The sequence below is a fragment of the Acomys russatus genome, chromosome 13 (genome assembly GCF_903995435.1).
Source record: "Acomys russatus chromosome 13, mAcoRus1.1, whole genome shotgun sequence".
Lineage (NCBI taxonomy): Eukaryota > Metazoa > Chordata > Mammalia > Rodentia > Muridae > Acomys > Acomys russatus.
Genome location: NC_067149.1, coordinates 11,790,388 through 12,066,478, shown reverse-complemented (window position 1 = coordinate 12,066,478; position 276,091 = coordinate 11,790,388). Strand labels below are relative to the sequence as shown.

Sequence of the window (276,091 nt, the reverse complement as noted above, 5' to 3'; positions counted from 1 at the left end):
AAATAGGGGCTGGAGAGATGGCTTAGTGGTTAAGAATGCCGCCTACTCTTCCAGAGGTCCTGAGTTCAATTCCCAGCAACCACATGGTGGCTCAAAACCACCTATAATGTGATCTGATGCCCTCTTCTGCAGATAAAGCACTCATATATAACAAATAAATCTTTAAAAAAATAAAAATAAAAATAATGACTGGAGAAGTGGCTCGACTGTTACGAATAGGTCCAGCTCTCCCAGAGGCCCTGGGTTTGGTTCCCAGCAGCCACATCAGGTAGTTCTGGAGAATCTGACTTCTCTGACCTCTGACACACATGTACATGTCCACACACATGAAAAATAAACCTTTAAATTTGTATATATACATATATATTTAATTTAAATAATAAATCAGTTTAAATAAACAAGAACACTTAGGACGGTATCTGTCTTGTATGTAAGTACTCAATAAAAACCAGCTCAGAACACCATCATCAGCACACTTGGCTATCACAGTAACCTGGAGGCAGGCCAGCGATGATTCAGGCAAGGAAACTGAGGCTTAGAGACCCACTCTTCCTCAAGTTGCATGGTACAGCCCAAGCCTGCTCCAGGACTCTTGGTACATCCCACCACCCTCACTGTTCCACACTGATCTCCAGGTTTCTAAGGCCAAGCTCTAAACCACACTACTTTCAAAACACCTGCAACCCCAGCATTCAGCAAGCAGCAGGAGGATTGTGAGTTCTAGGCCAGCCAGGGCAACACAGTGAGAAGGCAGGAAGATGTCAGAACAGCGTCACTGCGCTCCGGCAGCATGTGGACACAGCACTTCCTGGGAGCTGTTTATGCTACCAAATGGAAATATCTGGCACCTCTACTCAGTATTGCAGGACTCAAAAAAGAGAAAGCACATTTAGAAGTACAAAGCTAGAGAATTCCAAATTAGTCCCGACAGGATACCAGATATATATATATCAATCTTCAACTGTACAGACAGTACTACACAGGAGAAAGGTGAACTGGGCCGGGGGGTGGAGGAAGGGGGTGGGCACCTGACTGTGCCTCGAGTTACAGAGCTTTATGTTTGGTTTGGAGCTACACAGAAGCCCTGTAAGTTATGAATGCAGGATAGACAGAGATATAAAGTTGGGTTCTTCTGCTAAACTTTAAAGCCTTCTGCAGGAAAGCCCACAACTTCTTCCCTCAGTGCAGGGAGTCAGGTACTTCCTTATTAAACACACTGAGAGGCTGCAGGAAGTGAGGAGGACAGGCAGGAAGGGTAACATCAGCAGGGACAGCTGGACTGAACCCAGTGACAACAGCAGGTCAGTCTCCTTCCTGAGCTGTAGAGTGGCACAGTGAAACTGCTTTAGGGAGATTAGGCATGCAGGGAAGAGCGGACACAGGAGCAACCTGCAAGGGCAGCAGAGACGGACAGAAACAGGGACAAGGACAGGGACAGGCAGAGCGAGGACCAAAGGAATCTGGAGGGAGGCCCTGGGACAGACACGATGCTAGGATGGGCAGTGTGCTGGCATTGGCTCCACATGCAGCCATGGACACAGCTCTGCTCTCATTGTCTCCTCACCTGCATGCCTCTGGACAAGATGTCTAACTTACTGAGCCACAGTAACCCAATCCACACCAAAAAGGCATTCTCTACCCCACATGGATGCTACAAAGACTAAGGAGAACCCGCCAGGAGCTGGGGAGCAAGGCATACTAGAACCTGGAGACCACTGAGAGACTAGCTCATAACATCAGCCCCTGGCCCCTAAAAGGTGTTAGGGTTTAAGCAAAGGCTGTGTTACAGTGCCTGACACAAGCTGTGCCCAAGTCAGGAGGAGGTGCCTATGTGGGTGCTGTGCCCACACATGGATGAAGACCAACTCACAGCAGAAGCTCCACAGTTACAGTAAGGGAAGAGAGAAAAAATTAGCCAATGAGGAGCTAGACAGGCGCTCGGTGGCTAAGGGTGTCTGCTGCTATTACAAAGGACCGGAGTGGTCCTCAGCATCTACACCGGAAGGCTCACACCCACCTGTAACTCCAGCTCCAGGAGATCTGACTCTCTCTTCTGGCCTCCAAAGACACACATTTTCATACCAACACACACATATACAAATAAATAATAAGTATTTTGTTTTTGTTTTTCGAGACAGGGTTTCTCTGCGCAGCCTTGGCTGTCCAGGGCTCGCTTGGTAGACCAGGCTGGCCTCGAACTCACATCGATCTGCTTGCTTCTGCCTCCTAGAGTGCTGGAACTACAGGCATGCGACACCACTCCTGGCTAAGTATTTATAAAATAACACAAAAAAATTAAAATTAGGAAACGAATAAATAAGCTAGGAAGGTTTTAGGTGTGAGCAATGAGAAGAAGGATCCAGGCTAGGGAGGCTGTTCAGTGGAGAAAGTGTGTGCCACCTCACGTGAGGACGTGCATCTGGGCATCCCTATGGAGATTTGGGAGGCAGAGATCCTCCAGAGAGCCTGTCTCCATCAAGGTGTAATGCAAGGACCAACACCGTGAAGCTTTCCTCTGATCTCCACAAACGCACTGTGGCAGGTACGTGCCTGCACTGACACGTGCGAATACACACACGCACTGTGCATACACAAAAGCATTTTTTAAAAAACAGACAAAAGAATGAGGATCAAAACATTTACAGAATGCCAGGTGTGGTGGCGCTCTCCTCTAATCCCAGCACTTGGGAGGCAGAGGCAGGCAGACCTCTGTGAGTTCAAGACCAACCTGGTCTACAGAGTGATTCCAGGGCAGACAAGTCTACACAGAGAAACCCTGTCTCAAAAAAAAAAAAAAAAAAAAATTACAGAATGGGGAAAAGGAAACTTGGCATGTTCTTTGGGCCTTTTCTGGGACAAATTCAATTGTGCACATGAGAATGTGTTCCAGCAGGCTTCAGGCGTGAGCCTGTGAGATGGGTGCTCACCAGCAGCTAAGGACTAAGGGAGGGCAGAGTGAGGAGGAAGGAGGCAGGACTATAGAAGACAACACTGGGATCAGGGATGGAACCACGCAGCCACTGCAACAATGCCCGTGTCCTAGCTGAGACAGTGTGGCACAGCTTTACAGTCGCTAAACACAGGGTTGGGGAGTAAAGTAAGTAAGGGTATGTGTAACCTCTACTATTTTGAGCATGATGTGTGCACGCATGTGTGTGCATGTTGTGTTTTGCTGACAACTGAACTGCCAGCCTCGTGTGCCTGTTAAGCAAGCACACACATGCTTAGTCCTTTTAAAAAACTGTTTATTTCTTTATTTGTATGCATGTTTACAGTAATATGGAGGTGAGAGGTCAATATCAGGTTTCTTTCTCAGGTAACTCTGAACCTTAATTCTGAGACAGGGTCTCTCACTGAACCTGGAGGTTGCCAATTCTAGCTAGACCAATTAGCCAGCAAGCCCCAGAAACCCTCCTGTCCCCACCTCTGCAGCACTGGCCTTACACGTGTACACTCATGTGACTGGCTTTTCTACATGATACTAGGGATCAAACCGAGGTCGTCATTCTTGCATGACAAGCATTTTAACCACAGAGCCAACTTCTAGGCCCTGTACATTTCACTTTGAGACAGAGTGTCGCAAAGCAGCCCAGGCAGTCCTTGGGCTCCTAATCTTCCAGCCTCAAGCTCTCAAGGAGCTATGATTACAGACCTGAACCACCGGGCAAGTTTTCCAGTGTTACTCCTCACACCTATATGTGAATACACTAGTTATTCCAAAATAAAATGTTAAGCAGAGCTCAGGGTGCAGGGTCACTAGCATCAGCAGCCCCAGGTCCCATGCCCAATACTCTCAAGAAAAGTTTCTAGTATTGCCAACAAAAACAAGAAGAGGGGCTGGGGCGATGGCTCAGTAGTTAGTGCTTGCTGTGTAAGCTTGAGGGCCCGAGCTCAGACCCCCAGCGCCCACAGAAAAGCTGGGCACGGGCAGCACACATCTGTAACAGTGCTGGAGGGGAAGGCCATTCTGCTGTCAGCCTCTGGCTTACACGTGCGCGCGCACACACACATACCACACACATACACACACACACACACACTGATTAGTCAAATAAGACTGCTTTAGCTGCATCCATAAATGATACTGCGTCTCCGCTGCAAGCCTAGCTACAGCCCCACAGGTGCATGCTCTCACCACAGCATTGCTGGGCCCCTGAGAGTGCCCCATAAGACTCTTCACATTCCTTTAGCAGAGAGATAGTCCCTGGATTTCTAAGCCATTTTCCTCAACAATAATCAATACCGCTAAGCTATCTGGGAAAGTGGGAGGAGTCTTCAGTATCAGTCTTCAGTGTCTGGTAAGTGAGTCTTGGAGAATTTTCAGAACAGGGAAGTAAGGGGGGAGGGGCACGACACAGGTGAGGACGGAAGCCGCTTTGCTCCTTCTGTCGTTTCTACCTTGTCTTCACCTCAGTATCCCTTAAGACTAATTCTCTTCTGGTCTCATGTGGCCAAATTTTGATTCTGTGCTGACCTCACATTCTGCTCTCCCTTATCCTGCTCCAGGAGGGGCCGGTTTGAAACTCAGGCAATCTGACAATAGAGCCAAATGTCACTGAAAGCACCAGCAAAGACAGTACATGTGCCCAGGCGCCTCAGAGTTGCCTGGCAGAGCTGACACGGAGTCAAGCCTGGGGAAAGGTCTGCTTGCTCGGAGGGATGGAGGGATGCCGACTGGAAGCTGAACTGGAGGCTGCACGGAGCTTCTGGTCCTGGGTCCTACTGCAGTGCCTGCCTTGCTCATCTTATGAGGATGGGAGTGCATCATCATCTCCAGAAATGTCTGCATCCTACTCCCAGTCGGAATGGAACTCTCCCACCTCCCAAACAACTCAGCAATTCCCAGGCATTCCCAGATCCACATCTAAGAACCAGAGGCTGCAGCTCCAGAGTAGCCCTCGCTTATGTCGGTAAAGGAGCTCCTGCAGCCCCAAACTCAAGAGCAGCAAGCCCCTCGCAGAAACCAAGAGACCCACTTGTCTTGGTTTCCAAGCAGCTTTCAGTTTAGCTCTTTTCCATCAGCCCGGCAGCAAGCTCCTGGCACTAGGACCCAGCAGGCAGGGAGCACGGAGGCTGCGCTCTGCTGAGGTAGGTGCACCATGTCACAACTTCAGCAACAGCCAACAAAGGCTCCGCCACCTCTGCTGTGCCTCTGCTGTTTGGGCAGCTCACCAGCCAGTCCTCAGAAGCTGACCGTGCCATCCTTTCTTTCTGAAAACCCACATCATCACCAGATCGGAATGGAAATCAATCTCCTCAAACCACCAAGCAAAGGCGTATCCATAGCAACCTCAAGAGGAAGGACAGATGCTTCAGTAGCTGCAGCGGAGAGGTGAGTTTGTTTCTTCTTTCTCCACGCCATCTACCATTGTCCCTCCACGCGTCAGGGCCCTGCCCACAGATCTTACCCCCACACCAGGCGGGAGAACTCAAAAGTGGGCTAAGAACCACACTGTAACACAGGGGTGCAGGTCTGCACAGTCCCCAAGCCGAGTGACAGAAAACATTGCCTTCTGGAGGATGAGGATGACAACAGGGTCTCTCCTCTTATTCACTGTCTCAGATGACAGTCTCACCCTGTGATACCTGACAAGCAGCCGTCAGTCAGTCACTTGTCTTTCCGGTCACTCTAGAACTTCAGAACTCCCCTATGGCAACAGTGGGCCCCACCTCCCTGCCCACTAAATCTCGCCCATCTCTGATGCCTTGGGAGGACTCCTGTTTCTGCAGAGGTACTAATCACACATGAACACTAAGCCTAATAAACCCTGGATGCCTCAGTTTCCCTTTCTGACAGGATTGTGGTGAAAATCAAAGGAGGGCTTGGCAGTTGAGAGCTAGCGTGGACCATTAGTGAGTTCCATTCTACAGAGTGACACCCTGTCTATAAACACCCACACACCCCTGAAAAGCACTTAAGACTGAGTAAAGCACTCAGTTAATGTCAGCCACTTTCATTCCGATGAAGACGAAGAGGCCTGTAAGCACAGGACTCCAGCTCAGAGAGGCTCCTCCACACTCCCGGGGGTTACTTATCTCAAGGCTCTTTCTCTTTACTCTGGCCGGCTGCTTCGAGCTTCTCTTACCATACCCAGGCATCTATTCCTGACGGAGCTCACACCGGCCACCCTACCCGTCAGCAAACAGCCTTGCAAAGAAAGAAAGCCGAGCCTAGGTAAGAATCCCTTTGCCTCCTCCACTGCCTCTTTCCTCCTCCCGCTCTTCTCTGCCTTTTCACCTCCTCTTCCTCTTCGGGAGACCTTCATCTCAGCTGCACCCTCTACTGGCTGTCCTGGCCTCTTCACTGCCAGGAGTAACTATTTCTAGTCCTTACTGTGTCCTCTGCTGGCTGCCATCACATCTGCTCTTCCCTTCTCTGGCGCACTGAGAGCCTCTCCATAGGGCTCCACTGAGGATGCTCACATTTTCAAAGTGAAAGCACCCTGACCATGCCGTCTTGATCCCCAACCTCCAGATGCACTCTTCTTGTGGGGCCACCCTGAAGCAAATAAGATGGGGGCTCCTCTTTCCTGACTTCCTGAGCGGCCTTGCTCACACGCACACCGCTCCCTGTCTCCTCCACCTGCGGGCTCCCCGCCGTCTGTAAGGGTGGCTATAAGAGTGCATTCCCCCACTTTATCAACCACCTTCCACCCACCCTCAGCAGACACCTCTGAAACCCAGACCCACACTTCCACCTGGCTGCTAGCACCACAAACCACTCAAGTTCAACGTGCCCCAAACACATCTGCACCCGCGCCCTCAAAGGCTCGTCTTCCATATTTTCTCTTTGGTACTGGCAGCACAGTCTACCCAACTTAGATAAGTGAGTCATCTTCTACAGCCCCCTCTTGTTTACAGCAATTAGTCATTACTCAGGTTAACTCTGTCGCTGTAGCCTCTCTCAGATTCGCCCGCTCCTCCCCATCCACTCGGGCCTAATTTCAGGTCAGCCTTAAAACACTGCAAGAGTCTCCCCCGCTTATACCTACTGTAATCGCATCCCAATATCCTGAAGCCAGATCCTCCCCCTTTAGTCCCCTTCCATGGTCAGCCTCCCAAACTAGTCACACCACTCCTCGGCTAAAAGCTCCCAGCAGGGGCCAGTGAGGTGGCTCAGTGGGTAAATCTGCCACCAAATCTGACAGCCTGAGTTTGATTCCCAGAACCCACAGGGTAGAAAGAATGAATCAGCTCTAAAAGTTGACACTGACACACACACACACACACACACACACACACACACACACACACGCTAAATATATACTAAAATTCTTTTCCATTAACTTCATGTGAACAGCAATAACCTCTCCTTTGATGCCAAAGCTCTCCCAAGCTGGCCACTTGGATCTCCGTCCCGACTCTGCAAATAAAAACGCGTTATCTTCATGCACCCTACTTAGCTCAACAGTCACCTCTTTCCTGAAATTCCCATTTCACCCTGTAGAACCCCTTACTTCCTCTCTGCCCTTTTACAGACATCTTGGACAAAGTTTTGTTACTGTGCCACACTTTATTGGAAATACTGCCTACTATCTCCTGTCCAACTTTGCCCTAGGACCGAGAGCTCTACCTCAGCATCTAAGCATAAGCACAGTGCTTTGCCCAGAGAGGCACATAATAGCCAAAGTCATTATCCCGACAAGGCTCTGTGCACAGGACCAGCCACATTTCAGAGGAGTGCTCCATTCTCATAGCCCATGAGTGCGGCTGGAGACTGGGCTCAGTGGTTCAGATAGTTTGCTGTGCAGCCCCAAAGGCCCCAACTCAGACTCTAGCATTCACAGCAAGCGCCAGCACTGAGACAGGTGAAGATTGGGGTGCTGCTGGGGTTTGCTGGCTGCTTCAAAGGGAATAATCCCAACACTTGGAAGGCTGAGGCAAGCAGATCGCTATGAGTTTGGGGAGTCAGCCTGGTCTACAGTGAGATTCAGACCAGCCAATGCCCCATAGTGAGATTCTGTCTCAAACAAACAAACAACATCAAAGAGAGAAAGTCAAAGCGATAGAGCATGTCACTTTCTTTGACCTCCAGGCATGTGCACAAGGACACACACCTAGACACACATGTGTGCATACATGACACCACATTCACATACACCAAAAAATGAAACAAAAAAAAAACCACAGGGTAGGGGAAATACACACACACACACACACACACACTAAAGGAACCACAGACAAGCTCTAAGCAAAATGCAGATCTTCTGAGAAGCAATGTTCTTCGCTCTGCTGCAGTAAAGGCCTGTGAGGTAAGAAGGAGTAGGAAAAGGTGAGGATGCAAATGAACTTGACCTGTCAGCCAAACTCAACTAATAATGCTGGACGTCAGAAAGAAAATATCGATAAGCCAAAGCCAGAATCTCAAGATGGCTCGGTCCCTAAGATGCATTTGTACCAGGCAGTGCCTTGCCCTGGTCCATGGATACACTCTGTGAGGCGCAAAGATGTAAGTCACTGGATTGACAGTCAGACCACCAGCTTCCAGCACTAATGGCTGCCCTGCGTGACAGGGGATGCTGAGAACCCAGTTTTCATCTCCCCTGATATGCCACAGCCATCTGAAGTCCCCTCCATAACTACCTAGCAGGCACACCAGCTACAGTCTTGTCTGACCTCCACATCCAGGCAGCCACTACCACTGGTGGAGCTTCATGGAGCCCAGAGGGGCGTCATTGGTGTTTTTATGATTCTCTCACCCACGATGGCTCTTCCTTTCCAGTGTCTCCTCCTTTGTACCCTCACGTTCAGTCAGGCATAACTTAGCACCTCACCCTTCCTTCCTCTCCATTACCACCGTCAGCACTTTGGTCTGCCATTTGATAGCCTTGAAGATGGAAAACAAATCATTTCTCCTTCTTTGTGCTTCTTTCTTTATCTGTTGCTCTGTCAGCCTTACAGGAAATTACGTCAAATGAGATCATGCCCAGAAGAAGTTCTGTAATCTATACAGTTAAACACAAAGCCAGGCATGACTGTTATCATCAGTCTAAAGCCTCTATTACTACACCAACTCTCTGCCTCTCCTCCCTCGCTTCCAACCACTTTGTCCACCACAGTAGGATAAACAAGTTCTCCAACACTGCTTTGTTCACATAGCCATCCGCTAACACTTGTGGGCTTAGGTCTGTACCACCTCAGCCGCTCCCAGTGCTCTCTGTAGTCTGGAACACCACACCCACCCTTCAAAGTCCATCTAAAGCCCCATTATATGCAAACAAAGAAAATCTAAGACATCTTAAATGTGGTGGAAGAATTCCGGACTATTCGGTTTGAGGGGGGAAAAAAGCTGGGAACAGCTGTCATCAGATGCTGTAAGAGTCAAGAATTTCCCTCAGCTTCCTTCAGGTTTTGAGGCAGGGCCTCACTCTGTAGCTGAGGCTGGCTTGAAACTCACTGTGCAGCCTAGACTGTCCCCAGACTCAGAGCAATCCTCCTGTATTTGCCTCCCAGGGAGAGGCTGGGCTTACAAACAGGTATCACATGCATGGTTTAAAAAGCCAACTTTCTGTTGTATTTTTCTTTAAGTAGCAGGACTGTCCGGGAGCTCAATATATAAAGTAGGCTGGCCTCAAACTCAGAGATCTGGCTGCTTCTGCCTTCCAAGGCTGCTGGGGTTAAAGGCATATGCCACTACACCTGGTAAAAATTAGCTTTTTGTTTTGATTTGGTTTTGAGACAGGGTCTCTCTGTCTGTAGCCCTGGCTGTCCTGGAACTCACTCTGTAGACCAGGCTGGCGTCACAGAAATTTGCTTACCTCCACCTCCCAAATGCTGGGATTAAAGCTGACTATTACAGAGACAGGTGTAGTGGCCCGCACTTTAATCCCAGCATATGGGAGGCAGAAACAATCACATCTCTGAGTTAAGAGGCCAGCCTGGTCTACACAGTAAATTCCAGGACAGCCAAGGCTACACAGAGATACCCTGTCTCAAAAAGCAAAGACAATTGCTGGGCGGTGGTGGCGCACGCCTTTAATCCCAGCACTCAGGAGGCAGAGGGAGGCGGATCGCTGTGAGTTCAAGGCCAGCCTGGTCTACAACAAAGTTAGTCCAGGACAGCCAAGGCTACACAGAGAAACCCTGTCTCAAAAAACAAAAACAAACAAACAAACAAAAAAAAACCAACAACAACAACAAAAAACAAAGACAACAACAACAAAGTTGAGTACCACTATACCTGGTAGAGTCAGCATTTAAAAAAGAGGTTGCTTGTCTTTGGTTTAGTCCTAAGAGATAGCCCAGACAAGAAGAATGGAGACTGCAGAGGCTTATGTCACCAACCTCAAGAGCATCTTCAGTGTGCTAGCCCAGGAATAAGATGAGATGAGATGTCTTATGCCTGGAATCCTAGCAACTGGGAAGTGCAGGTAAAAGCAGGAACTAAAGGCCAACCTGTACCACATGAGACCCTATCTCAAAAAAGGAGATGGGTAGGGAGAAAGGGCCTTTATATCTAGTTTTCCCCCACTGTTAGAAATGTTCAAGCCAAATTGCAAAATCTGCCAAACTGACAGGGGAAGTGGGCTGCAACAAAGGTGGCTGAGTTACAACCCCAGCACCGAGACAAGAGGGGGCTGAAAGGTCTCCTAATCCTCACTCCTGCTTCAAGGTCTGGATAAAGTGACTAAGCCAGGGCAGCAGTGTGCTCTACATAGCAGGTAGCAAAATGCGTCTGCCATCTGAGATCTGGTCCCTGGACCAGCATCACCTGGGAACCTGTTACAAACGCAGGCTGGTGAAGAGTTGTATTTACATCAGGCCCTTGGATCATCAAGGCCCTATTAAACACATACCCCCATTAAGGTAAAAACCACTGACAAACACTGCCCCTTTTCTGGAACTGCATTTCTGAAACTCCCCCAGATGTTAAGCAGAGACACAACCAAAAACAAAACAAACAAACAAACAAACAAAATCTAGTAAATCTCCCAGTCTACGTCGGGAAATTACCCACATTTATCCTAGTTGGGGACTCTTGAATAAATACCACAAGCATGCTCAAAGTTCTGAAATAGTCTGTAGTTGAGAAAACATGAACCATAAACTTTCAAACATATATAAATACAAAGCACCATTTACAAAATAAAGTTCTGGGAGATGACGAGGTGGCCCAGCGGTTATGAGCACCTTAGTGCTCTAACAGAGGACCTGAGTTCAGTTAACAGCACCTACAACCGGCCATAACTTCCAGCCGCGGGGGACTGACATAGCCTGTGTAGGGACCTACACTCATAAACATTTTCTTCGTTTAGGTTTCCCTTATCTGTTTAAGTACAATGCAACTCAGACTTTCGCAGCACAGTAGGCTAAGAATGTGATCTCTGACATAGCTCCTCCTCGACTCTCAGTACCTTAAGTACACCAGGGTACCAAGTGGCCAACAGGCGCTTGCTGCTCTCCGCGCTGCTATCAATGAGTTTGGTTCTAAATAGCTACCTCTTTGAAAACAGCAGTTTCGCATCTGTGTGCTTTAGCCGATGTCCAGCCCACAGTAAAGAGGGTGTATGTACAAGGATCGTCTTGCTAGCCTAGTCAGACCCGTGGACTGTGTACTCACACACCAAACCCATTTCCAGACTCCCACGTTTCAATCCTCTAAGATTTTTTTTTTCCTTCGTTTAACACAAGTTCCCAAACACGTGTCCACAGAAAACCTGTGCTCAGTACAGGGGCAGGGCAAGCAGGGGCCCCTTGCAAATCTGGAGGCGAGTAGGGAAGCCTGGGAGAAGCGAACAGCTGGGCCCCAGGCCCGCCCGCCCATCGGGGGTGCCGCCCACCCTCCGGCCCCACCAGGCCCGAACCCCGGGCCCCCACCAGCTCCGCGCGAGCTCCTGGGCAGCTCAGCAGACAGTTGGCGGGGTCGCCGCCCGCGTACCTGCTGTCAGGGCTCCGCGCCCGGCTCGGCCCCGCCGCCGCCCGCCGCCCGGGACTTGCGGCCCCGCCCCGCCCCGCCCTGCGGACTGCCCGGCGCGCCGCCCGATCCTGCAGCGAACCCCGGACCCCCCAGGTCCCAGGAAACTCTAGAGTTCTGGAAACAGTCTCCTCATTCCTGTAACCCCGTCCTGGCTGGCAAGGTCCCACCAAGCACGACAGAGAGGACATCGATAAGGCACTGAGCTGGACACCTGCAGCAGAGTGCACGCAAGCGCACGCGCACTAACGCCTGGGAAGTCCGATTAGGACCACGATAGAGAAGTGCAACGGGGTGAGGCGCCCTCTGCTGGCGAGGATGCGGCAGTCGCGTTGGGTGTTTGTTTTGTTTTTGTCTCAAAAAGTGACATTTATGGAGGAGAAGAGAGAGAGAGAGATCAACTAAAATGTCCATTCCTTTTCTTTTCCCTCTTCAGCGTTCATCAGCACCCCAGAACTGAACTGGCTAGGGCCAAGAGGTCAGCAGCATGGAGGGGCATCTCTTCAATGGAATCATTGTAGAAAGTTTCAAGAGTCCTTTTGTCTTCAATGCCTCAATCCTAGTTTTTGAGTGTTAATTGGCTTATTAATGACTAGTGTTGGGCTGGAGAGATAGCTCAGAAGTTAAGAACACTGCCTGCTCTTCCAAAGGTCCTGAGTTCAATTCCCAGCAACCACATGGTGGCTCAAAATCATCTATAATGAGATCTGGTGCCCTCTTCTGGTATGTAGTGGTAAATGCAAGCAGAACACTGTATACATAATAGTAAATAAATAAATAAATAGTAAGTAAATAAATAAATGCCACAATAAAAGTAATACTTTAGCTGGGAATGGTGGCGCACGCCTTTAATCCCAGCACTGGGGAGGCAGAGGCAGGCGTATCACTGTGATTTCGAGGCTAGCCTGCTCTACGAAGCGAGTCCAGGACAGCCAAGGCTACACAGAGAAACCCTGTCTCAAAAAACAAACAAACAAACAAATAAAGTAATGCTTTAAACAATTCACTGAACCAGGCACAGTGGCACATGCCTTTAATCCCAGCACACTAAACTCTCTGTGAGTTGAAGGCCAGTTTGTTGTATGTAGCAAGTTCCAGGGCAGCCAGGATTACATAGAAAAACCCTGTCTTTAAAAAAAAAAAAAAAAAGGCCCCGCCTGCCAGGGGTACACAAAGAAGCCTGATAGAGAGTACTACGTCTCAACTCCCTAAGAAAGTATTCACAGGCTGGAGAGATGGCTCAAAAGTTAACAGCAGTCTGTTCTTCCAAAGGTCCTGAGTTCAATTCCAAGCAACCACATGGTGGCTCACAACCATCTATAATGAGATCCGGTGCCCTCTTCTGGCCTGCGGGTGTACATGCAGGCAGAGCACTGTACAAATAATCTTAAAAAAAAAAAAAAAAAAAAAAAAAAAGTATTCACTGAGAAGTCTCCCCCAACTCTTTGCTCTAGTCTAGTCTACCCCCCTTGCCTGCTACAGGTAATTAGTTATTAGTTTCTTGGTCATCTTGTAGATGTTTTATTTAAATAAAAGCACATATGAACATAGTTTCACTCCTTTCATTTCTTATGCAAAAAGTAGTATAGTATATACACCTACGTTTCTTCATTTTATGTGTATGAGTGTTTTGCCTACATGATTGCCTGTGCACCACACACATGGGAAGGACAGAAAAGGGCTTTGAGTCCCCTGGAGCTGGAGTTTGAGATGATTGTTAGCTGAGCTGCCATGTGAGTGCTGGGCATTGAACTCAGGTCCTCTGGAAGAGCAGCCAGTAAGTATTCATGACGTAACACTGAGTCATCAAGTTCAAATAAAGGAGGAAATCTTTTCTGGTTGTACAAGCCTGTTTCTATAATCTCAGCACTTGGGAGGTTGAGTGATCATGAGTTCAGAGCCCTCCATGGTCTGATAGCCAACCTGGGCTACAAGAGATCCTGTCCTGAAAGCAGAATCTAGCTTTATGGGGTTCCCCCGCCCCCCCCCCCCGCCACTTTATTTTGTGTAGGTTCTTTGCCTGTTTCCTAACAATGTCTCCTCTTGCTCGGCTCAGCTTCTCCTGGCTCAGCTGTCTCCAACTGTCTTCTCTGTCTTCTCACTCTGCTAGCCCAATTCACTTCCAACTCTCTCTTATTCTCACTCGGCTCCGTCTCTTTCCTTCTCTCCAGCCCTACTCTCTCTTCTTGCTTCCTGCACCAACTGTCTGCTCTGACCACACACACTCTCTTTGACCCCTACTCTTCTCTCTCTGCCTTTGCTGACTTTTATATCCTCTGTTCCCAGAAGTTCAAGAGCCAACTGACAATGAAGGCCATAAGGTCCTTTACAGGGCCAGGCACATGAAATAAGTCACTCTATGAGAGAGAGAGAGAGAGAGAGAGAGAGAGAGAGAGAGAGAGAGAGAGAGGCTTTACATAATTTGTTAACTGGATTCCTCTATTTCTAGTGGTGTGTGTGTGTGTGTGTGTGTGTGTGTGTGTGTGTGTGTACACGTATGTATGTGCATTTGGAGGCCAGAGGTTGACCTGGGCTCTCCACCTTGTTATTTTTTTAGACAGGGTCTCTCCTTGATGCTGGAACTCACCAATTCTGGCTAGACTGGCTGGCCAGCAAGCACAAGAGATGCTCCCATCTCAACCTCGCCAATATGGGCAGTGTAGGCTGGAGCTTGTACTCGGGTCCTCGATGCTTTGCTTTGCATAGCAAGTGTCCCACTGGCCGAGCTATCTTCCGGTCCTTGTTCCTAGTCTTTCTTCTGTTGTGCAACTATAGGGTACACTGGACATTGCACATATGAACAGATTTATGTGTATGTTTTGTTTAAGATTTATTGGGTATATATATATATGTGTTTTACCTGTAAGTCTGTTTGATATAATGTTTTTATGGCATATGCAAAGTTCTAGGCTCAGTTCCCTGAAGTCAGGAGCAAAAAAGAAAAACCAAACAGAAAAGAATGGATTTTTCAATCCAAGATGAACTGACTAAGCTCCTGGAGTAAAGGAAAGCAGATTGGACTCATGTGTGGAACCACTCTATGCGTATAATCACAGTTGTGCCCTTCCTCTCATACTGTAAGGAGAAAGTTCTGCCTGGGAGCCAGATCCTTCTTACTGTCCTTAGATTTTCTCCTTTAAGGTGTTTTTGAAGGGGCAGGGAACACTAACAAACACCCTGATCCCTAAGGCGTGCGTGACAACTTCGCCCCCTGGGGTCCACTAAGAGAATACACAGCCTTGGAAGAAATAGCACCATCTCGACAGTCAGTTCCGGCTGCAAAGTACGTTTATTTTGGGCAAGATTCAGTTCCCAGCGTGGAGGCTCAGGAGCCAGAGTGGGGCACAGGCTTAGCAGGGAGCAGCCAGGCTTTGGGGGTTTCCTTCTTTATGAGCTGTGTCATCATCACCTGGGGCTTGGACACACCTGTCTGGATGGGTAGCTGCTCAGGCGCAGGGGAGTTGCCTCCTTCAGCCTCCTCCTGGGTGGCAGCGGGACTGAGCAGCTCGTGAGTGCCCCGGTTCCACATACTCACACCAGGAACCAGCTTCATGGTTTCTGAAAAAACCATCGGCTTCCACAGCACCTGGGACGTGGCCTCGAGGACCTGGGGTGCCGCTAGGGGCCATCCGGAGTCCTCCGAAGCACTGTCATCAACAGGTTCCTGGCCCTGCGGAGGCACACGAGTCCGGCCCGCCCACAGCTCTCCCAGCTGCTCCGCCTCCCGCTCCCAGCCACTAGGCCACTTAGCTCGGGGCCATAGTTTTGGGCTGGGGCTGCGGGCAACTTCGGGAGGAATGGGGTTTCCGGCAAGGAAGCGGAACCCGGGGCTGAGGAATGGCAACTTTGACCCGAAGGCTGGTGAGGATTGAGCCAAGTTTAAAGTGGGATCTGAGCCCAGTGCACGGAATGGAGCACAAGACTGGGAAGGCAACTTTGAGGTGGAGACAGGGAGTTTGGGGTGCAGGAGGGAGTCAAGAGTTTGGGACTTGGATGCTGAGGTTCGGGCCCCAGTTTGAGTTTTTTCACCCCTTGGGCGCCCGCGATATATTTCTAAAGGGCTTGATTCGGGGTCTGACATCAGGACCTCGGCCACAGGACGCACCCAGTGGCGGGGTAGCCGCGCGGGATCCAGACGCACTGTGGGCGTCCTGCGGCTTTGCGGCGACCGGGAGAGCATTTCCGGGGTGAGCACACTGAGGAGGGACACAGACCCCTTTGAGGAGGCAGAGGCAGGGGGCCTCTCCTTGCTCCTGTGTTTCAGCGCATCCCCTGCCGCGTCTGGATTAAGCTCGCTGTGGTAAAGAACCTCCAGTGACAGCTGGGAGCCCTTCTCTGCAGAGCCCTGGGGGCTGCCTACCATGCGCACGACTTCCTGTGGAGGTTGGAAAGACTCCTTCCAAGGCAAGGCCAAGATGTGGCTAGGCCCTAAAGGCACCTTCGAGGGCTCGGCCAAGATGTGACTAGATTGTAAAGACTTTTCCTGGGACGCAGGCAAGGTATGGCTTCCCTCCTGCCCGCCAAGTTCTTCTGAAGCATCTTCAGGCTCAACTTTCTGAAATATCTCCAAGGTGGGCATGGGTCCCAAGGAGACTCCTGTCTCGGCAGAAGGCTCTGGAGATTGTGTCTGCTCCTGGGACTCTCTGTCTGACCACGATGAACCTAAAAGGAAGTGGTCCGGGTTCCCACGTTCCTGGGGAGACACACAAGGGTAAATGAGTTGTCAGAAGGAGGGGAAAGGACCTCACCACATGGTCCCCAGTGGCTCCTGAGGAACCTTCTGTTGGAAGGAGGCTGGGGCTTAGGCTTACTTCGCCTTGGAAGTGCTCCTCCACACCATCGGGCGCAGGTGCGTGCAGTACAGGCACGGAGCCCTGGGCCCAGGCACCCGTGGTGCATGTCAGGGGCTCCTCGTCCTCGCCCCACGTGGGGTCCTCGGCCACTGCAGATTCTCCCTCATCACGGGCCAGGAAACGCCACTCAGTGATCTGCACCATGGCCTCTCGGGCCTGGCTAATGGTGAATGGGACGCACTGTGGAAGTGAGGGAGGGTCTCAGCCTTGCCAGGACAGACGGGAGAGGTAGAAGATGTGTCTGGAAGACCCAGATCTAGGCCCACCTGCTGGGTCAGGTAAACTTTGAAGGCACACTCCATGACTCGAGTCAGAAGGTCGGCCAAGATGTCACCCACTACGTCCTCACCCTCCTCCAGGGACATTAATGCAATCCATTCTGCCTCATTGAGCCGCCCAGGCACGATGTCCACCTGTGGCACTGGCTGGGTGGGTGGCCGGGCCTTTTCCGCTTTGGATCGGGTCATCCCACGGTCTCGAGCCTGCCTCTGTGGGAACGAAACGGGCACTCAGGACAGGAAACCGAGAGTGTGGAACTGATGGGCTAAGGGCTAGAAAGACGCTTTCTCAAGCTGTTCTCTAAGAAAAGGGACCGGACAAGGTACCTACAAGGTTGTGACATGGCAGAGGGACACTCTGTAGGTATAGGACTCAATTTAATACTCATAACAGCCCACTAAGCCCGATTTGCTGACAAGAACGCTGACACTTGATGGAAGTTAGCCCTCACTAATCATACTCAATCCACAGCTCTTGCTATTTGCCTTATACAGTGTCCAAGTTCTTGAGACTTAGTCTCCTCTGTTTTTTGTATTGTTTGGGTTTGAACAATCTTGTTATATAGGCCTAGCTGGCCTAGAACTAGCAATGTAGACTAGGCTCGCCTCAAACTTGCAGCAATTCTCCTGCTTCTGCCTTTCAAATTCTAGGATTACAGGAGCATAGCACCATTCCACGGGCGCCTTTTTGTGCGTGTGTGCATTGTGGTCCTGGGGCTTGAACTCAGGGCACTGTGCATACTCTATCACTGAGCTAACCCCCCTTCCCCCATGACATGGTTTCTCTGTGTAGCCCTGAACTGTGTAGACCAGGCTGGCCTCGAACTCACAGAGATCCATCTGCCCTCTGCCTCCCAAGTGCTGGGATTACAGGCGCGTGCCACCACTGCCTGGCTGTCTTTTTATTTTGAGATCTCACTAAGATGCCAAGCCTGGTGTGGAACCCATTCTGTAGTCCAAGCAGGCCTTGAAATTAACGAATGATCCTCTTTTTTTTTTTTTTAATTGAAAATCTATACAATACATCCCCATTACAGTTGCCCTCCCCCATCCTCCAGGTCCTCCCACCTCCCACTCAGTCAGCTCCAAGACTTCTTTCCCTTTAGAAAACAAAACGGGCAAGTTAAAAAGGCAGACCAACCAGAAGAATAGTAATAAACAAAACAGTGAAAACATACAAGAAACACACAAAAGCAAAGCCATTATAAAGACACAAAAGCAAAAGCCATAATATACAAGCAAAAGACCAGAAAGATTTTAAAAAATGCCCAAACAAAATATGAGCCAAAAAAGAAAAAAAAAAAAAAATCAACAAAAGCACCATTATGTTTGTTTTGTGTTCGCCATCTGCTTTTGGCCCATGGGACCTACCCTTAGGTGTAGCTTGTATACCCAGTCGACTCCATTAGGGAAAACTGATTTTTTTTCCTATGCCAAGTGTTGTCACTTGGAAATAGCTTCTTGGTTAGGGATGGGAGCCTGTCTCCACTTCCTCCTCACAGCGCTGGGACCCCATGTGGCTTGAACCTGTGCAGCCCTGCCCATGCTGCCACAGTCTCCTCATTTCAATGTTTATCAGTCCTGCTGAGCTCACAAGACACTGTTTCCTGGACGTCATCCACCCCTCTGATTTGTAGTCCGTTTGCTTCAACCTCCCAAACAGAGTAGCCACGGGACTACTAGAACTTCTTTAACCACTGTTTTTATCCACATTGTATGTAGTTTGCCTAAGATCGCGCCTGTGAAGCAGCATAGTCAGAATTCATATACAGCTGTGTCTAACTACAAAACCTGACTGTTGTTTCCCGAACAAAGATATTTGCCAAAACATGGAAAAGAAAAACATGCCCAGACATATTTTAAAAAGTCATTTAAAAAGAAAAAGAAGCCTGGTGTCGTGGCGCACGCCTTTAATCTCAGCCCTCGCACTCGGGAGGCAGAGGCAAGTGGATTGCTGTGAGTTCGAGGCCAGCCTGGTCTACAAAGTGAGTCCGGGACAGTCAAGGCTACACAGAGAAACCCTGTCTTGAAAAAGAATAAGGAGGAGGAGGAGAAGGAGGAGGAGGAGGAGGAAGAGGAGGAAAAAGAAATAAAGAATATGAGGGCTGCTGAGATGACTTATTGGACAAAGGTGCTTGCTGCCAAGTCTAACGACCAAAGTTTGATTCTCAGCACCACAAGATAGGAAAGCACCAACTTCCAAAGTCATCCTCCAACTCCCACGCATGCGCTACAGCATACCCCCCCCCTCAAGCGCTACAGCACACACCCATCCCCAACATAGGTCATTAAAGACCCCTGTGACGGTTTAATAAAAACAGCGCCCATAAGTTCATATTTGAACGGTTTGGGAAGGATTGGGAGGTACGGCCTTGTTGGAAGTAAATAACTAGGGGCCAGTTTTGAGGTTTCAAAAGCCCATCATTTGCAGTTAGCTCTCTGCCTTGTGGCTGCCTCCGCTGTGCCTCCAGAACCATGCCTGTCTACCTGCTGCCCTGCTCCCCATCAAAGTGGTCACGGACTCTCAACCAAGTTAAACACTTTCTTTTTTAAGTTGCTTTGGTCATGGCGTTTTTGTGACAGCCTTAGATAAGTAACTAAGAAAAGCCCAAAAGCCAAGTAGAGACTTGATACCCTATGAGCATATACAGGGGGAGGAGGTCCCCCTCAGTCACTGTCATAGAGGAGGGGAGTAAGGGGAAAATGGGAGGGAGGGAGGAATGGGAGGATGCAAGGGATGGGATAGCAATTGAGATGTAATATGAATAAATTAATAAAATATATCAAAACAAAAATAAATAAATAAAAAGAAAAGCCCAAAGGTAAACCAGGGACATAGCATTTCACGAAAGAGATGTAGATAAGCAATAAAACAATGTGTAAAGATGACCAGAACCAGGTGAGGTGGCTCACACCAGGACACCCAGCACTTAAAAGCCTGAAGCAGCTGCCTTGAACACAAAGTGAGATCATGAAGGAAGATGATTCCTTCCAAAATTTGCCTCCAAATACAAGCCTTTATCTCCCTCCCTCCAGCCTCAGTGCTTCATATCTTAAATCCCCCACTATTCATTCTCCCAAGCAATCTGGTGTTTCCTGTGCCCCAGTCTCCCAATTCCTAGCCTTGACTTCTCAGAGACCAGCTGCCTAGTGCTGGGAATAAAGCTGTACTTCCTTAATCCCGGGCTAAAGCTTTAAACCCCAAACAAAGCCAAAGAACAGATCCCTTAGTCCTCTCCTCCCAACTGTGACAAGTACAGAATGCACCTGACAAAGGAGGATGGAGTTTTTTGTTTTTTTGTTTTTTGTTTTGTTTTTTACTCTTTCATTTCCCCAAAGTTTTAGCAATCTGTTTTATCTTTTAAATGCCTTGACTTTGCCGGGTGTAGTGGCGCATGCCTTTAATCCCAGCACTTGGGAGACAGAGGCAGGAGGATCTCTGTGAGTTTGAGAGCACCCTGGTCTACAAAGTGAGTCCAGGACAGCCAAGGCTACACAGAGAGACCCTGTCTTTAAAAACCAGAAAGAAAGAAAGAAAAATGCCTTGACTTTGCAGTTAAAAGCATTGGCTGGTCTTCCAGATGACCTGGATTTGGGCCCCAGCACCCATAGGATAACTCAAAATTGTAACTCCAGTTCCAGGGGATCTGATGCCCTCTCCTGGCCTCTGCAGGCATTAGGCATGAACATGATGCACAAACATACATGCAGACAAAACACCCATATACATAAGTTTTTCTTAAACGATTTGGCTTTGATAGTGGGATGGGAGGGTGTTCAGTATAGGAAGAGGCTATGAGTTCAAGGCCAACCTGGTCTATATAGTGAGTTCTAGGCCAGCCAGGATTACACAGTAAAACTTTGCTTCAAAATAAAAAGGCAGCCATAGGTTTAATCCCAGCACTTGGGAGGCAGAGGCAGGCAGATCGATGTGAGTTCGAGGTCAGCCTGGTCTACGAAGCGAGTCCAGGACAGCCAAGGCTACACAGTGAAACCCTCTCTGGGGGGTGGGGGGGAAGTAGCCATGGTAACACATGCTTTTGATCCTAGCACTCTAGAAGTGGAGGCTGGCAGATCTCTGAGTTGGAGGCCAGCCTGGTCTAGATAATCAGACACTGTCTCAAAAACCAACAACAATAATAACAAATAAACAATAAATTAACTTTTAAGGTCAGCCTCTGGGTTGTTTGATCCATTTCATAGTCCTGAGATTGTCAAGAAAGTGACTTACCAATCAGGCCTGCTCCCAAAACGGGTTCTCCAGCGTAAATGAATTACTTCTGGAAACTAGCAGATTTGGTTTCCGAATTTGCTTGCTCTGGGCCTGACCCAGCCATAGACGCTTTCCATACGGAACCGAAGTGCACTATGCCCAACTCGAACCTAGACACCCGCTCCGGATACCCGCTAACTCCAGCTCCCGCACACACCCCAAGTCGAGCTGAAGCTCACCGAGCCTTCGTGTGCCATTGTCGCGACAGTCGCTCCAACGAGGTGTTTCAGCTGCCTCCAGGACCCTTCAACGATGCAGCCGCCGCGGCCGCGGCCCTACGGTCGCCTCGACACCCAGGCGGCGCTGAGGGTCGCCGGCGCGGTCCATGGTTGCCTGGCAACCGCGTAGCGCGTGCGGCCGGTTCCAGCCACGGGCCCCGCCCAGAGGCCGTACGTCCGTGCGTCGTCTCTATGGTGGCGGCGGATTCGGAGGTTCCTGAGGATTGCGGCGTCCGGCAAGACGGACTTGAGGGTGGTGGTGAATTGCAGGCGTGACCTCTGACCTTGGCGTGAGCCTTCAGGTAGCCAAGCTATGGAAGAAAGGGCTGGAGGCTTCATTTCTGGTCTTTTTAGCTTAGACGATAAGTACTACCAGGTTTTTCCATCATCATTCTTCCAATGGGATTCCCGGTGGCCCCAACGCTCTACCTGGGCCTCTTTCCTATTTCATGGGATCGCTCCTCTTTGTGACTATTATCCATCACTCTCCTGGGGAACCTATCCAGGGTCTCTCATTGCATCTTATTACCCTTCTCCCCTGTCCAAGCGTCCTTCCTCTGTGGCCTTCTCCCCGTTCGCCGCCCGGTGACTACAGCCATCTCTCTCCCAGGATGTTCCGCCGCCAGCGCTCCATCCCACTTCGCAGCTCTGCCGCAGCCCTGCCTAACAACCTCAGTGTCCTGCAGCTTCCAGCCAGCGATCTCACCCAGTATGGGGTGGTTCATGGACCGAGCGCCCAGCTTCTCAGCGCTGCCCCTGAGTGTGTCCCTTTGGCCTGGCGCCAGCTCCACGTCAAAGAGGGCGCCGCAGGAGTGAGTCCCCCACTCATCACTCAGGTGAGGCAAGGAGGGAAAGAGGGGATGTTGCTTAAATCAGGTCCGCCCCGTGTTCTTTAATCCCTATGCTCTTGATGCCCTTATGCCGCGATACCCGTCCCTCCAGGTCCACTGGTGTGTCCTCCCCTTCAGAGTACTGCTGGTTCTCACCTCACATCGAGGGATACAGGTGAGAAGAGAGTGCTCCCGCTGTCTCTCTCCAGCCCCCCAACCTCCTCCCTTCCCCGTCACCTCTAAATAAACACTTGCAAACCTTTGACATACGTAGCCCATCCTTTGCTCTATTTTTCATTGTCGCCCCTCCCCTTTCTTCACTCTTCAATTCCGCCTCAGCCCTCTGCCTCCTTCACTAACTCTGTGGCCTTGGGTACATGCAGCCTCAGTGTCCGCCTCTGAAAACTAGGCATGAGAATAGAGCCTGCCTCCCAGAACGAGTCTGAGGATCACATGGGACTCAGGCTAGCCTGGCTGTGTGAAACTTGCTCCACCCAGAGCTCGGCAAGGGTCACCTGGATCATGCTCCCATCGTTGTCCCCATCTTCCAGATGTATGAGTCCGACGGCTCCGTCATGGTCTATTGGCATGCCTTGGACTCAGGAGACGCTTCTTCAGGTACCTTCTGGGCCGCGGTGGAGCATGGGGTGGAGGCTGGGAGAGTACACTGGGGCTGGAGGAAGCCCTGGTTCTGAGAGCTGCTTTTGGATTCAGTACAGGCCGTGTTTGCCCGAGGAGTCGCTACCACTCTTCACTTCATCTGCGTGGGTGAGAGGACTTAAGGGCGGGGCTAGGGTGTATGAAACGCGTCATTGTGGGGTCTCGGCAAAGGGGGGATGCTGAGGGGTTATGAGCCTATGAAGTGTTAGAGGGAAGGTGGGGAAGGTATCAGGGATGCTGAAGGACTCTGAGAGAGAGACAGAGAGTGGAAAGTCAGGCCTGTGGGAGTAATGGCTTTTTTAACTAAGACTTCCGGGGTAGAGGGAGTGCTGGCTGTGGTGACTGGAGACCCAGAAGGGTCAGGAAGCCATTAAGTGGGGGCACTGGTTCTGGCTGCAGGAACGTGGTCCGGTCGGGTACTGGTGTTTGATATCCCTGCAAAGGGTCCCAACATTGTACTCAGTGAGGAGCTGGCTGGACACCTGACACCAATCACAGATATTGCCACTGAGCATGCCCAGGCACAGGTGAGTACATTTAATCTACCTACCTGTTCTTGTGACCTGGGAGCCTTCTTTACCCTGGGAGGCCCGGGTTTGAGTCTTAGCTATGCCACTAAGCAGTGTGGCTTTGGGATCATCTACACATCTACACTTTCTTAGATGTTGCAGCCCCAGGTCTGGAGGAAAACGTTCTTTCCACTAAGTGGTATTTTATTTAAAAAAAAAAAAAATCACTAACACTCTCCAATGCTGGTATGAATCCGGACGTTCGAACTGACCCTTTCCCAGATGCTGCCAATGCTGACAGCTATAGCCTCCTTCTCTGAGCAGGCGCCCCTGTTCTGACCAGCTTCACAACCAGCCTTTCCAGAAAGCTGTCTCCCGATTCCAACCCCCTCTGAGATGCCTTAGCTGCACTCTCAGCAGTCCCTCCTCTCATAGAAAACTCTTTTTTTCCCACTTGGATTGCAAAGCTTTTGAGATCAGGGTGTGGATTTTATAGTTTGAATCCTTCACAGCCCTAGATTTGTCTGCCTGCCATCGGGTCAGGAGGTCCAGGACGGTGGCTCATTTTGAAACTTCCAGAAAGTCAGGACACGGAGGCTTTCATCTTGTCACTCATCCCGAAGGGACAATATTTATACATATTTTTCTACTCCATGACGGGGAGTGGGGAGGTGGTGCTATGCTTGAGGGACTCCTGGGCAAGTATCTGGTGACCTCAGCGGTGACAGAGCCACCTCTTGCCCGTGTCCCTGGAGAATGGAAGAGGCAGGCATGGCTTCACTGTCCCCTCCTGCCATGTGCTCTGGACCACACACCCCGATTTTCTTCTCAGGATGGTATTGCTGACATGGTGACAGCTGATGACTCAGGTGTCCTGTGTATCTGGAGGTCAGGATCTGAGTTCACATTGCTGAACCGGATATCCGGATTCGGGTAGGAGAGGCAGAGGGCTGTGGCCTTTGTGAGGTAACTTCAGGGTGGGGGATATGTTGGGGTCTGGAGGAACCAAGATTGAATATTCCCTTCCAGCGTCCCATGCCCCTCCGTGCAGCTGTGGCAGGGGATCGTGGCGGCCGGATACGGAAACGGGCAAGTGCGCCTGTATGACTCCACTACAGGAGCACTACACGTCCAGATCAGCGCCCATGCCCGGACCGTCTGTGGCCTGGACCTAGCTCCAGAAGTGGGCAAGGTCAGTCTCCTGCATCCCTGAGGACCTTCCCTGGTGCTTAGCTGCACAGCACAGGCTTGTCTCCATACTCAATGTAACTCTGTCCCCAGGTACCTAGACTGGCCCTCCTGTTCACACCCGTCCTGTCAGGGCATTCTGGCTCCCTGCGTGTACCTCATGGGGTTCTCTCTTTTAGCTACTCTCTGCAGCTGAGGATACCTTTGTGCACATCTGGAAGCTAAACAGAAGCCCAGAGAATGGCTCCATTGAGGTACGATTGTGGACGGTGGGAATGGGGACCCAAGCCTGGGGTAGGCAGCAGGACGGACCAGCCCTCTTCTCCCCACAGGTGGAACACTGCCACAGTGAGTGTATTTCCGACACCCAGGTGTGCGGTGCGCGATTCTGTGATCCGTCAGGCAGCTCCTTTGCTGTGACAGGTTATGACATGGCTGAGATCCTGAGGTTTAGCAGTGTCTGAGAGAGGCACAGCCTTTCCTTACCCCTCACTATTTATAAAGTACGCCCTCCACCAAGTCTTTGTCTGATCGCTCACTTTCAGAGCCACACTTGTAAACGTCAAGCTCCAGGGAGGGACAGTGGGGCAGATTCAGAGCACACAGAAGCTCCTGGTCCTCAGAGACAAGTGGAGGCAGCTAACTGTTAAATAACTTTAATGGTCAATGTACAGGTCGCACGGGAGATGCTCCCTCCCTCCTCACTCTCTGGTGCTGCCCCTGAGGCTGGTTAGTGCAGGGAGGTAGGGCAGGTTTGTTCCAGTTTTCTCCCAGGAAGAGCTTAAGGGATGCTAGCCAGCTCCCGGAATGGTCTCCTCAGTACCATGGTAACCACAATTTAAGAGGGGTTTCTGTTAACCCTCTCCCCAGCCTTTCTTCCTAGTCCAGCGAAGGAAGAGGAGCCCTGAGCTGGCCAGCTGGTACCCCACCGCACTGGACCTAGAGCTCAGTTGTCCTTGGGTCATTTTCTTTCTTGGCCACATCCTGTTGCTGGTGCCTTTTCTCACACCGGGGACTGGAGCCACGTACGGAGCTGACTTTTGCTGTAGAAGCCTCTGGACTGTGGGGATCGCTGCGGGGGGAGGGGTGCAACCGAGCGAGAAGACCCAAGGGAGTGGTCTGCAGGGGCAGCATCCAGGGAAAAGGTTCGGGGTCGTCCCCAGGGCAGGGGTTGCGTCCGGGTTGGGACTGGGGCCACTGAGGCAGGCGAGCAGGAGCTGGAGCTAGGCAAGGCAGGCTGGTCTGTAAACATTGCTAGCCAGGGTGGGGGCGGCTCCAGCCTTGTGCCCTCCCGCTGGGCCAGGATGTCTGTCACAGCTGCGATGTCATCTATTGGCTCAATCGCTGTGGCACCAGGGAGGGGGAAGGGGGAGGGGGCTAGTCAGAGCTCAAGCCCTGGCCTGCTCAGCCTGACTGTCACCTGTCACTGTAATAGGAAGAGAGCAAGGCCCGTATCTCAGCGGAGATGGCATTATTCTGTAGGAGCAGCCCCTCATCAGGACCCCCTGAGGCCACAGGCTCTGATAAGACTGTGACATTAGGGAGAGGGGGTGGGCAGCAGAAGTGGGTAAAGAAACCAAGAAAAAAGGAGAGAAAGCAGTGCCGAGCAAGTGCAGTCAGAAGAGGAGACAGCAGTCCACATGCACAAAGGGAAACAGAAAAGGAGGAGTTAGGAGAGACGTCCATGAAGTGAATCTGGCTCTTCAGGGTTTGTTTTGAACTTGGGTGGAGGTGGTTTTAAGCATTGGAGAGAGAAAGGGACCACAGTAGGGCTGAGTGGGACCTGGACCCCGTGGTGTGCTTTCTCTCTGGTTCTATTACCTGGGTTCCCTTGAGGTCTCCAAACCCACGTTCCATCAGCTCCCCCACTGGCCTTCCTCTCACTTACCCATCTCATGATATAAGGACCCCTGCTTGGCCAGTGCTTGGGGGGGTTTCCGGGGCGTGGGAGTTTCGATCTTCATGACTTCATGACAACAGTGCTTCCACTGGCCTGCGAGGAGAGCACGTGGTGTAGGAGCTGCCTGCCTCCTGCCACACTCCCCACTCCCGGCAGTGAGACCGCAAGCCCTCCCAGAGGGTCAGCCCAGCCCTTTCTCTTCTTACTCATGTCGAGGAAGAGCTGCCACAGTGCCTCCATCCAGTTCTGCAGGGCTTCTCTGCTCTCCACCTGGAGGCTGTTTGTCACCTCATCATCTCCATACCGGTTGCTGATGCTGAGGGTAAAAGGCCATTCTGGGGCCTGCTCCTGCTCCCCTGCCCGGACCTTTGTCTCCTGCGGGGAGAAAGCATTGGGCTGCCTTCACCTCTATCCTGATTGGCAAGCAGCCCATCACCCCTGCCTAGAAGTACCTTTGGAACGTCTTCTGAGCCTTCATTTGCCTCCTCCTAACTCTACTGGGGGAGGGGAATGGCAAAAGAGTGCTGGGGATAAAGGAACTGTATTGAGGTGGGAGAAAAGGAACACGTTGAGACAGGACAGAGGGACAGAGCATTGCAGGGAGGGTGCAGAGGTAGGCAAGAGCACCAAGGTCCAGATTCGGGTTGCCCACCCAGTACTTCCAAAAGTAGAGGGGTCTGGGGTACAGTGCAGTTTGGTAGGGCGTTCGCCTAGCACATGCAAGCCTTCTGACCCCAGCACCAGACAAAGCTAAACAAACACATAGGAAAGCAACACTCTGGCTAGAGAGCAGAGCAGCCCAATTGCACCTATGTAGAGACAGAAATAACAGGTTACCAGCACCTACAAACTAGAAGCAGAGGGAAAACTACCTGGCCTAGCAGTAAAACCCGCTGGGATTTGGAAGGGGCTGGGGATGCTGAGAGAACAGGATGATTTCCTTAGTATAGTTTGGGGTCAGGAGACAGTTCTTCTGCATCCCATGCTGTGGAGCTTGGTGCTCTTAGGAACAGAGAATCCACCCTCCCTATCTCTGAGGCCTGAGCCCAACCCTCCAGGGCCTTGAGAAAGCACCCAGTGGCCTCACTGCCATGGGACTCATCACCTTGTTGATAGTGATGGTAAACAGTGGTTCTTGCCCAGTGTCTGCATCCTCAGATCTCCAGTAACAACAAAGGTGTGTGCCTTTCAGGACTCCGTGCACGAGTGTCCCATTCTGTAGCTCCCCGGCTTGCTGCATGAACAACTTGGTGTTTTCTAGGGAGTCTTGTCTCCCGACCTGGGCACCTCCTTTCCGGGTCCCCACTGGCCCCATACCCGCAGTACTCACCCTGCTGTCTTCCCAGCCCACTTTGTCCCCCCAAATTCACATTTTTATCATCTTGTTATTAGGTTTTTCAGCTCTGTCCGTGTCCCCTTCCACTCCCTTAGGATGCCTCACCTGCACCCTGAGGGTACCACTTGCAGTGGGCTGAGTCATGCAGACAGGCTGAGCCGCCAGACGGCAACACACGCTACCATAAAGAGGCAGCCAGGCTGGATTCTCCTCTGGAGGAGGAGGAAGTACAGAGTGAGGACAGGTAACGAGAAGGGAAGTACCCCACAAGCCCTCCTAGTAGGGCCAGTGCCTCCAGGACACGCACAACATACCATGACTGGCAAGGGTGAGGTCATGTGTGCGGAATCCATCTTGCACTGCTGCTAGGGTGAGAGTGGTGTGGGCCAAGAGATGATATCGAGGACCTCTGGGGGGAGGAGGGACATCGGTGGAGTGGAGTGTGTGGCAGGAAAGTACCGCAAGGCTAAGCAGCTCTGCCCAGCTGCCAGGCTACCACAGAAAACTAGCCTGCCTTGCGTTTCCTGACCTCCTGTTAGGCACCTGGACCTGAATTTATACATCATTCCAGTGAAATCCTAGCAGCTCCGGGAGGGTGGGTATTCCTTTACTCAATAGGTGGCCAGCTTCCTTTGGATCCCAGTAACTCCAGGTGACTGCAGGCTCCACCACAGAGCGTGCCCCAACTCCGAGCACAACTGTATACACATCTGTGTTCTGTTTGGCTTTGGCACGGGTGTGTGTAGGTGGCACATGTGTACATATTGGTATGTAAAGGCCAGAGTGACACTGGGTGTCCTTTTCAGTTCTCTGTATTACTTATGAAGGCAGGGTCTCTCACCGACCCTGAGTTTGCCAATGCAACTAGCCTAGCTAGGCAGCTTGCCTTGGGGATGACTTGTCTATCCTCCCAAGTGGACCCTGGGGCCGTGGGGGTGGGGCTTCATAACTCTAGTCTCCATGCTCAGCACAGCAAGGGCTTTAGTCACTAAGCCATGTCTCTAATCCCCTTCTTTTGGTGTTTTGAGGCCCATAAACTCATTATGTAGCCTAGGATGATCTTGAACCTAGATCCTCCTGCCTCCACCTCCCGAGTGCTGGAATAACAGCTATGCCCCACCCAGAGCTTTGGGTGTGCCAGGCAAACACTTTACCAGCTGAGCTGCAGCCCCAGTCTCAAAAAGGTGTGTGTGTGTGTGTGTGTGTGTGTGTGTGTGTGTGTGTGTGTGTGTATGTGTGTGTGTCTGCTGGCTGTGTCTGCCTTCCCACTGTCAGGGTTCTAGATGACTCAGGCCTAACCCTAGGGTTATGCAGAATGCCTGCCTGTAGCCACTAGGGGGAGCTGAAGCCAGTGGGGAGTACAGGGTTCTTACCCCACAGCTGGGGTAGGCAGCAGGATGGGACTGTTCCCAGAGCCCCCAGCACTGTCCAGCGATGCCCTGACACGCTTCCCTGAGGAACGGCCCAGGGAGCTGCTGAGTTTGGTGGCAAGCCTCTTGGGGGCACCAACTAGGGCCCCCTCCTCTTCCACACAGGCCCCATACAGCTCCAGCCGCAGTTCAAAGTCTGGCCCTGCCTCAGCACTACAAAGGTGCAAGGGGGGGTGGGGTCAGTGGGAAGTTAAGGAGGGTGTGGGGTGAGGAAGGACGTAAGTTCAGGACAACTCCACAGGGAAGCCCACAGGCCGTTGGCCTCCCCCCCCCCCTCCACCTCCTCCCTCGTAGAAGGCCCACAGGAGCTGGACCCAAGTGGAGGGAGCCGGGAGCCACAGGTGACCCACTCACAAAAGCACATTGTTCTGAAAGGAGATGTCTGTCAGGGTCCTGTCCACCAGGACCATCTCTGTGTCCTCAATCTGTTCTCCCAGCTGCAACAGCAGGAACACAGCCCAGCGGTGTAGGTCTAAGAGTCCAGACGGAGATCAGAGAGAGAGAGAGAGAGAGAGAGAGAGAGAGATCTTAAAATTGCCCACCAGAGCCTCCACCTCAGGGACCACTCTTGCATTTGTCCCAGTGTGTGGCACTCACCGCCTTTGTTCTTGAAATACTCTGTGTCCTTCCACATGAGTGGGATTCGGAGGTCTAAGGGGCAGAGGGGAAGGAGGAGGGGTTAGAAGGAGGCAGGAGGTGGTGTGTGGCGGGGCGAGGGATGCCAGCAGCTGGGGCAGCTGTATGCTTCTTACCAGAGATGCAGACCCGGCCACGGCAAGGGGAGCGCTCAGGGGGCGGCACACTGTCAGAAGGTCTGTGGACAGATCACACAGTCCTAGCCTGCTCTCCAGACTCCCCTACCCTTGATCCTGACTCCCAAAGGCTCTTAAGAGCCCCCTGACTCCTAGCCTGGCTGGCATGGCAGGACCGAGGGACTGAAAGAGAGCTATTGCAAAACTCAAGAGTTTGCTAGGCTTAAGAACAGTTGAATAGGCGCACGCCTTTAATCCCAGCACTCAGGAGGCGAGAGGCAGGCAGATCGCTGTGAGTTCGAGGCCAGCCTGGTCTACAAAGGAAGTCTAGGACAGCCAAGGCTACACAGAGAAACCCTGTCTAAAAAAAAAAAAAGAACATTTGAACAGTGTTAACACGCAGGTATAGCATACAGGATACAGGCTCGGGCTCGTCCTTATCCCAGCATTGCTCCTGACCATCCAGACACCTGCCAAGGACTAGTGGGGTCTTGAGGGGACGGGTGCCACCACAGATTGCCTTTCAACACCCCACCCAGCCCTTAAACCATGGGCTTGGCAAGGATGGCAGGTTTTCTTTGCAGCCCTGGAGGAGGCAGTTACTCCCACCGTCTCATTGGTTTATTAAGAGTGAGGGTCTCACTCTATAGCTAAGGCTGACCTCAAACTTAGCAGTCCTCTTGCCTCAGCCTCCCGTGTGCTGGGATTCCAATCATGAGGCACCACGCCCGGCTTTCATCGCACCTCTGACAGGAGTACACAATATAGGATGAATATGCTTAACTGCTAAGGAATTAGATGGCCTACTGTGAGGTCCCTATGGCCGATCTGCCCAAGGCTACCTGAGAGAGCCGCCTCCTGCCTGCTTGCTAAATGAAGCCGCAATGCAAAGAGTTTTGTTTTTGTTTTTGTTTTCCTTCTGTGGGCTTCCTGGTGAGCCCCTGGCAACCTCTCCTTCAGCTCCTCCATGCCAGCGATGGAGTGGGACCCTTTTTTTATGCAGCCTCAGGCAGGCAGGCAGTTCTCCAAATGACTCATTTACCAAAAATGGTCAATCATCAGAGTGATCAATTCGCCAAGTATTTTTCTCTCTAACATTTGTACTTGACTCCAGCGTCTCGCGGTTGACCTGTCAGCTTGGCAGAGTACAAGGCAGCGTTGGCGCAGGGTGTGGGTCACATATCAATGCTGAACTCTTTTGGAATTCACAGTCTAATTTCTATGGATGGGGAGCCTTCCTTTAAGTGATTATAAATATTGTGCTTTCCCAAGTTCTACCTCTGATTGTGATCCCCAGGTACAAGCTATTATCAATCTTTGGTAAGTTGGCCATTGGACAAATCGGTCACTTGGTGACCTGGTGCTAAGAAAATTTGTGTTCGGAAACCAACCAGACAGACAGAAGATCATGGGCCGGCCTCACCAAATTAGCATTTTGCCTTCCTTGGGGGTTTAGACTGCCAGCTTCCATCGGATACTCTGGCTTCCCTGAGTGCAGTCCCAGCCACTCTGGATAACCCACCACCATAGTAGGACACCATGGTGTCTTGCATGGCCAGGACAGGTGTTTGTGAGGACAGAGCACTCCACACACAGGACTTGCTGTTGCATTGATGAAGCCTCCCACCCTCCTCCCTCCCTCAGACACCTCACCACGCCTGAGCTCACCGCCGGCCTGTCTTCCCCAGCACCTGGGCCTCCTTGCGCCGCTGCAGCTCGCCCATGTAGCTGAGAATACGACTGTTGCACACCAGCAGGCTCTTGGTGGCCTCCAGAGCCTGCTCTCGCTGGGAGCAGGCTGCCAGCAGCTTGCAGGCCCCTTCCCTCATCCGGATCTCATGATCTAGTTTCCTCTGCAACTCTGTGTCCTAACCAGAGTCATGGGAGGGAAAGGAAATGGCAGTTAGGGAGCAGGCTGAGGCATCACCCCACCCGACCCCAGGCCCAAGTGGGCTCATGTTTCAGCAGTCAAGGGCAAGCCTGGCATCTCACCCTCAGTTGCCCAAGACAAGCCAGAAAAGCTTTGCAAAAATAATATATTCTAATATATTTAATGGTGAAGAGTATATATGCTTTCTGCCTCTTTGATCACAATTTGGAGAAATCTACAAAAACTACAAAGTCACATATTTTTTGACCTAACTATTCAAGTTTTTAGTTTACAAATACAACCACACACACAGAACTACCAGGTATATGTACAAAAACATTCACTTAGCACTGTTTTATGTGTCACACATGAATGCAGTACCTACAGAGGCCAGAAGGTGACATCAGATCCCCTGGAGCTGGAATTACAAACCCTCTCACCACTCATAGGCGTGACCTTAAATCTCTGGAAAAGCAGCAACTATTTTTTACCGTTAAGCCATCTCCCTAGCCCCAGGCATTGTTTAGTCACCCAAACTAAAAGCTTTTTAATAAGGCACTAGTTAAGCGAGTTATAGTTGTACCAATAAATAGTGCAAAAGACTGAGGTAGACATGTGTATAAATATGACTCTCCAGTTAATACAGCATTCTAGAACAGAAAGCAAGACAGTATCTTACATCAAGCTAGGCATGGTCGTGCACATCTGTAATGCAGCATGTGGAAGGCAGAGGCAGGAGGACCAGTAACTTAAGGCCATCCTCAGCCACACAGTGAGTTAGAGGCAAGCCTGGGATACATGAGACTCTCTCAAAAACCAACAAAATATACACGCTTCCATTTGCCATCTACGTCTGCGTCATATCACGTATTTGCATATGTATATTTCACACTTGTGTGATTGTGGTCCCAGAGGTCGGGAATGGAAAACAGGTTTGTGGGATCAGTCAAGATTCATATCGCCTGCAGAGTTACCATGCTGCACAGAACCATACATATGCCTCAGATAACATCTACCACCTCTGCCTCCATGCTCAGGCATGCGAGAGGAGATCAGAGAAAGTAGTTGCTCCAGGTATGAGAGGCTGGACAGGCATGGAAAGGCAGAGGAGAGGCTCTGAGAGAGGGTACAGGGGTAGTCCTTTGGAAGAGGCATCCTGGAGTTGTAAAGGCCATTGGCATTGGGGGCGGGGGTGCCCTGGGCATGCACGGAGCTCTGGGTTTGATTCCCCAGCAATGCACCAACACGGTGGTAAACACTCAGGAGGTGGAGGCAGGAGAATCAGGATGGTCCAAGGTCACCCCTCAGCAACATGGTGAGTTTGAGACCAGCCTTGGCTATATGAAACCCTGTCTCAATAAATACAGTATAATAAAGTATGAAAGTATAAAAAGCACTAGGCAGTGAGGCATAGTGATGCGTGCCTATACTCCCAGCACTCAGGAAGCGGAGGCAGGAGGCTTGCCATGAGTTTCAAGCCAGCCAGCCTGTGCTGCACAGCCAGCTTGTTTGCAGTTCCTTCATCCAAGGACTATTTTCTGGGTCACTGTGTTAGGTCAGATTTTTACCCCCAACATCAGCCACTTGATTATTTTCCAAAACAGGCCGACTCAGCCCCTCCCAATCCACACCGCAGCTCCTAGCCATGTGGGGTATTTCACTCCCCCTTGGTTTTCCGACGTATGACATGGGGGTGAAGAGCTGGGGAGATGGCTCAGTGGGTGAAGCGCCTGCTACGTAAGCAAAAGGACCTGAGGTCAGATCTCAGTACCCGGATGAAAGCTAGGCACCGGCTCCGCTGAGCTCTAACCCCAGCTCTGGGGGACAGAAGCAGGCCGAGACCCCTGATGGTCAGGCAGTCTAGCCAAAACCTCACACCAAGTTCAGCGAGAGAACTTGTCTCAAGGGATAAGGACAGTGACGTGGCTCAGTGGAGAAAGACAGCTGCTGCTAAGCCTGAGGAATGGCGTTCTGTCCTGGGTTACCCACCCCCACAAGTTTTCCTCTGACCTCTGCACTACACTCTAGTATGCACTCCTCCACACAACAGAAACACGCACACACACACACACACATACACACACATTAATACATATTAAAGGTGGACAGTGTGGGCAGTGGTGGCTCATGCCTTTAATCCCAGCACTCAGAGGCAAAGACAGGTGAATCTCTCTGAGTCTGAGGCTAGCCTGGTCTACATACCCATTCTCAGACCAGGCAGAGCTATTTAGTGAGACTCCCTTCTCAAAAAAACTGCGGGGATAGAGGAAGAGACTTAAAGTGGACCTCTCGTCTACACACACTCATAGCTAGCAAACACGCATGCACACTCGTGCATACACCACAGACCCACAAAACGAGAGTGGAAACAGTTGTGGCATCCTAGTGTCGAAAGACTTTGGTGAGAGTCAAGCTGGTGCACTGTGTATTTGACACACAGCAGGGACACAGGCTTTGAAAGGAGGCGCCTTTGGCAGGCCTCTTACCATCCAGCCCTGGGTCCTCTCTCCCTGTGCTGACCAAGGCTTTATATTTGAGCTCCAGCTGGGAGGTGATCGTGCAGAGCTGAATAGCTACTCAGTAAGTGCTTTGTCATGGCATAAAAACACAGGAAACAGCCCCTGCTGGCTCCTGCTGAGGTGACAGGCAGGAGGCTTCAGAGCCGAGGCGCACAACGTGGGTGTAGGAAGCCAGGCAAGTGGAGGCATGCAGTTGGAAGAGAAGAGCCACCGTGACACACAAACCCGTCCTCTTCCCTCACACCAAGTTATGTCCTGCCCTGTTTCTGCTGTTCGGCTTTACCAACACCTTGAATTCCTTCTCTCCAAAACCTGGTCCAGCCTTCCTGCTAACTCTTCCTACCTCATCTATTTTGTTCTGTTTTGTTTTGTTTTGTTTTTTGCGGGGGGGGGGGGAGGTTGTGGGGCACTGCTGTAATAGGCCAGACTTTATCACAAATCAGTCCAGTACCATGCTCCTTTCCACCAAAGCCCTTTCCACCAGGAAGCCCTCTCAAACTACTTTCTGCTCCCAGCCATGCGTTGTGAGCATCAGGGTTCTGCCATTGCTAGGCCAGCTGTTTACCCACCCTTCCCCGACTCTGTAACCAGTTCCGGTCATCAGTCCACCCAAATGAATGAGATCAAGGATGCCCTCAAGCTCGCTCTTGGTTAGCTAGCCCCCCTCCCGGGCCAAGCACTCACCGATCCTTCCCTAGCCCTGTCCATTGCGCTTGCAGCTAGCGTGGGGTCCCGGGACACAGCAACCCGGGTGGCCAGAGGGACCCGATCGAAGACCGCGTGGGAATTGGAGGATCCCGAGCGGCGCTGCCTCACCGCTTGGGTCGGCTGCGCCTGAGGGCGCCGGTGACATCAGCTCCCAGTTGCCGCGAGAGGCGCTGAGGGCGCAGGGCGCGGCGGTCCCTGAAGGCTCCGCGACGCCTGCATCTCCATCACCGGGAAGGGACGCGACTGCGGGGAGAGCCTGGGCCGCCCCAGAGGCCTCTCCCGAGAGGGCTTCTCTCTCCAAGGTGACCCTTACCAGGAACAGGGTGTGGGTAAGAAGTGAGGTCGCTGGATTCAGCGCGGGCCAGCAGAACTGGACTTGAGGGGAGACTAGCTGCGTACCCCATGTGCGTCTCAATCCTCTTCAGCTTGGCCAGCCTTCAAGAGTGCCCTGGAGAAAGGGCTCCCACGCTTGCAGGTGTAGATCTGAGTCCTTGCGTTTCTAGCCCCTCTCCATACCCATTAGCACAGAAATAGGCCCTGGCTTCCTCTCCTCCACCACGACCTCACAACTTCCCCCCAAACAGACAGGCGGGCGCCATTCCCCCAGGATGGGAAAGATCCCCAAAATGAGTGTCCTCCGACCTGGGTCAGATCCCCAGGGATGAGAGAGGATGAGTCATAGTCCCCATGATGACACACTCCAACCCCCCACGCTGTCCCTGACTTCCTGCTCTGCTTCCCACCACCTTCTGTTCCCCTCAGAATTCCCACTAGAGCTAAGTTCAAATCCTGCTCTAGGGACTTGACAAGCTGGGAGCATTTTGTCTCTGGAGCTTCACAGACCTGGGAGGAGTTGGCTTCTTTCACAGCATTTGATGCAAGTAGCTCATGAGAAAAGGCTAACCTCTACCTGGGCCTGGCACATGTTCAGGCTTTGCTCCAGGATGTAACTCGGTTGGTAAAGGGCTAGCCTAGCACACAGGACACCCATCCTGGGCACCCCATTCACCTTAAGTAATGCTTGCCTGTAATCCTAGCACTTGGGGGCTCGAGACAGGAGGATCAGAATCAGCTGCACAGCCTGGGCTACATGAGAAGCTATCACACAAACAAAACAAAAAACAAAACAAAACCCAAAAGGCAGGCAAGATGGCTCGGTGGGTAAAGCTGTTTGCTGCCAAGCTTGAAGACCCAAGTTCAGTCCTTGGATCCTACCATGGAAGAAGAGAATCAATTCCCCCAAAACTGCCCTCTGACCTCCACACTTGCTTGGCGCCACACATCATCACCACAGAAACCACCCCAACACCTCCCCCCGCCCCCGACTGCCACCACCACTACCATATATATATATAAAAAACAAACTTTCACTCTCATTCCTCCTATATGTGCAGATTAGGATGCCTCCTCCAAAAATGTCTTTCTGGGTTTAACTAACTTTACTGCATTTTCCTGAAATATCAATGGGCCTCTCTTTTTCAGAACATGATACACCGGGGAAGAGGGGGCTGTGCAGAAGTCTCAGCCTGTGGCTGAAGTAAAGTTAATCAAAGCAAAACCTCACTCTTTTGTTCCAGATGTCGGGCAGGCCTCCCATGGAGAAAAATGACAGTGTGTGCTTGGGGAGGGGGGAGGGGTACACAGGATGCAGAATTTAAACACTGATATTCCCTAACCAACTCTGTGGATGGATGTAACCAGCATGCATCTGGCACTCGAGTGCAGCTGGAGAAACTGAGAAACTAACTGGTTTACACACACACACACCTTAAATGAACTAAAAGCAATTATAATACAAAATATTCAATGAGTGGCAGGGACAACGAAGACCAGATGGAGAGAAAGGAAGTTTTGAGTATTTTTCTTGGTTTTGTTTTTTTGTTTTGTTGTTGTTTGAGACAGGGTTTCTCTTTGTAGCCTTGGCTGTCCTGGACTCAATTGTAAACCAGGCTAGGCTCGAACTCACAGAGATCTGCCTACCTCAGCCTCCCAAGTGCTGGGAGCCACCACGCCTGGCTTGTTTTTTGTTTGTTTGTTTCATTTGGGATAGTCTCCTTCTATAACCCAGGCTGGCTTTGAACTTACAATACTCTTTCCTCAGTCTCCCAAGCGCAATTATCAGCAGCCAGTAAATAGGTTCTCTCCTGCGCACCAACACAGGAAAATTAGGCAATGTCAGAAACCCAAGGGGGTCCACTGGGCATCTTCCTACAAACTGAAGTGTATGCTCCTGGTGCGGCTGAAGCCGGACACGAATGTTTTCCTCCTCCTAGCTGACACCACGTGACAGGTACACTTGAATCGCACGCGGGGGGGGGGGGGGGGGGGGGGGGGGCTGTGCGAGGGAGGATCCTGCAGCTACACCTGGGAGAGGCTGGGAGAGGCTGTAAGTCGCTAGCAATATCCATCCATCCCGAGACAGGGCAGGGGCTGGACAGGTGGCGCCTATGCAGTGAGTTACCCTTCCCGGCATCCCTGGTCTCTGGCTGGCTTCAGCTGCAGCCTCCTGGTGGTCACTTCCTCCATCTCATCCCCAGGAGGCTTAGCCACATACCACGGGCCTGGGCCCATCTATTCTAGAGTTCTTGCTGTTTCCCTCCTTGTGTCTAATGCACCCCCCAGCCCTCTCAGATCTACTACCACCATTTGGACTCTTCCCTCCCTTCTGTGAACTCTGTAACCTACACCCGATTCATTCCCCTAGGGTAATATTTGACCATCCATCGTGGAAACTCCTTGACTCTCCTGCCAACCTTTCTTCCCCAGCAGCCCTCCCCACCCCCGAGCTGATCCTCCACAGTCACCATCTTAGAACTTAAGGTGGCAGGTGGTGTGGCAGCACACACCTTTAATTCCAGCACTCGGGAGACAGAGGCAGGTGTACCGCTGTGAGATAAGGGCTAGCCTGACCCATACAGCCAGTTCCAAGGCAACCAGGGCTATATAGGGGACCCTATCTCAAAAACGAACAAGCACACAAACAGCTGCAGCAAAGGAGCAAGGTGCTGGGGCTGTCCTTCAGTTGCCTGGGTGTTTGCCAGGCATGCAGGAGGTTCAAGGATCAGGTTGGATGCCCAGCACCAGCGTGGTGATGCACACCTGTAATTCCAGCACTCAGGAGTTAGAGGCAGGAAGATCAAAAGTTCAAGGCCATACAAAGTCTGAGGCCAGCCTAGGAAGAGAAAACCTTTCTATGCTGCGGAGTCCTAGCCAGAGTACAATCCAAGTCCTACCGCCTCCCCACCCCAGCCCCAGCCCAATCTACCCCTGCCCATCGGCTCCACTCCAAGGACAAATGCCAGCCTATTGCCCCACACACAAATATACCACCCTCACTTTTTTTTTTTTTTCAAGACAGGGTTTCTCTGTGTTACCTTGGCTATCCTGGACTCGCTTTGTAGACCAGGCTGGCCTCGAACTCACAGTGTTCTGCCTGCCTCTGCCTCCCAAGTACTGGGATTACAGGCGTGTGCCACCATGCCCCGGCCACCCTCACTCTTATCAAAGGCTCTTCACCCTGACTGTGCCATCTTTCTGGAAAGTCTTCCTGCAAACTTCAGAACCTCAGGCCCTTCTCCACTGTGTGATGTCACCATCTGCCTGCTTGGTATTCCATCCCATGTTTATAATGTTGTCACGATGTGGCATCACTCATACAATGTTACTATTTGTTCCCTTACAAGAAAAGGCATTTCTTGCCTTCCCCAGGGGTGTTTCCGTGACATAGAAAGGTGCTGGGGGATGGTCTGAGGTACTTTGATGCTAATTACTGCTTGCTGTCTGGCCCACTTTTTGCTTAATAAAAAGCCATCCCACCTGCACAGGGCAGGAGATAGGTGGGGCTAGGAGAGAGAACGAATTCTGAGAAGAAAAATGACTGTCAGGAGGAGAGAAGAGAGAGCCCTGAAGGGAAGAGAGGAAGGCCGCCATGGGTTAGCTGGAGGAGAAGCACATGGCCGGCGGCGTGGATGGAGAATCCAGCACAGATGAAGAACATGAGCAAGAATTTGGGATTATGGATGGGAGGTAGCTTGATAGAAATTATTAGAAGCAGATGGCGTGGGATTGAGACAGGGATCCCATGCCTGAGGCCCCACTATGGAAAGTAGTTTAGAGGATTGATATCTGCCCTGCCCCAGGTTAACTAAGGCTATCTTAAAATATGACAAGTGTCTGTGTCTTAATTGATTGCTAGCCGGGCCTCTGGGTAATACAGATACTACTGATAATACATGTAATTTTTAAAACAATAGAAAGGAGCTTGGCCCGTAGAACGAATTCTTTTTTGTTTGTTTGTTTGTTTGGTTGTTGGTTCTGTTTTGTTTTTTGAGACAGGGTTTCCCTGGGTAGCCTTGGCTGTCGTGGAGCTCACTCTGTAGACCAGGCTGCCCTCGAACTCACAGCTATCCACTTGCCAAGTGCTGGGATTAAAGGCCTGCGCCACCACCGCCCAGCTGAGCTTATTTGTTCTTAAACACATGACTGCAATTCCAGCTCTTGGGAGGTGATGATAGGGAGATCAGGCATTCAGGGTCATCCTCAACTGCATGGTGAATTCAGAGAGCCTGTCTTAAGAAGAGGAAGAGGAAGAGGAGGAAGAGGAGGAGGAGGAGGAGAAGCGGCGCAGCCAGGCGGTGCACGCCAGTAATCCCAGCACTCAAAGAGGCACAGGTTGGCAGATCTCTGTGACAGCAATGGCTACACAGAGAAACCCTGTCTTCAAAAACCAAAACACCAAAAAGAAGGAAGGAAGGAAAGAAAGAAAGAAAGAACCTGGGTTCAATCCCCAGAGTCTACATGGTGCAAAAAAAGAACAAAATCTTGAAAAATCCCAAAAGTTTTCCTCTGATCTATACACATGCACATACACACGCTTAAGCTATGGAATTCATATGCCTGTGCACACATATAATAAAAGCAACAAGAAAACCAAAAAATAATATAGGAACAAGCGTGGCACAGTGGCTCACATCTGGATTCCCAACGCTCAGAAAGCTAAGGCAGGAGGATTGCCAAAAGCTGTACACAGCCTAGACCACACGGTGACTTCAGTAGCTGGGCTGGGCTACAAAGATAGATCCTGTCTGAAAACACAGTTAGAAAAAAAGGGGAGAAAGGAGGGAAGCAAAATGAAAAAGAGAAGGTATAAATGCACAAATAGTTCCCACCCTCTCTTGAAAACTGACCTCTGGCCTCACGTTGACATGGCATGGCATGGCATGGCATCGGCACACCATCTGCATTTACTTCTCCCCAGGCTGCACCTTTGTACACACCTCCTTCATCCTGAAATCTCTCCACCCCATCTCTAAAAGGAGGCTCCGTTGCCAGAACAAACCTCCACACCCACTCACACAGCTTCCAGAAATAAGACGCAAAAGACCCTGCTGTCAACGTGGGATTTTTCTGGGTCATGTCGTTTAGCCCAGGCTGGCCTAAAATACACTTCTACTTCGCAAGTGCTAGAATTACACGCACGTGCCCCTGCACCCAGCTCATGCACAGCCAGGAGTTCTGATAACCAAACCCAGGACTTTGTCTACGCCAAGGGAGCCATATCCTTAGCCCTTCAACATAACGGTCATTCTGGTAACAGAAGTAAGGCCTGGGTCCTCAAACACACTCAAGACATCGCATAGGAAACCACCTGCCGGCCCCTCCTATCCGGGCTATGGGCGGGTCCTCCCCGACCCCGCCCCCACCCCGACCCCCACCTATCATCCGCTCCGTTAAGGCTGGGACAGCCCGAGAAGTGTGTGGTCCAGGGGTCGGGACTTTACCTCCAGGCTGAGTGCCATCTGCCGGATGTAGAGCATATTGAGGTCCTCCAGGATGTGCAATCTGTCCTGCATCTCTCTGTCCCCTAGAACCCCTTCCCTTGCTGCCCAAAGAGAGTCCAGGTAGGCACCGCGCTGTCCCACAGTTCCTCGTCCTCCCACTGCTCCCCCTCGGCTTGAGAGAGAGAGAGAGGTGGCCAGCTCTAGGACAGAATGTAGAGGCTGTCCCTGTCCCGCTGCAGTCTGTTATACCCCTCTGGCTTCTGTGACCAATTTTCCTCTCCTAGTGCAGTTCCAAGGCCGTGGTAGGGGCCAAGCAGAGGAGGAAAGAAAGTGAAGTGAGAATGAGCCGCGTGGGGCGGGGGCGGGGGCGGGGGTCCCTGGGAGGGAGAGGCCAGCTGCAGAGAGAACTCTGGGCACTGAGTGTCCAGCCTTGAGTTGGTGGCAGCTGTTCTCCCAGCTGTGGAAGAAAAAGGTCCTTTCATTCCCATGCTGGTCCCTCCCCCCGCTCCCGCCCACATCCCTGGCCTAGCCGACGGAGAATGTTCCGTGCTTCGAGGGCAGTGAGGGGCAGGCGCAGCTGGCCGGGGGCAGGGAGAGTCGCCTCCTGCTGATTCTACGGGATCCTGAAGTCAGAACCGACCGAAGTTACTTCTGGCTTAGTTTGAGAAAGTTAGCGACAGAAGTGAGGACTTGAGGAGACTTGAGGCCAGGGACTAGGACAAAGGGGTGAGTCTGTAATGCGGCCCAGCCACCACCACCCCCACGAGGTCTCCCCTTCCAACACCGGCCCCCATCCAGCAAGCCCCACCCTGGGCTCACAATTACCTCGCTTTTCCAGCAGGAGGGAGGAGAAAGAGGGAGAAAGGCAGGGGTGTGCCTGGCTGCTGCTGGCCCTGCTCCCCTCTGTGGGCCCCTTCCCTTCCAGACAGGAAACCAGCCCCAGGTTCCAGCCAGCTGCAGGGCTGTCCCCCCCAACCCCCCCCTCCACCCCGGGCCGGTGGAGTCACACTCTACCCAGCGGCAGGCCTGGCCCTGCGGCTCCGCCCCGGCTCCTTAGCTATCTATGGCCCCCAAGGCCTAGCGTATCCTAGCGCTGCTCGGGATTACAGGCACTTCCTCCAGGTCCCAGACCTCTTCTCGGACTCCCCAACGCTGGCCACCGTGAGGATGGTGGGTGGATGACAAAAAGCTCTCCACTAGCTTCTGACTCAGAGAAAGGCTGGGACAGCGGGACACGGGAGTGAAAGAGCCTTTGTTCTATGCAGCTAGGAGGGAAAGGGCAGAAGGCAGGCCTGGAATCCCGGGCAGGAGGGAACAGGGGTGGGGGGGGTGGCTGCTGGAAAACCCACCAAGCTTAACCCTTCCCAGGCCAGGGAGGGGAAGAGACCTCCTTGAACCAGTAAGAGTCTGACCTTGGGGACGTAAAGTGTCTTTGGGGTGGCTAAGCCTCTCTCATTGCTGGCTCAGCCGTATGCCTCCAGTGCCTCTCCAGGTTAGGGACTTAAAGCATCGGGCTCAGAAACATGGGGTACCCTGGTGGTGGTGGAGGTGACTCCAAGAGGGGAGATGGAAAGTTGGGTGTGGGAAACCACTACACACACACACACACACACACACACACACACACACACACACACACGAGAAAGAGGGGGTGCATGGGGGTAGGGAAGAGAGAGGGAGGGAGGGAGGGAAGAGAGGGACTTGTGGCTCTTCTAGAGTGACAGGGCATGGAGGAGAGGCTTCAGACAAGCCACACAGATAACTGAGGCTGGCCTAAGGAGTGTGAGATGCGACTGGTAGCCTGTAGTAACCAGCTGGAAACCAAGACAAGACTGTAGTAAGTATGAGGATGCCTGACTGCCCAACGTCCTTGGCCCAGGATGCTGGAGGGGCTTGGTGCAGACACAGTTCGGGAATCAAGTTTAGAACCTCACTTTGAAGCTGATGAGACTTTTCAAGACAGCGGCAAATTACCCCCAACCAGGCAATGCCTGGCTGGCACAGATCAGATGGACCCGCACCCTGTCCACACCTGGCTTTCCAAGTCACAACTTGAACTAGAATGGACCCAGATTGCTGCGCGCCCAGGAGGCAGGGTGGCTAGGGCTACCTGCCAGCGCTGGGAGGGGAGGGCAGGGACGCGGCCTCTCACCTCCGGTGGGTCGCTGAAGACACTAAGTCGGAAGCGGCCGCGTTTGAACTCCATCTCCAGGGCGGAGCCCCTGGCCACTGTGACCCGGCTCCGGTGGTTTCGAGAGAACATGCTGGCAGCCCCTCGCTCAGTGCAGTGCGCTCCCTGCGCTCCGGGGAGGATCAGTCTCTCTAGTGCTTGGGCTCCGGTCCCTCGACGGCCGCCCTCTCACCAGTGCAGCCGGGAATCTCCCCAGCTTGCCCGGTTCCCAAACCCCGCCCCCGGAGACGACACCTGGGCTGGGCAGGGCGCGGCACCCTCCTCTTCCACCCCCGCTAAAGGCCTGGCCCGGACCGGGCGCCAAGCCAATTTGGGTCAACAGTTTCAGAGCCAGAGGCACCCTAAACCACTCCGGCTAGAGAGCTTCCACCCTTCTGGCGGGATTAACTCACCTGCACTTGGAGCGGGTCCTCAAATCCCGTCCCCTGCTACAGCCCCCACCTGTCAAACTGGAGTCCCGGAGCTCGGAAAACACCTTAGTCACAGGGATGGCTCACCCACTAGTTCCAGCCTGACTTGGGACCGCCCAAGCGTCACCTCTTAGGCCACAACGTCCTACAGTTGTATGCATCTCTCTCCCATTTAGCGACACCCCCCCCCCCGCATGATGGCTACCTGCCCTTCCACAGTGGCCTCGATTCATAAAGAGGGCTTAGGAGGGTCTTGTCCATTTACTTTGCTATTGGACCACAGAACGTTGGTCCAACCGCCGAACTTTCTAGTCTATTCTATGAGGATATTGTGGTCTCTACTCAGTTGCTATGAAAATCATCTATGGGAATGAACATGATGCCCTCACAGGGAAAGCGCCCAAGAAGCGGAGCGAAGACGACTGAGCCCTCAGATGCGAGCAGCTTGAGCTCGTTGGACCAGGACTTAAGTGTGGAATGGAAGATGCCATCTCTCTTGCTGGGTAGCAGAGCCCCATTCCTCCTCACTCTCTGCCCCTACATGAACAGGGCTCCTTCCTCTCCCCAACAGAGCTCAGTGAGACCGAAGGGACCAAACAGATGGACGCTGAGGATTGGCTACACTCACAGAGGGTCTCCTGGAAGTTTCTGACAGGAACTGGCTGGGTAGCATTTCAGACAGGGTGGAGCTAGTAGGAGCAGATGAACAGGAGGCAGCTTGCAGGGCCAGGGCAGCCAACTCAGAAGTGCCTTTTAGAAAGTGGACTTAAAATCACTTCAGCAAAGTGACCGTTGGAAGGGAGAGCATTGGCTAACACTCTTGATAACTCCAGGGTCACGCTTTAGGTGTGACGTCATTGGCACATACACAAAATTTTGCTCTATTTCCCTTCATATCGATCTTACCCTCAACAGCATAAGCTTGCTGCCCAGAATTCTGGGACTACGTCCTTTCAGACTTAAATTCAACTTAGAAGGAGCAAAGAAGAAGAAGAAGAGGAGGAGGAGGAGGAGGAAGAAGAGGAGATGATGGTGCTGATGATCATGATTTGCTGTTTGATGTTTCTGCACATGACTGGGATTCATGCTAAGCCATTTGAATTCAAGAACCCCCCAAAAATCACTGTGGCCAGATTGACTAGACCAGAACCACTCACTTTAGCTAAGAGAGGTTTGTGTGCTCGCTGGTCACACCTGAGTCACTTGTGCACTCCTAGAGAGCAACTAGAACCCAGTCAGCTGGAAAGGAGAGAGGATGGGAGAGAGGTTCCATAAAGAAGGGTTCAGGCTCTGCTACCATGTGAGGGAACGGAAGGTGGCAGGGAGAAAGGCAGCGCATCTGCTCTCATTCTTCTATACACACGATTATGATGCTTGATATAAAATCCACTGGTGGATGAGGGGAAAGAAAGACAAGCCTGTCTGAATACCTTCACTCCACACATCCACCACCACTACTCTAATGTGTTAGCTTTCCGGAGAGGGGCAGTCTTCTCTCTCTCTCTCTCTCTCTCTCTCTCTCTCTCTCTCTCTCTCTCTCTCTCTTTCTTGTCCCCTCCACATCACAAGTGCTCAGTAAGCATCAGTTGAAATAAAAGAAGTGCACCAATCTAAGATGCCTTACTAAGCCATCTCATTTGGACTAAAACAGCTTATTACCCTGTCATGAGTAGTACTGCTCACCAGGAATCCCAGCACTCATGAGTTCGAGGCAGGAGGATTGCTTGGAGCTTGAGGCTACCAAGTGCTACATAGTGAGACCGTGCCCCGCCCCCATCTCAAAAAGGGAGGGAGATATGGAGCTGGAGAGATGGCTCAGCAGTTAAGAGTGCATCCTACTCTTACAGAGGACCTGAGTTCAGTGCCCGGCACCCAAGTCAGGAGGCTCATAACTGCATGTAGCTCCAGCACTAGAGGCATTCAAAGGCTCTGAGAACTCCTTAGGCACCTGCACTCACACAAACACAGACACAGAGAGAGAGAGAGAGACAGAGAGAGAGGGGGGGGCAGGCCGCAGGCAGGCAGGCAGGCAGAGGCAGAGACAGAGAGTAAATCCTTTACAAAAATCACTCATCGGACTAGAGAGATGGCTCAGTGGTTAAGAGCACTGTCTGCTCTTCCAGAGGGTCCTGAGTTCAGTTCCCAGCAACCACATGGTGGCTCACAAACATCTGTAATGTGATCGGATGCCCTCTTCTGGCCTGCGGGTGTACATGCAGGCAGAGTTCTGTACACATTAAAAAAAAAAATCACTCATCAAGATAAATATCAGTGGTAGGTACAAGACCCTAAACTCGATCTCCAGTACTGTAAACAACTAAAGAGGTTTATTTCCAGCAGGGGGAATGGTGATGGCACGTGCCTTTGATCCCAGGGAAACAGAGGCAGGAGGATCTCTGTGAGTTTGAGAACCCATAATGAGTTCTAGGACAGCCAGGACTAGATAGCGAAACCCTGACTCAAACAAACAAAAGCTCACTTTCAGCATTTGTTTTTAGGCACAGAATCCATTTTTCCAGATGAAATTTGACCTGGGGGGGCTAGAGAGGTGGCCCAGCGACTGAAAGTACAGGCTGCTCTTCCAGAGGATCTGGGTTCAGTTCCTACAGACAGCTCACAACTGTCTGTAACTCCAGGACCCAACACCTTCACATAGACACACAGACAACACACACACACACTCACACACACAGACCCAGGATGTGTGACTGTGTGACACGGCTCTGAATCGGAGAGCTGTGAGCTGTGATGGAAACAGGTGCTGGAATCTCTTGCCAGCACCGCTGCAGGGCAAGACACAAGAGCTTCTAGAAGGACTTGAGGACACCCTCTCCGAGACCCAGGCAAGACCTAAAGAAACAGACTCCACGAGAGAAAGTTGAGCTCAAATTCCATCTGAGATCTTGTATGCCTTACAACGAAGGCCTCTGGGAAGGTGTGACACAGGCCAACAGCAGTATCTTAGAAGTCACAACTTGGTGGCTTTTTGTGCAAAGCAGATGGAAGAGCTGTGCCTGGCAGGCGTGGAGCCAGTCCACATGACTCAATAAGGGAGAATAAATAACGGCTAAGGTACTGGTGGATTGATTTTTAAATAAAAATTTTATTTGACAAACTTTTTGAGGAAAATAAGACATCTCAGCATGTTAAGGCACTTGCTGGCAAGCCTGAAGACCTGAGTTCTACCTCAAGGGAGACCACATGATGGAAGTAAGAATCAAACCCTAAAAGTTGTCATCAGAGCCTGGCGTGGTGATGCACGCCTTTAGTCCCAGCACTCAGGAGGCAGAGGCAAGTGGATCTCTGTGAATTCAAGGCCAGCCTGGTCTACAGAGTCCAGGACAGCCAAGGATATGCAGAGAAACCCTGTCTTGAAAAACCAAAACAACAACAACAAAGTTATCCCCTGACTTCCACAAACATTCTATGGTCTGTACACACACACATACACACATATGGTGTGTGAATGTGTGTGTGTGAAAAAATGTAGAAGTCTTTTTTTTTTGGTTTTTGGAGACAGTTTTTCTGTGTAGCTCTGGCTAGCTTGGAACTTACTCTGTAGACCAGGCTGGCCTCGAACTCAGAGATCCACCTGCCTCTGCCACCAAGTGCTGATATTAAAGGTGTGAGCCACCATGTCCAGCTAAAAGAAAAAAATGTAAGGAGGGCTGGAGAAACAGTGCATCATCAGTTAAGAGCACTCGATGCTCTTCCTGAGGACCTGAGTTCATATCCCAGCACCGGCAGCTTCGCAACCACCTGCAACTCCAGCTCCATAGCATCTGAGATTCTGGCTTCTGGCCACCTACCCTCATGTGGACATAGTCACACAGTGCATATAAATAACTGAAGGTAAAAGAAACATTTGTGTTTTAAACTTATTTTCAAAACTAAAGATGAGGCAGGCGCTGGTGGTGCACACACCACTAATCCCAGCACTCAGGAGGCAGAGGCAGGTGGATCTCTGTGAGTTCAAGGCCAAACTGATTTACAAAATGAGTCCAGGATGGCCAGTGTTACACAGAGAAACTCTGTCTCAAAAAAACCAAATAAAAAAAAAATTAAGCAAAGATGATAAATGCCAAACACTCATTACTTCCTGGTGATTTTACTATTAGCTCCTCAGGTGACTACTTTTCTGGTGTCTGTAGAGAAATGTTACATTCTGCCATTCGCATATCTGCTCCCAGCTGTGTCCTTAGTGACTTTCCTGTTTGAACTGGCATCAGTCAAAGTATTTACATAACAGAATAGGTGGACATTGGAGATTAGGGCTGCTCCCCGCCCCCCCACACACACACACATACCAGGTAGTTTTTGTTAAACATTTACCAGAATACCAGTGGCTTAGTGCACCTCACTTTCCTAGTGTGTCCCATTATTTGGAGAAGGGGTTGCGAGTCACACAGGACTCAGATCACCTTCCTATGCTTGTCCCATCACCCTCAGGAACATGCTGGTAGCAAGAACTGTGGCCCCTTTAAGGCAGCTGAAGAGTATTTGTCTCCTCTATCTGCCCGAGCACTTCTTTGCAGACCAGGAGAAACTGGCGTGCTCCCAACTGGACTTTGAATCTTGGAGTACAGACAGGCCCCAGTCAGAGTTCATGATAAATTCACTGCAACTGCAGCCCCTGGAGAGTGGGTGGGGGCGGCGGTAAAGCCTTATACAGGCAGTTCCTTGGCTTGGCTGCCCTGTGGCCTTGAAGCAACCTCAGCCATGTGTTCCTGCTGCCTGGCCTGCCATGGCTCTCAATACAAATCCTGGGAGAGCTTAGAACATCTGGTAGTGTCATGCAGTGCCCAGGAGCCAGCCAGATGGCTCAGTGGGTGGATGCTCTTGTCACAAAGACTAAGGCAGGGCGCACATAGTGGAAGGAGAGAACTGATGGCTGCAAATTGTCCTCCCACCTCCACATGTGCAATTTTAGTCTCCTGTGTTGAAACACCATGACCAAAAAGCAAGTTTGTTTGTTTATTTATTTTGGGTTTTTTGAGACAGGGTTTCTCTGTGTAACAGCTCTGGCTGTCCTGGAACTCGCTCTGTAGTCCAGGCTGGCCTCGAACTCATGGAGATCTACCTGCCTCTGCCTCCCAAGTGCTGGGATTAAAGGCATGCACCACCACTGCCTGGCAAAAAAGCAAGTTTAAATAAACCCCAAGCCGGGCGTAGTGGTGCACGCCTTTAATCCCAGCACTCGGGAGGCAGAGGCAGGTGGATCGCTGTGAGTTCGAGGCCAGCCTGGTCTACAAAGTGAGTCCAGGATGGCCAAGGCTGTCTCAAAAAACCACACACACACACACACACACACACACACACACACACACCCAAAAAACCAACAAGGGTTTATTTGGCTTACACTTCCATATTGCTGTTCATTATTGAAGGAACTCAGGACAGGAACTCAAGCAAGGGTGGGAACTTGGAGGCAGGGGCTGATACAAGACCAAGGAGACTTGATGCTGATTTGGCTTGCTCCCCATGGCTTGCCCAGCCTGGTTTCTTACAGAACCTAGCACCACCAGCCCAGACATGATGCCACCCACAGTGGGCTGGGCCCTCCTGACTCCTGAATCAATCACTAATTAAGAAAATGCCCTACAGCGTCATCTTATGGAGGCATTTTTCAATTGAGGTTCCCTCCTTTCTAGCTTTTGGCAAGTTGACATAAAACCATTCAGCACACACATCATGGCACATCTTCCTCTCAAAATTAATGAATAAATGTAACTTTCTCTATGTAGTCCTGGAACTTGATATGTAGATCAGGCTAGCCTTGAACTCACAGAGATCTTAGTGCCTCTGCCTCCAGCGCTGGGATTAAAGGCCTATGCTACCACACCTGTCTTGTAATAAAAATTTATTTATTGTAACGTATTTATTTTTAGTTTTATGTGCACTGGTGCTCTGCCTGCATGTTTGTCTGCGTGAGGGTATTGGATCCCCTCGACCTGGAGTCACAGACAGGTGTGAGCTGTCATGTAGGTGCTGGGATTTGAACCCACGTCCTCTGGAAGAGCAGCCAGTGCTCTTAATCATTGAGCCATTGCTCCAGCCCCTTGTAATAAAGTTTCAAAACTCATTGCTTGAACTGAGAATCTAAACTTATATATATGGAAATAAATAGAAGCCAGGCCTGCTGGAGTACATCTTTAATTCCAGCGCTTGGGAAATGGAGGCTGGGGGATTAGGAGTTCAAATTCATCTTCCATTCTGGATTCTTCTTTACATTAGCATGCTAACTAATACATGATGTAAGTGCAGTTATAAATCTGTATCATCTTCATCTATATAAACCCCTCCTCAAGGCTCAAGGACCATCATAAAAGAGGTGCACAGAGACTGTAAGAGCCAAATGTCACCAAGGGCTAGAGTGAAATAATGCCTTCTGGACCAGGACTGCCGAATGCTAGAGTGAAATAATGCCTTCTGGACCAGGACTGCCGAATGCTAGAGTGAAATAATGCCCTCTGGACCAGGACTGCCGAATGCTAGAGTGAAATATTGCCCTCTGGACCAGGACTGCTGAATGCTAGAGTGAAATAATGCCTTCTGGACCAGGACCACCGACTGCACTCACGAACCCATGGCTGCTGTGGTTGCTGCACAGCATCAAGCCAGGCACCGTTCTAGAGTGGAGTGGAGAGAGCTCATGAGCCCCCAGCTCTAACTGAGGGGCTAGGGCAGTTGATGGCCTCAGAGGGAAAGAGCCAGTTTCTTTAAGGCTCTAGTGGGTTGACCACTCTTCTGGTGGACAGCCCTGTGCCCGGGAGTTAATAGGCTGGGCAGATTGAAGTTAGTGGGTTATATGCATTTTTAGAAAAAGATAAAGTTGAAGGGGGCTATGAGGATGTGGGGGTGGATTTGGAGACATTAAGGGGAAGAGTTAGGGTTGAGTATGATCAAAACATATTGTATAAAATTCCCCATTAATTAATATCTTAAAAAAAATAGGGCTGGAGAGATGGCTCAGAGGTTAAGAGCACTGATTACTCCTCCAAAGGTCCTGAGTTCAATTCCCAGCAACCACATGGTAGCTCACAATCATCTGTAATGTGATCTGGTACCCTCTCTGGCTTGCAGGTGTACATACAGGCAGAGCACTGCATATATAATAAATAAATTTTAAAAAATCACCATTGGAGAATCATGAAGGCTGATTACACACTATTCATCAATAGACACTGGTGGGTTGAGCCTCAGTGGAAACCAGGCTCTGAAGGTAATGAATGGAAGAGTAATCTCTTCACAGTAGCTCCCCAGAAAACATTTATATTTCCAAGGACAAACATTGTGATGTTGAGATTAACAAGCTCATGATGAGTGACAGACAGTAGGAGAAGCCAGTAGACACCATCTGGACCGGGTTGATCAAAGTCAGTGTCCTTGGTGGGATGGGAAGACACCACTTCTGATGAAATACACTCAGCGCAGCCGAGGGGCTGGGTCAGCGGCTTAGCCTCTGAGAGTGAGCATTGATTGCTCTTTTAGGACCCGAGTTCAGTTCCCAGTGCCCACATGTGCATGGAGTTCCAGGTCCAGAGAGATCCAAATTGTCTGACCTCCACACTCAAATATACAGAGACAGGAGAGAGAGAGAGTGAGAGAGAGAGAGAAGAGAGAAAGGTTTTCCCCCCTTTTTTTTGGTTTTTCGAGAAGGGTTTCTCTGTGTAGCCTTGGCTGTTTTGGACTGGCTTTGTAGACCAGGCTAGCCTCGAACTCACAGTGATTCCCCCTGCTTCTGCCTCTGCTGAGTGCTGGGATTAAGGCGTGTGCCACCACGCCTGGCTGAGAGAGTGTTTCTTATAGATCCACTATGTAGATCCAGGCAGGAGGGCATACTACGCCAAAGACTCTAATGCTGACAAATTACAAACGACAAGGGAAGTGAGGAGCAAACCAAGGGGCCTGACTTTGCCTTCAGGACCTCCACCATAATGTATATGACAGGCCTCTCCCCCACTGTCCTAGTTTGGGGTTTATTGCTGTGGGAAGACACCATGACCATGGCCTGTGGGCAGGATGGTAGTACTAGAGTCTGTGCTTTGTTCCCAAACTGGTCAGAAAAAAAGAGTAATAATAGTGGCAATAAACACAAGAAAATGTTACCTTTTGTTTCCTTGCTTTGATTTTTGAGACAGGATCTTGCTATGTAGACCATGCTGGCCTTGAACTTGTCCAATCCTCTGGCTTCTCTCTTCTGAGTTCTGGGATCACAGGGCGCATGCCTGGCCTGATCTTTTTTTTTTTTTATCCATTTGCATTATTATTATTGAGATTTATTTATTCACTATTATGTATACAGTGCTCTGCCTGCATGTATATCTGCATGCAAGAAGAGGACACAAGGGGCTGGAGAGATGGCTCAGTAGTTAAGAGCACTGGCTGCTCTTCCAGAGGTCCTGAGTTCAATTCCAAGCAAACACATGGTGGCTCCCAACCATCTATAGTGTGATCTGATCATACTGTATTCATAATAAATAAATCTTTTAAAAAATTAGAGGGCACCAGATCACATTATAGACGGTTGTCTATACTGTCTATACTGTCTCAGTATATTCCAGGCTGGCTTCTAACTGAACCAGTGATCCTCTTGTCAGGCTTCCCGAGTGCTGGAGCTGCAGTCACTGCTCCACTATTTCTGACTAGACTCTCGGTCAATGTCAACAGCTACAGGATCTGGTTCAAGTAGGCAAGAGAGCTCTTTTTGCTGTGCTTTTAGGATTTTGTTTTTTGTTTTGTTTTGATACAGGGTGTCTCTGTTGTAGCCTTGACTGTCCTGGACTCACTTTGTAGACCAGGCTGGCCTCAAACTCACAGAGATCTGCTTGTCTCTGCTTCCCTAAGTGCTGTGATTACATACCTGGCTTTTTTTTTTTTTTTTTAACTGTTCTTGCACTATTTTCTATGTATCTTAGTCACTGCTCCATTGCTGTGAAGAGACACCACGACCAAGGCAACTTTAATAAAAGTAGTTAATTTGAGGCCGGTTGCAGTGGCTCACGCCTGTAATCCCAGCACTCGGGAGGCAGAGGCAGGTGAAACGCTGTGGAGTTCAAGGCCAGCCTGGTCTACAAAGCAAGTCCAGGACAGCCAAGGCTACACACAGAAAAACAAAACAAAACAGCAAAAACAAAAAGGATTTAATTTGGGGCTTGCTTACAGTTTCAGAAGGTTAGTCCGTCCTTTAGTTCATCCCCATGGCTGGCAGTGCGTTGGCAAGCTGCAGGCAGGTGTCGGAAAAGTATCCCACCTGCAGACAGCAAGAGGAGCCTGGGCCTGGCCTGCAGTTTTGAAACTTCAAAACCCACACAACAGCCGGGCGTGGTGGCGCACACCTTTAATCCCAGCACTCAGGAGGCAGAGGCAGGCGGATCTCTATGAGTTCGAGGTCAGCCTGGTCTACAAAGTAGTCCAGGACAGTCAGGGCTTCACAGAGAAACCCTGTCTCAGAAAAAAAATTCCACTCCTAAATGAGTGAGCATTCAAGAGTCTTTCCTCTTTGAACCTAATAAATTTAATTTTTTTCTTGAAATTTTAAAACAAGACTTAAGAATTCCTTCAAAAAGTAAAATTCCTCAGCTTGTAAATTTCCACCACACTAAACAAAGCAAATGAAAACAAAACAAAAAACCAAGATCCAAAGGTAATTTTCATTTACTTCCTCCCTGTTGGACATCAGGATATAGAGGAAACAGCCCAGCCTAGAGTCAGGAAGCTTTCATTTGATGCTTACCCTGTGTGGCTCTGAGCAAAGCGTTCTGTTTCTCTGAGCCTCGGTTTCCTTATTTTTACACTCTAGAAATAACAGAACCTTCCTTGCAGAACAGCCATGTAGTTCAACACCCCAGGATGTTCCGGACAGGCCTCCCTGAGTTAGCCCCCCCCCCCCCCCCCAGTTAGCCTTTTAACATGCAGGTGTCACTCTTGCAGCAGCCCAACCCACTGCGCCTGATGTACCCAGCAAACTTAAAACAAAATAAGAACTGGGCCGGGTATGTTGGTGGAGTGGCACATGGAGGCCCCGGTCCTATCCCCAGCACTGTATGCAACGGAATGTGCTGGTGCACGTGTGTAAGTGCTGCAGCGGGGAGCACGGGCAGCAGAGTACAAGGGCATCTTCAGCCACACTGCAAGGTTGAGGCCAGCCTGAAACATACGAAATCCTGTCTAAAAACACAAATAAACAAGGCCAGGTGTGGTGGTGCAAATTTATGTATAACTATATGGTTAGAAGAGAAAGTAAATCACTCACATATTTTATACAAAATTCACGGGGGGGGGGGGCTAGGGGCGGGGCGCGGAAGGATATATGGAAAATGTCAACAAAGCTTGGCTATTAATGCCTGTAATTCCAGCACTTGGAAGGCTGACGTAGAAGGTTCAGTAATTTAACACCAGTCTGGGTTACGTAAGGAGTACCAAGCCAACCTGGGGTATATAGTGAGTCTACTTCTCAAAAATAAAACAAAACAAAAACAAACAAACAAACAAAAAACCCAAACCAACCAACCAACCAAAAACCGAAACGAAACAAAGGTTTCCCTTCTCCCTTGTATCCCAACCATCCTCAGTTTCTCTCCTCAGTTTCTTACACCTTTGGCTCTGGTTTCTTTAATGTTAATTAGCTTCCTAACTCCACAGTACAGGGATGTAGCAAATTTACTTAGATGTTCCATTAGAGAGATATCCGTGCTCTTTACAGCGTAACTGTTCTCTGGAATTTAAATTCTGTGTCAGTCTTATTATTTCACAACTTTTCCTAGTTGAGAAGCTTTGTGTCAGTCGTACAGGAGACACAGACAAGAGACAGGGACGCAGAGGCAGAGATAGAGAGGGAGAGAGAGGGAGGTCTGGAATTTAATATGGGGAGCCAAAGTTAGGGAGAAGACTTTTTGTGGCCTTTCACAGCCTCCTGGAAACTTAGAACTTTTGTTTTGAGACCAGCATGGCATTAAAGCTGGCCTCGAACTCGTGATCCTCTTTTTAAGGCTGGTATGACAGAACGGCACCTAGCAATCCCGGAACCTTTATTTGGAAGGACCTTGTTTCTTACCGGAGTATTTTTAGCGGTAAAGCGTGCCACGCACAAACATGGTTGCCAGGCACCGGAAGTAGCCAATTACTTTGCTGGATTCCGTTCTTCCGCGGGGCGGAAAAGGCATGTCGGCTTGTGTCCGGACCGTTTCCAGTCCTCCTCCTTTGCAGGACCCCATGAGCAAGCTGTGGCGGCGCGGGAGCACCTCTGGAGCTATGGAGGCCCCCGAGCCAGGTAAGCGCGGGTGGCTCTAATTTTGGTGATCTTTGAAAAAGGAGTCGATCTTCACTCGGCGGAGCCAGGTCAACTCGCCACAGGTGGGAAGTAGCGAGGCGGTGTTGTTGTTATGGTAACAGCTGATAACGTGGGAAGAGTTGGACTCGGTGGTAGAGTTGTGAGGCTGTTCAGATCTTCGCCGGCCGCTGATGGAACACCTCTGACAGGCTCTCCTTCTGCAGGGGAAGCGCTGGAGTTGAGCCTGGCGGGTGCCCACAGCCACGGAGTACACAAGAAAAAACACAAGAAACACAAAAAGAAACACAAGAAGAAGCATCACCAGGAAGAGGAGGCCGGGCCCACACAGCAGGCTCCTGCCAAGCCCCAGCTGAAACTTAAAATCAAGCTGGGAGGACAGGTTCTGGGCACCAAGAGGTGAGGTCAAGTATTTCAGGAAAATTCAACAGCAGGCGGGGCTGGGCTTTCTGGAAACTAGAGAATAGGCATTGACTTCGGGGTCCCATCTGCGGCAAGAATCCAAGCCGATTGGGAAACCCGTATGAAGCTCCAGAGCAGGACAGAGCCATTTGTTGACTTTAGAGTAGTGTTCCTTCTCTGCAGCGTTCCTACCTTCACTGTGATCCCCGAGGGGCCACGCTCGCCTTCTCCCCTGATGGTGGTGGAGAATGAAGAGGAACGGATGGAAGGAGTGCCTCTCGAGCAGTACCGAGCCTGGCTGGGTGAGAAGACCCCGGATGCGGGGGGGCGGGCGGATGTGTGTGGGGGAATCGAGTTGCTCATTTATACCCAGCAAAGGAAGGGGGGGGGGTTGTTCCGGAGAGTTTTCAATTATGTCCCAGGACCAACGTTGCTAAATTAATGTTCTACTTTTCTTCAACCTAGATGAAGACAGTAATCTGTCCCCCTCCCCGCTTCGGGACCTGCCCGGGGATCTGGAAGGCCAGGAGGAAGAGGAGGAACAGAGGTGGCTCGATGCCCTGGAGAAGGGGGAGCTGGATGACAATGGAGACCTCAAGAAGGAGATCAACGAACGGCTGCTCACTGCCCGACAGGTAGGCTAGTTCCGTCTCGAGTCATTCAACACACACGCATGGACAACTTGGTGTTTTGTAGGCAATGAGATTATCAGCGGACAAGGAAAGATAAGGCATGGTAAACGTTTTTCTTTTTTTCCTTCTTGAATTGGCATCTTACTATCTAAGCCCTGGCTGGCCTGCAACACAGGGAGCTGCTTGCCTTTGCCTCCCAAGTGCTGGAGGAATTAAAGGTGTGTGCCAACCACACACGGCTCATAATTTTTTGTTTTTGGAGACAGGGTTTCTCTGTGTAGCCTTGGCCATCCTGTACTCACTTTGTAGACCAGGCTGGCCTCGAACTCACAGCGATCCGCCTGCCTCTGCCTCCCGAGTGCTGGGATTAAAGGCGTGCGCCACCACGCCCGGCTGGCTCATAATTTTTTAAAACTACAGAAAATAGGCACGATGAAATAGACCTTGGCAAGACAGAAACATTAAGGTAGTTGTGAGCAATGGCTTGTTTGTCTTTTGCTTTTTGCTTTGTTTTTGAGACAGGGTTTCTCTGTGTAACCTTGGCTGCTCTGGACTCGCTTTGTAGATCAGGTTGGCCTGGAACTCAGAGATCAGCCTGCCTCTGCCTCCCTGAATGCTGGGATCAAAGACGTGCACCACCACGCCCAGCTTTCCTTTTGTTTTAAAGATAATCTTTATTTTTATTTTATGTGTATGAGTGTGTGCTTGCTGCCCATGGAGGCTGGAGGTCATTAGAACTCCTGGATTTACAGACAATTGTGAGCTGCCACGTAGGTGCAGGGAACTGAACGAGAGCCCTCTGCAGGAGCAGCCAGTGTTCTTTACTGCTGAGCAGTCTTTCTGACCCAGAATGCTATTAAGAGATGACACTTCCAGTACCAGAAGAGCTTCTCAGTCAAACAGGCCAGTGATACAGGGTGCAGAAGCACAGAGACCCAGAAGGAAAATGTGGCTGAGCTCCAGTGGGTCACACGCGCAGACAAATGACATAGTTTAGGTTTCCAGTAATTTGGCAATTATGTGGAGCGAATCTTAGTCGGGGAGAAGGGATTTATGTAGGAAGCTGCTCAACTGCAGGCTGTGGTAGTCCATGCTTGTATGCCAGAACTTGAAAGACAGGACAAGTTCCGAGCCAGCCGGAAGTACATATAGGTATCCTAGCTCATCAGTCAAGCAATAAATTGGGAGAGGGGCATGGAATGTGGAGAAAAAGATGGTGATGATTTGAGTCAAGAAGAAAGTAGTAACAGAATGAAGAAAAACCCATCAAGTCCCGATGTATTTTGGGGGTAGCTACTTATTGGGAGATGGCCGGAGGGGGGGAAAAAAAAAGGAGTGCGGGGTAATTTCTTTTTGATTTGAGTCAAATCCAGTTGATGCTGTCCACTGAGGTAAGATTTAAAGCAACAGAGATCTGTACGAGAGTGCTGCAGTTTGGGCACAGGAGTCAATACTTTTGTTTTCCCCCTGGAAGCTGAGTGGAGACTGGAGCCCTGGGTGGGGCTCCCAAAGACAGGCCTTGTGGCACATGCCTTTAATCCCAGCACCCGGAAGGCAGGGGCGCGGAAGGATCTGAGTTCGAGGGTGGCCTGGTTTGCATAGTGAGTTCCATGACAGTCCAAGCTACATGGCGAGACTGGCTTGAAAAAAACAAACTTGGGGTGGGGGTGGGGCGGCGGCACACTCCTCAAAGATGCTGATTCTCAAGACTCCCACCTTAACATTTGACATCTTTCCAATCCCTGGACTTGGGACCTTGCCCCTCGGTTCTCAGCCATCCTCTCTGTCTTTCCTCAGCGAGCCCTGCTCCAGAAGGCTCGGAGTCAGCCATCCCCGACGCTGCCTCTGCCCGTGACTGGGGGCTGCCCGGCCCCTGCCCTCACGGAGGAGATGCTGCTGAAGCGGGAGGAACGGGCACGCAAGCGGCGTCTGCAGGCAGCGAGGCGGGCCGAGGAGCACAAGAATCAGACAATCGAGCGTCTCACAAAGACAGCAGCTCCTAGTGGGCGAGGAGGGCGTGGGGCGGCGCGGGGCGAGCGGCGTGGAGGGCGGGCGGCTGCCCCGGCCCCTGCGCCCATGGTGCGCTACAGCAGTGGGGCACAGGGCTCCACCCTGTCCTTTCCTCCCGGCGTCCCCACGCCCGCTGCTCTGGTGCAGCGGCCTGCCCCGCCGGGCCCTGCTCCACGCTGCTCCGTCCCCGGCTGCCCTCACCCACGTCGTTACGCCTGTTCCCGCACGGGCCAGGCCCTATGCAGCCTACAGTGCTACCGCATCAACCTGCAGCTACGGCTGGGTGGACCCGAGGGCCCTGGGTCCCCGCTCCTGGCCACTTAAGGCCGCTGCCTCCCCCCGACTCTATTAAATTTCGTGCCGTGTACCAGCTTGTATCGAATTGCTGGAGTGGGAAGCCGGCCGGCTCCGAACCTGCGCGTGGGAGGCCATCCAGCCAATCGGTGGGAAGTTTGTGCTCTTGGACGGCCATTCATTGGCTGATAAGTCAAAGCTTTCTGTTGTCTGTACTGGCTATTGTTGCTGTCAATCACGAACTCGGCCGAACCTCCTCCTCCCGTCTTTGTCTGAGTGAGTTCTTGTTGTCTGGGAGAGCGGCGGAGGCGCCGCTACCGATTGGACAGTGGGAGAAACCTGTGACCTGCTCCTATTGGCCAATCTGTTAGTTAACGTTTCTGATTGGTTGCACCGAGCAACTGTGTCCTCCGGAGAGCTCTCCGCAGATGGGAGCTCCGGCGGCGGAGTGATGGTGGCAGCAGCAGACATGGGCCGGGCAGGGACCATGGCAGTGGCGGCAGAGGTGGCAGGGGCGGGGCAGCTGGCGGTGGAGGAGGCTGTGGTCGTCAGGGGTCTGTAGGAGGCATGGCTCGGGCCAGCAGCAGGAACAGCAGTGAAGAGGCCTGGGGGGCACTTCGGGCGCCGCAACAGCAGGTATCCCAGCAGCTCAGAAAGCCTATCACGACAGCCATTTATTTCTCTTTCCCCTTTCCTGTCACTTCCTGTCCGGGGTGGGGGAGGAGCTCACGGTGCCAAAGGTACTATGAAGTTCCTGAACGTGACCATCCTACTCTTTGTCTAAACTTTGTTACGTAGACGCAGTTGCCTTTACCTGCAGCCTCTTAGACTCCATCTCATGGCTGCAGTGCAAGCTTGCAGTAGCTCTCCAGTTACCAGAGGTGTAGTGAAGACCCCAGGGAGGCTCCCTCTCTCTTGCAGCAGTTATTTGTGACGTTTTTCTATGTGCCTATTGTCACAACAGAGTCCGGCAGCATCTTCTCTTGAGCGAGCAATTTGGAGACGAGCTGGAACCCAGACTCGCGCCCTGGATGCCGTCCTTTACCATCCACAGCAATCCCATCTGGTTGGGAGCACTGCTCTGGGTCTCACACTGCATCTCCTCTACCCTAGGGAGCTTGAGACCCAGGGGCGGAAAACTCCATCTTGGGGGTTTGGGAGGCAGACCTTTGGGGGTGGAGGATGTTGAAAACATTTTTAGCTTTGAAAGTGGCCTTAAATTCCTACCCATCGTCAGACTGTGTTTTGTTTCTTCCAAAACATTACCTTAGCAAAACCCACCCTTGGGGCCAGGCTTATGTGATCCAAGTCTTGGGGGTTAAGGAACTGAAATCACCTCCCTTGTGTATTCACACTTACTTTCTACACCAGTTTCTGCCTATGCTAAATATTCCATACTGACAGCCCTCCATGTATTTAGACACTCCTCTTAGCATCCCCGTGCCATCTTTCCAAGCTATGTTGGCTCATGGGTGGGATTGTGTATGCGTGCAGGAGGTGGGGGTGGACAGGATGGCGGGTAGTTTCACCTTAGTTCTTAGTGCCTCCTTGCCTCCAGCTTCGAGAGCTGTGCCCAGGAGTGAATACCCAGCCCTACCTCTGTGAGAGTGGTCACTGCTGTGGGGAGACTGGCTGCTGCACCTACTACTATGAACTCTGGTGTGAGTCTCCGAAGGGGTCCATCTCAGGTTCCCTGCCTCTCCTCCCTTGGATTTCTTGAGTTCAGCTACCAAAGAGCCCTTCTCTGCATGGGGGACAGGGTAGTAATCTGCGATGTGCCCTCCTTGCCTCCTGCAGGGTTCTGGCTACTCTGGACAGTTCTAATCCTCTTTAGCTGTTGTTGCGCCTTCCGCCACAGAAGAGCTAAACTCAGGCTGCAACAGCAGCAGCGGCAGCGTGAGATCAACTTGTTGGCTTACCATGGAGCATGCCATGGGGCTGGCCCTGTTCCCGCTGGCTCACTGCTTGACCTTCGTGAGTGACTTGAGGCTCTTGGGTGCAGAAACATTAGCTCCCCACCCCCCCAGGGCCCTGGACCACCCTTCGCGACCACTGGCACATTTCAAAGCACTCTTTCCCCTTCTAGCTGATGGCCTTCGATTCATGTTGTTCTCTCTCCTGCAGGCATCCTCAGCGCCTTCAAACCCCCAGCCTATGAGGATGTGGTTCACCACCCAGGCACACCGCCGCCTCCTTACACTATGGCTCTGGGTCACCCCTTGACTGCTTCCAATGAATGCACCTGCTGCTCTTCCGAATCCAGCTGCTCTGCCCACTTGGAGGGGACAAATGTAGAAGGTGTTTCCTCCCACCAGAGCGCTCTCCCTCTTCAGGAGGGTGAGCCCAGGGCAGGGCTGAGCCCAGTCCACATACCCCCTCCCTGCCGCTATCGCCGCCTGACTGGTGACTCAGGTATTGAGCTCTGCCCTTGTCCTGACTCCAGTGAAGGTGAGCCAGTCAAGGAGACGAGGGCTAGTGCCACCCACCCAGACCTGGAGGACCATTCCCCCTGTGTGCTGTCCCTAGAATCTATGTCCCAGACCCCTCCCTTGGGGCTAGCTTCCAGTTACGGGGACATCCCATAAGTAGTTTCAAGAGGGAAATTGGGTGTTACTTGGCCACCAGGAACAGCCCTGGTTTCAACGGCAGTCCTCTTCCATGTGGGCCCCTCCCACCCTTCTAGAATCTGCCTGGAAGGGCTGGAGCCTTAAAGAGGTGCAGTACCGAGGACTGTGCTGTCTTTACTCACTCCCAAAACATACACAGGAGCCTTTAATCTCATTAAAGAGACATGAACCAGCTGCTTGTGCTTTTGGGTAGAGTAGCCCTCAGCTCACTGCATTTCCCTGACCACACTGGGTTTACAGGGAAGAAGCAGTAGCCACTATCACCTTACCTGAGGATAGCAGGCAGCCCCGAGCAAGACTACCAAAAGCAAGAGTTCAGCTAGGTTTTTGTTTTGTTTTTTCCGGTTTATTTAGAAAAATAGACTCTTAAGTTCACATTCACCCCAGAGCTGTATGGGATGACAATAAGGAGACACCTGAGATGAGCTTACGAGATCTGTGGCAATGAGACCGAACAGAAACCTAAGACTTTGTCTCTGCATATTCCAAGAGACACAAATGGCCTAGCTTTCCTCCAGTCCCTCAGTACTCTTCAGCCATGATCAGTAAGACAAGGCTTGTCCATCCATGGAAGGGGCGGCAGCCCATGCCCCGCCCATCCTGGTCACTGTACTGTTCCCACAGAAACCCTGTAGCCTGGTATTGCCGCCATACGTTGCTCACTACATTGGCACGGAGTTCACGGTAGAGCTTGGCAGCCTGAACCCTGTGAGGCCCCTCCACACCCCCATAGTGGTGGAGTGCCCCCAAAGCTAGGTAGTTGATATTCAACCACACAGCACCCCGCCAGTAAGGTGGATCATGTTCAGAATTACGCTGCTTATAAAAGAGGCTGGAGGCTGAAAGGGAGCGTAACCCAAAGGGGCTCCAGAGATGGCGGCTGTCAGCTAGAACATCCAGCAGGGGCCCCAAGCGGGGGGAGCTAGGGTCCAGCAGCCGGAGCAGTAAGGGAAAAAGAGAGACATAGCCCAGGGCATCCACATACTGCAGACGTGGCAGGGGCCGGCCTACCACCCTAACCAGCCCCTGAGGGGGCCGAGACTTGAGCTGTACTGCTTTTGTGTGGTTCCCAAAGTCAGCAAAGACCCCCAGCTCAGGAGCCCAGTGCAGCTCATCAAGACCCCCAGGTTCTTCTAGAGAGGCGGCCAGCGGGCCCAGCTCTGCAGCAGCTTCAGCCTCCCCAAGCTGTTGTGCAAGCTGTGACAGCACCCGGGCACCCAGTGCCACCCAGCATCTCAGGTCCAGGTGCCTCTCTGCTGTAGAAGGGTGTGAGGCCCTGGGGTAGTCATCCAGGCCCGAGGGCAGTGTCTTGGGGTTAAGCAGGGTAGGCAAAGCTAGGTCCCTGCCCCGCCAGCGGTAGGATAATGGCACAGGCCCTGCCTGACTTTGATGGAGCCAAGAGAACCAAGCATGCAGGCGGGGGAAAGCCCTGCGGAGAAAGGCCAAGTCCTCAGGGTCACCACCTTCTAGCATATGTACCACTGGCAAGAGCAAGGTGGGAGGGTTGGCATGGGCTGCACGTTGCACTAGGAATTCTGGTGGCACACGAGCTCGGGCCTCATCGCCCAGTATCTGCTCCCGCCCAATCCAGCCATCAGCATTGAGCAGCCCCAGCCAGTGGCCTAAGGCCTCCCGGGTGAGGTGGGGATCCCATCGTTGGACCACTAGCTGGTGAAAGCCTTCATCCCAAAGGAAGCCTCGTGGGAAGAATGAGCGGGAAGGCACCCCAGAGAAAAGAGGGACAGGTGGAAATAGGGAAGGGTCCATTTTCTGTTCAGACCCTTCTATACCAGTATCTGGCAACACCAAACCCTGTCCATAGAAGTAGCCAATCCCACCAAGGAGGCCACTGAGGGCAACCTGACCCAAAGCCTGCTCCTCGGGGCTCAGGCCCTTCTCTTTCAGCTGGAAGGTTCTCTCAAAACGCTCTCTGAAGGCTGCAGCATGATTCTCCAGGGCCTGGGTCAGCTGACTGCCTACCAGCTGCCCAAAAGCTTGGTTTCCTCCTGTCCAGGCACTGCCAGACTCGAACACAAACTCCACAGAAAAGGGGGCTTTCAGCGTCACCTGCTGTATCAGGAACTGTCCTTGCCCACCAGGGCCTCTCTCCTCCCACTTCAGAGATCCAGGCAAGCCAAGGTAGCGTTCAGGAGAGGCCCCTGGGGGCCGGTGCTGAAACCAGCTGTCTAGGCGGCTCTTTACCATGTCTGTGAGCAGTGGCAGCCCTGGGTTGGAGGCCCAGAAGACATTGTAGCTTGAAGGCAAGAAGACAAACGGGCAATGTTACTCAGGAAAGGGGTGTCTTACCTGTCCCACTGGTGGGAAGGTCACAGAAACCAGGCTAAGTCAGCATCTATACCGCCCTGCACCCTTCCCCCAGTTACCTGCCATGCTTAGGGACAGTGTCTCCTGGACCGGTTGGTGGCAGAAGTGTAAGGCGGAAGTCACCAAGTTCACTGGTGTGCCCACTGATAAACTTCAACTGGCCTTTGGCTCCGATCTCCGGTAGTAGGACTTCCTGGCCATCTGTTACCACGTAGAAGAACAGAGACACCAAAGGAAGGGAAGAGGTACCTGATGCCTGCATGACCAAGCAATACAATAAAGCATTAGAAAAGCATTCTTTTGAGAACAGCCTTAGCAGGGATTACAAGGAAGAACTGTGGCAAACATCTGTCAATGCTGAGGGCAAGTGGGTAGGTACATGGACTGAGCTAAAGGGTTCACAGGGGAAACGACCGGCGTTTTGTAATTCTATACGAGCTGTTTCTTTTAATTTTGTGAGTTAGGTGTCCCTGTGAACCCTGCTTTACAAACAAGGGGCTGGCGGCAGAGATGGTCAGCAAGGCGGGTGTCCCTGCTGTTAACCTCCATTGCATACAGCATTTGCTGCTGAAGGGGGGTGGGATGGGGAAGTCTGGGCTGAGGAAAGAGGATTCTGATGCCCTGACCTGAGGCTCTACGGTCACTCTCCAGCTCCAATCCCCTCCGTGCTGACCCCCAGGCCTCTTGACGAACTCAGTGGTGAGCCTTAAGGCCCCATCGTGGATATGTTGCCGACCGAAGGAGAGGCCATCGTGGAACTCCCAGCCATAGGGACCCACGCCGTCTCCCTGCTCACACGTGTGCCTCAGCTTAGGAGGGGTCCCCGGGATGGCGCCCTGCTGCGCCCACATCAGTCCTGTGGAGTAGAATGGCCACGTAAGTCAACAGATACTGTCCCTCTAAATCTGTCAAGATTGTCTGTCTTTCCCACTCGCCAGCCCTAGGGTTACCCGTGAGCAGTGGTTTGGGGCTGCGAGTCTTCATGCCGAAATAGACGTGTGGGCGGTAGGTGCCCCAAAAGAGCTCCGGGGCCACGGCGGGACTGGAGGAGTCGGGGGGCAGCGCGGGCGGCGCGGGGTGCAGCGTGAGAGCGCGGCGCACCCGCAGCCACGCCAGCACCCAGCGCCCCGACAGGCCGAAGGCCAGCGCCAGCACCACCACCGCCAGGGCCGCGCCGCCCGCTGAACCGCGCGCCCCGCCGGCCCTGCCATCCCGCCGGCCCGCGCCCCGCGCCTTCTCCAGCGGCCGCGCCCCCTCTGCGGCCGCAGCGCGCCGTCGCCTCTCGCCCCGGGCCATCCCGGCAGCCGGCACGCGCCCCGTCTGCCACCGTGCGGTCAGTCCACTGTGCCTTCGCCCCGCGCCTCGAGGAGCGCCCCGCCCCGCCCCGCCGGAAACCCCGCCCTTTACGTCAGGTCCGGGCCCGGAACCCGGAAGCGCTGTGTCTGGTGGTGCTGGATGTTAATCTGAGATTGAGTATCCAGCTCAGTCTGTGAAATGCGACTGTAGGTGTGGGTTCACGGGGTAGGAGAGAGAAGCAATAACACTTGAACCCCATCTGTTTTGTTTAAATAATGATCAAGGGCTGGAGAGATGGCTCAGTCGATAAGCGCGCTTGCCGGCAAGGCTGACGACCTAAATTAGATTCCTCCATACCTGCATTGTGGAAAGAACTGACTTCCACAACTTGTCCTGACTTTCACACGCGCGCCTACACATATGCCTATACCTCTGACTTCTACACGTATTCTGTAGCACGAACGCACCTCCACACATACCCACACACCACATACACACAAGCACATACAAATAAAATGTTAATAAATAAAAGCCAGGAGTTGTGGTTTTAATTCTAGCAAGAGATAGAGGCAGGAGGATCTCTGTGACTTCAAGGCCAGCCTGGACCACACAATGAGACCATGTCTAAAACTAAGTAAGTACATACATAGATACATACATACATGGGTGAGGCAGGAGTGACTTAACGGTTAAAAGTATTTGTTGCGTGCTGGAGAGATGGCTTAGAGGTTAAGAACACAGTCTGCTCTTCCAGAGGTCCTGAGTTCAATTCCCAGCAACCACCCTCTATACCCTCTTCTGGCGTTCAGGTATACATGCAGAGGGCTCTCATATACATAAAATTAATTAGTTAATTAATTAATTAAAAATCAAAGTATTTGCTGCTTTTGCAGAGGACATGGGTTTGGTTCCCAGCACCTGCATGGCATATGGCATCTTACAAATCGTCCAGAGGATCTGACGCCCCCTTCTGGTACTGCATGCAAATGGTTCACAGATACACATGCAGGCGAAATGTCCATACACATAAAATAAAACGTACTTTTCTTAAAAATGACCATACTGAGACCAGTTTTTCCCTCCATTGGGAATGCGTTTGTCTAGGTTTTCCTCCAACTCTCTATGTAAAGCCAGGTTGGTTGACAGTCTTGCTTTGTATATAGCCCAGGCTGTCTCCAGAGTGTAAGGGGCTAGGTTCTATTATGCTACTTTTACATATTACTGTCCAGCTCTACTCTGATAGCAGCAAACCATGGCCTAGGAAATGGAATCCACGGGGCCGTGCTGGGGCGTGGCTAGCTTAAGACCCAGGTGCATATGAATTAAGCTGTATCACTACTCACGCCCTGCACTTCCCTTTTTCCTGGAGTGGACTCTGGAGGAAATCTTGGGTCTATAACTTCAGAGGTGACTGGAACTGACAGCCCAGGCAGGCTGGATTCTTCAGGGAGCTGTCTTTTTTTAAAGGATGGCACAGAGAGAAGTCTCTAATACCCATTTAGGCAGGGAAGAGGTACGGTAATGCTGAGGGTGGGGTGGGGGTTAGTGAGCTATGCAGCAGCCAGTATCTAAGGGATCTCTGATAGCCTTAGCTGGGCATTCTTAAATTCTTGGCAGTGGCTGAGGACTATTTTTTTTTCTCCCCTTGTAATTCACAAAAAGGAACAAGGGGGCTGGGAAGGTGGCCCACTGATTTGAGCACTTGATGGGGAAGCATAAAAAACTGACTTGGGACCCAGTATAAGGACATAAACTGCCAGGTGGATCCTATAAGCCTGTCAGCTCACCACTGGCGGACATGGAGACAGGAGATCCTGGCAGCTTATTGGCTAGCCTAGTTGACAAGGGTAAGCTTCAGATTCCTTAAGCCAGAACCAAACTAAGACAAGACCCCCAAACAGATCGAGCATGACAGAGGAAAACATCCAACCTTTGCTTCTACATTTGGGAACACAGGCAATTACACCTACATATACATGTGTATACATTCACAAAAACAAACAGTGTATACTGCAGTCCAGTACTTGCAAACACACACACACATACAGTGCCTTTGTTTATAAAATATACATGGTCATTTGCCTAAAAGAATACTCATGTGGTTTGCATGGCTAACTTTTGTTTTTTTGAGATAGGGTCTCTCTGTGTAGCCTTGGCTCTCCTGGACTCATTTTGTAGACCAGGCTGGCCTCGAACTCATAGTGATCCGCCTGTCTCTGCCTCCCAAGTGCTGGGATTAAAGGCATGTGCCACCACACCTGGAGCTTAATATAATTTTTTAATGATTTACTTTTATGTGCAATCGTGTTTTGCCTGAATCTGTCTGTGAGAAGGTGTCAGATCTTCTAAAAGTTACAGTTGTGAGCTGGCATGTGTGTGCTGAGAATTGCGTCCAAGTCCTCTGGAAGAGCAGCCAGTGCTCTTAACCACTGAATCACCTCTCTAGCCTCTCATGGGCTTTTATTCTATTTAATCCTCTAAGAGGGTTTCATGGTCACATCAATGACTGTTAGACCAACAACCATTTCAGGTGTTGTGAGAAGTAAGCCAGTCTGTACCTGAAAGGTAAGATTAAGTAGCGGCAAAAATAATGAGGGAAAATGAAGCCAGGCAGGGGAACACAATTGTACAGGAGAACCAATGAGAATGGAAAGGTCCCACTAAGGTGACCAGGCTGGCCTCCTGAGGAGCTGAGGTAGTGTGCGCCACCAGGTGGGGCCGGCCCCTTTCTTTCCTCTTTCAGTGCAAACAGACTGGCGGAAACGGTGACGGTGGGAGAGAGGACACTGCATTGCTAGCCTAGGAGGTTGAGCAGATGCAGTGCCTTTGAAAGGAGCTGCAAGTCAGGAGAATCAAGTATATAAATTTCCACTCAGGAAAAGATGCTGGTGGCATATGAAGTGTTTGGGGCCATGCAGGGGGAACAGCAAAGTGGCTCTAGAACTCATCGAATACGACCCACCAGTTAGCAAACTCAGGATGGGTGTGTCTCGGCGAGGCATAACCCTGGTAACTGGGGGTCCTGAGAACTTCCAAGATGTTCTGGAGCATAGCTCTGCATGTACACCTGCAGGCCAGGAGAGGACATCAGATCACATTATATAGATGGTTGGGAGCCACCATGTGGGTGCTGGGAATTGAACTCAGGACCTCTGGAAGAGCAATCAGTGCTCTTAACCACTGAGCCATCTCTCTAGCCCCTTTGTAGTTCTTATATGTGAATATGTGAATTGTGTGAGTACTGTAAGGAGGGCTTCCAGCCCCTCACTGGATAATATCACTGGCACTCACAATAACAATGCTTGATCTCTTTCAGGTATTGCAGCTGGAGCAGATTAATGATTCAACCACCACACCACCACCCTTGAAGAACCTTTAAATATAGATGGCTAACAATGACTCTTAGAAAAAATTTGGAAAAACAGACTGTTCAACAAAGTCAGGTAAAGATGCTTTTGCTAGTTGCTTAGGTGCAAATGTATGTGGGTTCTTGGAAATAACTTGTTATTTGTGTTTCTCACCCATAGAACATTTCATCATGTGAAGGTATTAGGAAGCATGATTTTCTTACGTATACACATTGTAATCACTTATTTATAGAGAAATAGAACGTAAACACATTGTGACTTTTGTATTGTTTGAAATAAAAAAGTTGTTGGAATCTTTTTCCATCCACTGTGTGTGTGTGTGTCTGTGTGTGTCTTCTTTCTTCTTTCCTTTTCTTTTTTAGACACTTGCCACCATCAGCTCTAGCCCCCCACTAGAAGCCATCAGCCCTTGCCACTATCAGTGGACGCTATTGCTGGTAACAACCAGTACCGGCCCGGAAGGTTGCCCTCAGAGAAAGTCTACAGGGTCACCAGGCAGCCAGCCACAGGATTCACGTACCCCCTCGGTTTTCCCCAGTTGATGTCCAAGCTGGTCCTTGATATGCTGGCACCTCAACAGCAGGGCTTCCATATGAAAGAAGTTGGGAGTAGGTAACCACAGAAGTTGGGATTAAAACCAAACAGAAATGGAGGGCTGAAGTCCCGAGCAGTTTAAATTATGACAGAATGAGTGGTTCCATATGAGGATGAATGAAGACAAAACTACTGAGAAAGATGAAGACTGAAGGCCGAAGGCGTGGGTGTCTACAACCCCAGCACCCAGGAACATGAGGCAGGAGAATTCTTTCACATTTCTAGGCCCCCTTGGTCTATCATACCAAGTTTCAAGTTAGCTCATGGTAAGACCCTGTTGTCTCAAAAACCAACCAAGCCAACAAGCTGAGAAAAATAACATTCATTTGACAATAAATATTTAATTAAAAGGTACTTAGGGGACAGATAAAGCCAAAATCACATATTGCTGAACAGTGAGGGAAAGTGAGAAAGAAAAATTCAAATTTGTCCAGGCCCTTCGCCACCCAATCCTATCTTGCCCTAGAAGCTCTGTAAGTGTTAGGATTCTTACACCTTTAGTTTGTTTCGGGATCTCCATATGCAGCATTCTGGTTAGGAGCAGCTCTTCTTGGATAACTGTCTTTACTTCCAGTCTACTATCGGTTGGTGGATCCCTCTGCAATGTCAGCGCCGGGCCGTAGCCGGGCCGAGTTTGTCTGCGCTGGGTGCAGATGCTGCCGCCGCGTTCCTGGTCCTGATGTGGGAGGCCAAAGCTCCTAACATCTCCTGAGCGGTAAGGTGGGCGCCGCGCATAATCAGCCGATACCCATCTCCTGGGGGAAGATGCAAACCACTAAGTCGGAGACCCGGAGGACGCAGGGCTGCGGCAGCGCTCCGCCCTCGCCCACGCGCGTCCCAGCCCGGCCTACCGAATAACACGTCCACGCAAGGCTCGGAGCCGTCGTGCCTCACGTCGGCGACCACCGAGCAGTTGAGGTTGGTGGCGCGGACCTTCTCGCTGCTCACCGCCTGGAGAAAGGTCCTGCGGTAGGAGGGTGGCGTGAGCGCGTCCCGGAACCAGGGAGCCTGGAGCGGGGGCGAAGGGGTGTGCGGGAGGCAGGGAGAGCGGCTCTGAGACGCCCTGGGACCCGGGCGGGGGGGTGGGGCCGAGGATGCGCGCGCGGGTGTCGGGAGTGCCGGCGCCTCCCGCCTCCCCAGGACCCGTACCTCGTCGACGCCACGTTCTTCTCAAACGGGCAGAACTGAACTCGAACCAGCTTGACTGGCTTCAGTCCGAGCCGAGCCAAAGCCGCCGCCATGGTTATCACCTCCGCGCCGGAAGGAGTAGCGCTGGGGATCGTTTTATTGGAACGGACCACTTCCGGCAGCCTTTGCGACACTTCTAGAGGCTGCCCGCCTGGGGGCCGCCGCCCGGACCAGAATAGGCAGGCGAGCCGCAAATACTTCAACCATTAGCAGCACTCTGTGCCACTCAACGTGGACAGTGAATGTGTAAACACCCCCCCCCCCAAAAAAAAACCTTTGCACAAAAAAAACCATGTCATCTCCTGCAGCCTTTTCCCTTGGCTATCCTGTCTGCTAGCTCTAGGTCAACACCACCCTAAATCCTGGCTCCTACCATTCAGAGGACTACGACAGCGGGGATTGCCAGCTACCAGAGGGCAAAGCTTAAATGTCAAGGTCCTACAGCTTAATGACTAAAAGTAGAAATGGGGAAGGGGCAAGACAGGCTCTCCACCTGTAGAAACGCTTGCTCCAGCTCTGTTTCCCTTGTGAATTCTTAGCTTTGCTCCTGGGATTCAAGAGAAAGCAAGTAGTTTGCTTCTGTCTCTTGAGAGGCAACCCTGTAGCAGCCCCGTCTATTTCTAGCTGTAGAGTGCCATCATGGATGCTGACTTTGAGGTTTCGGCCTGTAGTTTGCCTAGTACTCTGGGTTGCAGGCATTAGCGTGATCTCGGCTTCAATTCCAGACTGTGAGGTTTATGTACGTGTCCTACCAAGCTCCCAGCTTTAAGCCTCTCTAACATACAGTTCCTTGTCTGCGGCACGATTTGGAACTCCTGGTCTTAGGCAACTTAGGGGTCAGGACTCGTCCCCAGGCAAGAAAGAAAAGACAGGCGCCAACGAGGACGCTGGTGCAGCCTCAGGGCAAGCCAGGCCTGCTGGTTTCCAGCCAGGTAAGCCTCAGGGCTAGGCCCTCCTCCTCCCAGGGTGCTTAGCAGGTGAGTGTTCTGGGCTGGGGAGACTCCAAGCCGTAGAGGGGGTGCCAGGCTTTCTAGGCTGTTGAGGCTGCTGGTAGGTAGTTCAGTGGTCTGGACCTCATTACAAGAACCTAGAAAGGCAGAAGAGAAAGGCAGGTTGGTGGGTAATGCTGACGCCAACCCAATGGTGAGATTGGGCTGTGGGTCTCTTAAAGCCGTGATGGAGGGACTTAGAAAACCCTGGGGGGGGGGGGAAGACGGGTAATGACTCACAGCAACAGGGAACCCTTCTGTGGACTGAATTCTTCGGCAGGGGCTGCTGCAGTAGACACAGCAGGGCCCCATCTAGCCTCTGGAAGATGCTGAGGGAGAGCAGGGTCTGGCGAAGCTCCCTGGACAGGCCCCACTGCTCCTGTTCCAGAAACTCCCTCACCACTCCGAAGTCTTGTTTGAGCTGCAGCGCCCCCTGCAGGCTAGAGTGTCCAGGGATAATGTGGCCACCTGACTTCGTCGTCTGCCTCCCAAACGGTTTCCACTTTCCCTCTGCCACTACTGTCTTTCCTTCCTACCTGAACCGGATCCCATGTGTGAGGATGTGGTCAAGCCAGGCACTCAGTGTGGCTGTCAGTGCCTGGCTGAGGGCAGGTGCTTGTGCTTCGGCCGGCAATCCCCGCAGTCCTTGCAACACGGGCTCCAACACAGTGTAGACCACCATCCTTGCATAGTCACTGGGAGCGCTAGGATGTTCTGGAGTGAGAACGAGAGAAGGGACAGATTGTGAGAATGTGGGAACCCAATGGGTCCCAGAGGGAAGGGAACAAAAAGACAAGGATGGTGGCAGTGATAGAGCCACGACTGGGGAGGGCTTGGGCCGTTCACTGGCAACCCCTAGAAGAAGGCAGAGATGAAGAGTTACCAAGACTGTGGGCTTGGGGTGGAAGGGGAGGAGGTGGGGGGGCTGGGGAACGGGGGGGGGGGAGGCGGTGGCTCACTTAGTAAGGCTTACTTGCTTGTTTAACTTGTGTGAAGTCCTGGGTTTCAACCCCACCACCACCATAGCACTACCAAGAAAGGAAGAAAAATTACCAGGACACAGTCGACGCCTCCAGTAGCGACCCCTTGGCATGTGGAGCTTGAAGCCCTGGGTAGCTTGCTTATGACATTCTTGGAAAAAAAGACCCAGTGACTCTTCGGGCAGGCGCTGTATGGGGAGGGAGAAGATATGAAAGCTTAGGCGGTCAGACTGACCCATCTGAGGCTTTGGTGTGGGGTCTGCACAACCCGGAGGCACCACTGTCGGACCCTGGGCATCCTGTAAGGGGAAATGCCACAACTTTAACTGGGTTTTCCAAGCAGCCTGGATCCAAAGCATGCACAGTGTCTAGGATGACCAGTTCTTAGTAGTCAAAGGCACTGGGACAAGTCAGGCGTGCTGGGCATGTGGTGGCTGTACCTCCAGCATTTGGAAAGCAGAGCCACGAGTATTAGTGATTCATGACCAGCCTCAGCTACACAACAGATTCAAGGCTAGCCTGGGGTTTTAAAAAAAAAAAAAAAAAAAAAAAAAAGACCCTGTCTCAAAAACTACAAACAAAACCCAATTTAGCTTATGATAGATGGGTATGCTCTGGGCCTGGCAGGGACTGAGGCAAAAGGGAGAAATTAAAATGATCTGGCTGCATCCAAAAAGGAAGGCAGTGGGTACAGACCAGGATCCTTGGCTGTTTCACTGTTCCTGCATTCCGGAGCCTTTTTTTTTTTTAAACTATGTATACAGTGCTCTGTCTGCATGTACACCTGCAGGCCAGAAGAGGGCATCAGATCTCATTACAGATGGTTGTGAGCCACCATGTGGTTGGGGGGAATTGAACTCGGGACCTCTGGAAGAGCAGTCAGTGCAGTGCTCTTAACCTCTGAGCCATCTCTCCAGCCCCCATTTGGGAGCCTTTGGAATGCACTTACATTAAGTATTCTTTGCCATCTATGTCCATTCCTGGGAAGCAAATAACTCATAAATAAGGGAGGGCACTGGCACCAGGCTGTGTTTTGTGAAGTGGACAGGGAGGGGACTGGCACCAGGCTGTGTTTTGTGAAGGGGAGAGGGCAAACCACCAAGGCATATAAAAGCAAACAAAGCCCCGAAGTGTCCGTATAGTCCAGGCTGGCCTCCAACTCAGAATCTGCTTCACTTCAGCCTCCTCAGTACCTGGGTTAAAGGTGTGCACTAGTATACCTGGCCGTGCCTCTAACATTTAATGGTAACTGGCTTATTCTGCCAATTCACACGTGTGTGTGTGTGTGTGTGTGTGTGTGTGTGTGTGTGTAAGAGAGAGAAAGAGATACAGAGAGAAAGGAAGAAGAGAGGAGAGGAGAGGAGAGAGAGACAGAATAAAGTTAAAAATTAAAAAGTATTTTAAAGACCTCTAATGAGAGGAACAGCTCCACCTATCATCTGGAGTTGGCCGTTTTTCTCCCGCTCTCTCTGGATCACAGCTGGGCCTCCTGGGCTAGGGAAGCTCCATGCCACCAAGCAATGTCACCAGGCCCTCTCCTATGATTTCCTTCTATATTTACTGATAAAGCTATTACTTCCGTCTTCATCTGTCCCATGTTGCACCCGACTGCTTCCCACTGTGGAATATACAGGAGACGGGTTCTCTCTCAGTTTCTTCTCATGTGGCCATAGGGTTTAGGCTGATTCTCACGTGAGTGCTGGCATGGCCACGTATGCGTAGGACAACCGTGCAGCGAGCAGAAACTGGGTTCTCTTTCTACCCCATATGGGTCCGGGAGATCAAATTCAGGTTGTCAGATTTTGTGGTGAACAACTTTAGCTAATGGGCCACTGTGCTGCCTCCCTTCCCCCCCGTTTTCCACTCCTAATTGGAATCAAAGACAAGCCTGATGCACGATCAGCAAACGCTTTACTGCTTAGCTCCAGCCCCGGCTTCATTTCCCCTTTTAAACTGCAGACGTGGTCTACTTTAATGAAACTATAAAGTCAGTCAGGTGTGATGGCACATGCCTTTAATCTTAACACTCAAGAAGCAAAGGCAGGCAGATCAGGCCAAGTTCAAGGGCTAGCCTTCTCTACCGATTAAGTTTCAGACTGGCTGGAACTAGTGAGACCCTGTCTCAACAAAACAAAATAAACTAACAAGACATATATAGATATATGTGAATATATATATTTAGTAGGTATATATTGTATGTACACACACACACACACACACACACACACACACACACACACATTAACCCTTTAAAGAGAGGATAACCATGAATTAAACACTAGTAAGAAATGTGAAAGATGTAATTATGGAACACTACTTTTTTCCCCCTGAGACTGGTTTCTCTGTTTAGCCTGGGCTGTCCTAGACTCTCTTTGTAGACCAGGCTAGCCTTGAACTCATAGCGGTCCATCAGCCTCTGCCTCCTGAGTGCTGGGATTAAAGGCGTGCGCCACCATGCCCAGCTGGAATGCCACTTTTTGCAGTCACTAATGAAATAAGTCCTAGCAATGACATCTGTGGCTACCACGATTGGGGAGTAACAAGGGGGCATGAGTCGTAATTGACCCTGAGTTAATGACTGTATGGCCATATTTGAAAATTTTCCATAGTAAACACTAAGGCAGAACAAGAGACCAACCAAGAAAAAAAAATTAATTCAGTGGAGGCTTCAAAAGGAGACAGCAGGGTCCCCAACCCTGTGCCCGAGTTGGCACACACTTACACTGCCACTAACAGGGGATGTGTTCCCACCTGCATCTTTGCACACACTGCCACTAGCAGGGGATGTGTTCCCACCTGCATCTCTGCACACACTCACACTGCCACTAGCAGGGGATGTGTTCTCACCTGCATCTCTGCACACACTGCCACTAGCAGGGGATGTGTTCCCACCTGCATCTTTGCACACACTCGCACTGCCACTAACAGGGGACGTGTTCCCACCTGCATCTTTGCAGTCAGCTTCTGGATCTCTAGGCACAGCTGCTGCTGCACCTCCAGGGTTGAGGTTGCCTCCGAGGCCAGGCTGGACAGAGCTTCCACTGCACGCAGCAGGGGCTTTAGGCGGAAACAGAGAGCTGAAAGCTCAACCGAGGCCAAGCCACTCCCTTCCCTGCCCCCCGCCACTTACAGGCAAGTCCTTTTGGATCAGGAACAGGAAGGAACCGGGGGCCCATGCTGCCAGGTGCTGCTGAGCTCTGCCCAAGAACCAGAGCAAGGTGGTCTGCAGGGTACAGAGCCCCAGAGCGACAGGTGAGGGACCTGGGAGGGGAAGAACAGAGTAGCCTAGGGTTTGTGGGTCACCTCCAGGAGAAGGCTAGTTTCAGAACAAAGGCAAGGAAAAAGATGGCAACCTCTCTGCTTCCTCCCCCGGGACTCCGCAGCTCCCGTCTCACCTGGAGGCTGACACGGGCTAACTTCTGATCTAGGCTGTTGAAGGGCGTCCAAGAGGGGAGGAAAAAGCTGCTGCCACAGCTCAGCAGTAGATGGCGAGGACCGGCTGTTCTGACCTCCCAGGGCTGATCCCAAGGCTTGGCAGAACGCTGGAAATAACAGAATATCGTCTGAAGGGGTGGGCAGCCTGCTCCTCGGGGTGCCGCCCGCCATGTCCTTTTCTCCTTACCTTGGTCCCAGCTCCAGATAAGAGACTGATGAAGTAGGCCGTGACATACAGACGACAGCTCCTTCTCACACTCTTGAGGTAGGGGTGCTAACGGGAGACATGAGGGAAGCCTGAAAACAAAAACTCCCCGTTGACAGCCCCTGCCCACTCTATCATATGGTCCTCTACCACCCAAGTTAGGGGTGGAAAGTCAGGCACCGTGGATCTCGGGGGTGGGAGCCTGAGGCAGGAGTTCGAGGCCCATGAGGTCTACGTAGTAACAAACCTACCTCAGCCGGGCATGGTGGTGCACGCCTTTAATTCCAGCACTCAGGAGGCAAAAGCAGGCGATCACTGTGAGTTCGAGGCCAGCCTGGTCTACAAAAGTGAGTCCAGGGCAGCCAAGACTACACAGAGAAACCCTGTTTCGAAAAACCAAACCAAAAAACAAACCTACCTCAAAACAAAAGAAAGACTGGTGTGGAAAGCAAGGTGGCCTCAAAACAGCCTAAACGCTATGCATTAAACTCAGGGAAGTTCATTTTAAAGGACTTGCTCTTGCTGACAGGCTAGAGTTGGTGAGCCAACTAAGGTAAAGGGAAAACATTCTCACAACCTCCAAATGCCAGCTAGGGTCCTTCATTTACCTTGACCCAGTGCCTGACTCAGCTGTTGTGCAACTGCTCTAGGGTCGCCCCAGGGTCCCACGCTTAAGTCCAGACTCTGAGCACAGGCTGTCCACAGCAAGGTCCAATACTGGCTCCACAGGGCTCCAGGTCCTCCAAGCCTCAGTCCACGACTGTTGGTGCCAGCCACGCCCCCTATAAGGCCCAGCAGCCCCGGCATCAGCTCGCGCTCCTCGTCGCACAGCCGACAGAGTTGATCCTGCAAGCCTGATCCGCCAAAGGCCTCAGCCAGCCTATCTGCCACCTGACAACCCCGTTCTGCAGCTAGGAGCTGGAGCACACGGGCTGTATGAAATGGGTGCGCGGCCCCGGGGACGCAGCTCAGGGCTTGTCCCTGTAGAGTATGGTAGAACGGAAGGGCCAGCAGCAGTTCGGCTAGCTGGGACGTCAGGCCCAGGCTAGCGGGTGCCCGGCCTAGGGCGCGAAGCTGCATCTCGATGACAGCATCCAAGCGCTGGGCTGCTAGCCCGACGGGGCGAGCCAGGAGAAGCGTGTCCGCGGAGCCCGGGAGGCCGAGGCGCGGAGCCGCCCCTCGCGAAGGGCACAGCTGCAGGTCACCATGAAGCTGCTGCAGGGAGAGGGAATCCTCCGGGGAGTCGGAGCGGAGCAGCCGCACGACCGCCCGCAGGTGGCGGGCATAGTCCCGGGCTAGCACGAGCTGTTCCCGCTCGCGGTGCAGACGCAGCAACACGGCCCGGAGCCGCTGCAGAGCGAAGGGCATCGGGCCGCTTGCCGACGTGGGAGCCCACGGCTGCCTGCCGAAGTCCGGGCGCGGGACGCTCCCCGCAGCCAGTAGCCCGGGCCCTCCGCGCCTTCCCTCGCCCCGGTCCTCCCCAGCGCCCACGGGCTGCGCCCACGACGCAGGTACGTTAGCGAGTGGAGGCAGAAGGCCACTGGAGCGGGGCGCCCGGGCCATCGCACGGCGAGTCCCAAACGAACCTAACGCTCACCGCCTCCCCGCATCCCGCGGCACTCCACGCCCGCGGGTGCCGGGAATCACCAGCTAGCGGCCGGAAGTTTCGTGGCCTCACTCGCGCTCCGTAGCCGCGGGCACTGCCCCTAACAAAGATGGCTGCCCATTCACTCTTTTCCAGCTCTCGGCGGGCATCAAGTTCTAGTAAGACTTCCACATTGCCGTCAATGTTGACAGGAGGTGGCGCTGATGCCAAACACTATAGAGCGAGTCAAGCTAGGTGACCAGCTGGCCTCCTTGACGTCATACCACCTTCTAGCGATCTGGCTGCCCCATTTAGCAAGGAATTCGGTCTAGCTACAGAAAAGAGGAGACCTCAGCTTCCCTTTGCCCTGATCATTGGTCATTGTCTCCATGTTTGTTTGTGAGTTTGATGTTGTTTTGTTTTGTTCTTTTGAGTCTCACTGTGTCCTGGCTAGCCTGGAACTCGCCATGTAGAACAGGCTGCTCTCGAACTCACATTGTGTCTCCCTGTCTCTACCTCTCCTCTGCTGAAGTTAAGAGTGTGTCTATGTGTCACCGTGGCCAGCCTCCTTCATGCTTTCTTTCAGTCATCTTTGGGAGCTTTGGAAACTACCAGGTTCGAGTCCTGCTCCTAAAGATCTTAAGCAAATGAACAGCTGCTGCAATGCTCTAAGTAGGTGACATTGAGACCCACAGTGATTACAAGTACCTCTGGAAAGATATAGTGAACAGAGGACATGGGAAGACCCTAAAGCAAGGAAAAGAAAATATCACTACAGGCCACCACTCAGAAGGCTAAGACAGAAGGCAGTCAAGACTTAGCCTTTGTAGTTTCAGGCTAGCCTGGCCTACAGTGTGAGACTCAGTCTCTGAGAGTGGCTTGAAAGGCCCCTGGGGATTTGGATTTCCTGAAGTAGATGGTACAGTTACTGAGGGAGAAGCAAAGGGGTCAGGTATGGGAGTGCTGAAGGGCTAAACTTCCAGCTACTTCCCTGGCCAACAAGTCCTCAGGCTAAGGATACAGATCATGAAGGGACTCTGGCTAGGCTGTGGCGGGGATGGCTCTGGTAGACTTTTCCCTTCTTCCATTCCCTCTGTGTTGCAAAAACAAACAAGCAAACAAACACCAAGGTCTAGTCCCTTATTTGGCTGACTACCAAGGTCCAGCTATGAAAGTATTGAAGCCCCGCAACCAGAAGCCCCTTTTAGCTCACCTAATTAAGGGAAAATGGGGAGGGGAGGGAAGAATGGAAGGATACTACAAGGGATGGGATAAACATTGAGATGTAACAAGAATAAATTGATAAAAAAAATTTTTTTAAAAAGGTGTCCAATTAAAATTAAATACCTCAGCTGGGCTGTGGTGGTGCACGCCTGTAAGCCCAGCACTCGGGAGGCAGAGGCAGGCGGATCTCTGTGAGTTCGAGGCCAGCCTGGCTTACAAAGTGACTCCAGGACAGCCAAGGCTACACAGAGAGACCCTGCCTCAAAAAAAAAAAAAAAAAAAAAAAAAAGTTAAATACCTCAGCTGGTCACAGTGGTGCACAACGAAACTCTGTCTAGATAAACAAAACAAAACAAAACAAAACAAACAAACAAAACCCCACCTCATCCTAACACAGGGGTTTCCTTTATAAACCTCCATTTGTCTATAGGTCATGTGTGTCTCCTCCCTATCCAGAGACAGCAGTTTGTCCTCCAGGACAAATACCCCTCACTCCCTCACTTGCTCATTTTACTTCCTCTCCTTTGTTCCCTTCTTCTTCATCCTCTGTATCCTGTCTTTGTCTCTTATTACCTGTGCTTTATCCCTCTGTGGCAGCAAATAAAACTCCTTTGTGCTAAGAACTTCGACTTAGGGATCCTGAGTCAATTCCGATCTCATACGGGTCACATGAAGAATTGTCCCTACTCAGATTCATGGCCCCTGAGCCACAAAGTCAACAAGTCTCAAAATTAACAGAAGCTGAAGAGATGCTTCAGCTTAACTGCTCGTGAAGAGGACCTCTGTTCAGCTGGCTTTAAACTGCCTGTAACTCCCGTTCCTGGGCGATCTGATGCCTTTGCTCTGTGAAGGCACCTGCACATGCTTGCACATGCCTGTACATGCCCACATGTTAAAGTATCTTTTATTTGCCTGATTCAATTGTCATCTTAGAGGCTTGCTGCCTCTCTCTGCTAACCTAGCCCTAGTTTTGAAAACTTCAAGCCTCCATATAATCTAATCTAGGCCTAGAATGTTTTCAACCTCTAAGACTTGCAGTTGAATAAACTCACTCTTTCTAGCTCTTTCTGAATTCTGGCTGGCTGGTTCAACTCAGCTGTTCTGGTTCAAACTCCCCTCCAAGCTGAATAATTCAAACTGGTTTCTTTCTGTTTCTGACTGAATTGCTCCGCTCTGCCTCATAGTAACTTCGGCAATCTGTTCTAATCTTCTGGCTCCCTCTTATTCTCTGGCTAGTTCTGTCTTCACCTGTGTCTAGCTTGTTCTCTCTCTCTCTCTCTCTCTCTCTCTCTCTCTCTCTCTCTCTCTCTCTCTCTCTGATTCTGCACTGCTCTCCCAAGTAGCTTCTCTCTCTCTCCTCATAAGAACTGAGCATATCCTATTCTGTCAAATCTTTCTCTGATTCATCACTTTGTCTGCCTCTCAATTAGACATCACTTTCAAACATAGGTGTTTCCTTCTACAAACTAACTTTACCTTCAGCTTGTAAAGGTTTGTACTAGCTGGGTATGGTGTCACATGCACTCAGGAGACAGAGGCAGATGGGGATGTGAGTTCAAGGCCAGCCTGGTCTACAAAGTGAGTCTAGGAGAGCCAAGGCTACACAGAGAAACCCTGCCTCAAAAAAAAAAAGTGTGTATTACGAGTGTGTCTGTATTCCAGCCAGAGGGATTAAAGGTGTGTGACAAATCTGCATTCCAGCCACATCATATAGACTTTGGTCTTTGGATGTGATCTCTTGCCACAGTAGCCATGTTTCTTGATTAATATTCTTCCACACCCACACAGAGATACATATAATTTAAAAATAGAAGAAAATATTTAAGTTATCTTTTATTTGTTTTGGTTTGGTTTTTGAAAACAGGGTTTCTCTATGTAGCCCTGGTTGTCCTGGACTCACTTTGCAGACCAGGCTGGTTTTGAACTCACAGAGATTTGACTGCTTCTGCCTCCAAAGAGCTGGGATTACAGGCAGGTGCCACCCTGCCCAGTGGCTTAATAAAATCTTGGGAATCCTTTTATCTCAAACATGGTTTGTAGTCATCCACTAGAATGTTTCTTTTGCCTTGACGGGGCTGGTGAGATGACTCAGCCAATAAGAGCACTTGCTTCTATGACTGACGACTCTCTCTCTCTCCTCTCTCTCTCTCTCCCTCTCTCTCTCTCTCTCTCTCTCTCTCTCTCTCTCTCTCTCTCTCTCTCTCTCTCTCACACACACACACACACACACACACACACAACACACACACACACCAATAGTAATGAATAAAACAAAACCCTCTGTTCAATGAATTCTCAGTATCTAGTGGAAGCACCAGCCACACAACACAGTGTGTTATATATAAAATGTATAAACAGGAAGCACAGTGGAGTTAACAGGTTTCTCTCTTTTTCTAAAGGAGTAATTGGAGATGGCCTCCCTGAGAGTGTGACGTTTAAACCAAGATATAAAAGAGACAAACAGCCAACCTATTTGCCTGGGAAAGAACATTCCAGGTAGAGGACATAAGAAGTGCAAAGTCACAGATGGTGTTGAACTGTCTCGAGGAAAGCTTTGGACAATGTGTGAGCGAGACTGGATTTCATTCAGAGTGGGCTGCGACCACCGAGAAGTCATTCGGTAAAAGAAGCCTTAAAGTACAACAGGAAAAGATGGGCCCACCGTCTTCCTAGAAAGGCTTAAGAGCTGGATTGGGGGGAAATTTTTGAGATTAAACATAAAAGAGCCTTTGGGACAAGGAATGCTAAAATTACACTTGGTAACCAACCACTGAGTAGACAGGCTGGGAAAAATGAGAAAAGATGGAGGGCTAGAGAGGCAGGAATGTAGTTTTTTAGGGGCACACAAAAGGTCTGTGTAAGAAGGGTCAAGGAAAAACACAAGCAGAAAGCTTAGATACTGTTGACAACCAGAAATCAGATTAATGAGGGTAGGCAAGGCTCCAGGAAGTCAAGGTCCAAATCACCAAACAGGGAAACCTGGAAAGGAGTAAGAAGGAAGAGAGAGTCCGGGGAGAGAGAAGAAACCATGGTTAGAAGGGGACATTCCAGGAGGCAACGTCCTGTCTAAGAAAGAAAATGAGAAATAATACCTCTCCCTTCAATGAGGATTAAGAGACATTAATAAATATCTCCTCTAAAATTGCAAGCACAGAGTTAACACACAGATATTTTTGGCTCTGTCTGTGCTTTCTTTCCTGCCATTTCTTGTTTGCAAGGTCGCATCCCTAACATCAAGGTTATTTTGCTAATATGTCTATGCTCTTGCTAAAATATAAACTGTTTTTTTTTTCCTAACCAGGGGGAGAAAGGAAACTAGTAAAAATCTGAGCAAAGAAAAGGCTTGCTTGCCAAGCATGGTGGTACACACCTTTAATCCCAGCACTTGGGAGGCAGAGGCAGGAGGATCGCTGTGAATTTGAGGCCTGCCTGGTCTACAAAGTGAGTCCAGGACAGCCAAGGCTAACACAGAGAGATCCTGTCTCGCAAAACAAAACAAAACAAAACAAAACAACCCAAAACAGGTTCCGGTGTCTCATGCCTGTAATCCCAGCACTCAGGGAGGCAGAGGCAGGTGGATCTCTGAGTTCAAGGCCAGCCTTGCTTATACAGTAAGTCCAGGACAGCCAAGGCTACACAGAGAAACCTTGTCTCTAAAAACAAAACAAAACAAAAAATACACTTGCAATGGAAAAGGTTGGTGGCTAAAAGTATGCGTACAAGTAATCTTAATTTGTTACAAATGTGTTTCAAGGTGCCATGTATGTTATTTGGATTCACCTGTTATTTAGAGGAATGAAATAAAAAGGAAACAGTAAATAGATATAAGAGAATTGTTGGAAATAATTAAGTACAAGGTTATATTTTTGTAAGGAGGGTTTAAAAAAAAAGAAAAGGAAATATTGTGGATAAGGGTGAATTTTGAACTGGGCAAGGTAGCATACACCTGTCATCCCAGCACTCGGGGAGGCAGAGGCAGGTGGATTGCTGTGAGGTTTTTTAATGTTATCTTGGCTGTGCTGGACTCGCTTTGTAGACCAGGTTGGCCTCGAACTTACAGCGATCTGCCTGCCTCTGCCTCCCATGTGCTAGCATTAAAGGCGTGCGCCACCACACCCTGCAGGATTGCTGTGAGTTTGAGGGCAGCCTGGTCTACAAGGAAAGTTCAGGACAGCTAAGGCTACACAGAGAAACCCTGTCTCAAAAAATAAAAAGTAAAAAGGGTGAATTTTGTTTGAAAAATGGTTTTGGTCTAAGAATGAAAAATAAGTGATGGAGCAAAAAAATGAAAGACTAAAGCCAACTCACAGGGAGTTTGACTAAATTGTACAAAGACAGAATTTAAGGGTAGAAAGAAGAATGACTCTGTAGAAAGAATTGTTCTAAGTTAATTAATACAGGAAACAACTGCAGTTTCCTTTAGCCAGCTACTTACCAAATCATTGACACAGAGAGGCTATGATTTGTTATTAAGCTGTAGGCACTATGCTGGGCAGATTCTGAGCTAATCTAATCCTAGAACCTTTAAAACCCACATAAAAGCCAATCACTTGCCAGTCGGATGACTCTGGGTGGCTTCTGCTCCACCAGTCTTTCCCTACAGCTACATGACCGTTGTCCATCTTGCCTTGTGACGACTCCTAACTCTCTGGCTTCCACTCTTCCAGCTTCTGCTCCTCCTCCTCCTCTCTCTCAAACCCAAGCTTGGGTACCTAAAACTCTGCCTCCCTCTCTTCTACCCAGTCACAGGCCTCAGCATCTTTATTAGCCAATCAGGGATAGTTGGGGAACATTTCTTATCAGCACATGGTTATAGGAGATAGTCCAACATTCATAATAATGTCCATGGCAGGGCAGTAACCAGATCTCAAGGCACTGAAACCAGCATTTGAAAGCACAGTTGGACTTTCCTCCAACATTTAAAGATGATATGCATATGTTTGGTGATTAAAGTTTATTAAACTTTATAAGACTGTGTAGACATAAGGTTAGTGTGTAATTCAAATGCTGATTTCTGTACCCACTCCCACCCCCATATCTGACAGCAATCCTTGTTCTGAGAATCCCCTGTCTCAATGTTGTGTAGACACTCTTCCCCTGATATGCTGATAAAGCAGTTTACAGCCAATCCCCAAGCAAGGGAGAAAATAGGGCTGGACTTCCTGCCAGCCAGGGGAGGAGGAGCTAGAAAAGGAAGTAGGGGATTCAGCCATGGGAGAGGTCCAGGAAACATCAAGAGAGTGAGAGAGCTAGAACAGGCAAAACTACAAGGTGCAAGTCTCTGTGGGATGTAAGCTGGGAGGGAGCCAAATAAGCTTAGATGGTTAAGAATGAAGTAATAACTTCTCAGTTCTTGTGCTGTGAAGCTTGTTTAAACTCAACTATTTGTGTGATAGCAGTGTTAAGACAGAAATTAAGAAACAAACACAGTTATATAAAAACAACTTTAACAAGACTGGACTGGAGAGATGGCTCAGCTGTTAAGAATGCTTGCTACCTGTATAGGGGACCTGGGTGTGATGTGCAGCACCCACATGGGGCTCACAACCATCCACAACTCTGCTTCCAGATGGTCAGAAGCTCTCATCTGACCACCACAGCCATGAAACATGCACATGCTGCACCCACATACTGCAAGTAAAACATTTAAATACATAAAATACAATAAACAAATCTTTTAAAATCTCCAAGGTTATACTGATCACCTTGTAATAATATCTGCAGAAACTGGCTTAAAAGAACAAAAACGTATGTCTAATCCAGATAATTATATTTTTACTGTGTTAGACTTTACCCAATTGGGGAAACTGAGTCACAGCAAGAGCAAGATTTATGTAAAACTGTTTGGGTTGTTTAAAACTATCTAAAGAGCCAGGTGTGGTGGTGCACGCCTTTAATCCCAGCACTCGGGAGGCAGAAGCAGGTGGATCTCCGTGAGTTCGAGGCCAGCCTGGTCTACAAAGGGACTCCAGGACAGCCAAGGCTACACAGAGAAACCCTGTCTCAAAAAAAAAAAAAAAAAAAAAAAACCTATCTAGAGCCAGGCGTGGTGGCACATGCCTTTAATTGCAGGACTTGGGAGGCAGAGGCAGAAGCAGGCGGATTGCTGTGAGTTTGAGGCCTCTACAAAGTGAGTCCAGGACATCCAAGGCTATACAGAGAAATTCTGTCTTGAAAAACCAAAAATAAATAAATAAATAAATAAATCTATCTAAGCATAGCTTGGGGTGGGGTGTGTGGCACACAACTTTAAACACAGGTGGATTTCTGTGAGTACGAGGCTAGCCTGGTCTACAGAGCCTGTTCCAGGACAGCTAAGGCTATATACACGTACAACCTGTTGTCTCAAAAACAAAAACCAACCAAACATAAAAGAGTTCATCAAAACTCTCTAGGTTTTACCTAAATGTGAGATAGAGCTAAAATAACAAGACAGGTAAAGCTGTCCTTCTGGTTTTTTTTTTTAAGGTTTATTTATTTATTATTATGTATACAGTACTCTGCCTGTATGTACACCTGCTGGCCAGAATGGGACATCAGATCACATTACAGATGGCTGTGAGCCACCATGTGGTTGCTGGGAATTGAACTCAGGACCTCCAGAAGAGCAGTCAGTGTTCTTAACCTCTCAGCCATCTCTGCCCCCTTCTGGGTTTTCAATGGAACTTGGGAGCCTACAGTAGAGAGGGTAAGCGAGTCAAAGAAGACATTTTTGTGATATCTTGATTCTTGGCCACCAATGTCAGGTAGGACTCAGGTGACAGTGAGACACCTCTGTTAAGTCACTTGTTCTCTTGATTAGCGAGGCCGTGGGGTCTTCAGAGATCAGGCTGTAACCAGAGTACATACTAAAAGAAGAAGAGTCACAGGGGACCTCAGGCTACATCTGATCTAATGCAAAGGTTATAATTGTATGAGGGTCCACACCATGGCGGAACAGGTGTGTATGGGATGTGTAACTTACCAAGGAAGTCCCTGAAGCTGACCAGATTCATTAGGCTCCTCCCTTCCCTGGCAAATCTAAGCTGCAGGCATTGTGACCATTTCGCCAGATCCCAGAAAGAGTTCCAGGAGCCAAAACCAATGCAAGCACAAGAAGATCTTTATTCTTGGCTCGAGCCGGGCTTCAACCACCACCAACGCGGTGGTATCCGGAGAAGAGCCGCAAGCTCTGAGCTGAGGGTCGTTAATAGGTTTCTTTCCCTCCCAGCGCACCCAAAGCAGGGGAGGTTCAGCCTGGCAAGCTCGGCCTGTTGTAGGGCTGCGTACTAAGCCCTCATGACCATTAGCTAGATGGCGTTCAATATTTGCTTGATATGGCGGGCACAAAGTATGAGTGGTTTAAACAGAACCAAGAGCCTGTTTTCTTGTAGCCATTTGTCCCTCGTGCCAGAGAGTTGCCCTTGACCCAAGACTTCAGCCTACAAAGTGGGACAGTGGGCAAAGTCATTCCCTTCTGTAACTTCTCCCTGCTGACATTAGGGGCGCTGTTACCAGGGCCTAGAAAGGCTGAAAAGCTAGTCAAAGGCTAGGTAATGGGGCACTTATCAAAAGCATCAATTTATCTGATCGAGTTGGAGAGTCAGGGAGTAGTCACATCTGCGGGACTGGTTTACATCAGCTTCTAGCAGGTGCAGATCTCAGCAGCTCTGGATGGAGTCTGTTAGATAGGTAAAAATCTGCTGAGACAAACACAGACTAAGGACAGAAGTTAAAATTGTGTCTATAAGACAGCTGGAGTAGGGTTATGCCTTTGAAACCCAGTAAAAACATAAACATTCTTTTATAGATTGTACAGACTCTTTTTTTTTAGTATGATGAGATGCACTCTTAAGTCTATATTCAGAATTCAATCAAAAGGAAATTAAAATCTTGAGCCTGTGACTGATTAATAAGCAGTAAGCATTCCATCAGTTTATCAGAATTCTATTGATCTCATTTTTCATATATTTTAAATCTGCAACTTGCATTTATATACCTTAAAACTTCTCTTAAGATCCTTTCACTTAAAAAATAAAAAAAGATCCTTTAACTTTTATGACTTGCACTTACCAAGATTTAAACACTTAGACCCTCAAATATTTCTTTTATAACTTGTATTTATCAACCCTTAAACCTCTCTTATATAGGCCATAGACTTTTTTTTTCCAGACAGGGTTTCTTTGTGTAGCTCTAGGTGTCTTGGACTCACTTTGTAGACCAGACTCAAACTCACAGAGATTTTCCTGTCTCTGACTCCTCAGTGCTGGGATTACAGACATGTGCCACCCTTCCAGGCTGACAATTTTTTAATTGTTTGTGACTTAGGACCTTAAAAGTGCTGAAGCAAGGTAAAGTCAGCTGTGATTGGCTGGTACCCTGTGGCAGGCCTCTCAGTGTCTGAGCTCAGTCCCTTTATTTGCACAGTTGAGGCAATCTCTGCCTCATAGAGTGGTTAGAAAACTACAGGAAAAGATGAGGAAATACCTATCCAGGTTGCTAAATTGATTTTTTGCCTGCACCTGTCCTGTGTATTTGCAACCTCTAGATGGAAAGAGAGTGTGAGCGCATTGCTTTTTAAATTAATAAAGTCCAGAACTCCTGGGACTGTGGATCTCCATATGTGGGGACCGGTATCATCAACATCACCCAGGAAACTGATGGATGCAAGCACTTGAGCACCAGGCCAGGAAGCTTAATCAGGCTGCAGAACATTGAGCTAACAGCAATTTATGTTCAGTAAGCCTTCTAGGTAATCACTGTTCACATTCTTCAAGTGTGTGTGTGTGTGTGTGTGTGTATGTGTGTGTGTGTGTGTGTGTGTGTGTGTGTGTTGGGAATATGTTTTTGCATCCATCCATGCACACACTTGTGGAAACCAAAAGAGTACATTAGATGTCTTTCTCTATTGCTTGATACTTTATTTTATATGTCTCACTACACGGCCCGGCTGACCTGGAACTTGATATCTAAACCAGTTTAGCCTAAAACTCTGAGATCAGCTTATCTCTGAGCCCTAAAAGCTGGGATCGGAAGCCTGTAACACCGTGCCCAGATCACCATTTTCTTTTCTTGGTTTCTAAAGACAGGGTTTCTCTGTGTGACCTTGGCTGTCCTGGACTCACTTTGTAGGCCAGGCTGACCTCCAACTCACAGAGATCAGCCTGCCTCTGCCTCCCAGAGTTCTGGGATTACAGGCATGTACCACCATGCCCAGCCCCCCCCTTTCAAATATGATCTCATTATGTAGCACTAGCTGATCTGGAACTCTCTATGTAGATCATGTTTCTGCCTCCCAAGAGCTGGGATTAGAGTCATGTGCCACCTTGCCTAGTCTCCCACTATTTTTTGAGACCGGGTCACACATTGTACCTAAAGCTTGCTATTCTGGGCTAGGCTGGCTCAGCAGTGAGCTCCTGGCATCTGCTCGTCTCTGCCCACACAGACAGGGTTACAGACACATGCAGCCTTGCCCGACTTTACATGAATGCTGGGGATTTGCACTCAGATCTTATTGCGTTCACACCAACCGCTCTTAGCCAGGGAACTGTCCTCCTAGCCTACGCTGCCCACTTCTCTAGGGCCATCAGAGGGAACATGTATCCAGAGTCCACCTTAGTGTGGCAGACTTCAGAGTTGTTTGTTTGCCTTCGCCTGGGGAGGTTCAAACTTACTATGTAGCCAAAGAAGACGTCAGGACCCCTCATTCTCCTGCACCTGCCTCACAAGGCCTGAGCTTCTAAGCCTCTGCCACCACATCTGATTTGCACAAGCTCTCTACCAACTGAGCTGCAATGCTGAGGACAATTGGTTTGGCTGCTTTGGTTTGGTTGCTATGTAGTTTAGCCTTGAACTCTCAATTCTCCTGTTTTGGCTTCCCAATTAATCAGATCACAGGCACGCACCATCATGTCTTGCTTCTAGTTGCAGTTTTGTTATCCAAAGCTGGAGCTAAAGATAGGTAGGGCTGGCCGGGCAAGAATTTATGGAACACCGGAAAAAAGGAAGTGATGGCTCAGTACCAGCTAACTGGACCCTGTTGTTTCAGCTAAAATGATTTATCCTGGAACTGTCTGGGGGAAGGGCTGGGGAGAGGTGGTGGGTTTAGTTTAAAGGGTGATTTTTTTTTCCCGAGAAAGGGTTTTTCTGTGTAGCCTTGGCTGGCCTGGACTCGCTTTGTAGACCACACTGACTTCAAACTCACAGCAATCTGCCTGCCTCTGCCTCCCGAGTGCTGCGATTAAAGGCGTGTGCCACCATGCCCAGCTCAGTAATTCTTTTTTTTTTTTTTTTTTTTTTTTAAGATTTATTCAATGGGTGTAGTGGTACACACCTTTAATCCCAGCACTTGGGAGGCAGAGGCAGGCGGATATCTGTGAGTTCGAGGCCAGCCTGGTCTACAAAGGGAGTCCAGGACAACCAAGGCTATGCAGAGAAACCGTGTCTTGAAAAACTGGGGGGGAAAAAAAAAGATTTATTCATTTATTTTGTATACAATGTTCTGCCTGCACATACACCCACAGGCCAGAAGAGGGCACCCAATCTCATTATAGATGGTCATGAGCCCCCATGTGGTTGCTGGAAATTGAACTCGGTACCCTTTGGAACAGCAATCTGTGCTCTTTAACCTCTGAGCCATCTCTCCAGCACAGTAATTCTTACATAATGGCTACTTAAGAACTATTTTTCTGCCGGATGGTGGTGGTGGCAGAGGCAGGTGGATCTCTGTGAGTTCGAGGCCAGCCTAATCTACAAAACCAAGTCCAGGACAGCCAGGGCTGTTACACAGAAAAACCCTGTTACAAAAAACAACAAACTAACCAACCAACCGATCAACAAACCAAAAACCCCCTTCATCTGGCATTCTTGGTTTGGCAGGTTGGCAGGTCAGGTGTGGGTGCTTCAGGGACCCCATGAGAACTCTTCCTGGTCTCTCAAGGAATGCCTCCCTTTTCTTTGGGGTATTTGAACCTTCAGGGACATCAAGTTTGTTTCCTTGCCCCCTGCTGCCGACTACATCAGGTCCACTGAGCTAAATCTCCAGTTCCGTATACAACCTTTTTAACATTGTGAAATGACACTTGTTTATGAAGTGCATAAAATGAAAATTAAAAAAACCTAAACATATCAGCTAAGGGGACAGGTCAGTGGGCAGTGTAAGGACTTGAGTGCAGACCCCCAACTCTTGCATAAGAAGCCTGCCACAGTGCACTGTTATCTTAAAAAGACTCTGTTTCAAAACATGAGGTAAGGCCAGGAGAGCTGGCTCGGCACATTCTGCTTTTGAGGAGGATCATGTTCAGTCCCAGCACTCATGTCAGACAACCCACAACTGCCTGGACTGCCAGCTTCAGGGGTAACCAACATTCCTGACCTCCTCTGGGACCTGTACTCACCAGCACATACTTCTACACACACACACACACACACACACACACACACACACACACACACACACATAATAAAATAAAATAAACCTTTAGAAAATAGGGGATGCCAGGCACGGTATCACGTACAGAGACAGGCAGATCTCAGAGTTCAAGGCCAGTCTGGTCTACAGAATGAGTTTCAGGCCAGCCATGGCTACAAAGTGGGACTTCATCTCAATAAAATAAGGCATCTCAATAAAATAAACCAGTTGAGGAAGTCACCTGCTTTCGTGGACCCACACACACATGCATTCACAGTGGCACACACTTGCACACATATACCAGAATATACTTGCAGCCATATGTACATGAAAGACAGTCCCTCCCCTCAAAAGCCTTTACAATGTTCTAATTAAATTTACCATTTTGTGTTGGGACACATTCATGGCTATTCTCACACTGGCTTCTGGATACACCTTTAAATAATGTTCCCCCTCCAGGATTTTGTAGCTTCTTCTGAACTTTAATCACAAGACCCTTAAGTACCCTGCCCACTGCTTGCTGGACACCAACCACTTCTGACAAACAGGGTTCCATTTCAGGAACCTCAAGTTCAGAGGCATCACAAAAGGAGGTATCCAGCTCTTTTGGGTTTCCTGGGGGTGCTGGTGTATCAGTATTAAAACCCAGCAGTACTGGACAACAACAGAGAGGACTGCCTGCTGGCAAGGTCCACAGAGAAAGTCTAGGGAGTTGCTGATGGAACAGGGTGGGGCAGGAGCCAGGTGTTCCGTGCTACCTGGGCTTTATGGAAGACTGGCCCAGTTAAAGGTTATGGTTTGAATATGACTGACAGATTCTTAGCCCTGTATCAGTGGTCATGGTCTCTGGTGCATACCATTTGCTTTTCCAGTTGCTAGGTTTATAAGGTCTAGCTCTGAATTCTCTGCTGTTACCCTCTGCAGAAGCCCAAGATCTCTCTGCCAGTCTCTCTCATACTATCGTGTCAACCGAACCTAAGTAGTGTTCTTCTGCTTGGCCTCCCTAAAGCCTTGGTTACAGTACAGTGCCTGCCCCGATTTCCTTCTTGGTCCTCTTGCCTAGCTTCCTATAAATCTTTCGCTTCTTAGCCATCTCTATGGGGCCAGGATCCGAAGGAGCGGAAGGCATGTGCTTTTGTTTGTGCCACAAAACAAGACCAAACCATTTTAGCTTAAAAGCACTGTGTGTGTGTGTGTGTGTGTGTGTGTGTGTGTGTGTGTGTTTTCCCCCAAGGGTTCCTTTGTGTAGTCTTGGCTATCATAGACTCGCTTTGTAGACCAGGCTGGCCTCGAACTCACATCAATCCATCTGCCTCTGCCTCCTGAGTGCTGGGATTAAAGGCATGCACCACCACGCCTAGTTTAAGAGCACTTTCTATTCTTGCCGAAGACCTGGGTTCTGCTCCCAGCTGATATGGGCATATGGAGCAGCTCACAACTGATTGTAACTCCAGTTCCAAGGGATCCAACACCCCCTCTTCTGGAAGTGTGGGCACCAAGCATACACATAGTACACGTAAATACATGCAGACAAAACACTCATATGCATCAAGTGAAAATGAATCCATCTTTGAATAAAAAAAAAAGTATGCTGAACGTAGTGGCACACATCTTGGATCCCAGCACTGGGGAGGTAGAGGTAGGAAGGTCTCTAGATCAAGGCCAGCCTGGTCTACAAAGTGAGTTCCATGATAGCCAGGGCTACACAGAGAAACTCTGTCTCAAAAAACAAACACACACACACACACACACACACACACACACACACACACACACAAAACCAAAACAAAACAAAATAAGGCTTGTGTGGGAAAAGACTAAAGGGGAACCACTGTCTTGCCACCTGCAAGGGCAGTGTCCTTGGCCTTCCTAACACCAGACTAAAAGTGTGTTCACTTGGCCTATCCTGATGGATTCTCACAGAGGGCTTGGATCTTGTGTGAAGACACCAGGATCACTCCTGTCTTCCATCCAGCCTTGTTCACCCTCCCTGGAACTTCCTCTTCTTGGCCCTCTAACCTGCAGCTGAAGCCCTAGCTGCAAAGTGGTCCCCTAAAGACTATCGGCAAAGGTCCTAGGGGTAGAAGTAGGTATGTCCTCTTTCCAGACACTGGTGTGTCACTGTGTCCCATCATAGAGTTCTCTGTGTGTGTGTGTGTGTGTGTGTGTGAGAGAGAGAGAGAGACAGAGAGAGAGAGACCGAGAGAGACAGAGACAGAGAGACACAGAGAGAGGGAGACAGAGAGAGACAGAGAGAGAGAGAAACAGAGAGAGACAGACAGACAGACAGAGACAGAGAAACAGAGAGACAGACAGACAGACAGACAGACAGACACACACACACACACAGACACACACACACACACACACACACACACACACACACGCCTGGAGCCCAGGTTGATCTAGAACTCTTGATCTTCCTGCCTCCACCTCCCAAGTACTGGGATCACAGGTGTGCACCCACACTCGGCTTAATGTGGAGCCCTTAATGCGCGGAATCTAGTAATTCTTGATTTAGAGAAAGGGGAGAATCACATTACCAAATAGGGGCCACCCCAAAAGTTAGTACTGAGGTCTCCAAGGGGGCAGGCAGAGTCCTGGGAACAAAGGTGGCCAGGAGCTGGCAATGGCCGGAAGCCCTGCTGGAACCCTGCCCACTTCCTCTCCATCCAGTGTCTCCCGGAGGGCAAAGATAAGCTGGGTCTCTGTAGAGCAGCTGATGCCTGCGTCCAAATCCTTACCTCAAGCCTCTTTCAAAAAATGTGCACAGCCGGACACCTACCTTTTACCTTTTAGGGTTGCTACCCGGGCTAAAAGAAGCACCACGTTTTAAAGGAGCCGCAAAACAACAGAACAGAATTTCCCAGTGAGTAGCTGATTGCCTCGGTTTGAGCGCAGAGCGTTCTGGATTGACGCGTCTGGCAGCATTAGCGGCGCCTTTATTCTTAAAGAGTAAGAAAAATAGGAGTGTGGTCTGAGGGACAGAAAGGGGCTAAACGGGTCTCTCCCCTCCACCCGGTAACCCAGACAAGGCCCCTAGCAGAGGCAAGGCGTGCAGGGCCCTAGAATCCAGGCCCGGCAGCGGCTTTGCTTTCAATCGTCCACCTGTATCTCTTCATCTGATAAGAGGGGCTCAGAATCGGGCCCTAAAGGGCCATGGTCCGGGCTTGAAGCGTTATCTGGCAATGCTAGGTGGCACAGGACTCCGGGGGACAACGTGCATAGAGAGGCCACGTCTGCTCGCATCTCCTCCACATCTCGCTTGAGCTTGGCACGGCGGTTCTGGAACCAAGTGACCACTTGCGCATTGGCCAGGCCCAGTCGCGCAGCCAGTCCGTCGCGCTCTGACGGTGCCAAGTACTTCTGGAAGACAAATCGCCGTTCCAGCTCCAGCACCTGCTGTGCAGTGAAAGCTGTACGCGACTTGCGGCGTCTCCGGACACCAGAGCCAGGACCTGGTGGCGCCTCCGGGGCGGCTCTGCCTGCCGGGATAGGAGGGAAATGTTGTCAGTCTCCAGTTTTAGAAGAGCTGTGGTCTGGGTGGGAAAACTGGGGTCGCAGGGCTCAGGGGGGTGGGTGGGGGCGACCAGCACCATGATCTCTATACACCAGGTCAGGACCGGAATTCGATGTGCAGCAGGGCTCTGGGAGTGCTGGTGACAGAGAGAAGAGGTTGCTTATGCAGGGAAGTGGGTGGGGGGTAGGGATGGGGGTGGGGTGGGACTGAGCAGAAGCGGTCTGGTGCTGGAGTCAAGGCCGTTTTGGAGAGGATCCTCTGGCTCCCTTTTGGAGATCCAGGAAGTAAGTGATAATAGGTTAGAGGCCAGATACAGGTCGAGTGACCTGGTGGCCGTATAAGCCCTCTCCTTAAAAACACCAGATCTTTTTCCCCCGGAGCCCGAAGGGGAAGAGAGGCAGAGAGGCGCTTCCTGCCAACAGTGCTGCAAGGACATTCTTGCATGTGGCTCGAGAAGTGACCTGTTAGGGCTGGGGTTAGGCAGTTGGGAGGTCTCATCTTTCGGCCTTGTCCTAGCCCTGCCTCACTCGTTTCTAGCCTACAGCTCAAGTCTTTTGTCTATTCCGCGGCCTTTCTTGTCGCGATTGTCCCGCATACAGCGAACGCACCAGCGGGTCCCCGGATTCTCTCCCAGGCCAGCGGTATCCACAGTCCCTGCGATCCGCCCCCCGTGGAACAGCTGCAGAGTCTCAGAACTAACACTGGAGACCTGTGGGGTCCGAGATGCATGCAACTCCTGACATTTGAGCGGAGGGCAGGGGTGGGCAAAAATGACCGGCCAGGGTTGGACAAAACTTTGTGGTAAAGGGAGAGAGAGAGAGAGAGGGAGAGAGAGAGAGAGAGAGAGAGAGAGAGAGAGAGAGAGAGAGAGAGAGAGAGAGAGAGAGAGACTGACTCAATTCAAGTCTGCCACCTTGCAGGCGTGTACCTTCAGATGCCTGTAGAGCACCCAGGTCATGGCCCAGGAAAGTTTTACTAGCCAGCTCCTCCAGTGCGCACAGTGGCGACTCAGGATCAGGGCCGGCTTCTGGAAGCTGTGGCGCCGAAGGTGCTCTGGGGACCATGCTCCGGCCTAGGATGTCTGCGATGCTAAAGGGTGTCCTGCGCTGGCGTCCAGAGTTCATGGCAAGCAGGGTTATAACGATTCCGCTTCTAGCTGTGCTTGGCTCCGCAACCTCCTAGGCCCCCCAGCGCTTCCGATCTGGGCCCCCTGCCTCGGATCCGCCCCCTAGAGCTGGGTTGGAGCCCCAAGTCCCCTCCTTCTGCACCCCCACCTCCCTCCAAGGGCCGCAGTGAGTCTGGAGCCCGTAGCTATCCTGGCAACCTTATTTCTTCTACAGGGTGGAGAGAGAAGCCGGTGCCTTTTGACTTTGAGGTATATAGCTCTGAGCACATTCAAACTGGGCGTGCTTCCCTGGATTGCATGCTGCCTGGCTCCCTACGTGAACGCTCTAGCTCATAAACTCCTGGGCAGTAAAATTGCTTTCCCTGGCCCCAAGGGCTGGGAATTTGCAGAGTTCTGAGAAACAGCAACAGGGCTGATTGCTGCGTTTGGATCCTGGCCTTAGCTAGGAACTCACTCGGCATCCTAACTTGGCCTTATCTTCTCTATTCAACCCTGGAAAGGGGTCTTAAAGAGAACACGGTGGCTGGAAATGGTTGGTGTAGTGTGGGGGTGCAGGATCAAGCCTTGGGGGAACCCTACCTAGAGGAACGGGACAAGTAAGTCTACCATGCTGCAGCCTAGAGGATCCAAGAAGTTAAAACACACTCAAAACACACTACTGCTCAGGGAGGTCCCTTGCTAATGACAACTGGTCTCCACAGAGGACCTGCGCATCTTGCCGGCTTACCAATGGGGTTTCTCTTTGTCATCTCAGTCATCTCTCATAGTTCAGATGTGATTTCCCTGTAGGGTCACTCTCCAGGGAAGACTACTTGAAGGGTGGACCACATAGACCCCCAGCCAGGTCACAGGTCAGGCATCACTGGCAACTGCTGTTTGTATTCTCTGTCCCCACATCTCCCCCCACATCTATCTGCACCTGGGCTAGCATCTCATGACCATCTTCAGTTGAAATGAAGTTGCTCTGGGTCAGCAAAGCCTGGGTTGGCGATGCTGCGAGGGCCTGGGTTCCTTTTCTACTTTATCCACTGCAAATAGCTGAAGGCTGCACAGCTCATAGGTATAGGGACCGGCTGCTCCCACAGGACAAGCCCCTTTGTTGCTAGGGCACTTGCAAGTTGCAAACCAATATTCTTTTTAAGTTGTTGTTTTATATTATTCTGAGACAGGATCTCATTGTCCTGGAGCTTATTATGTAGACTAGGCTAGTCTCAATATTATCTGGAATTAAAGGTATGTGTGATTGCACCTGGATTTTTAATTTTAATAGATTTATTTATGGTCGAGCCAGGGTCTCACTCTATAGCCCAGGCTCTGCTCAAACTCAAACTAATCGTCCTGGCTCATTCTTCTGTGGGATGAGCCACTGCGCAGAGCCAAATTTAGCATTCTATTTGTGTTTGTTTTGTTGATCGTGAAATGAAAAGCCAGAACAGTCTCTCCTGGACTGTTGCCCTGCCATCTTTCCTGGAGACCTCTGCATCTTCCAGTATTATTTGGTGTTCACTTGTCTACTCCTTAGGGAAAGTATAACTTAAGAGTTTGGGTGTCCCAAACAGGTCTTAGGAGGACCTGGGCTACAGGTTCCTTAACAATGGGACTCTTGATCATAATAAAGGGTTCCCCCTGGTGACACTCCCAGCCTGCAGGCATCCAGATCTTCCTGGAAGCCTGGGGGGATGCTCCTGATACTCAGGGAGCCACTGCAGGGTCAGAGAGCAGAGCCAGGCCACAGCGGAAAGCTGATCTGCCTCAGAGCCTCTTCAATTGGTTATTGGGGTGGGGGTGGGGGTGGGGAGGGGGTAGTAGAGAGCCTCTCCTTCAAGCCTCAGCCTTCAGCACGGCCCTTGTGGTTTTACTTAATATGCAATTAAAGCAGATCCCGGGAGGCAGAGGGAACTGCCCTACCGCCTGCATCCCTGTTCTGTCACACAGCAGACACTGCAGCCTCTCCTCAAGTATCCATTATGTGGCTTTTATGTCCTTTTTACCTCTGCTCTCAATTACCTCTGTGTGTGTGTGTGAGGCATGTGGGGCTCCCTCCCCTGAGGGGCTTTGCCTTCTTCTCCTTCCATGTCTCCTGCCTACCTCCTCCCTTGAGCAGATGGACTCAGGTAATGGATGGGTGGGTCCTCAGACACATGTTTGGGGAAGACAGAGAAGTGGGGAGGGTAGAGGGAAGATGTCTCAACGCCAGAGACTGACCAAAGACATACCAAGGCCGAGAGACTAGTCCAGACAGTCTTGGAGCCATTGAGGGGGCTTCTCCTGGGGCTAAGCATCTGGAAGGTAAGCTGGGGGGTGGGGGGAAACCAGATCCGCAGAGGGGGACCGGAGTAGGGTGAGTGATTAATGAGGGATATTAAGAGATTAAACCTGGATTCTGGGCTTGAGGGGAGCACTCAGCTGTCTCATACTTTTCCCTGCAGCAACTGGGGAGCATAGAAGCTTCCTGGTTCCCAGTTGTTTTGTGCCCACAGGTCCAGCACACAGGGGTCCTGGAGGATCCAGGCTGCCTTGACTGTCATTGTCAGGCAATTTTTTCTGGTCTCCAACCTCCTCTCTCTCGCTCTCTCTCTCTCTCTCCATTGTCCCTTCAGACACGCTAAAGGCCTTTTCATGTAAAATGGGGTGCTGACACAGACCTCCATTTCCTTCTGACACTCCAAGCCACTCTAACTTGCTGGTCCCTATGACACTTAGGTCTGTTCAATAAATGCCTGTCATTCTCAGAGTGGCTCACTCCACACACCCCTTTGAATTCTGAGTATAAAAGCAAGCTGGGTTGGAGGCTGCTCAGAATAACCTCTTTGGGGTGGTGGGCAAAGGAACATGTCAGAAACTAGTGGCATATACCTTTAATTTGAGCACTCGGGAGGCAGAGGCAAGTGGGTCTCTGAGTTCAAGGCCAGCCTGACTTACTTAGTAAGTTCCAGGATAGCCAGGGCTACATAGTGAGACCCTGTCACAAAAAATAAAATAAAATAAAATAAAAATAAATAAATAAATAATAAGAAATAAAAGTAATAATAAATAAGGCTAATGGAATAATTATCTCACAAAGCACTTAGGGATTGGGACTATAGCTCAGTTGGTAGAGGGACTGCCTAACACACACAAAGAAAGAAAGAAAGAAAGAAAGAAAGAAAATCCAAGCAAGGTATGTGGGAGAGGTCCCCTATCTCTGAGTGATTTTGGGGTGGTTTCCTTAGGCATTAGAGTTGAAACAGGATCTTCTTATATAGCCCAGGGTGTCCTAGAACTCACAGCAATCCTCTTGCCTCAACCTCAGAGCCACTTGCACTCAGCTTGGGGCAGTTTTCTTTTCTTTCTTTCTTTCTTTCTTTCTTTTTTTTTGTGGTGGGGCGGGGGAGGGGGGAGGCAGTTTTCTTTTTCAGATTGTGTAACTAAGAGGTGACCAGATCCTGCCCCTCATGTTTTAGTTGTTACGTTAGGAATGGCGAGTCTGAAACGGTTTTGTTTTTGAGTCAGGGTTTCGCTCTGCAGCCCTGCTCTCTGTTCTAAAGTCCTTTCCCTCAGGTGGCTTGAGAGAGACAGCGTGAAGGACATGGTGATGTAGAGGAAAGCTGGTGAAACCTCAGGGGCCAGGAAGGATAGAATAGAACAAGCAAGGGCTAGGCTGGCCTTCCAGGGCAGGTCCACGCCCCCACCCCCCACCCCCTACCCCCCACCCCACCCCCGGCGCAGCGCCAGAGGGTCCTGCCACCAGGCCCGCTGCACACTGCGCAGCCCTGAGTGGCAAATCTTAGGAATCCCAAGAGCATCAAGTTCCACTGGGTTCTGCACTCCCTCCCACAGAGGCATTGGGGTGATTTCCCAATCTGAGATGAGAATGACCTCGGGGGTCAGGGTGGATGGAAAGAGGAAAAGAGGATTTGCAGCAGCGCAGCATCAGCAACCACCGGAGACGCACCACAGCTGCTGCCGCTACTGCGCTGACAGGACAGAGGCTGCGGCTGCTGTGACCGCTGCTGTCCTGTCGACGTTCCAGCCAGATCCAAGCAAACCGTAGCACCATCAGCTGCCTCCAGGGCTCAAAATAAAGGCCACATCTCCAAGGGTGGGTGCCCAGAGCTCCTGAGCTAGGACCCCCTAGTCTTCAGGCACAACTTAATTAAAACCACCACCACCACCACCACCACCACCACCACCACCACCACCACCACCACCACCACCATTTATTTAGCTCAGGATGGGAGGGGGCACAGGTTTTCATGGATGCAAGCTGCTCCATGATGTTTTTAATTTTATATAAAAAATATTCTTTGAAAATTTCTTACTTTGTATGTTGATCATATTCAACCCCGATTCCTCTGATCTCTCCCTCCCCTCTCGACTACCCCTTCTCTCTTTGCTTTTTCGAGACAGGGTTTCTCTGTGTATCCTTGGCTTTCCTGGAACTGGCTCTGTAGATGGTCTGGAACTCACAGAGATCCACCTGTTTCTCTGCCACCTGAGTGCTGGGATTCAAGGCGTGCGCCACCACGTCCAACCTGGTTTCTCTTTTTGTTGCCGAGCTGCCGCCATGTCCAAACGCAAGCTCCTTTGCAGAATGCTAGGGGTAGGCAGAGGTCTAAGTTGCAGTGCTGCGCTTAACAATGCTCCTCCTGGCTTCCGCCCACCACCTCATAGGGCGGGTGCACAAACAAACCCTTGAGAACTGAGCTTGTGCATGCTGACTGCATTCGGAAGGCAGCACGGGAACGCTATTGGGATGTTGAACCAAAGCGAACTGCCGTTGAGTCAGCTCCTGTGAACAGCTCTGCTGTGCATGGAGGAAGGAGGGTCCCTGGAGGTGAGAGCGATGTCCTCCCCTCCCCACACATACCCAGCTTTATAGGACCGAGGCAGAGAGACCGGAAGCTTTAGGAATGCACGCCGGTCCAGATCCAGATCCGGGTCATCTACCTCAGACAGTTTTTATTGCTGGAGACAGTCTTACTTCCTATTCCATGCAGGCTGGCCCCGGAACTCCTGGTAATACTTCTGCTTTGGCTTCCCTAAGGTTGGGATTTGGCGGTCCTCATCTGCAGCACTTTCGCCTTGGGCCTATAGTCTCCATGTGTCCCAAGTGACTTGGTGAGGTTTCCAAACAACATAATGAACAATGGAAAAGTACCAGATGCAAGCTTACGCTTTTTTCTTTCTTTCTTTCTTTCTTTCTTTCTTTTCTTTCTTTCTTTCTTTCTTTCTTTCTTTTTCTTCTTTCTTTTCTTCTTTTCTTTTCTTTCTTTCTTTCTTTCTTTCTTCTTTCTTCTTTCTTTTCTTTCTTCTTTCTTTTCTTTCTTTTCTTTTTCTTTCTTTCTTTCTTTCTTTCTTTCTTTCTTTTTCTTTTAGGCAGGGTTTCTCTGTATAACAGAGCCTTGGCTGCTTGTGACTCACTTTGTAGACCAGGCTAGCCTCAAACTCAGAGATCCACCTGCTTCTGCCTCCTGAGTGCTGGGAATAAAGGTGTGTGCCATCACACCCAGCCCAACTTAGGCATTCTTAGCTTATGAGGCTGAGCATCCATCCACAGCTTTCTAAACTCAGCTATGTGCCAGGACCCTCCCCTTGAACTCCGGGTATCAGCCTTCAGTCACTGAGATGGAGGCTTTACACTCCGGTTTCCTCCACATTTAATACTGGCTGCTCCTGTGGCTCATCTCAGGTCGGGCAGCGGCCTAAAGGTTCCTTCAGAACGTCCTAGGTGTGACTTCATTATTTCTTTTTGACTTTTTGAGTCAGGGTTTGTTGGTTTGTGTGTATGTGTGTAGCCCTGGCTGTCTTGGGACTAAAAGTGTGCCCTACCTCTGCCTAGCTTTTTCTTTTCTTTTTTTTGGATACTTTCTGACTCTTCTACATAGCTATCCATAGGACCAGGACACTGGCTGGGACTACTGCCAGAGCCCAGCATGTACTGTGGGCTTTTATAGACGAGGTGTGCCCTGGCCTGGCCACACCCCTCTTCTATGAAGTTCATCCTGGTGTCTTCCACATGGGCTCCTTCTCAACTGCCCTTTCCCCAGCTTGGCTTCACTGGCTCCCCACCCTTAAGGCCAGCAGGACTGTCCTGGGGTCAGACCCGCTCCATTAGATGCCTTTGTGGGGTTTTCTTTCTTGTCTGTTTTCCAGGCTACAGAACCAGAATGCAGTTATTTGCATTTTTCCTTAAATGTTATCCTTCTTGCTCTTTAGCCCTATGGTGGCCGTGTGCCCTTTCTTGACATGAATTGTGACACTTCCATATACTGCCGCAGCGTACGAGGACAGCAAGAGATGCCATCTGGTCGGCCTTCCTTCACCAAAGGCTGGGTTTGAGGTCACCATAGGCCGCTGTCCTTCCTCTGTGGCAAGCCATGAGGACAGCTGGTAGATGAAGGAGACCCTTCCCAGTGAGAGCAGGGCAACTTCTGAGGCCCAGGCCTCAGGTCAAAGCTTCCGTGTGTAGAGCTTAAGAAGGGAGATGAGACGTGCTTTTTAAAAGCGTTTATTTCAAAAAATAAAGCCACAGTTAATTTCACATAAATATCTGGGGGGAGGGTAGGGGGTGGGGAAGGGGGTGGAAGCAAGCCTGGCCCCTACCTCCTCTTCTCTTTCACACTGTATTGTAAAAGCAAAGGAGATGGCTAAGGAGAAAAAGGCAAAGAAGAAGTGAGTGGGCTTGTCAGCATCTGCAGGACCCCTCAGTTCACTGTGCACCTGCCTTACCTTGCCGAACCAGCGGGACAGCCATAGCTGCTTCATTGTCATGTGATCAGGGAGAACCTCATTGTCAAAAAGGAGCTGTACCTAAAGGGAGGTGGGGCAGGGGACAGTTCTTAATAGTGCTGGGCAGAGACTTGTCCCTTCCTTGTGTGTGTGTGTGTGTGTGTGTGTTTGTATGTTGTATGTTCATTTGCACAGAGGCCAGAAAGCAGCTCTGGGTGTTGTTTCTCAGAATCCATCCATCTGTTATCTTCTCTGAGACGGATTTTCTCACTGGCCTGGAACTCAATGGAGTAGGGTAGGGTAGGCTAGTCGCAGAAGCCCCAGTACTGGGATTACAAGTTTGCACTACCACACTAGGTTGGGTTTTTTTTTTTTTTTTCATTTTTTTTTTTAGGTCTGGGGACTGATCTCTGGTCCTGGTGCTTGCAAGACAAGTGCTTTGCTGACTGAGCTGGCTCACCAGACCTCTCTCCCACCTTTTTTTCTGTTTCTGAAGACAAGAAGCCAGACTGGCCTGGAATTCAGGATATAGCCTAGGCTAGCTAGCCTTGAACGTGAAGCCATCTTCCTGTCTTCAGCTTTCTTCCGCCAAGCCAGACATGCCCCTCCCTTCCGGTCCCTTGTTCTTCAAGGGACCTGGTGGGTTTACTTACATGCTGTGGATTTAGCATGAGGCGGTGACACAGAACCCTTCGGAGGTGGCGTACCTCAGCTCTAACAGAACATCGGACATACTTGTTCTAGGAACAGGGAAGAGAGGAAGAAGTTCGCGTATGTGAGGGAAGTGTTGCTGGGAGAAGTGGCTCCTTCAAAGAGCCCCTCCCTCCAGCCCCTCTCACCTGAAGGACATTTTTATTCTTGTCTTTGCCAGAACTGGACAGAAACAGACACAAGTTAGAGTATTGCATTTTCCCTCTCTCCCCGACCTAGATCCCCTTTCTTCAAGGGAACAGGCACCCTCTCACCCCTTGGCTTTTCCCTAAGCCCCTTAGCTGATTCTGGGTCACCACTAGTTATCATATCACGCAACCTGCCCCTCACCTCAGCCGCTCCAGGCATAGGCTCAGCTGCTCATCATAGCGATAATAGTGGGCTTTAGAGTGGTCAAAACTGCTGAAGGGGAGGCCAAGGTTGCTCAGGGCTGGTTCTGAGAAAAAGTAGAAACTGAGGAGGCTGGTACAAGCTCCATGCATCTTTTCCCCAGAGAGCAAAAAACGGGGCAGAAGAAATGCTCCGAGGGTTTTACTCGATCCCCCTCCCCCACCACCAAGAGCATACCTTCCCCACTGGGCTGAGTGACTCTGTCCAAGCCTCGGGACTGATAGAATTCCCGAATCCGTTTCTCTTCACCTAGGAAGGGGTGAAGGGCGGCCATATTAATTCTCTTTGTCCCGGATGTTGTGACCTCTTTCTCTCTTAATTTTTATTTATTTATTTATTTATTTATTTATTTATTTATTTTTGATTCCCAACAAAACTGCCGTTCGCGTCAAGCTGCCACCCAGCATTAGAGTCAGGAGGCCCCACAAACACAAGGTGGCCACTCACTATCTTGCAAGCCTGGTACTAGCTTATACACTATGTCCTGCATGACCCGATCCAGTTTGAGATTGAGCAGCGGCTGCGTCTCGTGGATCTTGATGTTGCACATGGGGCAGTACTTGCTGGTCTGGAGGTACTTCACGATACAACTTTTGCAGACTGTAAGAGGAGGAAACGCAGATGCTCAGGCCCTTTGGGAACCCGACACATGGGACAGACAGCACAGAGACTGGCAGCCAGCTTGGTATGGACAGGGCAGGATCCAGGACACTCACAGGTGTGGAGACACTCTGTGATGGTGGTGGCATCCACGAAGTAGCCCGCGCAGAGACAGCAAACGATATGTTCGTTCAGATCTTTGATCTTCACTCGAACCTCCTCCTGCGGACACACCCTCCGTCACTCTTTACTGGTCTCACAAGCCCTCTCCACCCCATCCTTTGCACTTCCCAGCTCCAAAGCAGTTTGTTACTGGATTCGGCAGTCAGCCCGCGACAAGGGGAGGCGGGGTTGAAGTGAGCTTCCCCTCCGCCCAGCAGAGGGCTCCGCGCACAGCGGGTGCTCTCGTCTCCCGTACTCTTCCCAACACTCCTTTCCCTAGAGAGAGACTAGACGCCGTCGGAGACACAACGCGCAGGCGTCCTGGTTCAGCATTTGGCAACCCTGCCAGAACCGCGCGTGCGTACCGCGCACCCCGTTGCTGCGCAGGCGCACTACGTGCCGGTCCCGCCACCGCCCGTCCTCTCGCCCGCTTGGGCTCGCACAGCTAACAGATCCCAGCAGTAACCCCGCCGCCCCTGCACCTCGTTCCGTAGCGGGTCCATCTTGTACACTGACTGGAGCTGGTTCCGAAGCCTCATCGCGATCGCAATCTGGCCCCCCTGAGGAGACGCCATCTTAAAGGCTGATCCCAGCCCGCCACTTCCGGTACCGCCTGTGGGGGCGGGACTTGTCTCCTAGCAACGAGGGCCTCACATTCTCCGGATTGGCTAGGCTTCTGGCACACCCCGCCCTCGCCCCCCCTCTCGCTCCCCCGTATGCTCACCTGAGCCTGCTAGCCCCCCCTTCTCAGTGGTCTTTAGGGAGTAGTTGGGGGGCGGGGGATAGTGGGAGATCGTGGAGCTGGGTCCCTGCTGTGCACGTTCCCAAGGGCGTCCTTCCGACGGCACACACCGACCTCTGGACCAACTTCAGGAGCTTGTGATAGATAGCTGGTGCCTTAGGATACGGAGGCCGAGCGATCACCGGCCGCTCCAGCTCCGGAGCGTGGGAATCCTGCCTGAGACGCGACCTCGCCCCAGACCCCGGGTCCTCACCCTGCACTGCAGCCCTGCTTGACTGAGGCGTCCGCGTTGCGGAGCTACGTCCGAGTGGCGAGCTTTTCTCCGCGCTCCGCGGTTGGAGTTTCTCCGGGCTTCGCAAAGTCTTGGAGAGGGTGCCTTGGGCGGGTTGGGGAGGGAGAGACCCCGGGGAACGTGGCGATCTTACCCCCCCACTCTCTCCATGCTGCCGGGGGTGGGAGGAATAGGCCCTGGTTAATGATGATGATTTAATCATCGGCGCCTGCGGAGGCCTGGGACAGACTAATGCAGAGCAGATGCCGAAGGAGGAGGGGAGGACTGACCTTAGGATACTTGGGTAGCAAGTGCCTGCGGTAGCATAGGCCCAGGCCAGCACTGGGGGAGGACGCAGGAGTCCCCCCGGGGCGGATACACTGACATTAGTGGGTCCTTAACACCAGAATTTAAAAAGAATAAAATTTCTCTGAAGCGTTATTAGCATCGAGTACAGTTGGAGATTGGAGCCAAAGGGGAAATACAAACAGAAACTTAAAAGGCTTTCTGTAGAAGCTGGAACTCTTGTGGGCATGATCGACACATGGACGAGGGGTATAAATGTGATGGAAATAGGAAAGGAAGTCAGTCTGGAGGGGAATCACCAAAGAAACAGGTGTGGATTGAGAGTGGTAGTACAGAGAATGGGGCCGGAAAGAGTTGGAATGAATCGATTCCAACAGGGACCTGGCAGAAAGGAACGTGTGTGTGTGTGTGTGTCCGTGTGTCCCCATAGATGGAATAAAATGCCCTCCTCAGAGAAGCATCAAGCATGTATTAATGACTTCTTGAGCAATTAATTCCAGCTATGGTTCACCTCTTTTTAGTGTCAGCCATGTCTAGTCACCACTGAGCCATGGCAGGTCTTGACTGCTTCCGCTGACTACCGTGGCTCCCTCTTCAGTCCTTCCCACAGAGTGACTCTGATCATGGCTTAGAAAGACCACACTTTTTTGATGGGTGTGTTTCTCATTTTGACCCTGGTGCTAGTTTAGTGGATATGTACATTTGTTGAGACCAATTAGAGTATACCCTTTAAATACTTGGAGTTCAGGCAGTGGTGGCACATACCTTTAATCTCAGGCCTGGGGAAGTAGAAACAGGTTGATCTCTGTGAGTTTGAAGCCAGCCTGGTCTATAAAGGGAGTTTTAAGACAGCCAAGGCTAAAACAGAGAAACCCTGTCTCACACACACACACACACACACACACACACACACAAACAACAAAGACAAAAACAAGGTGGCAGACGCCTATAATCACAGCACCCAGGAGGCAGAGGCAGGCAGATTTCTGTGACTTTAAAGCCAGCTTGAGTTACAAAGCAAGTTCAGGCCAACCAAGGCTACAGAGAGAAATCCTGTCTTGAAAAAGAAAATAAGTGGGTAGCAACCAACCAAACAAACAAAACCCTGCAGTTTATTGTCAATTAGACCTCAAGGAAACTATTAAATAAAGCTATAGGCCTGTAATCCCAGCACTCATGGGGTAGAGGTGGGGCAACTAGGAGTTCAGGATCATCCTAGGGTACAAAGCAAATCTGAGGTCAACTTGGGCTACATAAGACTGTCTCATGTGGGGGGTGGTGGTGGTGGTGGTGCACGCCTTTAATCCCAGCTCTCAAGAGGCAGAGGCAGATGGATCTCTGTGAGTTAGAGGCCAGCCTGCTGGTCTACAGAGGGAGTTCCAGGACAGCCAGTGCTCTACAGAAACCCTATCTCCCCTCCTCCTCCTCCTTCTTAAAAAAAAAAAAAAAGAAAGAAAGAAAGAAAGAAAGAAAGAAAGAAAAGCAAACAATAAGTAAATCATAAAATTGAAAAATCAGATTGTTGAGCCAAGTGTGGTGACACAGGCCTTTAATTCTACCACCCAGGAGGCAGAGACATGCAGGTCTCTGAGTTTGAGCCAGCCTGGTCTAGACAGCAAGTTCCAGGACAGGAAGGGCTACACAGAGAAGCTCCCCCCCCCCCCCTTCTAAGACAATGTTTCTCTGTGTAGTCCTGACTGCCCCGACTCAGTTTGTAGACCAGGCTGCCCTCAAATTCACGGAGATCTGCCTGCCTCTGTCTCCTAAGTGCTGGGATTAAAGGTGTGCACCACCACCACCACCCTCCTGAGAAGCCCTGTCTCAGAGAACCAAAATAAATAAATAGACTCCCCTCCCCCCTTTTTTTGTTTAAGGTATTTTAATAGCACCAGGGTTACAGCTCTGTAAGAGAATACTTCTCCCAGGCCTTGTGTTGATCCCTAGGAACACACACACACACACACACACACACACACACACCTGAACAAATCCAGACGCTGCAGAGATGGCTCAGATGCTAAGAGCACTGATTCCCTTGGGTTTGCTTCCAACACCCACAAGAAAGGTTTCCAACAATCTGTCACTCTGGCTGCAGAGTTAGAGGCCAGCCTGGTCTACAGAAGGTCCTAGGCTGGCCCCCACAAGCACTCCAGCATGGATGTGCTACACATATATACTTGGAGGCAAAACACATATGCACATAAACCAAAGAACTCAAAAACAAAAGCTAGCAACCAAACAACAACAAAACCTCGAACTTGATCGCCTCCTTTTCAGTCAGAGCCAAAGCCTAGTGCCTTACATGATGTCTGCAGCCACACTGGGCTCCTCTTGGTTTGCTCCATAGACATGCTAAGATGGGCTTGGCTCTGACACCTTAGGCACCCACATGCCCTCCCTCTTTCAGGTCTCCAAGAGGCTTTTGTGTTCCTGCTGCGTAAATAACCCAGGCACCCACCCTTTAGTGTCACGTGCCCTTCAGTGTCACTGCTCAGTTTCTTCTGGTCATGCTTTAGCACTCTTAACACTTGTTCTGGTTTGGCTTTGTTGGGTTTTTTGTTTTGTTTTGTTTGTTTTTTCAAGACAGGGTTTCTGTGTAGTCTTGACTGTCCTGAACTCGTTTTGTAGACCAGGCTGGCCTTGAACTCATAGTGATCCGCCTGTCTCTGCCTCCCAAGTGCTGGGATTAAAGGCGTGCACCACCACTCCCCAGCCAAATGTAACTTATTTTTGTGTGTGCATGTGCACACTAAAGTGAGCACATGTGTATGCATACATGTCAAACTCTGGTGTCCTTAGAATCTTGAGAGACCCAAGGAAAGGCTCCTTGATAATAAAGATAGCTGGCTGGCTATTGGCCCTCCTGTCACTGCCTCCCCACGGCTCCACCACACCCAGCTTTTCACTCAAAAGCTGGAGATCCAACTCAGAACCTCACATTTGGATAGCAAGCACTTTATTGGATGGGTTTTCCTGTTTTGTTTTGTTTTCTTTTGTTTTTTTGAAACACAGTGCTCTTCCATCTGGCCTCAAACTTTTGATTCTTTGCCTCAGCCTCCTAAGGTAGCTAGAATTACAAGCACACACCACCATATATCTCTCTGTTGTGTATTCTATTGTATCTCTTTATATAGTATGTAGAAATTATATTATTTGTTTCTAACCTTCTTCTAGGTTTTCATCAGCCTTTCATACTAGAATGTAGCTTTTTCAGAGTTAGGTACCTCCTTCTCTCTGCTGTTCACATCTCCATCTCTGGGTCTGAGCGTATACCAGGTGCTAAAATATTCTGAATGGGGGCTGGAGAGCAATTAAAAACACCCAGTGGCCTTGTAGAGGACATGAGTTTGGTTCTCAGCACCCATGATGGGCAAGTGGCTCACAACTGCCTATAGCTCTGGCTTCAGGAGATCCAGCCTGCCTGGCCTCAAAGGGCTCTTACACATACGTAGTGCGCAAAAACTTAAGCAGGAAAACACAGATGGACATACTATTCAAAGAAATCTTTTCAGAATGTTCTGAATGAACAAATGAAAGAATGCAGGTGATCGTGACAGCTTAGGTTAAGGGTTTAGCAATGGAAACGCAGGAGTGTAGCTAGAAATGCCACACACCTGTAATTTAGCACCCACAAGGTAGGGACAGGAAGATCAGAGTTCAAAACCAGCCATGGCTCCATAGCGAATTCAAGGCCTGAGCGACAGAAGACCCTGTCCAAAGAAGAAGGCGGCAGTGGCAGCATTTTAAACTTTAAAAGAAAGCATGGCAGAGGGGAGGAGCCAGGGACCTGACGGGGTGGGCCCAAGGTAAGAGGATGATGAGGAGTGAGCCTCCAGCCTGTTGGACTTAAGGTAGCTTCAGAGAGGTGGGTGGAGCTGGTCAGAAGGCCGTCCATCCACGTGGGTGTGAGAATCAGGGCTATTGCAATAGATGAAACTTAACTAGATGCAGAAAGCTAAAGCCAGAACTCTGAAGCACACTCACATTCTTCAGCAGAAGAAGCAAAGCCAGGGGAGGAAGGCTGTAAGCAGTAACAATGGAAGCTCACATTACAGAAAGCAAGGGAGACATAATGAGACAGGACTGGGGATGTAGCACAGTGGGAGGACACTTGTCTGGCGTGCAGGAGGCCTTAGGTTCAATCCCCAGTGCTGGAAAAAAAAAAAAAAAAAAAAAAAAAGAAAGGCAAAACAAACCAAAAGCCTAATGAAAGGACATCTCACAAGCTGGTGAGACAGTCCAGCAGGTAACGGTGCTTGCTGTCAAGCCCAATGACCAGAGTTCGAACCTTGGACCCACATGGTGGAAGGAGACAACAGACTCAAAAGTTGTCTTCTGACCTCCACCTTCATACTGTGGTACATGCACACGCTCACATGTGTGTGTGCACACACAGTACACTAAAAATAAATGTAGTTTTAAATACTCAGAAGGCAGAGGCAGAGGCAGGTGGATTCCTGTGAGTTCAAGGGCAGTTTGATCTACAGAATGAATTCCAGCAGCTAGGGTTATACAGTAAAACACCCACCTATCTAGCCCACCCCTCCCCCCACTGGGAATAAAAGCTGAGATGTAGAAAAAAACAGTCTCCAGCGAGTTAACACAAGGACAGCCAAGGAGGAAGAGATGGAGGCTGTACACATGGACAGAAGAAGGGAAAGAAGAAAGGAAGATGTCACTAAAAAAGTCAGGCAAAGGCTTCCGTCCAGATGAGGAGATTTTGAGATGGCCTGAAGTGGGAAGGACTGAGCTGATGACAGACATAGTGACATAAGAGTTGGGGGGCCATCTTGAAGAAGAGCATTGAGGAGAAAGGAAAAGAAGGAGCTGAGGTGATACACTCAGCTTCCCCCCCCCCCGAAGCTGCAGCCTCAAGGGTTCAAGGACTCAAGGGGCGTGAGTGGGCATCTCGGTACAAAAGAGGTAGAAGGATGGAGAATTTAAGACCAGCTTGGGCTGGTTTTTAAAAGGGGGGAGAGGCAGTTAGGGGGAGAAAGAAAGGGGGAAAAGAACCACTTGAGGGTGTGGGTGTGTCACAAACACATCTGGTAGGCCACGAGCTCCACTTACCTACGACCTCCATCGTCATCTTGAACTGGCAGGAACCAACAGAGATGGAGGCAAGAAGAGAAACTCCTAGGTGGGCCTGCGGCTGACAAAATTTGGATGTCCTGCATCCTTACAGAGAGAGTGCCACCTGCGCTGGCCTCAAAGGTGACAGCCAGCCAGGACGTCACCGTCACCGGTTTCTCATTCAATGACTCATCCTTTGACAAAGCTCAAGAAGGTTTATTCAGTTTGGCTGCGGCGGCGTGAGAGACATAGTTACTTTCCCTCATGAAGCTTGCCCTCCTAGCACATCTGCAAGCTAATCCCCTGCCGGGGACTGCCTTTCTTGGCCAGGTCCCTAGGCTGGTCCCATCCAGGGAAGTGTATGTTCTGTGCTTCAAGTTCGATGTAGCCTCACCCTCCTGCTCGGCACAGGGAGGGCTTTGCGCAGAGGAGAAGTGATTGTTTTCTCTAGGGACATAAAAAGCACCGTTGCCAAATTGTCCCCTCCCCCGACCCGTGACCAGAGAGGTGGAAGGAATAGCTGAAAAGAATCTAGGTGGCCAAGATGGCATAGGGCTCCCACAAAGTATTAATGCCCCCCAGCCCCTAAACACTATCCTCCATCCCACCCCACCCCCCCCCCCCCCCCCCCCCGGGCAGGCTTCGGAGAACACTGGGGTGAAGGGCTTACTTTTATCTACTTTTATGTTCCTGTCCAGATGCCCAAATATCCTGGTTCCCAGGAGAGAAAAGACCCCTTCACCCTGCCTCAGGCGCCAGGCTGCCAGCCCATCTGCTGGGAGAAAGGAGGGGCGCCTTTCCCATGGGGGATCCTGGAGAAATAACAGTAGTTTCAGGGAGGTCTGTACTTGCTAGTCACTTTGCTTCACGCGGGAAAGCCATAGGGTGGAGCTGAGCCCTGCGGTGAGTAAGGGAGAGGGTCCAGGCTTGGCATAGCGGGGCGGGGTCTTCTGGCCACGATGTGCCCAAGGCAGGCTGAGCAGCTCCTTCGTGCCCACCCGCTGCCCCCCTCCCCGGGCCCAGTCTCACCGGCTCCGAGGCGCCAGGGCCCCCCCCCAGGGCCAGGGCGGGCTAGGGAAGGTAATGTAATTCCGGCCCAGCTAACCCGATTATGGCGGCCTGCACCGGGCAGGGTGGCGACGGGGGCGTGTCTTCGGCCTAGGGGCCCGCTCGGCTGGGGTCCCATCCCAAGGAAGGGCGAGGAGGTCACACACTCCCAGCTCCTGGGTCCGCGCCCAGAGGTCACAAGGTCACCGAGCAGTTTCAGCCTGCCCCCACTTTCCTTGCCTGGAGCGTTTTTCTGGGGCTTGGGTGGGGCTGAAGTGTCGGTAGGATGCAGAGCCGGGAGCCACCCAGGGCCTCAGCGAGCCCCAGTGTGTAGCCCTTTCGCCTTAGAGTAGGGAGGACAGTGTGTGAGGGTAGCTTTCCGAGATGCAAATTAGAGGTGTGGAATCCCGCGGTGGAGGCCGGGGTTGGTCCGTTTGACACACGGTCCGATTTACAGCAATTTCAGAAAATCGAAATTCTAAGAAAAAGGACAGTAATTCCTGGCCGGTCAAGACAAGCAGGGTGGGGAGTGCTACAGGAAAAGCCAGGAGGTGTGCCACGACCCAAGCTCAGATATCCGTTTCCTGCCCGAGCCCACCGAACACGCCTTGCCACTTGGACTCTTCCTGGGACTCCAGGTCGCGGATCGCCGTTCCCCAGCCGCTTCTTACACAGCCAGGAAGCCTCAACGAGATTTGGTCTCAGGGGGCATTTGGGTAGGGACCACAACGAATCCAGAAGCTGGCCAGCGGCACCCATCGGGAGGCGAAGAGTGGGGGTTAGGGAAAGAAGCACCTGCTGAGGAGCCCGCGAGGTCGAGGCAGCCCGAAGGCGGAGGCCGGAGAGGATGTGAGTGCTAGAGCATCCCGGCTGAGTCAGCGGCCCCTCCCGCGCACCGCGCCTTCCTGACACCCGCGCCCTCCTCTGCCTGCGCCTGGCACATCCAGCCATCCCTTTCTCTTTAACAGCGGAGCCCCGCCCCTGCCCTCCTTCAGCCCCCTCTGCCCACCCGAGGCCGATCTGTCAGTCACTGCCCCAGCCTGAAGCTGGCCACCTCTCTCCACACTGGACGCCGGCAGCGGCCTGGGCAACCTAGCGTCCACCTGCGCTCCCGGGATCCCCGCCGGCCACGCTCCTCCGGGATGCGAGTCCCTGCGCGGACGCCCGGGAGGGGCGGGCACGGGTGCGGCAGCACCCAGTACACAGGGATGTTGTGGTCCCTGGGGCCCCAGCGCCCAGCCGTGGCCTGCCCCGCGGACCCCTGAAGCTGCTGTCCCCAGCGCGCGGCCACCCGGCTTCCGCAGCTGTCAGAAATACCCTTCCCAGCCATCCAACCTCCTGGTCCTCTCCGGCTTGGCCCCATGGAGCCCGCGGTGTTGGCTCCTCACCACCTTCCGCACCACGAACCCATCAGCTTCGGCATTGATCAGATCCTGAGCGGCCCCGAACCCCCGGGGAGCGGTCTGGGCCCGGGGCAGGCGGGCCAGAGCCACGGGGAGAATGCAGCGTTCTCCGGTGGATTCCACGGAGCCTCGGGCTATGCTGCAGCCGGCTCTCTGGCCCCGTTGCCTAGAGGCTCGGGAGTGGGCCCCGGCGGCGTGATCCGTGTCCCGGCGCACCGCCCGCTGCCGGTTCCGCCGCCGCCCTCGGGTGCGGCTCCCGCGGTGCCGGGACCCTCCGGTTTGGGTGGTGCTGGGGGCCTAGCGGGACTCACCTTCCCCTGGATGGACAGCGGCCGCCGCTTTGCAAAGGACAGGCTCACGGGTGAGATTGCTCAACCCCTCGGTGTCCTTCCCTCTTGACCCGTTTCTTCGCTTCTTAGCTTTCTGCTCCAAATCCACTACTCCTTTAATCCCTTCCCTCTGCTCATCCCCCTGGACCTTCCCGGACCCCAAATCTCTCGGTTCCATAGAGGAGAGGCAGTAAGGAGAGAGCTGCTGCCCTCGGGTGCATGCTCCCTTCCTCTGCAGTCCCACCAAACCTACTGCGAGGAGGGGCAGGGTGACGTTTGGGAGGAACCGGATTCTTCCTTGGCCCCTTCTTGAACGAGGCCTCTGTGGATGAGGGCCCTGTGAGGACTAGGGGATCTCTTGTCAGTGTCAACCTCCGACCACCCCCAAACTTTGCCCTGCTCTTCCGCCCGGTAGCTGCGCTCTCGCCCTTCTCTGGGACACGTCGAATAGGCCACCCCTACCAAAATCGGACCCCCCCGAAGCGCAAGAAGCCGCGCACCTCCTTTTCCCGCTCGCAGGTGCTGGAGTTGGAGCGACGCTTCCTGCGCCAGAAGTACCTGGCCTCGGCAGAGAGGGCGGCGCTGGCCAAGGCCCTGCGCATGACGGACGCGCAGGTCAAGACCTGGTTCCAGAACCGACGCACCAAGTGGCGGTGAGGCGAGGGGCGCGGGCGGGCCGAGTGGCGGGGAAGGACCGGGCCGTCCGCTGACCCCGGCTCTCCGCTCGCCCAGGCGCCAGACGGCGGAGGAGCGGGAGGCCGAGCGGCACCGCGCGGGCCGCCTGCTGCTCCACCTGCAGCAGGAAGCGCTGCCCAGGCCGCTGCGGCCACCGCTGCCACCGGACCCGCTCTGCCTGCACAACTCATCGCTCTTCGCGCTGCAGAATCTGCAGCCGTGGGCCGAGGACAACAAGGTGGCTTCAGTGTCCGGGCTCGCCTCGGTGGTGTGAGCGACCCTTGCTCGAGGAGCGCCACCGTGGACAGGTGCCAGCGGAGCATGAGGAGCTAGCTGAAGGCCTGAAACTGTTCTTTGAGGCTCCTTGGCCACCAGTGGCCCCTGGCCTGCACTTTGACTCCGTCCTTCATGGCTTTTTTTTTTTTTTTTTCCCCTCAACCGGACCCGCTGGAATGTGGGGTCGATAGGGCAACCTGCAGGGACCCGGCAAGGCACTTGGGATTCTGCCCTGAGTGGGCTCAGAGCTCGGGTCCGGCTGGGACGGGGCCACTGAGTTGGTGTTAGACATCAAAAACAGTCTGGTAGTGGAAGAGGTGCTGGCACTCAAGAATGTGGCTGACTGTGACAGGGACTGAATGTCCACCTCATCCCTCATCTGTAAAACAATCGCTAAGGATTCCTTCTTGATTCACTCTCCCATTGTCATGTGGTTTGTCCAACCTGCGGGCCCCCCCCCCCCAGAGTCTCAATACACACATGCTGTAGGTAAGAGAGATACTATATATTCAGAGGATAAAAGCTAGGAAGACAGCGTGGCTCCGGGGCCATGTAGGGTTAGAGACCAGAGAGCAGGAGCCAGTGGCCAGTTCATGGGCCCAGTGTTAGAGTGAGCACAAGACATGCAAACCTAGGAAGACTCAAAGGTGAGTCAGGACTGGAGGTGTGGAGGCCAAGGCAGTCAGTGGCGCTGTGGATCACGAAAGGGAAAGTGGGGGGCCTGTGGCAGGATTAACAGTAGGCAAAGCTCGTGTTAGATCCAGAGAGAAAAACTTCCGGATGCCTGCCTTTGGGGGAGCTTGCTGACTTCACAGGGGTGGAGACAGATGGAATGGGAGGCCAAGAGCTCCGGGGGGTGGGGGGAGGAGGGAACTCTGGGGAGTTACATGGATTAAGCCTTTCTTTCCACCATATTCCACAAACACATTTACAATGTGCAGGAAAAGTGATGGGCTCAAAAATTAATAGAATAAGGGCGGGAGAAGGGAAGGAGTACCCAGCCAGGAAGAAGAAATACAGGACGTTTTTAAGAAAGGCACCGGCAGTTCTCCTGAGTTTTATCTCTAGGACCAACTTGGTGGAAGAGAACTGATTTCTTCGAATTGTCCTGACCACCACATGTGTGTTATGGCATGCTCATGCATGCACACGTGTGTGCATACACACACACACACACACACACACACACACACAAAATAAATACAATGAAAAATTAGACGACAGACCGCAGGTGAGTCAGAGTCTGCAGGAGGCTTTCTGAGAGTTGAGTTGGATGAACACAAAGCTTTTTCTGGTTTAAAGGGAATGTTTTGTGTCATCCTATTGTCCCCATCTTGTTTCTGCCAGAGGCTGGAACACTGTGACAGGGAGCGCTCACGGTCTCTGTTAGGGGCTGCTTCATCAGGCAGCACAAAGGCTTGGTCTGAGACTGGCAAGAGGCTGCACCTCAGAAGCCAGCCTCTTTTCTCAAGTCTCATTTCTGACTCCTGGGCATTGTATATGGCACCACGGAACCACAATTAAACTTGGCATCATAGAAAAATCTTTTATAGTCCTAAGGAGAGTGCAAGGTTGCGTGAGGCCCAGCATTTGCTCCCTTGCCCACAGACAGGCCCTATGGGTTCAGGGAGTTCATCTGACCCTACGCTTTGGATCTCTAAGTCTGCCTGACTGCCTTGGTGCTGCACGGTGAGGCTGGCTCCATTCCTTAAGCAGCTCACTGCAGAGCACAGCCATCACCATACTCCCGGGGAGAGGAAGATTCAGGCTCAGCAGATGGCTCTGCAGCTTCTTCTCTCAGCTGGTTCAGGAGGTCTCTGCTCTCACTGGGGGGCAGGTTACTCAGGAAGTACGAAGGGGCTAGCTCCACCAGCCTATTGAAGAAAGTCCCAATGAGGTCATGGCATTTCCCATCAACCCCTTCACAAACCCTCTTGTTAAGTCTCACACCCCGACTTTGGGTTTGGTCCCCACCCCCCACCCCCGGGGAGGGGAAGGGGCAGTGTTAAGAGTGGAAGGTGAGGATACTCACATCTCGGGTTGAATCTCAGAGACAACGCAGAGGCAGTTGTCTTTGGATATGGAGAAGCTGTGGTACAGCACCCACTCGGGGGGATGGGCTGGAGCCCTGCGATTTCGGTAGCTGCAGGATGAGGACAGCTGGGCTACGTGTTTATGGGTGAGAAGCAGGTAATTTCCAGTCCCATCTGTGTCTCGGGCCACCTCATTGAAACACAAATACACGGATGGGATAAGGAACAGAGCACAGAAAATAAAGAGGAGGAGGCCAGTGCTGGTAATCCCACTGTCAGGGAAGCAGAGGCCGGAGGAGCAGGCGTTTGAGGCCAGGCTGAGCTACGTAGAAAGCCTGCAGAGATGGCTCAGAGGTTAAGAGCACTGCCTGCTCTTCCAAAGGTTCTGAGTTCAATTCCCAGCAACCACACATGGTGGCTCACAACCACCTACAATGAGATCTGGTGCTCTCTTCTGGAGTGCAGTTGTATATGCAGGCAAAACACTGTACGCATAATAAATAAATAATTTTAAAAAAGAAAGAAAAGAAAGTCTGAAGCCAGCTTGGGCAACATGAGACCCTGTCTGTCTCACCATTGTCTTTAAAAAGAGAGAAGAAAAGAAGGGGCACAAGAGGACTAAGTGATGCAGAGCCTAAAAGCAAATCACCATATGGCATTTTCCATAGCCTCCTGTGCGTTAAACCCTCAGACTCCTGGTTCTAAGAAATTGTGAGTGTGTGTGTGTGTGTGTGTGAGAGAGAGAGAGAGAGAGAGAGGAGAGAGAGTGTGTGAGTGTGTGTGTGAGAGAGAGAGAGGAGAGAGAGAGAGAGGAGAGAGAGTGAGTGAGAGAGAGAGAGAGAGAGGAGAGAGGGTGTGTGAGTGTGTGTGTGAGAGAGAGAGAGACAAAGAGAGTGAGTGTGTGAGTGTGTGTGTGTGAGAGAGAGAGAGGGAGGGAGGGGGGAAGGAGGGAGAGAGAGTGTGAGTGTGTGAGTATGTGTGTGTGTGTGAGAGAGAGAGTGAGTGTGTGTGTGTGAGAGAGAAAGGAGAGAGAGAGAGAGAGAGAGAGAGAGAGAGAGAGAGAGAGAGAGACGGAGGGAGGGAGAGAGTTAATCTTGGGGAGTCAATCGTGGGTGCCATTCCTTGGATGCCATTTATCCTTTTTTGGAGACAGAACCTAGAACCTGCCATGAGGCCAGGCTGGCTCACTAGCCAGCTCCATGGACCCAAGTGTCTCTGCCTCCCCAGTGTTAGAACTACAAGTGACCCCACAGCTCTGGGGATCAAAGTCTGCCCTTGAGAGTGAAGCAAGGTGCTTTGCTTACTCGGCTCTTTCCCCCTGCCCTCCCCCTGCGTTTTGATTCTATTTTCTTTCTAAAATTAAAAAAAGATTTATTTATTTTAGCTTATGTGCATGAGTGTTTTGCCTGCATGTATGTACGCACTCCATGTGCTTGCCCTTGACATTGAGAAAAGTGTTGAGCTCCCTGGAATTGGAGTTAAGGATGGTGAGCCTGGATCCCCTGGGCCCTCTGAGAGAGCAATGAGTGCTCTTAACTGCTAAGTCAACCCCCCAGCCATCCCTCACGCCCACCCCTTTGGACATAAGACTCATCTTGTGTAGTCCTAGCTGTCCTAGAACGTACTATGTAGACCAGGCTGGCCTCAAATTAAGAGAGCTCTGCCTGCCTCTGGAGTGCTGGGATTAAAAGATGCGCCCCACCACACCAGGCCAAATGCCTTTCATTAAGCCCTCTCCCTAACCTTGAGGAAGTATCCTGACAGCAGTGCTCTCTGAAAGTCTTTGCGATTCTGCTCCGAGCCAAAGGCTGGCTGGGACACTGGCAGCTCTATCCGGTGCATGAGTTCCAGGAGCTCTGCTCTGAGTTTCCGGGCTCGACACAATGCTGCCCAGTTTAGACCCCGAGCCTGACACCAAGCCTCCTCTGCTCCACCTTGGAGAAGGAAGGAAACAGCTGGAATAAGTCCTTAAGATGCACAAAGAGGACCCTTGGCCCGAGGACCTCCTCCTCTTCCTGAGCACAGAGGTCTGCTGGCTGATTGGATGTTTCCTGGGAGTCTCTGTGGGGCGCAGGCCGAGCCACTTACTTTGTGCAAAGGCTTCGTAAACCTGGATCAGAGAGCTGTGGTCGCCATCGGCGTGCTCCAGGGCCCGACGCAAAGCAGCTTCCTCTGCACACAGGGGAGGACGGGTGAACCCAGGAGCAGCTGGACGCGGAGATAGGAAGACGGTTTGGGAGAATCAGGGAGGACCGTAGCTTGGGGAGGAGAATACAGAAAAAGCGGAGCAATCCTGCGGGGAGCTTAATTCAAAAGACAATAGATTCCAGGTGTTCTGCACTTGGCCGTGCTTTGGAGACAAATGCAGCGAACCCTCCACATCCACAGCCCTGCATCTGTGGATTCAATCAATTAAAAGTACTCAGAGAAACCTACATCTATAGAGATCACACAGATTATCCTTGGCTACTGTTTCTTAAGTAATGTAGGGTAGCATTTACGTAACTTGCACACGGTATGGGGTGCTGTAAGTAATCTGGGGGTTATTTATTTATTTATTTATTTATTTTGGTTTTTTTTTCGAGACAGGGTCTCTCTGTGTAGCCTTGGCTGTCCTGGACTCACTTTGTAGACCAGGCTGGCCTCGAACTCACAGTGATCCGACTGCCTCTGCCTCCCAAGTGCTGGGATTAAAGGCGTGCGCCACCACGCCAGGCCTATTTAAAGTATGTAGGAGAATATGCACAGGCTACATTCAACACGGAAGCATTTTCTCCTGAGAGGCTGAAGCACCAGTGGACTGTGGGATCCACAGAGGGTCCTGGAACCCATCTTCCCCTAGATACTAATGGCTGGAAATCAAGGACAGTTTTGTTCTTGTTTTTTGTTTTTTTGTTTTCCTTTAAGGAGATTAGAGTCTGGTTGGAGAAAGGCTGGACAGATCACTTAGTGGGCACTCACTGTATAAGAATAAAGACTTGAGTTCGAATCCCCAGTACCCATATAAAAAAAAAAAAGCTTAGAAAGGCTACCTGTGCCTGTAACTCCAGAACCTGGTGGGTAGAGACAGGCAGATCCTGGGAGCTTACTCAGCCCAGCAGAAAAGTTGAGTTGCTTCCTTTGGCCTTTGCATTGCAAGCACACTGATGTATGGACCCACACCTCCACACACAACACACACAAATTTGGTGGGAGAGTCCAAGCAGGAAGGGAATGCTAAGAAAAACTGGTATGTTTGGCTTTCTGAAAGCAAAGAGAAGGTAAGTTTGTGCAGGCTTTGGTGGAGGAGGCAGGGTGGAAGTTGGAGAAAGGAAAAAAAAAAGCAAGCAATCCTTGGGCCAGTGTCAAGAGTGTGAGTGTGGAAGGGACGGGGGACCCTTTGCGGCTGTGGGAACAGCACCGCACAGAGGCTAATGGCTTATCCGGAGCACTAGAAGCCATGTCGTTTGGTGATGTGGCAAGAATGGCAAAGGACGGTGGTGTGGCCAGGGTCAGAGGCAGACTATGTGATACAAAAAAGTCTGCACGCTATAGGAGGCAAGGCCAGCCACTGAGGACGAATGTTAAAGTAAGAAAGTCTAGGTGCTGGTCCACATGCCTGGTTAGGAGACCGTGGAAGGGAGGAGGGCCCAACACTGGCTGGCCTTGGCTGTGACTGTGCAGAGAGCAGATGACTCTGAACAACACACGTAGGAGCTACAAAGGGGAACTCTAGGGACAGCTTAGTACAGGGTGAGGACAGGAGAGGTGACAGGCTGTCTGAGGTAGAACAGAGAGGAAAATGGTGGCGTGGTAAGAGGGGCCTGTGGAGAGAGTGTGTGGGTTCAGCACCGAGCAGAGACACTATGAACTAGTCTGGTAGAAAGTTTTCCTAGGAAAGCTAGGGGTTGTGGCACATGCCTGTTATCCTACTACCTGGGAGGGAAGGCTACGACAGGAGGATTGCTGCAAATTTAAGACTAGCATGGGGTGTACAGTGGATTCCAGGCTAGCCTGCACTACAGAGTAAAACCGTATGCCCACCTAAAAGTAAGCCTTCAAAATGTCTCAGCATATAGTGCACAAGCCTAAGCTGCCTCGTTCAATCCCCAGAACCCCACATATAGGGGGGAAGAAAGAAACAATTCTCCCCTGACCACACATGAGCTGTAGCACACCCCTGGCGCCCCACATCACACATCATGCACATACAGGATAATACTTTTAAAAAAGAGAGAGGAGCACGGGGCTGGAGAGATGGCACTGGCTGTTCTTGCAGAGGACCTGGGTTTGGTTCCCAGCACCTATATGGTGTCCAACAAGCACCTTTAATTCCAGTTCCAGGGGGATCAGCCGCCCTCTTATGGCCTCCACTGGTACTGCATGCCATGATGTACAGACGTGCAGGCTTACACAGAAAAATGAAATCTTGGGGGTGGGGAGTTGGATCTCTCTCCTCCCTCTCCTTTCCTTCTGTGTCCCTCTCTGTCCCCTCTCCTTCCTCACCTTCTCCCCTTTGCCTCTTTATCTCCTCCTTCTTAAGATTTAAAAGAATGTTATTGGTGGTGGTGGTAGGGAGGGTCCCAAGGAACAGGTGAAGACAGCACGGCCACAGAAGTAGAACGGAAACTACAGGATGCTGGACATGGTGGTGCACGCCTGTAATCCCAGCACTCGGGGAGGCAGAGGCAGGTGGATCTCTCTGAGTTCAAGGCCAGCCTGGTCTACAGAGAAAGTCTAGGACAGCCAAAGCTACACAAAGAGAAGCCCTATCTAAAACTGAACAAAATAAAAAACAAAGAAAAAAACCCAAGGGTGATTGCTGGGGAGGAGGCTCAGGGGTTAAGAGTACTTGTTACACAAGCAGGAAGGCCTAAGTTCAAATTCCAGGTATGTATGAAAATGCCACCTGTTACGGTCACACACACCTAGCATTTTCAAACCACAGGGGCTGAGCCAGGTGATGGGAGCGCACGCCTTTAATCCCAGCCCTTGGGAGGCAGACGCCAGCCTGGACTACAGAGTGAGTTCCAAGACAGCCCAGGCTATACAGTGAAACAAAATGAAACAAAACAAACAAATAAAAAGACCGTGTGTGTGCGTGCGTGCGTGCGTGCGTGTAAATAGGAGAATCACTTGCACTTGAGATACCAGCCGAGCTCCAGATTTAGCAAGAGAGGCAGCCTCATGGGGATAAAGGAGAGAGTGAAAGAGCAGGACAGCTGACATCGTCCTCTGGCCTCAGAGTGCATGCTCACTCATGTACATGTAGAAACCACATTGTATGTATGTATATTTGCATGTGCACTACGTCAAATAAAAAACAGCACCCCCCCCCTTGCCGGGCGTGGTGGCACACACCTTTAATTCCAGCACTCGGGAGGCAGAGGCAGGTGGATCACTGTGAGTTTGAGGCCAGCCTGGTCTACAAAGCGAGTTCAGGACACCCAAGGATACACAGAGAAACCCTGTCTTGAAAAACCAAGAAAAGATAAGTTGTAAAAAACAAAGCAAAACATAACCCAGCACCCCCCAATAAATAAAAGTGATACCACAGAGGCATAGGGAGGAGACAGTTTTGAAGTAGAAGTAGTTAGCATTCTCGATTCAAAGATGATGAAGAAATGCTTAACCTCACTAGTGAGCTGTCATTTCAGGGGATATGGTCTTGAAGCTGGACAGGACCAGGCAAGCCATACCCAGAACAGACTGGGTGGGGTGGGGAGTATGTTGCACGGCTAAAGGGGAGGACTGCAGCAGACAGGGGAGTGGATGTGGTCAACCTGGGTGAGATTGGACACCAAAGAGAAAGAAGTATTGGAGAAAAAGCTCAGGAGATAATTGGAAGAGATGGGTAGACACCCGATTCTCTAGGTGCTGTGAGGGGTGGGAAGGCTGATGGACCTGTGATTCTAACTGCACCCCAGGACGGCTGCCTAACACACAGGAGGGCCTGGGTAAGATTCCCAGTGCAGGAAAAACAAAACAAAAACCAAGCCAAAACAACAACAAAAATAACCAAGATCCTAATTAACAAGTGGCAGAATTCTTTTAACCCAGGGCAGACTAAAGCTGGAAAGGTACCAGTGAGCATGGCAGCCAGAGTGAGCATTTCATCCACACAGTTAAACTCGCAGGAGGCCAGCAGGGCTTTGGCCAGCTCAGGGGGCAGGGGAAATTCCGACAGGATGATTCCCAGGTCCGACAGGTCCCCATCGTCATCCAGGGCAGCCAGATAGTCCAAGTCTTCCAGGGCCTGCATCAGTGCTTCTGGGGCTGGCAAGGACATTGGGCTTAGCCATCACATGGGCAGTCAGAGGCAGCCCTGGGGCAGGATGGGGAGGGGGCTCACCAGGCCGATCCAGGAAGTGGCACTCCCCTGGTTCTGCAATCTGTTTCCTCATTAGGAGCAACACCAGGGAGCTCAGATTCTCTTCACACAATTTAGGGTAGGGCAGTGGGGGAGCCTCTAGTTCTAGAATGGTCTTAGAGTACAGGCGGAGACAGGATCCTGAGAGGAGAAAGGTCTGGGGAGTAGATTCTGCTTGTACAAGGTGTTTAGGTGTTTTTTTGTTTGTTTGTTTGTTTTTTGGTCTGAGGAGAAAGGTTCTTACCTGGTGGGAAACCCCTTGCCCGAAGCAGTCTTGCCTCTGCCTGACATTTGCTAATTGGTCTCAACACCTGGGATTCTGCCCGGATCCGAGGATTGTAAACCTGTCATTTAGCCCCCAAACAAGGCCAAGACAGATCAGAGTGGTCCATTTCTACCAGAGGCTCCACTCCCCCTCATTCCTCTCACTCACACTCCGAAGTTCCAGTCCCGAGTCAATGACATGCTGGATGGAAGGGAGGGAGAAGGAGAAATCCGCCAGCCAGTGAGTGACCACGATCGTCCGGACACTCATGTCTGTGCCCTCATATACTGCCTGGATGGCTTGACCACAGCCTGGGTGGAGGGGCAGCACCCGCGGTGGGGAGCCTTGGACAGCCAGCATCCCCAGCTCCCTGGACAAGGCTTCACAGCACAGGGAAATTTCCTGAGGAGAGGGGTGGGGCATTAGGGCAGTTCTTACTTTTTTGGGGTGGGGGTGGGGGGGAGTGGGGAGCAGCACAGAGCTCTTTTGGACAAACTGATGAAAGCTAAGGCCCTTCTCTCTGAGAAAATACATACACTTCTCAAGTCGGGGACATTATCAGTTAGCTCGCTATGCACAAAACTCTGCATTATAAGAAATTATTTTTAAAAATGGGTGGCAGAATTCTTTATTCTGAAGTCCTTGATCCCTGCCAGGGCTCCAGTGGAGAGTAAATACAACCACTATTCCTAACATGTTGGCCCTGGACAGGAAGGCAGCGTAGGAATGCTTCCCACAATCCATTTTTTGCTTTTGTTTACCTCCTCACTGGGCAGGTACACCAGCACATCTCCAGGGGCCTCTTCCTGCCGACACAGCTCAAGCACAGCTTGGCAGGCAGCTTTCACTAGGTCAGTGGGGACAGTGTCCTTGTAGATAAGGGTGGGATTTCCACCAGGCACTCTGGGTACATTCACAATAGGAGAATTGCCCCAGAAAGCTTGGAGTTTGGGTTCAAGGGCTGGGTCGGTAACCACAACCACTCGGGGGTCCCCTGGAAGGTTTCTCAGTCTGGTGTCTCGCAGGAGCCCCTGCAGTGAATCTGAGGCCACTGAGCGCTCCTGAGTCTCATCCAGAATCAGCACACTCCAGGCTCCGGGGCCCCGGGTTGAGGCTACTTCCTGTAGAAGCAGCCTGTCCCAGCAGAACCTGTTGACATTGGTAGTGGGCAGGGAGTCAGTGTGGACATGGACCAGACCCAAGTCCAGGCATTTTTCCCCAAGGTGCCTAGATTTTGATATTGAAGGTCAGAAAAACTGTCATCATGGACTTCCTAAGCCTTGGACCACTAAGCGTGGCCCCACATCTCTGCTGAGGACACTTGGTTCACACACTATATCCTGTGTCTTGTGGTGAGGGTGAGGTTTGCACCACGTGACTTAAGGGCAGGTTAAGCTGAGGGTAGGGGGAGGAGCTAGACAACTGGGTTTGTTTCCACTCAGTCATGGGAATTAGCCTCGAATCAGACTGCAAATGGCCCACCTGAGCATGGTGTTGGGCCCAGTGCAGTCTTCCTGAGGGATGCTGTACCCAATCTCATGACCCAGAGTCAGGTCCATCTCATCAGCCACCCTTGAAGCCAGGCTCATGGCTGCCAGAGGGTGGGGCTGGGTGACTGTAACCGGGCCAGCCTGGAATCCTCTGGCCAGTGCAAACTCTGCACACCACTGAGGAATCTGGGTAGGGAAAGGTTAGGAGCAGTGGTCAGGATATTGGAGGGCATCAGACAGAAGTGTGGCAGGAAGTCTGGCCAGCTGAACTGACATCCCTGAACCTTCACCACCCACGGGGGCAGCCTAACCCACCTTTCTTCGCTCAGCTCTCCCACATCCCCGCTCTTTACCCAGGAAAAGGCCCATTTAACCCTGCCTTCTGTCCACTCCCACAATCTTCCTCCACCTGGGTGCTCTTGCCACAGCCGGGCTCCCCAGACACCAGCACCACCCCAGTGGGGCTACTCTCCAAGTGCTCCAAGAACAGGAAGCGAGCAGCCCAGATGGGCAAGGCTCTCCGCTGCTCAAGCAGCTCATAGTAGCGGGAAGAGAAGGGGAGCCCATCAAAGGGGTTCACAGCCAGTTCAGACTCCCCAGGACTTGGTTCAGACTCTTCTGCCAGCCCAGAGGCCATGGTGGCTGTCCATGGAACCTACGGAAAGCAGGGCAGCCAGTAAGGCCTCAGATCTGGTGACTGAGACCAAATTCCCATCTCAGCTTGATCCCCAACCTCAACCCGCAGGGGATAATGCCTTGGGGTCCATCCTTCCCAGCAGTACTTGCTTGCCAGGAAACAGTGCTGGGTGTTTCTAAGAGACCATCGCAAGTGGACTTTTACCCTGCTTGTAGTTGGGTAGTAAAGATCTTGTGACTAGCACAGGGGCCCTTGTGGGGAAGCAGGAGTCACAAGCAGCATAGTAATCTGTGGGAAGGACCCAAAGGGGAAAATAAGTAAGAAATTTGGAAAAGAGAGTGGGACAGCAGGGCCATAATGATCCTGGATTCAAACCTGGCAGCAGCTCTGAGACGTGTCAGGATGGCAGGCAGTTCTGGACACACCCAGCCAGGCACCACCAACCCAGACCAGCCTGGAGTACAAAGGTAAATTCCGGCCCCACCCTTACTGAACTCAAACTCCAATCCCATAGCTTGATTTTTGGGGGTGGGGCCTTTTGCTCCACCTTGGTTAACTTAGTTAGGAAGCTATGGAAAGCAAGGCTTGTGCTCATGAAATGCATTCTGGGACTTGTAGTTTTGCAGCGACAGCCTCCTAATACAACCAAGCTGGGATCCAGTTGTTTTGACTTCAGTTTAGCATGAGATAATCTCACAGTTTCATTCTGACCATCCTCACCCATATGCTCTTCAACCAAAGAAAAGGAACCTACTCAAGGGACTTTTTAAAACCCAGAGAGGCAACAGAGACCTTGAGTGGAAACCCTGAATTTAATATGAGATTGGGGGAGCCCCATCCCTCCCTTTTTACCACCCACTCATCCGGCTTGTTGTTAGCTGGGTGAGGGCTGCCCCCAGTCTCCGTCCTGCGGCTCTGGGTACCATTCTTTTCCTTTGGGCTCAGTCAGCCTCCTGGGCCTGTTTCTCTCTGAATCTCCTGTGGGACATGGGGAGAGACAGCGTGTAGGCTTTGTGTCATGTCAGCTTCATCAGGCCATTCTCCAACTTGTTCCTTCGGACACACTGTCCTCTCTCATCCTCTCACCTTCTTGCATATTCATACAGTGCCTGCTTGCGTTCCTGAAGGCTCTCCTGGCGGGCCCAGGAAGACTTGGCAAATGTTAGGGCTGTGGGCTGAGGGGTCACCAGGCCAGAGCTGGGGAACTGAGGTGATCACAATGTCAGAGGGCTTGCGAAGTCATCATCATTAAACACCCATCGAATGCCTACTTTGCAAGAGAGGCACTGTGCTAGGGTCTCAACATCAAAAAGAGAAGTCAGGGAGAGGGAGCAAAGAGATTGCCTCGACCTACTCTTAAGTCTTGGCTTTGACTACTCCTGTGGCTCACCTTTGGGGCAGAAGCTGTGGGCGGGGACTGAGTTCCCTCAGTGACATCTTCAGGCATGAAAGCCACAGCCCCCTCAAGCAGATTTGTGATGGTCAAGTCTACACACCCAGTCCTGGCTAGGAAGAGAGGAGCAGAGTGTCCACTCCCTGTCCGCCTTCTCTGTCACAACCCATTTCCCGGCTCTGTCATTTTGTGAAGCTACCCTTTCCCATACCCAGGTCTCCCTGGATGACATTCAGTGGCACATGGGGCAAAACCTCCTTGACTCTTTGAGCCAGCGTTGTCAGCTGCACATCAGAAGGAGGGCTGGGAGGAGAAGGGAAAGAAGATTGCACTGTTTAAAAAAAAAAAAAAAAGTCTTAGGTGAGCGGAGGACTAAGAAAGAGGTGGGCAGGCGCAAGGAAGGAAACACAACCACCCGACCCGAAGCAAACATCTGTGTGCAGAGACCACACACCTGACTGGGGGCGTAATCTGGGATGTCTTTGTCGCTTCATGTGCTCTGCTTTGTCTGCTGGAGTGAGCCGTGTCCCTATCTGGCCCAATTCTTTGGCCACCAGCTAGGGAGAATTGGAAGGTTGTAACTAGTCCCTTCAAGCTTTCTTCCCCCTCGCTGGAAGCGAGGCGGGGGGGGGGGGGGGGGCACCTCCACCATGCCCGTGTTCACTACCACCTGTTGTACGCGGAGTGCAAACTCCTCACTCCTCTCCCCAAGCTGGCGATGAACAGGATGAAGCCACCTGCAAAAAAACAAAGCCTTGCCTTGCTAAGATGCCCAGGGCTACGGGTGTCATCCACTCCCCCATTTTTCTTGGAACAGTGGCAGTGCGAGTGGGGAGGTGGTAGGTATGCATGGCCCTATGATGGAGCTTTGACATAAACAAATCCACAGACAGACACAACAGAAGTCACTACTTCCTTGACACTGAAGTGAGCATCTTCCCAGCCACCAAAGACTGAGACCAGTTAGTACCTTACTTGATACACCGTGAAAGGGACGAAAAGTGACCACAGCAGTTCTGAGACCCAGGAGGCGTCTGACACCGTCTGAGGAGAGGACATAAAGTGAGGTTTATTAAGCCAGGGCCAGAAGTGGAGAACTCTTCTTCCAAAACTGGGAGGACTCCCTGTCCAGCATGCACTCACCACAGAGACCAGGGGTCTCTGAACTTGCAGGGTAAGAGGCTGTACCACATCCTGGATAGAAAATGGCCACGAACTAAGAGAGAAAGAACAGGAAGAGAGTTCAGGGTAGCCTAGCCAACAAGCACCTGACTGAAACCAGGAAACTGTCCAACTACATAAGCAGAAAACCAAGGAGTTAATAACTTGGGGGGGGGGCAAGACTAAAAGTGGGCAGACAGGAACCGGAACTGGGACAGGGACAGGGACAGGCTCCCCCAGGAGCTTGGCAACTCACTCAACTGGGTCCAGATACCTGTGTTTACCCACCTGAAACGCAGGAGCCCCTCTCGGCCATTTGTGGCCTCCTCCTCCGGGAAAAGCAGCAAAGGCGTGGGCGGAAGCCTCGTGGAAGCACAGAATTTCTTGAGCGACTCCACCAACTCCACCCGCCTATCCATCTCCATAAAGCCCCGAGACCAACACACAAAGCTGGGGGGACTATTGAGTAGAGGCTGAGTACAGGGAAAAGAATTGGGGTGGGGGGTGGGGGTGGAAATGTCAAAAGGAAAGACGAAACAGAATGAGAAAGGTAAGATGTTGGGTGACGTTTATAGGGACAGGGAATGGCTCAGTTTCCCCAAAGAGAACGCCAATGGATAAAGGGGAGCCTTGAGCTCAGGCCTAGGGAGCCGCCCGGTGGCGCTCTCGGCAACCCCCCCCCCCCCCGCCCCAAACTCACGGTGCTACAGGTGGTGAGCAGGTTGACTATATTGTGGTCAAAAGGTGTGACGTGGTTGGAAATCAGGACCCTGACGCGGTGATCCCGGAGTCCAGAGTCCTCCTGCCGGGCCACGAGCCCCAGTACCGCACACATGGTCCGTACCACGAACCTGGGGGCGGGGGTAGCGGAGAGACACAGGCGGCGGTGACTGTGCGGTCTTGAGACAGGCGCCGGCCAGATGCTCCCCAGGCACCCCAGTCCGCACCTGCGGAGGACGCTGTCAGGCAGGGCACAGCTGACCAGGAAGACGTGGAGGCCGAGGAAGAGGCGCAGAACCAGGAGGCAGAGGCCGACCGGCGCGTAGAGCAGCAGCGCGAGCAGCAGGAAGCCGTCACTCGGGAGCCTGCGGCGAGAGGGCGACGCGATCAGGCGCCGAAGGCGAAAGGACGCGCTGACCGGTCTCTTCCCTCCTCCGCAGCGCTTACCGGTGCGAGTCAAAGAGCCGCTCCGGCCCGGGAGCTGGGGGAGGTTCCATCGTAGCCAACTCAGGAAAGCGGGGCCGCTGTCGTCGCCATCTTCGCAGGGCCGCGGGGGCTCCTGGGAAGGCGGAGTCTTTGGGCATCCGAAGGGGTTGCCAGAAGTCGAGGTCCGGAAAGCGCCCCGGAAGGGCTAGCGTTCCCAGCAGGCCTTGCGGCCCGGAGGAACGTGTAAGTGTTTGTGTGTGTAACGCCTGAGAGAGCGCGTCCTGAATGGACTATAATTCCCGACATGCATTGAACAGATACCGGCGTTCCTCGCTTCTCCCGGTCGGCTTGCTGCTGGGCTCCGGAGCACCGCCTCTGAGTAGGACGGGCGAAGACAGAGCCGAGGCGGAGCGATGGCTGCGCTGAAGGCGGGGCGGGGTGCCGGCTGGAGCCTTCGGGCTTGGAGGGCTTTGGGGGGCACCTTTTGGGGGAAGGGCCCCCTGTTGACCCCAGACCTCCGGGCTCTACTGACGTCAGGAACTCGAACTCCTGACCCCCAGGCCCGGATGACTTATGGGACCCCCAATCTCTCCGCCCGGGTGCCTGTACGGGTCCCTGCATCACGGGCTTGTCTGAAGTCTGGGACCCCGGATCTCTGGGAACGGCTGACTGTGGAGACTCCAGGCTACGGCGCCCAGCAGGCCTGCAGGAGCCTTGGAACCCGTTGGCGCGAATGGCTGGCGACGGCGGTGGGAGCAGGGGGTGCGGTGCTGCTGCTGTTGTGGGGCTGGGGGCGCGGTCCTCCGGCGGAGATGGCCGCTGTCCCTGCTCCGCCACCCACCTCTCCCCGGAGCCAGTACAATTTCATCGCAGATGTGGTGGAGAAGACAGCCCCAGCTGTGGTCTATATAGAGATCTTGGGCCGGTAATGGTGAAGTTGACCGGGAGGTGTTTGAAACTTCCTGCCGTAAGCCAAGAGATCAGGATGGGGTGGAGGCTGCAGTGTAATCGGTGTTTTCCTCCATCCCAGGCATCCTTTCTCCGGCCGCGAAGTCCCCATCTCAAACGGTTCTGGATTCGTCGTGGCTTCAGATGGGCTCATCGTGACCAACGCCCACGTGGTGGCTGATAGGCGCCGAGTGCGAGTGAGGCTGCCTAGCGGAGACACTTATGAGGCCGTGGTCACAGCTGTGGATCCCGTGGCTGACATTGCCACGTTGAGGATTCAAACCAAGGTGGGGATGGAGCGGGCCAGATCTGATGGCAGCTGTTGGCTTGTTTCCTTCTTAAAAATGACCGGTTTTGGTGTATTCGTTTCCTTTAAAAGGAGCCTCTTCCCACACTGCCCCTCGGCCGCTCTGCTGATGTCCGCCAAGGGGAGTTTGTTGTTGCCATGGGAAGTCCCTTTGCGCTGCAGAACACCATCACATCTGGCATCGTCAGCTCTGCTCAGCGTCCAGCCCGGGACCTGGGACTCCCACAGACTAACGTGGAATACATTCAGACCGATGCAGCTATAGATGTGCGTGCTGATAGAGGCGAAATGAGGAGCTAGGTTGGAACTGGGGAGAACAGCTGTCAGGCGTGGGCACCAGCTGACACGTGGGGTGACTGGGCCTGTGTCAGAGGCTGGACTGCAAAATGCAGCCACTCTAGTTCACGGGCTGGGAATGGAATTTGAAGAATCACCCTACACCCTGTTAAGGCCCACAGTCATAAAATTCCCAGAGGCCATAGAATTCCAGATCTCTTTCATGTTTTCTTTCATCTTATCCCACAGTTTGGGAATTCTGGCGGCCCCCTGGTTAACCTGGTGAGTGCCATGTTCTTCTAAGAATCCATACCCCAGGTCAGTGTGGGGAGGGTGGGCTTTTTTTTGTTTTGTTTTGTTTTTCTCTGATTCAAGGAGTTTTAGTTAAGTTTCTGTAGTCTCTTGTTCATCTCCTGGTACCCGGCCAGACCCCTGCCCCCAAGTCCTTGGCTACTCTTGTTCCGGTGCCCCCAACCCCTGCCATCTGTGTGGGCTAGGGGACAGGGGGCTGTGTCCCTGCAGGATGGGGAGGTGATTGGAGTGAACACCATGAAGGTGACAGCTGGAATCTCCTTTGCCATCCCTTCTGATCGCCTTAGGGAGTTTCTACATCGCGGGGAGAAGAAAAGTGAGCCTGTCTTACAGGGAGAGGGGTGCCTTTAAAATGGAGGATGGGACACAGGGGAGGGGCATTCACTGGGACTCAGTTGTGGAGGGGTGTGCTGGTAGGAGGTGAGGAAAAGAAGGATGTGGCTGGGTGGTCTCATTTGTCCTCTTTTTTTTTTTTTTTTTTTTTTTTTTAAACAGATTCCTGGTTTGGAATCAGTGGGTCCCAGCGCCGTTACATTGGGGTGATGATGCTGACCCTGACTCCCAGGTATGTTAGGGGGTCATGGATATACAGGACCGCCAGTGTGCTCGGTGCTATACAGCTGCTCTCTCTTCTTGGGTTTTGCTCTCGTGTGTGTCTTTGTCCAAGATGAGCTGTTGGCTATTGTCACAAGAGCTGTTCCCTCTCATCATAACTTTCTCACCCTACTGCGTCTTGAACCCTCTCACTGGATTGATTGTATCCTGTTACTGCTGAGCTTTAAAGCCTTCACTGGCCTAGCATTAAAGGACCATCATCATCCATCCCTAACTAGCCTCCTAGACTCCACTCCTGTGTCTTAACACCTTATTTCATGAGGTTGATAGGCCCCACCCTTCTAGGCTTAGTTTATGTCCTTCCCCTTCCTTATAGTAGATTCCAGAAGGACAGAAGTGCAGTTGATTGAACACTGTGTATCATCTGGAATTAGCTATCTTCTATGTGTAACTAAGTTCTAGAAGGCAAACAGACAGTGAACTGTCAAGATGGGAGAGGGCCTGTGTGGAGCTAACGGAGTGTGGTCTGTGCCCTTCCAGCATCCTTGCTGAACTACAGCTCCGAGAGCCAAGCTTTCCTGACGTTCAGCACGGTGTCCTCATCCATAAAGTTATCCTGGGCTCCCCTGCACACAGGTGATGGAGAGCCTGCCCTGTGAGGCGGTGTGGTGTGGTGTGGTGTGGTGTGCATGTATCCCTGACCTCAGCTGTCTGCCCTTTCCCTGTCCATTCTCCACAGGGCTGGTCTGCGGCCTGGTGACGTGATCTTGGCCATTGGAGAGCAGATGGTACAAAATGCTGAAGACGTGTATGAGGCCGTTCGAACCCAATCACAGCTGGCAGTGCGGATCCGGCGGGGGTCGGAGACACTGACCTTATATGTGACGCCCGAGGTCACAGAATGACTGGACTAGCAAGAGTACAAAGCTTTTGCCCTGATTTCTTCCTTGCCTTCCCAGCCTAGGTTCTGCGTGTCCCTGGGCAGAGGAGTCAGTGGACCTGTGGAGGGCAGGTCCCTCTAACAACTGGCACCAGGCCTAGGCTCTGAAGAGCACATTTTATATAAAATAAAATTATACCTAGCAACATGGTACAGCCAAAAATGGGGGGCTGGGCCTTTTCCCCCACCAAAAGGCTAGAGGTAACTCGGTCCTTAGGAGAACTTAAGACAGTGAGAGCTGACCCTCCTGACTTCCCTATTGAAGAGAACGAGCTGCTGCTGTCCTGTGTGGGGCACTTCTTTGTGCTGTGTTCTATCTGTTGGCTGATTCTCCATGCTGGGCCAAAGGTTATGACAGCTGACCCAGTAAGGGAGGCACCAAGGTTTGTTCAACAGTTCTTCATCCATAGTGTGCAGATGTATGAGTGTAGCGGGCCCGCTGACATCAGGGTTCTTGTGGTAAGCTCCTGAGGTAATGGCAGCCTCAGACCCCTGCCATTGGGGGCCAGTGGTGGTTTGCAGAGGGTGGTGGCATTTCAGACGATCTGGTTGCTGGTCTGGCCAGGGTAGCGCTCAAACCTCCTGTTGGCTTCCTCACTGAAGGCATCACCTGCAGAGGAGACAGACATCTGTGAGGGGCTCTCCCTGCACATAGGCAAGCGTGCACGCCCACCACAGGGAGCGGTGGGGAGATGCAGAAAGTGCTTAGGGGGTGAGAGCCTCTTCCTCCTGTCCTCCACTTACCCTTCCCATCACTTACCGATGTGGCAGTTGTGCACCCAGATGCGATGTCCGTCATATTTGCAGTTGCACTTCATTGCGTTGTTGGTGAAATCACTCTCTGCTACCTCAAAATTTGGGTTGATGACCACCTGTGAGTTAGGAAGAGTGCTGGTGTGATCCAGCTGCTCTCCTGCAGGTCAAAAGTGTCTTCATCACTCCCCCCCCCACCCCCCCGAGCCCCAGGATCTGAAAACCTAGGCAGCTGCCAGGCACCTGGAGAATGTAGTTTCCTGGTTTCACATCCGTGATGTCAATCCACTGGCAGTCAATGTCATGCCTGTAGAGATCCCAGCATCCCACGGTGATGCCCTGCTCTCCAAAGTTGGCGCACTCATACCTCTTCGAGACATCTGAAGGGGGTGTTACACATCAGCGGAGGGCAAGGCTGTGCTTGGGCTTAAGTCCACTCTGGCCTCAACTCACCTTCCTGACACTCAGTGTCTTCCAGACAGAAACTAGCTTTGTGGCCCTCAGCCACCTTGGTGCCATTGGGGGTCAGGATGTCATAATGAGTGAAGATGTCCATACTGTGGTAATGCCTGTGGGACAAGGGGACTGTGATTCTTTCCCAGACCCCAGCAGGCTGGTCACATCCCCTGCAGCCTGCCTTTTCCTCTGGCCCCCTCCATCTCTCTCACCCATGGCACTCGTGCCACACCCAGGAATGGCGCCCAGCCTTGGGCCTAAAGTCAGCTCTTCCTAGGTTATGGATCTGGGAAGAGAATCGGAGCAGACGCCGATGGCCATAAGGCCAGTTGGCCGAGCGGGCGGAGAGCTAGCCAGGCAGTTCTCTTCAGCAGCACAGTACAGCATGTGCAGTGGCCGGTCTTCAATATACGCAGTCTCCTGTACTAAGGCCGAATGCAGCAGCAGATCCGAAGCAGCTGCATGAGAAGAGAGAGTGATGTAAGTTACCACTGAGGGTACGTCCACCTCCTGAAGGGAGCCTGGGTTCTCTAGTGGCCACAGAGTGCCCCTGCAGACCATAGCACACCCCTCTGCAAATGAGGGGGTGGCGAGAGCCTTGCTTCTCTAGCGTGTACCGTCCACTCACTTTCGGAACAGATGACTCCGGCAGTGAAGCGGGTTCCTGTCTTCTTGCAGGTGACGTGGGTGCTGTGATGGGCACATTGGCTCAGGGACAGCTCAGACCCTGTGCAACGTAGTCCGCTCATCACCACCTCGGTTACATTCCCTGAGTCCCAGTACCAGGTCTCCTGGGGATGTGGATAGGTGTTTGGGTGTGGTCATAGGTTCCAGTTTCCAGGGCCAAGGGACTTGTTTCCATAGTACTTTGCCCAAAAGCATGGAACTTTGGTGACAACAGCTTTGATTTCCCTCTTCTCCCCCACTTACCTGCAAGCCATGGTTGGCGTATCCCAGACCAAGTTGCCTACAGGCCACCATGGCCTCCAGTGTTCCCCAGTCATCCCCACAGATGAGGCCCCAGCGAAGGCGCCCAGGTACCCCTACTTGCACCTCGACTCGCCCTTCATAACGGCTGCGGCCCCCACTGAGTCGGATCTGTAGAAGTCAGAGTTAAGGTGTAGGGGGCACTTTGGGGATTGGGGGAGGGGAGCAGAGACAGAAGGGGGCAGCAGACGGCAGAGGGTTGTGTGGGAGCTGTGAGATGGCCAGGCCTGGACAAAGGGCTGGATGCAGCCATGCTGTGTTTGGAGGCCAGGAGGCCTGGGTAGGAAGACCCAAAGTAGAATGTAGGACTGACCTTAGTCTCCACCCCAGTATGGGGGAGGTTGCATCGGACACCCGCATCCTGGCTATGGGAACAGTCCTCAGCTGTGATGTTCTTGGAGGGGCACTTCCAAAGGGAGGGTTCCTGGCCAGAGCACCGAACTTCACTCAAATGGATAGCACCCATGCCTAGAGTCAGAAGTTGAGGCTGAGGAGGTAACTGGACCTTCATTGCCCGGAGGACTCCATACCTTCCCAAGGAATGTACCCCTAGCAGTGTGACCGCCCTTCCCTCTCACCCTGCCCCATGCGGGCACCGCTCAGGGCCTCTCTAGCAGTGCCAAAGCCCAGCTCTCGACACACCACACTGGCTGCCTGTAGGTCCCATTTTCGGTCACAGACTGTTCCCCACGTGCCAGCCTTCAGGACTTCCACTCGGCCCTCTCCAGGGTGGGCACCGCCCTTTAGACGCACACGGGCCTGTAGAAGAAAGACGTGCCCAAAGCGAATGGGAACATTGGTTCTGGGGAGGGCTAAGTAGCCCGGGGAACTTCACGAAGTTTTTTTTACGGCAATGGGTGGTATCAGGTCTGTGGCATAGCCACTGGAAGGTTCCCTGTTTTCAAAGGTCAGGGCTGTCCTTAGTGAGTAGACGCCAGGCAAGGGAGTTCCCATCTCGGGTGAGAAAAGTTTACATTCACTGGCTTGGGCTAGGGTGTGTAGCTAGATGGTAGGTTCGGCTAGTGTGCATGTGTGTGTGTGTGTGTGTGTAGCCTGGGGTTCAATCCCCTCTTACTGCAGAATGAAAACATTGTCTTACGTACCTCCCCCTGAGGCTTAGCCTGTTGGTGCTTCTTCTGACCAGGAGAGGTGGAGTATAGAGGGCCCAGCACACAGCTCACCACTGCAGGGCTTCCCCCAGAGCACCTGGTGGTGTCGTTGGCATGATAAAACTCCAGAGAACAGAGGGAGAGGTGGGCTTCTGTGCCCACACACGCTACGCTGTGCAGACCGAAGGAGTGTTGCTTCTTCTGGGCCAGCATCCTATGGGGACAGGAGTTCGGTGCAGTAGGGTGAGGCTGAATTCCGGCCTCCCTGCCCCACAGCCACCTGCCACGTCACCTCCCCACTGTCCCCCAACCTCTCATGGCTTCTTAGCTTTCTCCTTCCCCATCTGTGTTTTCCTTGGGGCAGGAGTGGGGTGGGAGGGGGGCAGGAGGCAGGATTGCCTAGTGTACACTATGAAAGAGCTTTGGCTGCCCAGTCATGGTCTGGGGGGGACTTTCTGTGGCAAAACCCCAGGGGAAGGGTGGCCAGGTTTGAAAGCAAGCTTGTCCTTTTTGTTTGTTTGTTTTTTGTTTTTCTGAGCAGGGTTTTGAGACAGCCTCGGCTGTCCTAGAACTAGCTCTGTAGACCAGCCAGGCCTTGAATTCACAGAGATTTGCTTGCTTCTGCCTCCTCCTGGAGTGCTGGGATTAAAGGCGTGCGCCACCACCTCCCAGCTGCAACCTTGTTCTTAATGATCTAAAGGGAGGCTGAGGCCGAGGCAGCCGCGCAGAGCTAATGGGAAGCTCGAACCCACGGGGAGCCAGAAGAGATGGCTCTAAAGGAGTGGCTGACACAAAAGTGGCCTGAATGGCCAGTGAGCAGACCCTTCTAGGATGCTCTGACTGAACACGCCGCATGACAATGAGCCAGGATGCAGAGTACTGAACATGCCTGCATCTAAAATGGCTTCTCAGAGGCCAGAGGGGCTCCCAGGTTAGAAGCCGTGTCATCAGATGGCAGACAGCTATGGCGAGAGTAGACTGAAGGATGACAGTAGGAAGAACTGTAAAGTGATTTTCTTTGGAATGAAGACAAATGCAAGACAGACAAAAGTTGGAGGGAGGATACGTGGCTGAAGAGGGAAGGTAGCTATGGTTGTCATCCCAATAACAAACATAGATGTCTTTAAGGAGGTAGTCCATGCTTGTGCAGTTTCAACTGAGCATTGTCCTATAAGCCATCTGAGCAGAAAATAGGACAAAACTGGAGATGTTAACACTCGGAAACACTGGAGAGTTGCTTGAGAGAAGAGGAGGAACTTGTAGATACCAACAGAACAAGAACTTGCAGCCAGGTGCCTGGAAAGGAGGACTCTCTTCCCAGAAAGGCTGGGTAGGGCTCAGGGAGGAAGAGAAAGCAGAGGCCTGGTGTGGGCCGAGTGGGCCCATGAGGCTGATTTATTGTGAATAATTGCAGTCTGGTGTCCTGTCCCTGATATGAGAGACTAGAGGGAATGTGACAGTTGGCTAGGAAGGCAGGAGGAGAAGATATTTATAAACAAACAAGCAAAGGGCTGGGCTGTGGTGGTCCATGCCTTTAAACACTCAGGAGGCAGAGGCAGGTGGATCTCTGAGTTCAAGGCCAGCTTGGTCTACAGAGTGAGTTCAGGACAGCCAGGGCTACACAGAGAAACCCTGTCTCAGAAAGCAAGCAAACAAAACAAAACACACACAAAACAAAGGAGGCTGGAGACTTAACAGAATGAATACATTTGGAAGCCCAGGGTAACCGGATCCTGAAAAATCAAAGAGATCAGGTAGTTTCAGTGTCTTGTTTGGCTAAAAATCAAAGTCAAGGCCATGCCAGGAAAAAACATCTAATGTCTAAACTCTCTTACCCACTCCGTGTAACCAATACAAATGGCAGTGCATGCTTTCCTGCGGGGCTGGTTCAGGGAAGGAACCAAAGGATGGTTATGTTGGGCAAAGATGACCCAAGCCACCTCCACAAGTTCTGAGCTACCAGGGACAGAAGCCCATGGGCGAAGCTTACCATGAGGCCATGCCAGGGAACACTGGACTGTGGTGGGGAGAGGACGAGACAATGGAAGGGATTTTCTCCCCAACCCCCACCCCAGGCACAAGTTATCAGGGAGATTGTACTGCTGCTGCCTGCCTTTTAAAGACAGGTCCTGATGGAAGGGTTAGAAGTCTACTACTCCCTTGAATTCTGAGGGAGCCCACGAAGAAAATAGGGAAATGAATGCCTGCCTATGAACAGGCAGCCAGGGTGGGGGCTATTATTCTTGTTTGTTTTTCGAGACAGGGTCTCTCTGTGTAGCCCTGGCTGTCCTAGACTCCCTTTGTAAATCAGGCTGGCCTCGAACTCACAGAGATCCACTTGCCTCTGCCTCCTGAGTGCCGGGATTAAAGTCGTGAGGCCTGTGATTCTTAAGCTATCCCAAGAAAGGTTCCATAGGCCACCCTCCACACCAGGTAAAGTGGTAATGCTTACTTAAACAACAACACACCCCTTTAGTTATGTGTATAAGTAAGTGTCCGAGTGTCAGTTTAGGCATATGACTGGAGGTGCCCGGGGAAGCCAGGAGAGGACATCAGCATCGAATGCTTCGGAGCTGAAGTTACAGGCAGTTGTGAGTTGCCTCATTTGGGTACTAGGAATTGAACTCAGCTTCCCTGGAAGAGCAGTTCGTACTGTTAACCTATGAGCCACCTCTCCAGCCCCTGGTAATATTTACTTTTTGAAAAATGGAAATTAGAAGCCGGGCGGTGGTGGCACACGCCTTTAATCCCAGCACTTGGGAGGCAGAGGCAGGCGACTCGCTGTGAGTTCGAGGCCAGCCTGGTCTACAAAGTGAGTCCAGGATGGCCAAGGCTACACAGAGAAACCCTGTCTCGAAAAACCAAAAAAAAAAAAAAAAAGAAAAAAAAAGAAAAATGGAAATTAGAAGCACTCATCAAATGAAGCAGGATGAGAACACTGATCTCTTGAGCACACTGTGATCGTGTGGGGAAAGGCAGGTGCCCGACAGAACTGCTGGATTGCCTGCCGGAAGATAAGCACGCAGGGTAAAGGACAAAAGTCCCCAGAGACTCACATCACAGGGTCTCACTTCCCGTTCCTGGCAGGAGCCAGAGAGGTGTTCATCACAGCGCCCCGCTCCACCTCTCATCATCAGCTCCATCAGTCCAAGCGGCCTGCCTGTCTTGAACCCTTTCCTGGTTGCGGCCCCGCCCCCTGCCCATCCTCTCTCCTCCAAATTCCAACCTCCAAATTTACCTCTTGCTTGGCCCCCTGCCCACTTGGGGCTTGTGTTTGACTTTAAGCTTGCTGATTGGTCTGCAAAAAGGAGAAAGATGTTGGTAGAGGCGGTGGTCGAGGATGTGGCCCGGGGGAAAAGTGAAGCATTCTGCTTCTAGAAGGACCCTTTGGTCACAGTATATGAGGAGGGCAACTGATTTCCCTGCGCACAAAGACTGCGGAATGCCACAGGAGGGCACACACTTAGCAACTCCCGATGCTCACTAGAATCACTGCCACTAAAGGCAAATCTAGTTATGGCAATCTAGGTGAGGGAGAGGGGAAGAGGTCAGTTGAAGGTCAAGGGAGGAGAGAGTGGAAATGTTCCTGGACCAAGAGAGTTGAGCTAGGAGTGGGGATAAGTGGGGGAGGGAAGAGGAGGAGGAATGCAGTGGGCAGCGCCAGTGGCCAGCGTGGAAGGCCTTTAGGGAGCAGTATAAAGACACAGTGTCCCCTCAGCTGTTGCTACATACTTTTCTCCTCCCATTCCTTAAGATCAAAGCTCACCCACTCCCATGCTTGCCTCCCACTCTTCCCCTGGGAGCAGCCATTATCCAACTACATTCCTGATCCATAGGCTTGGGTTCTGGGATGGACATGGACAGGTTTCCATCCATCCATCCACCTCCTGAGGCCTCGGGGGCTGACAGGAGGTCCCTGGGGCTCTTGCCCTTTTACCTTCCATGGGACTTGGGGTGTTGGGCTGAGGCTTTGGCCACTCGCTTCCTCAACTTTCTGTGAGGATAAGACAAGATCAGGTCAGGATTGGTGTAGAACTAAGTGGAAAAGGCCAGTGCAGCCAGAACCAGGGACAAGATTTCTTCCCTCATAGTCAGAGAGCTTCCAAGAGTAGGGTAGGGTATGATTGCCCTCAGCTACTCCCAAGGCTTCCTAGGCCTTCCTAGCACAGGCACAAGTGGGCAAGCCTCAGTGACAGCCATGGACTCAGAACAGGGCCTCAGTACCATGACCTTCAGAAATTAGATTGAGACAGACGTTGGGGTCTGGAGGTCAGAGGATAAGTGCGCGCGTGCGCGCGCATACACACACACACACAATCTTTAAAGAAAAAAAGGGGGTGGGGCAAAGGACAAAGCAATCAAAGGCGTAGTCAGTGACTGGTAAGGCGCTCAGTGGTTAAGAGACTTTGCCATTGACACCAGACAATTTTGAGTTTGATCCCAGGAATCCAGTGTGGAAGGAGACAACTGACTCTTGAAAGTTGTCCTTGGCCTCCCACATGCACTGGAGTGTGTACACACACACACCACGTGAACACCCCCCCCCCACACACACACGAACACACATACATAAGAAGATAAGATAAAACAATTCAAAGTCAAAGTAATGATTACTGATGTGATTAAATGCCACTGCTCAGCTGGACATGGTGATACAGGCCCATAACCCCCAACTTGGGAGGCGGAGGCAGAAGGATAAGGAGTTCAAGGCCAACCAGGGACACTTGCGATGTGGCCTCAAACAGAAACCATAACAACAACAACAACAACAACACAACACCTCTGGGCAGGTGAAATGGCTCAGGAGCTTGGCGTCAGGCCTGATGACCTGAGTTCAATCCCTGGCACCCACATGGGAGGGAACCTACTCTGGTAAGGTGTCCATCTGTTCACAGTGGCACTCAAAATCAATACAAGTGTAACCCGGGTTAAAACAACAACAAAACCAAAGCTCTGCTCACAAGCCCCCAGTGGTCCCTTATGTCACAGACTAAAGCCACCGTCTCCCGCGTGACCCTCCTTGAGCTAGGTCACTTCTTCCCTACCACCTCACGTGTCACGTTACCTACCCTGTTCTCTGTTCACTCAGCTCCAGCCACACTGATGGAAGACAAGACAGACCTCCCTCCACTCCATCTTCCCCATAATTCCTCCTCCTCCTCCTCCTCCTCCTCGCCTACGTGTCAGCACGGCTGGGCCCTCGCCTCCTTTAAGTCTTTCCTCGCTTGGCGTCTACTCAACAAGGGTTTCCCTCACCACTTCCACTTTCTTCCCCCGGACTCACTGCACACTACTGAGGCTGGCAACCATGAGGACAGCTTAGCGAACTGGGATCCTTGTACACATCCCTTTCTCGACAAAGCACTTAGCACCCTGGGAGCCCCACCTGCATCTTGCTGTGTGCATGCCTGTCCCTAATCAAAGCAGTCCCGCCACTGTGGCATACAACAACCATTAATAGCTCACGTCTTGGAACAAATACATCCCGAAACATGTTAAGGAACTAGAGCAGTGAACCTGCCAGCCTAGGCAGTTTGGGAGTCAATGCAGTAAACTGTACTCTCTGAGTATACTTGTAGGGAAAAGCCCCAGGCTACCATCTTATGCCTATGCATGGTTGGGTGTACATATGATTAAAATCAGATGCATTTTGTGAAGAGACAGGAGCACTAAACAAAGGAGCATATAACCCAAGCCTGCCAATCAAAATGAGAAACCGCCCACCGTTCATGCCCTAACAATGGTCTCCTTTTCCTGGACCCACAAAAGCAAGCCCTGGGCAGGTGTCCCGGAGCAAGCACTCTAGCTCAGGTAGCCGGCTGCTCTCTTGCAGCCTGTGCCATACTTGCACATTACCTGTGAGTAAAATCCTTTTCTACATTGCTTCTTGGGTGTGCTCTTTTGACTCTTTGAATAAGATGCCATGAATCTAGTTCTGAGAGAGGCCTGGGTAACACTATACCATCCTTTCGTTTTATTAGTTGACTTATTTTCTGGTTGTCCCTGGTCCCCAGAGGAAGAATAAGTATGTTTACTTCGGAACCACCAAAGCCTGCAGTGGGAGGCAGCACACAGTGGGGGCATTAAGGGAATGCTGGAGGAGTGACTCTCAGTTGGTTCATCCCATACTCTTCTCTTGATAAACCTTTGGACTTAAAAGCTGCAACTGTTTTAGGACCTGGTGTTTGGGTTCTGAAAGACAAAGCCTGAGCTCAGCGGAAGAAACACAACACAAAAGGCACTCCCACACACACCTCTTGTAAAATGGTGTCAGTCTGCAGACCGCTCAACTGGATTCCTTTCAGATGTGTTTGGGCACTACAGCAAAAAGTTTCCAGCACGTATGGAAATGAGTGTATCTTAGAGAACGTACAGATTTGAGAAAGAAAAAGTTTTCTTACTCTACAAATAAATGCGATTCGACAGTGAGTTGCTAAATGAAAAGTTTGCGAGCATTTAAGGAAAACATACGGCGATTCTTAGAGATCTAAAATTACTGAAGGAAGAGAATGACACTCAAACCACTGTGATAGCCACCTTCCGTGAAGGATTACTAAATTTGGACGCTGGAGACAGCTGTGAACACAGCTCATCTGGATTTTAGCAAGACTGGAAAAAAAAAAAAATTCCCCCCATAATTTCATTATAGGTGAAAGATTGAAAGATTGGCTGCATTATAGCTGTGTACTGCCCAGCGTACACTCAGGTTCAAACGGCAGCTTCCTCTGTGTTGGAGATAAGACCTGAACCGGTTTTCTGTCTCAATGCAAGGAAATGCTGACTTTCTTCAAAGACTGGCACCTTCTACACTACCCTGCCCCGACTGACCACTTACTATGTAGTGTGCTCGATGGAAGCCACCCAGCAGGCAAGAGAACAAAGTAAGAACTGAGGAACGCAAGCATTTTGGTTCTGCAAAACAGGCTGCAGATTGACACTGGACAGATCTCCCACGTATCTGCTCGGACTGGGTAGGCTGTTTATCCAAACTACCAAATGACATGCTCCAGGAAGGAAGCTGTCCTTCGCGCAGAACCAGTCCCTAGGGTAACTCGGGTGACTCGGCGGCCAGTCACAATTTCCAAGGCCCCTGGCGCAGCCTCGCAAAGACGCCTGGCCGCAGGCACCGCCTCCCGCAGGCAGCCGCACCCTCCATGAACTCTGAACTCCTGAGGCCCCAGTGCCCGGGCTGGAGAAATCTGCCCGCGACCGACGACGTCACTCAGGCGCAGGCGCACTCCCCAGTTTGCCTAGCAGTCCTTTTCAATCCTGCCTAAGGAAAGCCTTTGAGGTCTCTCTCTCTCTCTCTCTCTCTCTCTCTCTCTCTCTCTCTCTCTCTCTCTCTCTCTCTCCCTCACTCCTCCTCTCCTCCGTCTTCTCCCTCATCTCATCTCTCTCTCTCTCTCTCTCTCTCTCTCTCTCTCTCTCTCTCTCTCTCTCTCTCTCTCTCACACACACACACACACACACACACTGTTTGCCGGTTTCCTGTGTCACAACAGTCTCCTTGCGTTCCCTCCCCCAGACCTGGGCTTCCAACACTGCTGCTCCAAGGTCTGCAAGCAACCCCTGAGCCCCGCACCTGTAGAAGGCCATGTTGACTCTCTTTTCTCCAGGGAAGCCCAGCATACCGCAGACTACGTGGCTGTTGTGGGCACTCCAGCCTTTGTCACACACTTGCGACCAGCCTTCAGGAAGCCTGACTTCAACCAGGCCCTCAGTCACAGGCAGGGGTCGCCTGCCCCACTCCACACCTGGTCGCAGTCGCACCTCCTCCACTTGCAGCTGCTGCTCCACCTGAGACATTACCAGAAGCAGGGTAAAGAATCATAGTAGCAGTGCTGCGGCACCCTGAAGGAACCCCGCTTGTGTCTGTAAAACCTACTGGCTGGACCAGTGAGACAGGGCTATGGAAGATGCTGGTCCAGCTGCTCATCTGAGGGATGTGCCCCAGACTGCAGTGTGTAACAGTGGCAGAACATGCCATGCTCAAGAAACAATCACAGGGTCCGAAGGCCTTAGGAAGACAGGAAAGGAGGAGAGCAGAAACATCGGAGAAAGAGAAGAACAGGACTGGATGAGTCTGAAACGGCAGAGACTTGTGCCGGGTTTAGTAACTCTATGTGAATACTTAAAGTAATCGGATTTGGGAGCTAGGGCTCTTCTGGAGGCTCTGGGGGTTCAATTCCCAGGACCCATATGGCCGGTCACAACCATCTGTAACTATAGTTCCATAGGATCCAGTGCCCTCTTCTGGCCACTGCTTTCACTAGACATTCATGACTGTAAAACACCCCATACGCGTTTTTAAAAATTGGATTTTATAGTGCAGCACTTCATTTGTCGCTGTCTTCTAAGTTTCCCAGAAGCCCATGTTATCCTGTAGAGGCTTATGGGATGCCTTTATAATATATCTTCTAACCACATATGGCCACTTCACAAATTTTCCTTTGTGTGTGTGTGTGTGTGTGTGTGTGTGTGTGTGTGTGTCTCGCAAACCTCAATGACGTTGGAGTCTGAGAAGCCAGGAAGGCGCTGGTCCTTGCAGATGACCCCCGCATCCTCATCGTGGGTACAGTCACTGTTTCCCCAGCCTCGGGAGGCACATTCTGTCACACTTCCCTCAGTCCCACTGCAGCTCAGATTGTCCAACCAGATTCGGCCTGTGGGAAGGAAGGTGAGCAGACAGAGAAGTGCTCGAGGGAGAAGGGGGGGGGGTGGAGGGGGGGCGTGATGGGGATGGAGAGGAAGCACAGTGTGGCCTCATGTGGCCTTGAGGATAATCCTGCTGTTTTGATGAGGAACAAGATGGAGAAGGGACAGGGGCCTCTGGAGGGGGAGAGGAAAGAGGGTGTAAGGTTGACACAGAGTTAATGGTGATCTGGGACACTAAAGGATTGATTAGAGGGAATTAACAACAACAACAACCAAGAATCAACATTTAAGTTTACCAATATCAACAGGAATTAATTCACTAACAGCAATAGCTATAATTGAGTACCTACTATGTGCCAGATGGGTTTCCATAGTATGTGCACATTTAATCACTCTTAGGCCGGAGCTGCCAGAAGACCACTTCACGTAAACAGACCGAGGCTCCAAAAAAAATCACGTAAATTGCCCAAGAGTTTGACCTCTCACTGAGACATGGGAATCCTAGGCCCTCTCACTCCACCCTGATGCTCTCTCCTGTGGCATGTTTCTGTATGCCTACGCTGCCTGCCGTGCCCCCAGAAACCCTATTTTTACTTTTTGGATCATACTGCCTATCACTGACCACTCAAAACTGGCAGGAGCCTCCTGAGATGTCTGTGTCCCAGCCAGTGTTCAGGGTGCCACACCTACCCTAACAGGACTTACCCTTCTGCCCCATAAGGCCACACAACCATCAGAAAATCATTGTGGGACTCTACAACTTTCCCTGCCAGGTCCCATTCAGTCCTTTGATGCTACTCAGAAAACTCTTCAGCCACAGCCTGGCCACCCTTCCCACACCCATGGCGTAATTGCTAAGCGAGGCTTTGTTTGTTTGTTTCTGTGCCAAACGTTTGGTCTCTTTAGCTATTCCCCCTGAAACGTGGCTTCGGAAAGTGCCTTCACCCCACCTCCTTGGTCTGTCTGTCTGTCTGTGTTCCCCTTCTTCCTTCCCTCCTTTTCTCAGGAAGGCTGAGTGCAGGGCGAATACCCTCCCTCTGAGCATTTCTGCTTCCTTCTGTCCCTCTCAAAGTGTGGTACCTCCAAGTGACACTTTATCTCAGAAGTGGTAGAGCTAGTGGGAACAGGGGGGAACAGCAGCAGGTTGCACCCCTTATCTCTCCACCAGTCCCACTGTGGGTCCACACGGTTGGAGCACCTTTAGACCCAGAGCACTGTACCCTAACCCTCACTCTCCTTCTATTTGCCTCATGAGTCCCCCCTTGTCAGCCGGGATCCTGATTTTTGTCACCTTAGCATATGACCCTTCCAGCTATGGGGCATGCATACAGCATTCGCATGCTCACACATTCTCATCAGCTCTACTGCGCTTGAACCACTCAGGGCTCTCCAGCACTAGGCTGGCTGTCCTTGTGGATGGCTCTGTAGAATCTTACTTTGCAGAAGAGAACTTTTCAACTTCCTCCTCGTTGTGCATTTGGGACCCTGGAGGCTCATGGGAAACACTGGCTAGCTCCACATCATGTGGCCCTGAGATTGCTGTTAGGTGGTTTATCACTTGTGGATTTACTTAACTCTATCTATTCTTGGTGTCCCATGTCCCTTTGGCTGTGCCACCGTGGTGTTCCTCTCTGTGCATTTGAACTGCATGTAGATAATCTATCTGGGCTAGCCCAGAGCATTACTCACCTGTTCCTGGGCCGTACTTGGCACTATGGGTCCAACCGGTGGCTTCTGTAAAGCCTAGCTCCCGGCAGAGGACATGGGCAGCCTGCAGTGTGAAGTCATCGTCACAGATGGTGCCCCATTCACCGGCCCGCTGTATCTCCACGCGCCCCTCATAAGGCTTTCTAGGAAAGCCAGCCAGCCGGAACCTCAGCCCCTGGCTGCCCGTCTTCTTCTCTGGGTTGGTAGGAGGGGATGGAGACCCCACACTAGAGTTGTGCAGGAAGTTCAGCAGCAGCAGCCACAGTCCCCACGGGCAGAAACACCGCACATTGACAGCTGTCATGGCAGGCAGAGCCCTGAGGGGTGGGGGTGGGGTGTGTGTGCGCGCACTAAGGGACAGAGAGGGAGAAATACACATTAAATGAGGGTAGGGAGGCAAAGGGAGGGAGGCTCTCTTTTCCCTTTGCAAATAATAAGACTTATAACTAGCTGGTATGGTGTCCCACTTGGGACAATAACAATGTGCTTCTCTAGTTTTGCCATCATTATCACTATTACTGGTCATCTCTATTTACTCCCATTCACGGGGTGGGTGCAGGGTTAGAGACCAAGAGTCGGAGGATGGTTTAGATAAACAGGGATATTGAGAAGAGACAGAGAGAGGCTGACCCAGACAGACAGGATGTGAGAGGAAGGAGGGCTGTGGGAATGGGGGGGGGGGGGGTGGGTAGGAGGAGAGTGGACAGAAGGACACAGAGTGAGAGACATATTGAATACGGATAGACTTAGTATTGGGGAGTGACACAAAGAGGCAAAAACCACGAGGAGAGGGGATAAAAGCCGCGGTGCAGGCACAGGAGAAATGACAGGATGACCTCTCCAGTCAGACAGACTTAGACAGCAGTACAGGCAAGGGAAGCCTGTGAGACCAGACCCCCGAGATCGCTCAACTATGACCGAAAGCACTATTAGCAGTTTCCTCTGGAGGGAGATGTCCAGACAGGAAGGGCTGGGGCTAAACGGAGTTCTGCCACTCTCCCTAGCACATGGGCTCACAAAAAGCCTGCAGGGTCAGGGGGCTCCAGGAGAGCGAGGCTTCAAGCCGGGCAGGCTTTGGTGGGGGAGTTGTCCAAGCTTCCTGTAACACCACTGTTTCTGTCACCGGGCAACCAGAAGCTAGGGCTGGCTCCTCAGCTCAGGCCTCTCTATCCAAGGCTGAAAACAGTCCTCCACAGCAAGGGGGGCCCATGAATTGCTTCCCCCAACTCAGACAAGACAGCTTTGTTCTGGAAACCTTTGGCTTGGAAGCCCTTGGTGTTCGGCAGAGCCTCCAAGCTGCACCCTGGAGTCTCCATCCCCAAGATCTATCTGCTCAGCTCTCCACTCTCGTGTTTTTGTTCCTTTAGCAATAATAAAAGTGTCAGTTGGTTGGCTTCCCCGACTCCATCCCAAATAAATTTTCCCCCTGGTCCACTATCCTCTCCATCCAACTTCTCTTACCGCTGGCCGGCAGTGACTCTCCTACCTTGGACTAGGCAGAGCTCCCGAGTCTGGAAGCAGAGTTCTGGTCCCGGAGTTTAGTTTTAGGATAAAAAAAAAAAAAAAAAAAAAGTGTTCGGCCAGGGGAGACTGGACCCCCCTCCCTCCCCCCTCTTCGTTGGTCCCTCCCACGTCCCCTAGAGCCCTCCCACATTCCGCTTTCTCCCTCCATTCTGTCCAGGCCGGTTCCCTCCTCTAAATCTTCCCCGCCCCCGTGGAGCAGGCTACAGCCGCGCCACCCCCTCCCATCCCTCCCACCCCTCCCAGGTCAATGAAGCCTTCTTTTCCCGCAGGTTGGAGCCCCGGCAGCCGTGGTCAGGATGCTGGCCTTGCAAACGGTTTCGGACCGCAGGACGGGCCCCTGTGGCGGCGGGGAGCTTTTCAGCTTCCAGCCATTCCTCCACACCCCCAGTTAGGCAGTGTCAACAATCCAACCCAATTCCAGGGCTGGGCGTTGGGAGCAGGTCCTTCAAGGGGAACTAATGTCCCGAGGGCCGCCTTGGTCATTATTGGTGCCCCCGGGGTGCCGGAGGATGATGTCACGACCTTCTCACTCTGATGTCATGTTAAGCATCTGACGTCACTTTCAGCCTCCACTCCCAGGCACCAGGGCCCCTGGTTGGCAATCACGGCTTCCCTGAGTGGCGCCACGGTGCGTGCGGCAAGATAAAGGGCCCAGTCTGCCCTTCTGGGGACCCTGAGTTCTTCCTGCTGGCGCCTCTTCCTCCACCCGCCCCCCCATTCCCCCGCCCCGCATCACCGCCGCAGGGGCCCGAGAGGGGCGGGCACGCCTCCGGCACCCTGCAGCTCCGCCCCGCCCCGCCCCCTGCCCCTGGGGCCAGGAAGCGCGGAAGGAACAGCCGGGGCCATGGACGGGGCTGTGATGGAGGGTCCTCTCTTTCTGCAGAGTCAGCGCTTCGGGACTAAGGTAGTGTTGTGTGTGTGTGTGCGTTGTGTGTGTTTGTGTGTCACAGGGGGGTGGATAGCGAAATCCCTCTGGACTTAGAAATGAGTGAAAGAATCCAGAAAGAGGGAAGGGGCCGGAAGCAGGTCGAAACGCCGCGCGGGCAATTGTAGAGCCCAGTGAGGTTCCCGTGAAGTACCAAGCTGTGCCCTCCTTCGTGCGGAGTTAGGATGGCATTGTCTTTGGGAAAGTGTCCCTGCCTAGGAAACCCCAGACTCAGATCGGCCTGCGTAGGGTCTCTCCTTCTCCGTGGGGCGCGTGCTGCCGCCTACTCCCGCGTCTTTCGTCCTTTCCCAGAGGTGGAGGAAAACCTGGGCTGTGCTTTACCCAGCCAGTCCTCACGGCGTAGCGCGGCTGGAGTTCTTTGATCACAAGGGGTCGAGCTCTGGAGGGGGTCGAGGCGGCTCTCGTCGGCTAGACTGCAAGGTGATCCGCCTGGCTGAGTGTGTGAGCGTGGCCCCTGTGTCTGTGGAGAGTCCCCCTGAGCCCGGCGCCGCAGCCTTCCGCCTGGACACCGCTCAGCGCTCCCACCTGCTGGCGGCGGACGCCCCGTCCAGCGCCGTCTGGGTGCAGACTTTATGCAGAAACGCCTTTCCGGTGAGGGACTAGGGGTGAGCGGCCCTGGGCCTAAGGGGCACTGCCAGGATGGACCCAAAGGAATTAGATATAAGATCCCCGATGTTCCTTTTTATCTGCAGAAAGGAGGCTGGGCTTTGGCGCAGACGGAGAGCCCACCTAAGTTTTCTGCCCTGGAGATGCTGGAGAATTCCCTGTACAGCCCCACCTGGGAAGGTAGATGTCTGGCAGGAATGCAGTCGGGTGAAGGGGTGCTCTTGGGGAGTCAGCTACTGAACTCTACCGAGTCCCCTAACCTGCCCCAACGCTCCTTCCCTTTTCTGTGTGTCCCTGCTAGGATCCCAGTTCTGGGTAACCACGCAGAAGACTGAGGCTTCTGAACGCTGCGGCTTGCAAGGCTCCTACATTCTGAGGGTGGAGGCTGAGAAGCTGACCCTCCTGACTTTGGGGGCCCAGAGTCAAATCCTGGAGCCGCTTTTTTTCTGGCCTTACACTCTGTTACGACGCTATGGCCGGGACAAGGTGCAGTGGCTGTCTGGGAGGGTGACCATTGGAGGAAGGCCCCTGGGTGGGGTGATCAATTGTGGTGGCCAATTCCGTTCCCAAGTGGTCTCTTCCCCGCAGATACACTAATTTGGTCAGACCTGTGACTCATTTCTTATGACTCCTAAACGTGTTTCCCTTCACACCCTCAGGTAATGTTCTCTTTTGAAGCGGGTCGCCGCTGCCCCTCTGGCCCCGGGACCTTCACCTTCCAGACTGCCCAGGGAAACGACATCTTTCAGGCAGTGGAGGCTGCTATCCAGCAGCAAAAGGCCCAAGGAAAGGTTGGACAGGGACAAGATATTTCCAGAACTGACTCCCATGAAGGGGAGACAGAAGGGAAGACAGTTTCCCCTCCTGTTCCCCAGGAGCCTCTGGGCAGCCCCCCGGCCCTATATGCTGAGCCTTTAGACTCTGTGCGAATTCCTTCTGGCTCACCTCAGGACTCTGTGTATTCAGACCCCCTGGGCAGCACCCCAGCTCCGGCAGGGGAGGGGGTGCATTCCAAGAAACCTCTCTATTGGGATTTGTATGGGCACGTGCAGCAGCAGTTGCTGGAAGCCAAGCTGACGGACTCCAAAGAGGATCCCATCTATGATGAGCCCGAGGGCTTGACCCCAGCCCCTCCCCGGGACCTTTATGATCTGCCTCAGGAGCCTAAGGATGCATGGTGGTGCCAGGCTCGCCTGAAAGAAGAGGGCTACGAGCTCCCTTACAACCCTGTCACCGATGACTATGCTGTGCCACCTCCCCGCAGCAGCTCGAAGCCTGTCCCTGCTCCCAAACCACAGGGCTTGGTTCTTCCCGAATCTGGTACCACAGGTGGCAGTGGCAGCAAAGGCCACAGCTCAGATACTGCTCTGTACAGCCAGGTCCAGAAAAGTGGCGCCTCAGGGGGTTGGGACTGTGGCCTCTCTAGAGTAGGCAGTGACAGGGCTGGGGTCAAGTCAGAGGGTTCTGCCTGAGACAGTTGCTGATAGGAGATCCATGGGGAGGTGGCACTGGAAAAATCAAAGAAAAACCTGTTACAACCCAGCAGGAGCCAGAGGGTGGGAGGGGCCTACATTAAGAACAGGCAGACCAGAGGAGTCAAGCCATGACCAACCCCAGGAAGTCATAGGAAGTAGAGCAAATGATAGGAGCTGAGGGGGCAGGCTCTCTGGGGGAGGCTCAGCAGAGCTAAGGAATTGACAGCCTATTGAGTGGGTCCACCGGTCAGGAGTGAGTGCACTTTGAGGAGGCCAGTATGGATCCTCCTTACTTTTGTACTGTTCTTTACCAGATACATTTTTAATTTATGAAACAAATCTCATTAAAGCCAGCTTGGGTTCAAAAGGTCTCTGTGCGTGAATGGCTGCAGTGGCAGGCGGCATGTGCTGGGAGGGTGTGGAAGGATCAGGAGAAGAACCAGTAATTATGTTGGGGACGATGAAAGGGGGAAAGGGCTCCAGGGTGGTGACACTCAGAACTTGGGTGGCCATAGGCTCACCTGGGCTGGGCTCTAACCATGGTGACTCTGGGTCAGTTGTCTGTTAATTCAGTCTTTAGTTGTTCCTCCCACCGTGAGAATTTGTCTCTGCTTCAGAAAGCCGCTTGCATTGACATGGGTAGTCTCCCCAGGCACCTACTGAAATCTAAAGCTTAGGGAAGGCCCTGTACAAATGGTAGCTATTTTTTTCTTTCTTTTTTCTTTTTGGTAGTCCAAGGGAGCTGACAGGAAGATGGGCAGGTGTGGGGAGGGGAGATGAGGGAGTAGGGCTTCTTTCATAGCATCTGCCCCGTCCCCCCCCCCCCAACCTCTGCTGGGCTACACAACAGCACCCTCAGTGCTCAAGTGTCTGCAGCTGAAGGGAGCTGCTGCGGGGAGTCTGGGCAGGGTACTCTTCCTGTCTTGATTTTTCTTGAGCTGTGAAACCTCATCCTTATTCTTGAGTTGCAGTTTCCCAAGGGTGACCAGACCTCAGGGCTGCAGGAAGAAATTCTGGCCTAGAAATGCTCTTAACAATGGTGCAGGCTTACTGGGCATTTAATCATTTGTGTCAACACTGTCAAATGATCCAAAAGACTGTCCCTGCTGGACAAAAGACAGGCCTGGGTGTGTCACTTTCAGCTCAGTTGGGCAGTGGCCGTAGTGGGGACCTAGGAGGGAGAGGCTGTTTCTTGGGCTGAGCTCACTCACAGGTGCGAGTTGACAGCCCACAGATCTGGCCTCAGGCAGCCATCCTGTGAGTGCTATGGCTGTGTTCTGGCGCTGGGAACTTAGGTCTGAGAAGGGAGCTCCTCATCTGAATCAGAAGGCAGGAAGGTCCCTGAGGAAGCTCTGCTGGCTGCTGATGCCTTGGGAGCTCTAACTGGGGCTGGCACCACTGGCAGGGGGACCACTGCAGCTCGGACTCTGTTGCTCTGCAGCTGCCCAGCCTGCAAAGAACAACCAGAGTGTGAAGACCAGGCAGTTCCTGAGTTCCGGTCCCTGTTCCCTGACAGACTCTGGTCCTAATTCCTTCCCCGATCCCATTCCTACAGAGACATCCTGAATGCCCAGGGCAGTGACAAGTCCCCTAGGCTCCTCTATAGTATCATCGTGCCCGTTGTCACTTCTCTGCCTGCCTAACATGTCCTCATGGTGGGCTCTGCTCCTATGCATCTAATCACTGCCCTTTTTTTTTTTTTTTTTTTGTTTTTCGAGACAGGGTCTCTCTGTGTAGCCTTGGCTCTCCTGGACTCGCTTTGTAGACCAGGCTGGCCTCGAACTCATGGAGATCCTCCTGCCTCTGCCTCCCAAGTGCTGGGATTAAAGGCATGAGCCACCATGCCAGACCCTTCTGCAGTTTTAGCTGAGATAAAAATGTGCTCAGTAGCATTGCGGTGGTGGCACACGCCTTTAATCCCAGCACTTGTGAGGCAGAGGCAGGCAGGTCTCTGTGAGTTCGAGGCCATCCTTGTATACAAAGCGAGTCCAGGACAGTCAAGGCTCGAAAAAACAAACCAAACCAAACAAACAACAACAAAAAAAGTGCTCAGTTACAGAAAAACAGAAAAAACACTGAGCAAAAACAATACAATAGACCATGGATCACATTAGAGACACTTCATCTTCAGTTTCCTTCTGACCTGTCTTGCTCTACCTTTTTTTTTTTTTTTGCAGATCTCACTGTACCCTGGGTTGGCCTCAAGTTTACAGCAATCCTGCCTTAGCTGTCTGAGTGCTGGAATTACAGGTGTGAGCCACCCTGCTTGGCATCTGGCTTCAAGCCTTTTCTCCAGAGCTCCATTCCGAGGTTACTGCCTCCTCATCTTAGACTCAGGGTGATGTTTCCCTCGCTGAAGAGTAACTCAACAGTATCTGACGCTCTTACTAGAAAGCCTGGCAAGCAGCAACCCTTTCCCTTCCCTTAGCTGCTTCTAGCCCCGCCTCCCTCCCCATCAGCCCTTTCTTTCAAGGGGAGGCCTGTGGTTGTAGTTCCAGGTGGCCTGTTTGTTTAACAAGACGGGGTGGTGGATGACTAAGAGTTAATAACTGCCACGGTTAGAATACCTAAGCCGCAGGATGTGATGGCAGGAGCCATGTCCCCCACCCCCACCCCTCCCCTCTCCCCAATACACACATACAGGAGGCTGAGGCAGGCAGATGGCACAAGCTCAGGTTCAGTCTGGGGCTACACTGCTGCGTTGTGAGACCTGTCTCAGTAACACAAAACCAGAAACAAAAGCCAAACCAACTAACCAATCTGCTTCACCTCACCGCTTTCTTGGGCCCTGTGCTGTTTCTGGGTGGGCACAAGGGATGGGAGGATAAAGAGAAGGTGGGGGGCAAGAGAGAGGTACCTTTCTAAGGCCTCGGCTCTCCTGGCTGCTGTTGTAGAGCCGTCCCTGAGGCTTGGGATAGGTGTTGGTCAGAAGTGAATACAGCTGGCTCCCAACTTGTAGGGGGTTGTAGGTGGGCCCCAGCTCCAGGCTGTCCAGTGTACTCTGGGGAGCAGAGGAGGCAGTTCATTTAGGGAATTCAAGGTCACAGAACATGAGATGCCACATAGAGGCCCAAGTATGTGAGAGGCCGGAGGAGGACGGAAGATACCTCAGGAGGGACAGAGGAGATGGAACTCTTGGTGACTAGAGACTCTGAAGCCCCAGGAAACCTCACTGGGTTCTGAGAGAAACCAGAAACTCCCCAGAGAGGTACAAGGGGTCCAATGTGGAGGGAGGGTGCGTCCTTAGGTGACATGGTAGGGTAGCGGTGCCCCAGTCTTTAAGACTAGTACTAAGAGCACCCAGCCTGAGGCGAATGGGACCTAGAAGGAGGACACTGGAGCGCAGCATTCCTGAGTAGTTAGGTTTTCCGGCCACAACATCCTGTGCCAGGAACCACGGGTGGGGGGGGGGGCCTGGAGTGAGACCTGCCGAGGAAGCCATGGTATTCCTGCCCACCTCTTTGCCTTTCCATGGCTGCCAGGCATCAAGCACAATCCCAGGCTCTGTCCTTTGTGCTCCTCAGCCAGCCAGCAGTGAATGTAGCTCCCATTCTCCCAGTCCAGAGCTTCCTCTCCCATCCCAACCTGGGGGGGGGGGCAGGGGAGGAAAGATTCTAGACAGCGAGAGGGAGGGAGGGAGGGATGGGAAAGCAAGGAGGGACGGGTAGAGAAAGGGGAAGAGGGAGCTGAAGAAGGCTGTCCCAGGGGCCTGCTGGCCTCTCAGCATCTGAATTTCAGACTTCTTTTTACTGCTTTTCCCCAGCAGAGGCCCAGAGCACAGGCATGCATGTACATTACAGGAATGTAGTGTCACACGGAGGTGCTAAGTGGAGCCACAGACATGTTGCCGTATGTCTAGAGGCTTGGCACACACATACTAGAACACTGTCCTGAACACTCAAAGACACGAAAGCTCACCAACGTCTTCCCACTGGATGTGTTCCTTACTGCCCATTATTTCTTTGCTCCTCTGCCTCCCGCTGCCTCCTGTGACCCATCCCTTCCTCTCTACTGCACTCCTCTCTTCTCCGCAACCTCCATGGGTTGCTCTCCTCTCCAAGGTAGAAGTGCAGATGAGAGGCGGTCATGATGGCTGGCTTTTGCAAAGGGCACGCCAGACCAAACTAAACAAATCAAATTTACCACCTGGACAGCCCTGTCTGGACTTCTCCCGCCTGCTCACAGCTTTCTCTTCTAGGATGCTTTCCCTTTTTTCTTCACAGCTACCTACGTGTTGGCATTCATTTAAATCAAATTTCAGGGATATATATATAATGTGTGTGTGTGTGTGTGTGTGTGTGTGTGTGTGTGTGTATGTTTTTTCATGTGCACAAATTTGTGGGATCTTCTCTAAGACACCCTATTATTTGCCTATGTCAACGCCCATTTCTCTCCCAACTGTCTCCTCACAAAGCTCATTTCCCTCCAGCCAGTCTTGCTTCTCAATTCATCTCCACCTTGCTGCCTCCTACCTCATTTTCTATCCTTGCTTCTATCTCCAATGGCCATAACACACTCCATCTGCTCGCCATATGTTCCCCCATGGCCTGGTTTTTCTCCCTCACTCCTTTCTCAACCTCCACTCTACTTGTCCCAAGGTGTAGTGGTTTAAATGACATTGACCACGATAGGCTCAGATATGTGCATATTTAGCCCCCAGCTGGTGAATACTTTGGAAAGACCAGGAGGCGTGGCCTTGTTGGAGGAGGTGTGTCACTGGGAGTGGGTTTTGAGATTTCAAAAGGCCACATCAGGTCCAGTGTCTCTCTGCCTGCTGCCTGAAAGTCAGGATGTAGCTCTCAGCTACTGCCTCACTTCCATGCGTGCTGCCATGTTCCCCACCACACTGATAATGGGCTAAGCTTCTGAAATTGTAAGCAAGCCCCCAGTTATATGCTTTCTTTGATAAGAAAAGCCGTGGTCATGGTGTCATTTTCACAGCAATAGAGCACTAGACACATGGGCTGCACTTGCCTCTATGATCTTTAGGCTATCTTCGGGTGGGTCCTCAGAGAGCTGGGGGAAGAAGGCAGGCAGCATCAATTCCCTTGTGGCCACCAACTTCACCAGCAGTGTGAGAGAAGGAGATGGTGTGATCACATAAAAGCTGCAGGCTGGGGCACTCTGGCTGTGTCTGGGGACCATGGGTTCCCCTCTGGCCAACAGCAGCCAATCTCTTTTCTGCAACAAGGACACAAATCTTCAGTCTTTGGCCTGTTTTGAGGTCAACTCCAACTGGAGATTTCAGGTTCTCTCTGGGGGAGTCAGAGCCTTTTTACTTTGGCCCTAAGAAGGAAGAGCTTCTAATAGCACAGTTCCTGCTCTTCCTCGCTGCTCTAGGATCTGACAGAGAGAATACACAAAAAGGTTTTAGTGAAAACACTAAGAAATGCTCTTTAAGCTGGGCGTGGTGGTGCACACCTTTAATCCCAGCACTCAGGAGGCAGAAGCAGGTGGATCGATGTGAGTTCGAGGCCAGTCTGGTCTACAAAGTGACTCCAGGACAGCCAAGGCTACACAGAGAAACCATGCCTTGAAAAACGAACAAACAAACAAACAACCTCAAACCAAAAAAAAAAAAATGGCATTTTGTATGTTATGTGTATGTAATTCATGTATATGTGTGTGTGTGTGTGTGTGTGTGCATGCACTAGCATGTATGAGTGCAAGCGTGCATGTGCCATGGTATGTGCCTGTCAGAGGACAACTTTTGGAAGTTAATTCTTGCCTTCCACCTTGTTGGGCAGGTTATGTTTTGTTTCTGACGTATATTCTAGGCAAGTTGACCCACAAGCTTCTGGGAAATTCCCCAATCTCCAGCCCTTTCTTGCCCTAAGAGTGTTGGGATTAAAGATGCATCCCACCAGAGTCTGGAGAGAGGGTTCACAGTTAAGGACACTGCCTGCTCTTCCAGAGGACCCGGGTTCAATTCCCAGCACCCACATGGTGTCTCACAACCATCTGTAATTACAGTTTAGGGGATCCAGTGCCTCCCACTTCTGGCCTCCATGGGCACTAGGCACACAAGTGTGATGTGCAGACATGTACAGTTTGTGCAGGCAAAACATCCATACACATAAAATGAAATAATTTGTGTGCTTGGAATGAACTTGAGGGATCAGGGTGTGTGGCTAGTGTTTTTACTCAATGAACCATCTCATTTACCCTAGATTTTTACCAGCTGGGTATGGGGACTATTTACCTTTAACGCCAGTACTCAGGAGACAGAGGCAGGAGGATCGTAGCTTCAAGTGCAGCTTGGCCTATATGCAGACCTTGTCTCAGGAAAACAACAACAAACAAAAGAATTAATTCTTTCCAGAGTTATAATTTTTCCTAAATATATTTTTTGTATTACAAGTTGAATGAAATGCCATTAAGCCCCCTCTCCCTTTCTGCTAAGACAAGCTTTTGCTACCTAGCCCGGGTTGTCTAAGAACTCACTACTGTAGCCTAGGCTTATTAGATTGATTCAGCTTCCTGTGCTAGGATGAGTCAACATATCTGGGTCAAGAATTATAATTGTGGGACTGGAGAGATGGCTCAGCGGTTAAGAGCACTGTCTGTTCTTCCAGAGGTCCTGAGTTCAATTCCCAGCAACCACATGGTGGCTCACGACCATCTATAATGTGATCTAATGTGCACTGTATACGTAATAAATAAATAAATCTTTAAAAAAAAAAAAGAATTATAATTGTGTGTGTGTGTGTGTGTGTGTGTGTGTGTGTTTAGAGGACAACCTCAAGTGTCATTTTTCAGGTGCCTTGTTTTCTTAAACAGGGTCTCCCTTTGGCCTGGAACTCACCAAGTACTAGGCTGGCTGCCTGGTGAGCCACAGGGATCCATGTGCCTCTGCCTCCTCAGCACTGGGATTATGAGCTTGTGCCACTATGGTAGTTGGGGTTTTTTGTTTTGTTTTGTTTTGTTTTGTTTTAATATGGGTTGTTCTGGGGACCGAACTGAGGTCTGGCTGAGTCATTTTCTAAACCTCCCCTTGTTTTTGAACTTAGGGCCTCACACATGTTAGGCAAACACTACCACTGAGCTACTTTCCCACGCCTAATTCTTAAAATTAGCCTTAAGAGACGGAGGCGTGTAGAAGATGGGACGGAGCAGCAGGTCTCGTTTTGAGAACAGTCAGCAACGTCTGGGTGATGTTGGCACTGCCTGCAGTCAGAACGGGATGGATGACTGTGGGAGATGCCCCTGGGATACCCAGTGAAGGTTTAAGAAGATGCAGCGTGCAGAGCAAGAAGAGAAAGAGGAAGTGTGTAGGGGAGCACATTAGTACAAGAAAACAGTGGGTGGGGACAGGGCCCTTGAGATCATCTCAGCCAGTCCACAGGACTGGGGCAGTGGCCCTGTGAGAGAAGAGAGCACAGGGAGGGTGCAGGAGGGAGAAGAGACAAGCACTTACAAATGAATTTGTAGGCACACCCTTTTTGACGAGATGAGAATGAGGCAACTTTCTGTGCTGCTTTTCCAAGGAAAACCCCACCTCTCGGGATCGTTGTAGTCATTGGTAAGTTATGTCCCCTTGCTGGCTAAGACAGTCAACCACACCTGGCACAAGGGCAACAGTTCTCCAGCCCCACAAGATAGGGAACAAGAGCCTCACATTGTACCGTTCTAACACAAGAGCAATTTGCGAGATGATGAGAAAGGAGACTATTTGTACTTTCTGGAAGACAGACAAGGGGAAGGGGGACAGTTAGTACTGCGTGGAAGACAGTGGGAGCGACGCAGCTGCCACGCAGCTGCCAACAGCCGCTGGTGGCTTTGGATTTACACCCAGAGAAATCAAACCATGGCACTGAGCACAAGGAGTTGGGTGGTTGCTGGCAAGGTGAAGGGAACCTGTACGTGCCTCCAAGAGGAAAAGCTGTGACCACTCCCGTGGTTGACGGTCACGGGCTGGTAGTTTTGGGAGCGTGGTGCTCCCTCACTAAAAGCCTGCGTGGAAGTAGATGATGGGGCATGGGAAAGTTAGCTATACCCATCATCGTAGTCACAACAGTGGGATGCTTACCCAGCCACAGACACTGTGAAGAGCGCACGGAGGCCTTCAGAAGTTCAGATGCTGTTTTATTTTACTTGTATCTAGTGGTTTTTCTGAAGAACAGAATCAAAACGTGACACAAAGTGTACCTGAGGTTTACTGAATCCATCAAGCTGGGGGTGATTAATATTAAAATTATGATGTACGCGTGTGTCAAGGATTTGCCTACCCTGGGGACACAGCTTTGCTAAATCTGAGGGAAGACTAGGCAATTGCTTGACTTCCACTGGCCAGAGGAACTTCTGATTAGGGTCAGGATTTGAATCATCATTGTTTTTCAGTCTTCTGTTTTGTAGCAGTTCAGGCATTTGTTGAAATTGTATTGAGTCGAGTGGGGAGTTGGGGAGATGGGGAGACGGCTCAGCAGTTAGGATCACTTGCAGAATTGAACACCTGGCCTCAACTCCTGGCACCCACAAGGTGGCTCACAATCTCTGTGACTCCAGTTCAGGGGATCAGACACCCTTTTCTGACCTCCATGGGCGGCAGGCATGCCTGAGGTGCACAGACATACATGCAGGCAAAACATATATGTATATAACATTGTTTTCATTGAGTGCCTATTACGCTCCAAGCACTGGGTGTGCAGAAGTTCCCTGGATAATACTCTGTGTCCTCCTGGCATGTGTGATAGAGTGCGGGGGAGCTTGTAAAGGATGTTTGTCTAGGCTTCACGTAGCCCCACTCTTCTGAGTGGTCTATTTTTAGGGACGATTGTCTCAGGTCTCTTATCTCTGTCTGATACAAGCTGACAATATCAACCACCTGCCCAAGACTTGACTAAGCATGAGATAGCTTGCCACTAAGGCAATGAGATAGGGACTATGGCGGTGTGATCCTTCTCGGCTCTTATCACTAAGGAAGAGTCATACACGTTACGCAATGGACTTGCTGAGAATCTCTGAGTGGCGCACAGAATGCTTTTGGACACTAGCCTCCAAGTCCACCAATTTTGAACTAAATTGCTGTTAGTCAGCTGCCGGAAAGAAAGAACCGCAATCTCAAAAGTCTCTGCTAATGTGTGTGGGGGGGTTTATCAGAGGACTGGGGAGATTTTTTTTGTGCCTTCCCTCTCCTTGGACTCTTTTGGTTGCTAAAATAATTTTAGAGAAAAATTTCTTTCTTTCTTTTTTTTTTTTTTTTTTGAGACAGAGTTTCTCTGTGTAGCCCTGGCTGTCCTGGGCTCTCTGTGTAGACCAGGTCGTCCTCAAATTCACAGAGATCCACCTGCCTCTGCCTCCCTGAGTGTTGGGATGAAAGGCGTGAGCCACCACGCCCTGCTTGATATAAATAAAGAAATTGCCACAAAGCTCTGGAAGAGATACATATGTTCTTATTACATGGCAATCCACTGATCTTTAGTTCCTAGGAAGGTCTGGAGAAAGTGAGGAGGAAGGAAGTTGAACTTTAAGGCTCCTGTTTAGGACTGTTGATTTCTAGCATCTGCCCCTGGGTAGTGGTTTATGGCACTAGATGATTAAGGTCTAGGGCCCAAGACTAAATATGCTACCTAAGTTATGGGTTGGCCTCTTAGGACAAGCAATTGCCCTATGGTGGGTGTGGTTAACTGCCACAGCAGGTATCCAAGGCTGAGAAAAAGCACTACCTGGGAGCCTTTCAAAAGCAGGAGCTGGCTGCAGGAACAGAAGTTCCTGGGTAAGCCTTCTGGAATATCCTGGTAGATCCTTGCTGTTGCACTCTGCTCTTTCTTTCTCTTTATAAGATTTAGTCTTAAGGTTTGGCAACCATCTTGGGGCCACTTGGCAACAGACATAAAACTGTTATCTATCTGCTATGGATGATGGAGCACAAAAGTGGAGGTTTGACCATGCTTGGTTAATGGCATGAGCCATGAGTTATTTTCTTCCCAAATATCATGTTTCATGAGAAAACTAAGATCATAATTAAAGGCTGAGCTTGGTGGTACACACCCGTAACCCTAACACTTGGAGCAGAGGCAAGCGGATTCCTGTGAGTCTGAGGCCAGCCTGATCTACAAAGCAAATTCCAGGCCAGCTAGGACTATGCAGTGAGGTCCTTTCTCAAACAAAACAAAACAAACAAAACCCCCAAAGCCACAACAACAACAACAACCACCCCTCTTAATTATTTAATTTATACTTGTACTGGTTTCCTATTTATGGCCTAATGATTCATTATGAACTCAAAAAAAAAAAAAAGGAAGTGGATATGATTACTGACCTCTGGCTGGCTGATAGGAGTAAAAGTGGCACTAATACAAGCCCTGCAAGGCCAGGTGAGTATTCACTGTAGCAGGCGTGGTGGTGCACGCCTTTAATCCCAGCACTCGGGAGGGAGGCAGAGGCAGGCGGATCGCTGTGAGTTCGAGGCCAGCCTGGTCTACAAAGTGAGTCCAGGACAGAGAGACCCTGTCTAGAAAAACCAAACCAACCAAAAAAAAAAAAAAAAAAACCAAAATCCTATAATCATCTAGTAGATTTATTTTTTTTTTAAACAAAACTCAGTATCCCTTTACAATAAAAACAAAGAACAAACTAGAACTCAGGATAGAACTTCCTTATCTTGACAAAGTGCTAAAACCAAAATCAAACAACACAAATGAAAGATAACCTCATAGCTGTCCACTGTAGTGGCTCCTGCCTATAATTAGAACATTTGGGAGGCTGACGCAGGAGCATCACCAAAAGTTCAAAACCAGCCTGAGCTAAGTGGTGAGTTCCAGGCCAACGTGGACTACAGTGTAAGATTCCTTCAAAACAAATAAACAAGCAAGCAAACAGCTCCTTTCCCCAACAAGACTCCCTCAAAATTCTCACAGTGGTAAAAAGGCAGCACACTGTGGTGGTTTGAACAAGAATAGCTCCCATAGGCCCATATATTTGAATGCTTAGTCATCAGGGAGGGGCACTACTAGGCGTGGCCTTGTAGGAAGAAGTGTGTCCCTGGAGGTGAGCCCTGAGGTTTCAAAAGCTCAAACCAGACCCTGTGGCATTCTCTTCCTGCTGATCCAGATGTGCATCTCTCAGCTCCCTCCCCAGCACCATGCCTGCCTCCCTGCTGATCCAGATGTGCAGGTCTCAGCTCCCTCCCCAGCACCATGCCTGCCTCCCTGCTGATCCAGATGTGCATGTCTCAGCTCCCTCCCCAGCACCATGCCTGCCTCCCTGCTGATCCAGATGTGCCTCTCTGAGCTCTCTCCCCAGCACCATGCCTGCCTCCCTGCTGATCCAGATGTGAATCTCTGAGCTCCCTCCCCAGCACCATGCCTGCCTTCCTGCTGATCCAGATGTGCATCTCTGAGCTCCCTCCCCAGCACCATGCATGCCTTCCCGCTGATCCAGATGTACAGCTCTCAGCTCCCTCCCCAGCACCATGCCTGCCTCCCTGCTGATCCAGATGTGCCTCTCTCAGCTCCCTTTCCAGCACCATGCCTGCCTGCATGCCATCATGCTCTCTGACATGATGATAATGAGCTAAACTTCTGAAACTGTAAGCAAGCCTCAAAATTTTTTTGAGACAGGGTTTCTCTGTGTAGCCCTGGCTATCCTAGAACTTGCTCTGTAGACCAGGCTGGCCTCTAATTCACAGAGATTTGGATGTCTCTCCCTCCTGAATGCTGAGAATAAAGGCGTGTGCCACCACTATGTGGCTTAAATGCTTTCTTTTTTAAGACTTGCTACTTAGGAGGCAGAGGCAGGTGGATCTCTGTGAGTTCAAGGCCAGCCTGGTCTACAAATAGAGTCCAGGTTAGCCAGAGCTCTGCGTAACAGAGAAACCCTGTCTTAAAAAACCAAAACCAAACCAACCAACCAAACAAAAAAGACTTGCTATGTTCATGGTGTCTCTTTGCAGCAACAGAACACTAAAGAGAAGAAACACATATATCTGGTGTCATCTTTATCTACAATACTGTATTGGAGATGTACTGAAGACCAGAGGCCTTAGGAGGTGAGGATTCTGGGTATGACCCAGGTGAGAGGTTTTCATGAAGATTCCAGGCGTATGGCACACGGGAACCAGTATTTTCTGAATTTGATGTAAGAAGATGGCAACATGACAGTTATCACACCAGATGGCTATGGCACAAACTCATGCTTCTATGGGTGCTATGAAGGCCAAGTAAGATGCAGCAATAGACAAAAGGGTGGAAAATGACAAAAAAAATGTGAGTGGGGACAAGGTATGATGGGCAGAAGAAGCTTCACGTGAAGGCCTTTAAGCAGAACCTAGAAAAAGTGGATAAAACTTTGTCAAATGGACAAGGGCAAGGGCACAATGTGTAGAGGTGGGAAAGAGGTCAGCACGTTTGGGGAACAGTTAGTGATTTATTCGTGTCTCTGGAATGGAGACTAGAAGAGACTAGAAGAGGCTGGGGGAAAGATGAAGTAAGGAAAGTAGACCAGGCTGGATCACAGAAGGTTCAGTGACCCCATGCTAGCCTTCTGCCTTCATATTTATTCTCCCGACCTTCAGATTCTAGCCTCAACACTCCTCCCCCTCCTCCCCCTCCTCCTTCCCTTCCTCTTCCTCCTCCTCCCCATCCTCCTCTCCCTCCTCTTCCTCCTCCCCCTCTTCCCCCTCCTCCTCCCTTCCCTTCCCCCTCCTCCTCCCCTCCTTCTCCTCTCCCTCCTCCCTCCTCACCCCTCCTCCTCTCTCCTCCTTCTCCTCCTCCATCTCCTCCCCCTCCTTTTCCTCCTCCTCCTCTTTTTAAAGTCTCTTGACCTGCCATCACCCCACTCTCAGCCTGCAATCTTGGTCTTGACTCTTTGCCTGTATAGCCAAGGACTTTCTGTCTCCCCACCCATTCTCAGCCCAACCAGCTCACAGCCTGTGTGCTCAGACTGGACACATCCTGGCTGGAATTCTGTCACTTCTGTGGCCAATTGGGGCAGACATGGACTGGAAACTCAGGAATGTGTCTCTAGGGATGCTGACATTTTAAGTAGGAAACTGAAAGACCTAGGTGGTATTTTCATTTCTTTTTCTATTCATACAGACCCGACTTTCAGAAATGAGGATGTGGAAAATGAGTCACTAGCTACATAACTGGCTCTACACAGCAGGCCTCAGTAATTGAAACAACATTTTTCTGGCAAGGGATGGGTTCATCTCATAAAAACTTGGAAAAATTAATTTTATTTTTTAAATATTTGTTCCCTACCACGTTTTATGAAATTGTTACTCAAACTTAGGGGGAAATGCAAAACCACGTAAAGACTGAATAACGAGTTCAGGAGATTGGGTAAAGGAGAAAGGACAGTGATGGAGCCGGGATTAAGAAGCCAGAAATGCTAAAGATTCCTGCGGTTCTCCTTGCCATACTGTCTGGGAGCATCTCCGCATGGGTATTACTGGTAACTAACATGTTCCAGAGACTACCTGCCACCAATATGACAACAAATTCCAACTGACTGTAGAGTGGTTTAAAATGTGAGACTTGGAATAAGCTTTCTGGATTCAGCCCTGGTTCTACCGTTTCTCTCAGCTTCCTCATCTGCAGGACAGAGATGGTTCTCATTTTATAGGAGGATTATGGCACTAAAATAAGCTAATAGTTGTAAAGTACTTGGAACTGTGTTAGGTGCAATGTCAGCATCACAAAATATTAAATCTCTAAGTTATAAAACCGTAACAGTGCACATGTTTAATCCCAGAGGAAGAAGCAGGTGACTCTCTGTGAATCCAAGGCCACCTTGTTCTACATAGTGAATTCCGGGACAGCCAGGTTATGTAGTGAGACCTCACTCACTTTTTTCCCCCTAAAATTAAGATGTATTTAATTATTATTTGCTTCTTATTTTGCTAAATTAAAAATACTTGGGTAATTTAAAAATATAGGTCTGTATATACAGCATCAAGGGACTGTAAGGACACAAACTCTTATGATCTAGATTAATTGGAGTGAAATTTATGAGGAGATTGGTGGGTGTTGAGTGGTGATCTTCTCTGAGAGTAAAGCCTTCCATCTTAGAGGGACGCTCCTGAAGGCACAGGACGACAGGAAGGAGGTGAGACAACAGGATGCTCTAGGGGAGGTGAAATCCTCCTCTTTCAGGGATGCTCATCAATCTCAGTAAGTACACAACTCAAGGCCTTCAGGAAGTCCCTGAAACTGACCAGGCGCACTAAGCCCCTCCCTCTCAAGCATATGTAAGCTGTGTGGACTGCTGAGATGCCCTTGGAGAAGGGTGCTTACTAGAGCTGCTTATAAGAGGCCCAGAATAAGCAAACCGCCCGAAAGAGGCACAGGCAGACTCAGTTAACCGGGAAAGAAGACGCTCCAACCCCTGAGATTGTGTGCAGGCTGACCACTGTGTTGCAGGCTTCCACTTTTCATCACCCACCACCCACGCTGGGATGGGCTTTTGGTGATGCCGTTGTCTCTGAGTGATTTCTGTTTCTGCAAATGACCATTTGCCCATAGTCTTGTAAGTAATTCAATAAAACTCACTGGTTTACCAAGTTGGACTTTGGTGGTATCTGTACTTTCATCTGTCATCACCGTCTTATTTAGGAGGGGGTAGGTGTTGGTTCTAGTCTCCCAAGAGATAGTATAGCATAGCACTGGAGAATATCTGTCTTCAGAAAGACTGGGTAAAGCTTTTCTGATGAAAGTAAGATACCCACATAAAACGACAAATTTTGAGGAAGACAGAAATGGAGCAATTTCCAGAAAACCAAACCAAACCAAACCAAACCACAAACCAAGGCATGAAAAGCGCACTTCTGACTGCAGGTGACTGAAGCTTAGAGCATGCGCACAACGCAGCTGGACGGGTCACACAACATGTACAGCTGAGGAGCCCAAGAAGTTGGCACTAATGCTAAGGACTTGCTTAGGTGTTTTGTCCAGAAGGGCTACTCCAAGGGAAGAGGTGGGAGAGAGGGAGCAGCGAACAAATTGACCTATACGTTGACTTGTGGAGAAGCCTGTGGACCTGGAAGTGAAAACGTGGACCAAGTAACTGGCTGAGGGCGGATTAGAAACTGTGCTCTGCATGTCTCCGGATGGGATGTCGAAGGGGGAATACAAGAGCATGTGATGAGAGCTGTTCCGGCATCTGGTCAGTTGAGGGAGCTTCTCCTTCCCAGGACAGTCAGAAAAAGCCTGACAGTGTTTGGAGACCATTTGTAGTGAGGCGCTGTCGAGGATTTGAACACATGGAGGAGAGAGAAGGGACAGTGTGAGCAGAAGAGGATAAAAGGTGGGGAAGTTGCAGCCGGGCGTGGTGGCGCATGCCTTTAATCCCACCACTCGGGAGGCAGAGGCAGGCGGATCGCTGTGAGTTCGAGGCCAGCTTGGTCTACAAAGCGAGTCTAGGACAGCCAAGGCTACACAGAGAGACCCTGTCTCGAAAAACAACAACAACAACAAAAAAGTGGGGAAGCTTAACACTCCTTCATTTGTTTGGTTGGAATATATGTTGTGTGAAGGGAATAATGGTAGATAAAGCTGGGCCTTGAGTACCAGACCGAGGACTATAGATTTAATGGTGTAATAATAGTCCCCAGAGAGGGAAGAATTGGATAGAGGTGGGAATTATCACAGCTTCATTCGCCCCGAGGGCTTATTTGAATTTGTGTTGGAAGGAAGGGATGGTGGTGGTAGCAGAGCTCAGAATCTAGGATTTACATCCACTAAGAGACCTTTGCAAGGAAACAGCAACCAGCAGGCCTTTTGGCAGAGATCTGGTGGTAGGGTAGGGCGTGACTCAAGTCAGTTTTCCACTCAGGACATTTGTGACTTACTAGAGTTATATGGGACAGGGGGAAGAAACACTTAAGAAAAGCTGTGTTTCAGTAGACTTGGGTGGAAACGATTAGAACTGAGACCTTCTAGGGTGAGGGGAACACACAGTGCACCAGGCTTGCAGCTAAAAGCTCTGGAAAGGCTTTGGCAGGATGGATGCCCAGCCGTGACTCAGCACAGTACCCGAGCACTCTATCTGCCTGGTGCAGGGAAGGGTGAGGCCTTCATTAGATATTTCTAGGTACAAAAAAGTCAAGGCAGGACTACGTGTTTGAAAACCAAAAGACAAAAGAAATGAAACAAGTCCACCTGATTTAGGATTAGCTGAAAAGAATCTTAACTGCTTAAAATTACATTTATTTGTTTGTGTGCGTGTGCGTGTGTTTGTGTGTATGTGTGAATGACTATCTGTATATGTGTGAGTATATTTCTTTGTGTATATGTGTGAGTGTGTGTCGGTGTGTATGTACGAATATGTGTGCGATTATCTGTATATGTGTATGTGTACTTGTACATATGTGTGACTATGTTTGTGAGTGTATGTATGTGTGTGAGTGTATGTGTTTGTGTGTATGTGTGATTATGTGTATATGAATGAGTGAGTGTGTTTGTGTATAGTGTGGTTATGTATGTGTGTGTGTGTTTGTGTGACTGTGTATATAGGTGTGACTGTGTCTGTGTAGATGTGTGAGTGTGTGTTTGTGTGTATGTGTGACTATGTGTGTGTGTCTGTGTAGATGTGTGAGTGTGTGTTTGTGTGTATGTGTGACTATGTGTGTGTGTCTGTGTAAGTCAGAGGAGAGATTGTAAGTGTAGATTTCCTCTACCATAGTGGTCCCAAGGATCAAACTCGGGTCATTAGACTTGAACTGATGCCTACAAGTTGTCTGCTAATCTCATGTGTGAGTGCTCTCTTGCACACACACACACACATATGCAAACAAACAAACAAGCAAGTAAATGTAATGACAGTAAAAGGGAATTAAAAAAAAGAGTCAGGCATAGTGGCACACGCCTTTATCCAGCTCTCAGGAAGCAGAAGGAGGCTTATCATTGTGAGTTTGAGGCCAGTCTGGTCTATGTAGTGAGTTCCAGGAAAGCCAGGGCTATATAAAGAGACAGTGTCTCAAAAAAACCAAAAAACTTCTCAAGAAGAAGAAAAAAAAAGAAGAAAAAAAAAACCAAAAAACAAGAAGAAGAAAAAGAAAAAACGAAGAAGAAGAAGAAGAAGAAGAAGAAGAAGAAGAAGAAGAAGAAGAAGAAGAAGAAGAAGGAGAAGAAACAACAACTGGAAACTGTAAAAGTACTAACCAATAACTCTGTGCAAACCATGTGCCAGATATGCGTCAGGCTGTACACATACAATTCTAGTCACTCAGAAATCTGCCATGTACATTTTATAGTCACTGCTGGATGTAACAGAGACGAGTTCCAGCGTGTTTCAAATGTGCCTCTTTCCGTCCTTTCTTCCCTGCTTTACTGAGCAGAGGAGCCTTGCCAGCACCAGCCGCGACTACTTTACCCAAGATCTGTCGATGACGTGAATCATGCAAGAGGTTTAGTCAGTTCAGAGAATGTGGCTGAGTGGGAGGAAGAAGACACAGAACAGGGCCCAGAGGATGTGGTGAGAGTGTGAGTGTGTGTGCACGCATGTGTGTAAGAGGGCCTGGGGGCAGCAGCTCCAGGCTACAGATAGCTGAACAAAGGAGAAGGATCTGAGAAATGCCATTGAGTTTACAAGATGGACCTCCTTTGTGTTCTTTGGAAACACAAAATGATTAATTAAAAATTACTTTTGGGTCACTTTTTTTTTTTTTTTTTTGGTTTTTCTAGACAGGCTTTCTCTGTGTTAGCCTTGGCTGTCCTGGAGTCACTGTGTAGACCAGGCTGGCCTCAAAATCACAGCGATCTGCCTGCCTCTGCCTCCCAAGTGGTGGGATTAAAGGCGTGCACCACCACGCCCAGTGATAATGTTTTTTTTTTTTAAATATGCCACCTGTGCAGAGCCTAAACCACAGAGGACCCCTGTGTTTGTTAAGGTTATGAACAGGTGAACATACCGTAGTTAGAGATGTGAGGATGCGTACAGGAGGAGGAGGAGGCTGAGGGCTATCGGGTTCCAAGGTACAAACTTTTCTTGAGCAATAGAGATATTTTCACCAGAATATTTTAGAAAACTGCCCTGAGCCACCCAAATGTAGAAGTATAAGTGCAGGGGGATGGTTCAGCAATTAAAACATGCCTGCTCGGCCACTGGAGGACTGGAGTTTGGATCCAGGCACCCACATAACAAGCCCAGTGAGTCTACAAGGCTCTGTGACCCTAGCTCTGAGCAAGGCAGAGGCGGGGGATGACTGGGCTTGCTGCCTTCCAGCCGAGTCTAGAACTCACAAATTCCAGGTTCAGCGAGAGATCCTGCCTCAAAGGAAAAGGCAGAGAGGGATAGAGGACACCTGAAATGCTTTTTTGTGTCCCCTCATCCTACACACACACACACACACACACACACACACACACACACACACACACACCACACACATCTTTTTTAAAGATAGAGTTAACATTGGGAGGCAGAGGCTGGCGGATCGCTGTAAGTTTGAGGCCAGCCTGGTCTACAAAGAGAGTCCAGGAGAGCCAGGGCTACACAGAGAAAACCCTGTTTTGAAGAAGAAAAAAAAAAAAAAAAAGTGGTAACAAAAGGAGGAATTTCTTTTCTGAGGCAAAATTTGACTAAACCCGAGGACTTGCTTGGTGAAGTGGGGGAAGTGGTAGAGATACCAGAAAAGGCAAGTGTGTCATGTTGGATTTTTAGGGTAAACCAAATTTACATCTCAGTCTTTAAGTCAAACCACAGGACGTATACTTAAAAAAAAGAAAAAAAAACCAATTGAAACATGGTTTTCTCTGAGAAGGAATAGAATACATAAGATCTAATTTAAAAAAAAAAGGCAGCTGGAAAGGACTCACTAAGGAAGCTCCATTCGAGCTAAGTCTTTCAGGTTAGGGCAGGATTTGAACTCGTGGAGATAAGGGAAAGAATGGCATGAACAGAGGAGGATCAAGGTGGGGAAATGCAATGTCCTTCATTCATTTGGTTGTAATATATGATGTGTGAAGAGAATAATTGGAGATAAAGCTGTACCTTGAACACTAGACTAAGAAGTACGGATTTTATGGGATAAGTAATAGTAAGATTGTGTGTGTGTGTGTGTGTGTGTGTGTGTGTGTGTGTGTGGTGTAGGGTATTAAATCTAGGGCTTCATGCACGCTAGGCAAGCCCTCTATCACTGAACTACACCAGCAGCTTAAGACAACGTATTTCGAAGCTGAAGCCGGCAGCCCGGCTGCCATGCTGCAAAGAAGGTCAGTTTATGGGTATTGCTATAAACCAGTCTGAGGTGGAGAAACACGGAGCGTGTCCAGACTAGGGAGACATGTGTACAGGACTAAAGCCAAGGAAGACATGGCTCGGATAGTGCAGATACAGAGGACAAGTAGGAAAAGCACAGTTCATTAAGTGTGTAGGTGTAGGCACGTGAGAAAATGAGATCGTCAGAGGACTGCTTCAAGAGGTAGCATGGTGGCGCGTGCCTTTAATCCTAGCATTTTGCAGGCAATGGTAGGCAGATCTCTGTAAGTTCAAGGCCAGCCTGGTCGACATAGTAAGTTCTTAAGCCAGCTAGAGCTATACAGTGAGACTTTATCTCAAAATAAAAAAATAAAAGAAAGGAACAAAGAAAGAAAGAAAGAATGAAAGATACAAAGAAAGAAAGAAAAGAAAAAGTAATTTAGTCCTAATGTGTAGGTAAAATGCTGCCGGAAAGGTTGAGAAAGGGAAATTAGGAGTTTATGAAAATTGTGTGTATGTGTGTGTGTCTGAGAAAAGCTTTGGGAACAGGAAGCAAAGACAACTCCAGATTAGGAGAGGAAAGCTGATGTGGCACAGGGTGACTCAAGCGTAAAGGACACCATGGCTGAAAGTGGTTGCGTTGCAACCCTGGGCAACTTTGACAGTGGTGGGGCTGCTGGGAACAGAAAGACAGAAGTTGGCTGCAGGAGAACATCAGAGTGAAACAGAAAGGGCACGGAGAGTTGCACTGGGAACTGAGCAGTCACCGGATTTGAAAAGAACAAAGAAACCAGTGTAAAAAAAATACAGAACCAAAGATGGAGGAAACAGCTAGCAGACACAGGGCTGGGGAGGTGGAGCAGCAACTAAGAGCTCTTCCTGCTCTTCCACAGGACCTAAGCTTGGTTCCAGCACCCATGTCAGACAGGGTGCTGTCACAACTGCTCCGAACTCCAGTCTGGCCTCTGTGGCGTGCACTCACATAGACACACATACACGCTAACATAAATAAATAAATACAAAAGGTTTGGGCAACTTGTAAAAACGGGGTTAAGGGAGTTCAAACTAAATAAGTCTTGTCACATAGTAAGTATAAAAATATTTCTTGTTGAATGAATGACTTGAAGCTTGTGACAAGTTCTTTTATCACACTGCCATCGGGGATTTATGCCACTCAGAGAAGATGGCATTCAAAAAGCACGGCCCAAGAGCCTTTGGAAACTAATTCATTCCCTCTGCCCACTAGGAGTATTGCACTTAATGCAGCGGTAGAACAGACAGGGCTGAGAAAACTGTAGCCCAAGATCCCTGGGCCCTGCATAACGAGGGGAGAGAACTGACTGCAGTATGTTGTCCTTAGACTCCCATGCACGCCGTGGCAGGTAAACCTCCCATTTCCTAAACAAACAAACAAACGAATGAACGAACAAACAAATGGACAAACAAACGCAAAAGAGGAACAAGGATCAATTATGAATGCCTAGATACTAAGTGAATTCTAGCCCAGTGAAATACAGAAGCCTGCGGTGAGTGAAGCGAGGATAAAACACCATTCCGAAGGTAACTTAGGGAAAGCCAAGGCAGGAACTCAGGGCAGCAGGACTGGGAGGCAGGAACGGAAGCAGAGAGCACAGAAGAGGCTCTCTATGGCTTGCTCAGCCTACTTTTCCCTTATTTTAAAATAAAAGGCAGGACCACCTTCCCAGGGGAGGCACCACCCATAGTGGGCTAGGCCCTCCCATATCAACCATTAGTCAAGAAGATGCCCTACAACCAATCTTATGGAAACATTTTCTCAGCTGAGGTTCACTCTTCCCAGATAACTTTAACTTGCATCAACTTGACAAAAAGCTAACTAGGACATCTATTCATCTATTTAGGACATTAAGTTGTTTCTAATTTTCTACCACTGTAAATAACACTGGGATGAACATTTTGTGTGTGTGTATCTTTACCTCATTTTCTCGGCTATAGTCCTGGCTAAAGTGTTGAAGGGCGTAAATTTTAATGAAAATGTATTAAAATGCCAATGTCTAAAATATGACATACTAGCCAGGCGTAGTGGTGCACAGCTTTAATACCAGTACTCAGTGGGCAGAGGCAGGTGAACTTCTGAGTTCATGGCCAGTTTGATCTATATAGTGAGTTCCAGAGCATCCAGAACTTGTCTCAAACAAAAGTAAAAGCAAAACCAAAACAAACAACAAAAAATCCTGTACTATAATCATCGAACCAGGTATGGTGGCACCTGCCTATAATGTAATGCTTGGAAAGCATAAAGCATAAAGGTTATCTTCATCCATATAGCAAGTTTAAGGTCAAACTGGCCTACATGAGACCCTGTCTTAAAAAAAAAAAAAAAAAAAGTATTGTGTTGAAAACAGGATCTGCTGGCTCAGACCTGTAATTCTAGCTAATTCAGGGAGGCTGAGACAGGAAAGCCTTGAATTCAAGGCTTGCTTGAGCTGTAGATTAAGTTCAAGTCCCTGGGTAAATTAAATGAGGCTTGTATCAGAAACAAAAATAAATAAATAAATAAATAAATAAAGGGAAGTCTGGGGAGATAGAACTGGGGTAGGTGTTTACCTAGCATGTGTGAGACCCTGGGTTCAATCTCCAATACGTCAAATAGAAAAGAAAAAGCGATAAAGGATGCTCACAGGATGGATGCTCTCAGAGATTCTGAGGAGGTGGGTGGAGAACACTGTAAACTGAGCTTCTGGGCACTGGCAGGACTGATTGATCTGTTGTCTGGGCCTTGCAAAGATGGAGGAGGTGGACGGCCTTCAGACCAGAAACAGGAACTCAGTGGGTGGACCCCAAAAGAAACAGGAAAAGAACTTTGCTTCTGATAGTGAAAGACACAATGCCGTGCTGCCCTTTCATCCCTGTCCATCACGTGCAACTGTCACTTATGTCCACTTGGCTCAAGCCTTTGTTTTTTTAAAAGATGAGTTTTATTTTTAATTATAATGTGTGTGGGAGTGTAGGTACCTGTGCAGAACAGAGGTGCTGGATCTTCCTGAAGCCCGGGTTAGAGGCAGTTGTGAGCAGACCAAGGTGGGTGCTAGGAACTGAACTCAGGTCCTCTGAAAGAACAGCATGTGCTTTTACATTCCGTGCCATCTCTTTAGCACAAGGTCAAGTATTTATTCAATATTTTGCCTTTTGATTCTCTTTTCAATTATTTTACTTTGACTTAAGTGAGGCATTCATTTTCTTTTTTCTGTTTCTTAGGGTTTTGAGACAGAGTCTCACTCTATAGCTTTGGCTTGCCTAACGCCTGCAGTGTAGACCAGGCTAGTCGTGAACTCACAGAGATCATCCACCTGCCTCTGTCTTCCAAGTTCTAGAATCAAAGGCAAGTACTATCACATCTCGCTTCTTTCCTTCCCTTTAAAATGCATGAGTGTGTGTGTGTGTGTGTGTGTGTGTGTGTGTGTGCATGTGTACCATGTGTAGCGACCAGGGGAAGGCTTCAGATCCCCTGGAACTGGAATCACAGGAGCTTATAAACTTTCAGATGTGGGCTCTGAGAACTGAACCTGGGTCCTCTGGCAGAGCAGTAAGCTCTCTTAATTGCAGTTCTCTCTCTAGGCCCTAGTTAGTTAGCTTTTCTCTGTCTGTGAGTGTGAGCGTGAGTGTGTGTATGTGTGTGTGCCACAGCACATGTGTAGGGTCAGGGGGGAACTAACTAACTAACTAACCCTAACCCTAACCTTTGTCTGCTGAGCCATCTGGCCAAGCCACATTAGTTTTCTGTGTACGTGGATTTTAATTTGCTTATTTGTTTTGTTTTTGCTTCTGTTCCAAGAGCTGACATCTTGATGTTCAAGTCAGATGCCAAGCAGTTATTGGATATTTCATTTACCTCACTCCCCACATCATGTCCTTCACTGAGTTCTAATTGATTATATATGCCTACAGATATTTCTCTGTGCATTTTCTAACTGTGGCTTCCGATACTCTTAGTCTAAGTTTAATATATATGTATATATATTAATATATATATTTCTGTCTCTTCCATTACAGGCTAAGTTTATTTCTGTCTCTTCCATTACAGGCTAAGTTTCTTGAGGAAATAGACATATCCATTATGTCATCACTGAACATGCATCTAGGGTTTAACACAATGTCTGGCATGGATCAGGACCAGAGGCTGCTCTTTGAATGACCTGTATTAACCTTTAAAACATTTATGGTTATTAGTGTGTGTGTGTGTGTGTGTGTGTGTGTGTGTGTGTGTGTGTGTATTTACACAGTACAAGACTGGAGGCCAGAAGACAATTTTCTGGGTGCATTTTCATTCTCCACTGTGGCTCCCAGGGATTGAACTCAGGTCATCAGGGTTATATGGAGTTTTTTTTTTGTTTTTATTTTTGTTTCTTTTACCACATAAGCACTTTTACCACATAAATTCAGAAAGGAAATAGGTTTTAAAGCATCATTACTTATGCTTAAAGCTTATAAAATAAGGGATTATGATTGGTTTCAGGAAGCATTCCGAATTCAAGCTGAGTAGCCTCACATTGCTTTTCTGTCTATGCTTGTAACTGCTACTCTCAAACTGACTTTTACCTGACACTAGAGATATGATCTGAATTTCTGGATTTCCTAGACATGGAATCAATAAAGAACAGCACCAGGTTGAGAGGTGCGATGGCACACGCCTGTAATCCCAGCACTTGGGGAGACAGAGGTAGGCGGATCTCTGTCAATTCTAGGCTAGCCTGGTCTACACAGCAAGCCCAGGACAGCCAGTGCTACACAGAGAAACCCTGTCTGGAAAAAACAAAACAAAACAAAGCAAAGCAAAACAAAACAACTACAACAACAAAAAGAACAGCACCTGGGCCCAGTGAAATGGCTTGCTTGATTAAGCCATTTGCTGTCAAACCTGACAAAGTGACTTCAGTCTTCAGGACCCACATGACTGAGGGATAGCACTGACTCCCAAAAGTTGTCCTCTGATCACTACACATGTGCTATGACATTTGTGCAGCATGCCATACACATAAACACGTACACACACACACATGCACACGCACACACACACACACACGCACATGCACACGAGCACGCGCACACACACACGTACAGAGCGGCGAGGGTCTTCTGTACCACACTGGATTGGCTGATCAGCTTGCTGCAGGCTGACGCCTGGAAAGCCACCTGGAAGTGTGTACTAATGTGTCCTTTGGGCTCATCTAACAAACACAATACTATATTTACTGCAAATTTCAGAGTATTTCCAGTGCTTCCATCCTGCCCAGGGTTGATGCTGGCCTGGGATTAGGGAAGAGCTAGTGGCTGTAATTTCAGTAATTGTTACTTGCTGGGGGATGGGGCACTCACCAGCAAGCAGTGACACAGGGCATGAAAATGCTCCTGATTTGTTTCCAGCTCATCCCAGTCCAGCTGCCAACAGCTTGTGGGTCTGAGGATGAAGGGCAGGCCATAGGTCAGGGACTCACAGATCCCGTTGGAACGTAGAGCCCTGGAAAAGAAAGACCTCTCAGTGGTATCCGGGACCTTTAACCACAACTATCTGAATTCAGCTCAGCTCTAGGCCTTATTGTGCAAGCTTGTGGGTCCAGGGTGTGTAAGTTACGTAGTGTGTGGTCAGTGTCGAACATGGAACCTGGCACACTGAGAGTTCTCAAAGTTCAACAGGCTTTGCGTGGGAGCCTATACAAAGAATAGAAAGCAACAAAGCTGGGCTTCCCCATTATCGCTTCGCCTGAGAGCTGGATTCCCCCGAAGCAGGAATCCCAGTTACCTAGAATAGTGGGAGGGCTGGAGTTGGATCTTCCTACCCTTTCCCCCTTTTCAGGTTCGGTCCTGTGCTAATCCTAAGGCTTTTGATGAACCATCCATTGGATGGTTGACCACCAGTTGCATCAACCTTGCTTTTCTCTGCAGAGCGAGGCCATGTTTCCAATTCTTGCCCATATCTCCAAGTCTTCTGCCATAGCAAGACTACATCGGCTCCTCTGGCTTCCCCCTGCTGAGGAGCCCAACCTTACTTTTACCGCTACCTGGCCACTCACTGCTGCCTGACTGAAGAGATACAATTTACATCTCCGTCCCTAAGAGCCGCTTAGAATGGTGAGGCTTCCTCAGAGCATACTTGACCACTTGCAGCTTATATGGAGAGTCTGACGACAGGGAAGCCATCTGGTGGAGTGTGCTGATGTCTCCTTTGGGGTCATCCATTCTTGACGAGCCATCAGCTGTACCAGGAAGCAGGGATGGGCTGAGAAATCGCTCTTGGAGATCACATTTCAGACATACTACAGTAAGAGGAGAGTTGGAGAAGACACTGGGTTACAAGTTACCTCGGGCTGTCATTAAGAGACAACAGCTGGGACTATTTTACATTCACTAAGCAGCCAAGGGTTAGGAGGAGGCAGGAGGATGGGATTAAAGGCGCACTCGGGAGGCAGAGGCAGGTGGATCGCTGTGGGTTCCAGGCCAGCCTGGTCTACTAAGAGAGTCCAGGACAGCCAGGGCTACACAGAGAAACCATGTCTGGGGGGTGGGGGGTGGGGGCGGAAGTGTGCTTGGTTTGAGGAGGTGAAACAGGTCTGCCACCTGAGGTCTAGCTACTGCTTTACACACTTTATCTGTTCTCTAAGCCTGACATGGTTTTCACTTGCTTCACTGCTGGGCTGGCTGAGCTGCTGTCTCATAGCGAGATGTGTGGCTTGTCATTCAGTTCAGTGCAGCAGCTAATGGTAAACTATGCAGAAGCCCTTGGGGGTGGGGGGAGGCGTCACAGGAGGAAACCTCTTGCTTTTTTGCCGCTTCCCTGTGGCTTTGGCAAGTGTACAGGTCAGAGCAGGGAAAGCGGAAGTAAGTCAGCTGACTGCTGCTGTTTTCCTCTGGGCTCTTCTAGGGGTGCTCAGGGCTGTGGGAGGAACAAGTTCCTGAAATAGCTCATTTTTTAACGCCCGGAGGGAACCTGACTTTCAAAAGCTTCGGAGCACAACGGTGCCATAACATCAGGGGCGCATAGACGGTGTGTGCATAAACACCCTGCTCTATTAAGCTTTTGGTTGGTTGTTTTATTTTGTTTTGTTTTATTTTTTGGTCAGGAGTTCTTTTTTTTTTTTTTTTTTTTTTTGGTTTTTTCGAGAGAGGGTTTCTCTGTGTAGCCTTGGCCATCCTGGGCTCACTTTGTAGACCAGGCTGGCCTCGAACTCACAGCGATCCGCCTGCCTCTGCCTCCTGAGTGCTGGGATTAAAGGCGTGCGCCACCACGCCCGGCTGGTCAGGAGTTCTTGAATCACAGATTGACTCCTGTAGCTAAGGATGACCTCGAACCCCTTCTCTTTCAGCCTCTGTATCTCATGAGTGCTGTGGACTGGAAGTTTGTATTACTACTCATGGCTTCATATTTCTACTGCAGCAATTGCCTTCAGGTACCAAAGGCCCTGAGCTCAAAGCCTTGTTGCTACAACGTGTTAAAATACATATCTGGTTTGAATATTGACAACAAACTTGCACGTAAGCTAACGCTGGATCCTTGGGGGAAGGCGAGGATGCTTTGTGGCATGACCACACTGCCACAGAGAGCTTGCTTCTGAGTTGTTGCAGCTTTCCTCAAGTTGATGGCCTAGCCAGGGAGGGTTTTAAGAATCTTATTTTTATTTTAGGTGTGTTTTCCTGTCTCTGTGTCTCCGCGTGTGTGCACTACACAAGCGCGGTGCCTGAAGATGGTGTCAGATTCCCTGGAACTGGAGTCATAGGAGACTGTGCGCTCCATGTAGGTGCTGGGAACTGGCTCTAGGCCCTCCAACAGAAGCAAGTACTCTTAGGTGCTGAGCCATCTCTCAAGCCTCCATGAGGAGACTTTTATTTACTGCTTTTCTTGCCACAGGCAGTGTTGATATTACAGTACCAATGGTGTACCGTATTAAGAGTGAGAATATTGAGGAAAAATGCATCATTCGCTGCATCCTAATATGGTGTAGCTGATTTTTTTTTTTTTTTTTATCCGAGACAGGGCTTCTCTGTGTAGCCTTGGCTGCCCTGGACTCACTTTATAGACCAGGCTGGCCTCGAACTCACAGTGATCTGCCTGCCTCTGCCTCCCGAGTGCTGGGATTATTGTTGAGGTGTCAAGGACTTTGCCTCCGTGACTGCTTGGCCCTCGGTGGCTGGGATGGTCACTCTTTAGAACTTTTCTTTTTATACCTATGATGTCACCAGACAGTGTCACCCACTCCTCACCCAACCCCTGGGCCTCTGTATTTTGGCGACTCACTAGAGCCATGTTGAGCGCTAATCCTCGGCAAGGACATTTTTAAGTCTAGAGAGTCTGTCTTTTCAGGGTTGTGTACCTGGATTATCCTTGGCTCTGGAAGAAGGAGGACAGCTCTGTGGAGTAAGAAAAAGATGGATGTGTTCTCGGTCCGTCTCACTGTTATGCAGCCAGGCTTTGAAGAAGACCTCCATGCTGACAATGTCATTTTCTAGAGACTGAAGGACAATGTCCGCTTCCAGGATAGAACTCTCTGCAGAGGAAAGGAAAATGGTGGCTAAAGTGGTTCCCCCCCCCCAATCTTATTTATTTATTTAAAGTCTTTTTTGGAGGGTGGGGGTGGGGGAAGGCTGGGAAGATGACTGAATGGCTAGGAGTATGTACTGGTTTTGCAGAGGAGCTGAATTCAATTCCTAGCCCCTGTATCAGGAGGCACACAATTGTCTATAACTCCAGCCCCTGGGATCTGATGCTCTCTATTCTGAACTCTGAGGGCACCAATACTCACACATGCACACATATGTAGTCAAAAATGAAAAAAAAAAAAAAACAAGTCTTTACAATTAGTTAAAACTAGATTTGTCTTAATTAAAAGTTATTTATGTGTTGGACCTGGAGAGATGGTTCAGTAGTTGAGAGCAATTGTTCTTGAAGAGGATCTGGGGTTGATACCCAGCACCCACATGAAGGCTCAGAACTGTCTGTGACTCAAGACCCAAGGAATCCAACACCTCTTTAGACCTCAGCAGATGGTAGGCATGCACACGCACACGTATATGTGTAGGCAAAATACTCATTGTTTGAGTGTGTTGTCTGCATGTATGTTTGTGCACCACAAGATGCCTGGCACTCACAGAGGACAGAAGAGGGCATCAGAAACCTTGGAACTGGAGTTATAGACAGCGGTTGTGAGCTACCTTGTGGCTGCTGGAAATTGAATTTGGAAGAGCAACCAGTACTCTTAACTGCGGAGTAATTTCTTGAGCCATGTATTTAAAATTTTAAATTGTGTATCTGGGTGTCTGTGTGTGGGTATGTGCATGTGAATTCAGGCATCTGTGAAGGCCAGAAGAGGGTGTCAGAGCTCCCTGAGCTGCTGTTACAGATGGTTATGAACTACCTGACTTCCGTGCTGGGAAATGAACTCAGGGCTTCTAGGAGAGCAGCAAGTGCTGAGCTATCTCTCTAGTCCAAGTGTTTATCCTCATCCTCCTCATCATCATTATTATTTCTAACTGTGTATCTCTGGCTACCTTGGATCTCACTATATAAATCAGGCTGGCTTTGAACTCACAGAGCTTTTACCTCTCAAGTGCTGGAATTAAAGGTGTGCACCACCACACACTGCTAAGTGTTTAATTTGTTCTGTTTTTGTTTTTGTTTAGTTTTTTGAGACAGGGTCTCTCTGTGTTAGCCTTGGCTATCCTGGACTTGCTTTGTAGACCAGGCTGGCCTCTGACTCACAGTGATCCGTGTGCCTGTGCCTCCCAAGTGCTGGGGTTAAAGGCATGTGCCACCAAGTCTAGCTTAGTGTTTAATTTTTAAAAATTAAATTCAAGGCACCATGCAGGGCTGCAGGGTTTGAAAGATGAGGTCCTCAATGCATTCTGAGGAGGATGATTGTGTTCCACAGCTACACAGAAATGTTCACCCCAGAGAGCAGCCTGATTGGGAGGAAAAACTTAGCGCAATGTATTAGAAATACCCAAGCTGAGATCATCCAAGATGGCGTAGATATCACACTGTGTCTGATCTGCAGAACAGCAGTGACTGCACAGCCACCAGAGGACCATACTGAGAGCTCTAAAACACAGTGCTGGTGTTTCCCAGAGAGAAGGAAATCCTGTCATGTGGATTGTCCACACCCTCCCACCGCAGGACCATGGGACCATGCTCTGGTGAGCTCCCAGGGACCCCAGGCCACCGCCCTTTTTTGGGTTGCAGGTCAAGGAGATGGCGTTCGAGGAGGAGGAAGAGAAGGAGTCAGAGTGAGGACTGCACCACCCACACCACAGGCCTCATGGACCTCCTCTCACGGGCTGAGGCCATGCTCAGTGCTGGATCATGCAGAGGTGGATACTAGGGGCAGCACCGAGGTGAGGCCCATGGCAGATGGAGCATGTGATGGAACCAGAGACTGGTGAGGCACGAATCAACAGAGCCACAAGAGCCCCAGGACAATAAGCTACGCTGGGCCAACACCAGTGGTTTCTGCGAGCAACTCAATTAAGACTTTGAGGGGCCTCCACTGCCACCTGCTTGATGGCCTACAAGATCCATTAAGTACCCACAGGAGTAGGAGGCCATCCAGGCCTTGAAGGCCAGCAACAATCTGTTGAATTGAACGGGAGTACGAGAACTGGCCCTGAGGACACAAGAACATGAGAGCTGGCCCTGAGGATGCGGGAGCAGGTGAGCCAGCCCTGGGGACATGGGAGCCAAAGAGCTGTCCCTGCCCTGAGGACACATGAGCTGGAGATTGGGCCCTGCCCTGAAGATACAGGAGCTGGTGAGCTGACCCTGCCCTGATGACATGGTAGCAGGAGAGTCAGCCTTGCCCTGATGACACAGGAGCAGGAGAGCTGTCCCTGCCATGATGACATGGGAGCGGGAGAGCGGGCCCTGCCCTGAGGACAAGAGAGTGGGCCCTGATCCAGGGCTCTCAGTCGACCTCACCCCAACATCTACCCCATGTATGACCTGCTGGAACACATGAAGTGGCCAGACCTGCAGATTCAAAGATTAAGAATCTCCTTGACACACGGCAACAATGGGATATCCTACAGCAGTCCCAGTGAGGATCCAGTAACGACAGTGTAGGCCTCAAATCAGACCCATGACTCATAGTAATGAAGATTTGAAATGTTCATTGTAAATGTAGGTGGATAAAAGGCTATACTGTGTGATACACTATAGCTTCTGTGACAAGATATTTTGTTTGTCTGTCTGTTTATTTAGGGGGAGGAGAGGGATTTTGGTGCACGATGTGTAAATTATAGGCATTCAATAAAAGTAAAAAAAAATTACATTCAAAATTAATTTAAAATTATTAAAAAAATTTTGAGACAGAGTTATGCAATGTAGCCCTGGCCTTGAACTTCCCACAAGACCCCTGCCCTTCTTCCTAATAGCTGGGACTGTAAACATGAACCATCATATGCAGCTACATTTTTAATTATAGGAGATATAAACTCTAAGCATACCTATCTCCTGACACATCAACTGTATGTCTCACTATCTGTCCTAGGACATTCTTGGCACACACACACACAAGAGATGGTATACAAAGATGTTCAGCACAGAATTGTCATCCCAACAATCAAACTCCAAACAGGAAGCCAGTCTAATGTCCATCAGTAGAGGAATGTTTAAATAAATTACGACACACTCAAACTGGTGTGTGCTTTGTAAATGTTAGCAATCCAAAGCTAAGTGAACTGACATGGGAATCTAGAAGGGAGTAAGGAAGGAAGTTGCAGGGCAGATGTGATCCCATTTGTATGAATAAGAAATTGCCTGTATGAGTGCACATGCGTGAGTATGTACGTGTACTTACTGCAACAGTCTGAAAGGATGCTGTCCAATCCTTAGATGTTGAGGAGCAGAAACAGGCAGGGCTCAGACGTTCTTTTTTTTATTCACATTCCTACTTTCATTAAATTTTTATCCTACTTCCTTTAAATTTTTATCTTAATTGTCTATTTCTGTTTTAAAATATTCTAGGTGGCTGGAAAGGTGACTCAAAAGTTAAGAGTGCTTGTTGTTCTAGCAAATGACCAGAGTTCGATTGTGGCACTCAACACTGGACAACTCACAAACACCTGGAACTCCAGCTCCTAGGGGTCCAATGTCCTCCTCTGGCATCCAGGGGCACCTGCACAAACATGGCGCGCGAGTGCGCGCACGCGCACACACACACACACCCCAAATAAATCTTTTAAAAAACACCAAAAAATATTCTAGACTATAAAAGCTACAAAAATTACACAGCAATGCAGGCTAGTTATTAACAAGGAACACATCACGTTTATATTATCATCTCTAGTAAAAACGTGTTCAGTTACTACCTTTGTTAAAATGAATCTGAACATTTAAAAGAAAAAAGATGAGCTATCGTATTGGGCTCTGCCTTATGATACAGATTACAGAGTTTGGCACTGGTACAGAATCTCACAAGTGTGCTTGGCGTCGAAGAGGAGGGGCTAGGCCACCGGTTCTGGGCAGGCGGGTTAACGGGCTTCCCCTGGGGGTGTGTGGCGCGGGAGTGGTGGGGTCCGGGGGTGGAGTGGGGTGGGTGGTGCTTCTGAATTCAGCCGGTTCTACCTCTGGTGCTGGGGTCTGGCTCTACAAGTCAGGTAGAAAGTACGGGAGGAAGCATGGGCAGAGGAGGGAAGCCAGCCGAGGAGCAACCCTGAGGGGCTCGCCGCCGACATACAAAGGGCCTCAGAAAAGCCCGGTGGCTCAGATGAATTAACTCCTGTGTATGACTCATGAACGCCGGGCGGGTTATTTCTAGAACGACATTCCTGAGGACAAGTTGGTAGAGGTGGCAGACTTCTCCACCACAAGGACAAAGAAGGTTCAGTTCAACGAGCTGGCTCCGACACAGGAGGTGTGAGGAGGTAAATGACTTCACTCCTCGTTCAAGGTCTTATCCCGAAGCCAAGCGTGGTGGTTTTTTTTTTTTTTTTTTTTTTTTTTTTTGGTCAGCATGACCAGAAAAATGCTGTTTCACTCACTCCATCAGGAGTGCACAACTCTCTGTCCCTATGGAATTCTAAAAGCAGCATTGGAGCACTCCTCGAGTGCCCGTCTGCTCCCTTGTGTTTTACGGCACTGTGGTAGTAAGCACAAGATACCATCGAAGAAGCATTAAAAAAAATAACATGCGCCTGGAGATGACACGACATAGATGAGATAGTTTGTTGTTGTTGCTGGTTTTTGTTTGTTTGTTTGTTTTTCTGAGCCTTTGTGTTGACTTGAGTAACATGTTTGGAATGAGTGAGCAGTTTTTTCCTTAGTGAGGGGAAAGAGCTATTAAACAACGAGGGCAAGTACAGAACTAAAGAAACAGAACTGAGCCGGGTGTGGTGGCGCACGCCTTTAATCCCAGCACTTCGGAGACAGAGGCAGGCGGATCGCTGAGTTCGAGGCCGGCCTGGTCTACAAAGTGAGTCCAGGGACAGTCAAGGCTACACAGAGAAACCCTGTCTCGAAAAACCAAAAATAAATAAATAAATAAATAAAATAAAATAATAAATAAATAAATAAATAAAATAAAATAAAATAAAAAGAAAGAAAGAAATAGAACTGAGGTGCTATAAAGGTAGGTAGCTCAGTGGTTAAGAGCATTAGCAGCTTTTTCAGGAGACCTGGGTTCAAATCCCCGCACCTACATTCTGGCTAATAACTACCGGTAACTCCTGCTCCAGGGGCTTCAGTTGGCCACCCTCTGGCTTCCACAGGCATCGGGCATACATGTGGTGTACACACATATAAAACATTCATTAGCATAAAGTAAAAATAAAGAAAATTTAAAAGGAGAGGTTCAGAGAAGTGAGTATAAAGGGTAGAAGATTAGAAACTCCCACCAGGAGGAGACAAGACATCATTATAAATAGTAAGAACCTTTAATCCCGGCACTCGGGAGGCAGAGGCAGGTGGATCTCTGTGAGTTCAAGGCCAGCCTGGTCTACAAAGCGAGTCCAGGACAGCCAGAGCTCTGTTGCACACAGAAACCCTGTCTCAAAAACAAACAAACAAACAAACAAACAAATCAGACACAAACAATGCCCCCCCAATCTAGAAACAACAACAACAACAACAACAAAAAGCATTTCCTAAAGCAATTAAAACTATAAAATTAACGTGAAATGGTAAGACCAAGGAAAAACAGTTCTTTTAAGAAGAGAGGAATAAAGCAGAAGGCAGAGGTAAATGGATCTCTGCAAGTTCAAAGCCAGCCTGTTTAACACAGAGACTTCTAAGTCAGCCAGAGAAAACACAGTGAATCCATTTCCTTAAAGAAAATGGATAAAAAAAAAAAAAAAAAAACCACACACACACAAGGGAGAAATGTTTGCTTTAACAGCAAATACGCTAAAACTGGAACAAACAATCAAGCATGTCATAAAGATGACATGCAAATTCCAAGATCTTACAGTAGCTTTATTGATGGTCTTGTCATAGCTGAGAGGATGGATAGGGAGAGAACTTACCAGAAATGGAAGACAAAGACAGGAACCAGCAAGGCTGCAGGGACCTTCTGTAAGTATGGCTCCTAGATGTATCCCAGTGGCAGAGATGTTCATGTCACCTCTGTTCTTGTTGGTTATGTCAGTGACAATCCCTTCTCTAGAATGCTCGGCTTTTCCGTTAGCTCTGAGGTTGGTAAATTACATGTCTGAGAGGGTGCCGGCAAATCGACTCTGAAGAACAGACCTTGAACATGGCCGCTCTACAGTGGAAAACACCGTGCACGGATGAGCCAGGCGGTCAGGCTACCTCACACAGCTCATTGTTAGTGTCTCTAACTTTAAATTTTTAATTAATTAATTTTTTACGCGTACAAGTGTTTTTGCATGAGTGCCTATCTGGGGACCATGTGTGTACTGTGTCCACAGAGGCCAGAAAAGGGCATTGGATGGCCTGGAACTAGAGCAACAGGTGGTTGTAAGCCACCTGGTGGGTCATGGGAAATGTTGGCGATCAAATCCGGGTCCTCCAGAAGAGCAGCCATCTCTCCAGGGCCCGTTTCTAACCTCTTAGCCTATCTATACACGGTGGGGGGCATGACAGCAGAGTTTTCTCTTTGGAGAAACTCTCTTGTGGTCTCCGCAGAGGTGCCGTGCTTCAGGCTTGAACCTTTGCTGTCTCAGAGGGCGAGGCATCCTTTCAGGGACAAGGACAAAGGTGTGACTCCACTGCCACCTACTCAACTTGGAGCCCTTAGTGTGACCCATCCTCCTCTGTCTTCTTCTGTGATGGCCCAGGCTATTCCACCCCATTGCCACCTACTGACATGCTATTTTTCAAGGTCAGGTCCAAACCCCGCCTGCTACATGTCCTGACCCACCCTCTATTTGGAGGGGATGTCACAGGGCAGATGGTTCATTTTACATCTTGTGCTGTCACTGTTGTTATTTGGGAACATATTGTTCCTCCCTCCCCCCCCCCCCTTTTAAATGTAGGCTTCTTTTCACGTACATGCTCCCCATCCCCCAGCTCAGGGCCTTGGCCAGAGCTGAAGCCCAGGCCCGTTGCTCCCATTGCTTTTCCTGTGCCTCTTCTGCTTAGGCTAAGTCGGCTAAGTCGGTCTCCTTGTCACGTGACTTCCTTCCTTCCTTAGGACTTTTATTACTCTGCTGATCCGTGGCTGGCACCTCCTCCAGCGCTTGACTCAGAACTTTGTCCGGGAGCTGTGTATAAATTATCTTCCCTTGCCCGTCTTTAATTAGTACCTACTGGGTGTTTCTCAGCTTCATTTATGCAGCATTAACCATGCTTGCTAATTTATTTCTTCTGAAGGGTCTCTTTTCCCGAGTTTATGAAAGGCAGTGAGTGAGCTTTAGTGGCAAGACCAGGACTTGAACTGTGGCTTGGATCCTGTTAGCTGTGTGCTTGTGGATGGGGTGAGGATATGACAACTACTTCCTAGCTCTCACAAAGCGCTAAGATGCGAGATGCTGAAGGGAGCACACAGTGGGTCCAGCCAACCACGACCCTCCTCCTCCTCTTCCTTCACTTCTATTTTTTTATCTTATCCCCCCTCCCCCCACTCTCACTGTCGCTCTGAGACGAAACCATTCAGGTCGGTCTCAAACTCACTATGTAGCCAAGGATGACCTTGAACATTTCATCTTCCTGTCCCCCGAGTGTGGGGATGGTATCGACTGTCACTCGCCAGCATGCCCAGCTTATATGGTACCGCACGCATGTGCGTCAAAGCCAGGCCTTCTTGTATGGAAGGCAAGCATGCTAGGAGCGTGCTACATGCCCAGCCCTGTACTCTTCTCTAGGTACAGAGTGGCTCACTCTCAGGCAAAAACAACAAACAAACAAACAAACAAACAAACACAAAACAAACAAAAAACCCCAAACAAACGAAACTGCCCTTTCTCTTCAAACTTTTTTTTTTTTGGCTTGGTCATCTTCCTTGGCCCTCTGTCTTTACTAGATGTAAGAACACTAGCAGTGTTACTCACAAACGTAACTAAATGTGCTAAACCTGGGCGCTGGAAAGATGCTGTTCTTCTTAGACTTTGAAGAACAGCTCCTCCCAGAAGGATGAATCAGGCCCTTTGAAGCTACAGCTAGTGTTGGGATAGCCTTCCCTGAGTCATTGTAACCACAGGAATCTGCGTTAACAGTCTATGTGTGAGCTTATTCTGCCCCCTAGTGGCCACACATAGTGACAGTCTTCAGTGAGCTACTTCTCCTTCTCCCTCTCCTTCTCCCTCTCCTTCTCCTTCCCCCTTCCTTTCCCCCTCCTCCTCCTCCTCCTCCTCCTCCTCCTCCTCCTCCTCCGTCCTCGTCCTCTTCCTCCTCCTTCTTTTTGTTTTTTTGAGACAGGGTTTCTCTGTGTGGTCCTGGTTGTCCTGGACTCGCTTTGTAGAGCAGGCTGGCCTCGAACTCACAGAGATCCACCTGCCTCTGCCTCCCGAGTGCTGGGATTAAAGGTGTGCACCACCACGCCTGGCCTTCAGTGTATTTTTTAAACCTACTTTATTGTATGTGCGTGTACCTGAAAGTATGTATTTGTGCTCCATGTGCCTGCAGGTGACTGTGGACTTGGAGTTACAGGTTGTTGTGTGCTGTCCCGAGGGTGCTGGGAAGCAAACCCTGACCTCTGGAAGAGCAGCAAGTGCTCTTAGCTGCTGGTCCATCTCTCTAGACCTCTAGAGTGTGTTTTTAATGGGATTCTCTATGTATGTATTAGAGTTCTGTAGTTTTAAATGTCTAAGTTGGTGGGTCTTGGGTGGCTCCAGGGAAATGGAACTTTGAACAGTCTTGCAGCCTAGAGATCAGCCCTATTCTCCCAATGACCATGGCTGCGAACCCGCTGAACTTGCCTATGGTTTCATCTGTATGTGCGAAGGTGCATTTGAGTTGAGTAGGGGAAGAGGACAGGCACTTAACTTTTGCCAGACCCTCAGATGGTCTCTCTGTGAACTTTAAGATGTCATTCAAGATTTATTATTATTATTACTACCTGTCTATGTGTAGATATGCACCCTTAAGTGCAGGTGCCTGGGGAAGCCAGAGGCATCAGATCCCCTGAATCTGGAGTTTTGTGCAGTTATGAGCAGCTCAGTGGGAGTCCTGCAAATTGAACTCCCATCCTCTGCAAGGGCTTGATGCACTCTTAACCAGTAAGGTATCTTTCTAGTCCTTATCTCTCTCTTAAAAATATTTATTTATTTGGTGTATGTGTGTGTGTGTGTGTGTGTGTATGTGTGTGTGTGTGTGTGTGTGTGTGTGTGTGTGAGAGAGAGAGAGAGAGAGAGAGAGAGAGAGAGAGAGAGAGAGAGAGAGAGAGAGAGAGAGAGAGAGAGAGAGAGGACACAATTTGCAGGGGGTCCGTCTTTTTTCTGCTTCCACCACGTGGATCTTGGAGGACAAACTCAGACTGTTGGGCTTGGTGACAGCCCTCTGAGCCATCTCCCCGGATTCAGTGCCTGAATCTCTTTGGCTTGTGTGTTCTAAGGGGACAGACAACTAGGCTTGCACTGAGTTTTATGAGTGTCCCTTCCCTGGAAGCTGCCGGTGCAGTACAGAGGGGCCCTGGCTAGACCACAGCCTGTATACGCTGCTGTGCATCACACCTGGTACCTATGGCCAGGACTAGCCTGGTGCCTGGACTACAGCAGAGCCCAGTAAATGCTTTAATAAATAGAAATAATGAGTTATAGCCAGGCTGTTGAGTCGCTTCTCTGTGACGGCAGGCCAGTCATTTCGTCTCTATAATTTCACCTCTTATATCTGCGCAGTGGTTTGATTGAGAAGCGCCCCCATAGTCTCAGGCATTGGAAATACTTGGTCCTCAGTCAATGGCATTACTTGGGAAGGTATAGGAGATGTGTCATTGCTGGGGGAAGTGTGTCCCTGGGAATGAGTGGGCTTGAGGAGCTCGAGGCCGGGTCCTATAGCCAGTTCGCTCTTTTTGCTTTGAGTTGTGGTTGCAGATGTGAGTTCTCAGCTTTTTGATCCTGCCGCCATGCCTGCCGCCTGCCACCTGCCACCTGCCATGCCTGCCATGCTTGCCTCCTGCTGCCATGCCTGCTGCCTGGTGCCTGCTGCTTGCTGCCATGCCTGCCGCCTGCCGCCTGCCACCTGCTGCCATGCCTACTGCCTGCTGCCATGCCTGCCACCTGCTGCTATGCTCTCTCTCACCATTATGAGCTCTGCATCCTCTGCAACCATAAGCCAAAACCCAAAAACCAAAACGACCCTCTTCCTTCTGTAAGTTGCTTTGGTCATAGTGTTTTAGCACAGCAACAGAAACGTAACTAGTACTGAAAGCTGGAAATGGCAGTGATACCGAAGCTGAGAGCTCACTGAATATAAAACAAGGACACTGGACGCACGGAAGCATTGTGGATGATAAAGCACCATGCAACTTTTGGAAATAGAGATGAAAAAGTTGCCTCTTAGAAGTCTGCGAAGATGTGAACATTTTAGACACTAAAAGCCTTGCCATTTCTCTCTCTCTCTCTCTCTCTCTCTCTCTCTCTCTCTCTCTCTCTGTGCTAAAAATTTATTTTCAATGATGTATGTGATCCAAATTGGAAGAAGATATATTTTAACTATGGTTCTCAATGGTTCTATTTTTATTTTATTAAACAAACAAACAAAAAATATTGAAGCCCTGGAGCTGGAGAGATGGCTCAGCAGTTAAGAGTACTGACTGTTCTTCCAGAGGACCGGGGTTCAATTCCCAGCACCCACATGGTGGCTCTCAATGGTCTGTAACTCCAAGATCTGACATCTTCACATGGACACGCATGCAGGCAAAACACCAATGCACATAAAATAGAAATAGATAAATGAAAAATATAAAGCCCCTTTGTAAATTAGGTTGCTTATTAGTAACGGGGCTATGCAAAGTCTAGAGTAGTTTTTTGGAGATGGAGAGATAGCTCAGTTAGTAAGGGTTTGGCCTCACAAGCATGAGGATGTGAGTTCAAACCCAGATTCTACTTGAAAATGCTGGAGCATGGTGGTACGCACATGCAATCCATGCCCTGGAGAGGAAGAGGCAGAGGCAGAGGCAGAGGCAGAGGCAGAGGCAGAGGCAGAGGCAGAGGCAGAGGCAGAGGCAGAGGCAGAGGCAGGAGGACACCCAGGTTCACTGGACAGCCAGTTTAGTCTAATTAGTGGACTCTAGACCCATCAGAGAGCCTGTCTCAAAGGAGGTGGGTGCCATTCCTGAGGATGACACTTGAGGCTGTGCTCTGGCTTCCACATGCATACCCCCCCATATCAGTTTTAAAAAAGCAAAGCAAAGCAAAACAAAACAAAACAAACAAACAAACAAAAAACACCAACCAATCGACCAACTAACCAAAACAAAAACAAAACCAACCAAATAAGAAACAGGTAGTGATAAAGTATTATTTGGCTTGGTAAATAACAGTCTTAGGAGATATTTAAATATTCTTCAATAGTGGCACATGCCTGTAATTGCAGCACTAGGGAGACTGTGAATTTGGCTATGGGGTAGGCACCAAGTACCAGGGCAGTCAGAGCCCCATACAGACCCTATTTCAAAAACAAAAGTCTTTTATTTCCCCCTGCAGACATTAATTTCATATTATAAAACTTAAAAGTATTTAGTGTTTTTGTTTGTTTTTCTTTTTGTTGTGAGACAAGGTTTCTCTGTGTGAAGTTTGGCTATCCTGGAACTCACTCTATAGACCAGGCTGGCTTTGAGCTCACAGAGATCTGCCTACCTCTGCCTCCTGAATGCTGAGATGAAAGCCATGCACTAGCATTGCCTGGCTTAATGTAAAATCTTAAAGCTGACCAAGAGGCAGGGTCTTCATAGGCACTGTGGTAAAAAAAAGCAGGGCAGGGAAGAGTGGACGAAGAAGGTGTAGGAAAACAGTCAATCTGACGGCATGGTCCCAACAACCACAGGACGGCAATTTGCCTCCTTTAAATTTTTATTTACTACTTATTATCATTACTGTGTGTATGTGTGTGAGCATGCATACACTGCTGCACGTGTAGCAGGGAGCAAATGTGTGGAGGACAGGGGGCAACTTTTGGGAGTCAGATCTCTAATTTCACTGTGAGGTCCGAGGATTGAGCTTGGGTCGTCAGGCTTGCATGGTGAGCTAGCTTGAGCCAAAACATGTTGAATACGTCTTTAAACCAAAGAAAATTCCAAACCACATGCCCGTACACACATATACATACACGCACGCACACACACCTAGGCTACATGGCTCTGACGTGCCTGTGCACTTTTGTATCACGTGAAGCACGTTTTCAGGACACCGGGTTCATAAAAGAGGAACTGGTGACTCAAAAGTGAACCCATATAAAAACGTCAAAGATGTTTGCAAATTCCCCTCTAAAAGCGTGGCTGCCCTGTGTTTAAATATCAGTTCCCCTGTGTTGTAAATACCAGTCCTTCCCTCTAATTCTTCAGTTGTCCCTCGACATCATAGAGCTTTTTATCTTGCCAATGATATTAATTAAAATTTACATTTATTTGTTTGCATGTGTCTGGGGTGGTAGGTGTGTGATGATGTGCTGGCGGTAGTCACTGGCCCAGTGTGGGTCCTAGAGATTGAACTAGGGTATGGAGATCAGGTCTTTGGCCTTGGTAGTTGTTGAGACAACTCACTGGCTTAGGTTTTAATTAAATAATTGTTCCTTTACTTTTGTGTGTGGTGGTGTATGTGATCTCTCTCTCTCTCTCTCTCTCTCTCTCTCTCTCTTTCTCTCTGTGTTCTCTCTCTCTTTCTCTCTCTCTCTCTCTGTGTTCTCATTCTCTCTCTCTCTCTCTCTCTCTCTCTCTCTCTCTCTGTGTATGCAGATGTGTGATCCCATGCTTGCATGTGTCGAGGTCAGAGGTCAACGTCAGTGTCTTATTCTTTTGCTCTCTACCTTATTTTTGAGACAGGGTTTCTCACTGAACGTGTGGCTCACTGTTTTGGCTAGACTGCCTGGCCAGTAAGCCGCTGGCATCCTCCTGCCTCCACCTCACCAGTGCTGGAGTTAGAGGAGGTGTTGCGGTGTCTGGCCTTTTGATGTGAGTTCTGGAGACCAAGCTCGGGTCCTCTTGCTGGCACAGCAAGCACTTTATCAGCTGGAAAGTCTCTCTGTCTTCCGCTGACTTTGTCAGAGGAAGGAGGTAGGTGAACCCAGGTCTCCAGAAAGCGAGGAAGAAGTCCACCAAAACAGAGAGCCAGAGAGCACTGACTGATGTGCTTAACCTCAGCCCAAGGCCCTGCCTGTCTCCTGCACTACACAGACGGGGCAAACTGAAAACAGCATAGGCTTAAAGAGTGGCATTGAGTCCGGGCAGAGTGGCACATGGAAGCAGAGGCAGGCTGATAGATCTCTGTGGGTTCAAGGCCAGTCTAGTCTACATAGTGTATTCCACACCAGCCAGGGATACCTAATGAGACCCTGTCTCAAATAACAACAGCAGCAACAACAAGCAGAACCAAACTCGGAAAGAGAGGGACTGAGAAGTTGAGTATTTCCTCACTGAAGGGCCAAAGGGTGGCAGCCTGAGCCTAACGAAGTTAATTGTCTAACAAAACAAACAAAAAACACTTCAAAGCAACATAATAAAATCTAAAATCTCTATCATATAATTCACAAAATAAGATCAAAGTGATTTTGGCTTATAGAGAAAGAAAACTATGACTCAGTCTCAAAAGAAAAACACAAATCACAGTCACAAACCCTAACATGATAAAGATGCTGTCATCTGCCAGATAAGGACTTTATACCGGCATAATTGAAATCATTCTCAATGAGGAATTGAAAGCATGCTCACAATAAACAGAAATATAAGAAGTGGGGGTGGGGTAGAGAGATGGCTCAGTGGTTAAGAGCACTGGTTGCTCTTCCAGAGGTCCTGAGTTCAATTCCCAGCAACCACATGGTGGCTCACAACTGCCTGTAACTCGAGTTTCAGGGGACCTGACACCTCCACACAGACATACACATACAGGCAAAACAAAATGCACATGAAATAAAAATAAATAAATTATTCAAAATATAAGAAGTATCAACAGAGAAACAGAAGACGTAAGAGACAATAAAACGGAAAATTTAGAACTTAAAAAAATAACAATACCTAAACAAAAATATTCACATGGGGTTAAAAGCAGAATGGACGAAAATGAAAGAGGAAAAAGTAAGTGACTTAAAGATGGATGTATGAGCCTCCACATGAAGAGAGAAAAATGGACAAAGTAAACAAATATGGGCTAGGGCATGTATCTCATTTGGTAGAGAGCTTGCTCACAAAGCCGTGGGTTCTGCTTCCAGCACTATAAAACAGATACAGTGGCATATGGGTAAACTCTCAGCCCGTGGGAGGTATAAAGAGAGGCATAAAATGCTCAGGCTATCTTCTGCTATGTAGAAAATTTAAGTTCTGCCCGGGCTGCCTGAGACCATGTCTCAGGATAATAATACCAGCCAACCAAGCAAAAACGAAAAGTACAGAGTCTGAGGCTTTGTAGAATGTGTTTTCTTTTATATTTTTCTTTTGTATTTTGTTATTGCTGTTACTATTTGAGATAGAGTCTGGTTTGTTTTTGTTTTTGAGAAAGGGTCTCTCCATGTAGCCTTGGCTGTCCTGGAACTCCCTAAGCAGAGCAAGTTGACCTCAAACTCATAGAGGTCTGCCTGCCTCTGTCTCCCAAGCTCTGGGATTAAAGGCTTGAACAACCACACCCAGCTTGGTCTTGCTATGTTGTACAGGGTGGCCTTAAACTTAGAAATCTTTCTACTCTAGTCTTTTAAGTACTGGGACCAAAGTTTGCATCACTATGCAGGGATCTCTGTTGAACCCTAGAAGAGAAAGGATATAGCACAAAAATATTTGAGGAAACAGTGGTAGAAAACTTTTCAATTTCTGTTAAAGATTTAAGTATATCGGTTTGGTAGGATCTGATGGTGCACACCCTTAACCACATTACTTGGGAGGCAGAGGCAGTTGGATCTCTGTTTGGGGCCAGTCTGGTCAACAAATTGAGTTCTAGGCTAGCCAGGGCTACACAGTGAGACCATTTCTTTAAAAAAAAAAAAAAAGTATATACTCCAGTTCTTTTTCCTGAAGCCTCCCTAGGTGGTCATCTGAATCAAGAAGAAGCTGTATATTTCCTACCCAGTTACCAGCTGTCATAAATAGGATGAAAAACACATCAAAGTGGATGGTGAGTGGCACCTGGTACTTTCTGTGAGAAGCACCACGTAAGTAGTGCCAGATGCTCTGGGTGAAGAGTGGAAGGGTCATGTTGTGTGAACCAGCACTGGGAGTGACCAACAAGATTTTCCCATGAAGCAAGGTGCTTTGTCAGAGGGCACCTGCCATTGAGTGAGGGGCATTCTGGTTTGGTTACAGAGTAAAGAGAGCTGGAGAAAGGAAGCCCAAGTCTGCTCACAGATGCGTCGCGGATGCCAATCTGAGTTTAATTTGGCCACTGTAGAAAGCAACAGAAGGGTATCCCTAGACTGACACACTACAGGGTACAAAAGGGCTAACAGAATCCTAAAGCCTTTCAGCCTCGCTGAAGATAATATCTGCCAAGACATTGTCAGAGAGCCAATAAACAGAGAGTAAGCCAAGGACCGAAGCACCCAGGATGCAGAGTCGTTACTCCACTTGCCCCTCAACAGAGATGCTCTGAAGACAAAACACATTATGAAAAGCAATAAGACTGCAGAATATCCTGAACTTTTGGCCAAAAGACTTATTTAGAATTTCTATTTCTGAGTCCATCTTAAAAAAAAATCTTTAAGATTAACAGATAAACGATCAGATCTTTGAGGGGGAAAAAAAAAAAAAGATACATAGATTTAAGAGGCTTTGTGAACCCCAGACAGGATAAATGAGAACAAATCTACGCTTAGTTATGTCTTTAGCAAGCTGCTGAAAACAAACAAAAGGCGAACCTCATGAATGCAGCCAGGAACATGAGCCTTTCCAGATAGCTGAAAGTGATTTAAGGGCTGTCACTTTAAGATAGAAACCAGGGATGGCCAGAAGGCAGTGGCTTATCTTTAAATTACCGAAACATCCCAGGCAACCTATACTAATATGTAGGAGGCAAATGTGTTTTAAGAGTGAAAGTGGAATAGACATTTTCAGACAAATAGCGATGAGAACAGTCGCTGCTCAAACCCACACTATTAAAAATAGCAAGGTCCTTTGAGGGGGAAACTTGGCTATCTGGGAACGAAGGAGGAGCTTTGGAAGTGGCAAAAGTGTGTGAGTAAAGATGGAAGATCCAGGATTTAAGACCAGGGGCTGGAGAGACAGCTCAGCAAAAGAGCACTTTCCACAGGGCAGCTCACTGCCATCTGTCACTCCAGTCCCAGGGGATCTGATGCCCTTCTCTGGCCTCTCTGGGCACCGAGCACATAAGATCACTACAGCATGAACAATGGGGTATATGTAACTCTAAGACTTAGAACTTGAGAGGCAGGAAGCTGGAGTCAGGAGTTCAAGGTCATCCTCCTCTGGGATCTAGGAGACCCTGTTTCAAAAACAAAAACAAACAAGTAAAAGATAACACACATATTTGAGATGAAATAAATGGGCCTACATAATTGTGAAGTTTCTGTATTTTACATGAAATGGTGTTATATTAATTTTAAGTAGGCTGTAAGAAGTTTAAAGATAGATTTTAAGTCCTACCTATGGCACTTAATGTGAACTCCAATTAGACTGTGGAAAAGACAAAAGATATATAGTGTAATCCTCTAGAGAAACCACTAAGAACCATATGAAGATGAATAGATAAATTACAATTGATAAAATAGAATTAAAATGCCTTTTCTATTTTCTGTTTGTTTCTAGGGGTCTAATTATGTAGCCCTAGCTGGCCTGGAAGCCACTATGTAGATCAGGCTGGCCTTAAACTCACAGAGATCTGCTTCCTTCCGCCTCCTGAGTGCTGGGATTAATGGCGTGGCCACCACATCCAGCCAAATTAAAGAAATTACTTGTGTTTGTGTGTGTCTCTGGGAGTATACTACATGTATTCAGGTGACTTGGGAGGCCAGAGGAGGGTGTTGCAGGCCGTGGAGCTGCAGTGACAGGAGGTTCTAAGTTGCCTGATGAGGCTGAAGGAACTGAACCTGCGTCCTTAGGAAGAGCAGCGAGAGCTCTTAACTCTGAGCCATCTCTCTAGCCCCACATCTTAAAAATATATGAGCACCCCTCAAAGGCAGGAAAGCAGGAGAAAAGAAAAACAACCAAACAACCAAACCAGAATTGACAAACAGTAGACCTAAAACCAACCATATCAATAGTTACTGTATTTATTAGTGGAGTGTACATTACAAGTAAAACTTAGAAGTTATCAGAATAAAAAAAAAAAATGTTGTCTACAACAAATATACACACATATTTTTGCTTTGTTTTGTTCTGTCTTGTTTTTTGTTTGTTTTTGTTTTGTTTGTTTGTTTTTCAAGACAGAGTCTCTCTGTGTTGTCCTGGCTGACCTGGAGCTCACTCTGTAGACCAGGCTGTCCTTGAACTCAGAGATCCACATGCTCTGCCTCGAGAGGGCTAGAATTAAAGGTATTTGACACCATGACTGGCTCAAATATATTTTAACTATAAATACACAAGTGGGTTGAAAGTACAAGTGTGAGAGCTGGGCCTAGTGGTACGCACCTGTAATCCCAGCACTTGGGAGGCAGAGGCAGGTGGATCTTTGTGAGTTCGAGGCCACCTGCCTCTACAAAGCGAGTCCAGGAAAGCCAAGGCTACACAGAGAAATCCTGTCTCAAAAATAAATAAATAAATAAAAATTTTAAAAAAGGAAAAAAAAAAAAAAAAAAAAAAAAAAAAAAAAGAAAGAAAGAAAGAAAGAAAAAACCAATCACCCCACAAAACCAAACCAAACCAAACTAAACCAAAACAAAACAAAAAACAAAACAAAACAAAAAAAAAAAAACCCAGACCCAAACAAAAGTACACGTGTGAGAAGAGATGACAAAGACCCAGGAGAAATGAAAACATACATGCATGGCAAGATCTGTGTGTAGATATTTATACCAGCTTTATTCATAGTTAAAAGTTGGAAACCAAAGTCTCCATCGATGAAGGAACAGTTAAAATATAACATTTATGCAAAACATTAATACTCAGCAGTAATATACTCAAAGTATATACTGTATGATTCTACTTATGCTAACTGCAGCCTAATCTAGGATTGAGTGTAGCAGCAAGTCAGGAGGGGCCTTGGAGCAGCATGACAGTGTGCTGTATCTTGACTGGGGTAGGTATATACTACTATGAAAACTCATTGAGTCGCACGTGTCGCCCAGATGGAACTTCTGGTGTGTAGATTATTCCTCACTCCTGCAAGGACAGACATTAAAAAAAAAAAAAAAATCTCAATTTTCAGGCAGCTTCAGATAGTCTGCTCAACTCCTACTACCTCACTTAGCTATAAAAGGGAGGTTGCTATTTCTCTGAGACCACGGCTTCTTTTAATGAAACGAATGTCCGTCTGCGTTAAAAATCTTTAGGTTGCAAACACAAGAGAGCTTCTAATTTAGTCTTAATGCTGCAGGAAAATGACTTTAATGCAGTTAGCGGAGACAAACTCGATGAGCAGCTGCCCACTGGTCTGTTCTCTAAGACAAGCAGAGTCCAACTGCCTCACATAGAGAGGACGCTCCGATCCCCTGCCAGCAGTTCTTTCTGGAATCTTCTAAGAAACACTGGATCTCTATCTTCTTTGTTTGGATTGTTCACATTTGGGGTTTCCTGAGAACACATATGGATAAGATATCTTCCAAGGGAGCTTGACATGAGTCCTGGTAAACCCCAGGAGGAAATTTTAAACAGATGGCTTGAGAGCACTTAGCAAGGGAACCCGATACCCTTGTGTACACTGCTGAGAAATGTAGGGTCGCTGACAGCCTCATTAAGTTGATTTGTAACTGCTTGTATTCACGATCAGTGCGGACGCTTGTCAACCGGACAGATGCTGTCTAGATGCCAAAGCATATTGATTATCGTGGCCTTTTTAGTTTTGGCATATTTATTACTTGCCCGTTCTTTAGAAGGCTATTACAAGAATTTTATTATATGCAAATGAAGGCACACTACGAGTGTTCATGGAAGGTCCAAAACCTCAACAGTAAGCGGACAGTCATGCATTCTTTTGTTGAGCTTGAGATGTAGGCTACATCATTAATAGCACCGGCATGTCTGCGCGCCGTCCTCTGTTCCCCAGAGGATGCTGTGCTGCGCTGCATTCCTTATCATCCTTTCCATTTTAAAAAGCAGGCTTTTTTTTTTTAAAGTAGTTTTACAATTTTAAGTAGTATTTTATTGTTTGAATTTCCTCGAGCTTTGTAAAGAAGCACAGGCTTCTATACGTCTTTAGTGACTTGCTCCCCCCCTCCTCAATATCACTGTTCTACAGAGCTGTGGCCCATTTGCTTTATGATGCTCCACTTTATGATGGGGCCTCAAATTTTGTACTCCAGACAGCAACTCTTTACTGGTTATACGAGTCAGAGCCGCAGTTGTGATTTTTCTGACTCCCTTTTCGTGGAGTCTTCTGACAAACAGAGATTCTGATTTTTTTAATATAGTGATGCTTATTCAATATTTTGTAGGTAGCAGACTTTGTGTCTCACTTAGGAAATCCTTCCTTCTTCTCACCTGTAGTCATAAAATGTTTCCTTATATGTTTTCTTCTGAAAGTTTTATCTTTCGTATTTAGGTTTTTAATCCATTTAAATCATTATACGTTTTATAAAGTAGAGATGCAATTTTCCTTTTCCCTGTAAGGAACATTGATAGTTCCAGCATGACTTAGTTATTACATTAATCTTCCTTCATTGTTTTTTTTTTTTTTTTCCGTGGTAGCCACACCACATGTCAAGTTTTCATATGACTTTCTGGGCTTAATAATCTGCTCTAGACAGGGCAAACTGTCGGTTCCTGCGTCAGTACGATACTATCTATTATTTTCTGCAGTGCTGGGTGTTAAATCCAGAGCATCACACATCTGAGGCAAAGGATCTGTGATTGAGCTCTATGACAAGCCCCACTACTGCCTTATTTAACGACTCCATGCATCATCTTTACGCCCTTAGCTTTAGCAAGTGCCTTAATTTGAACGTATGCATGCATATGAGCACGCACATTAGCCATAGGATTATGGAATTATCGTCAGATTAATTTTTAAAAAGTCAGCTGGGTATGGAGGTGCACAGCGGCAATCTCAGCATTTATAAGGTTGAAATAAGAGTATCTGATTTTCCAGGGCTGCCTAGGTTATATGTATCCTGGGTTTTGCAAAGCAAGACTCTTGCCTCAGAATCGTAGCATTCAAGAGGCCGAACCAGGATTGCCACAAGCTCATACTAGTCAGAACTACATAGCCAGACCGTTTCAGAACCCAAACCAAAAGCCGGGTGTGGTGGCACACAGCACACCTTTAATTCCAGCACTCAGGGAGGCAGAGGCAGGTGGATGTCTGTGAGTTTGAGGTGAGCCTAGTCTACAAAGCGAGTCCAGGACAGGCAAAGCTACACAGAGAAACCTTGTCTTTAAACACACACACACACACACACACACACACACACACACACACACACACACACACACAGACAAAACAAAACCAAGCCAACAGTATCCTTGTTGAGATTTCTCACTTTAAAAAAATTTTTTATTTATGTGTATGTGACTGTGTGAATGTATGCCATATGTCTATGGGTGCCTGAGGGAGCAAGAAGAGAGCCTTGGGTCATCTGGAGCTCTATTTACAGGTGATTGTGAGCTGCCCTAAGTGGGTGATAGGAACCAAACCTTGTTCTTCCAGAAGAGCACTTAGTTACTGTTTTATTGTTGTGAAGAGACCCCATAACCAAGATAACTCTTATAAAAGAAAGCATTTAATTGGGGGTTTGCTTACAGTTTTGGGGGATTAATCCATGGCCATTATGGAGGGAAACAGGCAGGCATGGCACTGGAGCATAGCTGAGAGCTTTATATCCTGACCCAGAGAGAGAGAGAGACAGACAGAGAGACAGAGAGAGACAGAGACAGAGAGAGACAGAGAGAGACAGAGAGAGACAGAGAGAGACAGAGAGAGAGAGTGAAAGAGACACTAGGCCTGGCATTGGCTTTTGGAACCTTAAAGCACATACATGCCCAGTGACACACCTCCTCCAACAAGGCCACACCTAATTCTTTCCAACCAGTTTATCAGCTGGGGACTAAGCTTGCAGGTACACCAGCCTGTAGGGGCCACTTTCATTCACACTGCTACAAGCAAAGGTGCTCTCAACGGAGTCATCTCTCCAGCCCACCAAGATCTACTCTAAGGAGCTAGAGATTTAGCTGATTTTGATCCCCCAGCACTGCAGCAAATAGGAAAACAAGAAGAAGACAGAAAGAAAAACAAACAAACAAACCAACAACGTGATTTCTGTGTTGAAATAGCACAATGGGTAAAAGCACTTGCCACACAAGTCCAACAATCTGAGTTTGAAACCCGGAACACACAGAAAGATGTGGCATGCATCTGTAATCCCAGCGTTCTTAGGAGGCACGCAGGGGCTGGGGGCGGGGCAGGGACAGGAGAACCCTCTATAAACTTGCACACCACTTATCCTGAAGTACACAGACCAGCAGAAGCCAGAGGCATCCTGCTTTGAAACAAGGCGGGAAGCTAAAATGAACTCCCAAAAGTTGTCTTCGAACTTCCACATGCATGTGCACACATGCACAAATATATGTGCAAGTACATATAATAATAAAACATAAATTAGCAATGCGCGATAAAACCCAAAAGAGATAGCAGTATTATTCCCATGGTCTTTGGTTCTTCTTTGGGACTAATCTTGAGTGCTAGAATTAGCAGAATCTACTAGACCCTAAATTGATTAAGATCATTAGGAATTTGCTGTAGATACAGGGTTGGCTCAGACAGAGAGAAAGTAGGATAAAGAAAGCATACTGGGTTCCCTGTGAGAGCTTCTATTTCTTAGGCCAATGCTTCTTCATGTTCTCTTAATGGTGAAAAAGGAACAAAAATAGACAAAAAGCAAAAAAGAAGGGCCATGAGAACTATGTAAAAGTTTTATATTGTTAGATGGAAAAAAAAGATCACACAAACAAAATACAGCTATGTAACATAATGTGACAGGGGACAACTGAGGGGCAGTGTACAAAAATAAAAGTAGTGTAATGGCTACCCAATGGGATGGTGAGAGGCTTCTAAGTTGAAAGTATTTTGATGGTCATTTAAAAAAAATATTTAATTAATTTATTCAGATTACATCTCAATTGTTATCTCATCTCTTGTATCCTCCCGTTCCTCTCTCCCTCCCACTTTTACCCTATTCCCCTCCCCTATGTCTGTGACCGAGGGGGACCTCCTCCCCCACTATATGGTCATAGGCTATCAAGTCTCATCTTGGTAGCCTGCTTATCCTTTCTCTGAGTGCCACCAGGCCTCCCCACCAAGGGGACGTGGTCAAATATGGAGCACCAGAGTTCGTGTCAGAGTCAGTCTCCACTCTCCACTCAACTGTGGAGAATGTCCTGTCCATTGGCTAGATCTGGGGAGGGGTTTAACGTTTACTGCAAGTATTGTTCTTGGTTGGTGCAGTAGTTTGAGCAGAACCCCTGGGGCCAGATCCGCCCGTCATGATGTTCTTCTTGTAGGTTTCTAGCACCCTCTGGATCCTTCTATTTCCCCATTCTCCCATACTTCTCTCACCTAGAGTCTCAATAGGATCCCAATCTCCTGGTAAGGGAAGACTTTCATGGGACATGCCTTTTGGGCTAGTGTCCAATTATGAGTGAGTATATGCCATGTGAGCCTTTCTGCTTTTGGGTTAACTCACTCAGTATGATAACTTCTGAGCAGGCAGTGCTCTTAACCTCTGAGCCATCTTTCTAGCCTCCTGATGATCATTAAAAAAACAAAACAAAACAGTACATTACTAGATTTTGAATTTTTTTTCAATAACAGGTATATTGAAAAGCACTACAAATACTTCTATTATTCTACCATTAATATCAACACATGGCATTTATCTGTGGCAGGCACTGTTCTGGGTGCTTTCTGTCACAAAATTCTGAAAAATTGGGTTACTTTCTCCTTCCTTCTCTCTCTCTCTCTCTCTCTCTCTCTCTCTCTCTCTCTCTCTCTCTCCTTCCCTCCCCATGGGCTTCTGATCCTACCTGCCTCCATTTCCCTAGTGTGTGGGTGTTTTGCCGACATGTACATCCATGTGCCACGTGTATACCCAGTGCCTACCAAGGCCAAAAGAGGGCATGGGATCCTGTAGAACTGGAGTTACAGACGGTTGCCAGGCACCAAGCCTGAACCCTCTGTGAAGGCAGGAAGTGATTTTAAGCACTGAACTCTCTTTCTCTATCCCCAACACAAAACATTTTTGAGTCAATGAGATTGTTAGGCCGAGGCCCGCATGGGACACAGCACAAAGCAGACTTCTTACCATCACTGCTGAGCTCTTCCACAGGAGACGGTGGGTCGGTATGCTCGTGGGTGCCTTTCGTAATCTCCACCACCTGCAGCCTTCTGATGCTGCGCAGGCTGATCTCCTTCAACCCTTCCTCCAGCTGTCTGATCACTTCTTTTCCAGGCTGAGAAGTCAGGACAGTAATCTAAATGAAACCCATGAAGATAATCAATACGCCTGCTTTCCTAGCCATGCAGAGTGAGGAATACACAATCTATTCTGAAAGACAAATTTGTAAGTCTCCGGTAGAATCTGGTGTGTTTAGCACAAAGAGAACGATTTAGATATAACTTACAAATAAAATTAAGACGGGATTACAGGCAGTCACCACACGTCCAGCCACTAGTCTCTGGCAGTGGCTGACCAGCAAGGAGCCATCCGTGTGTTCGATTCTTCTTCTTGTTCGTTCTTTAAGAAAACTTGAAACACTGACAGCATCTCTTCAGCTCAAAATATTTTGCTTTCCCAGGAAAACAGAGGAACAAGGTATGCAAGTTCCACACATATACACTTTAGGGGGCCCATGGCTCTTCTCCTAGAGGTGCTCCCACATGTAGCATTCTCAGCACGGATCCAGATAAGTTATTTCTTTTGACTCTAAAATGTACTTAGCCCTTGGCCAGTATGTTGGACCTGAGGAAACACTAAGGCATTGTGTATAACCAAATCTTTTATTCCATCGGAATGAACTTTTTGTTTCTTTGTTTTTTTGTTTTTTGTTTTTGTTTTGTTTTGTTTTGTTTTTTTGAGACAAGGTTTCTTGGTGTAACAGAGTCCTGGAGTCACTTTGTTGACCAGGCTGGCCTTGAACTCACAGAGATCCGTTTGCCTCTGCCTCCTAAGTGTTGGGATTAAAGGTGTGAGCCATCACGTATGGTGAAATGAATGGTTTTTTGTTTTTTGTATTTTGTTTTTTCGAGACAGGGTTTCTCTGTGTAGCCTTGGCTGTCCTGGACTCGCTTTGTAGACCAGGCTGGCCTCGAACTCACAGAGATCCACCTGCCTCTGCCTCCCAAGTGCTGGGATTAAAGGCATGTGCCACCACTGCCCCACTTGAATGTTCTTAATTTGCCTTGGATTTTGAGACTCTGGAAGGCAATTGTATATGCAATTCTTTTGTATGTAGATGTTTTTGATTAACAAAGAGAAATGTAGATGCAAGTACATTTACTATTACTATTTCTGAATACTTTAATGTTGTAGGGTAGTTTTAGGTTCACAATAACATTGAGCAGAAAGGCAAAATGGTGCTTATCCTTTGTCCTCACACATACAAAGCTTCTCCCTTATTAATTTCCTCTATTAGGTTAGCACATACATTGCCAGTGACTCATGTCAATTGGTGAATCACAATAACTCCAGATCCATAGTTTATGTTTGGACAAGCTCTTAATGTGGTACACTCTATGGGTTTGTACAAATATACAATAACATTTGCCTGTTAACATATTTTCATACATATTTTACTTCCTTAAAAATCCTCTGTGCTTAGGGACAGGTGTCGTGGCATATGCCTTTAATCCCAGCACTTGGGAGGCAGAGGTAGGTGGATCTCCATGAGTCTGAGGCCAGCCTGGTCTACAAAAAGAGTCCAGACCAACCAAAGCTACACAGAGAAACCCTGTCTTGAAAAAAAAAAAATCCTTTGTGCTTATTTGTCCATCCCTCTCACTACACTTTTTTTTTTTTTTTTTTTTTTAAATTTCAGTACTGGGGATTGAACCCAGGGCCTGTCTTTGCTAGGACATACTTTATTATTGAACTATATTCCTAGCTCATCAGTCACCTTTTGTACTGTCTCCATAATTTTGCCCTTTCCAGGGTGCTGTGTATTTAGAATCACAAACGTAGTTTTTTCATACTGGCTTAAAAAAAAGATTTATTTATTATTTATACAGTATTCTGCCAACATGTGCACTTGCCCACCACAAGAAGGCATGAGCTCTCATTGCAGATGGTCGTGAGCCACCATGTGGTTGCCGGGGATTGAACTCTGGACCTTTTGAAGAGCAGATGGTGCTCTTAACCTCTGAGCCATCTCTCCAGCCCCATACAGGTGTCCTTTATTTAGTGGTGTACATTTATGGTTTTCCCATGCTCTTTTGTACTCAATAGCTCACTTAGTGTAGGTGATGAATAGTATTCCATTCTCTGGATGGACCACAATGTATTATCCGTTCATCTATGGAGAGACATTGTGTTTCAGTGGCTGTGACTGTGTGCACAAAACTTGCACAAGATCAAGCCGCCAGAATCCCTGCACGGGTAGGAGAGGGGCTCAGGAAGTCTCACCTGTAGCTGTTTGCAACTGATGGCTGCTGGGAGTCCAGCAGATGGTCCCACATCCTTGCACTAAATGCATTAAATGAACTCTAGGTATTTTTGTTTTTGTTTTTTAAGAGTACGTGAAGTTGGGAGGGAAAAGTGGCAGTGGGGGTCGGGGAGGAACTGGAGGGGAGGAAATGTGGGTCAATTTGATCAAAATATACTGTATGCATATATGAAAGTTTCAAAGTGAAAAATAAAAGCCCTTTAAAAAGTGTTGCTTCTAGCCAGGCGTGGTGGCACACACCTTTAATCCCAGCACTGTGGAGGCAGAGACAGGTGGATTGCTGTGAGTTCCAGGCCAGCCTGGTCTAGAAAGTGAGTCCAGGACAGCCGAAGCTACACAGAGAAACCCTGTCTTGAAAAACAAATAAACAAACAAAACCCAACCTGGGCTGGAGAGATGGCTCAGAGGTTAAGAGCACTGTCTGCTCTTCCAAAGGTCCTGAGTTCAATTCCCAGCAACCACATGGTGGCTCACAACCATCTGTAATGACATATGGTGCCCCCTTCTGGTGTACATGCAGGCAGAACACTGTATACATAATAAATAAACAAATCTTAAAACAAAACAAAAACAAACAAACAAAAACCCAACCAACCAACCAAACAAAAAGTGTTGCTCTTAAGATTGGAAAGTATGCCGGAGTTTAAAAAAAAAAAAAAAAGTCAACATCTTTAATCCCAGCACTTGGGAGGCAGAGGCAAGTGGATCGCTGTGAGTTCGAGGCCAGCCTGGTCTACAAAGTGAGTCCAGGACAGCCAAGGCTACACAGAGAAACCCTGTCTCAAAAAACAAAACAAGATTGGAAAGTAGGAATGAAGCTTAGTTATAAACATTTGAGTGTGTGGGCACAGTCTTTAACTCCTTTAGGTAAATACAAGAACCCTGAGTGCGGGATTGTATGGTAAAATGTTTGTTACATTTTGCAAGAAACTGTGTTAGTTACTTTTCTCATTGCTGGGATCAAATACTGGACAACAAAACAACTTTAGGAAGGGCTTATTTTGGCTTACAATCCAAAGGGATTTGGCCCATGATGGAGAAGGCAAGTTGGCAGGAGCATGGGGTGACCAGCCTCACTGCAGCCAGTCAGGAAGCAAAGATACGAATGCTGTGCTCAGCTTGCTTTACAGAAACTTGTTTCAAGGAATGGTGCCACCCACATTTAAGGGTGAGTCTCCCCCTCAGTTAATCCAGTCTGGAAACTCTCACACAGACACGACTAGAGGTTTGTCTCTATGAGCGTCTAGATTCTGTCAGGCTGACAGCGTTAGCCATTGCAGAAACATCGATGTCTTCCTGATAGTGACAGGTCAGAGTCTCAGTAATACAGGACCTCATTTACATGCAGTAGCATGGAGTCCCATCATAAGAAGGAAATACAGTACTTAATTATCCTATGGGTGAGAGAATAACTTCTAGGTACAATTAAAGGTCATTTGCTGGAGGCTAAGATCTCCTTAGCATAGGATGAGGTTTGTTAAACTGGTCTTATCAGGAAAGGGTGGTGTGTGTGTGTGTGTGAGAGAGAGAGACATGAGAGAGAGAGAGAGAGAGAGAGAGAGAGAGAGAGAGAGAGAGGGAGAGAGAGAGAGAGAGAGAGAGAGAGAGAGAGAGATGTGATCTTCCCTGAGGGCTATGCGACGCTCCTTAAAAGATCTAGGGTTATCAGGTCAGGTGGAATGAAAACCTCACTGAGAAAAGAGAGTCCTCCATCATAGACCGAGCGCAAAGGGCTATCCACAGGTGTCAGACTTCGACCTTACCCAGCGGAGTCCCACAGCACACCGTGTGCATCGTCTCTTCACAGGCTTGCTTGCCGCTGGTATGGTTTCTTGGGTGAGGTGTCTTTTAAGGTCTTTAGCTCTGCTCCTTCACTTGAAGTGTTTTTTCCATCTCATTTGCTTATTGCTTGGATTATTTGCATTTAAAATTAGTTCTTTATATATTTAATGTTTAAAAAGATTCATTTAAAATTTTCTAGGTATGATTTAAAATTTTTTTTGTTTTTGTTTTTGTTTTTTTTTTTTCGAGCCAGGGTTTCTCTGTGTAGCCTTGGCCATCTTGGACTCACTTTGTAGACCAGGCTGGCCTCGAACTCACAGCGATCCGCCTGCCTCTGCCTCCTGAGTGCTGGGATTAAAGGCATGCACCACCACGCCCGGCTTTAAAATTTTTTTTTAAATTAATATTATTTTATTTTATGAGATGGGTGTTTTGCTTGCACCGTATGCACCACTTTTCTTCCCGGTACCCTAAGGGGCCAGAACAAGCTGTTTTGTTATTGTGGCTTTCCGTTAGTTTGAAGTTAGGTATTGTAATGCCCACAGTATCATTTATTCTCCTGTGGATTGCTTTGGTTGTTTAGGCGTGTTTGCATTTCCATATGTATTTTAGTTGTTTTTTTCTACATACATGTCGTTATCACTGAGACCAATCTGCAGGACTCTAAATCATTTTTAGAATCAGTTTCTTCACACACACAAAACAATTCTTAATATGCTGATTGGGTTAACTGAATCTATAGCTCATGTTGGGAAAGAATGACCTTTTGATATTAAATCTTTTATCCACAAATATAGAAATTCCCCTCGTATCTTTGATTTTATTCACCAGAGTTCTAGTGTTTTCATCATGGATTTTTAAAAAATAATAAATAGTACGGTGCTTTTATTTTCTTATTACTGCTCTTTTGGTGGCAGGGTCTGCCTCTGTAACCCAGGCCGGGAACAAACTCACTATGCAGCCCAGGCAGCAATCCTCCTGCATCAGCCTTCAGACTGCTGTGACTATAAGTCTGTATAACCACGCCAAATCATATTGATTTTTATTTATGGTTTATTTTTATTTCAAACATCACCTGTTTATTATGGTATGTCAGAGAATGACCAGAGTTTGTACAGTATTACTAACTTTGTAGCTTGCACCCTTCCTATAATTGCTTATTGGTCTCACGTGGGTTTTGTTGTTGTTGAATTTTTTTTTTTGCCTGTCTTCTGAAGAATACAATGTTTTATTTTCCTTTTCCAGTCTGTAAGTATGATGTGAGGTGTTATTCAGAGGATCTGTAGCAATGTCTTCTTTTCACTTTTTTTTTTTTTTTTTTTGGTTTTTTGAGACAGGGTTTCTCTGTGTAGCCTTGGCCATCCTGGACTCACTTTGTAGACCAGGCTGGCCTCGAACTCACAGCGATCCGCCTGCCTCTGCCTCCCGAGTGCTAGGATTAAAGGTGTGTGCCACCATGCCTGGCTCTTCTTTTCACTTTTTGATGTTAGTATTTTATATCTTCTCTCTCTTTTCATAATCTGGCTAGAGCTTTATCAATTTTATTGATTGCTTCAAAGAGGCACTTTTTATTTTTTCAATTTCAACTTGATTTCTGCTTTAGCCTTATTTTTTTCTTCTGCTTATTTGAACTTTATGTTCTCATCTATTTTTAGTTTCCTAAAGTGGAAGCTTAGAGTATTGAATATATGTTTTTTTCCTTATATGGATGCAGTGCTACTTCTCCCTGAGCACTGTTTTTTACTGTATTCCACAAATCTCAAGAAGTTGTGCTTTTATTTTTTTAGTTCAAAATATTTATTTTGGTTTCTCAAGACAGGATTTCTCTGTGTAGCCTTGGCTGTCCTGGACTCACTTTGTAGACCAGGCTGGCCTCGAACTCACAATGATCCGCCTGCCTCTGCCTCTTGAGTGCTAGGACTATAGCCATGAGCCACCATACCCAGCTAGTTGAAAATATTTTTAAACTTTTTGAGGTTTTTCTCTTCCTTGCTTCATGGGTGTGTGTGTGTGGGTGTGTGTGTGTGTGTGTGTGTGTGTATGTGCTTGTGTGAGTGTGTTTGTGTGAATGTGTGTGTGTGTGTGTGTGTGTGTGTGTGTCTGTGTTTAGACCTTTTCCTCTATCTTTGTTTTTGTTTGTTTGGTTGGTTTTTAAGACAGGGTCTCTCTACATAGCTGTTGAATTCAGAGATCTACCTGCCTCTGCTTCCTGAGTGAGGGCATAAAAGAGTGCACCACCAAATTTTTTTGGCCTTTTCAGACATCTTTAGACCTGGCTTCTACTTTAATTTAACTGTAGTCTAAGAGCAGACAATATGATTTTTGTTCTTTGAAATTGTTAGGGAGTCCTTTATGGCCCACAGTGCAGTCAACTTTTGTGCATGCTCCGTTTGAGTGTCAGAATATTATGCATTTGTCTGTTCTTGGATGGTTTATTCTATAGACGCTGATTATACCCTTTTGGTTTGACTAGTGTGTTCAGCTATGCCTTAAAGATTCTTCTGCCTGTTGGATCTGTCATTTCTGATAGAGGGTGCTGAGGTTTCCAGTAAGCACCGTGGAGCCATGTCTGTGTCTCTGCTGTTCTTTCAAGGACCTGGGCTTGGTTTGCATTGTGACTCCAATTTCAAGGCATTCGGTACCTTCTCTGGCCTTTCTGGGAACCAAGCATGCATGCAGTGCACTTGCTTACATGCAGGAAAACACCCACACACATAAAATCAATTTTGCGGGGGGGGGGGGGGGGAGGTTGAGAAAGGGTTTCTCTGTGTAGCCTTGGCTGTCCTGAAATTCACTGTATAGATCTGACTGGCCTCAAACTCACAGAGCTCTGCCTGTCTCTGCCTACCAAGTGCTGAGATTAAAAGTATGCACTATTATACTCCACAATAAATGAATATTTTAAATATCAAATTGTTAAAAAAAACAAAAAATAAAAGAATTGTTATGTCACTTAGAATAACTGATTTCTTTATCACTATGTAATATAATTATTTGTCTCTGCTAACTTTGAACACCTTGATATTTCTTTGCCTGAGATTAATACAACTCCTTCTGTAGGCTTTGAACTTTTTAAACTTATTTTATTTGGGGTTCTTTAATGCTTACACCTCCCTTCCAACCCATCTACCCTAGATAGGACAGAAAAGAGGGAAATGGAGACTCAGTTCCTTGGAGCCATTCCACTGGTGTAGTCGGCAGGATTCCAACAGACCCGTTAAACAGTAAACCAGCAGTTCAACAAGAGTGACTGCAACCGTGGCCAGGAACCCAGAGAACCACTGGAAAGGCTCTCTTTAGGAGCCTCTCAAAGTGGAGTGGTGAACAGACAAGACCAAAAAACCAAAAAGCCTCACTTCTTGTTTGGGGCACATATATATGTATATGTGTGTGTGTGTGTGTGTGTGTGTGTATACACACACACACACACACACACACTCTCTCTCTCTCTCTCTCTCTCTCTCTCTCTCTCTCTTAGGGTCCGTACTAGGATGTTTATTAGTTGGCAAAGACTATGTCCCCTCAGGAGGTGGTTCCTTTCCCAGGGGACAAACATCACCTGTTCTTTCGCAAATCTGTTTTCAGCAGAAGAATACCACACACCCTCACACAAGTCTGTTTCACATCCCACACTTGGGATCAAAACAAAAACATGTTTAGATCCACTATATCCTTCTGCTTTGACTGTTGTGTTTTTCTCTACACACTTTTTAAAAAAATGTATCTGTTCACTTTACATCCCTGATAGTAGCCCTCTCCCTCCTCTCCTCTTGGTCCCTTCCTCCCACCCTCTTCCTCCAGGCCCCTCTCCCCTTATCATCAGAAAAGGGGAGACCCCCCCACTCCCGTCAACCACCCCAGCACATCAAGTCGTGTCCTCCTTATCCATTGAGGCCAGGCAAGGTATCCTGGTTAGGGCGAAGTGATAGAAAACAAGCAATAGAGCCCATGTCAGAGACAGCACCTGCTCAACTTACTAGGAGACTCACATGAAGATCAAACTGCCCATCAGTTACACATGTGTAGGGGGCCTAGGTCCAGTCTTTGAATGCTCCTTGGTCAGGTCTTCTATAAGCTCCTCTGGGTCTAGATTAGTTGACTCTGCTGGTCTTCTTGCAGCGTTCTTGTCCCCTCCGGTCCTTCTAGCCTTCACTCTCACTCTTCCACAGGACTCCTTGAACTCTGCCTAATGCTTTGCTGCATGCACTGTCTTTTAATCTATATTTTGTAGACTCAATTTTCTTAACCAAAATATTTTATTAACAACTTAGTGACTGAGCCTACGTCAATTACAACCCGATTAACCAAAATAGTAGGAAATGAGGATTAATGGACACCATAACAAAACCTTAAGGATATCAGTTCCGAGAACGATTCTCCGGGTGTGAGCAGCAGGATTTCTCCCACTGGAACTTGAGGTAACCAGATCCCAGAGCCTCAGCAGGAGCCAGAGCTCTGAAGCCTTCCCTTGAGTGGTTTTCTCTAGGAGCGTCTTGAAGGGCAGCAATGAACAGCCAAACCTATCCCAAGTCTCCAATCCGCCTCGCCTCCAGTTCTGGGCTCATTTATATATCTCCTCCCAGAGTCTGTTCACGGGATCTTTTCAGCTGGCAGCAATTAAGCTCCTGCACGAGGTGGCTGCTCTTCGAGAGAATTAACCTCACCTGTTCTCTCACGAGACCGTTCTGATCCCACACTTCGGATCCTAAAGAACAGGTTTCTCTCCTTCAATATTTTTATATTTAGTGTGGGATTCTTTTAAAAATTAAATTATTTATTTATTTATTTGATATCTTATTGGTGTGTGTGTGTGTGTGTGTCTGTGCATATATGCCATAGTGCAAGTACAGAGGTCAGAGGACAACTTCCAGAAGTTGTTGTCTCTTTCCACTGTGGGTCTCAAGGATCCAACTCAGGTTTTATCCAACAAACGCTTTTATTGGCTGAGCCAGTAATTCTCTCTCTCTCTCCCTCTCTCTCTCTCTCTCTCTCTCTCTCTCTCTCTCTCTCTCTCTCTCTCTCTCTCTCTGCCCTCTGAGATAGTTTCTCTGTGTAGCCCCGGCTATCCTGGATTTGTTTTGTAGACCAGGCTGGCCTTGAACTCACAGAGATCCACCTGCCTCTGCCTCCCGAGTGCTAGGATCAAAGGTGTGCGACACCATGCCTGGCTTCTCTACTTTTTTTTAAACTAGTGTTTTTAGGCCACCGACATTCAAAGTAATTCTGACACTGTTGGGTTGATCTACACTATCACTATTTTATATTTGTCACGCACGGCCTTTTCTGTTTCACTTTCCCCCCTCTCCTCTCCCCTTCTATTTTTGCTCTGCAGGAGATTGGACCCAGGGCTTTTTGCATGCTTGGAAAACACTCTGCCCTGAGCTACATTGCTGTGCTTCTTATGATTTTAATTAAGCAGTTCCTATAGTTTTATTTTCTTTCCTTTTTTTTTTTGCACATTGGCTATACTTTTTTTTTTAACTTTTCAAAGTTATATTCATGACTAATCCAAATCAACTTTTGAGCCAGGCATTGTGTCACATGCCTAAAATCCCAGCACTTTGGAGGTGGAGTCAGAAGACTCAGAAGTTCAAGACCATCCTCAGCTACATAGCGAGTTTGAGACCAGCATGGGCGAGGACTCTCAAACACGCACTAACAATCTTAATTTTTCTTCCTTCCTTTATATCACTGATGCCACTCATTTCACTTATTTATAAACATATGTGCCTATGCACACCCAACATGTTGCTGCTATTATTTTGAGCAAAATGTCACCTGCTTTGTGAATTAAGACCAAGAAAAATGTCTTCATTTATATTCACCTTTTTTTTATGCTCTTTGCTTTTCAGGTATAGATACACCTATCTTTCTTTTTTTCCCCTTCCTTTCCTCCCTCCCTCCTTTCTTTCAAAAAAAGATGTATATATTTATTTACTTATTATTTATACAGTATTATGCTTCATGTGTGCCTGCATACCACAAGAGGGCACCAGATCACATTATAGATGATTATAAGCCACCATGTGGTTGCTGGGAATTGAACCCAGGACCTCTGGAAGAGCAGACAGTGCTCTTAACCTCTGAGCATCTCTCCAGCCCTTTCTTTTCTTTCTTTCTTTCTTTCTTTTTTTTTTTTGAGACAGGGTTTCTCTGTGTAGCTCTGGCTGTCCTGGAACTCACTTTGTAGAACAAGCTGCTTGGAACTCAGAGATCTGCCTGCTTCTGCCTCCTGAGTCCTGGAATTAAAGATATGCATCACCACCACTGGCTATAGGAACACATTTCTAAACTATATTTTTTTCCTTCTTTTTTCTCCAATTACAATTTCACATAAATTGTAGCTTGATGAATCTATTCTATCTCCTTTTTAGATTTATTTACTTATTTATTTATGTATTCGGTGTTTTTGCCTGCATGTACTCTGGCCCTCCAGAGGAAGGCACCAGAACTCATTATAGATGGTTGTGAGCCACCATGTGGATGCTGGGAATTGAACTCAGGACCTTTGGAAGAGCAGTCAGTGCTCTTAACCTCTGAGCCATCTCTCCAGCCCCCAAATTCTATTCTTTGATATTAAGTATTTCATTCTATCCTCTGTTTTCCTTGAATGGCTTTGGATATAACCCTCAATCCTCCACCTTTTCCATTCCTGTTTTCCCTCTTTATGTCACCACTTTAGCACTTTACGTCATGTACAAATACAGTTTTATCTATCTGTATGAAATCTAACATCCACAAATGAGAGAATGTGGCTTTTGTCCTTCTGAATCTGACTTAATTTGCTTAATTAGATAATCTCTTGTTACACCCATCTTCCTGAAAGTGATGTAATTTCATTCTCCTTTATGGTTGAACAGAATTCCATTGTCCACATGGATCACATTTTCATCCATTCTTTTATGGAGAGACATGCAGACTGACTCTATAGCTTAGCTACAGTGAGCAATGCTACAGTGAGCATTGGTGTGGACCCTCTCTGTGGTATATTGCTTATTCACGTGCTCCTTGATTTTATTTGAGTATATTTATATCTTCTTTGATTTATTACACGTTCTTATAATTCTCCTTTTAAATGCTTTGTGTGAGATTTCATCTGATCCACTTTCATTGGCGCCATCACCGGGGAACTGGCAGTTTTCAGAGGAGTCACATTGCCCTCATTTCTTCTTATCTCTTGTATTTCTTCACTGTTATTGAGCATTTAGGGTTATTTCATTGGTTGGATTTAAAAAAAAAACAACTCAGCAGTATTTTTCCAATTGAAGTATTTGAAATGTTCCAGTAGGACTAGTAGGGTGGACATGTCATCCTTTCCCAGTGAGTTGTGATTGCTGTAATTCAGTAGCTGACTCCCCAGTCTGTGTGCCAGGGTGTTGGGCACTACCCCAAACCCAACTCCAGAAGTAGACTGTATTAAATGTAGCAGCCGTCACACTATGTAAATGTTGGTATTTAAAAACAGCCATCCGTTTAACTTCAATGGCTATGGGGATTGAGAGAAACAAGGATAGTACAATGTGTACTAAGCTACTAGTCACTAAGGCTAGGAAACAGGCTGAGTGAAGACAGAGGCCAGTGTCGGAGCAACTGAGGAAAACAGATGGAAGGATGCAGTTTAGGATATTATTAGCATCAACGGACTTTAAGAAAGCCGCAGAAGGGCCGGGCATGGTGGCACACGCCTTTAATCCCAGCACTCAGGGGGCAGAGGCAGGTGGACCGCTGTGAGTTCCAGGCTAGCCTGGTCTACAAAGCGAGTCCAGGACAGCCAAGGCTAACACAGAGAAACCCCTGTCTCGAAAAACCAAAATAAATAAACAAGCAGACAAAACAAAACAAAAACCTCAGAAAATTATAATCAAGAGGTAAAGGGACGGATCGCTGTGGGTTCGAGGCCAGCCTAGACTACAAAGTGAGTCCAGGACAGTCAAGACTACACAGAGAGACCCTGTCTCGAAAACCAAAAAAAAAAAAAAAAAAAAAAAAAAAAAAAAAGAGGTAAAGGGAGACGGAATGGGAAGAGAGAGAGCAGAAGCCAGGTGGGATAAGAGAAAACATATATGGGTCAAGTATAGGAAGAGTGACAGGGAGTACATGATCAGATGAGTGCAGAAATATAGAATAACCATGTAGTCCAATCAGGCAAAGGCTCTTGGGAGATATTTATACAACCTGAAGACACACACACACACACAAAGTGGGGCTGGTGATAGAGTGCATGCCCAACACATGCACAGCTCTGAGTTCAATGACCCCCACATTTATTATGTAATATTAGCACAGCTCTTACATTATATAACACTAGGCAGGATTTCTTCCTCGAGAGGATGGGCTTGAATTCCTCTCTTCCCTGTGATGTCTCTTGTAGTAAACTAAAGCTCCAGTTCCAACCTGTAAAACCACCCTCGTGGGTATGCAAGTGTCCCAGTGGACACTGGGGTCAAACCAGTTACTTTTTGGGTTGAATTTTTGCGCAGTGGCCAGTAGGTGTCAGCACTTCCTCATTTTTAGCCCCAGCCCTCTTCATGGGATAGAATTTTGGGTAGTTTCCACCCTTTTAGTGGAATGTGTACGGAATGATTGGATTTCCCAGGCTTGGTTTATTACCACAGTCTTATCACACAAGGTTGGCTTCTGATTGTTTTATTGTTTTTTTTTTTTTACTTATTTATTTATTTATTTATTGGCTTCTGATTGTTTTAAATTATTATTATTATTAATTTTTTTTGAGTTTTACTCTTTAGCTCTGGATGGCCTGTAACTCATTTTGTAGACGAGGCTGTCCTTGAACTCATGGAGATGCTTTGTCCCCAATGCTGGGAGACCCCGCTTGGGTTAAAACTCCTCTGAGGCTCTGATGTGACCAATGCCTGTGCTAGTGATTACCATTTTAGCTCAAAATGTTTGTCCTAACAGGACTCACGCTGCCTCAGTGGGCATCAGCCATGGCAGTTCCGATCAGGCCAGTTCACGTGTGGTGGCTCTGTGGACCTGGCATGACTGCAGTGAATTCAGCATCAGGAAGGTTGGGCGGGGCAGAGCTCAGTGGCCATCTTTCAGGGTGTGTGGTGCAGATAGGCAGCAGTGTGTAGCTGCTCCTGCCTGCTGCTCTACAGAGAAATCTTGTAGGAATAGAAACTATTATTGTCTTGACTTTTTTTTCCCATTGGGGTACACTGAGCATGATTATAACCTACCATTCTAGCTATCTGTCTATCTGTCATCTTTTTTCTCTCTTCTTCTTCTTCTTCTTCTTCTTCTTCTTCTTCTTCTTCTTCTTCTTCTTCTTCTTCTTCTTCTTCTTCTTCTCCTTCTCCTTCTTCTTCTTCTTCTCAATCTCCCTGCAGTCCTAGCTGACCTGACAGTACTAGCTATGTAGCCCAGGCTGGCCTTGAACTTGGTGCAGTCTTCCTGTCTAAGTCCCTGAGTACTGGGATTACAGGGATGTGTCTCTAAGTCCTGCTCTCTGCTAGCATATTAACCCTTGTTCTCTTAAATTCTTCAGTCGGGTGTCGGGTGTGGTGGTGCACGATTATAACCCCAACTCTTGAAAGGCAGAGGTAGGAGGATCTCTGCAAGTTAGAGCACAGTCTTGTCTACATTGTGAGTGCCAGGCCAGCCAGGGCTACATAGTGTAACTTTGTCTCAAAATTACACACACACACACACACACACACACACACACACACACACACGTATGTATAAATAAGCAGATTCTACAATTCTAACATACCTGCCATGCCTGGTTTTAATACCTATTCTAACTTGAAATGGTGCCTTTTACCCTTTATTCTGCCTTGTCATTGTGTGTGTGTGTGTGTGTGTGTGTGTGTGAGAGAGAGAGAGAGAGAGAGAGAGAGAGAGAGAGAGAGAGAGAGAGAGAGAGAGAGAGGCGGAGAGGAGAGAGAGAGAGGAGAGAGGAGGAGAGAGAGAGAGAGAGAGAGAGAAGAGAGGAGAGGAGAGAGAGGAGAGAGAGAGAGAGAGAGAGAGAGAGAGAGAGAGAGAGACTCCACTCAGCCAAAGATGCTATTGTAATTGGCCTTTGGAAATGTGATAATGAGGTGTGCATGGGGGCATTTGTGTAAGGGGACATATTCTATACTATTATTATTTTCTATTAAAACAATATACTAAGTTTTTAAGTTTTCATGCAAAAATTATTTTTAAAATTTAGATTTGTTTGTATTATTATTTTTTAAAAATATTTATTTATTTATTATGTGTACAGTACTCTGCCTCATGTACCCCTGCAGGCCAACAGAGGGCGCCAGATCTCATTATAGATGGTTGTGAGCCACCACGTGGTTGCTGGGAATTGAACTCAGGACCTTTGGAAGAACAGTCAGTCCTCTTAACCTCTGAGCCATCTCTCCAGCCCTGTTTGTATTATTTTATGTGTATAGGTGTTTTGCCCGTGTGCATATCTGTGCATCACATGTGTGCCTGGTGGTCTGAGAAGGTGGAGAACCTCCATGTGGGTGCTAGGAATCGAACCTGGGTCCTTTGCAAGAACAGCAAGTGCTCTTATCCATGCAGTCAACTCTCCAGCCTCCAAAACAAGTGTATAAAATAGAACTGTTATGTGTTCAGTAACAATCAACCAATTGCATTCAAGAGAAGCTGCTAATGAAATAGCAACTCCGGTGCTTCTCAGTGGCTTATTTCCCTTTGAGCTGGAGCACGGTGGCTGGATCAGGCTGGAGCTGGTAATTCCCTTCTGTGAGGAAGGCTGTAGTTGGCTTGGGTTTGGCATCTCTTGTCCTTCGGCTAGGTCAGATCAGACCCCTAGGTTCTGTTTAAGTAGTTCCTCCTGGCCACAGAGTTTATGAAAGAAAATCATTGGATGTATTTCAGAACGCCTGCTCGCTCCTGCCCTACCCGGCCCCTTTCTGTGCAGGCTTGAGCCATGAGGGAATTTCCTCTCAAGGGTCTGGTTGAACTCTTAGAATTGAAATCTCATAGAAGTGTGTGAGGTGTTAGGACTGGGGCCCCTCAGCGGCTCCCATGGAGGTTTCTGCTTCAGTGTGTTGTGAGTCTGTGGCTCAGCATAGCTGTCTGCCTGTTTTGGAGGCCTGGTGACCTTGCTTCTCCTAAGCATCTAAACGGAATTGTTGACTTTACTTAGCTAAGCATTTTAATGCTTGTTAGGAAGAAGCAGCAACTCCCAACTTCCTTAGATGAGAAACTGGAAGCGGGAAGTTCCACACAATTATGTTTCAGCTCATCTGTTTGCAGCCAGAGGTCTCCCAAACGGGGACAATTTCACTCACAAGTGTACCTGTGCATTATCCACTCATAACTTATTTATAGTTTTAGATAGCCTCAGCCTAGCACCAGAATAGCATCAACTTTGACATTTGCTAATCCTAAGAGAATTTAGTTAATTTGAGTCAAAACTTGATTAAAGACAATTAAATTTTTTTTCATTATTTTGAGTTATTTTTTTGAGCTAAGATTTGACTCTGTAACCTAGCTGGAACGAACCTGTAGCCCTGACTGGTTTAGTCTTGCCCTAGCCTCCTATGTGATGAGATTACAGATGTGAGCCTCTCTGTCTGGCTTTAAGGGTACCCAGATGGACATAAAACAGTGAATTTGCTAATGTTTACCTTGCAAATTCCAAATATCTGGAGTCGGGTGTGTTCAGGTTGGTTTTTATTTCCGTTTTTCCTTATAGTTCACTTTGGTCCCTGTTTTACACTTTCTCTTGATGCCCTTCTGCGTAGGCCATACGATCTGAGTAGGTGAGCAAGTCATAGTCACAGCTAAGAGCACTTGCTAGAGCAGGAGAGATGTCTCAGTGGTTAAGAGGATGCACTGCTCTTCCTGAGGACCTGTGTTTGGTTCCCAGCACACACAGCAGGCAGCTCATCACTGCCTATAGCTATGTAGCCCAGCTTTTATAGCCTATGGCCTATAGCCCAGCTCCAGGGGCTTCAATGCCTCTGGTCTCTCTGGGCACCTGCACACACGTGCATATACCCACACAAGCCACATACACATAATTAAAAAATAAAATACAAATTAAAAAAAAGTACAAAACCACTTGGTGTTCTTTCAGAGGATCGAAATTCAGTTCCCAGAACCTGATTGGGAAAGTTACACCTGCACGGAATGCCAGGTCCTGGGTATCCAACACACACACACACACACACACACACACACTCACACACACACTCAGACACACACTCACATACACACACACACACACTCACACATTCCAAGAAAAGAAAACAACACCACCACCCCCCCCCCCGCCAAAAAAAAACCCAAACAAACAAAACCCCCAGAGTATTGAGAAAAGAAAAGGTTATTGGAAAGGAATAATGTCTTCTATTTATAGGTAGCTGAACATCTCCCTTTGAAAATTACATCCAGAGTATATAAAACAGAACAACATAAGAACAATAAATAATCAAACGCATACGTAGATAGGAAAATGGCTCCAAGTCCTAAGAGGCAGCCTCTTACCTCCAGGGAAGTGCTGGGCTGAGCGGTACTGGTGGCCATGTGTCTGCTGTACTGCTTGAACTGCTGGAGACCGTCCTCTACTGCCAGCGGCAGCAAGGGGCGCTGTGGCCCGTAACAACCTTCCACCTGTATCATGCGAAGCTCTGAGATGCAGGCCTGCAGCCTAACGAAGTTCCCCCTCACTTGCTGCAGAGCAAACAACGAAATCAAAGACACGAATTGTCAGTGACCCAGTGTTCTGGTTAGCTTCGGTCAAATTGACACAGACAGAGAGCCACCAGGGAAGAAGAAACTTCAAGGAACTGCCCGCATCAGATTGGGTCTACTGAATCCATGCCTCAAGGGCATTTCAGTGAAGAGGAGAATCTTGGAGCTTAATTTAAGGAGCCAACAAGTAAACCCAGGCAAGTGAAGGGACTCCACGGCCCTCCTCATCTTCCTTTATAAAGACTGGCTCTGAGGAAGCAATATATCTTATTCTGATTCTAGTTCAAGGATACTTCTAAGGATGTACGAATTAAAAAAGAACAAGTACTGAAGATTTGAGACATTATTTGAAGGAATTACATGCATCAATAGTAGGAAAGGAAAGGAAAAGAGCCCTGCTTTAAAATTAAAAAAAAAAAAAAAGCCTTCCTACTGGTGGTGCTTTGAGTAAGAATGGTCCCCAGGGGCTCATATGTTTGAATGCGTAGGCACCAGGGAGTGGACCTGTTTGGTAGGATTAGAAGGATTAGGAGGTGTGGCCTCTTTCGGGGGAAAGTACGTGGGCTTTGAGGTTTCAAAAGCCCATGCCAGACCCAGTCTTGCTCCCTCCGCTTTTGAATCAGAACGTAGCTTTAAACTCCAGCTCCAGCACAAGTTCTGCCATTCCTACCCCCATGCCCTCTGCCATGTTTTTAGTGGACTAAGCCTCTGACACTGTAAGCAAGCCCCCAATGAAACGCTTTCTCTTGTACCAGCTGCCATGGTCGTGGGGTCACTTCGACACACCCCCAAAGCAGAAGTGAATGATATCCACAATGTTTATGAAATCCATGAACCTGAGCTATAGTGTTGCCGGGGTTAGGAGATTGTTTAAGTCAGGTGGTTTCACATTCCTTACTTTGTTTTTGTGTTCCTCTTTCTAAGTCTTGTGGGGAGAGGGAGGCACAAGAAATTGGACATAATTCTGACACAAAGACAAAAGCAATCTAGGTAAGACTATAAAAAGTTTATTAAAGAAAGAAATAAAATCAGACCATAAATATAGCCTAGTAAGATTTTCTTATTTGCATGTATGAGTGTGTGTATGTGTGTGTGTGTGTGTGTGTGTGTGTGTGTGTGTGTGTGTATGTATTTGTGGTAGTGTGTATACACACGTGCACAAGTGGCACTGTTAGGGTTCAGGAATAGCCACACACTGACCATCAAACACCAGACTTGGATGGAAGTTTATTTGAACGCTGAACAAGAACTGACTAGTCAGGGCCGTGGTCTGAATTTGGGAATCAGACTGTGACTCAGGTCTGTTTCTAAGGTAAACTTTTTATAAGAAAACTTGTAACCAGGTAACAACCAGGTAACCAGGTAGGAAGCAAAGGGGAGGGCAGCATTACATCATTTTGATTAGCTAAACATAGGAAGAATTGGTTTTGTTCTGAGCATAATGTACCCAGGTGGCTAGACAAAGCATTTTAATCTGATTGGCTGGGACTTAGGGTAGGGGAGCTCTTTGGGGGCATTCTAGCTCTCTGGGAGTAAGGAATATGCAGGGTGTTGCAGTCTTAACTCTAACAGCGTCATTTATCTTTAACCCAAGCAGAGCATGCATTTATCATCTATAGTTTTATTCTAAACAGCAAGCATTGAACCTTCTTGGTTTCAAGCGTGTAGGGCCTGTGAACTTGAACTTAATTTCACCTTATGATCAAAAATGGAGATGGAAGTAAAATGGCTTCTGATATGCTAAAAGCGATAGCTGGCTGTAATGGGCACACTTCACGGTGGGTTTGTGGAAGTCATGGGAAACCCAGGGACTCTCCCTTGCCTTTCTCCTTGTTTTCACGCAGGGTCTCTTTGTTGTTTAGTGCTGTGCTATCTGAGGCCTGGGAACTGCCAGGAATTCTCCTGTCTCTGCATCCCATCTTGGGACATAAGAGCCCCGGGATTACCGACAGGTGCTATTATACTTGGCTTTATGTGGGTTCTGGGAATTCAAACTCAGGTTGTCAAGCTTGTGCAGCAAACCTTTTACCTGGCCACTGAGCCACTGCCCCAGCCCAGCAAGGTTTGCTTGTTACAGCTTTTCTTCCACACACCTTTCTAATACTTCTTTATATATTTTAAGTCAATATCTAGATATTGGGGGCATTTTTATGATCCCAGCATTTGGGATTCCGAACAGAAGGAAATCTGTGCTATCTTTTGTAGGCCTTTTGAGCATGCTTGTTTGTACTCCACTGTTTTAAGCCTGTCATTAGATAGCATTCTTGATGTCACCTAATGTTTCTTCTCTCAGATTAACCCTTGTTTATGATTGATCATGGTCTTCTTTTGTGGGGTGATGGGATTGCATTTGCCTACTCCACCTATCCTTTTTATTTATTTTTAGTTTTTATTTCTTTTTGTATTTATAGGTCATGAGCATCACAGCATGCCTGTGGAGGTCAGAAAACAACTTGCTGGAGTCAGTTCTCTCCTTCTGCCATATGAGTCCCAAGGATTGAGCTCAGTTTGTTAATCTTAGAGCAAGTCCACTGAGCTTTCTAGTGGGGCCCTATCCTACCCGAATCACTGTTGTAGTTGACTCTCCTGTATTTAATAGGATGTGCTTGTGATAAAAACACATTAGTTTTAAAAAGAATTTTAGTAGATGAGCTTAGATTTATTGGTGTCAGGTGTTTGTACTTAGTTGTATTATGGTATGCCTTCTGATTTAAAAAAAAATTTATCTTATTTAAAGTTCTGTGTATGTATATGTGTAGGTGTGTGTGGTTATATACAGGTAAATGTAAGTGTCCAAAGAGGCCAAGGGCATTAGAGTCCCGGAAGTCACAGGCAATTTTGAGTTGCTTACTGCTGGCAATTGACTTCAGGTCCCCTGAAAGAGCAGTGCATGTTCTCCAGCCCCAATACTTTCTGCTTTGCAGCTTTTAGAAAAATCACTGTAGTGTATATCTTATTTTCCTTTTTTCCCATATGATTTTCTTGTCACAACTGGGAAGATTTGAGCCTGGCTTTGTTTTTAATCCTCATAACTTCATGCTTATGTGATGATTCCTTTAAATTATTTCTCTAGCAGTACGTAATCCATCGCATGACAGAATTATTATATTCCCTTGTCTTATTCTTATTCTCCCTGTCCCATTGCGCTCGGTTATAGTCTACCACATCATGTTTCTCAGAACTTACCTTTGTCTGTATTACTTGTTGCTTTGATATGATTATTTTTGAATGCCCACCACTAAGGAAATAAGCATTACGGCTAAACTAGAACGCCCTCATCTCCAGTACCTCATTGTAGATAATATATAATTTCAATAAATTCCTTATAATGACAAATTTAAAGGATCAGGAAGAGTTTCACAGTAAGGACATTCTTCTGGGATCTTCCTTTGAGAGAGAAATTAATCATTTGGGTTAGAATTATTTATAGTCACGCCACAGTGGATATAAAAGGGATTCTAATATTTTAATTATGAATTCTCCGTCATGATTCCTTATAAAAGGTTCAGAATTATTTGATGATACTAAAAAATTAAGTGCGAGGGCAATCTTGGGTCCATCTTAGAAATGGTTCCCTATAAGCTGTCTTTCTACATTTATATTTCGAGGTGTCTCTGTGGGCAGAAAATGTCAGATGTCTATGTGGTTCAGTGAAGATGGAGCTAAGTGCTTGTTCTCCTTCCAGACTGGACTGTCTGTGTTCACCAAGTGATAGCATCATTCCTGCTGGTTTCTTGAGTTTCTAACTAGCATTGACTTTACTGTTCTACGGGAAGGAAGTTGTGGCTTGTATTTTTTTCCTGAGTTATCAGTGAGGAGTCCTATGTGTGATCTTCTTTCATGACTGACTATAGGCAATTAAAAGGCTTTACCCAGCAGGCTTTATGGTGTGGTGGTAGAAGAGAAACGGCTTTGGTGCATAGCCGAAGAAGACTGCAGTCTCTGAAGACCATGACCAAGGACTCAGGCTGCCCCGACACCTTTATTCCTAGTCTCTGAGGGCTACAGCAAGCTCTCCGCAAGAGCTTCTGCCAAGACTGCTTTATGGGAGGAGCGGGGAAACTTGAGCACACTTTTCTCTATTCTGATTCAGGTTTTCTAATCCTAGTCTTCCCTCTGCTTTCTCTCTAATGCAGGTTGATAACACCGCCAAAGCTCTTTGTCTGGGGTGCACTCAACAGTGAGACTGTCCCTTCATCTGTGCCAGTACATTTAGCTCTCAACCATTCTGAGAAAAAATGGCAAAGCTGGATGTGATGACTCACACCTGTAATTCCAACACACAGTAGAATGAATCAGGAGACTTGCCACAAGCTTGAGGCCAGCCTGAGCCATATAGTGAGCTCCAGGCCAGACTGGTTGGCAGAGTGAGGCAGACTTAAATAAGCAAAAGAAATGAAAAACAAAAGTCTACCATCACCAGCACCACTAACAACAAAATGTGATGGGGGAGTAAACATTTTTCCCAGTTTAGAGTCTTTGATTATTCAGTTTCAGTAGGTGACTAGAGGCTTAACCCTTTCCTTTCCTTTGGTTTACTTTGACATCTGGCAGATCAGCTCTATTTCCCAGCTTGGGTTAAGCTCCCGACAAGCTCATGGTTTAGTACAGCCAAAACAGCCTCATGTCCCAGTGAGACTTGCCTATAAAATAAAATAAAATAAGATAAGATAAAATGTGGATAACTTGTGATGGCTAATCTTGGCTGTCAGCCTGACACACATAGGAAGGAGGAGCCTCAGTTGAGGAACTGCCTCCGTCAGACAGGCCTACGGGCATGTCTGTGGGAACATTTTCTTGATTGCTAACTGATACAGGAGGGCCTAGGCTCCTGTGGGCCTCGCCATGCCTGGGTAGGCAGGCTATACAAGCCAGTAAGGCAGCTGAGCAAGCCAATAAGCAGCATCCCTCCAAGGTCTCTGTTTCAGTGCCTGACTCCAAGTTCCTGTCCTGAGTTCCTGCCCTGATGTCCCTCCATGATGGACCATAAGCTATAAAGGGAAACAAACCTTTCCTCCCCCAAGTTGCTTTTGGCCATGATGTTTATCAGAGCAACAGAGAGCAAACTAGGACAGCATCTGACCTAAACACACACACACACACACACACACACACACACACACACACACTTCTTAAGACACCGTGCACATCAGGTAGTACAATAAGAAATAAATGAGGGGAACCTAGGGCCGACACTGTCTATGCCTTAAGTTTCCAAGCCTCAGCACAGAAGAGGAAAGCCTAGGCAGGTGCCAGCCATCCTATGTGTTTAGAAGATGGATCTGGGAACTCAGAGAGACCAAGGTAGCTAGAGGAGAAAGAACTATCTATGGGAAAGGAGAGCCTTGGTTTTTGCATTAACATCCCCAAATTGTTTTTTGTTTGTTTGTTTGTTTTTTCAAGACAAGTTTTCCCTGGGTGGCCCTTGCTGTTCTGGAACTCACTCTGTAGACCAGGTTGGCCTTGAACTGAGACGTCAGCCTGCCTCTGCCTCCTGCGTGCTGAGACTGAAGGCATGTGCCACCATCACCTAATTGTTCCTGGACATGGTGTTTCATGGGAGCAATAGAAAGCAACCTTGAACAAATGTGTATTATTTTCATACTTTAAAGTCCTCAAAAAGATAGTATATTTTCACTTTCATTGAGAATGAGACATTCATTTAAAAAATGAGTGGATTCTACTTACTTTCCTTACTCTGCTTTACACACATAATCAGCAGCAAGTCTATGAAAGCCCTTCCTTTGGTTATCTTAAAGACACAGTGTACGTCCATTGAGTTAGCAGCAAGGTTGACTCAAAGAAGGAGATGTGTGGATCACTGGAAGTCTTTCCCATCTCTGTGACTCTGAACTATAGCTAAGAGAAAGGGAAGACTTGAATTTTCTTTGAGGAGGAGAGGAGATAATTGTGAATGAGCTTTATAAAGAAAACGGTCCCTGCCTCAGTCACTCCTTTAAAACCTTAAGCGGTTGAAGCTTCACTGGAGCGGAACACAGGGAAAATAGTCTCACGTCTTTTGCAGTTAGGATTTTCTGAGCAAAAATAATTAAGGCCTTGAATTTTTATCCCAGGACAAATTTGGGAGGAAAAAAGTGACTGAATAAACAGACCTCTGAAGAGACTTAGAAACTTCTTTAAGTGTTTACATTTCAAAAAGGGCAAAAGAATCTAGCTCTTTACTGCAAGTGCTAAGGTTTCTCCTTTCTCACGGAGAGGGACGGTGTGCAGCCTATTAATTCCCAAGTTAACCACGCAGAGGCTTCCTCTTGCAGCACAAGCCCCCACGTACACAGGATGACTTGTGGTTCGTGTGGGCTAATTAGATACGCAGGACCAGTGTGGTTTTTACTGTAAGTAATAACAACCAGGAACTCTGCTGTGTTCATCCCGCTTGCTTTCAGGATACCAAGAGTAGAGATTGACTTACCACAAATGGGAGGATACACTCATGTTGGCTTTGTACTGTGTATAAGCTGAACAGAGACATGCGGTTGGGGCCCATCAAACTGCAGGCTATGGAGAAAAAATTTTGCAAGGCCTCACAGAGGTTGGGGCAGATGTCAGTCCAGGAGGGCACAGCAGCATGCACAATGAGAAGCCTCGGAGGTTGGGGGCTAATCTTCGTGGCAGAAGAGGCCCTTTTACTAGTAGTTCTTTTCCGATGCATGGCAGCCGAACTAGTGTGGAACTGTAGCCGCCACTTGAATAATGGATATTTTCTAAACCTAAGGAAAGGAACAAGAAATGCCTGGCTTTCATAAAACTGCATTAGGTAGTTGAAGCAAAGAATATAAACCGAGAGGATAAAGTCCAAAGAGGAACCGGGCGTGGTGGTGCACGCCTTTAATCCCAGCACTCGGGAGGCAGAGGCAGACGGATCGCTGTGTGTTCGAGGCCAGCCTGGTCTACAAAGTGAGTCCAGGATGGCCAAGGCTACACAGAGAAACCCTGCCTCGAAAAAGAAACAAACAAACAAAAAGTCCAAAGAGGACTCAGTCTGGGTATGAAATCAAACTTGTCAAGGTCATCCCACATTAAGTAGCACCCAAAGGATCTATATGTTTGGCTTTAGTGTAAGTATGAGAGTGCTGGGGCTGGAGAGATGGCTCAGAGGTTAAGAGCGTTGACTGCTCTTCCAGAGGTCCTGAGTTCAATTCCCAGCAACCACATGGTGGCTCACAACCATCTATACTGAGATCTAGTGCCCTCTTCTGGCCAGCAGGTGTACATGCAGGCAGAGCACTGTATACATAATAAATAAATAAATCTTAAAAAAAAAGAAAAAAAAAAAAGGAAAAAAGAGAGAGAGTGCTTACGGATGCTAAGTGGAACTAATAAAGAATAAAGGAGTTCCCCAAAAGTCAAACGTTAGGTTTGTTTGTTTGTTTGTTTTTGTTTTTTGTTTTGAACAGGCCCTCATGTTACCTAGGCTGGCCTAGAGTTTATTATGCAGTTGAGTGTGATCTTGAAGTCCTCCTGATCTTTCTGCTTCTGCCTCCCAAGGGCAGAGAGTACACATAAGCATCACTCAAGTCAAGCTTTGTGTAAGCTACTTGCCCTCACATTCTCTATTGTAACTTGTTTCTACATATGTCTTTCCCACCGTATTCTGTGGCTTCCCAAGGGGCCAGGTGTGGAGACCTCACAGGAGTGTTGGTCAGGGAGGCTCCCAAACCAATAAAAACTCCTGTTATTTTTCTTGGTTTCCCACTTATAACTAGTTGATAAGATCTTATTGAAGGCACCACATATGTAGAATAAAATCTATAGATAAATCGAATTGGAACTGAACTAGAAGTTTGTCCCCTGATGGCTACCTCTCACAGTGCTGGAAAGTGCTATGAAGACTGCTGTGGCAGGGGTGGGGGGGATGGGGGTGGGGTAGAAGGCATCAGCAGTTTTACTCAGCTGTGAACCCTAGGAACTATGATACTAACCTGCCTGGCAAGATGTACCCATTTGGTGCAATAGTGGCACGACTGGTACGGGGCAGAAGTAACCAAATACTTCTTAATTGGATTTCAGGCTGGGAACCTATACCTATTATTGTAAACCTGGTTCAAAACACATGACTATAGAGTTCATGGGCCCTTAGTGGGGGAACCTACCACTGCTGCTTAGCTAAATCGACATATTTATGTTTATATTTACAGACAAAGGCTACTCTCAGCCTTAAAGAAAGAAGCCACTCCTGGCAGTGAACAGAGGTGAATGTGAAGACCTTGCACAAGATACTGAGAATAAAGGATGGATAGTTAAGGATCAGCCGCAAACAAGACATCCCCACCATCCCTTTAAGTCTCAGGGTCCCTTTGGAAGAGGATGGAGGAAAATGTAAGAGATGGAAGATATTGAGAAGGGCTGCAAAAGGCTATTCTCCAACTACAACATGGCTGTAACAGTCATGAAGTCATGATACACACACACACACACACACACACATGTATATATACATATATATTATATGTTTTTGTATATATGTATATGTGAACTGCTAAGCTCAGGACCACACAGATGACCCTAGTTGAACTCAGTGGGATATTAAGCAAAAGTAGTGCCTACTGGTCCTCCCAATAGTCAGCTGTGGGAGTGGGAGGGGCTCACAGAGTCCTACCAGTTCTTATTAATCAGCTAACAGATTCTGGGAGATGGGTAGGCATAGATAGTATCCAGTTATATGTGAACTGCTAAGCTCGGGATCACACAGATGACCCTAGTTGAATTCAGTGGGATATTAAACAAAACAGCTAGAAAACATGGGAAATAGATTAGTAAGGAAGAGAGGCCGGCAGGGGTGGGAGGGAAAGGGGAAGGGGGTAGGGTGGAGAATAACCAGAGTGCACTGTGTACATGTATGAAATTGTCAGAGAGCAGACTTTATTAATGAAAAAATGAGAAAAGTAAGATTATTTTTACTCAAGAACTTAGATGTAAAAGCCCCAAACAAACAAGAATATTAAAACCAGAAACATGTAAAATGAATACACATCATGGGCTGGAGAGATGCCTCAGCTTGCTGCTTATCCAGAGGACTCAAGTTTAATTCCCAGCACCCATATGGTAGCTCACGACTGGGTGTACCACAGGTCCCAGGGTCTCTAACCTCCTCTTTTGGTTTCTGCAAGCTCCAGACATTCAAGTGCTGCATAGACATGCATTCAAACGTGACAGTCTTACACATAAAATAAAAATAACATATCATGGCCAAGTCGAGTTTATCTCAGAAGCATAATGTTAGCTAGGCATGGTGACTTACACATGTCTCTAACCTCAGCATGCAGAAAGCTGGGGCCATAACAGTGGCTTCAAGTTTGAGACCAGCCTGAGTTACAGTGTAAGAAAAGCTAGTTTTAAAAAAAGAGGATGAAAGAAAGAAGAAAGAAACCAGAGAGCCCACATTTAATATAACACCAGAATCATAATAATTTATCACATTGAAGGATTACATGAGAAAACCATATGATACTTTATAGATTTTTTTTTTTTGAGACAGGGTCTCTCTGTGTAGCCTTGGCTGTCCTGGACTCGCTTTGTAGACCAGGTTAGCCTTGAACGCACAGTGATCCTCCTGCCTCTGCCTCCTGAGTGCTGGGATTAAAGGCGTGTGCCACCACGCAAGGCCTTATAGATTTTTTTAAATCCACTGTCCATAAATGACAAGGTCCCTTTGTAACTTGGAAGAGAATAGTCTGGTTAATGGTGGCTCACGCCTCTGACCCTAGCAGCTTAGGGTTATAGAGCGGCTGAGGCAGAAAGAGGGAAGCCAGTCTGGGCTGTGTGGTGAGTGCCAAGCCAGACTGATCTAACACTGACTCGATCTCAAAAGCACTCTAGAGTGATCTAGGCCTAATGACACACTCCCGTAACCACGAGGCAGGAGGATGACATGTTTGGACCTGGCTTAGGTTTTGCAGTGTTAGCCCTCGGATGCAGAGTGAAGCCCTGAATAATAAAAGCAACCACCACCAAAACAAAAACCCTGGAGCAAACACCACTCTATATTTGTAGATGGAGGCTTGAACCTACAACATGACACACACACCATATTGTAACTATGATGTTTTCTACCACTAAGCCATGTCCCCAGCCACACACTTAATCTTTTGTATTTGTGGTGTGTGTGTGTGTGTGTGTGTGTGTATGAAGGCCAGAAGATGATCTCTTGTGTCATTCCTCAGGAACCACTCAATTTGTTCTTTGAAATGGGGCCTCTGGTTGGGACCTGAGACGTGTTGATTAAGTGAGGCTAGCTGGCCACCGAACTCCAGGAATTGACCTCTTCTGTCTTCTCAGTGCTGGGATGGCAAGTGCATGCTATCCCGCACATGCTATCCCATATGCCTTTTTATGTGGGTACTGAGGATCCAAAATTAGGTATAGCAAACAGTTCTAGTGGTTTAGTTATTTCTTTGGTCCCACAATCATTCTTAATAATAATGTGCTGACAGTATTCTCCAGAAGATGAAGGGCTTGCTATAGTCACCTCCATTCAATGCTATAAAGAAGGTGGCATCAGGCAAGACAAATAACTTAGAAGCAGCTAGGTATGTGGACACGTGCATGTATTCAGGAAGCTGAGGTAGAAGGAGCCTGAGTTCATGGCCAACTGGGGATACATAGTGACATCCCGTCACAAATAAATAATAATAATTTTTGATGTCTGTTCCTACTGTATAGACTTTATCCCTTAATTAGACTGGGGCTTGCTAAAGGACCCCAAGCTGGCTTGGACTCAGTCTGTGGCCCAAGTTGTCCTTGAGCGTGCTGCCCTCCTGCCTCAGCCTCCGAGGTAGTTGTGATAACATGTCTGGACCTCAAGCCTGATTTGAAAATACTCTTCTAAAAATTTTATTTTATTATTACTGTGTTAGCGTATGGACAACATATGTATATAGGGTATGTGTGGGGTGCAGATGTCAGAGGAGACAGCTTGTGCAGTTGGTGATCTTTCCACTTTTCTATGGGTTCTGGGGAGTGAACTCAAGGCAAGTGTCTTTACCCACTGAACCATTTCACTAGCTCTTGCTTAAATGCACTGTTGGAACTGGAAATCCAAATCAATGTCTAATGTATTTACCAGGAAGGCAATAGTAGCATTTAATCATTTAACTGTACTTTTCAATTAATGCATGTCTTAGTAGCCTGAAGTAGAAGAATTACCACAAGATCAAGGCCAGTCAAAGTTACAAAGTGAGACTCTGTCTCAAAAACAAACAAAATAAATAAAATTAAACTACTGTACAAGGCCATTTTCTAAATACAGTGTTCTGTTTGAGGTTAACAACATATATTGACACAGTAAAAACGGACACACAGAAGGCTCATTCTGCTCATTCTTATTTACCACCACTGTATGCCTATTTTCCTTCATATATATATATGTATATGTGTGTGTGTGTGTGTGTGTGTGTGTGTGTGTGTGTGTGTGTGTATGAAAATATCATTTTAGGGGTTGGAGAGATGGTTCAGTGGTTAAGAGCACTGGCTGCTCATCCAAAGGTCCTGAGTTCAATACCCAGAAACCATGCGGTGGCTCACAACCATCTGTAATGGAGTCTGATACCCTCTTCTATCTGACCCTCTCTTCTGCCATGCAGGGATACATGCATTATAGTGCTTATATACATAAATAAATAGAATTAAAAAAATAAAACATCATTTTATTCTTTCTATCTATCTATCTATCTATCTATCTATCTTTGTAGTCCCAGCTAGCCTGGAACTCATTATGTAGTCCAGGTTGTCCCTCAGTTCACGTTGTTTCTCTTATTTTAGTTTCCAAAATATTGAGATTACAGGGATGAGCACCATGTCCACCATGTCATTTTAGATATAGGCAGTTTGCATTTTGCACAGTTCCACTCTATACCAATTTCAGCTACCACAAGGTTGGTAATTATCACCAGTCCATCGAAACAATTTAAATTTCAATCTGCTGTGGAAAACTAATCAAGTAATTGCATAAAGTAGAAATAGCATCTAGCTCCTCAGTCCACAAATCATCATGGAAATCACAGATGCACATCACGATGAGCAGTGGGCAGTTATATAACTCCTTTTAAAGCCTCTCATTGAATGCAGAGACCAGACAGCAAAGTAAGTAAATGGTTTACTTCCTTTTGTCTTTGTGACTAGTCCATGTGACATGCCACAGGAAATTGGTTATGATAAAAAGGACACAGATATTTCAGAAAAAGTGCTCTGAGGAAAATGTTCCAACAGACCCAGACTTAGAGACGAGTTTAACCATTTTCTGTGGCATAGAAAAAAAAGTGTAGCCTATCGTAAGTTATACTGTGGGAAGAAAGCAAACACAAGGCATTGTTCAAACCACTGAGAAGGTTTTGTTTTAAAGCTATTTTGTTTGTTATTTTTGAGACAGGTCCTACCATATAGCCCAGGTTGGCCTTGAATCCTCATCCTGTTGATCCCTTTGAAGTGCTCGGGTCACAGGACTATGTCACCACACCAAATGCCCAGATGCTATTCCTCCTTATGAATACAAAAACAACAACACATTTTTCAGTGTTACTGGTATTTTAAATTGTAGTATGTGGGCCGGGTGTGGTGGCACACGCCTTTAATTCCAGCACTCAGGAGGCAGAGGCAAGTGGATTGCTGTGAGTTTGAGGCCAGCCTGGTCTACAAAGTGTGTCTACGACAGCCAAGGCTACACAGAGAAACCCTGTCTCGAAAAATCTAGAAAAAAAAATTGTAGTATGTGAAATTTGTCTTTACATTCTTCTAAATACTTACACAGGAAGAGAGCTTTCAGTGTTTTCCCTCCAATAAGAATAACTTTGTGTTTCAGGTTGTACAATTATTTTTTTTAGGTCAGTGGGAAATAATTCTAATAAAAGTTTTTTGTATCTTCTCACACATCTACCTTGCTCTGTATTAGTAAATGGATTGTGATTCATTTCACTGCAAGTAAAATATTACAAAACATTTACAGGAAAGTATTAAAATAAATACAAAAGTCAAGATGTAGTAAGGCTGGGGAGATGACTCAGCAGATGAAGTGCTTGCTGAATAAGCCTGACAACTCAAATCCCTGAAACCCACCTAAAGCCAGACATAGCACATCTGCTAGCCCTGTTCTACCTTAACATAGCAAATAGAGACAGAAGAAGTCCCAGAAAGCTTTGCGCTAGCTTGTTTGGCATATGCACTATGAGCAATAAAAAGAAACCCTCCAGCACTTGTGAGGCAGAGGCGGGCGAATCTCTGTGAGTTCAAGGGCAGCCTGGTCTACAAAGTAAGTCTAGGATAGCCAGAGCTGAAACTCTGTCTCAAAAAAAAGAAAGAAAGAAAGAAAGAAAGAAAGAAAGAAAGAAAGAAAGAAAGAGACCCTATTTATACATGATGGAATGCAAGAACCAACATCTGAGGTTGTTCTCTGACCTTCACACTCAAGCTGTGTCTTTGCACACACACACACACATATATCACACACAGAAACACACATCATACAGACACACAATGAACAATAAAAAAAGACAAAGATAAAACTAACATTTCCCCTCAGAAATCTTTAGTGCCCATAACATATAAGAGTCGAAATAAATAAGCAATTAAGTTTCTTCTAATTACAAATTCCCAAAGAAATGGAGAAAAAAATCGGATGGAAATGAGGATGTGAAAGAGAATGAGTGTTAGCAGTCATGTTAACCAGTTTACACCAGTTTACACCAGTTTATTCTGGATGAAATACCCTAAGAGTAAACCTTAAGATATTTCTTGAATTGAAATTAGAAGATGCCCTGACAGTAGAAACTATCTCTTTTCCCTAAGTTTAATTAAAAAAAAAAAAAAAATCCTCGTGCACCACGAGCCATTGTGGTTGCGCAGTCATTTTCAGATCGCACAGTAGCCTGCAGTTGGAGGGCTGTGTTTCGAGCCAAGTAAGAGGGTGACCCTCCTCAAACACCATCAAACAATGCCTCGAAAGTATTTGGACACACTACCAAACAGGACCAACTTTATTTTTTGACCCCATAAGCTCTCCTTTTATTAAGATCACCCACTGGATTTTTTTTCCCCTCTGTTACGTGGTTAAACCTGGAACTGGGCCTTGAACCATCGCACACCAAGTCACTTTAGTACTAAAATCTCTCTAGTGGGTCTCCACTATGCTCGCAACAACATTCAAAACCCTTCAGGCGTCTTTCGTCATGAACACATTCAGATTCCAGCTGGGATCTTTGAGTACTTTCTTTTCCAGCATTGTCTCACAATAGATTCAGGTCCCTTTACAAGAGCTCCTTAGAGCACCTGGGCTGTGCCCTTATACCTCTTAGGACCCTTTTCTGTGCAGTGAATGATCTAATTGTTCTCTTTTGAGCAGAGCTCCATTAAAACTTCCATGGGGTGTGTGTGTGTGTGTGTGTGTGTGTGTGTGTGTGTGTGTGTGTGTGTCCCTCCCTTTCCTCTCTTCCTCCTTCCCCTCTCCTCATCTGTCTGTCTCTCTGTCTCTGGTCTAGAACTATTGGTGATGCTCTGTCTCTGCCTTTCCAGAGCTGGGGTTACAGGTGTGAGTCACTGAGCCTGGTTTAACTTCTTCGGTAAGAAGGCAACAGTGAGCTATGAAGGTCAGAGAAACTTTGTTGCCCCTCACCCCCCCATCCCACTCCCACCCCTACCCCTGCTGCCCCAAGGGAAACTTTGATGTTTAAGACTCTTGAAAATCTATTAATTTAACTTTTTTTTTTTTTTTTTTTTTTTGTAAATGGAGACTAGGGCCCAGGAAGGCAAAAGTTCTTAGAACCCGAAAGAAGTTTGGTTTGGTTTGTGGTAATAGGGTGGAATCTAGGGCCTTGCACTTGCCAAGTCAGTGTTCCTCCACTGGGCGACACCCTCCCCACAACACACACACACACACACACACACACACACACAGCATGAAAATAAATTAAGGATTCTTCCTGTCAGTCAGTCAGGGGGCTCCCGCCTTTTTAGGCCTTGGCCCGCCCTGGTGCCTCTCAGGCAAATAAGCCATGGTGGACCTCACCAACCCAGCGACAGCGACAGCGATGCAGTTCTCGGGGCTTCGCTCTCGCACCTGTGTGTCCCCCAAACCAGCCTCTAAGGCACCGTCTCTACTCCCAGGCCCTTCAGTCTTTTCCCTTGCCAGAGGCCTGGAGGCCGAGCCTCATTACCTGTCAGTCAGGCTCTAGAATGCTCGTGCCTGCTCTGGCAAAGCTCACCTGTTAAGTGAACACCTCAGAATTCCCCTGGGCACTGCCTCTCAGACACTGACGCGCTCTCAGGAACCACAGGCAGAATTCTTCAGGTTACGGTACCCCAGGCTAGGCTTCCTCAAGAGTCCAACTCAGAGGCCTCCCTAGGGCAACTCCCTCAGGCTTTTCCTCCTGGTTAGCCCCCCGCCTCTCCATCAAACAAAAGCGTAGGGCTAGTGCTGTATAGCTCTAGCCCAGAACCTCAGTCGCTCACTTAGCTAACTTTTTTTTTTTTTTTCCAATTAGCAGGTATGTTTTTAGACACCGGGTGACGTCTCCCTCAGAAGCTCCTCTCATCTTCCTTCAGGCTGGGACAACTTGTCAGACCCCAGTTTGGCAACTCCTTCAGGCGAATCTTTTCTTCTCAGGTGCCCGCTGAAGGGAGTCCCGCTTCGGACAGCTTTCCTCTGGAGTCCCCTTTCAGGATGCTCCCTCAGCCCACTCACTCCTCCAATCTCATTCGTTCCCTTCACTCACCTCGAACTCTGCACTTGCAGGCTTTCCTCAGTGTCCTACAAGACACTTTCCTCTGAGGCTCCTCCCCTTACCGTCTCCTCCGTCTCTTCTCCTGGGGCTTTGAGCGCTGAGAGACTGTCCGATAGGGACCACCTCCTTGTAGAACCGCCCCCTCCCTGAGGCCCCTCCCACCGATGCGCCTCCCACCGAGGCTCCTCCCACTGAGGCTCTTCCCACGGAGGCTCTTTTAGCGGCTTCGGGTCCTCTCACTCATCCAGTTCAGACACCTCTTGCTCTACCAAACAGCCCCTGGATGTGAGGCACCAAGCCATCGCATTGAGATGGTCCCTCACCCGCAACCCCAATCTCTGGGGTCACTCAGCTTCATTCCTGGTACTGTTGCTCAAGTTCTAAGGTGTCCTGAGAACAATAGTCCTTTGTGGTCCACGAGCAGTTGTAGATTTAAGAAACAAAACAAAACAAAAAACAAAAAACAGGGTGAAGTCATATAACTTTCTCTCTGTTGTCCCCTCCCTATGAAACACAGGAACGGACACTCTACTGTGTTTTTGCCTTTAACCTTCCTCGTCCACAACTTTGCTCACTTGGCCAACTCCTATTCTGTAAACCGTGATAGTTAGCACGCTGTACCATGCAGTATGCTGCTATTTGGGGATGGAAGTGTACAAACAAAGGGTCCCCTCGTGAAAGCAAAGTGCATTTTAAATTTTTATTTATTTATTTATTTACAGTGGCTCTGCTGTTCTTTGGTCTTAGCTGGGATTACAGGTACACGCCACCATGCTTGACCCAAGGGCACTTGTTAATGTACTTTTCAACCTGCCTCAACTTGGATCGTAGAAATACTAGAATTATCTTTGCTTCTCTTTGTCTTTTATGTATGTATTTATATTTATGAAATAGCTAAGGACAATGCTATTCAACAGACAGTCTAGAAGGGAGGCTCACGTTGAAAGATTTTAAAGAGTTAAAGGGGACAGATTAGAGTCTTTCTATAAAAAGTCTCTCTTTTGAGGTTAAAAAAGGATGACCTCACTGATTTGTTTCTTTCCTTTCTGCCTTTTAAAAGACATTTGTTTAGTTTTATTTTATGTGTATGAGTGTTTTATGTGTCTGTGCAGTGTGTGTGTGCAGTGCCTGAGAAGGCCAGAAGAGGGCGATGGATCTTCTGTAACTGAAGTTATATTATAGATGGTCCTTGGCCGTGATTTGGGCGCTGGGAAGGAACCCAGGGCCTCTCTAAGAAGTGCTCTTAACGCCGGACGTGGTGGCACACTCCTTTAATCCGAGTACTCGGGAGGCAGAGGCAGACAGGTCACTGTGAATTCAAGGCTAGCCTGGTCTACAAAGCAAGTCCAGGACAGCCAAGGCTACACAGAGAAACCCTGTCTCGAAAACAAACAAACAAACAAACAAACAAACAAACAAGAAGTGCTCTTAACTGCTGAGCCACCTTTCTAGTTCCTGCTTTTGCTTTTTTGAGATTAGATCTCCCTTTGTACTCCAGACTGGCCTTGAACTCATATTACTCAGGCAATCCTCCTGCCTCAACCTTCCTGAATATTGTGATTACAAGACTACACGGCCTGGCTTAAAACAACCATTCTTTTTTCCTCCTTTCCTCTTCTCTTTCCCCTTCCCTTTCTCCTTCCCTCCCTTCCTCCTTCCCTCTCTCCCTCCTTCCTTCCCTCTCTCTTTCTCTCTCCTGATTCTCTTCCCTCTCCCACTCTCTCTCCCTCTCTCCCACACACTCTCTCTCCTTCTTTCTCTTCCCCTCAGAGACTGATAGAAAGCAAGTCCTCTTCCACTGCCTATATCCCTAGCCCCTAACTTGAGCCTTTAATCTTATAGAAATTAATTCTAAGGGAATTCTCAAAGGAGACAAAAATGTACATGAAAGTGTTATTACAAAGCAAACTAACATAACAATAATCAAAATAGAGCAATGGCTTTTGAAAAACCCAACATATTCACTTGTAGAATACTATATGAATCTTTTTTTTTTTTTTCTTTTTTTGAGACGGGGTTTCTCTGTCTATATAAATCTTAAAATCTGGATTTTTAGGAAGTTTCAGTGGGATACGTTAAATCAAGATTGATTAAATCAATGTAGAAATAAAAGGAAGTGAAAAGCAAGCTTTACACGAGAAGAGCTGCTCTTTGATCAGAACAACTGATTTCCCATTGTGTAATCCCAGTCTGACACGACGGGAAATGCTTTGGGGTCTGAGGTTTGATTTTAATCCCATCTACAAACTAATAGCCTGTAACTGTACCTTGATGATGTAAGACTCCCAGTCAGAAACAAAAAACTTTTTATCCAGGGCCCAGCAAAGGACCATCAGGTTATTTTTAGAGATTCCTTTGGCTCTCAAGTCCCATGGGGGTCATGAACTATGGAACAGATGACCGCTATGCATGCAGTGGGTTTGAATGACTCTCCCATATTGTATGTATGTGCACACGTATATAATATATTATATAACTAGTGTACCCATGTATGTGTATGTATATGTGAGCCTCTGTAACTGTAAAGGTCTAAAGATTGCACTAGGGACCATGAACTTGATTCTATGTGGTATTATGGATTGTTTACAGTTTTGGTAAGAATGAAACTGCAGAGGTATGGATTCAAGGTAGATGGAAGGGAAATATGAAAGTCTAATAGAGCAGTCCAATAGAGCCATCTTTGATAATAGAAATGTTTTTTATATCTTCATCATCTAACACAATAACTCCAAATGACAGCGATTCTGATAACTGTTAATAAATGACAGCAGAACAAATGGCAGGGGTTGATAAATTGTCCATTTATTCATCCATTCAAAAAATAGGAATGCTTACTCCACGCAGGTACTGTGCTAGGTATAGAATATATGGCAACAACAACCATAACCCTTACTGCTAAGTTAATATGGTAGTGGGAGGAGTCACCCAATGTTGGCAAGAAAGTTAGCGATCGCAGCAAGTACTATCTATACTTTACATCTACGGAACCTGGGCGTCTTCTCTCCGGAAGAGCGAGGTAATGACACTTCCCAGTGTGGGCATCTCATTTACCTGCATACTGTGACCCAGCAGGTCTGCAGTTCTGGAAGTTCCGTAATGATACCCAGTGCTGCTGGTCCTCAGTTTGTACTTTAAGTAGCTAAGATTTATAATTTTTCTAGGTTTGCAGAGTGACAAAAACTGGTACGTTAACCAGTGTGCTGAAGGAGAGAAACCTGTTCTTTAGGATCCCAAGTGTGGGATCGGAATGGTCTAGTAAGAGAACAGGTGATGTTAATTCACTAGAAGCGCAACCACCTCGTGCAGGAGCTTAAATGCTACCAGATGAAAAAGATCCTGTGAATAGGCTCTGGGAGGAGATATATAAATGAGCCCAGAACTGGAGGCGGGGTGGATAGGAGACTTGGGATAGAATTGACTGTTCGTTGCTGCCCTTCAAGACGCTCCTAGAGAAAACCACTTGAGGGAAGGCTTCAGAGCTCTGGCTCCTGTTGAGGCTCTGGGGTCTGGTTACCCCCGGTTCCAGTGGAAGAAATCCTGCTGCTCCGGGCTGGAGAATCGTTCTTCGGGACTGATATCCTTAAGGTTTTGTTTTTGTGTCAATTAATCCTCATTTCCTACTGTTTTGGTTAATCTGGTTATAACTGACGTAGGCTCGGTCACTGAGTCGTTAATAAAATATTTTGGTTAAGAAAATTGAGTCTACAGTGTGCTCTAACCCTGAACTCTTTCACTGCAACTGACTGCCATTCTCCAAAGTCACTATTGAGCTTCAGGATGACGTCTGAGGGCTGGGGAGGTAGCTCAGTGGTTAAGAGCACTGGCTGCTCTCTCAGAGGATCCAGGGTTTGACTTTCAGCACCCACATGGCATCTCACAACTGCCTGTTATTCCAGATCCAGGGCATCTTCTGGCCTCACTGAGCACCAGGCAAGCACAGGGTGTACAGACATACACACAGGCAAAAACAGCCATACGTATAAAATGATAAAATAAAATGAGAAATTTTAAAAGAGGGACAGAAATGAATGTTGGTTTGAAATGGGCTGAGGAATGAGTGATAAGCCAAAGGAGTGATGTACAGTATTACCTCTTCAAGAAAACTAGAAGCAAAGGAAAGTGTGTAACCTGCACTGTAATCTGAGAAGGCACATGAGGTACGAATATTTCTGTGACTCAAGAAATTAGCAATCCAGGACGGATCAACAAAACTTTGGCGGTTTGAGTAAGAATGGCCCCCCAGAAGCTCATATCACCTGGGTGTAGCACTATTTGAAAGGATTAGGAGGTGTGGCCTTGTTGGAGGAAGTGTGCCACTGTGGGTGGGCTTTGAGGTTTTAAAAGCCCATGCTAAATCCAGGCTCGCTTTCTCTTCTACAGATCAGGGATGTAGCTCTCAGCTACTGCTCCATTGTCTGCCTGCATGCTGCCATGCTTCCTACCATGATAATAAAGGACCAAATTCATAAGCAAGCCCCCAGGTATATGCTTTCTCCTATAAGCATTTCCCTGACCATGGTGTCTTTTACAGCAATAGGACAGTGACAAAGACAAAAGCAAAAGCTTGTTTTCCCAAATTTTTAGAGTTCTTACTTACTTTTAACCCATTACAAATGTTAGTAACAGCAAGAAAGAAGCAAATGAGATGAGTGGCCAATGGGTGAAGACACATCCCAGATCTCAAAAGATATAGAGGTTTCCATGCGACCAGGGGAGGAAGGAGTAGGAGTCACGGTACAAAAGAAGTGCTTCCTCCCTGTGCACACTTCCGGGCATACACTTCAGAACGTCAGAAGCATCTTAGGGTCATTAGTCAAGCAATTATATTGGGAAGTGTTTGTACAGGCAAAGAATTCATGACGACGGACGGTGTAATTGTAGGGTGCCTTTTACTCTCTTGACCCCGAGAGAGGAAAAGAAACAAACTAAGTACCACTGCTTAACTCTTGAGTTCACAAAGATCACTTTCTCTTTCCATTTTCAAATATTATTTTTAAAATTTTTATGTGTTTATTTTTAGACTTATTTTATTTTGCGTGGGTGTGAATGTTTTGCCTGCACATGTGTCTGTGCGCCACATGCATGCTTGGTGCCTGAGACGTGGTGAGCCTTCCCGTGGGTGCTGGAAATTGAACCCGAGTCCTTTGCAAGAACAGCAAGGGCTCCCAACCACTGGGCTACCTCTCCAACCTCACAAAGGCCGTTTTTAAAAATAACTGGTTGATTACAAGAAAGGAAACGAGCTTGTGAGAAGAAAGCCAAGACAGACCATAATTGCCTTCATGAAATGTGCACCTAACAGAAATATGATCAAGACTAGAGAGTTGGTCAAGCTTTGCTCAAGAACTCTTCCCGGGAAGTAAGCGCTCATTAACATAGATTCCTCCTTAGGAGATAGCCGGCGTATGATGAATTGAAATAGTCTTCAGCCTGAGTTAATAAAGTAAGTCCTCATTGCTCACAGACAACATGAGGTGCCATCCCAGACTTCCGTTCTGTGGGTGACTAAGGGCTGCTTTCTTATTTTCATCCCAATTCAGCTGTAATGAGCATTAACACTAACACACAGAAGCAGATCAGTGCATTTCTGGATGGCCAGGTTTGCTATATAGGCACTGCTGAGAAGTACCGTAGGTCTGTAAAGTACCTACTGTGTGCACATCACAAGTAGAGTAAACTCCTGCAGTTTTAGAAAGGACACGAGTGATGCTTCCAGCTGGTCTTTTGTCTTCAAGTTGTTCTTTTTGATTTATAGTTGTATCAGTTACTCTTTGTTGCTACGATGAAGGACCACAACCAAAAGCGGCTTATGGAAGAGCTTATTTTGCTTGTATTTCCATAGGGAGACGTGGCAGTAGGAGCAGGAAGCTGAGAAATCACATCTTCAACTATACCCGGAAAGCAGAGATGGCATAGTGAAGTGAGGCTATAAACTCTTAAAGCCCAGCCCCTGTCACTCTTCCTCCATCGAGGCAGCACCCCCTCCCCCTCCCCCACAGTTTCAATTACCTCCCTGAGCGGTGCCACAAACTGGGGGCCAAGTGTTCAAATACTTAAGTCTATGGAGAGCATTTCTCACTCAAACCACCACAATAATTATGTAACTTCTACAAATTCTTCATAGTTATTGCTTACTAGGTAACTGTCACAACTGTGTTGTGAATTATTTGGTTAATACTTAGTAAATTGATAGATGTTTACATCCATATTATATTTGGGACCCAAGTTCTCTCTCTCTCTCTCAAAAATTATTTATGTGTATATGTGAGTGAATGTCATGTGTATGTGGCTACAGAGGCCAGTAGAGAGTGTTGAATCTCTTGGAGCTGGGGTTATAGGCAGTTCTGAGTTGCTTTGACATGGGTGCTGGGAACTGAACTCAGGCCCTTTGGAAGAGCAGCAATTTTTTTTTTTTAATCACTGAGCCATCTCTCAAACCCATTAAATTCTCTCTTAGCTAGACCATTATATGTGCTTACTATGGTTCAAGAATTAAAAAAAAAAAAAAAAAGATTTATTTATTTATTATTAAGTATACAGTGTTCTGCCTGCCTGTATGCCTGCAGGCCAGAAGAGGGCATCAGATCGTATTATAGATGGTTGTGAGCCACCATGTGGTTGCTGGGAATTGAACTCAGGACCTCTGGAAGAGCAGTCAGTGCTCCTAACCTCTGAGGCATCTCTCTAGCCCTCAAGTAGGAATTTTTATAGTAGGAATAGCTTTATTAACAAAATATGTCATAGTTAAATCCATTTATAGTTGTGTGCTACTTTATTTATTTATTTATTTATTTATTTATTATTCATATTACATCTCAATGGTTATCCCATCCCTTGTATCCTCCCATTCCTCCCTCCCTCCCATTTTCCCCTTACTCCCCTCCCCTATGACTGTGACTGAGGGAGACTTCCTCTCCCTGTATATGCTCATAGGGAATCATTGTGTGCTATTTAAATAACTCACAACATCCCATCAAGTTAAGTGTAATAAAATTGCTGAATTTAAATTTCTATTTGGTGATATACAAATTGTGTATACAAGCTCATGCTACCATCTATACTTTTAATTTTTCCCTTTTTTGGTCTTTACCACTAAGTTTCCTTTTTCAGTGTGAAAGTGAGGGTTGGTAAGGGTTTGTTGACATACCTAAGTGGGCAGGAAGTTTAAAATAGCTAAAAAAAAAAAACTGCCAGTGTGGGGGAAGCCCGTCAACTCTGCATCTGAGACATCAGATCCCAGTACAGTCTCCTGATAGTGTAACTAGGAGATGTTAATTTCTGTTTCAGGTCTCCCTCCCAGGGTGCCAAGGAGATGAAATGAAATCATGTGTATAAGACACCTGCTAGGTAGAAGCTTCCTCTGAGATAGGAGGAAGTTCCTTCATACCTCAGAGTCCTGCGCCAAGCCACAGCTGCTGTAGGAAATGGGGCACTTGGCTCCTTAAAGGCTGCCTAGAAATGAAGTATTATTGTGTGCAGAGCAGAGCTGTGGCACATTCCAAGCCTCCTCCATTGAGTGCCCCTCTGTGGAGTCTCCTTTCAAATGCACAGTAGTCACTTTTGACTCTGGCCAACACACTTTCTGATTGCCTTGGTTCTTTTATTTTTATTTCTTAAAGATTTATTTATTATGTATATTCTGCCTGCACAGTAGAAGAAGGCAGCAGATCTCATTACAGGTGGTCGGGAGCCACCATGTGGTTGCTGGGAATTGAACTCAGGACCTCTGGAGGAGCAGTCAGGGCTCTTAACCTCTGAGCCATCTCTCCAGGTGGTTTGCTTGTTTGTATGTCTATGTGCCCTGTGCCTGTGGAGGGTGGAGAAGGGAGCAGGAGATCTCCTGTACTGGAGCTACAGGCAGTTGTGAATCACTGTGTGGGTGCTGGGAACCGAACCTAGAACCTCTGCAAGAGCAGCAAGCACCCTTACCTACTGAGCCATCTCTCCAGCCCAGCTCTTCATAGTGCGATGGTTAATGATGTCTACTTGACAGAGTCTACAGTCACTCAGAGGCAAGCTTGTGAGGCAGGGCAGCGACCATACTAATTATGGATGGCAGCATTTCTTGAGAATGCATAGAGGAAAGAGAGAGAGAGATAGAGAGAGAGAGACAGAGAGAGAGAGAGACAGAGAGAGAGAGAGACAGAGAGAGGGAGAGAGAGGAGGGACTGAGGGACAACATGCATGTCTTCGCTTTCACTTCCCATTGCAGATGCAATGTGACCAGATTCCTCACTTCTTTGCCACCTTGCCTTTTCCATCATGGTGGACTATGTCCTCCAACTGTGAGCCAGAACAAACCCTTCCTTAAGCTGGATACTAGCAATGAGAAAAGTAACTAATATATGTATATTTGCATTTTAATTTTTTAAATTGTGTGTGTGTGTGTGTGTGTGTGTGTGTGTGTGTGTGTGTTTGGGGGAGCATTAGTACCATGGCATGCATGTGGAAGTCAGAAGACCGCCTGAGCCAGTTGATTCTCTGCTTTCCATGTTGTGGGGTCCCAGGGTGGGGTGATTTCCCGGGTGAAATCAAACACAGACTTCAAGTTTAGTAGCAGGCGCCTTTGCCCACTGAGCCATCATGCAAGCATATTTGTGTGTGCAGGGAACAAAGAAATAATTCTGAGAAATTTGGTGCCTGCACCCATATACCCGCATATTTTCCCTAGTATTGCATAATTGTTCCTTGTAGTAGAGATAAAGATATTTGGAGATTTGGAGAGACTACACCAATTCATTGGTGACTCCAGGACTAAAGCACATCTCCATCCTTCTGAGGAAGAAACTCACACCTGCACCTGGCCTAGCTCCGCCTCCACTTGGGTTGGGCCTCTCGCCCTCGTCCCTCCTCCACTCAATCTTGATTGGTTATAGGAAGAAACTGATTCTCCATTGGCTTCTTCGTGAGGGGGTGGAATCGGGTTGTGTTTCATCTCTCTGCTGCAGGCCGAGCTCGTCCGAGGGGACCCGAGTGGGACCGAGGCCCGCGCTGTAGCGGTACTGAGCCGAGGCTGCCGGACGCGCCCCACCCGGCACCAGGCGGAGCCAGAGATGCTGGCTACGGCCGAGCGGCCCCGCCCGGGCCCCCGGCCGCCTCCGGGCTCGCCCTTCCCGCCGCCGCCGGTGCTGCTGCTGCTGGCGATGCTGGGCGCCCCGGTGTGCGGCCGCGTCCCCCGCTCTGTGCCCAGAACCTCACTGCCCATCTCCGGTAAGACTCAGGAACCCTTGTCCTCAGCCCTTTGCACAGTGCCCAGCCCTTGCCAGCAGGTGCCCACACCCACCTGCCCTGCTAACCCCAGCAACAGCATCTAGGGCCCCTCTGCACCGTGCACACCTCTCTGGGACCAAGACTGAGACCTCTACCCGGTCCCTCTCCGTCTCATCCCATTCCGCCCCACGCCATCCCACCTATCCCACCCCCAACCTGTCCTCGCATCTCAGCTCCCAAGACACAACCGGGGTGCTCCTGAAGCTCCTCCCTTTTTCAATAGGGTGCAGCTCCTAACCTTGCATATCTGGATACTGAGGCCCAGGGTTTGCCCAAGGTTGTCCATTTTGGTCCTTTATTCCTATTTCTCACACATAGACCCACACCCATCTCTTCATTTCCAAGCCCATGCTATTCTCTTTTCTCTTTCTTTCTTTCTTTCTTTCTTTCTTTCTTTCTTTCTTTCTTTCTTTCTTTCTTTCTTTCTTTCTTTCTTTCTTTCTTCTTTCTTTCGGGTCATCAAGTCCCACCCTGATCCCGAACCCAGAATTTCAGTCTTTTCAGCTTCATTTCCCCACCGTCCTTTCAAAGGCCCTCCTGCCTCCATCCAGACCCAGATCTTTCCAGCCCACTTCCCATACGGCCTCTGGAGCTGTCCTTCCCATCTCTCTGTTATCAACTCGCTTTAACTTTCATTTCCTGAGTGCTCGCTGCTCCCTCTGCCTTTTCCCTACTTTGAGTGCTAGAAAACACTTCAATGAGCCGACTCAGGGTTCTTCACAAAAAGCAGAGGAGGGGGCCGGAGGGGGCCGGAGGGGAGGCTCAGTTGTTAAGAGCCCTGGGCTGCTTTTTCAGGAGATCTGAGTTCTGTTCCCAGCACCCGTGTTGGTGGCCTACAACCACCTGCCACTCCAGCTCCAAGGGAACAGAATTCTGTTGTTATTTGTACTCACATGTGCACATATAAAGACACACATACATAAAATAATAATTAAAAAAGAAACATTATATATATATGTGTGTATATATATATATATATATATATTTTTTTTTTTTTTTTTTGAAAAAGCAGGATAGGGCTGAGGAGGTGCTTTATGAAGACATGGAAGAAGTCAAGGAATGTAATAAAGTGTAAAATGGCATTCACAGTTTAAATACTCTTTGCTGAAGTGGACATGAGTGTGGCATGGGACTTGTTTTCTTCTCAATGGGTACAAGTGAAGCCAGAACTCACAACTGGGTCACAGTAACTTAGAGCTTATGCTTAGGCCAAACAACATCTAAGGAGGCTATGAGCTCAGAAGGCAGAGTTGGGATCAGAGCCTGCGGAGTCTCCGTTTGTGCTCAACCTATACCCCACAAGGAGAGTTACAGATGCCCGTCTTTATTGACCTCTAGGGAATCCAGAGAGGCCTGGATGGCAAGACAGAGCAGAGGATGCAACATAAATGGAGTTTCCACACTTCAGAGCTTATACCACGCATGAGAATAGGAAGAGTATAGCGGAGATGAGTGGGGACGTGGAAGGGTGGTGTGGATGGGGCTCACACCCACCAGGCACACCTAGGAATGAATGGGCTTGGAGCTGGAATCTGGATGTACTGGTGTAAGGCTTCAGTCTCCAGAACCAGAGACTGAGCAAAGGTGAATTCATACAGGGTTGTTATGAACTTCAAATAGTTAAGTGATTTGGATGCTGGTAATGTGTCCAGTTTGCATCTAAGTAGAACTCATGCTAAGGAAGGAGGGAAGGATGTGGCCACTTGTGAGATGGGTGGCACGCTCACTTGTTCCAATGCTTAAGTCTCCCAACACCCCTGGATGGTGGTGTTTATACACAGGAGGGAGAGGAGACTCTAGGAGGGCGAGTTACTTATGTGTGCATGCACACAGCTGGTAAGCAGAGGAGCCATGTATAAAGGCAGGATGGCCTATTTCAGAAGCGCATATCCATCCCACTGTAGCTTTGGGTAGAATGGGATAAGGGTGACGGAGGATGTGGACTCCAAGTGTGTTAGTAAAAGGGTATCTGGTATGGTGGCCCACACCTTTAATGCCGGCTGTCAGGATGCTGAGGCGGGAGTATTTTGAGTTCAAGGCCAGCTTGGGCTATATAATAAGAGTCTATCTCAAAAGGGGGCAATGGTACAACAGGAAAGTTATGTATCACATTGCTATGAGTAGAAGTGACGGATTTTAATATTTGTGCAATTATTGTAATTATTGTTTAAAGTGTTCTTTTTATAGAAAAAGCATGCCATCTTCCACTAGGGACAGGAAGATGGTTAGCTTTTTGGGGAGGTTCTGGGTTTTCCCCTTGTTGGCTGCCAAATGAACAGTCCTTGGAAGACAACAAAACCAGTCCCTTTGGGGACCTGGCGTCTCTGGAGGGATGGCTGATGTCACTCTCCCCTGCCCTCTTCTCTTCCTGCCAGAGACTGACTCCTATCTCACCCGGTTTGCTGCCCCACACACGTACAACTACTCTACTCTGCTTGTGGATCCTGCTTCTCACACACTTTACGTCGGTGCTCGGGACAGCATCTTCGCTCTGACCCTGCCCTTCACGGGAGAAAGACCCCGCAGGGTGAGAGATGCCAGTGGGGGTGACCCAGAGCCCATAGCATACGTTTAAATCCATCAGTCCGTGGGCTGTAAGTGGGAGAGTTTCAGAATAACTAACGATGAGATGGAGCAGAAGGACCGAGTGAGCTCGCGGCAGCATGAGTTATGGGGGGCTGGGGGTGGCGCGGAGTGTTTTGTTTTTTCAGTGAGCTACAGTGGTGGGTGTGGCTAAGACCCTCACTGAATGCACTGGAAGATGGAGGCAGAGTGTAAAACCTTTGTCAGTCAGGGAGGAGCTGATGGGAAGGGGGGTCCCCTCACCTGTGTTGGCTGTGATGGGGAAGACATGATGATGGGGGAGGGTATGGAGGGGGACATAATGGTGGGGAAAGGATACAGTGACACGTTTCAGGTGGCGGTGGGCAGTGGTATCACAAGGTTGGTAATTTCCCCTGGGAGAGAATTCCGTAAACTGTTTTCACCATGTTACCGGTACGGACCCTAGGACACTGTGACACAGTGCACAAGAGTGTAAATGCGGGGCTGGAGAGATGGCTCAGTGGTTAAGAGGACCGTCTGCTCTTCCAGAGGTCCTGAGTTCAATTCCCAGCAACCACATGGTGGCTCACAACCATCTATAATGTGATCTGATGATAAAGTACTCATATACAATTAAAAAAAAAAAAAAAAGAGTGTAAATGTGTCCGGACGGAGACTTTCCTTGGGACAGCATTGACATATAGTGACAAATCCTGATATATTCTATTTCTCTAAAGGTGGTTTGGGGTTGGGGATCTGCAGAGCAGGTAAAGTGTTTGCCCAGAATGGACAAAGCCCTGTGTTGGGTCTCCAGTACCACATAAAAGTCTGGTGTGGTGGTGTATGCCTCTGATCCCAGAACTGGGGAGGTGGACACAGGAGGAACAAGGCCATCCTCTGCCCTATGAAGAATATGAGGCCAGCCTGGTTGGCCTGAGACCCTGTCTCAAAAATTAAAATGTGGTTTTGACTTCCCAGTTGATTTTGTTCCTCATTAATGGCAGGGCTGGGGATGGTGGGGGGAGGGAGGGGGACAGCTTCCATTTCAGAAGAAGTGAGGACTCTTAGAACTTTCCAGATTGTTAAAGTTTGTACAACTGTTTCTTTTCCCCTGGCCTCAGTGTACATGGGGGAAGGGCACTTGGGGAAAAGAGCTTTTCTTCTTTCTCAGATCGATTGGACGGTGCCCGAGACTCACAGACAGAACTGTAGGAAGAAAGGCAAGAAAGAGGTAGGTGTAAGCCTGCACCCTGTTCCGAGCTTCTGTGGAGACACTAGCCCAGCCCTGAGGTTGGGTCAGATCCCACTAGTGCTCCTCAGGCGAGGACTTTAACACTACCCATCCCCCATCCTCCCCCATGCCTCCATCTGCCTCTGATTATCTCTTACCCATCTCTGACCCCCCCCCCCCCCCCCCCCCCCGCAGGACGAATGTCACAATTTTATCCAGATTCTCGCCATTGCCAATGCTTCTCACCTCCTCACTTGTGGCACCTTCGCTTTTGATCCGAAGTGCGGGGTTATTGTGAGTGACAGGGGCAGAAGGAGAGGGAGAGGGAGCCTGCAGCAGTGTGAGTTACTTGGGGTGGTGGGTGGGAGGGTGGGAAGGGTACTTTGTGAGTGATCATATTGGGCACGGTTAAGACAACCATGACGTAGGACAAGTACTGGAGGGGGGGGTTAGGAGGGGGAAGGGCAGGTAGAGGATGCCCTCATAGGGTGGAGTCTTTGCCTGCTACCAAGGGAGGGCAAGTGGAGTGGGAAAGGGAGCTTGTCTATAGAGGGTAAAGTTTGCTAAGAGTGATAAGATGTACTGAGAGAGTGGGTGGGGTTAGAGTTGTTGGTTGGCCTGGGAATTGGACAAATCCAAGAGATGTCCCAGAAGTCAGACATTCATGTTTCTTTGCCCAGAAAGTGCTTTGGCCCAGCAGCTGGAGCCTGTTCCTTTATCAGAACAGCCCGAGCTCTCTTCTCCCACAGCACGGCTCATCATCGTCTGGCACCCTCTGCCAACCCCATTCTCTACGGGGTGTGACTCTCTTGACATCTGATGTCACCACCCTGTAATGTGGTACCAGCTGGCTCTGGGCTCTGGGTCTCGCCTTTGGGGTGAGCCATCCTGTCAACCACATTTTCTTCTCGATCTTGTTTATTAGTGAAGGCCTGTGGGCCTTTCCCACCCAGGCAGTCTTGGTATGAATATGTTCTTGATGATGTCTAGGCTAGCTAGTCACAACTAGAAGTTTGGAACTCTGACCTTCCCCTGTTAATTGTACAGTGGTCATCATCACTGGTCTTCTGGCAGCAGATTCATGACTGAGCACTGCTATGTGGCCTGTCGCACACAACGGTGTGCAACGTGTTTCTTTCTTGCTTTGACCCTGAATTGCAGGCATCGACTAGACTGTTCTACAGTCCGCACTGATACAGCGATCCCACTTGGGCCTAGATATAGTATACGTGCCCTAAAACCTCTGTTTGAGAGCACCCTCCCGTCTCTGGTTTATGGATCAGTCAATCACCAGGGTTTTTCTCAGGCTTAGTTAGTTGGCCTTTGTGGATTCTTTCCACATGCTCATAATAAAAGTCTGGATGATTCTCTCAGCTTAGGAAGCTTTATCAGTTCTGGAAGGTATTTGAAAACCTCTGTATTCCATCAGCCAGTATTGAGGGTTTAATTCTTTATAGTTCCCACCACACCCCCACATGTAGCAGGGCTATCCCTCCCCCCACCATCCCCCCCCCACCCCCGGCTGCTCAGGCATAGCGATCTCAGAGGATAGATATCACAGTCATAGCCTGTGCACAGTGTGATGATCCCAGCTCATCTTCTTGGACTTTCCCGTCTTCCTTGGATCTCTGAGTTGGGACCCTAGTGAGTCCTAACCAGAGGACCTAGATCAAAAATGTTCTGGCCATGCCTGTGTGACCTGGACCCCCATCTATTCTTGAGAGATGTCGGCAGTAAAGAGCGAAGCCAGGGTTCGGCGCCCCACTGCTTCTTCTCACCATTTCAGCGTTTTCTCGGAAGCCCTCTCTCTAACAGGCTCACGAACCAAGGGGTCGTTCTGTGGAGGGAGAGGTTGGCTCTGTTAGCCCTCCAGGCTCCGCCCCAAGCCCGCTCTGTAGACATTTTGAACAGCCTCTGCCACTTTTACCTGTCATATTCTATGTGGTTATATCCTTGCTTTACCCTTAGTGCAGGACCTCCTTGAGTAATGATGTCGACAGTGCAGATAACTGTTCCCTGAAAATCTTTGATCTGGATACAACTCACTCATTGATGACTGTGAAATGAAGAGAAATGAAACGAAGTGAAGGGCCTTAGGAAGTTTTAGCAAGTCTTTCAGTTCCAGCTTCCATCACACATTAGAAGAAAAAAATACTTTTTTTTTTTTTTTTTCTTTAGAAGATTTACTTATTTTATGTATGAGTGCCCTATCTGCATGTACACTGCAGGCCAGAAGAGGGCATCAGATTCCAGTAAGATGCTTGTGAGTCACCATGTATGTGGTTGTTGGGAATTGAACTCAGGTCCTTTGCAAGAGCAGACAGTGCTCTTAATTGTTGTGCTATCTCTCCAGCCCCCTAGAAGAGAATTATTTTAATGTGACTTGTTAATGGAACTCCAACCATTAAAAGAGAAAAATACTAGGCCACCAGAACAGCCATGGCCAACCACTCTGTTGCAGGCTATGTTCACAATTAAGTTTAATTTTATTATCACATTATGCTGCTCGGGTATAATATTTATTTCTATTTTATAAGCAAGGAAACTGATATTCAGGGAAATTTGATGCCGTGGCTAAGGTTATATAGCTAGCAGAGGCAGAGCCAATATTGGAACTTGGGTTGGTCTAGATTGTTCTACAACGCTGTCTGTGTGGCCACCTTGTAACCCAGGGGACCTCATCTGGCTTCAGTCTCTTGTGGCATATGACATGGTTCATGCATCTCGGAGAATCTTTTTTTTTTTTTTTCCTCCTCTACCTGGGAGAGGTCCTTTATAAGCCTTCTGTTTATTTTTCTCGGGCAAAGCCAAAGGGCCAGCACCAACATCAGTGCTCAGGGAGAGCTGTCCTTTCCATCCCCAGATTTCAGCTTTAGGGATTCGCCTTGACCACAGCTGATAGGAGGCTGTCTGTTGACATGGTGACGGTGTGACAAAGAACCCCCACAGACAGACAGAGAGAATCATCCTGATCACCTTCCATTTTCACACCCCAGCGCAGGGCCATTTTGAACAGAGGATAATCAGACCCTAATCTGTTCATGAGTGGCTCAGTTTCTCAAAGGTTAGATGATAAGATTATGCCTCTGGGGAAAACTGGGAGGGAGCTGGTCTTGGCATGTTGAGTTTTAAGAAGTGTCCAGGTCTGGGCTGGAGAGATAGCTCAGCGGATAAGGGCACTGACTGCTGCTCCAGAGGTCCTGAGTTCAATTCCCAGCAACCACATGGTGGCTCACAACCATCTATAATGAGATCTGATGCCCTCTTCTGGCCTGCAGGTGTATATATAATAAACACTGTATATATAATAAAGCACTGTATATATTATATATATTATATATATATTATATATATTATATATATATAATATAATATTATATAATATATAATAAACAAGTAAATCAAGCGGACAGGTAAACACTGAGAAAGTCCAGTAGTCAATGGAAATATGGACTCAGGTTTGGAGGACGTGGGGCTCATTAGGGAGTCTCAGAGAGTTTGGCCAATGGTTTACATAGAGAGGCTGGAAATGGAAGAATGAGAGGGCTATTTGAATGATATGCTAGAAAGGCTACAGCTAGATCCTAAGGATATACATGGTGGGGCTGGAAAAAGAAGGAGCTAAAGAAACAATTATCAAATAGGAGAAAGGGCTCCAGGAAGTTAGAGTTTCAAGGGCCAAGGAATGGAATAGTTCAAGGAAATGAATTGAACATGCCAGTTGATACATAGAGATTGTCACGCATGGGGACCAGGAAAAGGCCCATCTATTTTTTTCTTTGGTGAGTTGGAAGAAATGAAAGGGGGCAGTTTTAGGTGTGGAGATGGGAAAACAGCTTATTTTCCAGGAACAATAAGTGATTTGTTTGGGTAGATCAAACATAATTTTGAGAAGTAATAGAAAGTAGGTGGGTAGGTAGGATTAGACTTTGTACTCCAGGCAATGGTGGTGGTGCTGGTGCTGGTGGTGCTGGTGGTGGTGATGATGGTGGTGATGGTGCTGGTGGTGATGGTGGTGATGATGATGGTGGTGCTGGTGCTGGTGGTGATGATGGTGGTGATGATGGTGGTGATGGTGCTGGTGGTGATGGTGGTGATGATGGTGGTGATGATGGTGATGATGATGATGGTGGTGATGGTGCTGGTGGTGATGATGGTGGTGATGATGGTGGTGATGGTGGTGGTGATGATGGTGGTGATGGTGCTGGTGGTGATGGTGGTGATGATGGTGATGATGGTGCTGGTGGTGATGGTGGTGGTGATGATGGTAGTGCTGGTGCTGGTGGTGTGTGTGTGTGTGTGTGTGTGTGTGTGTGTGTGTGTGTGTGCATGCGTGTGATTCTGGAAGATTGGTGTAAGGTAAGTATGGAGGTAAATTAGGGCTGGAGCTATTCAGCCTGGGGCAAGGAGTAGCTCAGGTGAGACAAGAGAAGTGCAGTCACAGTAAGTGCTAACTGCCTGAGCACCTCGGTAGTTACACAACCAGCGTCGTTCTCCTCAGGCAAGGATGATCTCTCGACCACACTGTGCTTCTGTGAGGTCTTCCATCCCAAATGGCTCATTTGATCCGGTACCTCCCTTAGCGGAGCCCATCAGATTACACCTCATCTCCACAGCCTTGTTGAAGAATTGTCTCAGAGACTCAAACCTTGTCCGTCACCTGAAGCAAAGAGGCAGGTGACGCGGGTAGTCCAGTAGCAGCATTAAGCTCAAGGGCACACGTCATTGTCCCACAGCCCTGACTACCATAGGAGCAATTTAAGCCACAGCCACAGTGTGTGTCTGCTTGAGCTCGGGAGCTAGAGCCAGCATGCCTGGCGTGCCCGTGCTGTAACTTTGACTTGAAACCAACTACAGGAATGTTTCTCTGGGTGCTAGTGTGAAGCCATCCTTCACTTCCACTCTCAGATGTCATCCTGAAACTCTCTTAGTGCTGTGCGCTAGGCTGAGGCCACGTGTGACTGGCCCTGGTGGGACGCTTATGTCTGTCACCTCCCACCCCTCTGGAGGACCCTGGAAGGAGAAGATGCTTATCTGACACGCCCTCAGATCGTGCGCTGAGCTTTGGCTCATACTGCCACCGACTTCACAGTTTCCTTCCCTGCTTGGATGTGGAACCTGGCCCGCTCCCCATCCTTAGGTGGGAGTTGGTTGAGAAAGATGCTCTGTTTTCCCCCAAGACTTCAGCTGGTTCTCACAGAGTTACACTTTTCTTTGCCCTTCCTCAGAGCTCCTCCAGCCCTCCAAAGGCTACCTGCTTCCTTCCATCTCTTTGGCCGTAGCACATCTTGTAGGGCAGTTACAAACCCCAGAATTTCAGAGGACAGGTCTGTGTCCAGCCTCGTGGTATTTCCTAGGTTTGTGCTGGGTATGTTTCCATGGGCAAGTGTGGAGGACAGGCCCGAGGGCAAAGAGGAACAGAACGGAGAAAAGATATGAGTGGGTAGAGGAATCAGGAGTAAGGTAACCGAATATGGGAGTGGGGGTGGGGTGACTGGGATATGGATGGAGATGGCTTTTCCTTTATTTGATCTGATGTTTAATTCTCACCATGCACTTTGTCTCATAACCCCTAAACCACCTGCCCTCCCCCCCGCCCCACCTTTCTGGTCTGTAGGATGTGTCCAGTTTCCAGCAGGTTGAAAAACTTGAGAGTGGCCGGGGGAAATGTCCTTTTGAGCCAGCTCAACGGTCAGCAGCTGTAATGGCTGGTGAGTGGGGAGAGACAGGAATGGTGATTCTTGCTCTAACGACCTCCTTCCCCACCCTCGCTGCTCGAGCATCTGCGTCTTTTCTTTCCTTGGGATGTGTACTGCATTCGTTCCTTCCATTCAGCCTTTCCTCATAGTCCCTGAATGCCTGGACTGCCTACGTGTCCCCACAGGGTGTTACATTCCCCAGGCTCCTCTCTAGGGAACGTGGCCTCTGCACCCTCTAGTGTGATTGCTTTTTCTGCAGACTCCATTTTGTTCTCCTATAGCACTCCCCCCACACCCCCATTTATAACAGGACTTGAATGCAGTGAATATTGTAATATATTTTGAAAGAGCACTTTTAAAAGAGTGTACGTTACACTAGCTGTGAGTTCGAGGCCAGCCAGTCTAGGACAGCCAAGGCTATACAGAGAAACTCTGTCTTGAAAAACCAAAAAACAAAAAACACCCACAAAACAAAACAAACAAACAAAAAACCCCAACCAAACAAAAAAACCACCAAAAAAAGAAAAGAAAACTGCTGCCAGTATTTTAGGATATTCCTTTCCAGCCTGGAAACTGTGTTCACACACCCATATACAGTCACACACACTTTGTTGGCTCTGCCTTTGTTCTCCGGGGAAATGGCTGGTTTCCATTCCTTTTGTTACCTCCTTTGAGGGAGCCACCTGCAGTTGCTCAAGAGTGAACCCCACCCAGACTTCTTCTGGAGAATGACGAATCTGTTGGCACAGAGAACAGATTGCTTTTGTACTGCATAACCCATGTTTTAGGGGAGGTCACCCCACGTAGACTCTCCAAATTCAGAGAAAAGCCAGGTGTGCCCTCATGACCACGCAGAGCAGGCGGGGACAGAATGGAAACGTAATGTGCGCACCGTCACATGGAAAGCTTTACAATCTGACATGAACATAATTTTGAACTTTGTCATGTGACTTTACTTTACAGAACATTCCATATGACTTTCAAGTACTTTTCGTTGTTGTTTCACATGTAGCCCAGGCCAGCCTCAAACTCTCTATGTAGCCAAAGGTGAGGCTGAACTCCTCATCCTCCTGCCTCCACCGGCAAAGGCTTTTGCAGTGCTGATGGTGAAACCCAGGGTGTGTGTGTGTGTGTGTGTGTGTGTGTGTGTGCGCGTGCGTGTGTGTGCGTGTGTGTGTGCGTGTGCGCTAGGTGAGTCCACTCTGCCAAGTGAGCTACATCTCCAGCTCTAAGAATATTTTGTGAAGACATTTAAAAAATTAGATTTGGCTGGAGAGATGGCTCAGTGGTTAAGAGCCTGATGCCCTCTTCTGGCCTGCAGGTGTACACACAGACAACACTGTGTACATGATAATAAATAAATCTTTAAGAAAATTAGATTTATTCGTTTATTTATTTATGGTTCTTTGAGACAGGGTCTTACTATGTAGCCTCTGCTTTAAGTGCTGGGATTAAAGGCATGTGCCACCATGCCCAGCTATGAAGATAGTTTTTAATGGCATTATGCTGTTTGTCTTCCGAGCATTACCATGAGGTAGTTAAATAATTCCAAAGTGTTGTTATTTTAGATTTCCTTCAAAGTTTTTAGTATTATCCATATTACCATACTGAGCATCTTTTCCCACCTCAGTTTCCGTCATCTTCTCAGGGTTCCTAGAAATGGATTGCCACATCAAAGAGTGTGATCTTTTATGGCTCATTAGCAGATGCTAATTGCATTTTTAGATGGGGTGTACCAATTCTCACCTTAAGCCATGATGTACGAGGCTGTTTTGCTTTCTCACATTAATTTTGCCATAATATATTGTCATTTAAGAAGATCTGTGCCGAGCCGGGCGTGGTGGCGCACGCCTTTAATCCCAGCACTTGGGAGGCAGAGGCAGGCGGATCGCTGTGAGTTCGAGGCCAGCCTGGTCTACAAAATGAGTCCAGGATGGCCAAGGCTACACAGAGAAACCCTGTCTCAAAAAACCAAAACCAAAAAAAAAAAAAAAAAAAAAAAAAGATCTGTGCTGATCTGAGGCTGAAAGTGGAATTGTTTGTTTGTTTGTTTATTTGTTTTCCAGGCAGGGTTTTTCTTTGTAGCCTTGGCTGTCCTGGGGACTCACTTTGTAGAGCAGACTGGCTTTGAACTCACAGAGATCTGCCTGTCTCTGCCTCCTGTAGGAATGGTTGTGAGTTACCATATGTGTGCTTAGAATTGAACCTGGATCCTCTTGAAGAGCACTTGCTCTTAACCACTGAGCCATCTTTCCAGCCCCTAAATCTTTTAGGTTTTATTATTATTTTTAAAGATTTATTTATTGTTATGTATACAGTGTTCTCCCTGCATGTACACCTGCAGGCCAGAAGAGGGCATCAGATCATATTATAGATGGTTGTGAGCCACCATATGGTTGCTGAGAATTGAACTTTGGACCTTTGGAAGAGCAGGCGGTGCTCTTAACCACTGAGCCATCTCTCCAGCCCTTATTTTGTTTTTTGAGACAGGGTCTTTCTGCATAGCCCTGAATGTCTTGAAATTTACCATGTGGACCAGGCTGGCCTCAAACTCACAGAGCTCCTCCTGCCACTGTCTCCCTAGACTGGGATTAAAGGTTTGTGCCTCCACCCCCGGCTTCTGATTTGTATTATTTTTTTAAAACTCAGTCTTTCTTTTAAAGAACAGATAACCACATTTCCCTTTTTAAAAAAAAATTCTCTCAGATTTAATTCTTTGAATATTTGGAATTTATTTTACTGACTGCTATGGATAGCTCCCTAATCTGAGGCTGTTCTCATGGGTCAAGCTGTTTCTTTCTTCCCTGACACCTAGGTTGTCATAAAAAATATTTTTATTCATTTTTGACACTTTTTATAAGTTTTTATTACTTATTCATTAATTAATTAGCTTAATTTTATGGTTTTTGGATACAGGGTTTCTCCGTGTAGCCCTGGGTGTCCTGGAACTCACTTTGTAGGCCAGATTGGCCTCAATCTCAGAGATCCCTGCCTCTGCCTTCTTGGTGCTTAGGTTAAAGGTATACACTACCACACCCAGTTTACTATTTTTTTTTAAAAACAGGGTCTCACTGCATAGACCTTGAAGTCACAGAAACCCACCTGAATGCTGAGATTGAAGGCGTGCACCACCACGCCCAGATTGGACAATATTTTATATAAATAAAAGATTGAGACTTGGGCTACAAAAGTGCATTTTTCCCTCTTATGTATGGCTTTATTTTTTAGGAAAAGCCTTAAAAGATAAACAGATTAAGCCACTCTCCAGCCACACAGTTGATGACTTTCTGTCTGAGAGTGAGCAGAACCCTGAATAACTGCAGCGTCCAGTCAGTTCTATCAGCCTGACAAGATCCTATTGGTTCTAGTTCAGGTTGGAACAAAACAGTTCGGGCAATATTTTTCCTGGCTTTTTACCCACATCTTTGGCAAAACTCTGAGTTGGTCACTGGGGTCATTAAGAAGGATTTCTGGGTTGCAGCTATTGTAAACACTGCGACAGACATCTTGCAGAGTTGTGTATCAGCACACACACGGCTTCCCAGTTGTAGGAATGCGAGTCGTCAGTGGCATGCTTTTTGCTAAGCAGTAGTCACGAAGCCTGTGCAAGTCACTGGATAGCTTCTCCACTTTGTCAGGAAGAGCACGCATATCGGGCGTGGTTTAAGGAGACAGATGTCATTCTAAGTTTATTTTGTTGGTTACATTTATTATTATTATTTAATTAAGAATTCTCCTCCAAAGTCGAGCTTGATTTGTAATTTCTCTCCCCTCTCCCCTTTGGAAACATGGTCTCTCCATGTATCATTAACTGGCGTGGAACTGGCTAAGTAGATAGACTGACCTTGAATTTGTAGACACCTTCCTGCCTCTGCCTCCTGTGTGCTGAGGGTAGAGATGTCCACCACCCTGGCCCTGGTTTGTATTTTGAATGGTGTTTCTCCTGGTGAGACCAACCAGCTCTCCTGTGTTTATTGGTACTTTTGTGGAGGGTGGGGAGATGGGGGGGCGGGGTAAACCTAATAACCTAGGGTTTATTTTTATTGTTCTTGATTTTGTTTCTTAGGCAGGTCTCTCTGTTGCCCAGGCTGGATTTGACCTTCTGCTCATAGCTTTGTCTCAGCCTCCCCAGTGCTGGGATGGCAGACATGAGCGACCATGTCTAGCATATGACACATTTATCTGTCCTGTCGTCAGATAAAATTAGCAAAATCATCTCAGTATCTTTATTTGTGATATTTATACTAGGGGAAAGTGTGACTGTTTTGGCAGTCGATTCACATGGGCCTGAAATCATTGGCGAGCCCTTGGCAGTCTCCTTGTCTTCTGCTTGCTCTTTGGAGGTTGGCTTCCACCCAAAGGCCTCGTCTCAGCCACGCAGTTGTGATCTTAACCAGCCCTGGGCCTTCTTTCTCCACCACCCTTGGCTGGCTCCTGGTTCTGTCCCCGCCTGCCAGACCTAACCTGAGTGGAAAACACACCTCCAGCTGCCTTTCAGACAGCTGTGCTTGAATAACCATCATGCTCCAATGAAAGCTCATCACCTTCTTCCAAGTCCTCCAAACCTGCTTCGCACCCGCGCTGCCCCCCCGCCCCCGCAGCCTCTCTCTGGGCTCCGGGTACCACACAGGAGCCAGCGGCTCGCTGCCTTTGGTCTTCCTTCCACATCTTGTAATAAAGCAGGTTTTCGTGATGATGAGCCGAAGTTTTTGCTGTTTCTTTTCTCTCTCTCTCTTTCTTTCTTTCTTTCTTTCTTTCTTTCTTTCTTTCTTTCTTTTTTGTAACCCTTCCAGTACCTTTTCCTCTATGGATTCCAGATCCATGCCATCTGGTGGTAATGCCTCTGCCAAGGTGCCCTGCATGTGTTCGGGTGCGCGGCTCCTGCCTCCATCTTAGGTCACACGTGACCTCTCACATCCCCATCTGCCCCAGGACAACCAAACATACACTTGCCATGACAGGCATAGCATCCTGTATGGCCAAGAGAGAGCAGTAAGAGGTAAACACTTTTTGGGGAGTTTTTTTTTTTTTTCTTCTTCTTCAAGACAGGGTTTCTCTGTGTAGCCTTGGCTGTCCTGGACTCACTTTTTAGACCCGACTGGCCTCGAACTCACAGAGACCTGCCTGCCTCTTCCTCACCGATTGCTAGCATCAAACATCAAAGGCACCACGCCTGACTGCAAGGGGTAAACACTTTACCTAATTATGACTTACTCATAGGTTGATGAAAAAAGGTAACCTGCTGATCTAATTTTTAGATAAGGAATTGGAAGACATTGGATAGAATCAAAGAAGTCTAGCTTGAAAGACTGTGTGACCAGCTGGGTGTGGTAGCAGAAGCCTGTAATCCTGGCACTGGGGAGGAGGAGCTGGGAGATTGGGAATTCAAGGCCAGTCTCAGCTACATGCTGAGTTCTAGGCCAGGCTGGGCTTCATGAAACCTTGACAGAAAAGCAACAGGAAGGAAGGAAGAGAGGGAGGAAGGAAGGAAGAGAGGGAGAGAGGGAGGGAGGGAGGAGGGAGGGAGAAAGGAGCGTGGTCATAAGAAGGAAAACTAGAGCATGTTAATAATCTTTTTAAAAACCAGACAATCGGGCTGGAGAGATGGCTCAGAGGTTAAGGACACTGACTGTTCCTCTTAACCACTGAGCCCTCTCCCCAGCCCCTCCAGTGGAAATGTGAAAGTCCAGCAGCGTAATGCGTATTTGCTGCTGAATGCACAATTAGCCTGTTAATTTTAGGGTGTCTAACCCTTCCAGGACCTGTGTCCAACAGGCCGTCTGGGCAAATAGGTGTGTTTCACATGCGGTTGTGGTTTTTATTTGGCTGTGAATCTTCATCTTTTGTGGCTTTCAGTCTTTTTTTTTTTTTTTCTATTTCTGAAATGAAAATTTGTTTTTGAGTTACAAAAGTAAAAAAGATGCTAACTACAAAAAATAATTAATGATTATAAAGGAATAAAGAAACAAATAGGTGAGGCAGGAAAAATCAAGGTCCTCCCTCCCTGCATGGAAAGTTTGAGGTTAGCTTGGGCTACATGGGATGCTGTCCCTCTGTCCCTTATCCCCAGAGAAAAATGATCATACTAGAAAGGTGCTTTCAGCTGGAAATCCCAGCACTTGGGAAGTTGCATCAGGGAATCAAGAGTTCAAAGCCATCCCAGGAAGATCTTGTTTCAAAAAACCCAACGCAGAAGTTTTTAAAAAAAAATAACATTAGTCAGAAAGAAATGTTGTTAACACCATAGTTACACTATCTTCAACAATCTTTCTGAAGACCACACACACACACACACACACACACACACACACACACACACACGCATACACATACACACACGAACATACACACGCACACACATATATATACGCATGTGCGCACACATGCACAGATATATGTACAGATGACATATTTGTGTGTGTCTGTCAGTTATTCGTGGTGTGGTGTGTGCACACATGTGTCTGAGTGACCCTGCATGTGAGTGTGGAGGCTGTCAGAGGATGTCAGGTGTCCTGCTCGGTCACTCTCTGCTTTGTTCCCTTGAAGCAGGGTCACTCACTGAAGCTGGCACTAAGGCGGTAGTCCACAAGTCCCAGAGATCTTACTGTTTCTGCCCCAGGGCAGGGACTACAGGCTTGCGTACGATCGTGCTTGGCTTTCTCTGTGCATGCTGGGGATCTGAACTCAGGGCCCCGGGCTTGCACACATGTGTTCTTAGTCACTGAGTGATTGCCCCAGCTCCTGTATATGTATATATTTAAATATTTTATTAAAATAGGGCTGAATTACCCCCAGTACTTTTTTCTAACCACCTTATTCACCGAGCTCTGTGTTATTTTGTGGCCGTTACACTGGTCATCTCATCACTCACTTCTGCATGTTTTTAGTTTTTGTTATTACTTGTTTTTGTGCACCTAGGCTGGACCCCAGGGCTTATGCAAGCGCCTTACTGCTCCACCCCTAGCCCCGAGGCTCTTTGGTTTTGTTTGTTTGGTTTTTGAGAACAGATCTCACTATATAGCCCCGGCTCTTCTGGAATTCACTATATAGACCAGGCTGGACCCCCAAACTCATAGAAATCCACCTGCTTCTGCCTCCCAAGTGCTGGAAGTAAAGGCCTGTGCCATACACCCTGCCCTCAGTGTCCAGAGACAGGGTCTCACCGTGTAGCCCAGGCTGACCTGTGGTACCTAACAATCCTACTTCAGTTCCCTAAATGTTAGCGTTTCCTGGTGTGCACCACTGGACCAGCTATGTATTTGAAGTTTACTGACTTGAACCATTCAGTAATAATTGGCCAAATAATTACACATTTATGGATAGTTTACTATGTGAGGGTTGTAGTTCTGTCATGTTGGACTTGAAAATGTCTCGGAGAATCTAGAACGTGCCATGGCCTTATGTCCTCCTGTGGACATAGTCTTCATGACTGTGTGGTTGACATCCCTTCCATGTGAGCTTGAGACCATGGTGAGCCCCGCTCTTCCCAGAACACCGAGATACATGCTACATCCATCCCAAGGTGTCTGTCTCTCCTTCTGTCCCCTAGTGTCAGTGACCCTTTTTTATTCTACCATGAGTGGCAATTCTCTTCTGCAGTTGAGGGTTCTGTGTTGCTAGCTCTTCAAGGCATTGCTCCCCCACAGCATTTGGGACCCTTTGCCTCCAGCGAGGCTTTTGCAGGCTTATCTGTGATTCCTCTCCATTAGTGATTTATCGCCTTTATCCCCAAAGACACAGTCCCTAAATATACACAAGTGTCTCCTCCTGTCTCATGCATTCTCACGACAGCCAGGGCATAGCTTCTGCCACAGTTTTGGTTTTAGAGCCTCCTGTGTATGGTGTTCTTTTTGTTTGTTTGTTTCTGTTTTTGTTTTTCAAGACAGGGTCTCTCTGTGTAGCCTTGGATGTCCTGGACTTGCTTTGTAGACCAAGCTGGCCTTGAACTCACATCAGTCTGCCTGCCTCTGCCTCCCAAGTGCTGGGATTAAAGGCATGCCCCACCACGCCCACCTGTGTATAGTGTTCTTAAGTGACCATTTTTCTTTTCCTTTTCTTTTTGAGACAGGGTTTCTCTGTGTAGCCCTGGCTGTCCTAGAACTTGATCTGTAAACCAGGTTGGCCTCGAACTCAGAGATCTACCTGCCTCTGCCTCCCAAGTGCTGGGATTGAAGGCGTGTGCCACCACCTCCTGGCTAGGGGCCATTTTTCAATCAGCTTTTGTGTGTAAATTTTCTTTCCACCCGTCACCTCGCAAGTCCAGAGAGTTGGCTTCTGTGGGGCTCCATCTGTTGCTGGGCCCTATGACTAATATTTAGGCTTCTCTCCTAAACTCTGCTGGAAGGGATTGGCATGTCCTTTGACAGCTGCCCCTCCTCTGCTAGCAGCAAACAGCAAGTCAAGCATATGTCTCCAAAGCCTCACAGGGAGCTATAACTGACTCTATCACGTATCAGCCCCTTGCCAGGGCTCTGTAATTGTTACCAAGCATCTGCATTTATTAAGAGTGGAAAGAGGCTTTCTCCCTAGTCTGTAGTTTTGAGGAACCTGGTATTTAGGAAAAGTCAATTTGCTCAAGACTGTACTGTCTAGTAAGTAGTCAGGAGTTCGAACCCAAGTCTTCTGATGCCAAAAACCCTTTCCACGGTCTCAAGTGCTGGAAGCGTCTCTGCTTCCCACCCACACCCCGCAGGGCCCAGGCCTCCCTGCTGGTTTGCACTCTGCATTGATTGTTGGGTCAAGGCTGGTTAGCTGGCCACTGCTAACAGCACACAGCCTTGTGGGACCACCGGTAGCCCTAGCATGTCTATGCTTCTTCCTTCTGCATGGCCCTGCTCTCTCCTGCCTCTCCTAGCTAGCACAAGCCCCTTCAAGTTCTTGCTAAAGCATCTGCCTTGCCTCTCCTGCCTCTCTGGTCTGACCTCCCAGCTGCCCTCAGAACACTGTCCCTTAAATGGTGGTGTTCCCCGGGGCATTCTGATCTACTTACCTTTCTCCTCAGTACCTTTGCCTCATGCCTCTTAGGACCCAAAGCAGGATGTGCAGTGACTCACTGCCAGGTGCTGTCTCTGGCTGTGCTTCCTGGACCCTTCTAGAATCTCCGATCTGTTCTGAGAGCCCTTCTGCCTTAGCGTGTCCAGCAGCGAATGACCTTCCTCTCCAGCTGCCTTCCTCATGGGTCTTCCTCTGTGTTTCCTGTCCTGGTTACTTATGGGCGATAAACCATCAGAGAGATTATCTTAGTTTATTCTCTCATCTCTCTTATCTCAGTTTGTGCTCAGGTCTTACTCACACACTCTACTTTAGAAATACTTTCTTGGCCTTTCCCCTTTATCTCCTCAGCCTTGTCCAGATCTTCCACGCTTCTAGAATTGTGTGAATGGTCCTTTGAGGCTGTTATTTCTCTTCTGCCATCTCTTTTTCTCTTTTTGTCTTCTCCTCTTCATCCTTTTTCCATTTCTCCTTCCTCTCCTTTTGAAGATACAAAAATAAAATATAAGCATAACACATAAAAAAAAAAAAATCACATGGTGAGCTGGGCATGGTGGCGCATGCCTTTAATCCCAGCCCTTGGGAGGCAGAGGCAAGTGGATCTCTGTGAGTTCCAGGCCAGCCTGGCCTACAAAATGAATCTAGGACAGCCAGGGCTACACAGAAAACCCCTGTTTTAAAAAACAACACAAAAACCCACAAAAAACAAAACAAAAAAGAAAGAAAGAAAAGAAGAAGAAGGGAATCACCCAGTGAATTAATATAGGAATGGCTCTTCTTCTTTTTTTCATTTCATTTTATGTGTGAATGTGTGTTTTGCATCCACGTATACCTGGGTACCACATGCCTGCAGTACCCAAAGAGGCCAGATGAGGGAGTTGGATCTTCTAGGACTAGAGTCAAAGACGGTTGTGTGCCTCCATGTGGATGCTGGAAACCAAACCCAAGTCCTATGCAAGAGCAGCTAAGGTGCTTAATGCCTAAGCCATCTTTGTTGTTGTTGTTTTATTTTTATTTTGGAGACAAGGTCTCTCTGTATAGCCCTGGCTGCCCTGGAACTTGTTATGTATACCAGGCTGGCTTTGAACTCTCAGAGATCTATCTGTCTCTGCTTCTAGAGCACTGCAATGAAAAGGCATGTGTTACCATGCCTAGCCTTTCTCTCTCTCTCTCTCTCTCTCTCTCTCTCTCTCTCTCTCTTTTTTTTTTTTTTTGATAGTATCATATTTTGTAGTTTAGGCTGGCTTTCAACTTCTGATCTTCCTGTCTCTGCCTCCCTACTGCTGGAATTACAGATCCACAGCACCATGCCTAGCTATTGTCATTGTCATTGACAGTGTCGTCATCACCACCACCACCACCACCACTACCACCATCACCACCACCACCACCACCACCACCACCATCACCACCATCACCATCACCACCACTACCATCACCACCACCACCATCACCATCACCACCACCACCACCACCACCATCAACACCACCACCACCACCACCATCACCACCACCACTACCATCACCACCACCACCACCACCATCACCACCTCCACCGTGGCCTTCTAACCCAGGACTTTGGGCTTACTAGGCTAACATTCTACCATTGAGCTACATTTCCAGCCCTCATTACTTTCCTTAAAAACCAAAATTGATTATGTTGCACTCCCCATTGGAAAAAAAAAAACTCAGACATTCCTCCCCATGGGATAAAAACTACAGTAGCTCAATGGCAGAGTACACCTTACAAATGAGGGCACATCTCCAGGTCTCTGGTCTTGTCTCTGCTCACTTTTTCGGCCTAGAAGCCTCTGCCCCTTGGGGCGTCTGCCACCATGGTCCTTATGCCTGAATATGGCTCCTCTATCCCCCGCTTCCCCATCTTTCTCCCTGATGTCCTCTAACTGGCAAACTTTGTATTCCTCGGAGATGCTCCGGGGCTGAGGAATAGCTCAGTTGGTAAACCACTTTCCTGGCATATGCAGGGTCTTGGTTTCAATCCTTGGTACTCCCCGTCACCCCTCAAAAGATGTTGCAACCCCAAGTAGCTATGGCTGGACCATCCTCTGTGCTCACCTCCATCTCTTAGTTCAAGTCTCCTGGTCCCTGATCATGTGCTTGCCTTCCTCACCCCAGCGGGAGTCTGTGACAACAGGATGTGCTGAACACAGTGTTTGTGCACAGGGTGGATGCAATCCTGCCACCTTGCTTTTCCCACAATGCCTGGGCTGCTTGAGACCCTCCAGGGGCTCATGGCTTTCTATTGCCTGCAGCTGCTTTCTTACTCCTTGTGTCTGAACTCTTGCCCACGTTACTCACGGAGGCAGAGCTGTCCCTCTCTTCTGTCCCAAAGTGCCTGTGATTTATCCTCTTATGACCACTTTTCTGACAGCGCTCGCACCGTCTCAGCACAGGAGGGAGGCTTCCACTCTTCTGTTGTCCTCCCTTTCTGTGAAGTTTCCTCTCATCAAACTGAGTGAGACTTAAACCGCTTGTATCAGAGTAACTCCTGCTGGTTTGAAGGGTGAGGTGTGATTTGACTTCTTCCTTTCCCATTTGGATCCCCTTGATCTCCTTTTGATGTCTTATTGCTCTGGCTAGAACTTCAAGAACTATATTGAAGAGATATGGGGAAAGTGGGCAGCCTTGTCTGGTCCCCGATTTTAGAGGGATTTCCTTGAGTATCTCTCCGTTTAATTTGATGCTGGCTATTGGCTTGCTGTATATAGCCTTTATTATGTTTAGGTATGTGCCTTGTATTCCCGATCTCTCTAGAACTTTAAACATGAATGGGTGTTGGATTTTGTCAAATGCTTTTTCTGCATCTAAGGAGATGATCATGTGGTTTTTCTCTGTTAGTTTGTTTATATGGTGGATTACATTGATGGATTTCCGTATGTTAAACCATCCCTGCATGCCTGGAATGAAGCCTACCTACCATGGTGAATGATGTCTTTGATATGTTCTTGTATTTGTTTTGCGAGTATTTTATTGAGTATTTTTGCATCAAAGTTCATACGAGAAATTGGTCTGAAGTTCTCTTTTTTTGTTGGGTCTTTGTGGGGTTTAGGTATCAACGTGACTATGGCCTCATAGAAAGAATTTGGTAATGTTCCATCCATTTCTATCTTTTGGAGTAGATTGAAGAGAATCGGTATTAGCTCCTCTTTGAAGGTCTGGTAGAATTCTGCGCTGAAGCCATCTGGCCCTGGGCTTTTTTTGGTTGGGAGACTATCAATGATTGATTCTATTTCTGTAGGTGAAATAGGACTTTTAATTTGTTTATCTGATCTTGATTCAGTTTTGGCAAATGGAATCAGCCTAGAAAATTGTCCATTTCCCTTAGATTTTCAAATTTTGTGGCATAAATTCCTTTAAAGTAGGTTCTTATGATTCTTGTTATGTCCCCCTTTTCATATCTGATTTGTTGATTTGGATAGTGTTTCTCTGTCTTTTAGTTAGTTTGGCTAATGGTTTGTCTATCTTGGCACCAAACCAAATAACCCAATTGAAATGGGGCTCAGAACTAAACAGAAAATTCTCAACAGAGGAATATCAAATGGCTGAGAAGGGCTGGAGAGATGGCTCAGCGGTTAAGCACTGACTGCTCTTCCAGAGGTCATGAGTTCAATTCCCAGCAACCACATGGTGGCTCACAACCATCTATAATGTGATCTGATGTGCATTGTATACATAATAAATACATAAATCTTAAAAAAAAAAGAAATGCTCAGCCTCGTTAGTCATCAGAGAAATGCAAATCAAAACGACACTGAGATTCCATCTTACACCCATCAGAATGGCTAAAATCAAAAATTCAAGTGACAGCACATGCTGGCGAGGATGTAGAGAGAGAGGAACACTCCTTCATTGCTGGTGGGAACGCAAACTAGTACAACCACTTTGGAAATCTATCTGGCGCTTTCTCAGAAAAATGGGAATAGGGCTTCCTCAAGACCCAGCTATTCCACTCCTTGGAATATACCCAGAAAATGCTCTACCACACAGCAGGGACATGTGCTCACCCATGTTCATAGCTGCCTTATTCATAATAGCCAGAACATGGAAACAGTCTAAGTGTCCCTCAGTCGAAGAATGGATAAAGAAACTGTGGTACATTTACACTATGGAATACTACTCAGCTATTAAAAACAAGTAATTCTCAAAATTTGTGCACAAATGGATTGAACTATAAATTATCATAATGAGTGCCTTCACCCATAAGCAAAAAGACTCAAATGGTATATACTCACTTATATCGAGACACTAGCCCAAGGGGCATGTCCCATGAAAGTCTTCACTTACCAGGAAAGTAGGTCAGAGGGGAGGGCATCCTATTGGGACTTTAGGTGAGAGAAGCATGGAGAATGGGGAAATAGAAGGATCCAGAGGGTCCTGGAAACCTACAAGAAGAACATTATGATGGGCAGATCTGGGTCCTGGGGTCCTGCTCAAACTATGGCACCAGCCAAGGACAATATAGGCCATAAACTTTGAACCCTTACCAGACCTAGCCGATGGACAGGACATTCTCCACAGCTGAGTGGAGAGTGGGGTCTGACTTTCACACGAACTCTGGTGCCCCATTTTTGACCATGTCCCCTTGATGGGGAGGCCTGGTGGCACTCAGAGGAAGGATAACAGGTCACCAAGAAGAGACTTGATCCCCTATGAGCATATACAGGGGAGGAGGTCCCCCTCAGTCACAGACATAGGGGAGGGGAGTAGGGGGAATGCGGGAGGGAGGGAGGATACAAGGGATGGGTTAACAATTGAGATGTAATATGAATAAATTAATAAAATATTTTTTTTTAAATGAAAGGCAAGGTGTCAGGGCATGCTGCGATTCTACCCCATTAGATCACTGAGTCTCCAAGCAATTCCAGTCTGCTCTTTAGTTGTGAGTTGTCCCAGAGTAGTGTACCCAGCAATGCTCAGCAGAGCACAGGTTCTAGGCCCCACAGTGGAAAACTTGAGGAAGCCTGGGGTTTGCCACCTCCTGGAGAGTCTCAGGACAGATAGCTATCACCAGGTTACTGCAGTGACACCTGCTGTCATGCCCCTGTCATACTGTGGTCCTCCTGGCAATTTTTCCTCAGTGCAGGCTTCCTACTCCAGCACTTCCTTTCCCATTCGTAAGTCAGGTGTCCCCTGTGATTACCTTTGGTGGGTGCTCAGTCCTGCGTGTTGCTTCTCTGCTTTGTTCCATGCTTCTGCCCGTGCCTGCTTCTGCTTCTGGGTATGTGACTCTGACTGCTCACCTCCTCCCTGTCGCCCTGCAGGGGGCGTCCTTTACACTGCCACTGTGAAAAACTTCCTGGGGACGGAGCCGATTATCTCCCGAGCTGTGGGTCGTGCTGAGGACTGGATTCGAACAGAGACCTTGTCATCCTGGCTTAATGGTGGGGAGAGGGACAGGGTCCCCTGGGATGCAGGTCAGGTGGAGGATGGGTAGCCTCAGGCTCTGAGGTAATTGGATTTTTTTTTTCAGCCCCGGCCTTTGTCGCTGCCATGGTCCTGAGCCCCGGCTGAGTTGGGGGATGAGGAAGGAGACGATGAAGTCTTCTTCTTCTTCACGGAGACCTCCCGGGTGTTGGACTCCTATGAGCGCATCAAGGTCCCTCGAGTGGCCCGCGTGTGCGCGGTGAGCTCTCTGTCCTGGCTGGCTCACATGACCTGGTGTATGACCTTCTGTCTTTCCCTCTCTGTGCTTGCTTTGTCTCTCTCCTCAGTCTGCTTTGTTCTCTACCCAGGCTTCTCTCGGGGGAGCTTGAGGAACGTGAGGGAAAAGGCTCTGCCTCCCCTCCCACCACACACACACACACACTTACCCTTCTGACACACTGTCGGTAGGAAGTTGGTTTGTATTAGAAGGTCAAGGAAGGATCTAATGATGGACCCCAAGTTCAAGTCCTGCCCCACCACTTCCTGCCTCTGTGACCTCTGGGCGGTTCTCTAGGGCCTTTGAAACACATGTGTAGACTTTACATAATAACCAACGCTGACCTCTGCTTTAAGGGCTGTGTGAGGTCATGGCTCTTTGTAAGTACACAATTGATGTCGTCACTAGCCTTGTTATCATGACCCTACCCACCTCTGCATCTTATTGTCTGCAGTTTCTCAGACTATGTGTCTGTTCTTCCTCTTCAGTGTGTCTGTCTCCCCATCTGTGTGTGCTGTGAAGTCAGGAAGGAGACTAGAGGGTTGGTCTACACACATTTTGCATAGTATTGATCTTCTAAAGAGTGTTTCCTGCTGGGTGTAGTGGTGTGCGCTTGTGATCAGCACTCGGGAGGCAGGGGCAGGGGGATCTCTGTGAGTTTGAGGCCAGCCTGGTCTACAAAGTGAGTCTAGGACAGCTGAGGTGACACAGAGGAACTCTTGTCTCAAAAGCAAACCAAAGCAAACCAAACAAAAAATGTTTTCCATGTTCTTGTCACCCCAGGGGGACCTTGGGGGCCGGAAGACCCTTCAGCAGAGATGGACAACGTTTCTGAAGGCTGACCTGCTGTGTCCAGGGCCTGAGCATGGCCGGGCCTCCGGGGTCCTGCAGGATATGACGGAGCTTCGACCTCAACCTGAAGCGGGGACCCCCATCTTTTATGGCATCTTTTCCTCCCAGTGGTGAGGGGGTCCTGGTGTAGATGAGCGTGACATGGTGGGAGGTGCGCGGAATTGGTGTTGTCAATGCAGGTGGACTCTCTTTCCCTCAGCTGCATGGCTCCGTGTGTTTCTCGGGGATCACCTCACTTGATGAGGGATGAGGTGCTGTCATCTAGTTCTCTCCAGACACTTGGCTCCCATCTGTGACTCCTCCAGGGAAGGAGCTGCCATCTCTGCTGTGTGTGCCTTCCGACCCCAAGACATCCGAGCAGTGATGAACGGTCCCTTTAGAGAGCTAAAACACGACTGCAACAGGGGGCTACCTGTCATGGACAACGAGGTGCCCCAGCCCAGACCTGGAGAGGTGAGGGGGTGGAGCAGGTCGTCACCTCAGGCTTGCATTTTCTTTTCCTGTCCCAAAGGGCGAGAGCTGTGCTAAAACATCCCTGGCACTTCCTGTTCCCTGAGAAACGTCGCCCGACCTGTCTCCTTTAGTGTATCACCAACAACATGAAGCTCCAGCAGGTTGGGTCCTCCCTCTCCCTGCCGGACCGTGTGCTCACCTTCATCAGAGACCACCCTCTCATGGACAGGCCAGTGTTTCCCGTGGATGGCCGCCCCCTGCTGGTCACTACGGATACAGCCTATCTCAGAGTTGTGGCTCACAGGGTGACCAGCCTCTCAGGGAAAGAATATGACGTGCTGTACCTTGGGACAGGTATATTTAAGCATCAAGCAAGTTGCCCACATAGCGCATAATGTCACCACAGAGATGGTCCCCTGTGGCATTCAGGCACCAGGGTTCCAGGCACAGTAACAGTTATGCCGTCTCCTTGTCCTTTGCCTGCTAGAGGATGGCCACCTCCACCGGGCTGTGCGCATTGGAGCTCAGCTCAGCGTCTTGGAGGATCTGGCCTTGTTCCCAGAACCACAGCCAGTTGAGAGCATGAAGATGTACCGTGTGAGTTGTGTGTCTGGGAAGCCTGCGGCGGGAGAACCAAGTCCACAGCCGGTATGCGATCTGGTCTGGAAGAGGTAGCACATTTCCCCTCCTGCTCCATTTCCACAGGGTTGGCTCCTAGTGGGCTCCCACACTGAGGTGACCCAAGTGAGTACCATCGACTGTGGCCGTCTCCAGAGCTGCTCGGAGTGTATCCTGGCCCAGGATCCTGTGTGTGCCTGGAGCTTCCGGCTTGATGCTTGTGTGGCCCATACAGGGGAGCACCGTGGGTGAGTCGGGCTGCTTCGCCTTGGTCTCTTGCCTGCCCTCCTGGGCTCTGCCGCTCCCCTATGCCTGTCTCGTCTGCTAACGCCACCCTGTCTGTGTGCGTCTTCTTGTTTAGCATCCGCGTCACATGCCAGTCCATCTGTCAGCTCATCTGTCTGTCTGTCTGGTGCTGCCTAATTAATGTTAGACCTGCCCTGACAGCAGTGACAGACAGACAGTGGGGACTGACATCACCTCTAGGAGACGTTTCTCAGTTTTTATCTTAGCAGAGTTCTCTCACAGTTGCTCTTCCGCTCCTTGCTGGGAAATCCCCTCTTTATACCTCCTGTTATCTCTCCTCTCACCCTACCAGCTCTGTTTCCTCCTCCAGCCACGGAACATCGCTGGTCCTCAGGGTTTAGTCCTAGGTCCCTTCTCTCACACTCTGCTTAGGGGGTCTCACTCCTATGATTACCACAAGTGTGCCCCGAGCTGCAGAGCTGCAGAATACACCCGTCTGATGCTCTACTGCACACTCTCTCCCCTGCAGTGCTCTACAAGCCACCCCCAGGCACAGCCAGCCTGAGCAGTGCACTATGGTTTCCTCCTTTCCTCACGTGTACATCCCAGGAGAAGGACCACTGTCCCTTCGGGTGCTCACAATTGACACTGCACACATTGTACTGTGATTGGCGTTTACCAGCTCTAGAGTGTATCTGTCATTGCTCCACTGGCTTGCTCTATTTCCACAGCCACCAAGCTAGTATCACTTCTTTGTGTGTGTGTGTGTGTGTGTGTGTGAGAGAGAGAGAGAGAGAGAGAGAGAGAGAGAGAGAGAGAGAGAGAGAGAGAGTGTGTACCGGCAAGTATATATGGCCTTGCCACAGCACGTGGGTCAGAGGACAACCCGGGTTCTAGTCTCCTTCCACTTTGAGACAAGGTCTGTCTTGTGGTTCACTATTGTATTAAGCTAGCTGCCTAAAAGCTTACAGTTTCTTCTGTCTCTTCCTCCTCCTCAGTCTGTAGGGCTGTGCTGAGATTTCTGGGGTTATAGACAACTGTCCTACTGTAGTTCTGGGGAACTGAACTTATTCCATTCGATCTGTACAGCAGGCACTTTGTCCACTTAACCATCCCCCGGCCGAGTCTCTTCTCACTGGGCTACTCTTGCCTGTTTTGGGCTCCTGCCATCCATTCACCCCTCAGCAGTGACTTTAAAAATATGCCACATGGAAGCAAGTCCCTGACTTCTCACTCACCTGAGTATCTCAGTATGGCTCTCTGTCCCATAAAAACTTTCCTAAAAAAAAAAAAAAAAGATTTTATTCTTGGAAATTTTAAACATATTCAAAAGTAGAGAGAATAATATGACAAATTTGCATATACCCTCCCCTTCCACTACCGATGCCTGGTCAATACTATGTTTCTAACAATTTTACTCCCAGTTATCCTAAAACCTTAGCTATCGTTTTACTTTATCCATAAGTCTTTGAGTATCTCTAGCACTGAAAAAAAAAGGTGCCGCAAAGGTACGTTGGTCAGCAGTTAAGAGCACTGGATGCTCTTCTAGAAGATTCAGGTTCAAGTCTCAGCACCTACAGGATGGCTCGGTTTGAGGGTCTCCAGTACCCTTTTCTGGCCTCTGAGGGCACTGCACACTTGTAGTGCACTGAAAGGGGAAAAAGGTGGATGCTGCCTGAACAATGACACTGGAGATTGTCCTCTACTCTCCACATGTACACACACATGTGCATGTCCACTTGCACACATACCACACACACACACACACACACACACACACACACACAAGATACATACCCATGTTACATAGTGGGTAATATTACCATAGCCATACCAATTCTTAATTTCTTTCTTTTTTTTTTTTTTTTTTTTTTTTTGGTTTTTTGAGACAGGGTCTCTCTGTGTAGCCTTGGCCATCCTGGACTCACTTTGTAGACCAGGCTGGCCTCGAACTCACAGCGATCCGCCTGCCTCTGTCTCCCGAGTGCTGGGATTAAAGGCGTGCGCCATCACGTCTGGCCCAATTCTTAATTTCTTAGTGTTTTGAAATATCCAGTCACTGTTTCAGTTTCCTCACTGGCATATACTTACAACAGTCTATGTAAGTCAAGATTCAAATAACACCATCAACACTGATAGGCTTATATGTTTTATAAGCGTCTTTCAATTTTAGAAAATATTGAGACAAGACCTTAATCTGTAGGCCCAGGCTGGCCTAGAACTTGCTCTATCTAGCCTGGGCTGGCCTCAGATCCACAGTGATCTCTTATGCCCTCTTCCTCCCACACACTGAGATTACTGGCATCGAGATTCATGCCTGATTAAAACCTAAGGTCTGTGCATCATGCTAGGCGGCATCCCTGAGCTACGTTCTCAGCTATTAATCTTTAATTTCAATTGCCTCAACAGAATATTTTTGGCCAGCTGTTTGCGAAATACTTTTTCAAAGCAACGTTGAGACTTCCTGTTTTAAAGCCCCCAGGGCACGCCCACCTGGCCTCCCTCCCAGCCTTTCATCTGAGTGCTGAAGGTTTAAGCTCAAATCCTCATGTACACCGTGTACTCTTCTACCCACTGAGTCACCTCCCCAGACCTCAGGTTTAAATAAGGGGCATCCTGTAGTTATGGACAGCCAGCTTCCCTTCTTAGGTCTCTCTTCCTCTTAGGGGATACCCACCACGCATCCTTCCTTCCAACAGAGTGTCTGTTAGGAATACATGTAAATTTGGCAGGGCAGGTGCCTTGAAGAACACAAGGGGTATTAAGGGAAGATTTGGTGGGGTGGGGTGGGGTGGGGGGAGAATGCTGACTAACCCCAGGAGTGATTTATGACGTGATAGGTTAAGGAGTGAGTGAGTACCAGGATAACTGAGTGCTGTGGTATTGGGAGTACCGTGGGACTGAGCACCGTGGGTGGGCCTTCCAGGTTCTGAGGAGGGCACAAGCACGTGGGAACACTAGGTTTGCCAACTGTTCTCTTCTTTGTAGGATGGTCCAAGACATAGAGTCAGCGGATGTCTCTTCTTTGTGTCCGAAAGAACCTGGAGGTCTGTATGGCTCAAGAGAAATGTTGATGGAGTATATAGAAAGGGGCTAGAACCTTGTTCACTTGACCCTTGAAGACACAGCAGCCAGGGACCCATAGCCTTCCCCTCTTTCGGACCCCTTTTTGCCAATGTCCCTACAACTCTATCTCATATCTGACATCTCTCCATATGCCCCCCTCATCCTCCTTCCTGCCTGTAGCCTCATGTCTTCTTTTGGTTTTTCGAGACAGGGTTTCTCTGTGTAGCCCTGGCTGTCCTGGACTCACTTTGTAGACCAGGCTGGCCTCGAACTCACGGAGATGCGCTTGCCTCTGCCTCCCCAAGTGCTGGGATTACAGGGGCCTCATGTCTTTTGTGCCTTTGCCTTCTCTCCACAGAACAGCCGGTAGTGTTTGAAGTTCCGGTGGCTGCTGCGGGCCATGTGGTCCTGCCGTGTGCCCCCAGTTCCGCCTGGGCATCCTGTGTGTGGCACCAGCCCAGCGGAGTGACTGCACTCGCCCCCCGGAGGGATGGGCTAGAGGTGGTGGTGACCCCAGGGGCCATGGGTGCTTATGCTTGTGAGTGTCAGGAGGGCGGAGCAGCTCGTGTGGTGGCTGCTTACAGCTTGGTGTGGGGCAGCCAGCGGGGCCCCTCCAACCGGGCGCACACAGTGGTGGGGGCTGGACTAGTTGGCTTTTTCCTTGGGGTTCTTGCAGCATCCCTCACTCTCCTCCTGATTGGTCGCCGTCAGCAGCGTCGGCGACAGAGGGAACTTCTGGCTAGAGACAAGGTGGGCTTGGACCTGGGAGCTCCACCTTCTGGGACCACAAGCTATAGCCAAGACCCTCCCTCTCCTTCTCCTGAAGATGAGCGGCTGCCCCTGGCCCTGGGCAAGAGGGGCAGTGGTTTTGGTGGCTTCCCTCCACCCTTCCTGCTTGACTCTTGCCCGAGCCCCGCCCACATCCGGCTCACTGGAGCTCCTCTAGCCACGTGTGATGAGACATCCATTTAGAGCCAGGAAAATGAGCGGATCACTGGAGCTAGCAGCTACTGAGACCAGGGTCACTGGACCTGGGAGATGATCATGACTGCTCAGTTCTCGTGGTTTCTGTGTGGTCACCTGGACCGCAGTGTCTGTTTTCTGAGTGTGGATGGGCTGAGGGCCAGGCCTTTGTGGGATTCTCATGAGAGATCAAGCCTCTGCCATGGTCTCCTATCTTGGGCCCAGCAGCCTGTGGGATAGAGCAAGGACACAGCTCTGACTTGCTTTATGGTGGGTCCCGACAGAAGGAAGCACCGCAGAGGTAGTGTGTGTGTGTGTGTGTGTGTGTGTGTGTGTGTGTGTGTGTGTGTGTGTGTGTGTGTGTGTGTGTGTGTGTGTGTGTCTGTGTGTGTGTGTGTGTGTGCGCGTGCGTGTGTGTGTGTGTGTGCGCGTGCATGTGCGCGTGCGCGCGTACTGCATCCTTGTGGTGGCTGTATTATTTTCCAGTTTGCTGACTCTGGGGGAGCGCATGATCCCCTGACTGCCTTGAGATCTCTCCTATCTCAGTTTCCCTTTGTTCCTGGAAGAGCGTGTGTCTATACACTGGTGTGCCTAGAAGACCTGTCCACGTGTGCATGAATGACAGGGCTGGTGCCTAGGTGCTTTTGGGGGGACTTGGGGAGGGAGGGAGGTTGGCATGGAGAACATTGCCCATACAACTTTACCCTCTGTAGCCAGTGAGGGAAACCACCCGCCCCCCCCCCCCATCACCCCACAGAGCTTCTTTAGCTTTGAGCAAAGTTCCCAAAGTGACCTTCTGGGTAGGAAGGGCCACAGGATATGTGGCCTCTATCCTCCTCCTTGTCTTTACCCTCTGGCCATCGCCACTGCCACGCCACCTCTGTGCTTTCCCTGGCTGGAGTGGAGGCTGACCCCGCTTTCCTCGGCTCCCATTTAAAATGACCTTCACAACATTCTAAACTTGGGGCACGCCAAAAGGAGCCCAGAAAGGTGTGTAGGAAATCCAAGCAAGTTAAAGGTAGATTTGTCTCAGTGACTTTCACCCTTGCCCTAAAGCAGGAGTGCCCCCAGCTGGGGCCCACGGACTCCCTGAAATTGTATGCAAAATGTCTGCCCATGTGTGTCTATTTTGGGGGGGCGGTTGTGTGTGTGATGGCTTTCGTCAAATGCTTAAGGCCTTAATGAAGTTAAAGGACCACGGCCCATAGTCTCCACACTTGGGCCATGCAGAGGAGGTACCGCTCTGTGGCGGTTCCTCCTTGGCCGGCTGCCTGTGGTCAGTCCCTGGACACATTGCTGCTGGAGACCCCACGTCTTTCCAGTGTTTGGAAGCTAGGCTCTGCACGTGCTTGACGACGTTGTCACCTTTCTTGCTTTGTAATCCCACGTGCACAGCTTCTGCTTGGTCTTGGCCTGTGAATGAGCCTTGTCCATTCCTGGTGAGGGGGACTCAACTCCAGTGATGATGCAGCCCTTTCTGGTTGACGTTTCTGTTCTATGTTTCTTGACAGCAGCCTGTGAACTACTCAAGAGTCCCCTTGGGTTTGGAGTTACCAGTGGCTTTGAGTGGGACCTTTGGCATGTAATCTAACCTAGGGTTATTGGTTTATTCTTCTGTAAAGTGGGGATATACCTACCTCAGGGTTGCTGTAAGGATCAAATGCGGAAATGTGTCAACAATAAAGCATTGCCTATAGCAGTAGATGTTGTTCTTGTGACTGTTGCTTTATTTCACCACCATAGCTTAACCACATGGTAGCCATGACAGGCACAGTCACCGTGAAACCCATGCAGTGGGAAGTGGGCCATCCTTTCACAGACATCTGGTCTTGGATCATCTTGGATGCGTCTTAGCCATCTATATCTAGGCTCTAGTCAGATCGGTGGTTTACTTTTTAAAACACCACGTGTCTATGTGCCCATGTGTGTCTGTGTGTGTGTCTGTGTGTGTGTGTGTGTGTGTGTGTGTGTGTGTGTGTGTGTGTTGTTGTGAGTGCAGTTCCTCCAGAGGCCAGAAGAGGGCGTATTGGATCCTTGGAGCTAAAATTATAGGCAGTTGTGAATTCTGTGCTATGGGTACTGGGAACTGAACTCAGGCCTTCTGAAAGAGTAGCGGGTACTTTAATTGTTGAGCCATCTCTCCAGCCCTCTAGTCTTAAACCTTTTGAGCAATGTTGATAGCTAAAGTTTCCTTCTGCTAGACTGGGAGCCACAAACATCGTCCTTGCTTCTCTATGGAAAGGACACATGTGCCAAGTCTTTGTGCTATTCCACTTTCAAGATGAAGTGGATTTTACTTCAGAGTAAAGTAGACTGAGCACACACACGCACGCGCACACACACACACACACACAAAAGCTAAGAAAGAGATGTTGAAATAAGAATTTTTATTTTCTACTTCTTGATGCTGGGTCTAAACTACATCACTCAGGCTGGTCTTGAACTCACTATGTAGCCCAGACTTGCCCAGAACTTGCAATTCTCCTGCCTCAATTCCCCCAAAGTCTTGGGATTCCAGGTATGCACTGGCATGCTTGGCTTTAAGAAGGCCTAGGGTTGAGGAAAAGGAGAAAATTGTGGCTTGATTCGTAGAGAAGACAGGAATAGGACACCCTGGGGGCTGCAGGAAGGACTTTAGAAGTCAAGGTCCCAGCCCCTGGAGTCATGGAATAGGAAGTCTTCCTGTCCTACTGTCTGTCACCTCTGTTTGTTCTGCTTGATTTTCTTTATGCCACCGGTAAATGCTCCCACTCAGACATAGAAAAGATGGCCGCCGCAGAGAGGGCTCAGTGAGTAAAGGCCCTTGCTGTGTGTGATCTCCAGAACCCACATGGGAGGAGAGAACTGACTCACTCAGGTGGCCCTCTGACCTCTACATGTGTGCTTTGGCACACGGGTGCATGCATGGCACATGCAAACATACATAAAATAATAACTGGTTAAAAGAAAGAAAGGTGGCCGCATTCACATTCTTTCAGCCACAGATCCCAGAAGCCAAAGCTGCTTCTTCAACTCCAAACCAAGGGTCACAAGGAAGGCTCTGCTTATATCACATGACTATACTGAACCAATGAGTCTGCCCAAGGAAATGGAACACTGGGATTGGGCACGCCTAAGTCACGTGCATGTCCAGGGAGGGGAAAATTAAATGCTCAGAAGAATGGGCAGAAGGAAGTTGGGTAGGAAAAAAAGCAATTGTTGTAGCTTACTAGAAGCCATTTTAGATGTAGACAGTGGTCTTTCTAAAACTAAATCTGAATATGTTGCTTCCAGATTCAAACTTTCTAATGTTTTTTTAGGATATACAGACTTCCAGCCCTTCCTCCTATGTTAGAGCCCTTCAGGTTAGGAGATTCATTTGCTTGCTCAAGCTCCCCCCGACCCCACCCCCGCACACCTCTCTTCTCTCTCACTCAAGGTAACACCACACCAGCCTGCTCTCACATTTGTAGACTTGTTAGGCTTTCCTACCTTCTGTCAACTACACTTATTCTTCTTTCAGCAAGCCTGGCTTCTAGCTATTTAGCCTTCATCTTAAATATCACTTCCAGAGTGAGGCCCGCCCCATCACTCAGTATGGGTGTGGTTGCTTTTCTTTTGCTGGGATAAAACAACTCTGAACAAGAGCAACTTAGAGGGGTGAGGGCTTATGGGGGTACAGTCTGTTGTGGTGGGGGAGGGGATAAGAGCAAGAGGATGAGGATGGCCTGGTGGTCAGGAAGAGGGAGGCCACATTTCATCCCCATGTAGGAAGCAGAGAGAGACAGACAGACACAGACACAGACACAGACACACACACACACACACACACACACAGAGACAGACAGACAGACAGAGACAGACAGATAGAGACAGAGAGACAGAGAGAGAGAGACAGACCACAGAGAGACAAAGAGACAGAAAGACAGCAGTGGGCCTAGGTGATAAAACCTCAAAGCTGGTGAACTTCCTCTAACAGGCCTCCACCTCCTAAAGGTTCCACCCCCCTTGCAAACAGCACAACCAACTGGGGACCAAATACT

General features: G+C 48.8%; 18 protein-coding genes across 29 annotated transcripts; 7 read left to right on the top strand and 11 right to left on the bottom strand.

The window, feature by feature from the left end:
* Nucleotides 1-15,147: 15,147 nt before the first annotated feature.
* Nucleotides 15,148-21,610, bottom strand: C13H2orf81 (chromosome 13 C2orf81 homolog). 3 transcript variants are annotated; one of them, XM_051154786.1, is made up of 4 exons: nt 21,498-21,610; nt 17,034-17,255; nt 16,726-16,947; nt 15,150-16,607 (listed from the first exon to the last, which is right to left on the bottom strand). In XM_051154786.1, the coding sequence occupies exons 1-4, from the start codon at nt 21,513-21,515 to the stop codon at nt 15,240-15,242; spliced, it is 1,830 nt and encodes a 609-aa protein (XP_051010743.1). In that variant the 5' UTR covers nt 21,516-21,610; the 3' UTR covers nt 15,150-15,239. The 3 variants fall into 3 exon arrangements, with proteins under 3 accessions (XP_051010744.1, XP_051010745.1, XP_051010743.1); XM_051154787.1 differs by lacking the exon at nt 16,726-16,947 and having other exon boundaries at nt 15,148-16,607; XM_051154788.1 differs by lacking the exon at nt 21,498-21,610 and having other exon boundaries at nt 15,149-16,607; nt 17,117-17,256.
* An 81-nt stretch (nt 21,611-21,691) lies between these two features.
* Nucleotides 21,692-25,199, top strand: Wdr54 (WD repeat domain 54). Its single transcript, XM_051154789.1, has 10 exons — nt 21,692-21,838; nt 22,147-22,372; nt 22,479-22,541; nt 22,918-22,984; nt 23,081-23,134; nt 23,426-23,553; nt 24,368-24,468; nt 24,565-24,727; nt 24,903-24,977; nt 25,056-25,199. The coding sequence occupies exons 2-10, from the start codon at nt 22,148-22,150 to the stop codon at nt 25,185-25,187; spliced, it is 1,008 nt and encodes a 335-aa protein (XP_051010746.1). The 5' UTR covers nt 21,692-21,838; nt 22,147; the 3' UTR covers nt 25,188-25,199.
* Nucleotides 25,200-25,339: 140 nt separating this feature from the next.
* Rtkn (rhotekin) lies at nt 25,340-43,324 on the bottom strand. 4 transcript variants are annotated; one of them, XM_051154782.1, is made up of 12 exons: nt 43,171-43,324; nt 31,810-32,009; nt 30,142-30,203; nt 29,987-30,040; nt 29,744-29,861; nt 29,333-29,542; nt 28,274-28,368; nt 28,065-28,171; nt 27,729-27,857; nt 26,830-26,998; nt 26,612-26,716; nt 25,340-26,067 (listed from the first exon to the last, which is right to left on the bottom strand). In XM_051154782.1, the coding sequence occupies exons 1-12, from the start codon at nt 43,279-43,281 to the stop codon at nt 25,727-25,729; spliced, it is 1,701 nt and encodes a 566-aa protein (XP_051010739.1). In that variant the 5' UTR covers nt 43,282-43,324; the 3' UTR covers nt 25,340-25,726. The 4 variants fall into 4 exon arrangements, with proteins under 4 accessions (XP_051010739.1, XP_051010740.1, XP_051010741.1 ...); XM_051154783.1 differs by lacking the exon at nt 43,171-43,324 and adding an exon at nt 35,215-35,546 and having other exon boundaries at nt 25,341-26,067; XM_051154784.1 differs by lacking the exon at nt 25,340-26,067 and adding an exon at nt 26,085-26,252.
* An 11,379-nt stretch (nt 43,325-54,703) lies between these two features.
* On the top strand, nt 54,704-58,283 carry Ino80b (INO80 complex subunit B). The gene is made up of 5 exons (XM_051154781.1): nt 54,704-54,891; nt 55,116-55,308; nt 55,495-55,613; nt 55,777-55,946; nt 57,741-58,283. Exons 1-5 carry the CDS (start codon nt 54,783-54,785, stop codon nt 58,275-58,277), a joined length of 1,128 nt encoding a protein of 375 aa, XP_051010738.1. The 5' UTR covers nt 54,704-54,782; the 3' UTR covers nt 58,278-58,283.
* A 25-nt stretch (nt 58,284-58,308) lies between these two features.
* Wbp1 (WW domain binding protein 1) lies at nt 58,309-61,261 on the top strand. 4 transcript variants are annotated; one of them, XM_051154777.1, is made up of 5 exons: nt 58,312-58,883; nt 59,212-59,313; nt 59,806-59,935; nt 60,045-60,221; nt 60,372-61,239. In XM_051154777.1, the coding sequence occupies exons 1-5, from the start codon at nt 58,815-58,817 to the stop codon at nt 60,830-60,832; spliced, it is 939 nt and encodes a 312-aa protein (XP_051010734.1). In that variant the 5' UTR covers nt 58,312-58,814; the 3' UTR covers nt 60,833-61,239. The 4 variants fall into 4 exon arrangements, with proteins under 4 accessions (XP_051010736.1, XP_051010734.1, XP_051010737.1 ...); XM_051154778.1 differs by having other exon boundaries at nt 58,315-58,883; nt 59,806-59,908; nt 60,372-61,210; XM_051154779.1 differs by lacking the exon at nt 59,212-59,313 and having other exon boundaries at nt 58,309-58,883; nt 60,372-61,261.
* Nucleotides 61,262-61,331: 70 nt separating this feature from the next.
* Nucleotides 61,332-64,510, bottom strand: Mogs (mannosyl-oligosaccharide glucosidase). Its single transcript, XM_051154776.1, has 4 exons — nt 64,150-64,510; nt 63,826-64,055; nt 63,259-63,455; nt 61,332-63,128 (listed from the first exon to the last, which is right to left on the bottom strand). The coding sequence occupies exons 1-4, from the start codon at nt 64,493-64,495 to the stop codon at nt 61,397-61,399; spliced, it is 2,505 nt and encodes an 834-aa protein (XP_051010733.1). The 5' UTR covers nt 64,496-64,510; the 3' UTR covers nt 61,332-61,396.
* Nucleotides 64,511-69,063: 4,553 nt separating this feature from the next.
* Mrpl53 (mitochondrial ribosomal protein L53) lies at nt 69,064-69,774 on the bottom strand. The gene is made up of 3 exons (XM_051154574.1): nt 69,607-69,774; nt 69,309-69,421; nt 69,064-69,212 (listed from the first exon to the last, which is right to left on the bottom strand). The coding sequence occupies exons 1-3, from the start codon at nt 69,696-69,698 to the stop codon at nt 69,064-69,066; spliced, it is 354 nt and encodes a 117-aa protein (XP_051010531.1). The 5' UTR covers nt 69,699-69,774.
* Nucleotides 69,775-70,077: 303 nt separating this feature from the next.
* Ccdc142 (coiled-coil domain containing 142) lies at nt 70,078-76,995 on the bottom strand. Its single transcript, XM_051154775.1, has 9 exons — nt 75,863-76,995; nt 75,237-75,323; nt 75,010-75,156; nt 74,745-74,875; nt 74,558-74,671; nt 71,688-71,802; nt 71,171-71,348; nt 70,875-71,074; nt 70,078-70,732 (listed from the first exon to the last, which is right to left on the bottom strand). The coding sequence occupies exons 1-9, from the start codon at nt 76,815-76,817 to the stop codon at nt 70,476-70,478; spliced, it is 2,184 nt and encodes a 727-aa protein (XP_051010732.1). The 5' UTR covers nt 76,818-76,995; the 3' UTR covers nt 70,078-70,475.
* A 15,489-nt stretch (nt 76,996-92,484) lies between these two features.
* Lbx2 (ladybird homeobox 2) lies at nt 92,485-94,096 on the bottom strand. Its single transcript, XM_051154573.1, has 2 exons — nt 93,901-94,096; nt 92,485-92,937 (listed from the first exon to the last, which is right to left on the bottom strand). Exons 1-2 carry the CDS (start codon nt 94,094-94,096, stop codon nt 92,549-92,551), a joined length of 585 nt encoding a protein of 194 aa, XP_051010530.1. The 3' UTR covers nt 92,485-92,548.
* A 6,474-nt stretch (nt 94,097-100,570) lies between these two features.
* Nucleotides 100,571-103,287, bottom strand: Pcgf1 (polycomb group ring finger 1). Its single transcript, XM_051154774.1, has 9 exons — nt 103,155-103,287; nt 102,627-102,732; nt 102,358-102,510; nt 102,088-102,159; nt 101,851-101,956; nt 101,649-101,682; nt 101,463-101,549; nt 100,810-100,890; nt 100,571-100,727 (listed from the first exon to the last, which is right to left on the bottom strand). The coding sequence occupies exons 1-9, from the start codon at nt 103,245-103,247 to the stop codon at nt 100,680-100,682; spliced, it is 780 nt and encodes a 259-aa protein (XP_051010731.1). The 5' UTR covers nt 103,248-103,287; the 3' UTR covers nt 100,571-100,679.
* Nucleotides 103,288-111,355: 8,068 nt separating this feature from the next.
* Nucleotides 111,356-112,843, top strand: Tlx2 (T cell leukemia homeobox 2). The gene is made up of 3 exons (XM_051154773.1): nt 111,356-111,875; nt 112,259-112,496; nt 112,576-112,843. The coding sequence occupies exons 1-3, from the start codon at nt 111,473-111,475 to the stop codon at nt 112,790-112,792; spliced, it is 858 nt and encodes a 285-aa protein (XP_051010730.1). The 5' UTR covers nt 111,356-111,472; the 3' UTR covers nt 112,793-112,843.
* A 1,483-nt stretch (nt 112,844-114,326) lies between these two features.
* Nucleotides 114,327-124,217, bottom strand: Dqx1 (DEAQ-box RNA dependent ATPase 1). 3 transcript variants are annotated; one of them, XM_051154767.1, is made up of 13 exons: nt 123,944-124,217; nt 123,773-123,856; nt 123,341-123,586; nt 122,924-123,117; nt 122,203-122,590; nt 121,610-121,843; nt 121,421-121,520; nt 121,159-121,317; nt 120,891-121,082; nt 116,916-117,035; nt 116,571-116,761; nt 114,827-115,017; nt 114,327-114,668 (listed from the first exon to the last, which is right to left on the bottom strand). In XM_051154767.1, the coding sequence occupies exons 3-13, from the start codon at nt 123,566-123,568 to the stop codon at nt 114,512-114,514; spliced, it is 2,154 nt and encodes a 717-aa protein (XP_051010724.1). In that variant the 5' UTR covers nt 123,569-123,586; nt 123,773-123,856; nt 123,944-124,217; the 3' UTR covers nt 114,327-114,511. The 3 variants fall into 3 exon arrangements, with proteins under 3 accessions (XP_051010724.1, XP_051010725.1, XP_051010726.1); XM_051154768.1 differs by lacking the exon at nt 123,773-123,856; XM_051154769.1 differs by lacking the exons at nt 123,773-123,856; nt 123,944-124,217 and having other exon boundaries at nt 123,341-123,672.
* Nucleotides 124,218-124,361: 144 nt separating this feature from the next.
* On the bottom strand, nt 124,362-127,429 carry Aup1 (AUP1 lipid droplet regulating VLDL assembly factor). Of its 2 annotated transcripts, XM_051154771.1 has the most exons (12): nt 127,290-127,429; nt 127,070-127,207; nt 126,823-126,973; nt 126,411-126,595; nt 126,105-126,177; nt 125,932-126,005; nt 125,632-125,698; nt 125,416-125,518; nt 125,173-125,292; nt 124,959-125,074; nt 124,655-124,773; nt 124,362-124,546 (listed from the first exon to the last, which is right to left on the bottom strand). In XM_051154771.1, the coding sequence occupies exons 1-12, from the start codon at nt 127,424-127,426 to the stop codon at nt 124,510-124,512; spliced, it is 1,320 nt and encodes a 439-aa protein (XP_051010728.1). In that variant the 5' UTR covers nt 127,427-127,429; the 3' UTR covers nt 124,362-124,509. The 2 variants fall into 2 exon arrangements, with proteins under 2 accessions (XP_051010728.1, XP_051010729.1); XM_051154772.1 differs by lacking the exon at nt 124,362-124,546 and having other exon boundaries at nt 124,689-124,835.
* Nucleotides 127,430-127,681: 252 nt separating this feature from the next.
* Htra2 (HtrA serine peptidase 2) lies at nt 127,682-130,893 on the top strand. The gene is made up of 8 exons (XM_051154770.1): nt 127,682-128,193; nt 128,299-128,503; nt 128,596-128,790; nt 129,049-129,081; nt 129,322-129,427; nt 129,607-129,676; nt 130,207-130,302; nt 130,406-130,893. The coding sequence occupies exons 1-8, from the start codon at nt 127,682-127,684 to the stop codon at nt 130,569-130,571; spliced, it is 1,383 nt and encodes a 460-aa protein (XP_051010727.1). The 3' UTR covers nt 130,572-130,893.
* Nucleotides 130,894-130,941: 48 nt separating this feature from the next.
* Loxl3 (lysyl oxidase like 3) lies at nt 130,942-144,577 on the bottom strand. The gene is given in 14 exon segments (XM_051154766.1): nt 130,942-131,216; nt 131,367-131,478; nt 131,603-131,739; nt 131,813-131,928; nt 132,028-132,161; nt 132,164-132,273; nt 132,444-132,606; nt 132,746-132,913; nt 133,116-133,270; nt 133,381-133,561; nt 133,906-134,125; nt 141,494-141,708; nt 142,411-142,574; nt 144,256-144,577. Coding segments are annotated over 14 exon segments (2,271 nt in total). The 3' UTR covers nt 130,942-131,142.
* Nucleotides 144,578-146,556: 1,979 nt separating this feature from the next.
* Nucleotides 146,557-149,019, top strand: Dok1 (docking protein 1). The gene is made up of 5 exons (XM_051154765.1): nt 146,557-146,701; nt 147,035-147,334; nt 147,436-147,529; nt 147,651-147,835; nt 148,009-149,019. The coding sequence occupies exons 1-5, from the start codon at nt 146,642-146,644 to the stop codon at nt 148,819-148,821; spliced, it is 1,452 nt and encodes a 483-aa protein (XP_051010722.1). The 5' UTR covers nt 146,557-146,641; the 3' UTR covers nt 148,822-149,019.
* A 671-nt stretch (nt 149,020-149,690) lies between these two features.
* M1ap (meiosis 1 associated protein) lies at nt 149,691-223,416 on the bottom strand. The gene is made up of 9 exons (XM_051154764.1): nt 223,177-223,416; nt 216,540-216,725; nt 199,928-200,096; nt 176,310-176,483; nt 174,095-174,257; nt 173,320-173,461; nt 153,799-154,005; nt 151,682-151,825; nt 149,691-150,274 (listed from the first exon to the last, which is right to left on the bottom strand). The coding sequence occupies exons 1-9, from the start codon at nt 223,414-223,416 to the stop codon at nt 150,116-150,118; spliced, it is 1,584 nt and encodes a 527-aa protein (XP_051010721.1). The 3' UTR covers nt 149,691-150,115.
* Nucleotides 223,417-241,478: 18,062 nt separating this feature from the next.
* On the top strand, nt 241,479-272,259 carry Sema4f (ssemaphorin 4F). The gene is given in 15 exon segments (XM_051154763.1): nt 241,479-241,684; nt 244,120-244,271; nt 245,460-245,519; nt 245,715-245,813; nt 251,137-251,230; nt 265,492-265,611; nt 265,701-265,732; nt 265,734-265,853; nt 266,655-266,833; nt 267,029-267,176; nt 267,308-267,530; nt 267,664-267,773; nt 267,882-268,042; nt 271,029-271,087; nt 271,465-272,259. Coding segments are annotated over 15 exon segments (2,328 nt in total). The 5' UTR covers nt 241,479-241,527; the 3' UTR covers nt 272,079-272,259.
* The last annotated feature ends 3,832 nt before the right edge of the window (nt 272,260-276,091 follow it).

What these genes read in the sequence shown, in the direction of transcription:
- Lbx2 (XM_051154573.1), bottom strand. Translation starts at nt 94,096, where the DNA reads ATGAACTCTGGACGCCAGCGCAGGACACCCTTTAGCATCGCAGACATC. An exon ending in TGCTCTACAGGCATCTGAAG is followed by an intron (nt 92,938 to 93,900) that starts GTACACGCCTGC and finishes CTATCCCGGCAG; the next exon opens with GCAGAGCCGCCCCGGAGGCG.
- Htra2 (XM_051154770.1), top strand. Translation starts at nt 127,682, where the DNA reads ATGGCTGCGCTGAAGGCGGGGCGGGGTGCCGGCTGGAGCCTTCGGGCT. An exon ending in AGACCGATGCAGCTATAGAT is followed by an intron (nt 128,791 to 129,048) that starts GTGCGTGCTGAT and finishes CTTATCCCACAG; the next exon opens with TTTGGGAATTCTGGCGGCCC. An exon ending in CTGGGCTCCCCTGCACACAG is followed by an intron (nt 130,303 to 130,405) that starts GTGATGGAGAGC and finishes CATTCTCCACAG; the next exon opens with GGCTGGTCTGCGGCCTGGTG.
- Ccdc142 (XM_051154775.1), bottom strand. Translation starts at nt 76,817, where the DNA reads ATGGCCCGGGCGCCCCGCTCCAGTGGCCTTCTGCCTCCACTCGCTAAC. An exon ending in TATCTGGAGCTGGGACCAAG is followed by an intron (nt 75,157 to 75,236) that starts GTAAGGAGAAAA and finishes TGTTATTTCCAG; the next exon opens with CGTTCTGCCAAGCCTTGGGA. An exon ending in AGCTGACTGCAAAGATGCAG is followed by an intron (nt 71,803 to 74,557) that starts GTGGGAACACGT and finishes CTCCCCATACAG; the next exon opens with CGCCTGCCCGAAGAGTCACT.
- Ino80b (XM_051154781.1), top strand. Translation starts at nt 54,783, where the DNA reads ATGTCGGCTTGTGTCCGGACCGTTTCCAGTCCTCCTCCTTTGCAGGAC. An exon ending in TATGGAGGCCCCCGAGCCAG is followed by an intron (nt 54,892 to 55,115) that starts GTAAGCGCGGGT and finishes CTCCTTCTGCAG; the next exon opens with GGGAAGCGCTGGAGTTGAGC. An exon ending in GCAGTACCGAGCCTGGCTGG is followed by an intron (nt 55,614 to 55,776) that starts GTGAGAAGACCC and finishes TCTTCAACCTAG; the next exon opens with ATGAAGACAGTAATCTGTCC.
- Rtkn (XM_051154782.1), bottom strand. Translation starts at nt 43,281, where the DNA reads ATGTTCTCTCGAAACCACCGGAGCCGGGTCACAGTGGCCAGGGGCTCC. An exon ending in CCTCACCCTTGCCAGTCATG is followed by an intron (nt 28,172 to 28,273) that starts GTATGTTGTGCG and finishes CTCCTCCTCCAG; the next exon opens with AGGAGAATCCAGCCTGGCTG. An exon ending in GTGGTACCCTCAGGGTGCAG is followed by an intron (nt 27,858 to 28,064) that starts GTGAGGCATCCT and finishes TTGTTCATGCAG; the next exon opens with CAAGCCGGGGAGCTACAGAA.
- Pcgf1 (XM_051154774.1), bottom strand. Translation starts at nt 103,247, where the DNA reads ATGGCGTCTCCTCAGGGGGGCCAGATTGCGATCGCGATGAGGCTTCGG. An exon ending in CTATGCCTGGAGCGGCTGAG is followed by an intron (nt 101,683 to 101,850) that starts GTGAGGGGCAGG and finishes GTTTCTGTCCAG; the next exon opens with TTCTGGCAAAGACAAGAATA. An exon ending in AGAATAAAAATGTCCTTCAG is followed by an intron (nt 101,550 to 101,648) that starts GTGAGAGGGGCT and finishes CCCTGTTCCTAG; the next exon opens with AACAAGTATGTCCGATGTTC.
- Dok1 (XM_051154765.1), top strand. Translation starts at nt 146,642, where the DNA reads ATGGACGGGGCTGTGATGGAGGGTCCTCTCTTTCTGCAGAGTCAGCGC. An exon ending in GTCAGCGCTTCGGGACTAAG is followed by an intron (nt 146,702 to 147,034) that starts GTAGTGTTGTGT and finishes GTCCTTTCCCAG; the next exon opens with AGGTGGAGGAAAACCTGGGC. An exon ending in GACGCTATGGCCGGGACAAG is followed by an intron (nt 147,836 to 148,008) that starts GTGCAGTGGCTG and finishes TCACACCCTCAG; the next exon opens with GTAATGTTCTCTTTTGAAGC.
- Wbp1 (XM_051154777.1), top strand. Translation starts at nt 58,815, where the DNA reads ATGGCTCGGGCCAGCAGCAGGAACAGCAGTGAAGAGGCCTGGGGGGCA. An exon ending in TTCGGGCGCCGCAACAGCAG is followed by an intron (nt 58,884 to 59,211) that starts GTATCCCAGCAG and finishes TTGTCACAACAG; the next exon opens with AGTCCGGCAGCATCTTCTCT. An exon ending in ATCCACAGCAATCCCATCTG is followed by an intron (nt 59,314 to 59,805) that starts GTTGGGAGCACT and finishes CCTTGCCTCCAG; the next exon opens with CTTCGAGAGCTGTGCCCAGG.
- Dqx1 (XM_051154767.1), bottom strand. Translation starts at nt 123,568, where the DNA reads ATGGCCTCTGGGCTGGCAGAAGAGTCTGAACCAAGTCCTGGGGAGTCT. An exon ending in GGGCCCAACACCATGCTCAG is followed by an intron (nt 122,591 to 122,923) that starts GTGGGCCATTTG and finishes CAATGTCAACAG; the next exon opens with GTTCTGCTGGGACAGGCTGC. An exon ending in GGCAAGGGGTTTCCCACCAG is followed by an intron (nt 121,318 to 121,420) that starts GTAAGAACCTTT and finishes TTCTCCTCTCAG; the next exon opens with GATCCTGTCTCCGCCTGTAC.
- Mrpl53 (XM_051154574.1), bottom strand. Translation starts at nt 69,698, where the DNA reads ATGGCGGCGGCTTTGGCTCGGCTCGGACTGAAGCCAGTCAAGCTGGTT. An exon ending in AAGAACGTGGCGTCGACGAG is followed by an intron (nt 69,422 to 69,606) that starts GTACGGGTCCTG and finishes CTCCTACCGCAG; the next exon opens with GACCTTTCTCCAGGCGGTGA. An exon ending in TTGCGTGGACGTGTTATTCG is followed by an intron (nt 69,213 to 69,308) that starts GTAGGCCGGGCT and finishes ATCTTCCCCCAG; the next exon opens with GAGATGGGTATCGGCTGATT.
- Wdr54 (XM_051154789.1), top strand. Translation starts at nt 22,148, where the DNA reads ATGTTCCGCCGCCAGCGCTCCATCCCACTTCGCAGCTCTGCCGCAGCC. An exon ending in TCTTCACTTCATCTGCGTGG is followed by an intron (nt 23,135 to 23,425) that starts GTGAGAGGACTT and finishes TTCTGGCTGCAG; the next exon opens with GAACGTGGTCCGGTCGGGTA. An exon ending in CTGAGCATGCCCAGGCACAG is followed by an intron (nt 23,554 to 24,367) that starts GTGAGTACATTT and finishes TTTTCTTCTCAG; the next exon opens with GATGGTATTGCTGACATGGT.
- C13H2orf81 (XM_051154786.1), bottom strand. An exon ending in AAGTTTACCTGACCCAGCAG is followed by an intron (nt 16,948 to 17,033) that starts GTGGGCCTAGAT and finishes TCACTTCCACAG; the next exon opens with TGCGTCCCATTCACCATTAG. An exon ending in AGGAGCACTTCCAAGGCGAA is followed by an intron (nt 16,608 to 16,725) that starts GTAAGCCTAAGC and finishes GTGTCTCCCCAG; the next exon opens with GAACGTGGGAACCCGGACCA.
- Tlx2 (XM_051154773.1), top strand. Translation starts at nt 111,473, where the DNA reads ATGGAGCCCGCGGTGTTGGCTCCTCACCACCTTCCGCACCACGAACCC. An exon ending in TGCAAAGGACAGGCTCACGG is followed by an intron (nt 111,876 to 112,258) that starts GTGAGATTGCTC and finishes TCCGCCCGGTAG; the next exon opens with CTGCGCTCTCGCCCTTCTCT. An exon ending in AACCGACGCACCAAGTGGCG is followed by an intron (nt 112,497 to 112,575) that starts GTGAGGCGAGGG and finishes CCGCTCGCCCAG; the next exon opens with GCGCCAGACGGCGGAGGAGC.
- Aup1 (XM_051154771.1), bottom strand. Translation starts at nt 127,426, where the DNA reads ATGCCCAAAGACTCCGCCTTCCCAGGAGCCCCCGCGGCCCTGCGAAGA. An exon ending in TGCTCACCACCTGTAGCACC is followed by an intron (nt 126,596 to 126,822) that starts GTGAGTTTGGGG and finishes CCCTGTACTCAG; the next exon opens with CCTCTACTCAATAGTCCCCC. An exon ending in CCACAGCTTCTGCCCCAAAG is followed by an intron (nt 124,774 to 124,958) that starts GTGAGCCACAGG and finishes TGATCACCTCAG; the next exon opens with TTCCCCAGCTCTGGCCTGGT.
- Mogs (XM_051154776.1), bottom strand. Translation starts at nt 64,495, where the DNA reads ATGGCCCGGGGCGAGAGGCGACGGCGCGCTGCGGCCGCAGAGGGGGCG. An exon ending in GAGTGACCGTAGAGCCTCAG is followed by an intron (nt 63,456 to 63,825) that starts GTCAGGGCATCA and finishes TTGGTCATGCAG; the next exon opens with GCATCAGGTACCTCTTCCCT. An exon ending in ACTGTCCCTAAGCATGGCAG is followed by an intron (nt 63,129 to 63,258) that starts GTAACTGGGGGA and finishes CTTGCCTTCAAG; the next exon opens with CTACAATGTCTTCTGGGCCT.
- M1ap (XM_051154764.1), bottom strand. Translation starts at nt 223,416, where the DNA reads ATGCATCGGAAAAGAACTACTAGTAAAAGGGCCTCTTCTGCCACGAAG. An exon ending in CCCTGTGTCACTGCTTGCTG is followed by an intron (nt 154,006 to 173,319) that starts GTGAGTGCCCCA and finishes TCCTTGTTGCAG; the next exon opens with AAAAGAGATTGGCTGCTGTT. An exon ending in ATAGCCTAAAGATCATAGAG is followed by an intron (nt 151,826 to 153,798) that starts GCAAGTGCAGCC and finishes TCTGCTCCCCAG; the next exon opens with AGTACACTGGACAGCCTGGA.